Source organism: Chroicocephalus ridibundus, chromosome 1 (assembly GCF_963924245.1).
Source record: "Chroicocephalus ridibundus chromosome 1, bChrRid1.1, whole genome shotgun sequence".
In the NCBI taxonomy this organism is placed as follows: Eukaryota; Metazoa; Chordata; class Aves; order Charadriiformes; family Laridae; genus Chroicocephalus; species Chroicocephalus ridibundus.
This window is the reverse complement of record NC_086284.1, coordinates 135936808-136225165: the sequence shown is the minus strand read 5'-3', so window position 1 is coordinate 136225165 and position 288358 is coordinate 135936808. Positions and strand designations below refer to the sequence as shown.

The 288358-nt window shown below is 41.8% G+C and overlaps 1 protein-coding gene across 5 annotated transcripts; it reads left to right on the top strand.

The window, feature by feature from the left end:
* Positions 1-102909: 102909 nt before the first annotated feature.
* PHF21B (PHD finger protein 21B) lies at positions 102910-278491 on the top strand. Of its 5 annotated transcripts, XM_063354941.1 has the most exons (15): positions 102910-103097; positions 103738-103770; positions 104055-104120; positions 211671-211988; positions 236466-236558; positions 250743-251093; positions 252873-252995; positions 258209-258260; positions 264095-264171; positions 266994-267048; positions 270620-270642; positions 272030-272188; positions 273220-273295; positions 273667-273770; positions 276211-278491. In XM_063354941.1, exons 1-15 carry the CDS (start codon positions 103044-103046, stop codon positions 276433-276435), a joined length of 1809 nt encoding a protein of 602 aa, XP_063211011.1. In that variant the 5' UTR covers positions 102910-103043; the 3' UTR covers positions 276436-278491. The 5 variants fall into 5 exon arrangements, with proteins under 5 accessions (XP_063211011.1, XP_063211021.1, XP_063211034.1 ...); XM_063354951.1 differs by lacking the exon at positions 104055-104120; XM_063354964.1 differs by lacking the exon at positions 211671-211988.
* The last annotated feature ends 9867 nt before the right edge of the window (positions 278492-288358 follow it).

Below are 288358 nucleotides of genomic sequence, written 5' to 3'. Positions count from 1 at the left end.
ATCACTTTGCTCCCAGATTGGCAAAACCAGCTGTCTTAACGTTGCTCATAGTCTCTCACAGGCTGGAGATTATTAACTATATTACTCCACTGTCGGGGCTCGATCTTATTTCAGTAGTTAGTACTTTCTCCCTAGGAATTCTTTTCAGCTAGATCTTTCTGCAGACTGGTCCTGGAGTGCAGTCTCAAAACCACAGAAGTGGCAATAGCTTCTAAAACTGATTAAGACAATGTTGGGAGGAATAAACGAGTTAGAACAGGAGTGAATACTAATCTCTTAGTCATCAGACCTACGATTTCCAGAAAAGAATTTAGTATTTAGTCATCTCTTGAAAGCAGCATCTTCTAACGTAAGCACAAAGCTTTTTCAATGATCCTCCACTCTGTTTAGCGGAAGGTTGCTTATTTGAAGACAATGAATAGTTTAAGTCAGCGTTCTCACCAGTCTGTCATTAATTAAATGAACATACAAATATGTTAAACATTGTGATTGCCGTATATAATACTGTATCAGAATAACCGATACTTAAAAAATAACTTTATGTCCTTTGCAGCCTATGCAAACTTCAAGGTTATTGACTAATCTGGTTCTTACTCTGCTACGTGTTAGTTGAGTGCCAGTGAGAAAGGACTACTCAGAGGGTCCATTATGTTTTGATAAACACCTTTCTCAAGGCAAGGTGTTTCTTCCAGAACGCTATTTATGACATTTTTCCCCTTAAGGAAATATCCCGTAATAAACTGCTGCAGAATGTTACATTTTTGCAGCAAATGTGAAATTTTCAAAGTCATTGGCAGTGTGCCTCATCGGTCCACAAGCAAGTTTGAAAGCCACAGGGGGTTTTGTGAAGGGAATATGTTTCCTACCAATGCAAATCACTAGTCCAAATACAAGAAAAATTTCCATAGTTGCTGGTTTCTTTACGTGTTGTGCTGTGCCACCGCTGAGCTGCATGACTGGAAGGCAAAAAAAAGGTTTGTTTGGTTGTGTTTTTTTTCTTGTGGAGTAACAGATCTAGTGTATTAAGGAAAATAGACCCAGGACTTGGATCTGAAGTTGAGAACAAACAACATAATCATAACTTTTCAGTCAACATCTTAGAGGCCAAAACTGTAAGTGGACAGGCTAGAGCTTGTGTCTTCGTCAGTTGCTAACTAAGTTGTGGCTAGTCCTGCTAGCTTTTGACTGTCTTTAAGGATGATGTACACAATGTATTATTTGGGATCCTGGCCATTTCATCATCTGAAATTGTGGTGGCCATTTTTCTACTTGGAAATATGTAATCAGGTGGCCACCTGTGTACCTATACAGAGATTAAGCAATAATATAATCGTGACATGAAATGTATTAAATGCTGCTTTCTTTCTATTTGTCTTGTCCTGGAAGGTTTAAAGACAAGATTTTCAATGTACGATTGACAATTTTCTGGGTATTCCTTTGATAGAAAGTATCCGCAGCCCAGCTTGCAGCTGAATCCTTTGCCTGTATAGTAAAGTGTGTAGATTTATGGATTGCATTATCTTGTCTCTTAACAGACTAAAGTTATTTTCCCCCATCTGAAAAACAAGCACATTTCTTTTAGAAAGCCCAGAGCCTCTCACTTCATATCCTCAGTATAACCATGCTGTAACTGCCCTTATGAAATAGAATCTTCCCTCAAACACGACAGGAATTTCCCAAGTAAACTTTTAATTTTGTTAATTAATCAACAAAAGCAAATCCACTGGTCGAAGAACAACAGCTGTTTTCTGCAGCTTTTCCCACAGCTGCTCTGGGAGCAGATGTAAAGAATGATTTAAGTATCCCATTACTATAATTCAATTTTTTCTATTACTCATCACTTTTCTGTAGTACTGCGTACTGATAATCATGTTAACTTCATTAAAGAAAGTTTCAACTTACTTCTTTCAGGGAGTTGGTAAGATATTTAGAGCAAATAAATTTTGTGCCGTTAGCACTTGGGTGGAAGGATTCGCTATAATGAGTACCTCCCATGGCAACTCCTGCACCATAGCATAAAGTTGGCGGGCTAATCTCTAAAATACTAACACTTCCTTCATGAAGCCACACAGCAATGCATGAAGGAGGCCCTTCCACCATCCCTGCAGTAGGATGGTGGAAAGGAATGTTACAAGCTCAGGATGAAATTATGATTGTAACAACATCAAGGTTTTCCTGGCTCCCAGCAGATACTTCACTTACTGAAGGCTCGTGTGACACAGCAAAGTGGGTGCTACGTGGGGTATTTTTAGGGCAGATCGTCAGGGGTGCTTTGCACATGGTGGCTATGGCATATCAGCCTTTCACACTGGAGAGACTTCTTCCAAACTTTTGCCTTCTAGGAGGTAAAAACTGTGTCATAATTTTTACTTCTGTCCCTGCCAGAGGGCCAGGTGACAATCTGCAGGCATACATGAGTGTGCTACAAGAGTAGCGGTAGAATTTGACCCTCTTTTTTCCTCTGCAGGGATGACGGGCATGGAGTGAGATGGTGCCTTTCCCCATATTACAGCCACATCTTTTATACGAGCCCTATTTTACTGCATTTTCAAAGAGAATGTCGGAGGGATTACATAACAAGAGGACAGATGGTAAAACTTCCAGGAATAGAGCGGCAACGCATGTAATTAGGTGTTTCTGGATTTAGGGTGAACCGTCCACATGGAAATTGAAAATTGGAAGTAAGTGCAAATGGCAGCAAGAACTTGACCGGATCCTAGTGCAGGCAGGCGGGCTTCGATGTCCTAATGGCAGTGGGTGTTACTGAGAGGAGCTTCTGCCCACAGTATTTAAAATGTAATTAATTTGTTTTATAATGGAATTTATAATGGAATTTAGGAGGGGGCTCTGTAAGAGGGAAGAGACAGGGGGCGTCCATGTTATTAATACCCTAAAACTGAAAAAGCATTTAAATTGCCTTGTTTCTTTTACCATTCACTGTTCCAGAATAAGGGGAACCACCAAGAGATGATTGCTTGCCGGAGTCTGTCGGACAGCCTGAATCCTCAGCCGCGAGGTGCCTTTCAGAGGCTGTCCTAGTTCTTCCATTCAGCCAGAAATTCCCATATGGCCCATAAAATTTATACAGTCTCTCAACCTGTGCACTGGTGGCACATTACATTTTCATGAGACTAGAACTGCGAACAGCCACCGTTAGTTGCAATATTAAAGCTCTAAATTCTGTGAAATCTTAGGTACATTTCTGACCATACCGAGTACAAGCTTACAAACCCTATTCAAAATGTATTTGCGATGCTGTGAGACCTACAGGCTCCGTAGGCGTAGCCAGAAGAGACGTGTATGTAGATAGTTGCCAAATAACTAGTGTTTGGCTGCATACTGAAAAACTGGAAGTGGTCTTCTGCCAAAGATGATTTGGAAGCCAACCGATCAATAAATGGTGCTCAGGTAAACACTTGTACCTAGTCATTTGTTCCCTTCAAACGGTGACAATAAGGAACGTTCTAATAATTACTCAATGTCATAGCCTCCAGGAAAGAGAACAATGGGCTGAGTTCATCCCTGGTGTAACCGCAGTTAAATTTGCCTTTTGCAGTTATTTAAAATGTCTTTTAGGGAACAGCAAATTGGGTCTGGCATTGCATTTGTTCAAAGACTATGTGTGAGTAAGCCTTTATTTCTATCTGTCCTCTAAAGCCTCCTGAAAAATTGGCATGCAGTATCAGGGGTGTTAAATCATTAAATGTATTTCTAAACACATTACATCTATTTCTATAAACTTTCCCCAATTCCTGTTTGTTTGTTTTTAATTTGAGTCCAAATGGAGATCCAAAATTTAATTTCTGGGTCTCTGTTTCTTTCAGCAAATAATGATACTGAACTGATGCTGGGAAACAAGTTGCAGTTTTATCAAAGCAATTTTGCCTGCATCTAAACCCATGTTAACTAGAGCTTTGAAAAACACTTCTGGCAGGTCATTTACCTGTAGTCTGTGAGAATTTTGTTCAAAAATATGTTGCGGTTGGTTCCCTTGTTTGTTAGCCAAAATTGTTTGACTTGTTTTTTCAAATTCATGACAAATCAAGGGTCACTTGAAAGTCACTTGTTTCAATGGCATCTTTGATTGCTTTCTGTGATGTGTATTAAGAAGCCCAGGTCAGTGTTGCATTATTTTTGCTCTCTTAGCGGACTACTGAAACTTTTATTGTAAAGTGGAAGAAAATGAGATTTCAAGGAAACAAAATGAATCCTGATTTCAACATGTGTTCCTAAAGTACTTCTGATATTTTTCACAACTTGCTGGAAATAAACACCACTGGTACAATCAGTCCTGGAGTATGAGAGAAAGAAAAGGAAATTCAAAGTCTTCATCCAAACTTGTATAAATATAAATTCAATCCGATGTCACTTAGTGCTTGATAATCCTTGTCCAGGGTAAGATAAGACCAGTGGGCCTTCAGTCTTTCGATTTTATTAACATACCGTATTCAAGACCTATTTCTTGCCTTTAATCACCTGAAAGTATTATGAAGACTATGTTATAACACCTTGTTACCTGCTTTTGCAGGTACTGAAAAAAAAATAAAAGGAATATGAAGCTGGACAAATATATTTATTCTAAAAATCAGGATTTTTACATGGCCAATCCACCTAGGGAAGGATGAACTTTTAAATACGCAACAGAGAGCAATTCGTTTGCAGATGAATACAATACCCAGCGATGACAGTGGTAGTCTTTGCATTGATTTCAATATTCAGTGAGTTCAGTCCTCTGAGAAACACTTTTTTAACTCATAAAGGTGTCCTCCTGACACGTCTTCCCTGGACAGATATAGCTATCCAAACTTGGGATGGTATTGAAATTCTGCTGATGGTTTTGGGGATTTTGCGTTTTTGTTTTTGTTTCATCCTTGACGCACTTCTGGGTGTTATTTTATCCCTCATTGATAAACTCATTTACTTAAAAAAAAATTAACCTTTTTTTTGAGACTCTAGCTTTTAGATTATTATCATATGCATAAAGACAAGAGTTGGTCTGACAAGAGAGTCCAGTATATCACTGAAGATATGCTGGAAAAGGATTTAAAGACAATAAAGTACTGAGCTCAGTGAGGCCATAAATAACTACATCTTGAGTTTACTGAAAAGGGAGATGTTTTCTGTAATCACAGATAGAGAGAACGATTTGGTCACATTCACTTTTTTTGTTAACAAGCTCTCTACAGAATGGAAATGAAAATTGACATCAGTAGGAAAAAAACATTTTTCTAGAAAGCTTTTCTAAAACATTTTTCTAGAAAGCTCGAACATTTCTGATGTTCAAATGCAGTGTCAAATGTTGATTTCCATTGCATACTTTATAAAACATTTTAAATAAGTATTACAATCTGACAAAGCCACCTCTTTAAATCAAGCAAGACATTTTCTGCTACTAGGATAATGTCTTTTAAGCGCCCTGTTAGAAATCTTAGGATGTTGTTTAATAGTCTTTAAAGGAGCAAGCCTTCAGTACTGACCCTCCATGACTCCGATCAACACCCTTATGCCTTCTCCCTTGGTGCACCAAAAACGACCCACGTATCCATCAGTTTGGTCATTCTGTTGTACCAGACCGAAACCTGTGAGAAGTAGATTTTTATGTATCTCTGTATTAACAGTTTCTGCCATGGCGTAGTTAAATATCCTGGCCGGCTATGGGCAAAGATACTCAACTTGTGATTTTGTGAGAACAGAAGTCAGGCTTCTGTCATTTTTTGGTGCTCCAACATTCTCTGCAAAGCCCAAAGAGGGACAGGAGTGAGCCATGTGGGAGACCTCGCACCTACACCTCCACCTGTTCATGCTGAATTGGATCAGGATGAGAAAAGTACTTGCTTCTCTTTGGACAAAAAAAAAAGCTGAAGGCCAGTCTATTTCTCTCCTTCACATGCTGGTGCCATAGGGTAGATGAGAACACTGAGCACTTCTCACGGGGGAAATCAAGAAGGACCATGTGTGTGCACGCTGCGGGCTGGGGAGTGTGCCGGGAGCAAGGAGACATGAAAGCACATGGACAGCCTGAACTTCCTCTAATGGGCAAAAGAAACCTGCGCACTTAGAGTATCTCCACACAGAAGTTGTTTTGGTTTTGATGTATTGATTTATTTAATATTTATTTATATTTAAATAGTTTCCGACTCCTCAAACAAGGCTTATTCCTTAGGGTATGACAGTAGTAACTGCCAGAAGACATGGTGGTGACGGTGTAACTGTATCTGTAGTAGGGACAGTAGCCTGGTAATTACATTGGTGGAAGCACTCTTCCGATTGAAATACTTAAGCCAGTACAAAATTGGTGTGTGTTGGTACAACTTAGTTGGTTCCGTTTTAACAGCTGGATAAGGGAAAGCCAGGGGCAAAGCTTCACTCTAACTGCTCCTCAGGCTGCAATGGTTGTCACATCCCCCAGCAGCTGTAGCACGCAGCAAGGGCAGCAGCGGAGGGACGGGGTGCTGGGGATCGGGTATGCCCAGCAGAGGGAAAAGTGGTTCCACACGGGGCTGACAGAGCTTTCTCCATCTGAGTAGCATCACCTTCCTGGGAAGAAGAACTCAAAACTAAGAGGCAGAAGGCATCAAGATGCCAACTGCTGTTCCTCTCATGAAGTTTCAGTAGATGGAACTGAGCAATGATTTGACAGGATTCCAATCAAGAATTGTGGACAGAAAAAGAATCTCACCCTTTTATCCAGTCCCCGTAATAGAATCAAATAGCCATATGAGGGTACATATATATATATATATATATATATACACACACACACACATACACACGTATGCCTATATCTTTATGTATGTGTGTGTTTACCAGTATAATTTTTCAATTGCTTATGGTTTACCAGACATGCTGTAATGCTTCACAAGTTACTGTTATGGTGTACCTCATAAAAAAAAGTGTAGCCAATTTTTAAAGTGTGTTATTACCCTATATATTATAGGGGCTTCTGTGGAGCAACGACCCTCTATTGCATACATATGTGTTCCAGTAACTTAAGAAACTGGATTACTTACCGAATGGAATATATCTACATAAATGTGTAAGATTTTTGCTACTAGTCTTTCTGCATGTTGGATGAATTGCCAAAACATAAAATGTAAAAGACAAGGTGGAATAAAACGGAAGTCTGCATGTACACTCCGCTTTTAAATGTATAGTATATGCTAAAATAAATACTATGAAATATAGTATAGGCTAAAATACTATGAAATCTCTTTGAAGTCTGTAATTATTGTGCAACCATTAGTTTCAAATACCGATCCTTTTGATAGGATAGGATTGACTAACTCTTGATGGCGTCACTGACGCTTGAGGTATCTCTGTATACTTTCTCCGCTTGAAAGCACTATATACCTGCGTCCCATTCTGTGGCACCGTGGCGGGCTCCTCCTAAGAAGAAAATGGGTGTCTCTTAAAAGAAGAAGTCACTGTTGTGGAACAACTACAAAATCAATTTCTGAGAATTAAGAAGCATATCAAAAACCACGTAGCCCTTGGCTTAAATTGTTCAGCGCAGTCTTACATTCTTCCGAGCAGTTCAGAAGGGAGCCATTTCCTCCGTGTTTTCTAAGTCGGAGCCCCTAAAGATTGGGTAATGGATGAGAATAAAAACATTTTGATGATAAGAGGTTTACAATGGTATCATTGTCGGATCTGTACCTCGAGGGCTCTACTGGGGGCCATTGTCATGCCTGTTTCCTTTCTGCTAACTGTGGGTCCTGGTTCTCACTGAGATATAGCGAGAGATCAGCGTAGCTACCCAAGAGCTAGCAGTGGCTCATCTTTCTTGTCAGCCTCCCTGTACTCACTGTGACAAAGTGAAAGGCTTTGGAAAAACCAGACTCATTCAGTGTAATTGAACTAAATGGATAATAGGACACTTATTAGAGCATTAAACAGAAGAATACTCTTTGCCGGCTGTTGCAAAGACTACAGCTCTTTGTCATTTTATAATAGACATTCACTTAGGAGTCTATTCTTTTTTGTGTGCATTGGGATTTTTAAGATATCCAACTCCCATCAATATTAATGGGAGTTGTGCAAGTAAACCCTGGGAATTCAGAAAAATAAGAAATGAGACCTTTGTGTTTCTAGGAAAAATGTGACCAAAAGCCTAGAATAACTCAGAGTCTGTAATTGTTTGTTTCTATTACAGGACTATCTTGGAGGCAAAAAAGAGCTCAAATAATAAATAAAAGCCAACCACGTACGTACAAATTCTACGGCCCTAACTTAGCCTAGGTGGTAACTTGCCCTTCAGACAATGTAAGCCTGTCCAGTTATCTCAGCTTTTCATGGAGTAAGAGGGAACTCAGAATAAAGCAGTCTAGCTCAGTACGAAGTCTGAAGCCTTCATATACATTTCTTATCCTCTTGCTCGACTGACATCAGTCAGAAAGATACTTTCCAACGTGAGGAATCAGGTGTGAGTTTTTATCCAATGTTACGATTCGAAAATACTGGCCATGCTGGTAATTTCGCCTTTACAGTTCAGCTCTGCATAGATCCAATAATACTCAATTTACAGGTTACTGGTGTCTTTTATCCTCAAAACACTTTGCAAATGTTTAACCAGATTCTCTTGCCATTTAATCAATGCATCGGCATAACCCAGAGCTAGGTGTGAAACCATTAGAGTTCACAGCACTTGTACATTAGGTAAAAGCAGAAAGAGATGATTACTCATTAGTATTTATCTTACAGAGAAAGTATTTCAGCTGGACACTGCTGTTAATGTAGAAACTTACATAAGACCCACCTCGCAGTAAAAGAATCCCAGCTTCTAGTGTTTTTTTCATCCTGCTGTTTCTCTTGTTTTACAGTTGGAGAAACTGAGGGAGGAATATAGCTGTAAATGAGAATCACAGAATGGTTCGGGTTGGAAGGGACCTTAAAGATCATCTTGTTCCAACCCCCCTGCCACGGGCAGGGACACCCTCCACTAGACCAGGCTGCTCAAAGCCCCATCCAGCCTGGCCTTGAACACCTCCTGGACTTGCTGTAGTCCAGAAGACGAGTGGAAGTCAGGAGCAGAATTAACCTTGGGTTACCACTGCTGCCCTTCACTAAAGCATCTCTCAGAGTAACTTGTTTCTTGTGAACCCAGCTGGCAATTAAAATGAAAGTATTGGAGTGAAAAAGGAACTGGAGAAAAAAGACAGGTAATGCAGTTCTACATTCCTTTTTTATTAATACATGGAAAACCAGAGAGATTTGCCTGGTATAGAGTGCAGCCTGACTCTGTTTTATCTCCTCACTTAGTTGCCGCAGTAGCTGAAGAAATGTCCTATTTGTCCCTCGTGGTTCCCTTATTAAGTTGATGTAGTGCTTTGTGCATTCGCTTCACACTTACAAAAGAGTAAGAACTTTTCCCCCAAGGTATTTTACGGAACGGAGGAGTACACACCCACTCACAGCTGCAGTGAAACTTCAGTCCTTTGGGGGTCACCTGTGGCTGTGATGATGGTAAGAACAAAACCAGGTTTCTTTAAGCAGTGAGTTAGTTTTTCTATTAGTTGTTTACACCTGTCTCAAATAAGCAAGCCCTGCTTTTGGAAAAATAGATTGCTTGGGGAACCAGCTAAATATGTACTTAATAGGCCCAATTCCCATCTCATTTACCTTTATGGAATCAGAAACAAACTCATCTAATGCAGAACAGAATTACACCAAAGTAGAACCAACCTGATAGGAGAAATCAGCACATTACTTTTGGGGATCCTCTATTATGTTTCCTTAAAGATAGGAGGTTGCCTAATAAAACTGCTACTATGTAACTGAAAATTGTGCTTTAGGAAGACTTCCAGCGAGGCGGCTGTTCCTTTTGATTTACCGGGAATTTGTACCGAGGTCTTTCAAATGCCTGAAATAACCCTCTCTCTTTATTTTTTTCCTAATTGGGAACATTTCGGTTGCCTTCCACTAGATGGCTACACGGAAAGCAGTTTTGCAGGGAGCAGAGGCAGGCAGCCCTCAACGTCTGCGGGAAACTTACTTGGTTTTCTTTTTTCTTTTTCTTTTTCAGACTCTGACTATGTGATGCGGCTGAGCTTCCCAAGCCAAAACAGTCCTGTTCCCTGGGGGCTGGAGAAAGGCTCCACTGCCTTGGAGGAGCCTGCAAGCAAATCAAACAAGATGGTCCGTTTGACCCTGGTGTCATTCAGTGCTGCTCCGCGTGTCAAGGCCACACTCAAACTGTACGTCCCCACCAGCAGATTGAAGGAATATCCAGAGCATTGGGCACAGCAGAGCTTAACGCTGGCCCCTGTTATGTGGCAGATACAAAACCAGGTGTAGCCTTGCACAGGTTATGCTATGCGGGGAATTTGGCCATGGCGCTACAGCAATTCATCCTGTGCCCAACTTTATCACCTGCAGTGCCACTGTGGTCCAGAGCAGGTGTGGGCACACAGTCTTCGTTTTCCCCAAATTAGCCAGAGCACCTTATTCCAGCTTTCCACCAGCTGTGGGAAGACAGAGAGTACCTGCTCGAGTATAAAAACCTGCTAGGACCACCCTCTCTTGTTATTACTCTCTGAACTTATTTAAGTCGGGAGAGTGAACTCATATTAGGTCACTGATTTGAGTTATGTGGCACTTGTGTTTTGGATTTTAGGGTAGAAGAACAAAGCTATTGCCTTGATGGATTTTTCTAGAGCCAACTTATCTCTAAGGGCATGAGTATTAGATGGTTTTAACTGCAACCAGTGAGATACAGCAGGTAAGATTTCTTTTAGCCAACAGCGGTGCATGGGAAACTTCTAACTGTAACAACTCGTTGGGTTTTTTTTTACTGAGCCTTTCCTAACTGGTCTGCAGCTCATGGAGGAAGTATCATTATTTGCACTTTATAAATTGGGAAATAGAAGCATTCCCTAGTGAGGTGACTTCCTCAAAGCCTTTCAGCCTGTCTGTGGCAGATATGGGAATAACGGGTCAAAATACTATGAATCTCAAAAGAGTTGGGGAAGTGGGGAGACCAAGCTGCAATGTCCTGGGGGTTTTGGTTTGGGAGTTGGCTGGAAGTAACGTAGCTAATGTTACTGGAAAAGCCCCTCCTGACTTCTTTACTGGCTTTACTTGTGCAGCTGAGGATGCAAACATCCTAGAAAAAGATTTTTTTTTTTTTTTCTTTTAAAGCCCTATTTGTACCTAAGCATCATGTTGAATCTGGAATTTACTCTCCAAGTAGCTAAAGATGCAAATAGTAACCCAAAAAGAAATTAATCTAGAGCAATCAATGCTGTATTGTAAGCAAAAAACACTGTGAAAGAATGGAAAAATCCTGCTTCATCTTTATGACCCACTCTTTCTACGTTTCATGTAATACTTTAAATCTAGATAATCAGATGTAAGTCCATAAATGAAAGTTATACTCACATATCAGTCTTAATTATGACTTATGTTAACCAAGGTTTGGCCATATCACAGGGCATGACTCTTCTTTGCTTATTGCCCTTTCTAGCTGCAACAACACAGCTGAAATACTCCTCACAACCCCACTTTTTGGTGGGTTTTGTGAATTTATTCCTCCCCCCAATGTATCTTTCTACTCTGCGCTTTCTGCATCTCTGAATATTACTATTTCTATTGTGTTTTAAGGTATAAGTCTCAGTCAGGATATAATCCTCTGTGTTCTTTTACTGTAAATTAGTACAGTATTTTGTGTGGGAACATATGTAGGTGGAGAGATAGAAATAGTCATCTTTAAAGTTCACAAAACGAGTGTAAGTCAGACTTTTCTGCAGTTTAATTTTAAAATATTTATGAAGGACAACCTGCCGTTTTTCTTGCAGCCTCAATTATGCTGTGTGGGAATATAGACCTACTGTGCCAGTGGTTTCTGATATATCCATTGCTTTAATGAAACTCTATTCTGTAGCTTACATACAGCTAGGGAATAAGGGTGAGAACAGAGACCTGCCTCCTGCATCATCCAATTCTGTGCACTGTATGAAATTCTGTACATGGGAAACTTGTGTTCACAGTTAAGGTAGTTCTTGCACAAATTCTAATTCATGATTATATTTTGCCAGTGGCTGTGATCTGGCGCAGCCAGCGTGTATCTTGGGGTAGAGAATGGCGGTGCTGTGGTAGGAGGGGGACAAATCTGGATTGGTGCAGGCACAAGTGACAGAGAGCACCCACACTTCAGCAGCTGTATTTCTCCCCCAGTTTACCAGGACGTCTGAGACTTGCTGCTGCTCTTGCTGTCCTTTCACCTGACACACTCTTCTGGCCCACCAGTACAATGTCAGTATCTCAACTGACCACGTTTACCCTGGTTTATCTTCTTGGACTTGTCAACAACCAAAGACTCTGTATGGTCAACCTCTGTGTTACTTCATACCACCTGCCATTTAAAAATATCTTTCATGTAATTCCTAGGGCAGCCTTCTCCCCACCGCAAGGATACTTTTTCTTAGAATATGAGTTGGCATCTATCTTTAGGAACCAAGTGTGGAAAACAAGAGACAAGTTGTACTTCACGTGAGTTAAACATTATTCCTTGAAATATTGACTTTATGGATGGAATATCAGTTTTTACACAGAAGAATTGGATATTAGAATCAACACGTTAACTGTGGCATCTCTAGCATTTGTAAGTGTTAGCCCTAGGGACCTCAGTCATAGTTGTGAGGTGCCACATAAACGCACAGGATTAACTCAGTCCCTCTCCTCAAGCCTTTGCCCATCTCACAAAGTTCAACTCCCTTCAACAGCTGTGGGTTCTCCAGTTCTTGCATTTAGAAGAGAGTTGAGGTTGGAGAAATAAGGCACTAAACAGGAGATGAAAATGAAGGGGCCATAAAGTGAGGGGGTGTCACTGGAGGATAGAGGGTTATAGATCAGGAGACTTGTTTTTCATTCCTAGCTTTCTCAGTGCATCTGTTGCACTGAGAAGTCACTGCAGCTTCTGCAGCTGAGAAGTGCAACTTTGGAAGTCACTGCACCTCACTTTGCCTCAGCTGCTCCATCTATGTGCCCCCAACTCTTAAGCCACTGCAGAACTGGGTAATGAGTTGTTAATGCTGAACACAGACAGTGATGCTGCTAAACTCTAAAATAATTTCTTTCATCTTCCCAGTTCGTCTCGGAATTACTGGCATGGTAAATCTGTTTATCCCATGACTAACTTGCAATAACTGGAACCGAAACATGTATAAATCGTTACTTTTTCAGCTCCGGCTCCCAAAGATGCTAAATACATAATGGCTATACCTACATTTCAGATCAATACTGATGAGCAACGACAAGGAGCTAAAGTGCTCATCTGTTATGCAGAGACGGTAACTAGAATGAAACCTCAGCTTTAAATAAACCAACACCCAGAGAAAAAAATCTCACTTTCTGTGAGTAAGTCTCAATTGTGTTGCGCAGAGGAGCCGAGCAGTGCTGTGCCTCCCTGCCAGAGGAGTCTTCCCGGGTTGGTGTGGAGGGCGAGGAGCTCCGAGCTGCACTGCTGATTCCCATGGACAGGAGCCAAGAGAAGCACCTGCACTAATTCATGTTAATTGCCTCCTAGCAGGCACCAGCTCCACGCGGGCTGCTCAGGAAGAACCAGCTTCAAAAGTCAGCTCCACTGGAGGGCAGAGAGGGGGAGGAATATATATAAATATATATTAAAAAAAAAAAAAATTAGCAGCAATTAGGAGATGGTCAGCCAGACATGAAATTTGTATTTACTCACAAACAGTAGTCACAGTTAGATTCCCCACAACCTCTCTTCGCTTCACATACATTCACAGGCAATAGAGAGGCGTGTCAAAGCTTGTTGCTCTGACAGTGATTTTTCTACTGCCTGTATGTTTTCCTCGTTGCACACAGGGGGCTGCTGTGGGAGAAACGCGAGCGCAATCAGTAGCTGCACCAAGTATATTGGGAAATACTGCCAGGGCAGCCAGTTTTCCCTTCACTTGTTGCAGCTCTGTGAGCAGAATTGTAATCTGCGTGTGCACGTGGGAAAAAAAAAAAAAAAACAACAACAAAAAAACCCCAAAAAACCCCCAACACCCCAACAAGACCTATAGTGATAAAATAATGGAGCTCACAAAAGCCAGAAAATTCAGAGCTAACGCTGGCAATCCTGCACTCCCCATGCAGCTTGGAGTGCCAAACTACCTCGGGTAATGCAAAGGGATTTCAGTGATGCTAAGAAGTTCAAATATTCTTTCAACAGATACTTGCTGTTTAGAGAACCTCCACCCAAATGCTTGCCTACTGATTAGTTAAATTTGACAAGCAGCTTTCGCTCCTATTTCGGTATTGCTTTTCATCAGCTTAGTGTATATCCCTCATGTTACTTCACTGTTGTGTTTTGATAACTTCATTTCTTTTAGCCTGCCTAGTCCCCTTGTTCTGCTTCCAAGTGCTTGGTTTCCCAAATTCCTTTTCAATCCATCTTGCGGCGCTAGAGAAATGCTCTCGTTTCCGTAGGACTCTGCTGGTCTGTGTTCAATGATTTTTGTACGCGCTAAAGAAGCCTCTGAACAGATTCTCTGTTGTATCAGTTGCTGAAGCTTAGAATGCTTATTCTGCACCCAAGAGAGGGGAAAACAAAAATGGGTGGAATTTTTCAAGTCTTCTGAAAAAGCTTAGTTTGAATATCACACTTACGCAATTTTGACCTGATTTATCGGAGACTGCAAGTCCCGCTTTGGCTCATTTCTGATGTTACTTACTAATTCTCAACACAGGCTGCAATAAGGCTGATGGTGTACAGTTTGACTAGAAACCAGAATTCTCTATGATAAAATCTGTAGCTTCTCATATTCAGAGGTATGAAGGTAAATTGTAAAGTTTAAAGACTTGATTCATGTTTAAGTCTGGTTGTTTGAGTTGGAACCTCTCTGCTGTTGTATGCAGGCATCTGGATAGGCTTTGTCTGTCCACGTTTAGACAACTACTTTTTCTACAGTTCGGATGTATGATTGGGATTCCCCATCTAGTCAACAGCAAGAGAGCAGTGTTACTGAAGTACAATGACTTGTGTAAGGTGGATGTCTAAAACAAATTTTGCTCTGTGAGTGTCTGTTTCTCTCCACTGCCCTTGAAGGATCCACCAGATCAGGCAAAGACAATTCATATTAAACACCTACAGCCTGGGGAGAAGAGCTCTGCTTTTGGTGCCTACAAAGCACAAGCTGCACCATTTTTCTGGTATATGTTCCTTAATGCATGTTTCCTTGACAGCTTTTTTTTTTTTCTCCTGTGTGCCTCATAACCTGTTTGGTTTGGTCCTGTTGGGGGACTGCCTTTTTCATTAGGAAGCGTAGGATTTACTTACCTTTTTTCTAACTTCATGGTGAAATAAAGCTATGGTAAAAGACCATAAAACAAATAAAGATAACTCAATGTTTAATATACTTGATCCTACTGGATGAAAGTTATTCACAAGATGCCATCCTCTCTGGGGTGGAACAGGGCAACTCTTTTTACTATGGTGCAATAATATGTAATGATGGAAAAGACTTTCCCATCCAAATGAATTTGAAACTTAGCAAGAAAATAATTATTCCAGCTGCCACGTACCCAGCAGTGTGCGTTTCTGTGATTTGATCCAAGATCAAGTTCCTGGAATAGATGAACAATTGTGGATTAACACACAGACATGCAGATACACACACATGCTACAAAGGCTAGAGCACTGCAAATGACTTTTTTCCTTCTCAAAGTGCCAACAAACTATGAAAAAGAATAGTTTGGAGTAAAAAAATCAAAGCAACATTAATGCCAAGATGATATTAATTGTCTTCCAGGTTAAGAGGAAATATTTTAGTCAAAAATATGTAAAACATTTGCAAGTCATTTTATGTTTTCATGACTAAATTTACTTGCAACAAAACAGTACAACAGGTCTGAACTGATTAAAAGAAGTTCTGTTAGGAATTTGTTCTGACTTAAGCAACTTAATTGTAATTAGAACTTCAGTCACTGTGAACTTTTGTTTCTTAAATAAAAGAATTAGTAAAAAATAAACTACTCTGTTCATGTTGCAATCAAATTGCAAAACACAACTTGGAGAGATCTAAACACAGAGAAGGAAACCCAAATAGCAACCAGAGGCAAAGGAGGGCAAGGAAAACTTCTGAGTTTGATTATACCCAAGGAAAGATTAAAAAGCCATGTAGTAAATGTGCTCATTTCTCTACTTTCACCTTGGCACATCTTACTATTGCCCTCTGATTACTGCAGCACGTGAGCAAGCACAGTGTGTACAAGGTAGGGATTGGGCTGTGTTTACATCAAACAGTAGCCTGGGATATTAATTAGTCTGAGGATCCCCGAGCATCAGCTGAGGAGCATACAAGCCTCCTTTGCTGGAGTAAAGCACTTGCTGGGGGAGATGACCTCCCGTGGCCCGTTTCCCACAGTGGGCCGGAAAGCTTCTCTGAAAAATGCTCTATGCTTCCCTCATTCCTGCCCTCGCACACAGGTTTCCTTTCTCCCCGAAAAGGTGTTGGTTATGGAAATTGGCCAAAGCTATCGCTGACTCACTGGAGAAGGGTTTCTGTCCTGTAAGATTGCTGCGAGGAGGCGTGTAGGCTCACGGCGAACAAGCCACGTCATTCGGCATGCCCTCAAATCACAGCTGTCATTACTCTGGCTTTAATTGCGTATGCGGGTTGATCTGCTCGAGATTGATGAGGCGCTTACTCCTAACAAAGAAACAGTTCAGGGGATGTGCTTTCCACCAATGTGTATGATAGATAAATTAATTAATGCCTTTCACACCCCTCTTCCTGTGGGGAGGATGCTTAGAGGAAGGTCAGAGGAAGAAGAAAAATGAGAAGAGAGATGCTGTGAGAAAGTTCTGAGGTTACTTTTTCCTGATCACTATTAGAAGCGGTTAATCCTTTGAAAGAGCAGAGCTGCTATGTGATCAAATAAAAATAATATAATAGGCAGCAACGTAAGTGCATGTATCGTTACTCTAAATTGATTTAAACTGGCAGAAGGAAGTAACAAATGCTTGGTTCCCTTGAAAAATAGGTTCTATGTATTTTCTTCATGAGAAGAAAATGATATCTTTTAAGTTTTAAAGTTGTTTCGTTTTGCAGAGTTTAAAATGTGTCCTTATATTTGGTGGATGGAGAAATAGAGAGGTTTCTTTTCATGTCTCTATGAAAATAGTCATTGAACAACAACCAGAAGAGTAGAATTTAATGCAGAGTTTTGAGGAAATGAAAGGACTGACGATAACCTCAAAATTGTCCATAAACTCTTTGTAAGATGTTATGATTGATAATCTGTGCTTAATCGATATAATCAATTAATAACGACAAAATAGTTGTTAATTTACAGATGGTTTTGGGAGGAAAAAAAAAAGCAAATACCTTTAGGTAAAAAGTATTCAGAACAAAATTCAAATTTTCCTTTTTGATAAAGTTGCAATTTCAGGGGAGTGGAGTTACATTCCACAAATAAAACTGAAAACTAATTTATTGTGAAAACTAGCTTCAGTTATTTTTTTTTAATAGTTCCTAGCTGTTCTGGTAGAAATAGCTGTATTCAAAATATGTGAGACATTAAAAAAACAAAAAAATTTGACAATGTGAAAAATATTGAAAGATGTTGATTTACAGAGACTATATAAAATCCTCTTCCTTTGAAAAATTATGGCCAGCTGTATTTAGTACCCTTTAATTATGTATTTGATCTGGTATGTCATTTATTCATCCCGCTTTCCCCAGCTGATTTCTGACTGAGCAGCTCTAAAGCACACAGTGGTAACTGGGTCAGCTATATTTTTGGTGTGACTTGAAAGAGAGAATAAGTTTTCCTCCCTAAGGAAAATTTGGAATGTATTTGGTTTTGGCCGTGAGAAGAAGTCCGAAGTGAAGGAATCAAGCATGAAAACATACAAAATTTATGTTTTGTGGAAGAGTTTATATAGGACAAGATAAAATGATGTTTGCATCACCACAGCTACTAGTTATTCCCCGTGTCAACACCCTTTGCTTTGGGTGAGGAAGTGTCCTGCTGTTGGTGATTCTCAGGATCTGTTCTAATACGTAGGCAGCATTCGAAGAAAATTCAATCCCAAGAAAAATGATGTGACACAGTCCTGTTTACTGCCTTGAGAAATTCAGCCTCCCGTGCCCAAGATCAGTAAACTTTCACACCAAAGCTTTGTCTCGATCAGTGACGAGGAAGATCCTTCTCGGAAACAGCATTATTTCTTCTCACAGCTGGCAAGAAGATAAAAAGACAAAACGATGGAGCCAACCAGGGCACCAGCAAGACGAACGGAGAAAAGCAAAACTCAAGGAGGTCTTATCCTACAGTGGTTTTTTTTGATGGGCCATTGATCTATTCTTGTATTTTAAACCTTGCACCTTGACTGTTTGGGAATCAAATACATTTAAAATTGGGAAACAGGTATCGATGCCTTGAAGAAATTACATTATGAAAAGATTTCCTCTTTCTCCTCTTCACAAATTGTTTTCGCTGAAGTGTGTGCCTGAGGCCTGCCAAGTGGCAGTGCCCCAGGCATTATTCTGGGGAATGTTTTTGTCGGAAGCATGAAGTTTTATAACTTGAACTTTGAACTCAAGTAAACTCTTGTTCGTGCAGGGGCGGGCTGTGAGCTAATTGGGTGCAGACAACCAGATTGTGAGCTGGTTGAATACAACCTGTTTTAAGGTACATCTGAGCAGCTTGTAACTATCCAGAGCTGCAAGACTCACCCCCAGCCCATGGGATGCTCCAGGGAGAGGCTTCCCTCCCGCTGTCTTCAGCTGGATGCTGGTTCTGTGGTGATCCCACCCAGGCTCATCTCGCCATGGGAGCAGAGCCTCTCTCTTTTGAGATTAACTTTATCTTCATCAGTTCAGGCTTATTAAGTTTATTCTGGCTTGTGAGTGTTCATTAAGGCTTAGCTGGCTGCTTTGAGAGGTAAAATGATTTTTCTTTCTCACGCGGGAAGGGCCGCTTAATTGTGAGGAGAAGCTATCTGCTTCTATCTGCCCCTACTGGTGCCTTGGTATTTCACAGATGGTCACTTCAGCCCCTTCAAAACAGGGACTTGGGAATAGCACTGTAAAAAACTTCACAAATCTTTTTGCAGTTCAGCCAAATTAAACCCGAAAATGTAGCAAAACCCAAATCCGTATAAACCGTGAAGGGAGGGGGGAACTGTCCAAGTAATGTTGGCCCCAAAGCGCCTTTGTTTGGAAATTTCTGATGCTGACATTTCTGCCCGCTTACATAAACTAGATGACAGTGCTGCAGAACAGATGAAGCATCTGTCTTGGATATTTATAAAAATGCCACTTTTGGAAAAGTGTGATTAGTTATTTATTTCTTTTCAATAAGTGGAAAGGCTGGATGTGAATCACTGGCTGGGCTGTCCCAAGCCTGCAGGTGTTCTGGAATGGACGCAGGACATTTTCGGTCTCTGCTGCTGAGCGTGGTGTCGTTGAGGGATGGCTTTGCTGCAGGAGGCTCTGAAACCCCTGCCTCATGGGAAGGCTTCGCTCGAGGGCCTTGCCTCGACAGCAGGACTGTACTTGTCATCCTAATGCCTCTCATGGCAGCACGGATGGGATGCCAACAGCTCAGGCACTTCCCTGCTTCTCTCTCCAGGCGTTGCTCCCAATATTGAGCAGAAGATGTACTATTGCTCGTTAAGAACAGGCTAGGGTTGGGCAGAACCAGGTAAAGCACAGACAGCTTTTGAACTGGGCAATAAAAACCAGTCTCCGTTAAGTTCAACTTCTCCCTGACACCTTCTTAGCGGGGCAGCACAGCATCTCAGCTGGGTCTGCAGCTCCTTCTCTGACATCCCTACTCGTTTCGCACGCCCGTCCTCTGCACAGCCATGGAGCTGCCTGGTATAAGCTGGTACAACCCAGGAATAGACGCTGCTGCTGGTGGCCTGGAGTTTGATGGCAGAGACTGCAACCATTACCTCTGAAAACAGCAAACGATGCTTTTACCACACTGCATTCATTACCACCCCAGTGCCTTCTGCAGGGAATTAGCAACTTGGATTTCTTCCAAAGCCTGAAGGGTGAGTGCCTCTTACAGCAACCCTGGAATGATGGACATGCCTTTGCAAAGAGTGCGCTAATACTGATGGGGGCCAGAAAATTGTACTTGTTGAATGCAAGTTTCCCAATGGGTCAAATTACTCTCTTGGCTCTCATTAAAAAAGTCTGTAAAGTGAGGAGACCACAGCTGCCGTCACTAAAGAGGAAACAGCACCAGTTCAATGTGATGCTCAAAGGTGCCAGGAAAAGCAGGCCTTTATTTTCTGTCCCAACACAGCCTCTAGAAGTGGCTTGTTTGACTTTATCTGTCCTGACAGATACTTTTGCTCATAGCGAGTGCATCACTCTCCTCTTCTACAACAATTCTGTGGGTTTTGTTTTGCTGTAGAAGCTGAGCTATTGCTTGGTAAGTCTAAATCAGTGAGTTTTCCACATTTTCCAATTGCGGTCCCCTGAATATTTTCCAGTGGTGGTGCAGCCTGTTATCTAGTGGATTTAAGTGTATTGGCAGCAGGCTCGCTTCCCTGCGTGACCTGTCACGGACCCCTTAGGAGCTGTTCTTACTCTGTGGGGATATTTCCACCGTAGGTAGAAAAATTGCAGGTCTGGATCATTAATATCCTCCTAGCTAAGTCTGTAGCGCTCCGCAGCGGCATACGTGGGCTAGATGGCAGTGCAGCCCGCCGATGCCGTGTTACCTTGCTGCTGTGGGGCAGCCCCCCCTCCCCCGCTGCACGCAGAGGATAAAGGCATCCTCCAAGCATCCTTTTCCTCCAGGCTTTGCAGCAGCTGTGCTGGGACGAGATGTGTGGCTCGCTTCTTCCGCAAAATCCAACTGGAGGAGAAGGGGGACACGAGCGTACGCGTGTGCCTTCTCCATTGTCCGCCGGGCACAGAGCCAGTCCTCCACCAAAATCCATCCAGTGGTGGTGGATTTGGGACAGGTGCCTATGGAATCCAGGGATGCCAAGTGAGCTCCAGGGGCTCCAGGGAAGAGGGTGGACACAGAGGACTCAGCAGGTAACCCCACTGCAGCCGCTGCTGGAGGCACAGGTCAGCTCTGAGGCCGGTGGCGGACCTACCTACAGGCACAATGCTCATGACGGACCTACCTACAGGCACTGGTAGGGCAATGCTCATAGTCCCTCACCCTACATGTTCTTGCGGCTGCCCTGTCTTTTCTACAACGCCCTTTCTTTTTCATCTCACATAGCAGGGCATTTTCTGGTGTGAACAGGACAGCAGTGCTTTCGTTGCTGCTCTTCCTCCAGGGGCATCAGTAGAAGATTTTGTAGCTTACAAATTTTTATCAAGGTAAGGAAGTAGGTAGCACCTATTCCTCCAAATACTGTACCCATATGTACGGTGTACCATACTTCTAGGAACTGGACTTACATCCCATTGACTTCAGAATGACAGATACACATATTTCAACTAAGCTCATGTTTACAATCACCCTAAATGGCAACTTTCCAAAACTAGTAACGTCAACGATCACCTACAGCTGTGCACTGCCTTCAGCTGGAGCCATCATTTGTTAGCTCCCCTGAAAATAAAACCTGTCAAGATCACACCGGTAAACTTATTCCTAACTTTCAAGAGAAAAATGGGGAGCGCTGCACTCTTGGTGAAGAGATGAAAGCTTCAGCAAGAATGTGAAAGACCCAAAGGAAAAAAGCCTCTGAGTAAGTTTTGATTTACAGCATGGCCCTTTTCCCCTGTACAGCCTGCTCAGTGGCTATTCAGTGGCTTTCTGATATTCTCTATGCAAAATCCACATTGGTAAAAAAAAATACCACTTGACTGGGTAAAACAGTTACTGATGACCTGATCCAAAGCTAACTGAAATGAATCCTAGTGAAGGGGCTACAGAACAACGCTTTCACAAAGTCTTAATTGGATTTTGGATGAAGCTCTAAAGGGGCCAGTTGTGTGGGAGATGTTTTACCCGCTGTGCTTTCTTTTTTTTTTTTGTCTCCGACCTGACGGATCCCAGTGGTGGAATTTCAGGCACAGTCTGTTGCCATCTCCGCTGGCAGGCAGAGGACATTTCTGAGTCCACCCACGTAAAATCTGCACTGGCGAATATCTCTGGATGTTTGCTTGCACACACACAAACAAATACACAGGCTGCGTTAAAAAGCATCACTGGCGTTATAAAGTCAAATAAAGACATAATAAAAGGCAAAATGAAGGCGGTGTAATTCTGTGTCACTGTTGTATACTCAAGGGCATTTTTCTGGCTTCTTAATGGTAGATTTTTCAACCTTAATAATGTCCTTTTAATACATTTATGAAATCGCCGGAGGTTTTTTAGTAGCAAATTAAAACAAAACAAAAGCCCCATTGCTTAGCATTATGTTGACACTCAGTTTGATCATAAACAGGGATGAAACTTCCAGATTCACTTTTCCCCAATGGTTTTCAAGGGTGTGAGCTTTCTTTAGTCCCATCCCATCCTAGAAGACAGCGTCATGCACTTGTTCCTTTCCTGTTCCTGGCTCTGGGTCACCGGTCATTGTCTCTTAGCCATCTCCACCTAGTTTTCATTTCACAGCCTGTATTATTCATTTTTTGCATGCCTCCATCCAGTCACAGCTGCCTTCTGAGCTCCAGCTGCCATCTTCTGGTTTCTCAGCCACTGTCCTCTCCCAGCTAGGATTCCAGTCACGCTGAAGAAATGTGCTCCAGGCTGCTGTTTTCAAACACCTTTCCTGAGATCTTTGCTCAAACTTAGAGTTTCAGGGAACGCCCTGCTTCATCTCCCCTGCATCAAGCTCGGTGAGGATGCAATAGTTAAAGAAATAGGCTGTGGAGCCTAAGAACAGTCTTCTGTCCACGTACAAACTGAATTTTTAATGGTCTTGCAACTTGGACAAATATAGGCAAAATTTCATGTTCTCCACAGAAGGCCTTTCCCTGCATCAAGCAAGCTGTCTCCCATGAATTTTAGGATACAAATCACAAGGAAGGACGCATTTCTCAAGAAAAGGAGCACTAAGTTTGTGTGTTTATTTTACCAGGGTAAGACTGCATCTTTTCCCATCATTTTGTTTATAGGAAGAGTGGATTCACTTGGACTGAGGTGAAATTAAACAAATGCAAACATCCTTCAGCCTGTCTCAGCCTGATAACTGGAATGGTAGAATTCACCCGAAACGCTTCAAGTTTGGCAAAGTTATAAGCAGAGAAAACAGGCCTTGCAACATCAAGTATCAACTGACATAAAATTAGGCAGTGCTATCAGCTCCACCTATAAAGTTACCATATCATGGAGTCAGCGGAGGGTGAAAGGAGACACCCAAACCAAAACCCAGTACAAAAGGAAGAAGCTTCAATGGCTTAGAGATATAACAACAGGGTCTCTACTTGGTCAGTTTTGGCGTCTGAGGAGATAATATGCTGGGTTCTTTCTTTTGCCGGCTGTATAACAGAGCTGAGAGAGAAAATTGATTTTTCATGCAAAATATTGAGTTGCAGTTCGCTTGTAATTTAATTTATTATTTTTATACTTTGCACATAATTTGTTAGGGCTCTCTCCTATCTCTATAACATTGTTGGAAAAGGTAATATCGAACAGTTTGCAAGCAATCTTAATTTGCTGTATTATAGGCATTTCTCTTATAATCATTACTATTGTTTCCAGGCCGTAAAATGTAACTGGTGTGTGAGCATGCAAGTATTTGCAGGCTGGGAAAGCATCGCGGACTGCTAGGATACATCGGTCACGCAGGTAGGTGGTATACCCACAACATCTCCAGGCTAAGGATTGTGTCACAGCTTGTGTGGAAAACTGGGTTTGGGGCCTTTATTTTTTTAAGTTGCTCATCTGTTTCAATTTCCCTTTTTCCCCTGGTTCTTAATGCTTCACTCCTTCCCCCCTCCTCATTTTTTTGCCCTTTATTTATTCTAGAAACTCAGGAATGCAGGGTTGCAAGAACCCAAAATTTGCAAGGTTTGTGTCTGTTTGATATGGGCTTTTAGAGGAGTTAAATATTTAAAAAAAAAAACAACAGATACCCCCCCCAACCTCTAAAGCTGAGCACCCCCCTCTTGAATTGCCAAGTGGTTTGCAATGCATGGATGAAAAAGATGGTACAGGTGATGCAGAGCAGCCTTCAGCCACCTTCACTCCAGGAGAGATCTCTAGGTGGAGCCCCTGAAGTGGTGTTGTGTCACAGAATCACAGAATGACAGGGGTTGGAAGGGACCTCTGGAGATCATCTAGTCCAACCCCCCTGCCAGAGCACAGTCACCCAGAGCAGGCTGCACAGGAATGCGTCCAGGCGGGTTTTGAATGTCTCCAGAGACAGAGACTCCACCACCTCCATGGGCAGCCTGTTCCAGTGCTCTGCCACCCTCAAAGTAAAGAAGTTCCTCCTCATGTTTAGGTGGAACTTCCTATGTTCAAGTTTGTGCCCATTACCTCTTGTCCTGTCCCCGAGCACCACTGAAAAGATCCTGTCCCCATCCTCCTGACACCCACCCTTTAAGTATTTATAAACGTTGATAAGGTCCCGTCTCGGTCTTCTTTTTTTCAGACTGAAAAGACCCAAATCCCTCAGCCTTTCTTCGTAAGAGAGTGTCTTCTTAGTGCAAATGAGCCAGAGGAGCCAGGGAAGATTTGTGTCCCAAGGAGGTAGCTGAGCTCTGGTGTTGACTGCCTGCTCTCTAGTGGAAGGGGGGATCAAGGACTGATCCAGTGTAGCTGGTGTTTCCATGAGCCCGACTTGGTTGCCTGATGTGGACCGAAGTGCTGAACTGAGAGGATTCCTGGGGAAACCCTAGGGACAGTCTGTCTCTGTTTTTGGATTTTTTTATAGGTGTCGTGAAGCTTAAGCTCTACCTCTGTTCAGGGGGAGGGAAGGTCTGCTGCTCCCCCAGCTCCCCGGGGGGCTCCCTGAGCAGTAAAATATGAGCTGCATGGGGCAGGCTGATCTGGACACCGTGTCACGATGGTGCCTCAGTGGGGCAGTAGGGCTGGTGTTTGCGAATTCCTTTTCAGCTGGATTCAACAGCTCCATCTTCCAAACCAGGCATGCCTTTGCGTCCTCCAGGTCTCAGGGCACAGAGGGCTGCCCAGTTGTCATCTGAGGTAGAAACTAAGATTAAGTTTCACTGGATAAAAAGAAAAGCGGGGGGAGGGGGGAAAGATTCCAACCACAACTTCACCTTGTAGGATAACTTCATCTCTTCTCCTCTCAATCTGATATATTATTATTTTCTGTTTATATTTTTTCAAAAAATACCAAGCCAAATTGAACCTAGCTACGAGCTGAGTTTTGCTGAGGTTAAATTTGCTGTAATTAGACTTTTCTCAACTTCTTCCTCCTTTACTCAGTTTAATTATTAAGTGGTTCAAAGACACCCCCTCGCCGCAGAATTTTCTGCTTACGAGTAAAGCTAGGTAGCCCACCAACTGGCAGCTATTGTCAAATGCCCATAGGTAGAAATGAGTAGCACTTATTTCAGTAGCCAGGCATCTCTAATCAACAGTTTTATTCTCAGTCACCACATATGTCCAAAAACCCCTTTGCCAGTGAACCTCTGCTACCTAGCAGACCTCAGGCAGGAAGAAACGACGTGTCTCTTTCTTTTATAAAGGCTTTTTCTTTTTTTTTTTTTTTTTTTCCTACAGCCTGGGAATGCTGGAGAGCAGCCAGTTGTGTTGGAGTCACTCTATTAACTGCTACGGTTACACTTTGAGAAAAGCTGCAAGCGCGTAGAGAAAAGTACAACCAACAATTTAGTACAAAATGCCATTCCTTAGTCAAACGGAACAAAACCCGGATTGCACAGACAGGGCTTTTCTTTTATTTGTCCAAAATGAATTTATACGCATCTATTCAGAAGGTGTAATTCCTGTAATAAACCCAGAGGAATATCTGCAAGTGACTTGCAGCGTGGGGCTGGACCTGAGGAGGCGACTCAGTACGCAGGGGGACAGGGAACACCGTTTCCTTTCTTCAGAGAAATGATTGAATTCAGTGTAATTAGGACAGATGGGGGCAGAAGTTCTCCTGGTACACGTCTCTTATTTGAAACAGCACCCGTGGCCTCACTCTTCGCTAGGGATTGATTGCAGTCTTCTTGGCAGGGAGGGGCCTTGGCGCCAGATTGTTTGATGGAGCTCGTCAGGGAAACTCTTCTCACGCAGCCCTTGTTATGCACCCCTGCATCGGGGTACAAGCCACCTCCAAAGCTCAGCAGCGGCGTTTGTGCCATGATGTGGCTCCAGGTGGGTACCATCGCTCTGCCCGAGGCTATGGGGCATACCCCAACCCTGGCAAATTAAGAGTATGTCTGTGTGTCTGCTCCTACCCTGCCGTTGGTAACAGCATCTCAACCTCCCGGCAAAGTACCGCAGGGCAAGAGTGGGTGCCAGTGGGAGGTGATCGTGGGCACCTCCTTCCCTGCCTTCCCTGTGGTGCCTGGCTGGTGTCCTCAGCTTGCCTCCAGCTCTCCACATGTCCCCTGGACGTGCCACCCAGACAGGTTCACACCTTGGGAGAGAGGCGAGAGCTGCAAGACATCTGGGTTCACTGGTTTGGCACTAATCGCGGGAATCCTAAAAAGCTCTGTTTACCACTCGTCTGTCATTGTCAGTTCCTAGAAACAGTAATTCTAGGAAAGAAAACAGGTGTTTCTAAGCTAAGAGGGTACGTCTCATGTCAAGTAAGATATTTGCTATTTTTCATTACATTATAAACAACTGTATTTGAAACAATGACATGAAGGTTACAAAGCAAAGCATAAAAAAGTTGTGAAATGTTGGTATTAAGGTTGCCCTTCCTATGTCTACTGTACGACATAAACTTTAATAATAATTTTGGATATTATGTTTTTCCATTGGGCCCTTTCAACAGTTGGTGTTAGCAGTGGCATACTCAGGGGTTTATAATGCAGAAAGCTATTTTTTATAGGACCTCCATCTCATTTCCTATTGAAATAGCAAGTTGTTGTTATTTGGGTAGGAGATTTAGGAAGGGAAATAAAGTTTTTATGGACTGGAGGAGCTGACTGCTGCCACGAGGAACTAGATTCCCCATCTGTTCTTTAGGAATAAGCTAAAGCAAAGCACAATGCCAGACCGTGCACACCCAAGTGAGATTAAAATGAGCTTGTGCAGATGCCAGAGGTTATAGAGGGGTACTAGTGTAGGTCTTAACCAAGTCCTTCCAACTAGTGGACAGGTTTTTGCAGAGCTGCCCCAGGCATCTTCGTAGCCCTGAATTATGCTGCATAGACAAGTTGCAAACGCGTGGACATCTGTGGCTGATGTTAGAGCACGTCTACATGGCTTTTGCAAGCAGATGCTAAGGAGCTTTGCCTGTGTCGAAGCTGGCTGAGCGCATCTGGGCTGGTGTCATGTAGCCAAGCAGATTTACCCTGAGCCCACTGGTGTCAGCAGTATCCTGCAGGTATCCACATGCGGCATGTCCCATTCTCCTGTATACCCCATCTGCCTCTGGTTAACATCTCATGCTCCGTCATCCCGTAGTTGGGACCCTGTGGGACTGCACCTGCAGCACCTGAGCTGCAGAAGGTGGGAGGGTTTTAGCAGGGATTCACTTCTTCCTACCTCAGCTGCTATTTGCAAGTAGCCTGTTAGCAGCTTCAGTAGATCTGAGTTTCTCCAGGTCAGTGTTTGAGGCCCAGGAGCAGGGAAGCCTCTGGAAGTGGGTCTCCCTGCTGACAGTTGTACAAGGCCAATTTTTTCCAGGCAGGCATCTCCAGCTAGGGCAGCCCTTCATCTGCAGAAAATCCACACCGTGTGTTTTCAAAGGGGAACCCCTTGTCTGCCTGTGCGCTGTTTCACTCTTCTCTTTGGAAGTCAGCACTTCAGTGTGTCATAACAACGTTTCCATCATGAGAAAGGTGATCATAATTAGCATACTCAAATTTCTCTGGAGACTAAAATCAAGATCTATTGACTGAGATAAAGAGGAGGTCAATGCCTTTGACACCAGCAAGAAAAAAAAATCCGATATATTCATGACCATTATTAAGCAGTTTTAGGTGTTGTAGCTTCTCTGAGATTCAACGTGGGGAGAAGGGGGAGGAAAAATCAGAAAAGTACCACGCTTAACTAGCCGCTGAATAATTGCAGCGACCTTACTTCTCATGCACCAGGCCAAGGAGGCTCACAGCCTGCTCAACCAAAACTACATATCAAATTGATTGGAGGAGGAGGGGGCAAAGTGATTCTTCAATGTACATATCAAAGGAGAATCCCAGTAATGAATCCCTAATGACAAATATCTACTGATGATCTATTGGAGCAGGCCTTTGGTTGGGGTGGAGGTGAAATAACTCCATGCGGTGGGGGGAGAAGCTGGAAGCTCAGTTCTCCTTGATGCAATGAATTGCTCAGTCCGACGTACATGAGGACAGAGTCCTCCTGTTTGGACCTCACATCACTTCAGGTTGACTCTGGCCAGGGAGTGAAAGAAGAACAGAAGGATTCAAAATTTCTTTTGAGACATTTAGTGCTGTAGCTTGAAAAATACAGAGGCCCTCACTCGTGAAGGCACAGGCAAGTTGAAGCATTCAAGCGCAGCCTTTGCTGCTCGGGAGGTCCTGCCGGTGCCTCAGCTTATGTGTGCACGCACCGAGCCTTCTGGTGGGGTTGTGAAAACCTCTGGCAACTTTCCCTGGGTTTTCAAACACTCACTGGTGATCAGCAATCAGAAGGAATACGAACACTCTGCTGCCGCTTTCCCTTTTTTTGCTCAGGATACTGGTGGGTGCGAAATTCACCAGCCAGGTTCACAATTTGCCCCAAGATCTGTCAGGGAAATAATTTGCCATGGTTTCTGCATCCCCTTTTTTTTTGTTGTAGGTAAAGCCTACGAGCTCACAGGGTAAATCAGCACTGCCAGGGGCTAAAAGGAGAGCCTGCTTTCAAACTCGGAAAGCCATCGCTTCCATTAATCTGAAATCCCTTTCCTCCTTAAATAATAGCATTATCTTTTAAAAACTGTAGCTATCAATCTGGAGGGATAAGTGAGGACAGTGAAGCAAAGTGGGAATGCAGTTCACAACACCTCCATGAGGCAAGGAAATATCATTTCTATTTGACAAACGGGAAACTTGAAGGAAAGCGCTGAAGTGACTGCCTGAAAGCTGGAGAGGAATTTTATATTAGTGTTTTGTTAAGAGATTAGCGTCCCTGGTCTAGTGTTCATGCTATTAGATCACATCTTTCCCTCTTTCATACAAACAACTAATTAAAACAATTTCTTACATAATAGCTGTCATTAAGCCCATGGATGCCAGAACGTACTCGAGTGGATGCTGAAGGGTAAACGATGCCAGCCAGAGACCCACAGCAGCGCATGCCTGGTAGGAGAGGCAGGTGAGGAATGTCTGCATGGAACGCTCAACAAATACCTTTTTGGGCTTTTATCACAGAAAGCTAATTAAACAGAAAGCGTAAAATCAGACAGGACAAGACAGCATCATGAAGGGAAGGATTGGACAAATTGCCTTTGACAAATTATAATGTTGAGTGAATGTTACAGGGGTGAGCTCCCTCTGTCTTTTTGGGAATTATATTCAGGGAAAAATAATTTCACATGCTCCGTGTAATTTGCGATGCTTCGAATACTTCTTTGTGCTGTTACTTGACCAACCCTAACACAAACCTTCAGTTTATTTTGTACATAACCTCTTCTGGTCAGGTTGTTTGAGAGAGCAGCTATTCTGAATGCATTTAGCTAGAATTTTGTCCACAAGCCATTATGGTGATTATTACATTTTTATTTTTAATATTCAAGAGAAAATGAATGAAACCTTCATCACCCTCCATATGATCTGTCTGGCTCCTCTGTTTTGGGGATTAACCTTCTCTTCCCCGGGTTCAACATAATGGAGTGCTTCTGCACAGAGTACGGTGGTCCTCAGGTGGAACCTGTGCTTTTTTTCTCCCTTTTATTGTCTGTTTGTATTGGCTTAAAACTCCTCTTCCATGCAAGCTCATTCTCAGGACTATGAAAATGAAAGATCGCATGCAGCAGTTCACACGCTGATTAGTCATGGTCAGAGGGAATTTCATTTTTGACTGTTCAGAGAAAAAGTTGTCATTAGATGCTGGAGAATAACAATGTTTGCTATTGAAGTATTTGAATAATGAGTCCAGAATTGAGCTTGAAGTAAATTTTAGTCATCATAGACAGCGCCTTGCAGGCGCGGCTGATGGGAGATGGGCTATTCATACATCCTGCGTGAACAGGTGATGGCATGGGTCTAAGATGGACAAATGTAACCATATGAAATTTAACAAGAACAAATGCTGGGTTCTGCACCCAGGATGGTGTAATCCTGGACATATGTATAGACTGGGGGACAAGAGGCGGGTGCGCAGCCCTGAAGAAATGGATCTGGAGGTTTTGGTTAGTGGTAAGCTCAATATGAGTCCACAATGTGCTCTGGTGGCCAAGAGGTCCAAGCATCTCCTGGGGTGCATTAAGCACAGTATAGCTAACTGGTCGAAAGAATTGATTATCCCAGCACTGGTGAGGCCTTACCTTGAGTACTGCGTGCCATTTGGTGCTCCACAATATAGGAAGAATATGAAAATATTAGAATGTGTCCAAAGGAAGGCAAAAAAGATAGTGAAAGGACCAGAGGGCATGACTTTTGAGGAGTGGCTGAAGGTAGTAGGTTTGTTCAACTTAGAGGAGACTGAGAGGTGACCCCACTGCTGTCTACAAGTTCCTCATGAGGGGGAAAGGAGAGGGAGGTGCTAATCTTTTCTCTCTGGTGTCCTGCGATAGGAGGCAAGGGACTGGTTTAAGGCTGCATTGGAGAAAATTCAGATTGGATATTAGGAAAAAGTTCTTCACTGAGAGGGTGGTCAAGCACTGGAACAAGCTCCCAGGGAAGTGGTCACGGTTCCAAGCCTGTCAGTGTCCAAGAAGCTTTTGGACAACACTCTTAGATATATGATTTAACTTTTAGATTGCCCTGTGTGGAGTCAGGAGCTGGCCTCGATGATCCTCATGGGTCCCTTCCAACTCAGGATATTCTGGTTCTGTGAAACATCTACTGCGTGCATAATTTGCAATACAGCTCCACACCGGAGCTGATCCCTTCTGCCTCTGCCTCAGTACCCCATACCCTATACCTTACCTCGCTTTTCCCATTCAAAGACGTCTGTGCCTTCCCCTGCATGGGTGCACCTAACAGCTTGAACAATTTCTGCTCAGTTAAGCACACCTCAGGTTGTCTTTTATTTTGTTGGACAAGGATGCTTCCTTCTTCCATGCGCTGGTTCATTGTATGGGAGGTGCTCGGTATTTATTTGCTGTCCATACAAATCGTCCATCTTATTCTTTATTCTGATCTAGTTAAAGATGTCCCTGCTTACTGCAGGGGTTTCGGACTAGATGACCTTTAAAGGTCCCTTCCAACCCAACACATTCTATGATTCTATGATTCTTTACCCATTAAGAGTTTTCATCCCACGAGGTTAAATGGTGATTTCCCGAGTTCCTACCGTCTCCTCCTTGCTATTTTTTGCCCTCTCTCCAGCAAGCTTGTTCTCCTGTTGCTCTGTGCAATAAAGCTGCTCGGTGATGTGGTGCTCGATACATGACGTTAGCGTAGCGGCTGCAGTTTGCCAGCCAGCAGGTCATGTTTCTTGTGGAGCTGTAGGAGCAGCCGTGCTTCTGAGGAGTAAGAGGTGAGGGGAGAGCTGCTGTCATAGAATCATTGAATCATAGGGTTGGAAGGGACCTCTGGAGATCATCTAGTCCAACCCCCCTGCCAGAGCAGGGTCACCTAGGGCAGGTTGCACAGGAACGCGTCCAGGCGGGTTTTGAATGTCTCCAGAGACGGAGACTCCACCACCTCTCTGGGCAGCCTGTTCCAGTGCTCTGCCACCCTCAGGGTAAAGAAGTTCCTCCTCATGTTTAGGTGGAACTTCCTATGTTCAAGTTTGTGCACATTACCTCTTGTCCTGTCCCCGGGCACCACAGAAAAGAGCCTGGCCCCTGTCCTCGCCACCTTTATAGCTTTAGGGGCTGCAGGACATGTAGGGAGGATGGGTGTGAGCTTCCTGCCAATTAAATTGTGCAAAAATGGGGTGTGAACAAGAAGTACATCCAAAAACCCACCACTTCTGAGACTGTTTCTGTACCCATCCTGCTTTTTGCATGGTGTCCACGAGACCCAATGATTTCAAAAGCACTTATTAAAATGTCCTCCTTATCTGAGGACAGAAGAGTTAGAAAAAAGTAGCTTTCTTACTATCTCCACTAGGAGCTCCTTTTTGGGCTTCTGGAACTTTGAAGCAACCAGAGGGACAGTTTCTACAAGCCAGGAAAACCTCAGTGTTGAATAAAGCAGTCAGCGGGCACGCATAAGTCCAGAAGCTTATGCCAGCCATACCGAACACCCAAAGGAAAAAACACTAGCGCCGAAAACCACACCAACTACTTGAGGGTTTGATGCAAAAAATAGTTTCTGTGGTGCTAAAGATACTTAGCTTCCCTTCATCAATTCACCTGTGCTGGTCATCAGTGGATGATCTCCCTCCAGTCCTGCTGGTTTTTGGCTATGTTTTCTGGTGCCAGTGTTTGGTGGGGACAGTTGCTGTGTGGCAGACAACGGCTGTAAAATGTCTCGGTAGATCTCAACAATAAAAATCTAATTGTGTTATTCAATTATGCAATAACTTGCTTTCATCTGTACAAATAATGCAGCACAAATGACTAAATTCATAACTCAGAGGAAGCATTTCATGATTGTGCTGAACTTTTTTGAAGAGAACAACTAACTGTTAATTTTCTCCTTACTGTATTTCTGCTATTTTTTAATGATATCACTTACATCTGAATGCTTCGGTGCCCATGTAATTTCCCTACTTGTATTTTTGAAAGAAGAATGACTAATATTTTCCAAATTATATACCGTGGCAATTAAAGGGAAAAGGGACCTATATGTGATTTGGCTGAAGAGAAACAAATCTTTTTTTAGATTATCCCCCCCCAGCCCCGCCCTTTTAAACTAAAATCGCATTTCTTCAAGCTCATACCTATTCATTGACACCTCAAGCTATAAATTACCCGCCTAACACAACCCCATTAATTTCCTACGTTAGGACACGTACATCAGGGCACAGCTCTACCCAGAAAGCGGAGTGCAGCCCTACCCACACGCTCGCCGTACAGCAGCAATAATCTGCAGGCACGCACAGTAACAGCCGCTGAAGAGAAGCGAACTGTTACTCTTTGTCACTATTAATACCAAGTTCAGTGCTCACCCAGAACAGTCACCTTCACAGAACATACAGAGGCAAACGTATACGCAGGTTCTCCTGGCTGCCACCTCCTGCTGCTTAGCTGGGACTCTTCAAGTTGCTCCTGAAGCCGCAGCTCTTGGAAGAAGGTGATTACTGAGAATTTCAGCTGGGGTCAGCTGGCTGGTCGTGTCCCTTCTCTTTTTTTTTACTTTTTTTCCTTTTTATGTGGTGGAAAATAGCTTGAAAATACAACCCTCCCCCCAGACATCTAGAGCACAAAACCAAACAGTGAAACTCCAGCTTTTTTTCTTTCTTTTTTTTTTTAATTTCACTACATAGAAGGTTGAGAACAGGTCTTAGGAACCACTAAGTTACTGTAGGTAGTGCACACAAGAGCTGGTGCTCACTTTAACCTTTATGGCTCAAATGGTAACGTTATTTAGTTAAGACTTATGTCACCGGGTTCTCGTAGTCTGCTCCTTTTTCTCACTGAATTTGAGTAAAAATATTGGCAGAGAGATTTAAATCCTGATTGTGTTTCATCCATGTTTTAACATCGGAGCATCGGCTGAAATCCCAATTTCATCTACTTTAATTGCTTATGTGCTCTGTGAAGAGAGGTGCTTTCCTGAAGCCTATCAGGGTCTTAATGTTAGTTAAAGTGGTCTTAAGTTGTGCACGAAGGCTTGCAGAAGCACGAGCAGAGTGGGGTTCATCTTTTCCAATGGCTAATTTTAATCATAGCATCAGAGAGAATATTTCCCTCTTGTACATTTCTTAGTGCTTTGCATTGCCTTGTTTTCATTATCCCTCACGTTTCTTCGCTCTCTTCCCAGGAAGCTGCGTGCAAGGCTGATTTCTTTTTTTTTGTCCTTTTGCCTTCCCTCTAGGAATGCCACTTCTCAGGTATCGGCATCTCTTGCAGCCACCACAACAAACAAACAGCAGCTCTTTGAAGCAGAAGCTGAGCAGAGAGTGCCTTGCGTCAATTTAGAAATCCGGTGGGCTTGGCTGGCTTTGCGACTTTAGGCAACTGTGTGGAAGCGACTGCTCCATCTCCAAAGGGTGATCCAGGTCTTTTAGACATCTCCTCCCCCCTGCAGCCCCTTCTTTTTTTTTTTTTTCTTTTTTTTTTTTTTCCGATCAAACAAGCAGCAGTTTTTCATTTAAATGATCTCGATCATGATGTGAGTAGGAAGGCGCCTTCCATAGTTAGCATTGTGAGGGAGAAACCTGATAATTCATTTATTCCATGATAATAGCAGGGGTAGCTTTAAGGTTTTTACCATCTGTGCTCCTATGGGAGGGAGGAGCAAAGCCAATACAAATTTAACCTTCAGATTTATGCTTCTGTGCTTCTCCATTGTGCCTCTAAAGTTCTTCAGAAAAAATCATTAACCATTTCACTACTGCACGAGAAGAAAAACTATAGCTTCCAGACTACACTTTAATTCTATATCTTCAGGATGTATTTTAATTTTAGACTTTAATAACTATTCAAGGCAAGATATATATTTAGTGAGTGTTGTTTGATCACATCTGTCTGTTTGTGTGACCAAAATATCCAAATCTAATGTTAAATGCTGAATCTATCTTCAAGACTTTATCTCCTAGCAAGTAATCTCACAGTATACACAAATATTTGTGTGTTCTCACCGAATACACAAATAGAAAAATGCAAGTTGTCTACTTATGCCTACTGCTTTTACAAGGACAAAACTCTTGTTGAAGTAGGAATGGGGACCTGAGATAAAGGGAAGTTGTTAGCACTGTTACATGCCAAAATTTAGGATACAAATGTGTATTGATTTGTAGGTTCATCTGGATTTTATGGACAGATGACCTAGGAGAAACCAGGGATTTCTGAAAGTGTGCAGATGACCTATGAGCCAAGAGTCAGTTTATTAGGCAAAGATCAAAATGTAACTGCATCCAAAAAGGGTCAGTGAGTGTTACTCTTCCAACCTTCAACTAGAAAGGGCTGAATTTCCTTAGTAAGTTGTAAAATGATTAAAGGTTCGAGGTTAAAATTAAAAAAAAGTCTGCAAAGTTGGGGGCAGGCTCTAGAGAACAGAACTGGTTATTGTTGTCAGAGCCAGGGATGGAGTTGTATGAAAATCTATGCGTTTCTTTGATTCCCTTTTATCTAGATCCCTATCAGACCATGGAAATGCTTCACGTGTATTTTACTACATCTGAGTACTTGCTAAGTACACTGCAAATGTTTAATCATTGCTACTTTCTTGTGAGCTTGCTCCAGAAAGTGGGGTCTTCAGGGGCAAAATATTCTTACTCTGGATTGGCTAAAAAATTAAAACTAAACCCACTGTCCACTAATTTTCTGCAGGAGACTGAGTTTAGAGTTCAGCTTAGCGCTATACAATGTACTTTGTATACAAGCTTTACAGGGGGGAAAAAGAGGTGTTTTTTCTGCCTGACCTACTTACTGATGGGTGCCATGGGATTCTCTGGCCATGTTGCATGGTGGGGTGTAGAGTCTGTCCCACAGAGAAAACCAGCAATATGGGAACACCTGAACTATACTTCCCATGATGCTCCTTTGCAGCCTTTCCGAAATTCAGATGAGTCCTGCTGTAAATAATCAAAAGATGGCTATATTTGGATTAACTGTACCTTGAGAACAAAGGCACTTAAACTAGGTCGGCGTGAGGCATCTTGGCTCTGCAAGTGTTATGGTTGCATCTGAGTGCCTCTGTGTTGCACGGGCTCAGCTGCTTGCTTTGGTCCTGACCGAGGAAATTTCAGGCATTGCAGCAATGGGATATCCAACCTCTCTTTTGCCCTTAAGTGCTGCTGCTGTATGGTTTAATTCACTGTGGGTAGTGTTTCGACTTTATGCAGGTTATTCACTCCTTCATCACAGTAGACAGTGGAGATCTGATTGTAGATGCCTCTGTTTTTTTCAAATGAGAGCCTTCAGGCTTTGGCCTGTGAAAAGTTGAAATTTTCTATGGAAAAAGTTGAGGATGCGCTTGTTTTCATTCTCACCAACCTTTGCTGTGAGGAAAAACCCTGTTGTTTCTGACTGTCCGTGGTCCTTCATCAACAGCTACCTGTTTTGGGATGAGAGGGACTGGGACAGGGCTGCTGCCCCTCTGCGTGCTGTGCACAGCCCATCTGAGGAACGAAAGGGGTGACCATAGTCCTGGGTCCTGGGCATCAGGAAGGCACCTGGTTGTTTGCCAAGATCTGTTTCAGAGCACCTTCTCCATAAACCATGGTAAAATATAGAAGAAACTGTTTTGTCTGAGTAGGCTGCTGCTAGGGCAGTACATCTCCATAAACACTTTTGCTAAGAGGCATCTCAAGGAAGTTACTCACTTAGGAGTTGTGGTACCCATGCCTTTCCATATCAATCTCGACAGGAAAGTCTCTAGTGAGAAGGACATCTCAAAAAAATGGTACCTTGCAATGTTTTTGATAAAAAACCTGTTTTGGATAAAAATGTTAAATTCATGTTTTGCGAGTTGCCTATCTAGGCAAATAACTGGGACCACTTTTCATGAAATCCATGAACTGAAGCTTCATTATCTTCCACTGGTAAAAGACAAGTCAAGCTTAGCATTGAAATGGGTGGAAAATTGGAGAGATTGCAAGCCTAGTTCCACTGTGATTTTTTTGTAAGTTGGCTAATTATTGTTCTTGAATTAAGAACTCATAATCAGCTTCGTGCCTGATATCTTTGGCTTTGTTGTGTGGTCCATAGGGTTTTGCAGAAAAAAAACCTAAAACAAGCAGTAATGCACTTAGACAATTGTACAATGTTATGTGTGGGAAAAAGAATTGTCTGCCTAATCTCTATCTGGATGTTGTGGAGGAAAAGATTTTATTAGTTTATTTTGCCGTCTAAAAAAAAGGAACTCAGTAGTTTTTTCTATGTGTAGGTATGATCATAAATATGCCCTTGAGTCTTCCTGTTTCAAGGTTAAATAAAAGCAGTTGTGCAGGTTTCTGTCGTATAAATAACTTGATAGAAATAGGAGAACAACCAAAAAAAAAGCACAAATATTGCAAGCTCACAGCAAGGTTTCGTTAGCTTGTAAGCTACAGTATAAGCATTTTGATAAGGAAGAGTTAAGACTGCATCAGAAATTTTGAGCTTTATGAGCATTCACGTACTCGTAATGCTCATGCTTAAAAGATAGGACACCAGGAAATGATCACTGAAGTACTCCTTTTCACAAAAACCCACCTGGTACCTAACAGTCCTCAGAAATGAATGTCTGGGGTACAAGAGGAAAACCAGCCACTAACTTATAAAATATTCAGTCAAGGCATAGGAATAAAACTCTTCGCTGCAGAGCCAACACAGGATGACTTCACCACTCTTCTTTTGCCAGGCTGTAGCCTGTGCTCTACGTGTGACACTCCCCTTCTTCTGCCCTGGAAGGGACTCGGAGCAAAAATGATTGAAAGGAGAAATATAATCCAGGTCCCCTGGGAATTGGCAACACACATTTAAAAAGCTCACTGCTCTCCACTTTGTAGACTCAAGAAGTATCAACAAGCTCTGAAAAATCAGAGAAACAGAAAGAAAGAATACCAAGGAAAAAAATTGATTTTACTTGATTTGAACTTATTTCAGGGCTGACATGATTGTCATCTGATGCATAACACCAACTGAAATTTGCTGAGGCTGAATTACTCTACACTCGACAAGCAGTTATATACATATATATATCCAAGACGTGCTGTTAAGTCCATCTAGCAGGTTGGGAGTACCTCTGTCTGCATCATTCTTAAAACCAACCTAAGTCTTCGGTGCGTGGAAAGCTGCCTCTGCTGCTCTTTCTAACCCTTTGTAAAACAGAAAGACGAGCCATGAGGAGGTCAATCCTTCATAAATCTACGAAAGACAAAGAGTTCATCCTTCAGTCATGCAAACTCCTACACACGTGAGTAACTTAAAGGACAACAGCAGCCCCCTTCATGTATGTAAGCGTTCGCTGGATCAGGCGTTAGGCTGCATAGCAAACCATAAGGTGCTATTAAATTCACCAGCCCAACCCATACTGGATAGGTAGGTAGCAAGTTTATCGCCTTAACTTGAGGTACCCATTACCTGGGACCAGACTTCCAGGACCATTAACACCTGTGAGCTCAGAGATCAGCTCACTACTGATATTTTGTCAGGAGCAGGCAGGGCAAGTGATCCCGTTTCTGTTGAATCAACAAAAATGCACAATTTGAAGTTTTTGCAGGCCTTTTCCTTTTCTGCTGGGTTTGGGTGAGTTACAAAGATACCCAGTCCTTCCTGGACCCTGCTGAAATGTTAACCCCAAAACATGGTGAAGCAGAGGGATGAGCTGATAAGAGATGAGCACCGCTGCGTCACGCAGCCAGGGCAGGTTTGATTACTGTTAGAGGACCAAAAGCCAGATTCACAGTAAATTATTGAACCGGGGCCCGGTGCCCGCTGACTGTCACGCTAGCGATAGGACTGTGGCATAAATCTTGGGATCAAATGGTTTATGTGTTGCAGTCATGTCTCTCCCTGGGAGAGCTGTGGAAAGAAACACAAAGGAAAGCAGCAAACTTCAAACTTTGAGTAGGCAATAGCCTCCTTGGTAATATTTTGGCACGGGTGCATTTTGTCGTCTTCTTGCCTGTTTGATGATCATCCAGAAGTCACGTTTTTACATGGGGGTGAGAAGGTTTTTAACATCTCTCAGCCAATTATACCCCAAATTACATGTCCTTACTAACACACTTTTTCATTAAAGAAACAAAGAACATTTTTTTCCCAAATACACGCTTCCTGATGTTGCCTAGATACAAATTTCTGTTCCTGCTCCCTAACCCTCCATCATCTGCTGCAAGGTGCTGGATTTTGCTGGGCTAAAGTCCTCTGGCTGAGAAAAGCCACTCGGTTCGTAATCAGGCATGTTAGCGGCTCACTTCTCCATTGTTATCCACAAGGTTAGCCACAGATTTGGTTTGACAAGCCATAGCTAATTTATTTGAGCTAAATTATATGAAAGCAGTTATCATATTAACTGTGCTCACAGCTCCACCTCTCATAATGTGTTTTTTGTTTCTGGTCTCCAGTTATTATACGTATTTTTTTAGATTTTTGTTTTATCCAGATGCTAAGGATTAAATCATGGCTTTTTGGTTTCTAGTGTAATTGAATTTTATACTGTCTGGGCAGCCTTCATTTAAGAATTGCAAAGTGCTTTAAAAATGTTCCTTAATGAAGCTTCACAAAACTTGATTGAGGGAGGTAAATATTGTTATTAGCATGGTTTTATAGGTGGGTGAGCAGAGGGAGCTGTAGGGTATTGCAAATGCTCTCCAGGAAATCATTGGTACAGAATTCAAGAGCAGACTTGATCAAAAAAAGGACTTAATTTTGCATGTAAAACAGCTACTAGCAATTTTTGACAAAAAAATCTAAAGCTGACAATTGCTACAATAACCGTTCTTTTCAGTTGTCAGTCAAAACTTTAATTTTCTGACAAACGGAAATAAATATTAGAGAAGAGCAAAGATATTTGACCGCATACACTGAGGACAAGCAGAACAATGCACACATATATAAATTAAACTTTCTTCAAAGAACTCCAGTCATCCAGGTTCAGATGTCCAGCTACCCTGACACATCTCTCTTTTACTGGCTTTTTTTTTTCAGATTAATAGGAGTTTATCACCCATTTTAGCCAAGTAACTAATCATTTTTAGGATATGTGACTCACATCCTTTGGAGATTCAGTAGATCTCATTCGTGTAGCTTGCTTAGCAGTTCTGAAAATCTCCGTGTGAATGTTGGAAGCTGAATTGCTTCATTTTTTATTCAGGTCAGGCTTAGTGTCATCTGTGTCCTGGTTCCACTCCAATCCGGTGTCAAGAAGAAGTTCAAACTAATGGTTCAGTTTTAGTTTGAGATTAAAAAAATGGTCTGAGCCAGTCTTCATTCTGTCTGTGTTTGATTTGATGCCCTGGTTTTAACTCTGTTTTCAATTTGTTTACATTCTCATTTTTTTCCTCTTTTTTTTTTCTTTTTTTTTTTTTTTTAATACAAGGAAAGTGTTAGGAAAGGCTCAATGTAGGAAAAGTTACTTTAACTGTTTAAAAATTATATTTCTTTCGTATCTTTCCTGTTTTCCACACGGCATCTGCTTCATGGGCCACCCGGTGTGGGCTTACGGGCCACCTGGTGCTCCAGCAGATGCTGAGCACTCAAGGAGCGAACCATCGCTGTACCACCAGCAACATTTGCAAACACATTTAGCACAGCGGCCTCTTCTGGGTTTGGACTTTACCCAGGATGATGAGCACGCGGGAGGTTTCCAGTCTGCAAACTTGCACCTGACCTGCACTCCACTGCCAGCCAAACGCTGGGATGTGGGGCAGTGGAAGTCGAGGGTCTGTACGAGGCAAGAAAAAGCTGCAACCCTTTTGGCTGATGTTAGTGGCACAGGCTCACACAAGCCCCTTTTTCCTCAAGTCAGGTAGATCAACTTACCTGTGCACCAGATTTATAGTCTGATGGTCCCCAGCCAAGGGTTCATTTCGATGCTCTTCATCAGCTACACTGCAAGCTGTGGAAGTGGAGATTAACCTGAGCAGCTGGCCTCTTCCCATCCTCTGAGAGAAACTTGTTCTAAAGCATGAAACTATGCCTGCTGTGGTCTGGGAAGAAGCAGGGCTTTATTAATTACACTTTAAGAGCATGAAAAATTAATAATTGCACTGCTAACACTGTTAATATATGTACCGTTACAGAGTCTGGTTTGTAAAACAGTGATAAAATATTTACTTGGTGCTGTGGTGACCACTGAAAATGGAAGCATTATTGCTGTCTTGCAGCTCTGCTTAAAAAATAAGAAATGATTTATCATACTCCACTGGAGCCAAAATTCGACGAGGATATATGCACTCCAGGCTTCAGGTGCTTATGGCCTTTATGCGTTCAATTAAATCGTTGGAGATTAGATCATCTATTAATCCTCAAGGTTTAGGGTGATTAGCTGATAATCTCTATTTACCCCTCGAAGGCTAAGAGCCACCCCAGGAGGCTACTTTTCCCTGCAGCGCGCATAAATGTCTCAAGGGAGGGGTGGCACGGGGGCTCTGCTCTGCCCCCAGATGAGGAGCAAGAACATACCACCCTCCCTCTGCATGGGATCCACTTCCCAGCTGCCTGGCAGCCAGAGCCCTATGGCTCTTCCTCCATGTGGATGTCTTGTCTTTTCGTGGAGCTAAATTCCTTCCTGCCAAGGCAAGCTGGATTTTCTAATTGTCGTTTATTTTTGTGCGTATGAACTTAGTGATCATGAAAAGAGCTGTGCTGGCGGGCCTGGAGGGGGAAGGTCTCTGGTTTAACTAGAGAGCTGGAGCAGCGTGGGTGGAGATGATTGTGTCCCTTACATGGTGCCCGACCAATGGGACCCTCTGACTTGAGTGACTGCATCCGAAGGAATAAAGGGGAAAAAGCAGGAGTGGCCCAGGCATTGTGGTGTCTTGTTAATGCTTCCTCACCGGACTGTGGTGGGGCAGTTGGGAAATGGGGATGTCCTGGTGAAAAATACCTTGGATTTTGGAAAGCGGCTGCTCGCTGAAGAGAAAATTAAATAATGGGAGCCAACCTTAGCAGAGCACAGGTCACCAGGAAAATGTCTTTGATGTTCAGAAGAAAGTGTATTTGAAAGAGGGCACAGGGAGATGCAGAGCTTAATCTTGGTCCAGCAAAACTCTGGGATGAGGATATCCCAGTGAGCAATCCCCAGGTTTCAACTCTTCCTGCTGTCAGGAAAAAAAAGGCTAGCACCCCTTGTCTCAAGTGCTCTTCATGGTTCCCCTAAATGGGCCTCATTTGCATGTTTTTTCCTTTAATTTACTCACTTCTGAAAGCCCTAATGATTTCTACTCATAAGGCCCTTTTTGCTTGTTAGGTTTCCTTAACTTCATTTCCTCTGCGAGCATCTCCTCTGAGGGACCTCCTCTGAGGGACATCGTCTGGCCTCTAAAGAAGATAGTACATCACCTACACTCCCAAAAGTCAAGAGAGACTCTTGATACAGGTGTGAATGAATGGAGAAGGCAGCAATAAAAACAAAGTTCATGTTTAACAGGAGTTAAGCATTTCAAAAGTCTGATGCAGAACAGCAGGGACGAATCAGAGCTGACACAAAACCCAGTTGTTCTTTTTACAAACAAGCTAGTACTTGAAACACTTCATCTGGTACTACTGAAGTCAACAATAACTTTGCCATTAATTTCCACAGTGGGAAGAGTTGGCTGTCTCTGTGAGGAAAAGCCTGTGGTTACAAGTGATTTGAAAAGAGTAATTGAAGTTACAGTAAAAATGTCAGTACTTTGAAGAAAGAAAACGGAAAACCGAGGAGCTGGAAAAAACAGTTGCGGGGTTCAGTTCAGAATGCTCAATAAAAAATAGTGCCAAATTTTAGAAAACTTTTTGTATGTGAGGAACCTGGTACAAGTGAGTATTTCCAAACTAGTCCCTACAAGTGAGTAGTTCACAATATAATGAGCTGTGGCTACAAATAAGCTCTGTTATGATATCTGAGTCCTGCTTCCCAGTCCAATGAAACACACAGAGCTTCTGCCACTGGGTTGATCATGGAACCAAGACTGGGGAAGGGGCCAAATTGTGACACCATTGCTCCTCCTGAATAACGCTATATATCACGATGACGCTATGTACCATGAATATACCCTTTGGGCTCAGTGGGAATTACTCTTGACAGAGGATGCTATTCTGCGTGAGTGAGACAATTGCAATCGGGACTGCAGAAAATGGCATCTGAGCCTCTAATGTGCCTTGGAGCTGGCAAGGAGTGGCAGAGCGATGGGCTTCTCAGGGAGTTTTATTGGAATTTTGGGGATGTTTTGGGTAAGAAGCTGCTGGAAGTTTATAACAGTGCCCAGTGGAAAAGTGAGCTGACAGGATCGATGAGCCAAAAAGAGCTAATCATGTTGATTTACAAGAGAGGAGGGAAAGAAGACGCATCAGACTGGAGACCAGTCTCTTTACTGAATACTGCAAATACGCTATTGGCAAAAGTACGGCAATGACATTAAGAACAGCTATCGAGGAAATTAGACTCAAAAGTGTGGAGTGCCTGAAAGATCATTTGATTTTAAAAAGTCGTATAATTTTTTATGGGAGAGGAGGAAATATCTTTCCCACTCTCAATCTGCAGCCATCTCGTGTCTTGATCAAGTAAGAAAATGATTTGGCAGAGTCAGATGGAGATTTCATTGGATAGGTTTATTGAGAAGGAAATGGAGATCCATAGTTTAGCTCTTTCATTCTGATTTTATAGATTTTTGTGTTGTTTTCTATGTTCGGGGTCATATGTTCTTATCAACTTTTTTTCTAATGAATACAAAGCCCAGTGGCACTTTGGATGTGCAGCTTGTCATGGTAAAGACGTCTCATCTGGAAAAGGAAAAACATATTGCTAGAGAATGTACCTAGAAAGAAGTTTAAGGCATGACATAAGTACACAATAAAGTAATCACCACGAGTGAAAGGAAAAACATAAAACACCTGTGTTGGCAGGAAGTGGATTTGACAGCACAAGAGACAGAAATCCTCTATTTATCTCGGAACAAATTCAATGCTAAACTGAAAAGAGGACATCTTACACACGCAAAAGTATTAATAGCTATTTAGTTAGTATGAAAACAAGTTTCACACACGCACTGAAATCCCAAGGTAACATTCATTGTGTTTGTGTAATAGGCATTTATAACCCTTGTATGGACAGGTCAACCAGAGGCTGTTAGCTATCAGAAGGGCAATCCTCCTACACAGCCAGGCAAGCGGCTTTTGCAGGAGACCATGTGAAACTACTGAGAATAGTTCGCATGCCTCTGGGGAGGAAAAAAACACTTCTACAGAAGACTTGCTTTGTGCTCCTCACACTTTCATTCTGGATCATATTTGGGATGACTTGAAAAATTTGGCTTGCATCAGACGGTGCAGTATAATTGAGATATGGATGCCATGTCTACAGATGATGTCAGTGCCAGAATATGATGGATAGTGATGGATAAGATCATCAGCTGTTGTTGCTCTGGGCAGCAGCATAGGTTATCTTGAGCCAATAGTGTAAGACGTATTTTATTTTGGCAATTGGTGAGGACAAATATGCTGCTCTCAAGTTCAAAAGCAGCTGCTAATGCTGTAGAAAGGTAACTACTTGGGGAAGCCCAGTCCTGGAATGAGAGGGGAAGTCCTATGTAGTGAAAAAAATCCTTTGCATTCAGGTCTTCCATTCAATGCTTAAATTTTGCCCTTAGACCAGGAACACAAGTAGCTCTGCACCACCTGGCCCTGATGGCACCCTACTGCCATTCGTGCAACACCAATAGTGTGACACTGTCCAGTTCTTTGACAGCCACTAAAAAGACACCTCTTGCCATCATTGCCCAGGTAGATACTCTTGTTAAAGGGGCTTTGATCCCAAATCTGAGCTCTTCTTGTATTTCCAGTGAGGTCTTCAAAGACACGAGCGACTTACTGCAGCACAGTAAGTAACTGCATGTCAGCTGAGTCACAGTCACTGACTGTGTGCACATGCTTAGCCCACTGCTCACGTATTTCAGCTTAATTTAACCCTCTGTCCTTGTGGTGAAAGTGGACGGAGCAGCTGATCGCTTACCTTTGGAAGGCATTTAGAAACCTGGCTGTGGAAATCAGGATTCAGATTTGTATGCCAGTAATGCATATGACATGTAATAAGCGCAAGGTTCTCTGTCATATGGCTTTTATCTCACTTTATAGCATATATTAATTACTAGCATGACTGTATTTTTAAAACCTGCTTAAGCAATAGTAGGCTGTATTTGCATGCCAACAAATATAATTAGATTGCTTTCACTTGGCACAGATTTGACTGTGCTATCTACAAACAGGCAACGATCACCTTCTGCTGAAGAAAAGGAGGGCAGAGAAGCAGAAGAGAAACTGGATGTGAAGCGTTAGTTGATGGTATAACGTGTTCCAGTCACTCCTATTTTTCTGCTTTCCCATTGTCGGTAGTTCTCTAACAAGCTTGGGTTTGGCCTGAAACACGACTCTCTTCAGACAGATATATCATGTAAACCAGAGCAAACCCATTCTCATTTAAACTAGATAAGGTACAGGACATTACTTTATTCTCTTTGCTGCTAGGAGTTGCATACAAAACACTGAAATCTGCATAAATGCTATACTTCTTGAATAAGTGAATTCAGTAAGCCAGCTCTATTTTTGTGCCTACATGTGAATTGGGTCTTAACATGTGAATTTGTTTGCCAGTTACGTAACCAACTTGAACTGTGATAATCTACATGAAAGAAAATGTGAGTTTCCTGTGAAGGGAGCAAAGATTTTTATCCTAAATCTTTTCTGCAGGCGACAAAGTTGCCGTCTAGATACACTACATTCACTTTATTGTCCCTTTAGTCTCTTGGCTGGAGTGCTGTGTTACTGCTCCTTTGCATTTTTTCTAGATACCAGATGAAAATGCTCTTCCAGTCTGGACACTGGTTTGGAACAGTCCAGTTCCAGTGAGAGAACTGGGAGCTAAGCCTAGAGCTCCTGCACCCCAGTTCGGTGTCTTCATCAGAAACCTGTCGCCCCTCTTCAGCCAAACCTTGGCTGAAAGTTACCTGCAGAGAATATTCCAAAGCAATGTCAAAGGCCCCTCTTGGCTTGCCAGTGGTGAGGAAATCCTGCATTAGAGCTGCTCCGTTGCTTTCAGCTTACTCCCCCACGCTGGAGCAGACGCTGTGTAAGCACAAGGCTTCGGCAGAAAGGGATGAGAGGGCGTCTCAGTGGGAACTCTTCTTCCTTTACTTGCTGCAAGTCACAGCTTTAATGCGCCTGTAATTTTTTTTCAATTTTGTTAATGGCAGGTCAGCTGCTTCTGAACTGTACTTTGCACTTTGCTCCCACTCACTTTATTTCCTTTCTCCACTGTGGTGATTTGAGAAAGAGGGGGGGAGGGAAGGAAGAAACGAAAACTTTGTGGCACATCAATATTTGTCTCAATTCATTGTCTTGCATGATGACTCACCGTCAAAATAGTGCTGCGGTAACATTTGACATGCCACACTGGAACAGCTTCTGAACTGCTACAGTGTTCTATTTCCATCCCTAAGATTATGGGGGAATTAAAAAAGCAGATCTTTTGACACAATTCAGCATAGCAACTTCAGTGTATTGTGCTACTTTATACCACGGAGTCGGTACTAAATGGGCTGTTTGACGTGATGCATTATAAAGGATTTAGAGGTGTCATGTATAAGTACTTTATAGTCTTTGTGATGCAAATGAAAAAGGATGTATCCTGGAAAAATATTAGGAGTATTGCAGACACCATTAGTCCAAAGGTGTTTCTCTGCACAGCCGTGTCATGTAGCCCGGGTCAAGTTTTGGTCCTTGCTAATAACTGTAATTAGGGCCAAGCAATGGCATCGTAACAGCTAAAAGACCCTTTATTCCAGCAACATTAAAACAACAGGTGCTGCATGCCAAACAGCTGTTAGGAAGCAATATGTAATTAAGAGCAAATAATGACACTGAGCATTTAGATCGCGCATTTCTCCCACATCTTTCAAAGTTCTCGTGCTATCTGGCTACCACGCAGGGCAATTTGCATAACTACGTATTTCCAGTTCACATAAAGATAGCTGGAACTGCTCCACACTCGCTGGCACTGCAGTCACAGGTGAAGGGAGACAGGGAACGGTGGCATCGGGTAATTATAGACCTTCAGCACTGGTGGCAAAACAAGTGAAAAGGAGTTTTCAATAAGTAATGAACACAGAGTTGCACTGTGTGGGCAATTTTAAGAATGTGACTGCCAGCTGCGAAGGGTGAAGGAAACCTCTCTTTGTCCTGTGGATGTGTGACCCTACACCTCACAGGGAAGCCCCCATTTTCAAGCCACAGAGCCCCGTAAGTGCTCTCAGCACCAAGGTGCTCCCTGCCTGGCTTTCAGTTTACTTAGAGCTTATTCAGAGCTGAGAAACTGTTTTCATCTTTCACCGCCATTGCACGGCACTCCCATCACCTTGATGAACTTGCTTTGCAGGGATCTCATCTGGGTTTTGCAGGATACCTCCCCGGCATGGGCGCAGCTCTCTTCTGTGCCTTTATATTGGAGAGGGAGAAGCTGCTTTGGCCCCAAGGTGCATGTCTTGAAGGTATCTCTCACAGGTCGTAAATCCTTCCTTCTGGGCTAGGAGTTACTGTACTCTGGCTCCTCTGTCTCCTTCCAACCTCCTTCTCCGGGACTGCACTCTGGGGTGGTGGGACAGACAGCAAAAGGGATGGAGAGGTCTCACTTGTGACTGCTAAGGCTTTTGGAGTTCTCTAGTCTTCGTCGACTGAACTTGCTGTCCTCCGATGGGTGCGGATGCTCTCAGGAGCATGTTCCTGACAATGTGTCCTGCCTCGCCTGGGGACAGCATAAATATATTCTCTGTGAAATTGAGGTCAATTCTCCTCCTCACCACTCATTCCTTTTTCTCCCTTGGAGACTTGACATTTTTTGTGTTAGTTATTTGTCTTGGTTTTAATTTTCTGAGGCAAAGGAACGAAGCCATTCAGCCTCATGCTAAATAGCATGTTGTCCTCACCCCGACCTTCAGTGGTCAGAGGACAGGGCACCATTCTTTGAGCTTACCAGCCAGGTCTGCCAGCTTAGGGGGAAAGGGGGACCCACTTGTTAGGCTGTTTGCCCAGCCCTTGTGGCCTCTGGCATTCCTTTTCTATTTGATTGCTTTTTCTGATCTCTGAGTTACAGCACCTGACTTGTAGGCAGCAGGTTTGCAGAGTCATGTCCTTGTACGAAGTTAGACACGCTAGCTACATGTGTGGGTATAGATATGTACAGGCAGGCATGTATGTGTATGTATATACATTCTTTTGTACGTATGTGTAAGTGGTGGTGTTTTTCATGGGGTCCGTGTAAGAGATGGGGACTAGGATCAGCTCACATGCTACCACTCAAGGCAAGGAAGATGACATACTGAGATCAGGGTTGATTTTGAAATCCCACGCTTTCTACCAAAACTTCTCTGTCTTAAACCAGTGGCATTAACCCTTTTCACTGTAAATGGGGGTTTATACCCACCCACCTCCACAGGGGTCCTTAAGTTAAAGATTTGCCTGAGGCAGGAGTGGAGGTTTTTTTTCTGCAACCTTTGCATTTTATCTGGAATAGAAAAGTGGGGAATGAGAGAAATGTAACACTGATGGGACTCTTGTAGAAGATTGGAAATGTTGCTTCTAGTTCAGAATAGGAACCGAAACCTGGGTTTTTCACACCTGGTGTGGTACTCCATTGGCACTTCCAAATACCGAGTAGTTGTAATTAGAAAAGGAGGGTGATAGTGCTGCTCAGCCTTTACATTGTGGCCATGCTTTTGAGTAACAGCTACAGCTGTCACTCTGTTTTCTGTGGAGCCTGTGTGGGTGAGAGAAGGTCAAGCCAATACCATGATAGCAGGGGCTGTGTCAGCATCACAGCCAGGCAAGGGCAGCGGGAGCTTAGAGGCTATCCAAAGCCACTGGAGCCCATATGAGTTTGGAAAATACCATCACAGGTCTCTTTGCATCTTTCTCAGCAGAGATTCATAAACATTTAAATGCTTGACAGACTTCAAAATCAGATGCACAATTAAATTAAAACAACCAGGATGACAGTTTCTAACAGAAGAACATAAATACAATGACCGCAACACAAACAATACAGCAAAACAGCCAAAAAGTTAACAAACATTTATGCAGCAATACATTGTAGACTGTCACTTCAATGGTTTTGACTTCAGTCAAAGCTTGGGTAATAAAGAGGATCTCAGTGCATTCAATGGTACGGGCAGGAAGAAAGGCTGTGTGAGATTTGCATTGGCCCAGTGTGGAGGATGGTAAGTGGAAGATCTCTTGTAATTTAATGCCTTGCCTTCAGAAGCTTCTTAGGACTTCTTGGTTATGAGATTATAAACCACTGACAGAAATTATCTCTGTCAAATTTCCTTTAGGATTTAAGTACACCAACAAGAATGTACTTTCTGTCACCAAGATAAAGGTTTCTTTTGACATTTTTTTTCTGAAACAAGCCATTCAGATGACAGAGAAATAGCACTTCGGTGGTTTTTTTTCAAAGATTCACTCCACCATTAGTAACTTTTAGACAGAAGGCAAAGGTGCTGGATGCAGTGATCCTGTGCATAGCATGGCTGGTTTTGTCAAAGGGCTGACATGCGTAGAACGACTTTTGCAGCACTCAATTCATGAGAAGCTCTCCGTGGCCACGAGGCAAGATCGCTGCCACTCTCTATGGCCTAGGTAATGTACTGAGGCATCAGCCAATGTGCCTTTGGTAGGATCCCCGTCAGATGAGGACAGCCACCTTGATTGCATTCAGCTGTCCCTAATGCTTCAGGCAAAATCAGGCTGATAATTCAGACCAGGTTAAGCTGCTTTGGGTGATCCAGGTTTGCCTGAAGCAAATTAGGAAGCACTTATAAAGCTTACTCTGTTAGCAAGTGAGGGAGTGTACTAATTTCTGTCTGAGGTTATGGTGTGTGGGGTCTACTGTGTTAGCTGCACCCAGGGGAAAACCTCTGTCCCTAGCCTTCAAGCAACTCAACAGCAAGGTAATTCCTATCACAAAGTTGCCTGCAGACTTTGTGTTGTTGATATAGGTGTGCTACTGTGAGTCTTCCTTATAACTATTGGTTATCCTCATACAGGAAAGAAAAAGAATAACAAGTGTGTTTTTGGAAATTGCCTTAGTGCTGTTCTAACTGTATTTGTCCTAAATAGCGAGTATGCCAATGTGACAATGCCTTTTGAAAAGAATTTTACCTTTGTGTAGATATCCATACACAAAACCTGCATGTTGAACTGCTCTGAGTGGTTTAGGAGTGTGTGATGGCTCTTACTCCTTACTATGTTGCATCAGTATGATACTGTTGAGCCAGAGTAGGGAATTGGCTTTCAATGCAGAGAGTTCATCAAATCTGATTGTAAACTCTCTCTATTCCTTTGTATGTGTTTGAATCTTCTTTCTTACTTGTGCCAAAGACCATTGCTTCTTTATCCATTGAGGTACCTGGAGAATGAAGGTGCTGACCAGAATAAGCATTAGCCCTCAATTGCTGTTGCCTATAAACAGTGGTGTTGACAACCTGGAAAGACTGCCAGGATAATGTCCCAGATTCTCTAACATAGGATTCCTCTTAATATTATATTAGCTGTTTTTTAAAGGATTAATAGATGAAAAGCAGATGCTGTAAGCACACAGTTGACTTGATACACCTATCTTAAAATGGTAACCATAAAGCTGTGCAATCCATTTACCTACTGTATGCTGACAAACTGACCATATCCACAAAACAATTAGTAGCTCCCTGTAAATGCAAATGTGAAGTGTTTCTGTTTTTGTTTGACTTTTAATTGCGTGTGTGAAACTGTCAGGATTAATAGACACCCAAAAACCTTGATGGTTCTGCTAGCTGCCTGCATGTTTACAGCCTACAAGCTGCTCTAGAGGTCTGAGAATATCATCCTTTGTACCTTTAGTTTCAGTTAGGGCACAATAATTCTGTTCCCATTTCTTTTCCTGGCTCTGCGTAGAATTAGGACATGCAAAGTAGCAGAGCACGAAACTCATGTACAAAAATTACCTTAAACTTGTTTGGTGTTAAACACCACCACCAAAACTTCTGCTGGGTTTGAGTGGTGCTGTCTGTTGAGGTGGGAATTCTATTTTCAATAGAGCTCACCCAGACAGAGACATGCTGTTTTGTCAACCTTTGCTAGTTTGGATTCAGCCAGCCTTGCCTGAATTAGATTTCAGTCTACCCTGCAGAGGTGGACGTGAAGGGCTTGATGCTGTTTTTGCATCACCTCCCTCCCTAGTGTTTGGAACTGCTACAGGCCACAGGAATCCCTGAAATGAGTCAGAATGAGCTCAAATAAAAAATATTTGGTCTGTGCAGCAGTGAACTGAACCTCACGAGAAGCTCCTCCACCAGGTGCGATCATCAGGTTGGGTTTGCAAAGGGGTGCCCTTTATGCAGCCTTATTTGCTCACCTGGGCTCTTGCCACACTCCCTGTGTCTTCCAACATCCAGGGTAACAACTGACTAGGAAAAGTAATGTCTCATTCATTCAGCTGAACCTCTTAGCCCTGGCAACACCAAACAGGATCTTGCCTTTGTGTCTCAGTTCCCTGTTTGTAAAACTGGGATAATAACATTGTCTCACATCACTGACGTGTGCAGTGGATGAACATGGTAAAATTGCGGTACCCTCAGTTGATACAGCAATGAGAACTCTACAGCCATCTGAGAGAGACAAATGAGTATTTTTTTTTTTTTTCCCCAAAGGTGACACTTAACCTGTAGCTGCAGGTGTACTTTTAATTATGATATAAAATGAACGTGATTCCTGCACACCACTAGCTTAGCTTTGCTTTAAAATTTAACATGTCGTGGCTGAGTCATTCAAAATAAGAAAATGTCCTTTTTCCACTCTTCTGTTTCTCACTTATTCTTTCTTTGACTGAAAATTTGTAGAAAACAATAATTCTTTATGCTAACAACTTTCTTAGCCTTGCCAGTTTAACCAAATCCCCTTGGCTGCTAATGGTGATGTGATTATCACACAAGCACACATGTTACTGACTGCATTGGCTTTTTTTAAAGGCTGCTTGAAACCTCCATTTTTCAATGCTTTACAAATATTTGTGATAAAGATGTTTCTCAGAGTGAAGGATTTGAGTGCTTTGGAAAAAATGCACTGTCTGGTACGCTGTCGGTTCCCTACATACTAAGGTGCAGCAGTACACGTATTTCTTTCACTGAAACAGCTTCTTGTGGCTGTAAGGTGGCAGTGGCCTGGAAAGGGGCGGGGGGCAGGAGGGAGTTGGGGGCGGGGGGGGGTTAAATTAAAAAAAAAAATATAAAAATATCTCTGGGACATTAAATCATAATAGAGCCAGGGCAGGAACTGCAGGCAGCAGTCAGCTCTTTCTGATTCATTCCATCAGAAACTTCTCTCTCTCTCTCTATATATATATATCTATCTGTAACGTTGTACGTTTTTTGCTTTGTCTCTTTTCATGAGCTCATCAAAGCCAATTACACAGCCCTGCTGTAAGTGAAAGCTGTGAAGCTGAGCTGAGCAAATCAGGCCATCCCTGTGGATGTATAAATGAGTCAAATGACCTCCAAAAGCATGAATCTTAAAATACGGCTGTATAAACTAACAGATCTCAATGGTGATTAGTCCAAGCAATGCTTGGAACATCAGAAAGGGAAGGGGGGTGGAGGGGAAGCAGCAGCAACCTCTTTAATTCAAGTTTTGTTTTGCTCTTCCAAAACACAGCACTGACACATACAAGGGCAAATGTGCACAGCATTGAAATGGGGGGGAGGCATGTTAGCAGCTACTGCTGAGGTACTACAGCTGGCAGTAAAAGTCATTTCTACTGGCAAATCAAATGGTTTGTTGAAGTCAAAGCTAGAAGGTGAAGTCCTCTTCCTAACGGAGCAAATGGGAGCCCTGTCCTTGATGTTAAAGGCTTAAATGCTGTGTTTGACCTGTGAAGTAGGGTAGCAATTACTTAATGAAAACCAGGAGTAGGGAAGATTACCAGAATATGTGTTAACTTCCATTTCCTTGTTGAATCGTGGCCGGGCACAGGGAGCTGCTCAAGCACACTGCAGGGTGAGGAAAATGTGATCTGTTAGCCTATATGGGCCTGGGATAGCAGGAGATGGTCTACGGCTGGTGGGGGGCACCATGGTTTGCAATAACCAATAGCTGTTACAGTGTGATATGTTCCTGTGACAAATGAAACTAGCAATTTCGGTCCAGTTTAGGGCAAGGAATATTGCGACAAGAATGGTGCAAATGATGACAATTAGGACTCAGTCATCTGAAATTGGGGCCTGCTAAGAAGATCATAGTGTTGAAGAGTTTACTTTTCAACTATCAAAGTAGAACAGGTGGCTTAAACAAATGTTGGCTGAAGCGGGGGAAAAAGGTTTTCTAGTGCATGGAAAGTCACAACTGACACAATGTAGGTGAGGAGGGGTCCCCACTTTAGCCTTGCCTAGAGTGCCTAGCCTGCCACCTCTGCTGGACTCTTCTGGATGCCATCAGCCAGTCCCACTTCTCACCCTGGGGCGGGATCCCCAAGCAGTCCCGCTCCCAGAGTGGCAAATAGCTGATGGACTAAAACTTGGGTGATCTTTTTCTGTGCGTGGAGAGGTGGCCCTTCTAGCTGTTGTATGAGAGAGGTATTGGCTGAATTGGCACATGTTGTGATTGTGTATGTATTTCTGTATCTGCAGCTCCAGCTGCCAAGGCCAATTGTTTTTTAGATTAGATTGAATGATAGGGAATCTCCTTCTAGAACTGAAGAAGGACCTACTAGTGCAAGAAAAACGCAATGTTCCCATTGCATATTTCTCTCTTCATTATACTTTGAATTTTCCCAAGCTTCCTGATACAGATTTGAAGTAACAGTAAATAGATGCAAATTCAACTGTTTTGTCACTGATTATTTTTTTTTTTTTTATTTTGCATAGCACAAGTTTGAAGGCTCAGGATGGGGTGGTTTTCTGGTGGCCTGGAAAGCGCAGGGGAAGGAGGGTAGGACAATTTTTTTATTTTTTTTGCTAAATTTAATCACTAAATTTTGCAAAGCTTACTAGGAAAATGCAAAACAATATTGATTGGAAAGTCTCATGAGTCAAGTGACAAGAATGAGCTCCCAAATGGAGAAGTGTCCCAATATATGAATGTTGCTCTGACTGTCTCTCTCAATGCTATTTGAGAAGCTTTTCAGACTCTCCCAGACTCTTCTTTTCAGGCCCCTTCCAACTCTTGCTTGGTCCCTGTGAGCTGGTAGCAGGACTATTCTAACATCTAATTCCAAATTTCCCTTTTTACATTTGTATGCTGTATGTTTGCTTTTCTGACAAAAAAAAAATTCCTCTAAACCAGGCTGAAAATTTCTGGATGCTGAGATGTGGAAGCAATTTTTTGTTAGCTTTTATTAGTTTAATAAAAACACTTTTTCCCCAGGAAAATAAAGTATTTTTTTATGAAGGCTGCTAAAAAATTAGAACACCTTTCCTCAGTTCTTATGAGACCCTGCTTTCTGAGTAAGTACTGCGAGGAGAACTATCACTTCTCATTAACACCAGAGCATAAGCACTTTCCATTTCCTGTGTTCCCTGATTTCACTGTACATCCTTACTTGAATTCAGCCTTGTGAAACAGAAGAGGTCAGGTAGGGTTTGAGACCAGGAAGGAGTTCAAGATGTTTACCTGCCTGCTGAAAAAGTGGCAGAAGGGAAACACCTAAATATTTAGGGCAGAAATCTTTTCATGAAGCCTGGGAATAATGAAGTTGAAGACTTGAGTGGCAAGAATGTTCTTCGTAGCTGTTTGTACACCTGTACAAAGGGTTGGGCAGTTTAGTTTGCATGACTGCTGTAATAGATATATTTTCAAGGACGTGCTAGAAACGTGGCCAGTTAGCAAAGTAAAATCAACTTTAATTATTTTAACCCTGGTCATGGTGAAGATGCCTTCCTTCTCACTACTATTAAGTGTGTAAGTCTTATAGACAGGGACTAACCTGCGCTCACCAGATGTCACAAGAAAGGTGCTCTGCATGTAGCTGTTTTGTGGTGCTATTTTCTACTGAGTTAAATACGTGCAGCTCTCCTCTCTTAAAAATCACACCCTCGTTATACTGGGTACCTTAGCAGCAATGAGATCTATCAGGAACTGTAGCCATGTACCTTGCCGGACTGCTGCATTGTTCTTCTTGGGAGTGGGCTGCTGGAGCCCCCTCGTGAGCCACAGGTGTGGCCTTCCTGGGTTATTAGATGAGGAACCTGCTAATAGCCTATATCGGGTGAAATTTGGGGGTGGCTTGTGAGCTATTTGCAGTTGAGCCTATGGCAATGTGAGAACTTGTTCTTTAAGTTCCAGTTTTCTCTTTGAATGCTGGGATCCGGAAAGTTGAATGATAACCATGGTTACTACTCTTAGCTCATGCACTTGTGCATCAGCAACTGTTGCCAGCTCTTGTAACAATGTTAGATTGTATCATTAATTTTTTTTAAAAAAAAAAAGACAAATATGAATGTAAAGTCAGAGTCCAATCTTGATCCTGGGTGACCCTGCATCTGAATGATTGTGGAGCTCTTCTTTGCGCTAGCAAAATAGCTTCTGTGTAGTAAGGACTCAGCAAGCATCTACCTCTTGCTTTGTTCCCACTCTTGGTATAAATTAGATGACTCCGCTCTGATTGCTCATCCAGGTGATTGGATCAGAGGTGGTAGTTGATAAACTGTGAGACATCAGTGGAATTAAGTTAAACTGCCGGAGACAAAGGAGCTCTGAACCCCCTCCCTGGCTGGCAGATCAGAGAAGGATTTAACAGCTTGAGCAGAAATCGCTCCATTGAAAGAGAGGCAGTGCAGTTACATTGATGCTCAAAGTAGAAAGCTAAAGGTGTCTCTTCTTAAACATCCAGTGGGCCTTAATGACTCCCCTTTTCACACCCTGGAGCATTCCATTTGCCAGAGGAAAAAAAGCCAGTTAGATAAAGCGTTTTTGTATGTGAATCCTCCTCCTATAACACTCCTGTCATTTCAGGATGTTATTCAAAACAGGCTGATTATGATTGCTTCTCAGAGCCCACGGAGGTGACTTATTAAGCCATCTCTACTTGCTTCTTGCTACTGGCATGCAAGACACCTGGGCTGCATTCATGAGCTATTTCTGTATTTCTCTTGGAGCTCCCTTTAGTGAGTCAAGATAGTCACGCTCTTAATCCACAGAGTTGTGCTATGTGTTGCCGTTACATGAGTTGGAGGTGACTGCTGAGAAACTCTGGAGCTAAATCTGCTACATGATATTCTTAAAATATTACTTTTTGGCAGTTCTTATAATTTAAAGGGATCAGAGTAGAGCTATGCAGAGGTCAAAGGGGCAGCAATACTATGGGTAGCCATGCATATGCTAGCTTTAAACCAGCTGGCTCAGTTGTCAGAAGTGATAAAGAATGCAGGAACGGTCCTCAGAAGAGGATGTAAAAGCCCAATTGGACCTTAAGTACATGGTCATGCTGTCAGCTTGTGTTGGAGATCATGACTGTGTCCTGAGTGACCACGCAGTAAAGTTAGCCAAGCACCCTGATAGCTGTTTAAGCACCTTAAAATACGCCATGCATATGTGCTTAGGAAACAACTCTCACAGTGGCTCTATTTAAATAGTATGATTATACTACAAACTCTTAGATCGAGGCCTCTGGGATGATGCCTTCTTACCATGTCAAATGTATGAAAATCTCAGCTCAAGCTCCTTTGCACCCATAGGTTCGGGCAGGGTGGCAGGAGATAGCAGGCTGGTTTTTTTGCCAACATCCCAGTCACAACATATGTAGGAGTCTTAACATTAAAAATATTACTTTGAATTTTATTTGGAAGTAAACTTGTAGCCTGAACTATTGGTAGATATGGGACTTCTAACCTTCATTCCCAAACCCCTTTGACAAGGGGTATGTTGTTCATGTCTGTTAGTTGTGGGGCATTAAAATGAGAATAACTTGCCTTTACAGTGGTTGTAAGCTCTCTTTCAATTGAGTAGTGTAACGGCACCCTTAGAAAAAATGAGAGTTGCCCTATGAGAATGGAAATGAGAAGAGCTGCTACAGCCCCAATTATCTCAAAATTCTAGATAAGCAGCAAATAATTATTTTTGCTGTACGCAGCTCGAACTGAGATAAAGTGGGAATCCTGCTTATTTTTGTTCACAAACTTGTATATTACAACACAACAACAAACAAAATCTTAAAAATACTTGAAGTGAAATTATTAGTTTAGATTGTGTGCTTTTTTAAAAAAAAAGCCTTTTTATTTGTCTCACAAGTTTTAAGCTTTTGGAGCTTATGTTTCCAAGCTTACCAATAACAATGGTACAGGAAGATGTGAATTTAAGCCAGGAAATGGAAGTTGTGAATCTTTCATAATAGCATGATTCCAGCAGCTGGGGTCCACCAAAGTGCTCAGGTTGTCTCCCAAATAAAACTTTGTACTGCAGTAAACTTTTATGGGTGATGAAAGCCACAGCATGCTTTGCCTTTAAGGCCGCACTTTTAGGACATGTTTGAAAATGTGATTCACCGTGGGAATAAAATTCTAAGGCCAACTTTCTTCAACCAAGAAGCCACGTTTTGCCCTCCAAGCCTGTCACGGCAATTTAGTGCATTAGTGGCCATGGCCTTGGATGTGGCACCCCATTAACAAACGTCTCTCTGGCTGGGAGGGGCTCAGGGATACTGGTGACTGATCCAGCTTCGGTCCCACATTGCAGGGAGGTAAGTGAGGAAATACCGTGGTAGAGAAGGTGTAAGCACAAATTGAGTGAACTGAGGAGCCCTCCTGGAGCTGCTCGGGAGGAAACTGAGTGGGATTTTGAGTTTAATTTGTTATCTTGTTGTTAATTTATCTGTTAATAACATGAAATCCTGGGAAAGAAGGTGAGTTTATAGACTCTAACCAGTGCACTGATTATCTGAGAAAGCATTGGAAAAGATAGCAGCTGACAAACCATGTTGTAGCATTGATTTTTTTTTTTAAGTTCTCAATTGATTTCTAGTTTAAAATCAATGCCGTGATATGACCTAAAGACAGGAAAGAGGCTGGTCATCTAAGAACATATTTCTCCAAGTACCTTTGAAAGATCAGATTCATCATGTTCCACAGCAATGTCAAAATCACTTAAATAAAGCAACAGTACAAAGCTCTCTTTTTAAAGCTTTCTTTTAAAAGGAAAGGTTTTGTTCACGTTGCCATCTTCATTATAAATACAGACTTACCCAAAATAACAAGTTCAGTTGGGAGAAATGAAAACAGCTTTGTTCCCAAAATAAGATACAAAGCGTTTGCACTTAATCACAGTTACAAAATATTCTCGTTGCTTTTAATAGTAATTCAGCAACTGGAGGAGCCTCTGCCCCAGTCAGCAGCTCTGGTTCCAGCCTGATCGTGACCAGTAACTGCCCCCCCACCGCCACCACTTCTTCCACTTACTGGACTGTTCGGTAAGTGATCACACACCAGACCTCACGTTTTCATCAGTAAACTTAAAACATCAACCTCGTGCCCAGCAGCTCCACCACTTCTGCTCTGTCAGGATGGTTATTTATATTTTTACTGTATTTGCTACACTTCAATTATACAGTAATATTCTTGTAGGTACCACTGTCTAGGACTTGAGGGTGCTTTCCTCTTTGCTGACATGCTCCGCTGACAGCCAGCAGAGCTGCTGTCTCAGCACTTCCTCTTGGTGGTTGTTCCGTTTTTTGTTGTACACTAACATCGCTTTATAAATCAATAATGATCGTTCCCTTAATTGAAGTTCTGTGACTGGAGGTTTTGCGTTTACTGGCGTAGCATTCAAACCTTACAGTATGGCTTTGCACTGGTGTTATTTAACACCTGGATGTGAGATACTAGATACACTTAAGCACATGTTTTCCTTCTGTTAATTTGAAATTTGGTGCATTAGTATATTTTTTTTTCCTGGCTACAATTATGGTAATGGAGGATTTCATAAACCCTTACAATAATTTTTTCACTATGAACAAGAATGGTGCATGTTCAATCAGAAAAAACTTGCTAATTCTTGTGTTCAGTGTGTGTATGCATATGTCTATATGTACATATATTATTTAGTATTACAAAAATTAACCCCATACCGCTTTCACTGGTATGTGCTATGGTCAGTGGCAGTGAGAAACCCCGGGAACAAGCAGGCCTGGAGCTATGTGCCAGTTCCTAAGTCCACCTGAAGTGAACATAAAGGGTCTTTCTATCAACCTCAGTGATTTTAAGAGTCTCTATGTGGTTTCAGGTATAGGAGATGATGTTGACTTTTCTGCTGGGGTAAGGAGCACTGCCATAAACAGGTGGGAAGTAAAACTGCACCAGCAGTTCCCACACTGTTATTCTGTTCTGAGGGAAATATAAATTCCAGTGGAAATACCTTTCGCCTGGGATTTCTGAAGGAACATCTCAGCTGATGAGTTTTCAATACATCTTGAGCCCCAGAGAAGCTCCAGGACAGTGAAAAAGTAAGCACAGTGTGCTAATAAAAAAAGAGGGAGGGAAAAAAAGTGAGGTGTGGCAGGCTGGCTCTGGCCAACAACCAAAATCCCACCCACTCGCTTCCTCCACCCTGCTAAAGCAGCAGAGGAGCAAGAAAATAGGAAGAAAAAGAACAAGAAAGCTTGTGGGTTGAGGTAAAGAACAGGGATATTGCTTCCCAGTTACCACTGCAGGTAAACAAGACTCTAACTTAATTTATTGCCAAATAATATATATTTAATTACCGATTTGGGTATCGGGGAACAAAAACTAAAGCAAAACACCACAGCAAACACTAAAATTCTTGGTGAAAACACCTGTCCTCCCCCTTTCCCAGACTCAGTTTCACTTGAGACTGTTCTCTGCCCTTGTTATCACTGTAGGTCACATTCAGCCCCTTTGGTGAGGAGAGGAGTAGCACAAGGGATATGGAAGGGTTTGCATGAGTACACAGTGGTTTCTCTGATGTTCCTTCCTCTTCATGCTTTTCCTCTGCTTCATGTGGGTTCTCTGTAGTCTACAGTCCCTTTGGGAATACCTGCTTGGACACAGAGCATCTCCTCCTCTGACCTCCACGTTCCCTCTGTTTCTCGCTTCTTATTTTTTCCTCCTCTTTCCCTGTTGTGTTTTCTGCCCTTTCTTACGTATGTTTTCCCAGAGGTGCCACCAGCTTGGCTGGTAGTCTCAGCTGCTGCTCCTGCAGCCCCACCACTATCAACAATTTGACACCTACACCCGCTGCGTAAGATTATAGGCTGGTTAAAATAAGGCGAATTCCAGGAAAAAATCATTGAAATTGGACTTTCAGCTTATGCAGAATACAGTTCTGTGGATACAAATATAGTCATTACTAGTAAACCAAGCTTTTTGCCAAACCCAGCTCATCAAACAAATCTCATGCAGTCCTTGATTTGACTACAAATTTGGGTAGTAGAAGTAACCTGATATAATATGATTTGTTTTGTACAGTCAGTCCAATGTCACTGCTCCTTTTCACTAATGACCAGAAGGAAGTGTAAAATCCCTCCTGGCAAAACTTGCATGTAGCAAAAAAGACTGGGCAGTTGGGTTCCTCTGGGAAGCAAGGGCTTACTTTAATGACCTGTGTCTTTATCCAAGGGCGAATGCTAGGTTGAATGTATAAGACCAAGGGATGGGAATAACCCCTGTTCCACCATGGGACAAACTCTGCAAAGGCTTGATAGGAGATATGGAAAAGTATGAACTCCAGCATCCAGTGTGATGTTGTAGAGAGGGAAAACAGATGAGAGCAGTGAGTAGGAGCAGGATGGTGATACTAACTCTCCATGCTGTGGAGCAGTATTTGAATTCTGCATCTAGCTTTGGCTTCCACATCTTGGAAGTAGGGTAGAACAGTGGAGAAGATAGACTTGTGAATGCTATTTTGCGGGCAAAACCACATGGTGTTTTGTTTTTTTTTTTCCTTGAGGGATTGTAGGCATGTCTGTAGTGAGCAAACTACAGTAGTACAGAGAGTCCTTAGTTGGTGGCAGACAAGTGAGTTTGCATCTTAAAAAGCACTTGGTAGCTTCAGCACAGTGCTGCTGTGTTAGGGGTTGTTCTGCTCCTTGTGGTGCTCTTGGTAGAGCTAATCCCCCTGGGGGCAGGACTGTATGAAAAAGCTTCTCTGCTCTTGGGACCTGTGCTAGTGTTTCCGCCCCCTACATGTGCGTTCTGAAGTCCCTGGGAGAAGAGCTGGTCATCTCTGCTGTTCCCTGAAGGAGTTCATCTTCATGGGTCCATCAGGGTTCTGTGGGGATGCAGTGCACAAGTACACTTGCTAAAAGAAAACACTGGTTAGCCAGCCTGGAGACCCTTGAGCTCTTAGCACCTCCGGGCCTCCATTTCCTTCTCTGTAAAACCTCAAAATCAAGGGAGAAAAGCTGGTTGTGTGTGGGTTTTGTTCCCCACCCCCAGTCTGGAAAACATCATGAAATGGGCTTGCCTGGCACTGTTCATCTCTGATTAAAGAACACTTTGTTTGGATGGGCATATCTAACAGAATAATGTCTTTGGCTTGCTTTTTTAAATGTTTGTTTTCTGTTGTTATTACAGTATATAATGGAGCTTTTATGCTTAAGCTTTCCATCTGAGACATGAAAGGAAGTTAACCTAAGATTGTTGACATTTATATAAATCCAGAGAGATGAATAAACATCCCTGTGCTTCCTGTTAACTACTGGGCAATCAAATAGTGGCTGATAATTTACTTAACTCGATGACCTCTCTTTTTTTGCTGCAGTTTGAAACATTTGGAGAGTCGGGTACCTGGCCTGTTATTATCCCTATAGTATCTACTGGTGCGTTCAGCAGAAAATCTTGCACTATGTACAAATCTTCCATTCTCCATGTTCATAAATGCCTGGCTAATTGCTTATTATCATATTGAAAAAGCTGCATATTACAGAGCAGATGCCAGCAATTCGAACGGCTGGATGAAGCTTGGGTACCTACTTCAGTCTGCTCAGTGTGGCGGCTGCGAGAACAAGAGGCACTGAGGAACACTGGGAAGTACAAGCCAGAGACAGCCTTCTTAAGAATCGGGATAGTCAGCAGTCAATGTTAAATATGCTGTTAGAGACCAAAGATTTCCCTGCTTTAATCCTTTGGCAGTAAAGGAATACATTGTATGAAATAGAGATGATAACTGGTTTTCCACAGAGGAAGCATGCTGATCATCTCCTAGCAAATGCTGGGATAACCTTTTTAGTCTTGTTTGTTTGCTGTGTATCTTTTTATTATTTCTGTCATTCAAATCCTGTTGTGTCTTTACCTACAGACAGTGAATGTGCATCTGATAAATGCTCTTTTGAGCAGCTTTGAAAAAGCTGTTTGTAAGATCCTAGTCTCTTTTCTACCCCATGTCTCTCTCACCAATTAACACACTTGCTCAAAGAAATCTCAAGAGCACTTTACCAAACACTGCCTTCCCCCTGCATACGAGCTGCTTCTCTCTGCCCATACATTCTGCTTCAGTTTTGCCAGCAAAAAGAGTCTGTGTTGCAAAGCACCCTGGATCAGGGAACTGATCCAAGTTGAAAATAATCTGCCAAAAACCTGAGTCCTTCTTTAGTAGGAGTGGCTCCTTGGTTGGTTTCAGAGCGTGGATGTATCTACCCCCACCTCTCAAGAAAAGGCACAAGGGCAGAAACAAGTACTGGGGCAACTTAAACCAGTGTCACTGGCAGAAAAGTATACGGAGCCACAGTCTTACTAAGATACGTTTGTCTGTTCTTATTCATTATTTTGTCTCTTCCGCATAATACTTCCCATTGTGCCTCTGCAGTGACTTATCATAGCTTCATAAGAGGGCCTATAAAGTATTCCACCCCAACACATGAGTTCAGCCAATATCTCATGGGATGTGCTTACAAGGTTAAGGCTTGAGAGGCTCTGATATCTGCTGGTGCCTTCGGATAATCTGGTTTTTAGTGCACTGAGAATGCTTGGATGAATGCTGTCTGGTGGGGGAGATTTATTGCCTGGAAGTTACCCAAGTTGTTATCGCTCATTTATTTTATACCAGCACAGCGTCATCCTCCACACTTACTCTGTCTCCTTGGGCAATAATCTTACTGGGCCAAATCTTAGCAGGCAGAAACTGGCATATCTCTGCTGAAACAGCTGAAATTAGGTGAGAGGGTGGAGCATCAGGTTATGGAACACAGGAGTAGGAGCAGCAGGAACCAGCCTTGTAAAACCTCATCATCCCTTGGGATAAGACCGATGCAAACAAACAGAGTGTATGCAGTTTTCTTATTTTCTGTCATGTCCATCTCCAATTTGGGTCACTTGCCTGCTATTACAGTATATATTTTAATAGCCCATATGTGTAGCTAAAGGTGTCTGCCTATAGACAGCAGAGATCACACAGGTCCCCTGGCTGTGCCTGAGTTCAGGAGGAAGTTTGGCTTGGCTGAGTTACCTGGATCACCGCAATCAGTCGCTTCAGCTGATGTAAAGTATTAAATAAACTCTGTGGAATTTAGAAGCTTGCACTAAAATGTTACACAAAGAAAAGTACTTCAGATTCCAGAATTTTGGGTTTTTTCCTGCCTACTTGCAAAAATAAATTGTTCCTTTTAGTCTTTAAAAACTACAATATGAGGCTTTAAGGACAAGAAAGATCAAATAAATACCATGTAGAGTAGGCATGGTATTAACAATAGTGCAATCCTTTCCCTTTTCTCTCCAAAGTAATCTGTTTGCAGCATTGTCCTATCACAGTAATTTTTCTTAAATTGTATATTATTTATCTATTTTTGAATATATCTATATATCATTGCCAACACTAACACCAGTGAGATGCTGGTACAGAGGACACATTTGTTTTTTCTTCCCTTTTTCTCATGGACCTGAGAGGATCGTAACTCTGACAACTGCAGTTTGGCTGAGCCAAAAGCAAATCAGAACAGACATCAGAGTAAATGAAACGGTATTAATCAAGGCAAAAGGTGATCATGACAGAGGCAAACGTTTTGATTGCTGGGAAGGGCAGCGAGGCAGCAGCAGAGCCAGCTGCAGTAGGAAGTGTGGTTGCCACCTCTTGAGAATAGAGTGACAGATAAAGCTGCTCTGGGAAGACCAGATTGTTGTCTTTGCCGTTCCCACAGTGTTTTTCACAACACAGTTACCTGATTCTTTTTTTTTTTTTTTTTTAATGGACTAAAATCCTTCTTATTCTTTCACGAAGGTCTGGTAATAATAATCACATGTCTGCAATTTGTCTAGTCTAATTTTACAGGCTGATCATGTGAAGGGGAGGTAGAGCTGGGTGAGTTATTTAGGAGCTCTATATTTATTCAGGGGTTATTTATTGAATGCCGATGCAATATGCCCCTTCTTAACATCCAGGTTGTCACTATATCAGCTGTCAGGAGAGTGTAAAAATGTTTCTGGGCTGACTGGAAGATTTTCTGAAGAAAACACCTGGGAAGCATTCCCATTCCACTTGCATGCAGATCCCTGAAGGAAGACAGCAAAGAAGCGTGGTCTGAAACTTCAGGGTGGTGTTTTCTTAGAGTGGTTAAACCCATTTTTCTGCTTTTCCATGTTAAGATGGAAACAATAAGGCGGAAAAAAGTCATCCTACGGTAGAAGGCTACCTTTGCCAGAGAAAGCCATCTAGTGGTCACTGTGTACTCTTCTATACCTCTCCCTCCACAGCCTTGCAGGTGTCTTTGCCCAAACGTTGGGGTCTTTAGCCGTCAAGGAAGTTTTGTATGCGCTGCAGATTACATGCTGACAGGGCTGTAGCTGTACCTCGAGAGCAGCGATGGAGGATGGAGAGGGCTGGTCTCTACTGAATAGGACAAGTGAAGTGAGATGACCCACCTGAGCAGAAAAGAGTCAGGTCGCTAGTGACAGATTTGGTGAACAGCAGAGGACACCAAAGGTTGTGGCTGGTCTGGAAAAACACTGCCAGAAATGAAGTGCCTGAAGTGTAGAAGCCTGTGCCGAGCATCAAGAGTGCAGTGACCCCAGCTGTGGCCAGGACGTACACATGACAGCAGAGTACCAGCCCCTGCTGGCCCATTGCACGTGTTAGGAGATGTAAACACTGTTCCACCAAAATGCTCTGTGGATTAGTGCTGAATTTATTAAATTGCTTCATCCTCAAAAAAAAAAAATCTCATTTTTAAAAACCCAAATGTTTTTGTTTTGACGTATTCTAAATGTTTTGACATTTACATACAATTTTTAAAGTTGAAAACCATGGAGTCTGGGCAGCAGCTTTCACTTAATCACCATATGCAGTTTTTCCACTTCCCCTGGAAAAAACAATCAATCAACCAAAAGTATTTCATATTAACCTAATTCTCTAGTTCAGTCAATGAACAAAAATCATGAGTATTTGCATTGTGAGGCCTTAGTTTAATGCCCGCTTTAATGTTTAAGACGATACTTTTGAGACCTTGTCATCTGCTGCTATCAGAGCTGGCACTATGAACTTTTCAAAAAGTATTACAGAATCCCTGCAGGAGGTATATATTTATTAGGAAAACAACCATCTGGGCAAAATGGTGTAACAGAAATGCAAGGTTTCAGAAAAATGCGATGTAAGTGCACCCAACGCAGGCCGTGTGTACTCCTTTTATATTTGCACAGTAGTTTTCCCGCCCTGCAGAGAGTAACTAAAATATTCCCGGCATTGTTCTGCCTCCACCTATTCAAGTGACACACTGAAGTCCTGTGCAACTGCACGTGTTCCTCTGAGCAAAGTGCTCCTATCTTTAACTTCCAAACCTACATCCATCCTGCTGATATATGTGTGTTACGAGGCCCCCTCTGCAATCAATCTGTCAGAGATTTAAATTCGTGCAGAGGCTGGAAATCTGTGGCAAGCTCTGGGGACCCCCTGACCAACCCCTAGAGCATTGATCGAGATGGGGACTGTCACGCAGCCTCGGTACGTTTTTGATCTCCGTGGCTGTTACAGAATTAATCAGGCCTAATTTTTCTCAGAGAACTGGTGAATAAGCATCAGTTTTGTAGTCCGTGCGCAGGCAAAGCATCAGGGGAGTACGACGGTTGTTGTGGTTTTGTAGGACCGAGCACCCGGTTTTGTTTCTCTTCTGCCCTGCCCCAGCCCAACGTGTGCACATGGCCACTTCTGCGTGATCCTGGTCAGACAATCATAATTATAGGAAGGTTATATTGCAGGGTAGCACGAAGATCATCAAGAGGGTTGGTGAAGTGAATGTGTGTGGTGAATATTTTAAGGTGGGTAGAGGCAAACAGTCAATATCAGCGGGGGAAATGCAGCAAAGTAGACAAACCCAGCAGAATTTTTTTTCCACTGTGTACCCTTCCAGGGGCGAAGACAAAATTTTAAACAATTCATTACTTCAGTGGCTGAGACTAATTGCACAGCTTCTAAAATGTCTTCATAGTGCATGTATTATGGATTAAGCCACAAGTACAATCCTGTTATTAAAATCCCGTTCCAATGTACGTGGGAGTTATGAGGCTCCATTTCTCAACTTTTCCAAAACTTTTGGGGGGGGGGGGGGGAATTCACAAGTGCCCTTAGGAGCCTAATTCTAATTTTCAAAAAGTTCCAAGTGAGCCCTGAGCTAATCAAAAGCTGGTGGGATTTTTTGGCTCCTAAATCTGTCCCTTGCCAATATCAAAACTGTAGCACATGAAAAGAGAGCCCAAACTCTCAGTAACGGCAAAGTTAAGAAAAAAACACGCGCATTTGATATTGCTTTTTCTCGCTCCCTTTCTTTTTTCCCATCCCTGGTAAACCATTTCCAGCTAGTCTGGGCATCCAGCTAATGAATCTTTGTGCACTTGGCGTTTGCAGTGTTGCACCGTGAACGACTGCGGAGCAAGCTGACTTCTTCAGGTGCAAAGCTACAGGGAGGAAGGGCGAGTGGGGTGTGTGCCTCAGGAGCAAGCAGTTGGACTCCTCTTCTTCTAAGAAAAGAAAAGACTGGGCAGTTTCTTCCGGTTTCCTTCATGGTTTTTTTTTTTTTTTTTGGTTGGTTGGTTTTTTGCTTGTTTCTTTTGAAGAGCAGAAGTACAAGAGAGGATATTGGGTCAGAAAGGATCATTTTCCCTGTCGCATGGAATAGAAAAGGCTCTAACTGGATGATCTGTCCTTCTCGTCGCCAACACCACGTAAAACAAATCGTGCTAACAGAGTCAGCAGGCTGCGTTTCCTCCTGTTTTCAGCGTAACTGTTCATTTTAAGTTGTTGCTTTAATAAGCGGAAGGATTTTTCGTAATGCTTAAAAGGAGTTAAAGCATGAAGACACTTAAAGAAATGAGATGTCAAGTCTTTAACTAATGGGATTATATAGTAGAGACCCTTTAAAGATGGCTTGGCCTAAGTGATACAGCAGCCATAAAGACCTTATTATAGGTCAACAATTTATTTTGTGGACAATAGTCCCATTTGAAGAACTCGTGCAATCAGAATTTAGATTTGTGCAAAGTGCTTAATGTTATTGAAGTGTCTTAATATAAATGCATGAGCTTTCCCGAGCCAGCTGTGTAGGCTTCTCTCTGCATTTCCTTTCTAAAATGCCGGCTCTTTCGCATATTTTAATTAATAAATGAAAAAATCTGTAAATTTCCTTCTTTCAAAACAGCATTTTTATCTCCTTGGGATGGGAATGCCATCCTTTCTGGACTATATTTTTCCTGGAGCAAGGCAGGGAGGAAAAGTCACTACAAATTTTTTAAAAAGGAAAAAAAACCACCAATTCATGCTTTAGTATTTAACAATGCTGTGATGTTTCTTTAAAAACAACAGAAAACTCAGCTGTGCATTAAGGCCTGTGCCTGTAAAGTTTGACTGTAAAAGGTGGGGTTTTTTGTAAAGATTTGAGCATTTGAAAACACAAGGTTTTATAGAACCACACTGTGTCTTTATTGCCTTCACTGCTGGTGAAAGTCAGGATGCCTTACGGGAAACATAAGGAGTATCTGAAGAGATGTGAATATCCTAAATATTCTGAGGTCAAATCTCACCTATGGATTCTCCACTTGCTCTATAAGAATCTTTCTCTGTGGTGTCTAGGGCTTGATCCAAATAAACTGGAGTTCTTGTATGGACTTCCAAAGCCTTTAAATCATGTCCTAAGTGCCTTACTGACTAAACATGCCTTATTTTGATAGATTTTCTCCTGAAATCAATGGGGACTTTCCCAAGTTAAGGAGGGCTTTCCGTTGTTACCTCCAAAGAGTGCTGTAGATAACTTTGGGAGATCTGTTTTGGTTGTTGGTGCTTTTGAATTGAGCCACACCTGGTGGCACAGTGCCATTGTTATTTGCCGCTTGTTTCAGTTCACAATGATTTGGGGTTCTGTGCCTCAGGTGCAGAAGTGGGACTAGTGCAGGCCTGGCACCCATCCCGTGGCTCTCGAGCTCCTGAGCAACTCACATATGGATTCCATACTGTGCCTATGTCATATCACTGACACACGAGGGCTGGAGGCTGCTGTGAATTCCTCACTTTTGGAGGACACAAGACATTAGAGACTCTGATGCTGGTGCATTGCCATGCAAGCAACGGGCACACTCATCATTGCTAGGGCCCACAGGGATGCTTTGGGACTTTTGCAGAGAACCATTGTCATCTCTGCCTTCTGAGCTATTTCTGGAATTTGCCCTTTTTTCAGCATTTTTGTAGAGGTTGGTTATACCGCTTATGAGGTCAGGAAAAATGGCAACTCTTGGTCTAGGAGTAGATCCTGTTGGTAGAGTTTTCTTGATGTTAAGCCAGGATATCATCCTGGTGCATCCAAGGGAAGGAAACCCACCTCCCTGAGGGTTTCTGGGCTGCCCAGGGGAGACAGGGTTGTCTGGTACCTACAGCTGCAACTTTACTGCTGTGACTATACCACCTCTAAGTGACATGTGAGGGGGGTGGTCTGTCTCTAATATGCCACCAAAAAGGACTTGAGGGGTAGGAGAATGAAACTCTGTGATGACTGGAGCGCTTAATTAATGCTAGTCTTGAGTTCACATTTCACAGATTTTACATGCAGTTACAGATTTTAAAGAACAAGGAAAATGTATAAGCACAAGACATTTTTACCTGTTCCTTATATGTATGCATGTGCACAGCCTTTCTGAAGTGCCTGGGCAAAGGAATAACTCTAACATTCCTATAGATACACTGATCCCAACTAGGGACTGTGATGTGCTATTTGACTACTCATTTCTGCTCCAAACCTGCCTCTGGTCTATGCCTGTTGCAGTCATTCGTGGTTTTAAGGTGTCTCGTTTCCCCAAAAGGAAAAGTAACACCACTCTTGCTTTGCTGCAAGACGCCCAAGGTATATCTGCGTCGGAGCACGTAGAGAGACCCGGGCTTGCTCTGGCTCTGCTGTGGGGAAAATGGGCAACCAGCTCCAGGGCTGAACTGTGGTGAGAGCTGGGTGGGAATGAAAGGGGCCATGGCAGCCCAACGCTGACGCTGGTACATCCCTGCCCTCTGTTAGCTCCAGGCGCTGCTTAATGGCGCTCTATGTTGCAGTGTGAGCATTCCCCAAGTGTCTTCTCCGAGGTCCACAAAAGGAACTGACCCCAGGTTAGCAGAGTCCCTGGCTGAGCCCCCATCTCAGGGGCGATATGTTTTGCTAGAAAGGCAGCTCTGTTGCAGGCAGGGAGAGGGGCCTGATCCAAACCCGACTGAAATCTTCAGTAGGATTTAGATTAAGCCCGCAAATCCTGATTCTGCAAAGATTTAAGCTTGTGCATAACTTTACATACGTGAATAGTCTCATTGAGGTCAAACGAATTAAAATAATGCATGAATAACGAATTAAAATAATGCACCTGCTTAAGCCTTGGCAGTATTGGGGCCATAATGAACTCAAAAAAAAACAGAAAAGGAAAAAAGCTGACTTTTTCAGAGCTATTAAGGTGTTATTTCAGAAACCTAGCCAGTGACAATTGTATTTACATGTACCACGCAAAGACTAAATGAATGGGAGTGTTTGTTCACCCGTGTCATGTATTTGGGTCAATAAGGGATCCCATATGGCTTCAAAGGTTTGGCTTGTCTATTCTACTCAGAAAAGCACCTGCAAGTGTTAGTTTTGCAGCCTGATCCTGGATGGATCAGTCGGTGTTTTTACTGTACAGAGACTGCAGGATTGGGATTGAGGCCTTATTAAAAATGGGCCCATATTGAAGGAAAAAAACGGTGTGACAGGATGAGTGAAAGGTCTGCGCTACTGCACGGGCTTCCTTGCAGTGTGAGAAGGCGATTTCCCTCCAAAATAAGGGTAGGAGAACTTAAATTTAAGTTCTTACAGGGGCAAAATGAGCCCTATGCTAAATCAAGGTTTGAGCTGAGGCGTGAGGGTGATAGGTGCTGGTGCCTACAATGACTTTGCTGGTCACTTGTTCTGTCTTCTCCCTCCCCTCTGCCTTCAGTCCCAGGTTTCAGTCCCTGGGCACCTCTCAGCTGCTGCTGGAAACCAGTGCCTGCCTGTTTTTCTCCCTCCCAGGCAGCAAAACTAGTGAAAGCAGCACCCTTGGTTAGCATGCCTTTCGCCCCGTCTTTCCTCTGCGTTCAAGGGGCAGCAGCTTCCCTCTGAACACATGGCGTTTCTGGGGAAGGCACCTGTCTGCTTGCACCCCCTTCAATTTGCCCTTCTGCTTTTTGCCTGGGTCTGACTCCGTGCATTCGGGTTTTCAGAGCGACAGGTCATCACCGCACGGGTAAAGACACTCAGTGCAGAGAGGGCAATTGCCCCCATGCCAACAGCTGGCAGAGCTTGTGTGCCAGTGGAGCCCTCAAAATGGGGGCTAAGTGAGAGAGGAATTGTGCGTGGGCGCTGGAGCAGCTCTGTATACAGGGCAGACTTTATCCATAATGTGTGATCATCGTCCTTGCACTTAAAAAGCCCTCTGTGTTTCATCAAGCGCTACCAAAGCGTGCTTACTTAAGAAAGGCAGTACTATGGCAGACACAGCATACGTACGGACTCACTGATGGCAATTTCTTATCATGAGCCGGCCTCGACCGTTCTCCCAGTGCAAGCACTGCTCAGGGTCCTATTGAAGACAGAAATGTATTTCAAAGATGGTGAGCTCTTCTATAGTTCCCAGCCCCAGAGGAGCAGGGGGACAAAGCTGACCGTGAACTGCTGCCCCAGCCTCGCCAGCTGGGCTTGAGGATGCTCCACTTGGTCTCAGCAGCGTCAGGGCTTGAGGGAGCTCACCAAGCAAAAGGGGACATTCTTGTAGTGTGCATTTGCTGGAAACAGGAGCCCCATGAAGGTATAATCAGTCTGGTCCAAGATCTACGTTTGGGAAGCCAGAGACTACATTGCTGTATGAACCTAGTTTAGGGGGAGAAACAGCTCCTGCTTTTGGACTGGGCTCCTGGAGAAGATACCGTGCAGTTCCTGTCCCAGGAGCACCCCATGCTATTTAAGAAACCTGAACCAGAATTAAAAGGGATAAAGACAAGATGCTTTTGGTGTCCATACCAGCCATCAGTAGTGTCAAGAAGCAACATCTGGGGAAACCAAAGCCAAAGAAAATCCGTCGCCTAGGCTGAAGGGTCCCAGGGAGCCCCGTGGACAAATTGCCTTGTCCGCTGGAGCACAGTGGTTACATGAACCATGATGGGGGAAGAAATTGTAATTCAGATGGCAAGATCTGATCACCACACCATAGGAGACTAGAGGCTTCTGCTATTGTCTTTGTGGGAAAAGATTGGGTCGGTTGGGAGTTTCTGCTTATAGTAGCATCGTATAATCATTATTGGGGGGCTGGAAGTCTGGGGAGCGGGGAAGATTTATTGGGATATCCAAATCTAATGGTAATTAAAAGAATACTCATCTTCTCCATGACATTCCTCATCAGTAGATCACGTAAGGGAACACGTCATTCATATCAAATGTAGGGAAATAAAGTGAAATGGCTTTCTCCAAATCACCCAGCCAGCCAGAGCAGAGCCCTCTCTGCACTGGGCTGTCCCTGCCCAGTGGCCTGTCCTCTAAACCAGACCAAAGAGATCTGGGGAAGAATACCTTCTCCATTCAACACCCAGTGACAGGATTTTTAATGACAACTTGGAAAATACTTTTTCAATGAATTTTTTTTGGAAGAGGAGACAATGTCACTGTGGGAAAGTTCCGCTCTACCCCATTTATTTGTGTATATTTGCAGGCACAGAAATACATACTTAATAACTGTGGCTTATTAGTGGCTTCAGAGCCACAGAATCAGTCCCGTAAAATATCTCCTTTATGAACAAAAATAATAGTTACAAAAATATGAAAAATTATTTTTTTCCATATGTGCATTTCCTCTTCATTTGCTGTAGGAAGACGGTTTGAAACTACTAAATGCTATTGGATTTTTTAGACGAAAAAAAAACCCTGCCAAGTATACTTATTTATTGTAACTAGAAATTATTTGGAAGGACCAGAAGTATGAGCAGCTGGTAAACTTCTCTTGATTATTTTCCCCTACATTTCTAATAATGAACTTAAATGATTTTAGCACCTTAAAAATACTCTGCTTAAACAGACTATGCGTAGGCAAATTTAGAACTGTACAGAAGTCCTGGAACACAGAAGTAACAATGGGGGAAAAAAAGCCAAAGAGAAATGAGAGGTAAAGAGAAATAATAATGGAGACAATAAAAAGCCATTTAAGGGAGACACATAAAAGGTTAACAAAGAGAAGTCCACACAGTAAAGGGTTTTGCAGCCTTATAGGGATGTACTAAGAGCAAGTGGTTTGTAATAATGCCAATAATTTTTGGGGTCTCTGAGCTGTGAACTGAAGGAGAGCTGAGGATGAGAAGATGACAAGATGGGAGGGAAGGGGCTGGGGCAGCAGCGCTTCAGGAGAGCAAGAGGAGCGGGTACCTCTCCCTACCCTCCCTGACAGACAAACATGGTGTCAGCCTTTCAGGAGTAGATCCTGTTGTCCCTCCACTTGAGTCACAGTGTCAGAGGGGGAAAGGATGGAAAAAGAGCCCTTCTCGTGCACAGCAACACCTCCTGGGACCCCACTGTGCCACTCTAGGAGCCCAACCAAACCATCTCAGCCTACCCCTGGGATTTGCTGTGCCATAATCTCAATGCCAAACTTTGCCATCACTGTGAGAAAAAAATGAGCGTCTTTGTAATGACCGGGTTAGCTAGGTAAGCAACGTTGAATTTGCCGAGGTGGCTCTGAGGGGGAGTTTAGAACGATGATTACCAGCTATGTAACTCCCATGCCTCCCTAGGAGGCTGGTGCAAGCATGAGTCCAACAGAGGGGCAGGAAAGCACGTTCTGCAGAGCAGGGCAGGGATGGGTGGTATTTTCAAGGTTTTGCAGGAAGAAAGCAGCAGTGGCAGCCCTGTGTGTGGTCTGACCTGTACAAATAGGTGGACAATATTGCCGGTTGGGAAGCAAGTATGGGGTTTGTGGCCCCAGCTGTCTTCAGTTAGAATGTCTGTAGATTGTTTCAGAGGCCACATCCTTCCAAAAATCTCCCATTCAAAGGGCACTCTCTAACTGGGGAGTATATGACTCCCAGTTTAAACTCACTGGAGCTTTCTTAAGGGACAACTGATTTCATGGTGTGTTTGAACAATACCTGGCATACGTACGTTCTTTTGGATTACTTTAGGTACTTCTTGGAGTAGGAGGGCTGTCAGATGTTCACTCCAGCTAAGTACAGTTTCCCACACAAAATAAAAAGGGAGGATGGGGAGGCAAGAACAACTGGGATTGCACCAAAGCAGAATTGCCGTGGGTCTTCCAGGGACCATGATGCTGCCAAAGGCATTGAGGTTGGTCATTTTTTCTTGGAGGTAGCTCTGTATTTAATTTGCGTAGTTCCCCGTGAGAGCCTGGTGCTTCAGTACAAGTAATCTTTTGGATTACTTCAGTACAAGTAACTAATGATACATGTCCTGAAGAGCTGTACAGAAGAAAAAGACCACTGTAAACAAAACTGAAGATGTACTTTAGGATCCTGTTTTTAAGAGACCTTGACTGTGTTCTACACTTTAATAGTGTACTTCAAGACTCATGTTTTGTTCCCCCATCAGTCAGATTGTGCAAATAAGTTTATACACTCAAAGTACCATTACATAATTTTGTAACCCTATCTAATTTTCCTTAAGTACACAGGAACAATAGGATGTTATGAGCAACCCACACCCTTGGTCCTCTCTTAGCCAGCTCTGTCTCTACAAGATTTTGCCCCCACCCCCCCATTTACTCCCAGGTTTTGTTGTTTTGGGTTGGCTGGGTTTTTTTCCTTGGAGTCTTTGGGTTTTCTGGTCTTGGCTATTGTTTCTTACTTTAACGGTGTCCAAGCTTTCAGTGTGCCTGAGGAAAAACTCCTGTCTCCTCACAGCTGAGGGGATTTGGAAGCAGGAGGGGAGAGCAAAGGCAAGGGGGCTAAATGATGCTTCCCTGCAATATGTCACTAGCTGGAGCCATCCCTGGAAAGACAGAGGCTGGAGCTCAGTATGGTTCTGCTCCTCCTTCTCTCATGAGGTGTCTGCCAGGCTGTTGACTTCGCCAGGATCTCCTTGTAGAGTTGAGAAGTCTTTCCTTTCATGGCAACTTGCATGTTGCTGTGAAAAGTTTTGATTTTATGACCCAAAGTTGTCTTGAGGATTCTCATGCAACAGCAAAACCACATGTTTTGCAGCAGCACAGGGAGGTGAAGAAGTTGTTCTGTATTTGTAAAATCAAGGAATAGGTTATTTGCCAGTTGCCTGTAATTGAAGTGGACAACAGCAGCGTGAGGGCCAGCTGTAAAGGCAGAGCACCTCAGATGATGCGTCGTTTCTCAGCTTTGTAGGGAGATTGAAAAGTGGCAACTTTGCCACTTCTGTGTAAACTTCTTGGAGTAGGAGGGCTGTCAGATGTGTGCTCCAGCTGAGTACAGTTTCCCACACAAAATAAAAAGGGAGGATGGAGAGGCAAGAACAACTGGAATTGCACCGAAGTGGAATTGCTGTGGGTCTTCCAGGGACCATGACGCTACCAAAGGCATTGAGGTTGGTCATTTTTTCTTGGAGGTAGCTCTGTATTTAATTTGTGTAGTTCCCCGTGAGAGCCTGGTGCTCTGGCACCTTTAATAGACAGACAGAGCGCAGGGATTTGCTGTTTCTTTAATGAGATGGAAAATATGTGAATCCCTCTCATTTGACTGGTTGTTGTAACCCCTCTGCTCTGATTGGCTCCTGCCCTGCAATATTTTAAACTGTTTTGCAAGCAAGAAAAAAAATGCAACCTCAGCTTTTCATATCATTCAGCTGAAGTAGGAAAAACTCCAAAAATTACATGAAAGAGAAGATGGGAAAAAACCCCACCCCAAAAGGCAAAGCAAATGGGCTGTGAAACTGCTGATAGGGAAAATGTTTTCATGAAGCTGAGAGTTCTCTGAGTCACTTTTCTCCTTTGAGTCCAGCGTTGCTCCTGTTGGCATCCACGGGAGTTTTGGCAGCTGAGTGCGTGGGGGCTGGATCAGGCCCTTCCCTTCCCTCCCGTTGATGCTGTCTGAACTCTATTCTTTCTCTCTGGTGGTTTTGTTGTATTTATGATACTCTCGAACCTTCTTGTTCAGTTTTGTGAGGAGTCCCCAGGCGTGGTGCGTGACCCCCTGAGATGGTGGAAGACCTGAGTGAGCTCTCAAGGCAAGGGAAGGGCAGCCAAGGGATCAGGGCCATCCAGCATGGGTTTAGGAAAGGGAGGTCCTGCCTGACCAACTTGATCTCTTTCTATGACCATGTGACCCGCTTTCTCGATGAGGGGAAGGCTGTGAATGTTGTCTACCTGGACTTTGGTAAGGCCTTTGACACCGTCCCCCACGGCATTCTCCTGGAGAAACTGGAGAATCATGGCATAGACAAGTATACCCTCCGCTGGATAAAAAACTGGCTGGATGGCCGTGCCCAGCAAGTTGTGATTAATGGAGCAAAATCTGGTTGGCGGCCAGTCATCAGTGGTGTCCCTCACGGCTCAGTTTTGGGGCCAGTCTTGTTCTGGACAAGGGGATCTAGACAAGAGGATTGAATGCACCCTCAGTAAGTTTGCAGATGACACCAAAGTAGGTGGGAGTGTTGATCTGCTTGAGGGTCATAAGGCTTTACAGAGGGATCTAGACAGGTTGGATCAATGGGCCAAGGCCAATGGGATGAGGTTTAATAAGGCCAAGTGCTGGGTCCTGCATTGCGGTCACAACAACCCCGGGCAACGCTACAGGCTTGGGGCTGAGTGGCTGGAAAGCTGCCCAGCAGAAAAGGACCTGGGAGTGTTAGTGGACAGCCGGCTTAACATGAGCCAGCAGTGTGCCCAGGTGGCCAAGAAGGCCAATAGCATCCTGGTTTGTATCAGGAATAGCGTGGCCAGCAGGAGTAGGGAAGTCATCGTGCCTCTGTACTCGGCACTGGTGAGGCCTCACCTCGAGTACTGTGTTCAGTTTTGGGCCCCTCACTACAGGAAAGACATTGAAGTGCTGGAGCGTGTCCAGAGGAGAGACACCAAGCTGGTGAGGGGTCTGGAGACCAAGCCATATGAGGAGAGGCTGAGGGAGCTGGGCATGTTTAGTTTGGAGAAGAGGAGGCTGAGGGGAGACCTCATTGCCCTCTACAACTACCTGAAAGGAAACTGTAGAGAGGCAGGGGTTGGCCTCTTCTCCGAAGGGAATAACGACAGGACCAGAGGAAATGGTATGAAGCTGCAGCAAGGGAGATTTAGGTTAGATATTAGGAAGAATTACTTTACTGAAAGAGTGGTCAGGCACTGGAACAACCTGCCCAGGGAGGTGGTGGAGTCACCATCCCTGGAGGTATTTAAGAAACATGTAGACATGGCTCTTCAGGGCATGCTCTAGTGCCCAAGATTATTGGTTTGTGGTGGGGTGTTGTGTTGTGTGGGGTTGTGGGTGTGGAGTTTAGTTGGTGGGTGCTTTTTTTTTTTGTGGGTTTTTTTTTTTTTTTTTTTTTTTTTTTTGTGGTTGGACTCGATGATCTCAGAGGTCCTTTCCAACCACTAAGATTCTGTGATTCTGTGAAGACCATTCCCTATTTTTCCCATGGAGGCTGTCGCCTGGGGGCTTGGAGACTGCTGCTCCCAACACGTGCTTTAGGAATCCCCTGTTCCAGACCCATGGACACCTAGAAAGGGAATTGTCATCTTCAGGCTGTGGGAAATGTTCTTCGCTCCACGCTGCTCATAACTGTGGTCTGCTTATTCCTGGGTTTACCACAGCACTGGGGGAAGAGACATATATATATATATATATATATGTGTGTATAAAAAAACCACATATAGGCTAGATAATGGGTCTTTGCAACTTTACTAACCTCCCTGTCAACCCCTCCTTCTTTCCACCACTTCCCCATGCTCTGACTGGAAACCATCCCAGCAGAAAAACAGGTATGGGGGTTACGGAGCAAGTCAAGTTTGTATACACTAAGGAGGGAGGCTATGTAAATCTGTTTAGGCAATTTTCATGTTGACAGTTGGCATTTAGCACTTAAATGACTGTGCAAGCAATTTAGAAATAATGACCAGTGTGCTCAGCATCAGTGTTTTTAAATCTTCCTTAGCTTTTCTCTGCTGAAAGCTCTACAAAAATACTGTTGAGAAAGTAGACAAGCAAATAGTAAAAATTGTTGGAGGGCCTTATAATTTCTGTTTAGTTACAGATATAGAAACCAAGATTATTCTACTTGAAACAAAGCATTTCTATTAAATGCATCTGAGAGAATGTATATCCCAAAATCAATCCTAAAAGTACCCATTCTTAAGGCAAAGTCATGCTTCAAGGCCTTTGTTACCAGAATGACAAAATCTTTCCATGTGGTCTCTCTAATACTACCACAAATGGCCCTTTTAAGTTTGACTGACAGCTCAGGCCAGTATTCCTTTGATTATAAATGAGGTAAAGTGTTTGCATAGAAAAATGGTATTTTATAGAAGATCTCTCAGTGGTAGAACTAGTAAAATTTTCAAACATGGAGTTTATGCATTGAGAAGTGGGGTTTTGGCTGAAAAAGTAGGAAAATCTGGATCTTCTTAAATACCAAAGTGACTATCTTGTGTTTAGAAATAATGCTTCATTTTAAAAATGCTGTTAAGCACGTTTTTAAAAGATGAATAGGTCAGGAAAACAAAATATTTCAGGTTGAGCTAAATATTTAGTTTGGTACCCAAAATATGGTTTTTTGTTCTGGGCAGTTTTTCTTTCTGGAGACACAGTTTGATGAATAAATAGTGTTCATTTGAGGGAACACAAGGCAAGTTTTTGCCTGATTTTTCTTTTTACCTACCATGCTAAAAAAAATAGAATTAGTTTTTTGTGGTCAGATGGTCCTCAGAGCATCACAGAGATGTGATAATTGACCACGTGTATCTTCCTGTTTCAAAAGCAAAATAAAATGAGCTTATCCTGTTTACTGTTCTGGTAACATCTTAAAATATTTTCACTTAGGTTTTTGTGATAATATTTCCATAATTTGTTTTTTAAATTAAAGTGATTGAACTTCCATTTTTAGGTAAGCTATAAGTCTGATGTGTTGATTCCCACTAGTGACATAACTTCTGTACTTAGAAAAAGAGGCTCACAGGCAAAATTTAATTTAAGGAAAAAGAATATATCTTTTCTGCTAGCATATATTAACATTTAAGGTATGCCCAATAACAAGTCAAAGCTGGTCCCCTGTTAAATTTCGCAGTTCCAGGCTATGTCAAAGAAAACAGATGAAGTCTTTGAAATAAAGCTGAGTCAAGTATGTAGGGAAGGGTTTCTTGTTCTGGCATTCCTGCAACTGAGCCAAGGCTCAGGTATGATGTATTAGAATACAAGGAAAACTGTTGAGGTTATAAGACTATACAGAAGTAGTGAAAATACTTTATGTCTGAATGAAAATAGTAACTTCATATCAGTGCTGGAAAATAAGTTTAAATGATGGAGTCATTAGTGAAAACAATTTTGGGCAATTTCTTCAGCGGAGGGACTGTTTTACTGGCTAGTAACTTAATAAAAAAAATTAATTATAAAGAATAAGCAGTACAAATGTCAACACTGTCTGTAGCTTGTTAGGTTATCTGATACAATGGGACAGATTCTGCTTGAATTCCTGTTGGATGTAAACCTAAAATAACTTCCATGACGCCATCACACTTTTTTTTCTACTCCTCTGGGGAACAAGCAGCAGGCAGAAGGTCCTTTTTCTTCCTTTTTCAAAACTACCAGGGGAATTGCGCATCACTGATGCAACCCTTTTGGTTACCCCATGAAGCCAATGTGATTATTTCTATGAAAAAGACAAGGGAATAGACTGTCCATAGAGATACCTGGGTGGGTGGGTGTTGCTCTCGGGCACGTTTTCTTGGTCCACTAAAAGGAAGCCAGGGCAGGCACCATCTCAGAGCTGTGCACCCGTCTTCCTGGGCACTGCGGATACACAAGTCTCTTGTAAGGAGGAATTACAGCTTCATCTCCATCATTTTGTTGCTACTCTTACCCATGGTGTCTTGAATCAGTGTCCATGGCTCTGATCACAGAGGTACAGGGGATACAGGGCTGCCCATACCGTCCTCTCTTCCACTCCTCTTGCCAAGTCTGATTTGGAATCCTTCACTTTAGAAAATTCTGCCAGACTCGTGCCCCTTTGAGGTTGATATATTTGAATGAAATATAAGGCAGTGCAAAATTTGCCTCCCTACAGGAAAGCAATGTGTTTCTTTCTAAAACTGACCTGCAGATAGGATGTTTTTTACAGAGGGTATTTGCTTCAGGGCAGTATTTCCTCACAGCAAAAAAATAAAAATCAAGATGATCAATAGCAGGCTTTTACTATTTGCCTTAGTATCTATTTTACTTACTGTCTGTAGTAAGAGACCTTGTTTTTTGGGAATTCACGTTAAAAGGTATACAGATTAAATATCACTGGTATAGTCTATCATATTACATCAGCCTTAGGGTCACTTTTTTTAGTATTTAACTGACAGCTTATTTACCACTAGACTCACTTTTAATTTAAGTAAATGTGCTGCAATGTATCTTGGAGATAATAGCGGTGAAAATGGAAACTTTCTATCCCTACTTTCACTTCTGCCCTAATGCTAGGGTGCGTGATCTCCTCTGGCCCTGTTCTATTTGGACCGTGCTGTCGTGCCACAGGAGCAAGACAGCTCCTCTTTTAAGTGGCACTAGCTGTCAGCTTGTCCACGTGAATGCCAGGTGGACAGAGTTGCACGCGATCCTGTTCTCCTTTTACTTGAGGAGCAAAAAGACTTTTAAGATTAAGATGACACGATCAAAGTCATCACTCCACTCTACTCTTCAGATGTGCGTTCTCCATGCCATTCAACCACTGTTGCTGATTTTTAGCAACTTTTGTAAGGGGATTTAACTTTGCATGTGATTAAATGGGTAGGATCTTGGAGTCTCCCTCTTCCTCTGATCATTTATTTCTTCTTTGCAAGTCACAGGGAGAGTAGAGTTTAAATAGCAAATTGGCATCTGCCATACAGTCACATGGAGCCCATCTATATTTAGATTGATGTCTATAGCAGCTACACTCATCAGGATCATCCTCAGTCAGAAAGACTGTAATTACGGCATTCAAACAAACCCGAGTCTTGCATTCCTGCTCGATTGAATCTGGAGTCGCATCACAGAATTTGCCTGGCGTAACAAAAAGTAGTATCTCCTTCCTGCTGCTCAGACAAGGCTTCGAGTAGAGTTTAAGCCAGGTTGAAACCATGTCAGTTTTTAACGTATAGCCACAAATAGTTACCTGGTTTGTGAACATGGAGAAGATGGGTTCTGTCCATGTTATAGCTACGGCATTGTCGCATAGTGGGGGTACATACACTTGATACTTAATCTTTGTTCAGAATAACTGGTATAATTGAAAAAAAATGGGGGGGGGGGATGGGGAGTCTGCACATGAGCATTTCCCCAATTCTTGAAAAATTTTCTGGCTAAGAAATTGCTGAGTTTAAGTGTGGAAGACATTAAACCTTTTAAAGTCTTTTCTTGCTGCAGTTACATTTTAACATAGTTGCTTGCTTAGAGCTTAGTGAAAAAAGCCAAACTTGAATAAAAACATCTGGAGGTGTGCCCCAAACCGAGACACTTGTAGCAGCGAAGTTCTTCATGTTCAACAAGCCCATAGGTTGAGATGGCTAGTAAGAGCTCATGGCAGCTGCAACTGAAACCCTAGAATGGTTTAAACATGACAACTTTGGGTTCTGAAGGCATCACCTGGAAGTTTTTCAGTTTGCTAAGTGAATATGAATTTATTCACGTTTACATTACACTGCTTGGCGTGATGGGGGAATGCTGACACCACAATCCTGACAAAACTATTGGTGCAGTTGCAGCTACTCTTTCTCTTGGCAGGATGCTGCATCTGCTCGAGGGAGCACAAGCAATATGATTACGCTGGCAGAGCAGTACGAAAAAATGCTCTGTGGTGTGGATAAGGCTTTCAGGCACTGCTCTGATCTAAACTTCTGGAAGTTAACAGTTGTATTGAGTGCAGTCTCTTTTGGACCAGAGCCTGACATGCCCTTCATACGTTCCTCGAAGGGACTCTTCCTCTCGTAGGAAGGGGAAGATGTTTTTTCAGCAATGGTGCAGCTGCCTTTCTGGGACACCTGGAAAATGTGGAGTGAAAATGGCAGGTATATAAAATTAATGTGATTTGAAAAGGCTGGTGCTTGCGCTTGGTTGTATTGTGCTGCTCCTGGAGCCAGTCTCGGACCACGCTGCGTGGAGTGGTATCCAAACACAGAGGAAGCGTACACCTTCTGCCCCTGCGAGTCTAACCACAAGGGACGGTGTTGCCTGAAACCTAGACACAGTGAAGCTTTTGTAATTTTCCTGTCTATTCCAGTGATGCAGAAAGCAAAGTAAAATGTCCTTGGTAGGATATTACAACACTTCTAGGAGAGGATTTGAATTTTTCTCACTTATCAGTGGTCAGTGACGCAGCATCCTCTAAGGAGTCATCAACTGACAGGAAATGCGTACACTTACTCATTTCTGCAGAGAAGCCGAATAGGAGAAAAGGTTTGTGTATTCCCGGTTTGGGTTGGGTTTTTTCTTTTTTTTTTTTTTTTCTTCTTTTAATGAGATGCCCTGTGCCAGAGAAAACAAACTAAACTCTTTTCTTCTTCACTCCTAATCTCTCAATGTGATATAAATACCATCCCACAATTTAGCGTTGTTAATTAATATGTACTTTCCATTACCTTCCTTTTGGAGAGTTCATTATCTTGAGGAATGTAAGTCTTCATTCAAACATTTCATTTTGTAGCAGGAGAAAGAGACGGAGGCGCAGAAGAACTACTTTAACTGGATTGTGTAACAATGGCTGTAATAATAATTGTCTGGGAGAATTATATGGAGGTAACAAAAGGCCTCACAAAATGAGTACATTACAAAGACTCTTTTATGACTGAAAAATACTGATGTCCTTAAAAGAGAGAGAGAAGTAGGAGTTGGGTGATATTGTAGGAAAATGCAAAGATTACACTGAAGTTTGTCTTGGCACAGGGAAGACATTTCCTTAGGATTGCCAGAGGAAACCTTACACTTTCCTCTTTTGTTTCTCCACCCCTATTTCCACAGCGCCCCTATTTCCTATGTCCCTTCTCTTGCTCTAACACCAGTGGGAAGCTAGGTTGGTCAGCCTGACCTGGTCGCTGCCAATTTTGCATCCACTGAGCATTCATCAAGTGGAGCAGCTCTGTGACTTTCTTCGGCGACTGTGCCAGTGTGATTTATCTCTGTACAGGGAACCTGTGCCCAATTTATTTTGGTAGTCGAGGCTCGCCGCCAGTACCTCACCCTTTAAGATCCAGTTGTGCAAACAGGGCCACATGAGGTAGCCCTGGGTCTCTACTGAGTTCAATGGGGAGACTTTGGGCGGACATATAGGCTAAATAAGTGGGAGATCGAGAGGAAAGGAGAAAGAGGCAGAGGGGGTTTACTAGTTATTCTGGGCACCCATCACCATGACAGCTACCTATTATTAGATCTATCTTATACACACTTACTTCCACAGCATGCAGAGGGCTGGTCTACTAGTTGAAAGATGGTTTTCTGCCCCTTTTAAAAATGTCAGAGACGCTTTATTGGACCCATTTGACAAGTGGATACAAGCTTGTTAGTTTTTTTCTTAACTCTAAGTTATAATCACAAGAAGTCTGTTTTTCTTATCATTTATTTCTGCTGAAAGGTTGCACTTGCTGTCACCATTTGGAACGCTGTAGCCGTGTGTACTGAACACTGTGTTCAGAAATTCTTATTTTTGTCACCAAAGTACAGCTGTATCTTAAGGGCGGTACAGAATTAGAATAAGGTATAATGAAGTACTGTGGGTTGCTAATACACGTTACACTTAGCAGCACCTTGGTATGTGGAAAAGTGTTACTTTACACATCTGGATAAAAGGAACAAACAGGGAAGAGACTGAAATTGCTTTAACGCTAGCAAGGGAACTGTCGCCTTCAATGTAACTGGTAATTTCTTCCTGTAGTTGGTGACTCCCCAGATGACCACCTTTCCATGGCTAGTGTTAATGTTAGGCACTTCAAAGGGATGAGAAGGGAGGGGGCGGGCAGGCAATAAATCTGCTTTGAAAAGCCATTTATTTTGCTGAGAGGGTGCTGGTTGGCTGGATCAGCTCTCTGAACAGGCTAACCACATAACCGTAAGTGTTGCTGCTGCAGAGAAGGTGGTGGTGGGGAACAGGAGCATGGAATGGAAGCAGGCCATGGCACTCCCAGCTAAGGTGCTTGTGCGGTGCATCACCCAACTCTGGCGGAGGTGGCCCTCTGACATGAAGTGCTACCATACCTCAGTTCTATGCACCCAGCTACAGAGTGGAACTTGCAGCCTTTTAGATGCAATACGAGGTTACAAATGCAACGTGGACTGGAAGGGCTAGGGAGCGTTTGAATAAAATCCACCAAAGTCAGCAAGCAGAGCAGAATCTGCTTAAGGTTAACAAGAAGCTCTGAGGAGAAAGACGCTTCTTAAATCCCATCCCGGTCTGAGTCCAGGATGTCTTAGGCAGCATTAAGGACCCTTTGGACTTCAATTTGTAAGTGTCCCCTTGAGGCAGACATCCAAAGTCTCTCTTTCAGCAAACTGTGGATGGTAGAAATACTGAAGTCCATTTCCCTATGGATTTATGACCCACCCTCTCTCACAGTCCCACTGCAAATGACCCTCCATTCCTGCTCTGTTCCCCTGCTGCAATATGGCTTTTGCCCCATAAGGAGATGATTTCCCAGTTGCGTGTTCAATACTTCTCCTGGCCAAAATCCGTGGTTTGGAGCAGCATGGTGACTGCCATATCTCTGTACTCTATGGACAGGCCAGGCTTGCATCTCTAAGCGACCCTGAGTGACTGAAGCTGGCTGGGAAAGAGAAGAGAGACTAGGGATACTAGATTCTGGTTAACAACAGAAAAATTATCTAAATATACATTAAAAATGGCATCAGTGGTTTTCAGAGAATGGGAGGGGAGGGGGCGCAAACCGAGTAATCCTAATCTTAATCTCATTTTTGACTACAGGGTCTGTAGTTCATGTAAAAATTGGGGCAGTCCTGAAATGAGAACGGGAGGCGATACCCTCACACCCACCCTGCCTGCTGGGTGCTCTCAGGAGCTCTGAGCAAGGCAGGGCTTGGTCTGATGGGCAAAGTTGGTGGGAGTCCGCATGGTTTCCTTTGAGCTGGAGATCCAGGACCTCTGTGGTGGGATGCGCTCCTGGTTCCCCACAAGCAGTGACTGGGATGCAGAGCTGCTTCGGGCATGCTTGTGCAGCCCCTGTTCAGGGAGCACAGGGCAGAGTCGCTTTTCCAGGGCTGCCTGCTCATCTCAGCACATGCTCCTTCCTTAACCCTTCCCCTCTCTCCCTTCCCCCCAAACAGACCCTTTCCCCAGTCAAAGCCTGTTTTCCCCAGCCAGTCACTAAATCAGTCGGATGTGTCTCCCTTCCCCCACCTGACACGGTGACGATGAGTGCCTGCTGATCGTTCCTTTCATGTAGTCTCTGCCGGTTGCTGCGTCGGTTATTAGAAGACCAAATAAAAAAAATAAAATAAAAAAAAGAAACAAACCAACAAAAAGACGACAACCAAACCCAAGCAACCCCCCTGCTGCAGCTCCCACCTTTATGGCTGGAGCGGTACCCTCAGACATAGGATAGCAGAGGTCTGGCAGCAATGTAATGTTTACCCGACCTACCCACACCCCTCTGGCTGAGAGCGACGGATGATGCAGGGGGGGGGTGTGTGTGTGTGTGCTGGTGTAAAATTATTCCTGTGGACCTGGAGGAGGTGGAGCTTTCTTTTCTCTGCTTTCTTTGAGTTGCAGCAGTCCTGAGCAAGGCTGCGGTGTCGGTGTGTAAGAGGAAGCGTTGAACTTGGTTGCACTTTGGGTTTAGAACAAAGCCCCCGTACTGGCCAGCCGCGGCCATGCGTCTCCTCCTCTCCCACAGCATGGCAAGAAGGAGAGGCCGGAGCATCCTTCCTCTTCCCCAGGCCGCTTTCCCTGCTGGCTGGCCGATCTGGCATCCCCGGATGGCTGGGCACGCCAGCTGTCCTTCCTCCTCCTCCTCCTCCTCCTCCGCCCCACACCCCGCTAAAACACACGCACCCAGCGGCTTTAATGTGATAAAAGACGAGACCTTGAGAAAAGTCAAAAGCATCTGGGGAAGAAAACAGGTTGGACATGTAAAGAGAAAAAGAGTTCAAGAGTTTCACCAGTGAGCCATGAAATGAAAAGTAACAGCTGATGTACTGGAGGGAAGAAGCAGAGAGTCATCAGCAGAAACTATGGATCCAAGGTTAACGGGGGCGGGAGGAAGGGGATGGGGAGATGAAACTTAAAGTAATTACCAAGGCAAAAGAGATAGCGAGAGAAAAAGAAATCTGGGCTATTGCCTTGCATGTGCTGCAATCGCTGGGAAAGAATTGCTAGGAAAACTCTTGGCTACACATTAGCAAAAGCCTTTGCACTATTGAGAGCCAATGCCCCTCTCCTTTAAAAGCACGAGGCTGAGCACCTGATCCTGATTGCCTTTAAAAAGAGAAAAGAAATCCCAGAGGGCTTCCAAGAATTTGCATTTTCTACCCCCACAGTTGCTTGCCCGGGAGGCTGAAAGCAAGAAATTACTTTTTTTTTTTTTTTTTCCTCACTAGAAAATAAATACAGAAATAAAGACATGATGAGCAGTAGTAGTGGTGTAGGGGGTAATCATGCAGCTGGGTGTAGGTTTAAAAATACCAACAATAATGGTGAAAGAACACCCCCCCAATTTTTCATTTAGAAATATTTAAATGAATGTGCTAAAACCTGAGAAGAATATTGTGTTGTTCTGGCAAGATGCTAAATTGAAGGCATAAAAATGAAATCAAATCCCATGGATATTTTTTCCTGCTCCCTTTTAAATTAAATACCTCTTACATACAAACAAAAAGCAGGGTGAAAAGTTTTCCCTCTTGGCAGCCCTAGGGCTAGGAGCAGCAATTCCCGTTCCTCGAGCCCCAGCACACCGACCGGGGTAGCATGTCACATCCTTGTCCCAGTTCGAGCATCCCACAGCAGTTCGCGTGTGTGGACCAGGCTTTCCCCCGAAGTTGGGCAAACCCCAAGAACAATGAAGCCAAGGTGCTTTTGAGGGAGTGAGCTCTCTCGCGGCCTCCTCTCTTCCTTGCCCAGTCGTCCCCCCTTTGCCACGATGCCCTCGGAAAGTTGCCCGGCACAGGGACCCTGCGGGGGGGGCTGCGAGAAACGCAGCAGCGAGACCCTCCCCACAGCAGCCCCTGCTCTCTTTTGTTCCGCGACAGCTGCAGCTGGACTACATTTCCCAGCAGGCTTTACCGGGGGGGGCGGCGGGGAAGAAAGGCTTTTCCACCCTTCTTTCTCCCCCATCACATTCCTCCTCAGTGAGGGGAAAAAAAAAAAAATAACCAACCATGCTCACTTTGCTGACACATCATGTGCATTGAGCGTGCAAGAGGGGCAGGGCTGCAAAAGGCAGCTCATGGAAAATAAGGGGGAACTTGCTGCCTCTAAAATCAAACTCCAGAGACACATTTAAAAAAAAACCCAACCAAACAAAAAAACCCCAAACGCACAAAAAAAAAACCCAACCCCACAACAACAACAAAAAAACAGGGGGGAAAAAAGGGGAAAAAGAAGCCAAAGCAGTAAAATCCTAAAGTAAGGAAGGACGTAGCCCTGAGCTTTGAAATTTTAATAAACACATAGAGGAGAGATGATAACTTTGTTCGTTTGTGTGCAGGGATGAACAAGATCGTTGCCAATCTTTACAGATACACAACTTAGGCAACTATTTCTCCATCACAAACTAAAGCACATGCATGTCTCGGGTAATGTTGTTTGCCACCACACAAATGTTTCTTTTCTGGCCCCTGTAGAGCCTACAGATTGCTTTACTGATCTTCTGCATCAGATGGCTTTATCCTTCTGGTACTGCATATATTCAGATCTGAGGTCTTGTAAATATATGTAAACAAAATGCATATTTTGTAACAGGTTTATTTTTAGTCCCTGTGTTTTTACGCTAGGGAAAAAGAAGTTTGTTTAATTAATATTGAACCTGTTGGGGTAAGAGTGGTGAGTGCTAACAGAGATCTGCTGAAAGCCGAAACCTTATAGAGGCTTTTAAAAAAAACACACACACATTAAAAATTGCTGGGTTTGAGTGGTCTTCCTATAAACACTGCCCTCTTAGTTATACCTTTGACTTCAGCAAAGTGATGCCAGTTTAAATGAAGAGACGTTGGCCTCAGGTTTCTAAAGAATCCTGGTGATAGAGTTTCTCTCTAACAAGAGATTGGAAGCGGTGATTATAATGAACTAAGGAAGCTGCTCGCCAAAGCCTCTGCTCCTTGGGGAGCTGATTCAACTCACACAGTTGTGTGCTACGGTGTGTGCGTGTGTTTCGAAGCCAGATTGGAATGACTAAAGCAAAACTTAGTACTAGACCTACATTTAAGCGTGTGGGTGTGTGCATAAATGTATGAGTGTGTGTGTGTACACAGGTATTCATGTATGCGTGTGCGTAGACATCTATAGAAATATAAATACCATGTATCCACTGTGTATCAATTGTCTGAGTGATAAGAGATAAATATAACGTCAATATACGCAATTGTCTGTGTGATAAAAGACAAATATAATGTCAATATACATGAGGCTGAATTTTATTTTAAATGGTAAATTAGATTATCTTCTCTGACTGGTTTGGCAGAGCAAATTATTCTTGTTCAGCTCTAGATTTCATCACAGTATTTTGTCCTTGGTGTCCTAGGATACCTTGTCATGGTTATTTCATTTTAAAGACCTTTACGTGTACATATTAAAAAAATAGTTGCCTGTGCTGCTGATAGTACATAACCATTCTGGAGGGAATAATTCTAAATCTGTACTTTTGACATTAGTGCTTTCTGTTCGGTTTTGAATTGTAACAAAGGTAAGAGTCTGAGCTGTTTCACTCTATTATACCTTCACTTTTGTCTCTGAAGTTTGGGCTTCAACCTTACTGAGGATTTCTAAAATATATTAATCACCAGCATTGTTTTCAGTGAAATTAAAATCGATATCAAGGTGGTATTTTTATATCAACCGAGTAGGGCTTAGATGGTTGTTATATTTTTATTACACATAGTATAACAGAGTTTTGAGCCAGATTTGTGACTTCAAGTCGCATCCATGAGAAGGAGGTGGTAAGGCAGCAGCGAGTCTCAGATTGGCCCGTTGGGGACATATTTTCTTCCCAAATCCCCTTTGCTCCTAAGAAAAACTACCAGTTTCCCCCAATAGCACGTTGCTACCTCCTTCCTTTTCCAAACACCTCCTGGTCCCATCCACTGAGAGGTGGAGGGATGATGGCTCTCTATTCCCCCATCCTCACCTTTCCACCTATTCCAGTGGAGAAATATCTGAGCTTCCTATTTTCTATTTGAATTCCAAGCTCTGCCGTGTTTTGTGTGCATGTGTGGTGGTAATGGTGGGTTTGCTCAGATTCCTGTGGCTGAGCTATAGTATGAGTCACAGTCTAGTCATCTAGTAGTGACAAAGCTCTGCTAGGATGTTTGCTTGCATGGTGAACCTTTATACTGCATTTTTTAGTCCATCTTGAGGCTAACATTAGATATACCTTCTCTGTAGGCCAAGCTCGACAGCTTCTTCAGCTCTGGTATAGGAACTATGGATTAGAGCTAGATGAAGAACACAGACAAAAAACACATGTGTTTTTCCACATTTGCTAGAAGATGTTGAAGATGTCCCCGATCATTGCAGGAAGGCTGGACTAGATGACCTTTAAAGGTCCCCTCCAACCCAAACTATTCTGTGAATCCTATGTTCAGATATTCAGGTGCCTTCAGATGATCTATAAGGTAAAAAGGAAGGAGGATCCATCTGCTAAACCATTTGTTGATTAGAGTGGATTCATTTCTATAACTCTTTGATTTCTCAAAACTGAGTGCAGAATTGAGCAGAAGTAGAGCTGCTCCACTGCAACCTTCTATATTGCAAGAGTTAGGTGAGCTTGGTTTAAAGTTTCTTTTGTGGCCTCCTTTGCCACACATATTTTTTTCTGCAGCTCTTCATCTTATGTGGCTGAATGTTGTCAAGGCATCCATCCCATATTTGTGCTCACTGAATTCCTCCTCAGCTCAGTGAGAATATGGTGTTTCTAAGATGTTCAAGACTGGGTCCAAATATAAATTTTTCCCTTTCAACATGTGGCTAATTAAAACATGGCTCTTCTTACCCTGTTCCCGCTGAATTTCTCTCTTGTTCCACTATCATTTTATTAATAATTCTTGTCATTATATAGCTAAAAAGCTAGCTTTACTACCTTGTTGGTGTACTGAGCCCAGATCTGGCTTTGATGAAATTAAAGATCTGCTAGATTTAAGAAGGATCAGGACTACCGGTTGCATGAAAGGCAAGCTATAAGCCCAGTCTTGCAGTTCGCACTCAAACAAGCCGGACCACTGGAACAAACCCTGCATGTCCTTAGGCAAGCTTCATTGAAGTCAATGCGCGTTAAGGCTGAATAAAGGAATTCATTGATTTTGGTGGTTCTAATCTCATGTGTCAAGATTTATTCATGTGAGCTGCAGAATCGTGTTTCAAAACTGATGGTATTTCATACTGTAAAACAGATACGCAGACCTGTAGCTAGATCTCTGGTTGCTATTCTGCTTATGATTACTGCTGGATTCCTGTTGATATTTTATGTATAACATTTGAACCAATAACTGAGGATGTTTTACATCAGGTAGATACAAAAATGTCGTTAGTGGCAAACACATTCTTATTTTCCTATCGCGTCAGAGCAGATGAGTGTGGAAAGCATTCGGCAAGGTAAGTCATGTGTTTCAGAGCCTAACATAAAGATAATTAAGAAAAAAAGATTAACACTAAGTATTGTATCACTGACATTGTAACAAATCAACACAAGTTGAGAAATGGAAGGGAAGAGTAGAGACAAATGGGCTCACTTCTAGTCCTGTAGAATCAAGTGACAAAAAACTTGGATCCCAGCAAAACTCGTTTGCTTGTTTAATTTTGTTGCTGCAAAGTAGTCCTAAAGGGGTTCATCACCGAGGGAAACTGAGGACAGAAATTTGCTGGGCCAGGCCTTTTAGTAAGATCACATTTATTTTTATTATGCCTTTTTACAGCCTAGATTTACAAATGGGAATTTGAAGGGAAACCTTTAGGAGCAGAAGCCAGCCAGTACAGGAAAGACCTCTCCAAGTCGTGTTCTTTAGATCCAAATTATTTCTCCCTACTCAGCGTTAGCTTTTATAATCACTTATTTCCCCAGCAATGCAAATCAGCTAGGGTGATGAAGGAGCACAGGGACCAGAGAAGGCACACAGACGTTCTGACAGCAAAAAACAGTATTGCTGATCCAGGGCACTCAAACGTCATGAGTCAGCTAATCATGAGACTGAATAAAAAAATCATGAGATGTTCTCAAATTAAATTTGGGTTTCCTTTTGCTCACTTTCTGATTCTGATTTTGTCATATGCCTGGGATATATTTGCAAGCTTTTCCCAACAAAACAAAAAAAAAGGACTAGAAGGGGATTTAAGTCCGGAGCAAAGGGCATTTAAAAAAGCAAGTCACATGCTATTCTTGCAAGAATGGGCAAAATTGAAGAAAAAAGGGTTTTGCAGAGACATAAAGAGAGTAAAACAGGCATTACAGAACGTAGTAGTATGAATTACTTGGCATCCTTATACAACTCACCTAGTATTTAACTGGGACAAGGACAGGAAGGCTGACATTTAGCCCAGAAAAAGACAGGAAAAGTATATAGACTGGGAATTTAGCGTGGAAAATACATAGGAAGTATCAGGACATCGGTGTCCTTTTTTGCTCAACTTGGATGAATTGCAGCTCAAACATTTGCATCAGCTTTCCGTCTGTGTTTAATTCAATCTGTTCGTATCTATGTAGTGTGGCCATGGCTGGGGGACAATATCTTCCCATGGGAGACACCATTATACTTGAGACCTCCAGAGGCACTTAAAGTCTTTCTGTGTTCAACTGGGAAAGGAGAATGAGCAAAGTGTATATACCTAGTGTATATATACCCTCTCCTTTATTTTGACATCCCTGGTGACTGTTAGAAAGGACTCAAAAGCCTCTGTTTTACTAGCTGTTGGAGGAGAGCTTATGAGTGAGGTGGAAGCATTTTAATACCCTACCAGAACATTCGTGGTCAGGAGAGAAAGACTCATTCACTCAGGGGTTTAATCTATTTTTTTCTGGTGCTCTGTTGTGTTTTGCAGCCTTTGCACATCTTTTGTTGCACTTATGCTTAGTGCAGAGAGGACTATTTAAAGAACATCAGTATGTTTATTTAAAGAAGAGGAAAAAAAAAAACCTGAGTGCAGAATGTGTATTTTAATATTCTTTGGAGCTTTTCCCCATGATTATGTGTTAAGTAAAATGCAACAACTAATAATTGCATTGAACACAGGAACTTTCTGTCATAAACATTTTTATTTTTTTTTTAACATCAGCATATACAGCTCCTAGCACATTTGTCGTACTGGGAAGCCTACGTGTGTGCTGCTGCAATACTAGGAGATAATCAGTGTCTCCTGCTCCGGAGAATGAGTGCATGGACTGCATGTGCAATATCCTGTTCCTCAACACTCCCTATTTGGCTTTCTCAGACCCCCTATTTTGAAGATGATATTCCCATAGCCTTGCTGTGGTGCTCTGCAGTGTTACTTTCAAGTGATATTAACAGGGATGATATTGATCTGAATATATTCCCAGAGTGATCCTTGGAGCAAAATTTGTTGAACGAGTGTTATTTACAAATTCACCCCAATGTACAAAAGAAATTCAATTCTTTTTTCACAGCAGAGTGATAAAAGGATTCTGGTGACTGGATCAGCCTTGCAAAACAGAGTGAGGCTGGAAGTGCAGGACAACAGCAGCAACAACAAAATTGAAAAAGGGGGTGGGGAGGCAGAGAAAAAAAAGGAATACAATATCTAGGAGGTTTCTGTAATTAAAACCAGATTAAATATTTGTGCTTTGCAAATGATACAAATTGATATAGTTTTAAAAAGCCATTACTGGTACTCCACTATGGGAGTTCAATATATTTTCTGCCCTAGGGCTCTGTTCAGCAGAAATGTTAAGCAGGGCTTCTGCGTGCAGAAGCCTGCTGAATACAGTGAAATGGGCTTCTTCATCTTTTCATCCTATTCAGCAGAAATTTGACTGTCCCATGAAAATGTTTCGCAGTACTGCTGTGGACTTTTGCACAGAGCCAAAGAGAGGTGAAGGTTTCATTGTAATACTCCTCTTTTTCCCTGCTGGGTCACTGTCTGTTCATTGCACTACAAAGCCCTGTTGCATTCTGCCACAGAAATTAATTTAATATTTTCATTTGAAGTAAAAGTGGCATTGGGCTAAATCACTGCCTGTGCACAGGGGAACAAAACCTTGGGAATACGTTTGCAGGCACTTTGTGTGAGAGCAAAATGCGGCATCAGGCAGCTAAGTCAATTGGGATGGAGCCAAGGTGACAGGTGCCAGGGCTTTTTCTACACTTACTGTGAGAAGATGAGAGAGAATAGAAAGTTTGTGGCCTCTGCTGCATCCAGGCCTGGTTTCTAGGGTATCAGGACAAACACAAAATTTCCCCCATGACAGAGATGACTTGTTTGGTAGAGTGAAGGCATTAGTGGCACACGTACCTCTTCCATAACAGCATAGCTGAAGCGTGAATCGGATAGTTGGTTATTCTCTCCTATCTTTCCCTACTAGAAAGCTTAACTAAAGGATTTTCCAAACTACCCAAGAGGTTTAAATTCATAACACTTGTTGGAAAGAGGCTGCTAAGTCTCCTTTGCAGCCTGGGAAACCTCAGAATTAGTGTGCGATGTTTTTTGCATGACTCTGATTTTCAGCCAGGTGTAGGTATCAAGCTGCCCAAGCTTTCCCATGTGCTACTGGGAGATGAACCTGTTCAGAAAGCATTTTTGTAGAAACAGTTGGCTCATTACCTCCTGCCTGAAAAGGAGGTCAAGGCACACTCTGGAGAGTGATGCTGGAAGGTATGGACTTATCTTTCCTGAAGAAGGAGACAGATCGACTAAAAGTGAGGAGAGAACTTTTGATGGACTTCAGTATCTTGTTGAATTCTTCATTAATGTGAAGCGTCTGGGAGTAGGTGATATTCAGCAGAGATAGGATTCTTTTCTCAAAGGAGATTAGAAGCCCAATCTCAATGACTCAATGGGACTCAAGTGTGAATGCACATATCCTAAAAGGGATGGAGCATCGTACATCCAAGTGAATAAGTCACTTGGAGGTGGTAAGTTTCTTTTCTAAACCTTTGACACGGTGTTAAGCTTTACTAGCTATCTGTCCCAGTTCTTACCTATTTTTATTTTTTTTTTAAAGGTAATGAATTTGGCTACCCTTTGTTTTCAGGTGTGTAACTTGATATCAACTCAAAGCAACTTGATTCTTTGGAAAAAAAAAAGATAGTACCTTTTCCAACAAGAGAAGAGAAACACCCAGAGTTTGCTGATCAAATTTTAAAGTATTCCTTGAGCCTCAAGGTCATGGGAGGGATTTTCAGAAGTGCTCAGCATTATTATGCCTCATTTGAATTTTACCCTTCACTTCAAAGTTCGTGATGTTAGCCCAGTATGAGAGCTTTTAAAAATCACACTGCATTGATTTAAATCTCACAGGCAGTGATTATACTTTGCACTGACACCACAGGTGTAAATCAGAGGTGTGTTACACTCTCAGGACTTGCTTCAGCAGTTCAGCCCAAGCACAACTCCTCTGAGTAAGACACTTGATGTTCTTTCTCCACTGGTTGCACTGTACAATTTCTTGACATTCCTTGCCTTTTCCAGAAAGAACATTTTCTTGACCAGCTTTTCCCAAGTGTCCAGGACTATGTGGAGCTTAGCTACCTTTCCACACAGGCTACTCTACAATATGGGGAGAGTACTAGGACCTGGGTTTTCACAGTATTACACTTGGTATGGTCATTTGCATGAAGTAAAAGTCTATTTAGAGAGATTCAAAATGTTGTTCTTTCAAAACAAAGAGGCAAACAAAAAAATCAACTGAGAAGAGAGCTATTTGTTTTAATTCTTCCCAGGGAAAATGAATACAAAAATCCCCTATAGGGAATCATGCTTCCAAAAAGCAACTCATTTACTTTAGAGTATGTGATATGTGAGAGGCAGCATACAAAAACTAAGTCTGGTATTTAGAATAAAAACAAATTGTGTAGAGAATGGAGGGTGTGCGTGCCTAGCTTGTGATTTTGGGGGAATGAGTAACAGAACTTAAGTCAATTCTTCATGATCATTCCTGACAAGAGAGAGAAACGTATTGTTTACCCCTTTTACCTGAAGTTCTATGTTACACTTACTGATGCATCTGTTTTTCATAAAACCAGCATGGGGGCAGTGCTGCTGAGACTTGCAAATGCACCAAAAGTTTTGATTTTAATAGACTTTTTTTTCCTTGCATTGGAATATCTGCATTTTTCAGAAGTCCTTTTACCTGTGGGTATGACAGCACAGGGAGGGACTTTCCAAGGACTGAAATGAAAGCAAAAGCCCAGTCGAGTCGATGATTTACACTGTCATGTAACCCACTGGTAGTTTGTCAAATGCATAAAAATACTGGTAGCATTTTGCATTTAAAGGGCCAAATCTTTTTTGTGGATGTAATCAGTCATTTTCCATTGAAGTCAGTAAGAGTTGTCTGCACATAGAATAGAATTTCACCCTATGTTGAGATTTGTGGCTGGCTTGGTAGTTCTGATCCTGTGATCCAGATAGAAGGCTAAAATGAGATAGCTGGGAAACATCAGGGGAAATATAAGAAAGAGATGGAAGGACAGGATGAAAGGCAGAACAGGAAAGCGCTTCTAACACAATGGGAGAACCAGGGATAGTGTTATAGCTAGAGAAATGCTTAGAGCTGATAATGGAAAAGAAACCATTTAATTGCAAACAATGGACTTGAGACTACAAGATGAAGAGCTCCTGCCTCAAGAGAAAAGTCAGATTTTAAAGGTATATGGGCACCTAACACCTTCTGAAATAAAATAAATTTGTGCTTTGTAGGACAAGTCAGACTTCTAAAGCTGCTTGGGATCCAAGTCAGAGGTGTAAATACCTTTACAAATCTGGTCTTCTGGGCCCTCAAACCTTCTGTGTTGAGGAAATCTATGTTCCAGAACTGGGATGCTGATATGAATGAATGTAGCATGACAGAAAAATCCCACAAGCCAAATCCTGAATGCCTCGCTGGAGCAAGGAGAAGGAAATTTGCCCTAATAATGATAGGATAAAGACTGCAGAAAAGCCTCAAGGTGTTCCATTGTGGATGCTGGTTTTGTAGAAGTAACTTTTAGAGACAGGCCAAAGTGAGTATTGTTATCTTTTGCTTGCACTCTAAAATTACTGCTTATCTGCTTTTAGATTATGACTATATCCTAGAACTGCATCCTGTCTTCTGTTGTATTGATAGCGTAGCTTCTAAAGTTTTTGATGTGATCCTTCTTTTGCTAAAAAAGCTAGGAAAGAGTGTTTATATCTACTAATCTCTAGAGTCTTCAAGTTAGGAAGGATCTTGTACTTGTCCTGACTGATATTAAAGAGTATTTCTGAGAAGTCAGTATGTGTAAATCTTTTCTGTGGATGTGGAAAAAGTAAAGCAAGAAGGTAAACACATTCAGAAAACATCTTGATACTTCTTTAAAGACTAGAAGTATTTTAGACTTCTTTCAAGTTGTTTTTTACCTTTGGAATTATTACAAAGAAAATGTGTCTGCTCTCTTTTTTTTACCCTCCCTAGATGAAGGTGAATTAGAATTCTAAAAATACTGTTAACTGGAATATGGTCATAGGAAATCACTTTTTTCTCCTTTTACTATTCAAGCAACCACCAGGAACTTTGGGTTTATGATGCTTAAACAACAGAAGCAATAGGCTGCAAGGTGTAAAGTAATATCTATTGTAATCAAGTAACTGAGAATAAAAATTGTATGTGGCCACTTAGAAAGTGAAATATAAGACAGGACACCTGAGTATCAACAGGACTAACCCTGTAAGGAAGAAGGAGAGATGGTAGTGGATGCAATTTAGGGTATTCTAATATGATCTATTAGGATGTGTATCAGCTGTATTATCAGAGGGATAATAGTATACTGGTCCAGAAAAGGTCTTAAGAAGTCATCTTGCCTCTCCCATTCCTCCAAATGTATCAAACAATAATCCTATCCTTTCTGAAGGTTGGTTGTTTAATCTTTTGTTAGAGGTCCCCAATACCAGTGATTCCAGCATCTCCAAAGGGAATGTGTACCAGTATTACCTACTTTTGCCTTTAGATAAGTTTTTGGTAATGTCTAGTCTGACTGTCCCTCACTGCAATGTAAATCTAACCCTTCCTGTTCTCTTGGCCAATAAAGCCAAAGAAGTTATTCCCTTCCTCTTTTTATATGTCCAAAGACTATTAATAATGTCACTCCTCAGTCCTCCTGCTAACCTAAGTAACTCCAAGCATTTTACTAACACTTCCCTTGTAGATCAAACATTCTCCAAATTTCTGATTGCTCTTCTTAGTGTCCTCTGCTTTCTCATCAATTCAGCCACACATTTCTTGAGTGTGGTACTCAAAATTGGACATAGTTGTCCACCTGAGGCTTTGCCAGTGCTGAGTAGAGCAGAAGCATCATTTCATATCTTTTTTCATATAATTTCATATCTTAATAATTTCACTCCCATTTCTGCGTCTCTTTTTGCAAAAACCTGACATTTTTGACTCTCGTTCAGCTTGAATTAATGTTGCGGCCTCCTGCATATCTTAGACTTTGACATTTCACTTTTCGCCATACCCTTTCCTTCTGATAATCATAGGGAATTGGTTAATTTCCTGATTCAGTTTGCCTCTCTTGAAGTTTTTTCCATGAAAGACAAGAGCTGTCAACATCTCTCAATCTCACCAAGATAGCCATTGTCTCTAGCCCCCAGTTAAGTTGACTTTGGGAAGAGGAAAAAGTTACTTCCATAAAATAATTACAGTTCTGTAAAGCATCTTCTCAGTTAAGCTGGAGAGATGATTTTAAAAGGGGAAGGAACATATTGCAGGACGGAGGTATCCAGAAAATACACAACAAACTACACGTCTTGAATAATTGATCAGCTAACCTTAAACTTATCAATGTGGCTTCAAGCTCTACTCTTTTTCATACTTGGCTGCTTCTTAAGTTTTATTATCACTGTCTATTCCCATGTGCAGAAAGAGCCCTTGCTCTTGCAGGAAAGTTGGTCCTGGCTTGTACAAAGATGACCCTGCATGGTATGTTGCCATTCACTTCAAGTACTTTCCCAGGGCAGGCTGTGTTAGCAGCTACTCCCTTCTTGTTCAGCTGCCCACGATCTTATTATCTTCGGACACTTTTCTTTGACAGTTTGGGAAGAGGAATTAGGAGTGCATGGAATTTGCAATAAGGCCATTGATTGTCTTTACAAATCACTGTCCAGTGCTTTATTCTTCCAAATCTTTTTAGGACTCTTTGTAGGAAACAGAGGGAGTATATTACACAAGGGTATATGGGGACGTGGATTTTCCAAGTTAATTCTAATAAAAATATGGCATTACCAAAAGCAATTAAGTGCCTTGTTCTCCTCTGTAGCTTTGCAGGTCTTCTCCTGAATCAGTAATAGTATCTGATAAGGGAGGAACATCATCCCTTCTTGTGGGGATTTAAAGTGTGGGATTGGACTCCCAGGTGTTGGATTCCTGTAATTAGATGCATTAGAAGCAAGAACTTTTGGGTGTCTTGTGTTCTTGATACAATGATTGGTCCTGTGCCTCTGTACGCAGGAAATATTGTTACAAAAAATGTCATTTATTGGTCTTCTATTGATACTGTACTGTGCATTTTTAGGTAATCCTGTAAGGTAGGTCATTCTGTCAAATAGATTTCTGCAATAACTTTTTGCAGAAAAAGGATCTGATTTAGAAACGCTTGTGCACATAAGTGACTCTGTTACCAAGGACTATTAAATTGATTCACATGCATAAAGCTTTTCATGAATGGAACTGTTTGCAAAATTGGAGTTTTGGTCCTTATTCATCCAAACAGTGTCACGCAGAAACCAACAAAACTTTTGGCAACAGGAAGGTTGCATTTATATTTCATTGTAGAACACACACCTTTACTCTAGGACCGCAGAATGTTTTTGTATGTAAAAGTCCTCATCCAGGCTCTGAACATGATCTCTACCACAAGGAGAAAGGAGGAGTACAGTTTCTTCTGGAGGAATTCTGAAGTTCCATAACTTCTATGAGCAATAATAATCTTTCCAGGGGTCAACGAAAAATGTGTTTAATCATGTAACATACAACATGATATTTTTTCATTAGCACCCACCGTAAATTTCCATGCTTAAGCAGACCTCTCTGCAAGGCTGCCAGCTGCTCTACTTGGTCTCCCGTTCCCTTCGCAGTTTTCAGCTAAACTATAAGTGTCCCTTATGCAGGGGCATGGGTGGAAGGGAAGCTCACTGAGCTCTCATGTCCCTCCAACAAGCCGGATGACTTTTGCCATCATAATCTCCAAGTAAATTGCATAAAGCTGTTAACAATTTTATAGGTGACTGCATAATGTTATTGCATAAATGTATTTGACAGATTAATGATTATTTTACACAACTTCCCCAGAAAACAATATAAGCAGTATCAATAAATGAAAAGCAATGTACTTCATTATGTTTTATAATTTATAATTTGTATTTGTATTAAAATCTGTGACCCATCATAGCATTGTAGATGTATAAACCAATTTTTGAGCAGTGGGCAGGTTGAAACAAATTTCTAAACTTTTCCTGTTGGCTTCTCACTGATGTGGGAAGGACAACACAAGAACCTCACCCCTTGCAGGTAATGTCATAAAATTGTACACTTCCTGAAACTGCACACTTCTGTGCAAGAAGTTAGGCTAACAGTAATTGCTATTCTTATTCTGATGAACAAGTGACTATTTTATAATGCTGAGAAAAAGTGTCTTTGCTCTACCAATGAAATATGCAGTTAAACAAATCAATCAGCATAATGTCAATGAATTAACAACTAATACGTAAAGAAATCATACTTGACTAGTTTAGTCAGTTTTAGTTGATGGCCTGATTCTGAACTCATAGAAGTTTTTCACTGATATAACCAGAGGTTACAAAGGTAACATTCCCAATTTACAAAATCCTTTAGGCTTCCCTTTTTTAAAAGCTCATTCAAATGCTTTGTTAGCTTGTTTAGAGCCACTTTAAACCTCTGAATAACTGCTTGGAAGCCTAGCCTACTCACACACCTTACTTCAGATGTCAGTTCTTATCAGGTATTTACTTACCTTGAAAAGCCCTGCTTTTGTTGGGTCTAGCACTACAAAATGCCTTTGTACAGAATGTGTGAGAAGTTCCACTGATTTTACATTGAAACAGTTTCATATTCATCAGTATCTACAGGATTGACCTATTGGTCCTTACAAATGTGAGTGGAGTTTAGATTTTGAAAATCCTCCCTACAGCTAAGCCATTTTATTGATTGGGAATTATATACCCCCTCTGATATTTTCAGTCCAGAGACCAAATACACTGACTATGGAAAACAAACTGACTTAGACATTATCTTTAGAAAGAGTGAAACTAGCTTCTTGATTTTAGCTGTTTGAGCCATGTGCAGACACTAACAAAATGCTGTAAATGTAGTCCATTACTATAACAAATATCAGTAACTTGAATAAGGCTCTTTGAAAATAATTTGTTTAATCGTAAGGTTAATAGAAATTTTCAGTTGTCTTTATTCCTAATTTTGGCAGACTGAGAATATTTCACCATGAATCTTTGTATGATTTTAATGTAAGAAGTTATGTTTGGACAGAATATATTTGAGAAGTTTATTGAAAATTGGGTACATCGTTTTGGACTCCTAGCATGTTACATCTCACAACAGCTTTAATTACAGTACAGTTGATGTAAGTTGGTTTTGGTGTATATTGGTGCTTTTAATTAGCTTTAAGATGAATTTAGTTAGTTATTAAAATTGGCATCCAAGCACATCTGGAGCACAGTGGTGTTTTAAATACTGACTAATCATTTAGTGTAAGTTTCAACTTAATGTTTTAGTGCAGTTTAAATAAAATATCAACGTGCAATCATTGCAGGAATGGGAGTATGTATGCACTAAGGGTTTTGTCCCTAGCACTCTGTCATTTAACTGCTTGTTAAAATGTGCCCTAAATTTTGACCATCATCAATAAAATTGTTCTGAACCTTATTTTTGGCTTCTTACCCCACTCTGGCCATGTGTCAAGATGACAGTAAATCTAACTGCACGGTTTCTATTACTGCATTGAAAGTACTGCAGCTACATAGCAAAACACTTCCTATAAATTTGTGCTGCTGGTTTAACAGTATTTAAAAAAAATTCACAGCAGGCTCAAGGTTGGATCAGGTAGTGTCTGTTCGTATGACCTGAAGCTGGGTCGCATGTTGGTGGACCAAGTGACATAAAGGCGACATGTTTTTGTCCGCACATGATCTAGACTATCTCTGTGGTGCAGGGTGACCCAGTGGCACACGTATCTGTTACTGACAGCCAAGGAACTGGGGCTTGACTGGGTTGAACTGGAGTATTTACTTAAGCCAACCCTTCTGTGCTGGTTTAAAGTCTTGCTACTGATAAGTAGTAGCTAAACTGAGGCCGTGGGTCTGTGTTGCTAATCCCTTGGCACTGTGCTCACTTGCCTGAGTGTCCCAGAGCTCCCGTCCCTTTCTCTGTTGGCTGCTGCAAGTCGCTGTTTGGGGGCTTGTGCTCTCGGTTAGTCGCAGACCCAAAACCAACTCATCCACCAGAAAACTCCCCTAAAAATACTTTGACTGCTTTCTAACGTGTCTCGGGTTCGACATCCCGTTTCGAGGGGCCAGCCCCCCCAGCAGTGGGCTCGGCACAACCCAGGGGTACGGCGGCTTCTTCTGGTGAGGAGCGGGCGGCCGAGGACGGGGTGAGCGGGGAACAATTTAAACTCCATGCGCTGCCAGGGGGAGAGGTAACCCTCCCTGACGCCAGCCTGCCCGCTGCCTCGAATTCCGTGCTGAAGCGGGCGAAACTCCCACCCGCCGCCGGAGCCAGCACCAGCCGTAGCTGCCGCTTCTTGTCCCTCACAGCCCCCGCTAACGGCTCGCCGCGCGCCGCCGGGCGGCTGCCCCTCACAGACCCCGTTAACGGCTCGCCGCCGGGCAGACCTGGTGCCGGCGGCGGGAGGCGCCACCGGCCTGTGACGGGACGGGGTGAGGAACGGCTTCCCCGGCTGGCAGCTAATGCCACGCCGGCAGGGGCCGGGAAGATCCAGTGACGGGAGAAGGGGAGCGGGGAGAATCAGTATAGAAGATGGCGGGGGGAGGGGGGACACGACAACTGGAAGAAACTTCCCCTTCCTCAGCCGCTGGGACCGGTCTCCCGCCAAGCTGGGGAGGGCGGGGGTCCCTTCCCCCGCCCCAAGGCAGCCCCCAGCGGACACCCACAGGGGCGGAAAGGGAAGGCCGTGCTGCCCCGCCACGGAGAAGCCCCTTTCCCGGCGGCGGCGCTGAGGCGCTGGGAGGTGGACGGGGCACAGGGGTGGGGGAAGAGACTCGGCCCCTCCTCCGCCCCGCCCCGCGCCTTCGCCCCGCCCCTCTCCTCGCGGGCCCTCGCGCCGGGGAGCGGGCGAGCGGGCGCGCGCGCAAGCGGGCGGGAGCGCGCCGGCACTTTGTTGTTCTCTCGCCTACCGCGGCGGCGGCGGCGGGGGTAAGGCGCATGCGCGGGCCGCGAGCCTTCACTCCCCCCCCTCCCCCCCGCTCCATCCGGGCACCGCCGAATTAGCATTGACGGCCGAGGCACAACTTTTTCCCCAGGCAAAGTGAAATCAAGGCGCGCACTCCGAGGAAATATAGTCCCTCCCGTTTTCAGCCCTTTGCCGTCCCCATTGGCGGGGGCGGCGGGGCGGCGGGAGGCGGCGGAACGGCTGCGGGGCGGAGCGGGGGCGGTGTGGGGGGGGGGCCGCGGGGGGCGTGCGGGCGGGGGCGCGGGGGGAGGGGCCCCCCCTACTTTGGCGGAAAGTGAGTGATGAGTCTGTGTCCCCAGCAAAGAGGCAAAGAACTTGCTTTGCAGACTGAGTAGTTGTTTCTTTCGATTGTTGTTGTCGCTTTTTTTTTAATATTATTATTGTTGTTACTGCCATTCCTTTTTCCTTTTTTTTTTTTTAATTTTTCCTGGTCTTTCTTTCCTCCTTTTTTTTTTTAATTTTTTTTAATTTTTTTTTTTTTTTTTTTGCCGTGGAGGGAGGGTTGGCTGCCTGGCTGGCTGGCGGGTCGGTTGCAAAAAGCAAGAAAGAAAAAAAAAAAAAGGCCAAAAAAAAAAAAGAGAGAAAGGAAAGGGAGCAAAAAAAAAAAAAAAGCAAGCCAAACAAAACCAAACCAAAAAACCAAACCAAACAAACAAACAAAAAAAACTTCATTCGGATCTGAAAGTGGCAGGAAAGTGCCTGGCAAGTTGCAGGGATGGAGCTACACAGCTTGCAAGAGGCGTTAAAAGTGGAAATCCAATGTCATCAGGTAAAAAAAAAAATAAAATAATAAGCAAATAAAAAATGCTCTTCTATCCCCGGTGCTTTTTAGAGGGAGAGGAGGATCGGAAGGGAGCCAGTGTTGCATGCTTACCAAGTAGCCTTTGCTTCTTGTCGCAGGGTCTATCGATCAGGGGCGGGGAGGGGGGGGGGGAGGCAGAGCGGGGCCGGGGCCGCGGCCGGGGCCGGGGTGACGCGGGGGGGTGGGGGGGGGAGCGGGGCCGCGGCGGGGGCCCCCCCCGGGCCCCCCGCGGCAATGGTGAGCACTTCGCCAAAGTAGTTTTGCGGCTTGTTTGGCTGAGTTTTTTTTTTTGTGTGTGTGTGTGTGTGTGTGGGTTGTGGAGATGCAGAGTTAACGTTGCGGTCGGTGCTCGTGTGAGTGTGTGTGCGTGAGTGTGAGTGCGTGTGCGTGTGTGCGCGAGTGTGTGTGTGTGTGTTGGAGAGATTAGGACGAGACTTGAATATTTATGAGCTTTGCTTGAAACTGACTCGCAGTGTTTACTTGCCTCTTTGTTCCTTACCCCCCTCCCTCCCCCGTCCACACACATACATACATTTAAAAAAATCCATTAAACTTGAAACAGTTTCTAATTCCTCCTTTTTTGGGGGTGATTTTTTTTTTTTTATAGAAACTAGTTGCACAGATGAAGCAAGATCCACAGGTAAATGCAGATCCTTTTTTTTCTCTTCTTCAGTATTTTATCCCTGCTGTAATAAGCGCAGTTGTGCTGGGACAGCAGGATGAGAAACTTTATCAGTAAGAGATCTCATTTTGTAGTCTGCACTGAGCTTTCTTACTAAGGAGGGTGTTTTGTGTGTGCATGCTTTCGTTCGGCTTTGGTGGAACGGTTTTGCCTTTGAACAATTTCTAGATCGCAAGTTTTATTCATTACAGGGGTTAGTTTACACTTTGCCTTTAATATGCATCTTATTGCCGTTTTTGCAGAACGGGGATCTTAAGAAACAAATCCATGAAAGGCAATCAAGAATAGCAGCTCTTAATGAGAAACAAGTAAGGAACAGATCGATTCAGTTGTGTTTGGTTTTTCTTCTTGTTTTTACAATGCACTTTCTAAACATCCGAAAAGTGTCTGCGTTAGCTGAAAAATACCGACAGCAGAGAATATAACATCCATTTTCCTAAGCGTAAAGTAAGAAAATGCATGTTTTCAAAATGAGGTCGGATTCTCGGATGTCTTGCTGGGGGAAAGAATGATTTTAGTACTAGTAGTAAAAAGATAAGCAGTAGTTAAAACGTAAAAAAAAAATGAGGCGTCCATTTTGAGTTGGTCGACATGTTTTAGGAATATGGAAAATTCTCCGGTCTTGGGCTACTTTGTGCACTTCCGTGTAATGTGCAGAGCAAGAGTTGGGAGGGAGGAGGCTGGAGCCCAGTTCGGAGCCATTTCTGGGCTTTGATTACAAAACTGATTTTTATTGATCACTTTATTTTATTTCTTTTCTTCTTCTTTTTTTTTTTTTTTTCCCTCCCCACTTGCCTTTCTCTTCCCTTGGTCTGATCTGACGTGTTAGCTTTTGATTCGAGTTCTCTTAGGCACTTTCACTTTTTCTCCCCTTCCAAAAATATGAATAAAAACAGATTAACCTGTTTCAGCTGCCGGAGGAAAAAAGAGAAAAAAAACCCCAAACCCCAAACCGGAGGAGGGGAACAAAACAAACCAGAAACCTTCCTCCCTCCCTCCCTCCCCCCCTCCCCCCCCCTCCTTCCCCCTGCCCTCCCCAAACTTTCTCATCTCTCTTTTTGTGCCGAGTGACCCCCGGTCCCGCTGCTCCGCCCGCGACCCGCTCCCCCCACCCCAACCCCGCCCGGGAGGAAAGTTGCCGGGCGCGGAGGGGGGCGGCGGGCTTTCAGCACCGCGGACAGCGGCCGCCGAGTGCACACTCACTCCCGCACACTCGCATTCACACTCACCCAACTATCCGCACCCCACCTCTTTCCCCCCGGGCCCCTGTCCCCACTTTCAGGACTTCCAGCGCAGGAAGGGCAGTTGACAAAGCCACCCTCCCCGGGGGTGAACTTTCCCTCTCACCCCCCACCACCATCGCCACCTCCCCGGGGGGCCGGCGCGGCGGTGCTGAGCTCCCCTCCCCGTCCCTCGGTTGCCGGCCCCGCCGCCGGCGGGAGCGAGCGCGGTTCCTCCGGAATGCAGCAGCCCTTTCAGCACCATAGCCGGGGACAGCGCCCGCGGGGCGCCGGGCGGCCAGCCCCACTGCCGCCCCCTCCCTCCCTCCCTCCCTGCCGGCGAGGGACCTCCGGGGGAGAGGGGGCACGTGTGCGATTCCACCCCTTTTTTTCCCTTTTTTTTTTTTTTTTTTGTTTTGTTTTCCTGGAGTTGCGGTTAAAGTTGAAGAGTGATCCGTGCATATATAATCTGTGCCCATAAGGTGATGGTGATTATCTGCTACCCTTTTCCTCCCAGTTTATTGTAATCAGAATTTGTCAGCACTCTCAATTTGGTAGTGGAAGCTTCCATTTTGTGAGGAAGGGGTGTTGGTTTCTTCTAACATGGAGAAAAGTCTGCAGAGTTTGAAGGTGGGGGATGGGGCCCCATTCATGCTGAACATTACCATTTTGATTGCTTTGATGCCATTTTTGGAGGGGGGAGGGGATAGAATACCCTACTCAGCAGAGCACAAAGATGTTTAATCACTGTATAGAATCAAATCAGATACTTTCTTTTTTAAAGCAAATCTGACGCTACATGATAGCTAAGGGCTGTTAGTCCTTTTTTGCAGTGTAAAACAGCAAGTTGTTGACTCTAATACTACTATACTGAGTAGAAGATTTTTTTAAAACAAGGTAACAGCCTTTACTGCAACAATGCATCTTTATGTGTTCTTTCTTCAATATGGAAATAGTTTTACTGTTCTAAGTGGGTATTTAGAACACACATTTGATCATTTTCCCCTGTATTGTAGCAACTATTTCAAGGCTGTTTAAATTTTTATGATGATAGTAAATGAGAAGCTATTTATTATGTGTCATGTTGGAATTTAGATAAGGCAGAGAGACACATTTGAAAATACAGTTTGAATGTTCCGATTCAGCTCTGTGAAAAAGGTTTTTGCTAGTCTTGTGCAACATATTTACGTATAATCCAAACTAACTAGTAAGCAGTCGTATATTTATGACTTGCCCTTCTAATAATCTTATAAATAAATCTATAAAGTATGAAGTAATTAAACTTAAAATGCTAAAATTCTGTAAACAGCAAATTTGGCCTAGCAGGAAACCTACCATTTCTAGGCAAGCCCCTAGATTTAGATTTATTTTACTGATTTCAACATCCTGTGCAACAAGAGCTTATAAATAAGAGACTAGCTGGTGATGTGGTGTCCTCTTGCTCCAGACTGCCACCTCTGGAGCTCTAAACTTAAATCTTTCTTGGGTCATAAGTGAAATGAGTTTGGAGTTCTTAGCCTTTGACCAAGTCACAAAACCATTGTGTAACTTTGCAGACTTGCTATAATTAGTAGTTGCTCTTTAGGTAATGGCTTATAAATGAACTATCAGTCCTTGAGGGCATGAAGAAGATGCACTGAAGGCTACTGAGACAATAGATAGGCTAATGTTGGAGCTATTTAGTGGTTTCAAGCTCTCACTTTTGTGGCTATTCCAAAACAGTGATGTAAACTTAAGTAGGCAGTGTAAGTAGGGAGGTTATTTTTACATATGTATTTACATTCCTTCCCTCCTCCTTCCCCCCCCTCCCCCCCGAAGATTTGTTTAGGCACAACTAATTCATAATTCAATAATGTATACCTTTGATTGTGCATGCACTGAATACAAAAGATGCTAAAATTGCATTTCAATTAACTGCACATGTGGATGATGAAACAGATAGTAAAATGAATGGATGATCACATCATCCACATCTGTTAGAAATATAGCACGAGTGAGTGTTATTTTTCAGTACCCCTATTCATCAGTTTTCCCTTGTAGCCATTGGCATTTGTGGCAGTATTTCCTTTTCTTGAAAGTTACAAATAAAGGCAGAAAGAACCGAATGACAAACTCAACTTTTGGTGGATGAGGTAAATGTATAAGGTAGACTTCTATGCACAGTTGGATTTTAAGTTGCAACCTAACTAAAGATCCCTGGCCAGTCAGTGATGTTTCTGTTATGTTGGTGGTTTAGAGAAATATGGAATTAAATGTAGTTTTAACATTTTCCTACTGTTTTCAAATAAGTGCTGTGGAGCCGTCGTTTTCATTATTGAAAGGATGCAGCTTCAATCAATACTTAATTTGGCATGCTACTCAGAAAGACAAAAGTTGTACTTTTGTTAGGAGTGTATCTTTCATATACTATAGTTTTGATGAATTGTAATAGCGTTTGAGAGTGGGTTACCTCTTCTTTAACAAGATATGATGTGTGAAGACTCCATTAGTTGGTCCAGTGGTTTTACACCTTCAATCTACAGCACATGCAGAGCAGTGGTAACATTTTTATCTAAATTGTCAAGCAACAAGCATTTATATGTAAATAAAAGAGCTATCATAAGAGCCAGCATTGGCCTTAAAAGCACACCAGAGGTGCTCTGCTGCATGTGCTTCTTGCTTTCTTTATGTCCTTAAAAGAGTCATTAAAGGTCTTTTAATTTTAGAAAGTTGTCTCCTATTAATTAATAGATCAGGATAAATAAATAAACAAACCTTTAACCTCCAGTCAGAAGTTACTTGTTACTGACATAAGTATTAGGTGGTAAGCGAGGTCTTAAAAATTAACAGTGAAACAATGAACATGTGTGGGCTACTATATTTTCAACTGCAATGAACTCTGAATTCAGACAGCCTGTCCTGGAGCACAGTAATAAAAATATGTCTTCCTGAAAGACATTATGTATATGCCATTCACTTGTGCACTGCCTCATTTCTTTACCATAATTTACTATCTATGCAGAAAATCAACATTAGTTTCAGGCGACTCTCCCAGCGTGTGTTATTGCTGGTTTGTATTTTTGGGTAGTATATCTGAAATTAAATCGCTGACTGTATTTTGCCTGTGGTGATCACTAGCAAAGCCTGTTTGTGGAAAGTGTTAGACTTCTTAAAATTTAAGTACAGTTCTTATGCAAGTTGTTGGAAATGATTTAGCTCAAGATGTCTGGTTTTACTGATGTTGTATCTTTGTTTTGGGGAAAAGAAGGAAGTGGTTTTTTGGTTTGTTGAAATTCATGCTGCGCTGTGCCTGGAAATGGCAGCATTGTTTACACATGTTAAAGGGGAAATTATTGACATTTGCCAAAGCTCAGTATTTCATATGGTTGGGTACTTTCAAAATTGTTGAAGTAAAATAAGGGTTATAAGCATCAGTAAAAACTGAGGTAAAACCTGAAAGGAACCTGAAAAGCATTTCCAAATCACGTTGAACCTAATGTCAAACTCTGTCCCAAGGTACACACAGCACTCCTGTTTCTTGCAGCAAGAATTGTGTCTATGTATGTTCATCCCAGCAGAATTTGGTTTGAAGGACCTTACTGAGTACTAGCTGAAGTCGAGGGAGACAGGGTGATGAGCTCCCAGTTGAAGTATTACACTTTTCAATCACTGCATTAAGTCTTTAAACACAAAGACAACAGGTACTAAATATGAGCTTGACTTTGAAGCTCTTCTGCACATTGAGGTCTCGCTGACTTTGCTGGGAAACCCGAACAACTGCAGAATCAAATGAACTTACTGGATCAAAGTAAAGATTAGTTCTGGATTGTAATTCAGAAAGCTTCAGTTCCTCTTTCCCCCCCCCCCCCCCCCCCCTTTTTTCCCTAGAATCAGCTAGTAATTTATTGGTTGCTTTGCCATCTGTAGAAAAAGTGACACAACTAGGGAAGAGTTTACCGTGAACTCCTTGGAGGAGAAACTTGGGAATATAGTTTGCATAATGGCAGTCCTAGCATTCTGTTTGTGCTTTCAGTAATACCATATTGAGATTCCCTGCTCATATTGGTGGAAAAGGATAATAAAGTACATTTTCATAGAGGTGAAACACAATGGAAATATGTATACTTGTGGCTTTCTACCTTCCATTGGGTTGCTCTTATAAGATTCATGGAAATTGCACATCTGTAATGAAAATGTGTACTGGAGGGGGTTAGAACCACCTTTTGTTTGGTAGCTGCTTGACTGGCATGTGAAATGCTATTTCTTTCCAGTATTTTTCTTTGACCGTACACTTTTCTGTTCAGTGTATCACTTGGCAGGGCTAAGAGTTGAAAAGTGAACGTTACATTCATTCTAACCATTTTAAAGAGTTCACTTTGATATTTTAGCCACTTAAAACACCTGCTGTCAGAACAGTACAATTGATTTCAATTAACTTTGAATTTCTTCAATAAGATGACTCTTATAATAACTCCAGTAATCCCATGATGCCTCATTAGAAGAGCTGGCTATGATGATTATCCCTGTGATTTAGCAATTTTTTCCTTACAATGCCTTTGTCTATTCAGAAAAAGGAATTATGCCAACAATACCTTTTTATTTCAGTTCTGGTTTTACACTAACAGCACTTGCTACCTGTTACACATTGTAAAATATCTAATTTATATTTGCAGCAAACAGGTATTTTTTCAGATGTACACGTTACTTTGGTAAGGAGACCCTTTCAAAGAAACTTTAGTTCTATATAGGAACTCTACCTCTTGGAGTTAGAATTTGTTTTAATTTTTAAGAGACACTTGGACAGTTAAAAGTGGTGCTTCTGCAGGAGTCTTTGTCTAGAGCTCTGGTTTAATGGAACAAATTCTCCACTGGTTCATGTCATGTGTGCAGCTCATCCAGAACAGTGTATCATGTCAGATATTTATACTAGTTCATCTTGTTTCAGGATCTGGTCCATGGACTCATTTTGCTTGTGGAAGAAAAGGGGAATATGGCTCCAAATGTCTCCTTTCCGGAGAAGGGGTTCTGAATGGTGATTTTAAATCATATTTCCAATGGGATACTGCATCACTCTAAACATTTCTGGTGTGTTAAAGTGGAGAAAATCCCTTTTCATCTCATTCCAGATTTGATTTTCAAGTTGAAAGCGTGAAGGCGTATAAAGGCACGTTAATACAGAGTTACTTTTAACTTTTCCCTCTATGCCTTTCTCTTTGTGATCAAAGATAAAATATGCAGTATTTTTGTACTTGATTATAAAATTATACTTCCCTCTCCCCTCCACCCCCCAAAACAAAATCTGAAGCATCAACACAATTTCTAATCAATAGAGTTAAAGGGTAGAAGTTTGCAAATCAATAAGACAAGGCCATGGTAAGTAGTGTATATGTGGCCATGATGTCAAAGAGGGCAATTTGTACATGCAGAGTAGTTGGAGGTAAGGGAAGTATAAAAGTGGGCTGCAAGTTTAAGATAAGAACAAAGAAGAACAAAAAAAGAATTGGACTAATTGAAATGCAAATTTGTCTTTCTGCCATTAAAGTAGACAGTTATTTCAACCTAACACTCATATTTGGTCTATCCATTCCTTGGTGTTGAATCACCTTAAACACAGTTCCCTTATATGCAAGTATATAAATGTATGTATATCCTTTTTTTTTAAACTTAAGGTGGTACTACTCTTTTCTTTGGAAATGTTCTTCTTGAGCCAAAATGTACTTCCTTAAACATGCTTTCTCTCCCCTCCCCCCCCCCCTTTTTTTTTGAATCAGCTACTTATTGTTATGTAGTAGCAATTTCCAGAGTGTCATATGAAATTGCTGATGCGGCTTAGTTCTAGCTACAACCTGCAACTGCCAATAGTAAGCATCTATTGGAATCTAATATGTACCACAGGGTATTTTTGCACATGTACAGGCAGACCCTTCTGGTTAATATACAGAGACAGTGGAAAAATAGGACGACGTATTTTCTTTTTTTTAACCCATGGAGGAGTTAAATATATATGCCTGAGTTTAAACTACAAAATGACCCTTGTGACTGAATGAAAGTAAACCAGAGAACTGGCCCTAAATGAGGCTGCAGTAAAATCAAAACAGCAAGTATCTGGGAACTTTGTAGGTGTGATGGGTGAAGTTAATTTGAGATTTTGAGAGGCAATCTTATTTTCAGAGTTGGAATTTAGTCCTAAGAGCCTGGGTGTTGAGGCTGTGGCAAGAACAGTGTGTTCACCTGAGTTTGATTGCTTGCGTTTAATCGAGAGAAGCATACAATTGGTTTTGAAATAGAAGTTTAATCTATATAGTGTATAGGTCGTTTTCCTTTCCACATTGATTTAACTTGATCATGTTGGTACTTTGTGATGTAGCTTACCTCTTATCCAGGGAGAAGGAACGGAACAGCCTTTCTGTGCAAACTCAGCTATTGACGACAAATCTTACAAGGTTACAGAAAGCGAAAATGTATATTACATTTTGATTAACAAGAGTCAAGTGAGAATCATTGATACTTTTGACATGCAGCAGAGATTAACCTGCATTTTCTGTAATTTTCCATTTTTGTAAAGCACTTTGAATCAGCTAGGATTGCCTAAAGATTTATTGGTTAACTGAAGCTTTGCTAAAAATGAGAAAGATGAGAGAAGCTTCCATTCTCAGAAATGTACAGACTCGAGTGTCTCTGTGTATAAATGTGCTTGTGTATGTGTGTGTGCGTGTGCTTGGGCGTGAGCATAAGGTCTTTCTCTTTGATATCATTCAGGCAGAAAGCCAATATGCGCATGTAAATGAGCCTGAAAATGTAATTAAAAATATATACATGCTGGGGACTGTGATACAGAATTTAATATGAGATGCAGGTTACAAAGTGACAAGTAACATTTCCTATACAATCACTGATACTAACTCTCATCTGTGATTTATGCATCTTATGTGTTATTAAGTGCCAAACAGATAAATGCTGGAATTATTTCCTTAGATATAATTTCACCACAATGAGTGAATGTAAAGTACGTCTTGCTCATTCTTTTCCCCTCAACCAAAACAGAAGTCAAAATACACCTACCATGAAAATGTTACTACGGAGACTAAAAGTATTTTATATAGGGTCAGATAAAGACCTCTTTGATAACATATCTTTCCTGGCAATAAAATGTGATAAAATAAACTTATTTGTGTTGTTAATATATTAAGATCAAGGAAATTCTGCAAATCATTAACACACATCTAGGGACTCATATACAGATAGAAGAAGATAAAGATTGCCAGGTAAAAGACATAAATAATTTTAGCCTTTATTTCAGTGTAGATAACAAAGGCTCACACCTAAAAGCTTACATGGGAGGCATCTCAGAACCTCCAAACTTTAGGCAAGAAACCAGTTTTCTTAGCCTGAAAGTATTTTCTAAAAGTTACGTTAGAGTGCTGGGTGCAGAACCTGACATTTCTGCTCTCCAGCTTGGGGAGAAGCTACTTGGAAAAGCTTTATTTTGCATTTAAAAATACAAGTGGAATCCAGATGTATTTATATCAACAGCTCCATAGCCCATAAATGTATACAACCTAAGCCAGTGCCTTATTTACGTTATTTTATTAACATTCTTTGCTGAGTGGGCTTGAATGGAGCACAATCTCTCATATAGAGGATCTAATTATAAACACAAGGGACAGAACCAAATAAGCAGTCTTTAAAGGGAAAAGAGTCTGGCAGCTTTGTTTAAAGTGTCCTTTAATGAACTTCTTTAGCAGCTTGTATCTTAGCAACACATTTTATTACATACCAGTGCGGGAGAAGCAGTTTGCAGATGGAGTTGCACACAGTAATTTATTTCCCCCCTTTTTTTTTTTCCATTTTTTTTCCCCCTACTTCTCTGTGGTGACTCAACTGGAATGTGCAGAGTAGCTTTTCTAACACTGATAGCTCACTCGAAATCCCTGATTGGTTCATTTGTATCTGTTCTGTTTTGTTAGTTGATGAAAAAGGCATTTAGTATGGTAAATGCATAGTGATTTTGCTTGCTCTTAGAAATTCAGATATGACTGTTTTGAATAGGCATGGATTTAAATTAAAAACAACCCAAGCTTCTTTCAGTGCACTTTTTTCCTTGTATGTGTTCCACTCAACGCTAGTCCTTGTTGCACACACAGATGAGTTTACAGATTTGCAGATTATTTACTTTCCACTGTTACATGGGATTGTTTTAATCTATCATCTTTTGCTTCTCTAAAACTAATTGGAATATAGCAGTGACAGGAACATTTCCAATCCTTTTTCTTTCTTCTTAGACAAAACCTGGCACTTAAGCTGCAAATATATAAAAAAATAACTGTTGTTTTAAAAGCAATTGAAATACCGCAGTACTGTCACTTCTGGTTATAGTGTTTATCTTTGTTGAAAGAAATACTTTTTTGTTCTCTCCATTACTAATTGCAGACCAAGTTCTGCTTCTATGTTTATAGTGAAAAAGTCCGTGAGTAGCTTTTTTCAGTAGGGTCTGTTGAGGAATGCAATACTAGTGAAGATGTGTCTGAGCAATAGAATCTAGACTTCATTATTTTTTTCTCATAAATTAAAGGGAAAAAATGCCTTTTATGAGCAAACTAAATACCATTCATCTCAATTTACATTTTCTGCTGGCTAGGCAGGTGTAAATGCAGAAATATATTTCCCTAGAGTTCACTGGAGTTACCCAGAGTTTGCACTGGTGTGATAAAAATCAGAATCTGGCCAGAGGGAGAAAAGCAGGTGAGAAGAGGAGAGGGTGGATGAAGGCAGTCCAGAGTGTTAGGAGAACCCACAGAAGATGGAGATTGTTGGCTTAAAGATACTGCTCTTGGGGAAGGTTTCATTAAACTTCCATTAACAGCTAATATGTTAAGAGTTGATATTAAAAAGACAAAAAACATCTGTTTCATAAAGTCCATTGATACTTGCAAGTAGACAGGAGATGGTTTTTGAAAGAGATGTAATTGTTTATTTGCTTAACATCAGTTAAATGTAAATGTAGTTTCACTAACTGACAAACTGTTACATTCCTTGCGTCCTTAATTCAAAAACAAGTTTCTTTTCACTCCAAAATATGTATTTGACTCCAGTTTTTTATTTTCAGTATCTCAGTTGAGAGTCTGCCTGTTGTCCCCTTTGGATCTGCAGTATCTCAGCCTTATGAGGAGCATAAAAGAAGTCCTTTGAACTTTAAATACAGAAAGTGCACTACAAACAGAGGAGAAAGAGACACAGTCCCATCTACCTTTAAAACACTGTGATATTAGACCCAAAGCAGAAGCATGTCCTCTGAAGCCAAAAGCGATTAAGTTGCCATGTGATTAACTTATTTTTTTCTTTTGCAATTCAGTTCACTGTTTATTAACTTAAATTGGATTGAAAAAACTCTAAGCTGGGGGAATGCATCAGAATCTTGCACGATCACCAGGATTAATGATGACAGCCTGAACTGTCGAACAAGCTAAATCATGAAATTCGCAATATTGCTAGACAAAGGGGTTATGTGTTTTTCTGCAGCTGTATTGGCCATAACAGAAGGGACCAGCAGTTTCTGGTACAATTCATGTCCTGTCATGAGAAATAGTATTTACACTATGCACAACATTTGAAGACCATGTCTCAGGGTTAGTTCTTTAATGTGGTAGCGCATGCAGTATTTAAGTGCGGTGTAAAAGCAAGAGTCTTAACATACTTAGAAATTTCCTCTGCAAATGTTGCGGTAACAAAGAACAAAATGAAGAACTTAATTATTTTCCAAAACATTTAGGAAGCAGTTAGGAACCTGTGTATCAGATTGACCAAAAGAAATCAACCAGCTAGAGTTGTTAATTTTTGCTTCAATAAAAAAAGAAAATACTGTTTTTTTCCAGAAGCATAAACGTTTCCAGAAACTTCTTTAACCCTCTGAGCACTAGCACTGCACGTCATTACAGAAGTACTTTTACTAAGGGAAACTTAAAGGAACTTCCATCCCCAGATGAAGCAAAGACTCATTTATAAACAATGAGAGCAGGAACAATAGAAAGCTGAGTGCATTCTGCATGAATAATATAACTGAGGGTTGTGAAAAGCCCATGATTTTCGTATACCAAACTCAGTGTGGGAGTGCAGTATTCAGCTGATTTTTTCGACATTGGAGATTCGTCCCTTCTCCCCTCTACGTGTATGTGCAAACATACACATACAGAGGACTAGCACTGACGATTAAAGAGGGAAGTCATCAGCAGCTGCTGTGCAGTGATGTTGAGACTCGACTGTAAATTCATAAAACTCATGGAACTCAGGTTGAAATCTAGGCCAACACTTAGCTTTAATATATGCCTTAGGTAGGTGGAGGAACGGCCGAAGATTTGTTTTAAGAACAGAGTTTGAGTGTCAGTCTGTGTTCTTGGCTGTGAGTCTGATTTTGTTTGCATTCATGACTTTTTAAGTCAGAGAGCTTGTGAGGCCTTCAGTATGAACTCATGTTTATGGCACCTTTAGATATATCATTTTTATTTATGAGACTAAATCTGGATTTAAGCTCTGTATTTCAGGCCTCCTGGTTGAAAAATATAGTTGATTATTTTCTCTCTTTTTTTTTTTTCCTGTTTTCTTAATTAGAGTAATTCTCCTAAAGGTGCTGAACTGTAAACTCTTTGCATCTGGGTCTGTCTTTGTCCTGTGTGCATTCAGTGTTTGGCTTAATGAGATTCTCTTTCAGGACTCCCAGACCATAAGGTAATGCAAACAGTGAGTAATAAATTGAAGGCAATAGTAGATGAAGTTTAGCCATACACAGTAGCAGAATAAGCTTTCCCCAAAACTCATCTTCGAGTGTCTTTGCCAAATACGTTACAAATCTAGAGCAAGAAAGCTGGAATTTTCCTGGCTAAGGCTGTCTGAGGTGGTCCATTCCATCCACTATTATGGATTTGCTATCCTATAAAGATGTTCATAGTTTTATAGAAAATAATATATATAGTTATTTTCTTAAAGTTGAGTTGTTGTTGTTTTTTGCAGTTCAGTCCCTGGTTGCTCTTTGAAATTGCCACCTATTAAACCGAATGCTGTCAAATGGTAATGATGGATTTTGTTACATGATCCAATGTCCTGAAAGCTGGAATCCACTAATGTTTTTCCTGAAGATCTTTCTACTGTGTGACACCTTTTTATTCTACTGGTGTTAGATGGACACAGTGGTGAGCAAAAGCTTTGTCCCTAATTACAATTTCTGATAGTCTTCCATTTTTCTTCACCATTTGAAAAAAAAAATAAAAGAAGGAAAAGGTATGACATCAGTCAGATTAAGATTTTGTGGTTTTGTTGTGTTCAGTTAAGCTGTGACTGTCAATACTTCCTGAGCGTCTGGGCCAGGTGGACATAACTTCCCCCACCATTCCCAAACTACCCTTTATTAAAAAAATGTCCTAAATTGGCCAACCACTGATAAAATGTTTGACTTGATCCCTAAAATTTTTGCTCTTTCTTTAAGCTAGTTTCAACTGAAGCCACTGTTAATTTGCTGATGATCTTTCTCTAAAGACTGTGGCTAAACCTTCAGATTTTGGTGTGACTTGCAGTTATTTCTTTAAAAAAAAAGCTTTAAAAATACTCTTCCAGAACAAAGTCCAAACAATAACAAGCTGAAAATCACTACACATTTATTTAACAATTCGCTATTGCTTGAAAAAGATCTTTTGATCATCAGATACTTATGTATTTATCAGCTGGGCTGTTGCAACCTATCATATAAATACATAAATTTTTTAAAATGCATAGTTCTCACCAGACTGGACACATACATGACCTGAGGTTTATTAAAATGCAGACTCTTGACATAACTGAGCTCAGAGCTCTTATAGTCTGTTGGGTTATGATCTGCTGAAGGAATTTTACCTTCCCAGCTTAAGGATCCATGAGGTAGGAACAATTCCTCCAAAGTTCTTGCACTATTTTCAACTTAGAAGGGCTTCAAATTAGCATTAATGGAATACTGGACTTTGATGGGAATTTGGTTTGATATGCTGAATGCGCAATTAATCAGTCTTAAACAAAAATTATTTGATTGCTTTACAGACCTATCCAGTGTTACTCTGGGAGAACTGTCTGCTGTCTAGACTAAAAGCGTCCAAAAATTTTTGTCGTGGAAATGGCTTAGAAGGAGAAATAGACACAGAGATTTATGTTTCAAGGGACAGATTCTGCCAAACTCAAGGATTGGGCATAAGCACCTTTCATATTTTAAGGATAAAAAAATCCCCTCCACCTGTCAGAAGAAGTTTCCAGACTGTACGGACATCAAAACACCCAAAGAGCATGAGAAACAGGAGTAAGAGATGATATCTAGAACAAAGGGAGTAAAGTTTAAGTTTATGGGTTCTTTGTGAACACAAGAGGGAGGCCCCAGTATTGGGATGGGAACTCAAGAAGGATAGGTAAAAGTCTGACATGGGAAGATGATTGTCTTTCCCAGTTCTCCGCAAAGAAGAAGCTGAGGAGCTTCTGTGGAGCAACTGCTAGCAGGCAGGTTGTGACTGTATGCATACCTGTAGCTGGCATAGGTCTGAGCAGTTTCCTCTTCCTACATTTCCTCCTTTCCTGGCAGAAACAGGAGCTAACATTTTAAGACTAATTAGCTAATGATGATAAGCAGAAATTCTGTTCTGCAAGTTTGATGCTAGATGAGGAGTTAAGATGAGGATTGATACTCCTATGCACACTTTTCAACTTTTCAGTCTTAACTCTGTTTATTTGCATGAAGTTGATGCATTCTTGCATGGAACAAGCTTTTGCTGAATGTATACCCAGGAAATGTAGGGGAGATGAGTTTGAATGTGACTAAACCCATTAGTGGTTGTAATTGTCAAAATGCTGTGCATTTTTATTTAACACTGAAATACTCCATCTTTTTTTTTTAATTACCAGCTATAACTGGAGCTCTGATTGATATTCTCTACCGGAGTATCATTACTAGCCTTTCTATATTCAGATGTCCACGTCAAAATATTTCATTAACCCCCTAGTTAGAGTTACGATGTCTCTGCTCAATATGGTAATTTAAAGCTAAATCATTGCATTTGAACTTATTCTTAACTCCCAGAATGGTTGAGTCGGTTTTCTTACCTTACCTGTGTACCAAGATGATCTAGCAAAATGCATGAGGGACCCCCTCTTTCTTTTTGTTTATGTAGGTAAATCTACCTCAGCTTTCATTAAACAAGTATGAAAATACATCAGCGTTGTCTGAGAGATGTTAACATCTGATGCTATCATTTGCCATGACGAAGATGATCTGTTTCTAATGTGGGTATTGATATTGCACTCTTGAGTAGTGGAAGTAATTGCACAGTGAAAACTGAACTTCTGCTAGTCACTGGTAGTCGGACTGGCTCCCAGCTGGCTTCCTATCTTTACTACATGGCCTTGGCTCCTTCACCCTGAAGGATTTTTAGCTTGAAACATAACAACATACCTTCTTGCAGTAAGATCCTATTTTCTTTAGTCTCTTGGGTTTTGTAGGAAGATGGTTGCTATGCCCATGTCAGCGAGTAGTGCAGTGCAATGGAAAGAGATCTGGAGTGCATAACAGTTGGTACTGAGGACTTGTTGGTGCTGAGAACACTGTACACATCCTGACAGTTCAGGCTAGCCCTAGTCTGGTCCTGGGGACTGAGTGTCTGTTACTGCATGGAACAAATTAAGTGTGCTCCAGAAGTGTACTCTTCTATTGAGTTTAATCCAAAAGGAATCCACTTGGTCTACTCCAAGATGACTTTGTAATGCAAACCAAAGTAAAAGATCTTCTTTGAGCAGATCACTGGGTCATCTGCTTCGGAAGTGAACTCTTGATTTGGAAGTGGTAATTAACACAGCACCACTACAGCCCTTCTGTTCTCATAATGATGTCATAGGCCATGAACAGAGAGGAGGGACAAAGACAGTTGACCTCCATGTGAACATGGGTGTATCAGCTGTATTCCTCTGTATTCTGCATGCTGGAGGGAAAGGGAATGAAGAACCAACTCCTGTTATCTTTTCCCACAATATTTTGAGGGCTAGACATGTTTTACATCCCTGAGCTCTCGGACATTTCGGGTCTGATGGAATTCTGGAATCCTACTTAAAGCTTTCATTTTTTTATTTCAGATGTAGTGCTGAGGGACATGGTTTAGTGGCGGACTTGTCAGTGCTAGGTTAACAGTTGGACTTGATGATCTTAAAGGTCTCTTGCAACCAAAATGATTCTATGATTCTAGGTAAGACCTATACCTCACTATGGCTGGGAACCGAGTCCCTCAAGGAGAAAGTCTCTTCCATGGCATAGCAGTATTTTGGGTTGCAGTCTGCAATCAAATTTTCTATGTTAACAGAAGTTAGTGACTGTCAATTTCGTTACCTTGCTTGGATATAACATTAGAGGGACACTTTGGAACTCCTTACATTTCTTCAAGAAAATGTCACAAATTCACTTTTTCAGTAGGAAATATTCCCTTTCTTTTCAGATTCCTAATGTTTGTAGCATTATCTAGTACATGACACCCAGGAAAATCAATGTGATTCATAAACATATTTGGCTTAGTTTGCTCTTAACATTTTGCTCACTATAGAAAAGCATGCAAACACAATTGGAAGAAAGCATACTAGTGCCATTCTTTAATGTTAAATAATATTGGATGTTATAGAACAAGGGAAGAAATGAGTAGTCTTCCAATATTCCTTTTTTTTAAAAAAAAGTAGCATTCTTTTACACAAAACTTTACCACTACAGACCTTCAGTGCTACTAGGAGCTGTGTAAGCAGCCTAGTAGGGGATCAAAATGCCAATGGTGCTTCCTCTTACCAGACTGGGGACTGCATAGGTTGGGTTAGTTCTCACACTGACCTAATAGTATGAGAGTTGGGCCATAATGCAACTGACCACTCTTTTTCCCATCAGGTCCTCAGATACCACAGGTATAGTTGAGCTTATACAATTCTTGCCTGACACACAGTCGTGATTTCATGCTGTCAGGATGTTTTTCAATGGCGTGACACTCCTCCTCCACAGTAATGAGTCTGCATAGAAACATCTGACTACATCACACAATTAAATGGAGAACTGTGTATGCTAAGGAATTAGTGTACAGTGGTGTGCTTGGTGTGTAACAAACATTTCTTTAAAACTTTGCGAGATATGTGGTGTGTAAAGGTAAGTTATACAGTGGTCCTCTAACTGCAGCTACAATAGAAGTGAAGGTTGGGTTTTGCATTAGCCTCAAAGAAGTGACAAGAAGAATGATGTTCTGGAACAACTTTCCAACAGAGAAAGTGGAAGCAAACAACCAGTCTCTTAATATCAAGGGGAATTTGTGACATGCAAATGTGTTGAGGAGCCTTGGCTGGCAGCTGGGGAAGAAAACACATAGCAGCCACTTGTTTGTGAGCTATAACATTTGAAACTATTTCTGCAGGATACAGGAAAAAATGTTAAGGGATGAAAGGGTAACTCAACATGTTAGCCAGTCTTTATTTACCGCATATGGGGAGTCAGTTTCAGCTGTCATAAATTTCCTGATGCACAGATCCTTTTGTCGTATTAAGAAACCAATTTCAAAATTATTTTCTGTTCTGGGACTTACACCATCAGTCATAGGAGTGTCTTTTATAATAACTTGAATACAGAGTTTTTTCTAAAACAGAGGTTGCTGACTTAGTTTGTAGGACAGAGTTGGTATTCTCACAGTAAGTCAGAATTTTTCTGGTGCTTCATTTTTTCTTTGTGATTTTGGTATCTGGAAGAGCTGTGAAACATTTTTCTGGAGTGCAATGTTGCAGTCTGACACAGGATGGTAAAGCGAGGAGTCCCTACACAGTCAGTGATGGGGGTGACAGTTTAAGTTCTGACACTGGTATTTCTTTTTTGCTGCCAGGAAGCACCAGAAGATGGCATGGTTTGTACAGATGCATGCTTGAAAGTGAATGAGTGAGCTTGTGAAACTGCTATTAATAATCTTGGATAGGGTGTTAAACACCGTCATGGAGAAAAACAGCAACATGCAGTATTTTAATCCTTATTTCTTCTTTCTGCCAGTGAGGAACACCAGCGAAGTCCATCCTATCCACCTATCTTTTTCTGAGTTTGGATGGCCCAGAAAAGGGGAGGGAGAAGTGAAAAGAAAGCAAGTGTGATGTAATCTTGGTGCAACATGCACAGAAAGGTCAGCCTGACAAAAAAAGGTATTGATGGTAACTGGACAAGATGGCACCTTCGCTCAAGAATTTTGACATAAAACTTTTTGTATCTCTTTTGTATCTGTCAGTTCAACCCTGAAAGGCATAGACTTATCCCTCTTGCTTTCCCTTTGTCTCTCCTCAGTTCCCAGAAAAAATGCTGTAAGGAGCACAGGGTATTAAGATACTATTTTACCATCTTAACTGAAGTGCCAGAGTCTGATAGCTTTGGAGATTCAGGGTGTAAAAGTATTTGTTTCAGCTTAACAATCCTAATGTTAGAAAAAGTGGGAATGTATTTTAAAAAGCTGTGTTTGTGGGATTCTGCAGTATTAGGAGGCTCTGCATGGCCTCCCGAGATTTTCGCTGGAGGAGACGAGGAGGCTTCCACACCTCACGCTGCTCCTTTCCAGGTGCAGGGGTGCCGGCTGCCATCCAGGGGCAGGAGAGTTGGTGGAGCTTTGGCTCTTTGAGTCACCATAGCCTGACTGATGCACATTATCATCTGCTTTTTACAAATAGAGACAGAAGTGTATTTGTTTTCTCCCATGGGAGAAAGAGGAGAACAGGAGAGGAACTGTGTATGATGTGAAGGGACAAGAAGCTGTTAATTTCACTTTAATGAACTGAGCCAGCAGATAAACACGTTTTTTTGGTGTTTGAAAAGCTCAAACTGTGAGGCTACTAAAAGGCAACAATGCATGTGGGCACATTTGGAAGGAAATTTTTCTTTTACTCTGATATAGGAAAAAAAGGATTGCCTGTACTTTACTGCTGGACCCAAAGTTTGCTTTCACACAGCTGAAACTACACGTTACATAGGTTTTTACCAGTACTACTGAAAATGCATTTCAGTGCAGCTGTTTGAGATTGTGGACTAATTGGTTAATATTTCTCTAGCCTTCTGAAAGAACTACAAAAATGTAAAAAATTGTACAAATTCTTAGTTAAAAATTCATTAGTATGGATATGAATTTAGACAGGAGAAGAACCAGTTAAAACTACCTCCCCTACCATAACTGTTTCAGCATGTGACATGCTGTGGCTGATAACCACTGCATTCTAAAATTCATAGAACTGTGTGGTTACAGTTCATAGTACATAGCTGCTTTGATTTTTATTTTTTTATCATTGGCTATCCAGAGGCTGGTACTTCCTTTTTAAGGGCAGGTTGAGTTTAACTCTGTGACTTGGTCTTCTCTGAATTTTTGAGGCAGAGAGCTTGATACAGGGTCTGATTCTGATCTATGCCAGGAGTAACTCTACAGAAGTTGGTGGAGTGCTGTAATGTTGCAACTGCTTTTAGACTGACCACAATACTTACAGGGGTACTTGGAATTTGCTCTTTGCCATCCTGTAGGCAGATGGGACATTTGAAACATACAGGGACATCTGGGGGATGAGTCATATTTTCTGCTGGTGTAAAATTTTCTGAAATCAGTACATTTACTCTAGTGGATTACTTGGCTCAGTATGAATAAAGGTGGGATTTTAACAGAACTATCAGATAAGTGCACTCAGTTCACTTCTTTTCATGTCTTCTGAGGTGCTGTCTTTCATTTTCTGGGGTAACTACTGTATTCTGATGCAGAGATACACAGAAGCACATTCTGCAAAGGCGTATAGTTTGGATTTTCATGCTAAAGCCGGGTGTGTGTTTATTTTGCAAAGAATCTGTGTATATGTAGAAGTATAAAGAGGCGGTGATTGCTTTACATTGTTGACCACAGCATTTAGGCATTGGATAATTATTTCAAACTTCTTTGGAGTAACTCATCTTAACCGGGATCTCAGACTATCTGTCAAGGATGCTGGAACTGCCTGGTGGCTGGCATGTTAGAAAAGCTGCCTGTGTATTTTTACAGGCTGAAAGAGCTGAAGAAAGGTTTGCATCAGGCTCTTTTTTTTTCTTTTTTTTTTCCTGGCTTTATTGGTCTAGTTAGTAGTTAGAAGTAAACATTGTGTTGGATTGTTCTGGAATTTTATGTCTCTGCAGTATCATGTGAATCACTTTGCAGGTGGGATGCTTCCAAGTATAAAGAGTCTATAGATAATGTAACAAAATGTAATTTTCAAACTGAAACTACGCGAACCACAGTGGGGAGAGGAAATGCTGCGCATGTATAAAGCTAACATTACAGGATTGCAGTCAGAAGTTTGTAAGGAATACAGGGAAACAGGGTTTTAAATGCAGTTCTGTATCTGTAGTTGCATTGCCTCTCCCGTATGCTCTTTGGTGTATTCCTTACGGCACAAGGAGTAGTACAGTTAAGTGCAGCTCTGCTCTGAGAAGTGTCAGTGTGTACAGCTAGACTTTTCTTGCTCAACAGATCTGCTTTTTGCTGTGTAGCTTAATGATGCAGCATTGGATTTTCAAAAGCTCTCAACAATGGCTTATACTATCTCTTGCTAAAGTCAATAGGAGTTTTAGTATTGACTTCAGCTGAAGCAGACTAAGTGCTTCTACAGTGAGAGCTTTTGTTGAAACTTAACTGTAATCCCGTGTGTACGTTGTCCCAGAAGGGACTGATCACAGCAGCACCTCTGGTCCCTGTCCTCAAGCCTTTGATCAGCGAAGTTCCTGTCTCCAGTGTCTGCCTTAGTCCAGCATCTCCTGGGGTTTTCTGACTGGGAAGGGACAATAGACAGTAGGACTGATGCTCATTAAACTTCGCTAAATTTGTAGGAACTGCTAAAGGAACGTGTTCACAAGTTACTTTTTTCCCAATTACCTTTAACATGTTCTTCTTTCCTCTCCAGACTTAGTCGGTGTTGCTGTCACCAGTAGAGACTCGGCCAGATCCAGAGCCATTTCAAAGTCAACGGAAAGGTCCCTGGCATACAGCATGAATTCAGTTCCACTTCTTTACCTGTTAGACTGGTTCTCACTGCCTTCAGTGGGCTATAGATCAGTCTTGCTGTCCTTGACAGCTGAGACAATATGGGTTTAAAATGGGGGAAATGTATTTACATTCACTCTTGGGAATCCCCAAACATCTGAAAGGGTTTGGTTCAGATTAAGAAAACCCCCAATGCTCAAGCCAGAGGTTAAGCAGTGACCTGGAAAATTTCAAATAAAGGTGAAACACTGGTGCTGCAAAGCAAAGAGATTTCATCCGATTGGGAACCTGGAGTCAGAATTAATTCTGCAAACATGTTTCTAAGGCCAAGTTATGTATGTGTGGAAATGGAATTATAATAGGTGTTGTTTTGCTTCTTTAACAGACACTGTAGGAAGCTTTCTGTAATACCGTTGACCTTCAAAACACCTTAGAAACATGGCTTAGTTAAGTCAGGCTACCAAAATGCTGTGGGTCTCAACTTGGTGTGAATGCATAGCTGTGGTTATTTAGGCCTAGTGGTCCTATGGCATTTTTGCTCTCTCAGGTATATTGTTCTGTTAGCATAAATGCTTCGGAAACTAGGTTTTTGATGGTTTTGTGCCTTATCTTCGTGTTTAAGGAAGAGGCAAACTCTGATTCAAGGTTTTGCAGTGACAGGGGCATACGGAGGTGTTCGCAAATATTAATTCTCTGGCGCCTGTTGAGAGATGGTCTATGGTGCCTGAACTTCAGTTAGGCCAAATACTGAACCTCGTATTTTTGTGAAGCTTGTTGGCAGCCTAATATCTTCAGGTTGTCTACCCTTCTGTCCAGTTTTGTTGAAATTGCACAATAGGTTCAAATTAACACAGAGAGGGATTGTAATTTTTTGTGTATCACTTCCTTAGGAAATGAGCTTTAAAATAGCTTTATTAAATATTTTTGATACAAATTCTTTTTTCTTTTTTAAAAAAAGCTTAATCTTATCTAAGAATTTCATCTGCCATATGATGGGAATGGTGGACTTTTCAAGCTGAAAAGATGCCCTTGCTATAATTATCGCAGTGTTCTTTTCTACTTAGCAAGTCATAAGAACAATCTTTGCACCCTTTTCAGCGCTAGTGAACAACATTTCTGCTTTTCTGTTTATTTCAGTAGGCATCAGTGGCATTTAACCATCCCCAGGAAGGGCTGAGAATCTTGTAGGTCGAGGCCTCAGCCAGGACATCTGCTCCAGGAGATGCTGACTGTGTTCTTGCGTTCCTCTAATGAAAGTACAGCTTGGCTTTTGTTCTGTCTATGCTGTTGCCACCAGATTGTGCAGCTAAAACTGTATTTTGCATTTTGAATTGGAATTTGCACAGGGCAGTAAAATCTTAAAGTGGAACAACTTTTTAACTTCCCGTCTGGGGTCTAAGTAAGAGCTATTGGGGTAAGAGTGGCTGTAGGAAACCCCTCAGATTGACTGGGCTGAGCACACTGCATTACTACCCTGCAGAGCTGCAAGCTGGCTTTGCTTCTTGGAGGAGGCCACTCTAAGAACCTCATGAATGAAGCAAAAGTTTTCTAGAACCTGTAGGACTTTGGTTTGGTATTATATTTAGGTGCAGCGTGATATGCTAGCCAAAGTTAAGGCACAGTTGTAATGTGCTGCAGATACTGGTCTAAAAGACTGGTCTTTAGAGAGTTTACTATCTTTGTCCTCTATCTAGCAACTAACTCTGAGTAAGGGCAGCAGAGCAGTTGACTACTGGGTGGCTAGGTAAAAGCTTAATTTAATTGTGACAGTGACAAAGAAAGGGAGGAACAAGAAGGTGCAGAAGGGCCCCAGATTTGACGTGACTTGGAAAGAATATTCTAGTAGCTGGCTCGTTGGCTCGGGTCTTTGGAGACATAAGATCCATTCCATGTTTTGGTGGTTTCTTCCTGTGTGTAATTTAGCCAGCCCCTTAAGGCACCTGAGCCTCCCTTCCCATTTTTAAAATGGAAGCAGCAGATAGCTCTTGTTTCAAATAATCACCATAGTATACTTTAAGAATAAATACCTTCAAGATTGCTGAGTATCAGAATGTTGAGTAGTCCAATTGCAGTGTATATCTATTTATACATATAAATGATATAACTGTAATTTTGCCATGGTCATATAAATATCAGAGATATCTAAATATCTAAACTCAAAGATGCACAACACAGAAATCCCAGAGAAACTGAGAACGTTCTCTTTTTAAAATACAAAACAAAGCTCCTCGTCCCTTCAGCAGGTACAGCCACACTGCTGTTCACTGGTTTGTTTCTGTCAACAGTCTTGAAATAAGATTTGAGGAGAGGTCTGAAAACCTGGTGGACTAATTCAGGCCAATATGTTGTCAGGCGCTCTTTGTACACTCATGCATAGACCAAGGGTCAGATGAAGCTAGGAGAAAAGTTTTCATCGTATCGCAAACTCATTTGCTCTAGAAGCCCAAAAAGGAACCCTGTTCATGTAAATTACAGCTCTTGCTATCACTGACATTAGTGGCAAGACTTCATTTTTCTTCAGCAACTGCACAGTTATCAGAAGTGTTCACATTTTTGGGTGCTATTTTAAGTGAGAATGTGGCCACCTTTTACCTTGCCCTGGAATGAATCTCCTGCTGTGATGTGATGAGCTAGTTTAGGGAGCTGATTCAGCCAAAGCTAACCTTACTAAAAAATAAAGTTATTTGTTTCCCCTGGGCTATGGATTGGCTAGTAAGACCCCTGTGCAGGATTATGGCTGCCATTTGGCCCAAACTATTTCTTTACGAAAGCAGAACTGGGCTGTATTGTTTTGTCGCAGGTGGCACCCAGACCAACAACGCCACATGTAATGTGATGGCAGCTTTGTTACAACCAGAAAACACGTGGCACGCGTGATATTTTACTGATAGGTTTGCAGTGTGCCGGAGAGTGGATTAATCTCATGGACCTGTTGTATAAAATTTTTCCATTTGGTTGCTTTCTTTCACACAATGTTCTGTAGCAGTTAACTAAAGACTATTTATAACTGTGTTAGTAACTAATATTAAATTATGCTTCAATTTTTACATGAATAATCACAAAAAAAATCAAATGAGGCATATTATCCATATTCTGTCTTCTAGAAATAGCGATTTTCATGTATACGTTGGTGCAATCGGTGTGGTATTTTACAGTTGCATGGACTTTCAACAAGTCATGCAAAACCTATGGGGTGTCTATTGATGCTAGAGTTTTAGCTGGAAATCTGATAGAGCTGACAGATGTGTACTGTGCAAGCTCTTGTTCCTTCCCACACAGTTTCTTTGTACTCAGTCATCTGTGAATTCTCAGGCACAGCATTGGTTCCTTCTCAAAGCCAGAATGGCTCCAGTTCCTAAACACACCTTAGGTTAAATTCATTTCTGATGTAGTGTATGATCCTCTATCAGAGAAAGTTTGATTATTTTTTTTTTCTGATTTACATTGTTGAAAGGGTTCCCTACTAAATTTCTTGAATCTTTATATAGTTAGGTGCTGTTAAGACACAGAGCCTTTGTAAAAAGCATGTATTGTCTGGAAGTTATGTGATTTGCTGAAGTGTAATATTCGTCTCATAGCTTGTTTCATAGAATTTATTTGATTTTGATGGGCTAGAGGCAAGGACTTCATGGCCAAACAGAGGTGAAGTTTTGTCTTTGCTTCTGTAGTTCTGGGATGAAGCTTTCCAGTAGGCACTGACCACACTTCCTAGTACCTCTCTCAGCTTCAGTTTCTTTCCAAGAATATTGTGCTGGTGGTAGCACAAGAAATTGATTTTTCTGCTTCCTAGCTGGAACTAGCAGGTAAGTACAGATGGTAGGTTGAGCTGTACACTCAAACTAACACTAACTTTGCTATTTAGAAAGCCTTTTAGATACACCTGGCATCTCTTCAAATGGATACTTAGACTGCGTGTTGGAATTTAGGCACTCCAAAGTGCAGGATAGCCATAGTCACATATGTCCACTGGCCCCAGGTTTTTTCTCATTCATGTCAAACATCGGGAAGAGGACATGTGTCTCACACTCCTGTTGAACTGCAGGGAGGTGAGGACGTGTATTACCTCTTAGGAAACGCTGTGGAGAACTGGTCTACAGCTTTCCAGGCAATTTCTGCTCTGTGGTGTGCACGACTCTTGTGTTTAGTGGACTGCTGGTGCCTCTTGCAGCACAGAGTCAGGCTTCCTCAGAGATTTCACATTCCAGAACAATTATTTTAAATGAATGTAGGGGAGAAAAGGGAGAATAGATACAGGCTGTGATTTTTTGCAATACTAAAGTCTTAAGCAGGTCAGATTTTTTTCTATCTCTATTCAGTTAATTTTGATCATCTTGTCACAATTTTAAATCCCCTGATTACTGTTCGCTCCAGTAGCCTCCAGGTGCTTCTTCTTGTATGTGGAAAACTTGGCAGTTATGAATGTTTACTCCTAATGAGTTGCCTTTTGTGAAAGCACATTGATTTCTAGATCAACATCACAATTTTAAATGGCCTTTGTAAACTCTGTTACAAGTAGCTGTTTGCAAAGTTCAAAGACTAAAAATTAATTAAAATCTGAGGCACTCTACAGTATAAAATATTTAGTTGTTTTCTTTCTTCTTTGTTAGGAATGTCAAACGTTTGTGCTAAATTGGCAACTAATGGTAGCTGCGAGTTAAATTGGTTATTGCTTTTTAAGGTGCTGCTAAATATTCAGATACAATTCCACTGTTACAGTAGCTATGGTCTTTGCATTTGTAAAAATAGTGTCTAACATTTTGGAGCAGGAGCTAAGTGACTGCACATTTACTGATGACAGCATTTTGAGGACATGTGTTTCTCTTGTGACATAATACAAAAAGTTGGCTGTTGGCTTTCCCTCAGAAAGCTGTTGGCTACAGACATGGAATTGGTTGGATTTAGATTGGGAGAAAGTCCTCAAAAAAACGGAAGCGTTTGAGAGTCTGATCTTTCAGGAACCTTAAAGATTTCCAAGGGTTGTTTTGGTACATTGGGGAATAAGTTCCAACCTTACTTCAGCATTAAGTGTGTCTGTGGCAATTTGTGCTATATGTTCTGTAGGACTGTGGGTGGAATAGTAACATTCACTTCAGTTCAACAGCATCAGTACTCTGGAACTGCCTTCTTGCCAGCCTGAAACTCCTTTCCAGAATGTGCAGATCTCTGGTACACATTAAAGTCCCCAGTTGGATGGTCACCTATTAAAAATGTATAGAACGGTGCAATTTTTAAAGGAAGAAGTTCCATTAATTTTTTTCAGGGTGAATGAAAATCATATATTTGCAAACATAATTTAATTTCTGAAAACGACATTTTAATTATTTTTATTAAAAGAGCTTCCAGAAGCCTGTTAAGGGTCTCTTTGTGTTAACCCAGGCAGAGAGATGCAGTAGAGAACATTTTCTGTCTGAAGAGCTTTCAGTTTAGACAAAGACGTGTTACAATCCCACTTCCACAGACAGGCAACTGAGGCATAGAGGTATTTAGCAAGGCAGCCAAGGTTACCCTGGAAAGTTTGCAGCAGAGGTGGAAACTGAATCCAGGGTTTCTGTGTCTGTTTTGTCAGTTTACCCACAACACTGCCCTGTCTTTCAGTTAGCGCCTTCTACTGCTGAAATCAGAAGTTTCTTAATAGCTCCGTAGCAGAGTGGACGCATGGATATCCTCTAAAGGTGCTGCTCACCTGCACTTCTGCTGGGAGTGAACCGAGCCGTTCCCCTTCTTTGTGGGCAACAGCAGCAGTGGCTGGGTCAGATTGAGAGGCAGTGCAGTACTGTGCATGCGTCTGCTCACCTCCTCTGACTCTTAAACAAAACCATTCAGAGTGCCAAATAGTCTTCCTGATGGCATTTTCTACTACTTTTGTCGCAGTGTGAAATAAATGAAAAAAGCCACTGGCCTCTCCAGACAGAACAAAGCTTCATTTTTTATCCTTGCTGAAATGTTTATTTGAAAGCAGCACGGCAAGGTGGAATAGTTTGATTTGATTAGCAAGTCTAAATGTATTAGCAGCAAGACAGAAACTATATTACAATTAGTGATAATTAGTTGCACTGATTACTTCAGACTGCAATACTGTTTGACAGATGTTTTTCTGTGGTACGGTATTGAAATAGGAGGGTGCTTTACCCTTGTGGTGGTTCTTAGCTTTCCTTCTGGTGGTATCTTTGTCTTGTCATTGTTTCCTAATGAAGTCTCCACTGTGGCTATTGTAATTTGTGGCTTTGCAAATACAAATACTCCTTTTATAAAAAAGTAAAGTTTAAACTGGGAAAATAGATCTTAGTGGTGTGTCTTCTCATATTGATACTTGACAGCCCTAGAGAAGGCCTCTCATTCTCCATGGAAGCAGTTACAGCCCAGCCCATCATCCGTGCTACTGCCAGTCAGCCCTGTCCTTAAAGTCTGATCCAAACCCCATTAAATATCACAAGAGTCTCTCCTTTGACTGCAGAAGACTTTGGATCAGATGCCTGCAGTCAGAGAGGAATCCAGCTTCAGTGTCCGTTCAGCCCTTGGTCTCTGTAAAACACAGTAGGGTTGGCTGGTGTTGTCAGGATTAGTAGCAAAAAGATACTTCTTGGGGATGGATTAACTAGAGTAAAACCCTTCCTACCCACAGGTAGGAAATGACCTCTTCAGCTGGCTCACTCAGACCCGTCTGTGCAGACAAACATGGAAACCAGATTGCCATTTTCAGACTGAGTAGCAAGCAGGGAGGAGAATGCGCATTCAGGAGCTCAATTTATAGTTCATGTGTCTATAAACCACTTCATATTCATTGCTTTGTTGGTTACAAGGTCCGGAAACATTCCTGTGAATTACAGGTACCACTCCAAAGAGAATCACTTTTCAGATCAGGTGTCCTTTCTTGTAGACAGTTGCTCTATCAAACGCTGACTGTGAATCCTGTGACACAATCGTATTCTCTAATTTCCAGGAACTACATAGAGCTAACCCCGCTGGCTCAGCCTCATGATGATAAACATATTAGGCTCTGACAATCATTCTGTTCCTTAGGAATAAACTGATAGAATTTTGGCTGTCTTGCTTTTGGTATATGAGCAATAATCCCATTATCAGTCATCCAGAATAAAGTGCATTTTGGTATGTATTAATATAGACCCATGCACTGTCTGTGAGCTGTTTGGGGACAGATAAGCTAGAAATATGGATTTGTACAAGCCAAATGTTTCTGAGTTTCTCCTAAACATACATCTTGTGTTATTGTACATGTGTTTTGCTTGTTTCAAAACAGGCGTTTACAGACTCTACAAACTACTTCTATCAGTTGGAAGACATGATAGGTCACAGCAAAAGGGATCATTTAAATGTGTAACACAGTTACTTACTTATTAGTATAGTAGCGAAAGCCAGAGGTTGGGAATTGCCTATGAAAAACACTTGAAGATTTCTGGACGGCTAGCTCTGTAAGAAAGGTCTTGGTTGCTAATACTGCATGACCAGTCATTTCATACCTCTCAATTCTTTTAGAAATATGTGCGTGTTTCCAGCCGGGTGAAGCTATGAGTCAAATTTTAATTAGAAAAAATAAAATTTAGACTCTGTCTTATCATTCTAGAGATTAGATGTTTACATCCTCTACCAGCTAGGCTGTATTTCTGGATGTTTCATTTGGCAGATCACCTGTCCCTTGTTACTCCTCTGATAACATTGAGTATTGAAGGATTTTCCTGTATTGTGGTGTACTGGGGATTGTTCTGGGTGACTTGTACAGTTCTCCAGGTCTGTTGTTAGTTTGTGGTGTAGAATCAGGGTAACTGTACAGCAAGTAAGGCTGTACCCACATTGCTAACCTATGTTGTCAAGAAATGTTAGGAGAGATTTGTTTGCTGATTTTTTTTCTCCGATGCTAGGATCCTGCTGTTCTGCAAAGCTCTGAGCACCCTCAGTCAGAGCTTGCTGAATTCTCTGGCTGTGGAGCATTCCACAGGGGAGCTCAGCACCCGGCAGGACTGAGCCCAGAGCTTGCAGTGAGCTGCAACAGGAGCAAAGTGCCAGTTCTCATCTTGTTTGAGGAGAAAATAATCACAGGTTGGAAGAAATACACAAAATGTGAAATGAAATAAATTTGAGGAGTACATAAGAAACAGTGAGTGGGGGAGTGTACAGAAGGCAGGAACGTAGGAAGAAGGCTGACTAGTGGCAAGTCTGATGGCGATTCTGCCATAATGCGCCTTCCTGCAATCAGTGTCTCCCTCTGTGCACCCTTCCCCAGTTGGGAGCCTTCCTTCAGGATTACAGAAGTTGTCCCACTTTTTGTCTTCCAACTTCCTTTAATAAAAAGACTTTGCTTTTACATTTCCCTTTCTTCCTCAGCTCTCCAAGCAATTAATAAGCACAAATTAATACCAAACTCCCCGAGCCCTTGTTGTAGATGATACTTGTCCCCCTTTCCTCGTTTCACAGGTAGGTGAGATAAAGGATGAGGCTAAAGTGTTGTGACGAAGGTCACGCTAAGAGTTTGTGGCAGAGGTGGGAAGAGATCTCCTGACTTGTATGCAGATCCATAGAAGCTTTTTGCAGCTTTTAGCCCCTTGAAGCTTATAGATATGTTTATGGATCTGGACCTTATTTCTAACAGCTGCACTGTCTTTGTGTATCTACCTAGTCAGCAGAAGAGACTTCACCGAAATAATTATGCTCATGTGGCTTTGCAGCTGTAGCAAACAGGAACTGCGCAGTATCTCTTTAAATTGTGTATGAGCTTTCCTGCATGTTCCCAGTGCAAACAGAATACTTTTCTCCAGCTTGAGTCTTTACGTGCTGTCGTGGTTTAGCCTCAGATGGCAACAAAGAACCACGTGCCGCTCGCACGTGCCTTCCTAATAGAGGAAGGATCGTAAGAAAAGGCAAGACTCTTGGGTTGGGACAAAGGCAGTTTAACAGAACAGCAAAGGGAACAGGCAAACAACAACAACAACACCACGGGTAGGGGAATATACAAACGCGATTACGGAACCGCCGCTCCCCGCCGCTCCGCTCGCCGACCGGCCGGCCCCGGGACGCCCCAGCCCGCTTTTAAGCAGCAACTTCCTGTCCCCTCCCCCGGCAGCTCAGGGTGGGCGTGGCTCACATGGCATGGAATACCAGGGAAAATTAACCCTATCCCCACCGGAACCAGGACATTATCCACCCCTTATTCCATACCATCTATGCCACGCCCAGCAGGTTCCAATGAATTGCCACCACTTTCCCCTGTTATATATATATATATATACACACACATATAATGCCCTTAGTTTATGGGTCATCCCTCCAAAGTGTCCGTTGAGTTCTTTTAATCCACGGCTTTGGGCTCCATCTGTTAGAACAGTCTCTCAGGGCAGGTGAGACGCTGGGTGGTGCTGGTCTGTTGCATGCTGTATTTTTCGGAGCTTGTGACTGGTGCACCTGGTGTGGCTCATGCACGCGGTCCGTGGGCTGAAGATGTAGATCTTGAGGAAACTGCTGGGCGCCAGCTGCTGAGATCAGTTCTTATCCCATCATCCCTGTGCCTTACTTGTAGTACAACTGATAGTAATTATAGCAATGAGGACATACAGTGACAGTGTTACTTAGCAATTAACAGCACACAATCTGATTCATTGGCTATTCTCGCCCAAAATCAGATCCCCATAAGGTACACATCGGACTTCCCCATCCTGCCGCATCACCCACCAAGTGCACCCAGGTCCTTGGGCAAAAGCAATCCCACGGATGGGTTTGCCTTTGCCTGAGGCAGGACTAACCCAGACTGTCTTCCCTAGCATATTCTTCATGTGCACTACGGGGACTTTATCCCCTTCTACGGTACGTGGAAGTTTTGATTGGGCAGGGCCAGCCCGATTGGTAGATCCCCTGGTGTTAACTAGCCAGGTAGCTTTTGCTAAATGTGTATCCCAGTGTTTGAAAGTCCCACCACCCATTGCTCTCAGTGTAGTTTTTAACAGTCCATTGTATCGTTCTGTCTTCCCAGAGGCTGGTGCGTGATAGGGGATGTGATACACCCACTCGATACCATGCTCTTTGGCCCAGGTGTCTATGAGGCTATTTCGGAAATGAGTCCCGTTGTCCGACTCAATTCTCTCTGGGGTACCATGTCGCCACAGGACTTGCTTTTCAAGGCCCAGGATAGTGTTCCGGGCAGTGGCATGGGGCACAGGGTATGTTTCCAGCCATCCAGTGGTTGCTTCCACCATTGTGAGCACATAGCGCTTGCCTTGACGGGTTTGTGGCAGTGTGATATAATCAATCTGCCAGGCCTCCCCATATTTGTATTTCAGCCATCGCCCTCCATACCAAAGAGGCTTCAAACGCTTGGCTTGTTTGATCGCAGCGCATGTCTCACATTCATGGATGACCTGTGCAATAGCGTCCATGGTCAAGTCCACCCCTCGGTCACGAGCCCATCTATATGTCGCATCTCTCCCTTGATGGCCTGAGGAGTCATGGGCCCACCGAGCTATGAATAGTTCACCCTTACGTTGCCAGTCCAGATCCACCTGAGCTACTTCAATCCTGGCGGCCCGATCCACCTGCTGGTTGTTCTGATGTTCCTCCGTGGCCCGATTCTTCGGTACGTGGGCATCTACATGGCGTACTTTCACAACCAGATTCTCTATCCGGGCAGCAATATCTTGCCATAGGTCAGCAGCCCAGATGGGTTTGCCTCTGCGCTGCCAGTTGCCCAGCTTCCACTGCTGTAACCACCCCCATAGAGCATTTGCCACCATCCATGAGTCAGTATAGAGATAAAGTACTGGCCATTTTTCTCGCTCAGCAATGTCCAAAGCCAGCTGAATAGCCTTCACCTCTGCAAACTGGCTCGATTCACCCTGTCCCTCACTGGCTTCTGCAACCCGTCGTGTAGGACTCCACACAGCAGCCTTCCACTTTCGATGCTTTCCCACAATACGGCAGGACCCATCAGTGAACAGGGCATATTTCTTCTCATTTTCTGGCAGTTTATTATATGGTGGGGCCTCTTCTGCACGCGTCACCTCCTCCTCTGGTGACATTCCGAAATCCTTGCCTTCTGGCCAGTCCATGATCACTTCCAGAATTCCTGGGCGACTGGGGTTTCCCATTCGAGTTCGCTGCGTGATCAGTGCAATCCACTTACTCCATGTAGCATCGGTTGCATGATGTGTGGTGGGGACCCTTTCTTTGAACATCCAACCCAGCACCGGCAGTCGAGGTGCTAAGAGGAGCTGTGCTTCTGTACCAACTACTTCCGAAGCAGCTCGAACCCCTTCATATGCTGCCAATATCTCTTTTTCTGTTGGAGTGTAGCGGGCTTCAGATCCTCTGTATCCACGACTCCAAAACCCTAGGGGTCGACCTCGAGTCTCCCCTGGTGCTTTCTGCCAGAGGCTCCAGGTAGGGCCGTTCTCCCCGGCTGCGGTATAGAGCACATTTTTAACATCTTGTCCTGCCCGGACTGGCCCCAGGGCCACTGCATGGACTATTTCCTGTTTGATTTGTTCAAAAGCTTGTCGTTGCTCAGGACCCCATTTAAAATCATTCTTCTTCCGGGTTACTTGATACAGAGGGCTTACAATTTGACTGTAATCTGGGATATGCATTCTCCAAAAACCCACAATACCTAAGAAAGCCTGTGTTTCCTTTTTACTAGTTGGTGGAGACATAGCTGCTATTTTGTTGATCACATCCATTGGAATCTGACGGCGTCCATCTTGCCATTTTATTCCTAAAAACTGGATCTCCTGCGCAGGTCCCTTGACCTTACTTCGCTTTATAGCAAAACCAGCGTTTAGAAGGATTTGGACTATTTTACTCCCTTTCTCAAAAACTTCTTCTGCTGTGTTTCCCCATACAATGATGTCATCAATGTACTGCAGATGTTCTGGAGCTTCACCCTGTTCCAGTGCAGTCTGGATCAGTCCATGGCAAATGGTGGGACTGTGTTTCCACCCCTGGGGCAGTCGATTCCAGGTGTATTGGACGCCCCTCCAAGTGAAAGCAAACTGTGGCCTGCACTCTGCTGCCAAAGGGATTGAAAAGAATGCATTCGCTATATCAATCGTGGCATACCATTTGGCTGCCTTGGACTCCAGTTCGTACTGCAGTTCTAGCATGTCCGGCACGGCAGCACTCAGCGGTGGCGTGACTTCATTCAGACCACGATAGTCTACAGTTAGCCTCCACTCTCCATTAGATTTTCGCACCGGCCATATGGGACTGTTAAAGGGGGAGCGAGTCTTGCTGATCACTCCTTGAACCTCTAGTTGACGAATCAGCTCATGGATGGGAATCAGAGAGTCTCGGTTAGTGCGATACTGTCGCCGATGCACCGTTGTGGTAGCAATCGGCACCTGTTGTTCTTTGACCCTCAATAACCCCACAACAGAAGAATCCTCCGAGAGACCAGGCAAGGCAGACAACTGTTTAACTTCCTCTGTCTCCAAAGCAGCTATGCCAAAGGCCCAGCGGTACCCTTTTGGGTCCTTAAAATACCCTCTCCTGAGGTAATCTATACCAAGGATGCATGGAGCCTCTGGGCCAGTCACAATGGGATGCTTTTGCCACTCATTCCCAGTTAGGCTCACTTCTGCCTCCAGTACAGTCAACTCTTGGGATCCCCCTGTCACCCCAGAAATACAAATGGGTTCTGCCCCTCTATAGCTTGATGGTATTAAAGTACACTGCGCACCCGTGTCCACTAGAGCCTTATACTCCTGTGGGTCTGATGTGCCAGGCCATCGAATCCACACCGTCCAATAAACCCGGTTGTCCCTTTCCTCCACCTGGCCGGAGGCAGGGCTCCCCTAATACTCGTCATAGTATCCATTACTCACTTCTTGCATAAATGACTTGGAAGTTCCTTCAAGAGGATCAGAAGCAAGATCAGGCCTTCTGCTTTGTCTGGGGAACGGCCCACTGGAAACTGGGGCGGCACTTTTCCTGGAGGGATCCCCTTTTGTGGTTGTCCTTCCTTGCAACTCCTGTACCCGTGTCCGCAGGATCGAAGTAGGTCGTCCATCCCACTTCCTCATGTCCTCTCCGTGGTCCTGCAGGTAGAACCACAGGGTGCCTCGTGGTGTGTACCCTCTGTACTCTCTCTCTTGAGTGGGGAAATGCCTGCTTCTAATAGCTGAGATGCTGGCCCGTGCAGGTGGGGAGTAGAACATATTCTCTTCAAGTTGCTGGACCTTCCGCGACAATTTCTCCACAGCTGAGACAAGGGGGGAAGATAGACTTTCTTCATATCGCCGGAGCCGGCCAGCTACCTCATCCACCGTTGGTCCCTCTTCACCTTTCCATTCCATTACTGCCAGGGAGTTGGCATATGACGATGGTGCGCTCCGTACAAACTTCCGCCACATGGGCCTTGTGCATCGCACCTCATCAGGGTCTGTGGGTAAGTCGGCATTGTCCAAGTCATAATAAATCATCTCCCGCACGGCTAATTCTCTCAGGTACTGGATACCTCTTTCCATGGTAGTCCACTTGCTTGGCTGACATACAACATCCTCACTGAAGGGGTACCTCTCCCTCACGCCTGACAGGAGTCGTTTCCAGAGGCTGAGGGCTTGGGTCTTTTTCCCAATCGCCTTGTCAATGCCGCCTTCCCTAGACAGGGATCCCAGCTGCCTGGCCTCCCTACCCTCTAATTCCAGGCTACTGGCCCCATTATCCCAGCACCGGAGCAGCCAGGTGACAATGTGCTCGCCTGAAAGTCGGCTGAAATCTTTTCGCATATCCCGCAGCTCACTCAAGGATAGGGATCGAGTAATTATCTCTGGTTCTGCCTCTTCCTCCTGCTCTCGTGATGGCCCTGGTTCATCATCATCTCTTACTAAGCGAACTGATTTCTTTGTGTACTTCTTCTTCTGTATGGGGGCAACTGATACCGGCACGGGTTGGTTTCCTGGTTCAGTGGCAGTGGCTACCACGGGGGTTGCAGTAGCCGCAGTGTCTGCCGCAGGGGTTGCAGTAGCCGCAGTGTCCGCCGCAGGGGCCGCAGTAGCCGCAGTGTCCGCCGCAGGGGCCGCAGTAGCCGCAGTGTCCGCCGCAGGGGCCGCAGTAGCCGCAGGGGCTGCCGCAGGGGCCGCTGCAGCAGCCGCAGGGGCCGCCAGTCTGGTTTCCATCTCTTCCCCTTGAGGGTGCTGCATAATTCTGAGCAGTGCCTGGTAGATACTGGCCAGGGCCCAGCACAGCGCGGTGAGTTGTGCCTCTCTAGAATAGCCACAGCATTTTCCCTTCAAATATTCTACCACTTTATCAGGGTCCTGTAATTGTTCAGGGGTGAAGTCCCAGACCATTGGAGGTGAGTAGTTCTCTAGGTACCTGCCCATGCTCTCCCACATGCCATGCCACCCCTGACTATCCAGCCTCGGAGCAGATCTCCGGGTGGTAGTCTTAAATAGTTGCTTAACCCTAAACAAGACCTGGAACGTATTCAGGAGACATAGCACTAGGAACACACTAGTTTGAGTATCCCAAGGATATTCAAGATTCTCAAAAGCTGTCATACCTGACCCGAAGGAGAAAAGGGAGGCAAAAGGGCTGGGGAAACTATTAACAAATTCTGAGAGACAGTGTCCAATGTACGGACAGGACAACAAAACCACATAAACACCCCAAAATAGCCGTCTGAACAGTGATGTTATCATATCATAAACAGATATCGCACAGGACAGCAGAATGATAATCCTCATCCCTCTTCCAGACATGGTAAACAGCATCGCAGGGAGTACATAAGCCATATAGGAATTTATGTAACACAGCCATGAGAACAAACCAAGCAACATGATGACCAGTGACTATTTACCTAATAAAATGAATGCATACAAGAAAAAAAAACCAAAACCGTTTTTTCCACGTTCTAGTTGGATTCTGTCGTTATCTCAACCCTTCGTGCCCCACGTTGGGCGCCAAAAAGGACTGTCGTGGTTTAGCCTCAGATGGCAACAAAGAACCACGTGCCGCTCGCACGTGCCTTCCTAATAGAGGAAGGATCGTAAGAAAAGGCAAGACTCTTGGGTTGGGACAAAGGCAGTTTAACAGAACAGCAAAGGGAACAGGCAAACAACAACAACAACACCACGGGTAGGGGAATATACAAACGCGATTACGGAACCGCCGCTCCCCGCCGCTCCGCTCGCCGACCGGCCGGCCCCGGGACGCCCCAGCCCGCTTTTAAGCAGCAACTTCCTGTCCCCTCCCCCGGCAGCTCAGGGTGGGCGTGGCTCACATGGCATGGAATACCAGGGAAAATTAACCCTATCCCCACCGGAACCAGGACACGTGCTTACAGTTATCTGGTCGACATAACGAGTTGAAAGCCATCTGTGAATGCATGGTTTCCTTGGAGCATTTGTATGTAAACTACAACGTCATGACAGCAGCCCATAGAAAACTTCCTTTACTGGAATTGTAGAAGGTGGCATATTTATTGGTCATCTGAAGCAGGGAGCTTAAATGAAGGAGAAAAAGGGTTGGTGATATAAATCTTGTTATGAGGAGCTTCAAACGTGAAAAAATTGGATTTTCAGAATTAAAGGTAACTTAAAATAAGGCATTAGAAAAGACATAAGGTAACCTTCTGGCTGTCTTGCTCTGTCTGTCTTGATTTTGGCAGTGCACCTGCATAGACCATTAAACTGATTGTCTCAGGATATATGCTTGAGATGGAGTAAACTACCTGATATTAATTTAATAAGAGGTGACAATGGTATCATGCTGACAGTGTATCAACCCTGGCAACTGTTTCTTTGAAAGCTCTGAAACATAAGAGCACGAATTTTCATTAATGAAAAAATATATTATTAGAGACATGCCTAAAAATGAAATTAGAGACAGCTGTATACCAAGGTATTAAAAACTGTGTTTTTAAAAACATTACTTGGATTCTTGCACTGATCAGAACGTTGCATTAAGGGACTGTAATGGGCCTACTGTACTCATTTCAGAAAGTGGTTAGAAAGCCCGGAGAAACCAAATCATCTCAGAGCCCAACTTCACAACTACACCTTTTCTTAGGTACTTGGCCAAATGACAGTCCCTCAGCCACTCAGGACAGTATCTTAAAAATCCAAGTCTGAAGTTGAATTTGAATTTCATAGCTTGCGTATGTGTATTAATTTTTGTGTATATATATACATACACCTTTTTTACATATATATGTATGTAGTCTCAGCGTGAGCAGAGTTTAGCATCACTGCCAATTTTTAAGTCTTTGAAACTGACTAACAGAATGTCCTTAAAAATAGAGGCCCCAACTGAGTTATTTTAAAATATGTAATTTTAAAATATAAAAGCTTTATTCTGCGTCCCCAGTGATGTTTCTCAGAGTCCTTTGCCAAGAGGAAGTAAACGGATATGAGCATAGCAACCCCAGATACCTGCTGCCTGAGACAACTAATCAAAAGCAAAACTCTGAACCCATCTAGACACAAACTGCTGTGGAATGTACAATGAAGCTTACTTAAAAAATACAGGGAGTGGTTTTCCCTTTGCTAGTGTAGTTCAGTTGTAACAGAGTTAGTTGCCGTTTGTAACCATAATAGATAAAGTAATTTCACTGTTTTTTGAAGCTGGTAATGTTTCTTTAACTACAGTGTTACAGGTCATACAGACTTTTATACAGCTGGTCACCCTCAATAAATCTGTTTTTAAAAATCATTTGGCAGTTGTGGAATATATGACAAGTGTCTTATTAGATCTAATCTTTATATAAAACATACTTAGCGGTGTTCACTATATAATACTTGCCCTGTTAAATTTCAATTACTATCCTAGTTTGGAAATACTGATTTAAAGTGCCCTTCTAGATGGAATGGAACGGTGCCTAGTATTTAAAAGAGACATTTTTCTTTCTATTCTACTTTCTGGTGTTTGATACCCAGTATCCTATGCTAGGTCACATGGGGGGATATCAGGGACCAAATGAACACAGACGTAAGCTGCTTCAGCCAAGTGCATTATGATGTCTGTGTGCAGCTGTATTAGAAAACTGAATGAGGCCTCTATTCAATGTAGGTTTGTCTATCTGCAAAAGAATAAAAACCTAGAAGTGTCTGAAGCTACCTCTTGGAGCAGGCATTTGCTGCTGTTCATGGATAGGGAATATTACACTGGTGATTATGTTCTAGAGCTAGTTACTGCTATGCTCAGGATTATGAAGCCAAAATCATGAGAAATGACACAGTTGTGTTTTAGCACTGCAAAATTCCAAGTATATGTCCAAAAGATTTGACTCTCTTAAACCACTTGCAAAATATAGCTGTGTTCTTATATATTGCACCTGAGCAGTTGCTTTCTGGAAGTTGTGCACTGGAAACTTGCAAATTCCGTCTCCTTTTCCAGGACAGCAAATCTGCTGGCTTGCTTTCCTAGCACAGTGTAGCAACATAAAGCATCACTGGCTTCACTATCCTCCTGAAGCTCTTTAAGTTTAATCTTGCAGCCTCCTGCCCTCTCTCGCACTGTTTCCCAGTTATCAAGCAGGAGCAGGGGGTCACTTGGCTTTTCAGAATTTGATTAGTGCCATTGTTATGAATCATTCAGTTTGTTTGGTACCAGCAAAAGTGATCCAAGTAGCAATTTGCAAAATCTCATTTAGGATTTAACATCACTTTAAAAAAATTAATTAGTGCCACTGTTGAGGGCTCTCAACTTTGTACATTCATATTGATGAATTTAGTGCCAGTGAAAAGCAAGACAGAAACAATCCAGCCAAAACAAGTCTATGTTTCTGTGACACAGAGTCCATATTCTATTATAGACACCCAGTGCCGCAGTGCATATACTCCTTCCTCCTCTGTTTCAATCTGACTGCCTTACTGTGTGCAGTTTTCTTTCTGGAGAGTGAGTTCCTAAAAATGGAAGCTGTAGTAACATGCTGCTGTCAGTAATGGTAGGTGTTGCATGGGTGATCATGTGTCCATGATTTCTTTGTGGATATAGTTTTATGTGATCCTACAATACATTAATTCACAGAACATTCCACTTCCTTTGTTCTGTACAAAACCGAAGCTGCAAACATCAACCTCATTTGTGACCAGAGTTTAGTTAATGCCAGTGGACAAGTTTGCCTCTGATGTAAGTTGGTGAATTTAACTTGGACATAAATTTGACACAAGTCATTCCAGTACTTTTAAGATTTGAACAATGGTACGGGACCTTTGCATGTTTAGGGCAGTTTTGCACTGCTTTCATTAAAGAAGTAGTTGTGAGAATGTGGCAGATAGAGTGACACACTTCACTTGTAGAGAGAAGCAGTGATACATTTATTGATATAAAACAGGGATTTAACAAAGTTTGATAGTAAAAGCAACTGTTTTAATAAGGTTCGATGGCAAGGCACACTTGGTTATTTACTGCGTAGATGACAGGATCAGACAGAACTGTCAGGGAGACCGTCCCATTGAGTTGATGTTCAGAAAGGACCCCCTTGGTTTTTAACTCCTTCTCAGAGAGGAGTCTAGGTGCGGCTGGATCCAGTCCTAGTCCCAGACTTGGTCAGTGGTTTATGTCTGAAGGATTATATATGCAAAATCAATCCTTTATATCATTTAGCTAAGATTTCGAAGTTTAACATGCTGTAAAAAACCCACTTTGCAGTCTCCCAGGCAGTAAGATGTTGCTGTTTTACACATTGAGAGATCAATGGAGAGATTTTCAGGAATGCCCAATACTTTCTCCAGCTCTTGTCAGTGGGAAGCCCTGGCCATTCTGGAAGATGAAGCCTTGTGGCAGAGGTGACCACAGCACCCCTTGTCTTGAGTCCCTGGCTAATGTCACAAAGGGTTAACCAATGTCACTGGGCCATTGCTAAGGCACAGCTTGGAAGCTTTCATGCTCTGAAAATCTGCCAAAGTCCAATTGCTAGATCTTTTTGTAAAATAAGAACCTACACTTCATCTTTGAGCATCTGGCTGGTGACTGTGTGTAGTATCTCATATTCTCCCTGGCAGCTTTAGTTGACGTGTTCTGGTAGCGGCCCATCCTCGAAGGGTCCTTCCACTAGCCTGCCTCCCTCCTGAAAGAGGCCCATGAGAAGGCCCCTGTTTGGCAGACATGTTGGAGTTTCAACGCGGACTCTGCTTAATCATTGTTGAGTTAAGCAGCCACAAGATCAATTTTTAGCTTTGTGGGTGGGGCTCCCTCTGTTTTGAATGGTGCTTGTTTGCTATGCCCCTTTTTATTCACTCGGCTGTCGAGTTGGCATCTGCTGAGAAACCCTGTAATCTTGGCCAGTGTTGGTCAGCCATTTGCTCCGCGCTGCAATGCGAAGCTGCCTGCATAGTGCACATCAAGCAATGTGCCAGTCTTTATCCTTGTCAGCGTTATGCAAATCCTCAGCACTGATGTTAATGCCAGTTTGGTTTTTATAGCCTGGTGACAGCAACAGCCCTCAATATTAAATACAAATATACGTACACAGTTACAGCAATGATTACTCTAGATGTTCAGCTAGTCATAATATTTGCACTTGGTGTGATAAGGAGCTTTGAATGATAATAGCACTATAGTAGAAGCTTGTTAAAGTGACAGTAACCCTGGTGTCATTATTGAGTGGTGCACTCGCACTTGTTTTCCTACAGCTTTCTGTCCCTCTCCATTTGCCTGTGTGTAATGTGTAGAAAGTGCTCTAGCTCAGCTTGAGGATGCTATGTGAAGTCCTCTAAACTTTCAGAGTTTCATCTGCTCTAAGACAGCACTAAGACTTCAGAGTGATTGTAGTCGTTAGGAATCTTTTTCTACGTAAGTCTTGTTTCATTAAAATAATCCAGTCCTGATGCAGGATAATCAAGCCCCAATAGATGCTGCTTTTATTTACTAACAGAAAAAAGGCTCACAGCCTCCATCCAGCTTCTTTAAATGGTACCACCAGCTGCACAGGTGAGCAAGTAAGACCTATGCTGTCATATCATGACTGCGTTTCGTGTTTTGTGTTTCTGTTTTAGCTAAAGTGATAACATATTAGAAGAATAACAGCAACCATCTCAAACCCTGTGTCTTTTTCAAAATGCAACCATGTAGACTGGCTTCTATTTTGGGAATTCCTGGGATCCCACACCACAGTTGGGTCGGTAAGGCCCAGGACATTTCCTCTGCTGTCAAATGAATAGAAGCAAGCTGCCAGAATTTGCTGGCAGGGTTAGTGCTTGGGTGCTATTGCAGCCATGGATGTTATTCAGTAAACCTGAGCCAACAATCCTCCTCTTCCCAAATCCCATTCCCCCTAGGCATGGTCTGGTCAGAGTTCTCCTTGTGCTTTGGGATCTTTGTTGGCTTCCAGAATTCTTAATGTCTTGTTAATGCAGGGTTGTCTTCATGTGGTCACTGTTACTGCCAAGTGGGTCAGCACATCAATGCCCCTCTTTTAAGGGCTTTTTTGTGTACGTTGCTGTAAAAACTTGGTCCATGCTTTATTTGGGGAACATTTGGCATATAATAGTATCTACTGGCCCTTGGAATTTTGGAAAGGGATGAAAAGAAATATGTTTCAGTGGCTGAAATGTTTTAATGGCTATGCTATTGCATTCAGCTTCCAGCAGCAGCATGGTGTGAGGATGATGTGCATGATCTACAGAAGCAGTGAGTTTTAGGACACTCAGCTTTTCCAGTTGTGCAGCACTCTTGTGTGCTGGTCATAGGGCTGACTGACTGCAGTGCTGGGTAAGAGAGGGAGGGGTGCATGTAGTGTAGGGGGGAGACAGGCTGGAGGGGGCTGGGGGCCACACATTGACTGGATAGTAGGCCTTCTTCACTGCAGCCCAAGCCAGATTTCATAAACCTGCTTGTGTGCCTCATCTTGAAAGGGTAGATACTTGATGGTTTATAAAACTCAGTCCCTTTAATCTGTGTCAATTTTACATCCAAAAGAAAGACTCAGCAGGTAAACCTCTATTGTTGTGTCTAGATTTTGCCTTATCTAGCTCCTTGCTTGGCAGCCCATACAAGACTTGCAGCTTTCGTGTATTTATCGCATGTAACAAATGCTCATAAAAAGAGCCAAGTGAGGTCTAACTAGAGATCTGTCTTGCCAAAGCTTCAGCTTCCAGTCCTGACCAGTAATGATTTTGTAGAGAGAGCTCCTTGGTAAATGAATTTAGATACATGCCTGGAAACAGGAACACAACAAAAACAATACTAAAATTATGTTTTTATGTAAGTATATGAAAGACTGATAACGGAATAGTTGAGTTATTTAGAAAAAAAAAAAGAAAAGTGCCTTTTTATCTCATATCCAAGAGACCTCTCTGGTAAATAACTGGCACTTTTGAATTAGTCTTTAATTTGACCCATCTTCAGGAAAGCTCTCTGGCCACGAGCAGGAAAGCTCTGCCCATGCATTACTAGAGTCCCGTGGAGCACCCAGGCTATTTGCCAGGTATTGTACCACCCATGTCCCCTCAGCGACAGCGGCCTCTCTGATGCTATTAAGAAAAAGAGGGATGCAGGAATTACAAATAACTGACTTATGGCAGAACAAACACTACTGAAAAAAATCTAGTGATTTCAAATGGGTTTCTTGTTAAAGCTGGTGTTCTACAAGTAATAATCACATTTGGAGTAGGCTGTATTGGCAGATAATGTGCCTTTAATGCTATTTTATGACTTCACCTTCTTTTCATTGTGAATAACTGAGATTAGAGCCCATTATTTGCCCAGGAAGCCCACAGAAATCCCTAACTAAATGTAGTTACCTGAGTGTCCTCATCCAGGAGACAGGAGTCACTTCTTTGAAGCCATTTTGTTGAATATTTAGTGTGTATTTTAATTCCAGTTCTTATCTGTTTAATATGCAGTACTGCAGTTTCCATATATATTTAAGGTATGCTTCTTCTAAAAGATGGGAATAGCTCTTTTTTTAGTTGAGTTTCAATTTGGCTTTACTTTGGCAAAATTAATGGGCACTAGACAATTCATTTATGTCAAAAAAGAACATGTGAGGGTTTTGGACAATTTTTCAAAAGACAGAATATTCTGGTTTGAGACTATCATTTGCATAGTTTGTTGTGAAATTTGAAAAACATGGAACAGTTGAACTCTGAACCAGCAGATATGCCTTTTTCTAGGGTAAATTGAAATGAAACACTGACAAGATACATGTTTTATAGTCCTTTACCATCTTGAGTTTATGTGTACAGCTACTTTAATGCTAAAGGTTGTGGATGTCTCTTAAATGTTAAGAAGTTCAGTGTGTTCATGCAGATTAATTACGTTAGTATATGCTGTAAATGAATATATGCTGTAATCTTGTGCATATTTCAAAATCAATAAAACATTGCAGGGTTGTTGTAATTATCCCAGAAATAGCTATTATGCACACACAGAAACAGAGTTAAAAGATTAAAGTTTGGAAGTGTATAAGCATGTTTTAATATGGAATTGCAACATTTAGCCACATGAATGTTCGTAACTCTGCATTCAAGTAGTGTCTGGCCTTAACCATACAATTGTGGTTACTACAATTTACTGTTTGTAGCACTAGTTTTGATTCATCTGTTTTGTTTCAAAACACGGGAGGGCTTTTGTCCTTTGCTTGTTTTTATATTTGTGTGGTGCTATCACTTCAGGACAGAGTAAGGGTGACTTGATTTTCTATCATATAACATGCTAAAATGTACGAGGGAGATGCTATAGTGTAGGCTGTGCCATTTTAACAGAAATAATGGGAGCACAGAAATGGTACTTTCTTGTTGTTACTTTGTAAGTGTTGTGGCAGTTCCTGTGAATGTAAGTCACAACTCAAGATCCTTTCTCCTGCTCTTTACAGAAATGCAGAACAAAAAGGATAGATCCAGCCCCAAGATCTTACAGCCTAAGTTTCCTTAATTTATAATAAAAATTAGCGCACAGTGTTATTATGATCTGAAATAATGCAATGAGGTACTTCTATAATGAACTGACTTCTAGACAAGTGTGATAATGTATTTTTGCATGAATAATAAAATGAATTTTAAATTAAGAAAAATGAACCATGTTCTTTGCGGTTGTGAAAATGCCAATTCTGAAACTCCAGTAAAGTCTTAGGTATTCTGGAGTCTTTTGTCAAGGAGTAGTAGCTTGTCATGAAAACGCTGACTGGTAATTGTGCTGTGTGACATTTTATCATGCTGTCTCTCCACTGGGGAGTTTGTAGTCAGTGTGTACTACAGCAAGCTCTGGCTAGGTAAGCTTAGTTGAAATAGCGTGTTTTAAGCAAACTGAGCTTAACATCAGGAACTTGTCCTGAGCACAATGTTCATTAATACCTTTCTTGAATAGATTAGTAGTGGTTTAAAAGAGGTACTGCACTGGATGGGTGAGATTCAAAGCTTGGGGAAGCCAATCGTATTGATTCCAGAGGTTTGCAGCTCACATCTTATGTTCAGACCTGTCATGTCTCTTGCTTAGAGAAGGGTCTCAACAGAATTTGCCTCTCATTTCCCTTTCCCGTGCAGGCAGACTGTACACCTCACTCAAGTGCTCACTTGAGCACTTGACTGTACACCTCACACAGCAGTGTCCTGCTCCAGGATCATCTGCACCAGATGCAGCATGTTAGATTCATGCTTTGCTGGCTGGGGCAGAGGGTTGCAGAGCTGGGGAGAGCTTGAGACAGGAGTGCTGCTAGAAAATACACTGCCTGACAGATGTGCTTCTCTTAAGTGCTTGCTTCTGGCATGTGATTCAAGATTGTGCTGAAATCCAAGGGGTGATGTTCAACTAGTTTTTGAAAGTATTTCTTGGCATTGCTCTGCTTCCGTTGTGATCAGAGCTGTAGGAACTGAAATGGATGCCAGAATGCCGAGCTGAAGCGGAGAGTGGTGGTATCACCAGAGATACCAAGACCTGTAGCTTCTCTTGGGAGGTCAAAAAAATTGGGATCAGCTAGGAAACTAGAAGCATCACTGTTTCTCAGAGACCACAGCTCTTCAACATCCCTTGAAGATCTGTTTCTCTGTTTACTGCTGCCTTTTTATCAGGCTTTTGGTTATTTCTGACATCTGTACATGTTCAGCCCAGTGATAACAGTCTATAGCTTTAATTATTACAGCATCTTTGTCAGTATGCAATATCCACAGTAGGTTTTCAATGGCATATTATTGTGTAAGTGCAAAAGGAACTACATCTTATTTTTGAAGTTGTTTCTTCTTTCCAGCAAGGAGAGAGATGTGTAAATTGTACCAGCAAGTTAGGCTTAATGAACCGTTTGATGGGGAATGCTTTAACTTTAGGTGAGCCCTGAAGTGGTCAGGCAGTTGGACTAGATGATCATTGTAGGTCCCTTCCAACAGAAAAGATCCCATCCCATCCCATCCCATCCCATCCCATCCCATCCCATCCCATCCCATCCTATCCTATCCTGTAGGTGTTGTTGAATAACCCCTTATTCTGTGAGGAGCCAGAATAATAGAAGATGCTGATTTTCTTACACCTTTACCAGAGGGGCCATGCTCAAATTTTGTGAGCAAAGCTCATGCTTATCTTTGGCTTAAGATCTAGAAAATGTGAAGTTAAGTGTGTATTGTATGTATATAAAAGGCAGGGCTCTCAAGTGGCTCTTGAGGTTGAAAGAATACCACAAGCAAAAAACTGTGCATTCCAACACTGTGTCCAACTTCCAGTTTCTCATCTCCAGCTGTGGGCAGATCATTACATGTCTGTGGCCTTAGTGTCTGCATCTGTTGTTGAGGATAGACAAACTCTGCTTTAATGTGATAGTTAATGTCCAAATGCTTTGATATGCGTGCGTAGAAAAGTCTGCCACGTCACTTCCACCCAAGTTATTGCACATGCTGTTTTCTCTTTAAATGGGAGAATCTCCCCTCTTAAAGTGGGAGATGCCTAGTATATCACAATTTTTTGTTGCCAGACCTTTCCTGTAGGTAGCAGAAGCAAGGCAACGAATGCCATCTTTTATACAAAAGAAGTGGAATAAAGGATGAAGAACAACATGTTGTGACCGGGAACTCTAACTGCACCCATTGAAATCTATTGATTGAAAGGGGAGCAAGATCATAGCACTTATGCTTTTATTAATGATACTGCCAGTTTAGTATGAGTGGAGAATGGCTTGTAATTGGGTTTGGAACCATTATTGATTATTGTCATTTTCAGTATTGATTATCTTACTACTTGAAAAAAAAATAATACTGAGACTCCTCAGCGATGCAGAGCAGGGCCTCTTTGGCCTGCCTTTCTGCTGTTGCAGTAAAGATTAAGCTGCTGCTCATGATCAAATGAAGTCCTGTCAGCCGTGTGGGTTGGGCTTTTAGTTTGATAATGCTGGCTGCATTCTCCTCCTCCCGTGTGGGATCTTAGTGCATTGGCTGCCATTCAAGGAAGGATACACCCGTTCCTTTTCTGAACTCGTTTCCTATATAAATTTCTGAAGGAGATGGGGGCTAAATCTTTACGTCTTAGATGGAGAGCCAAGATTAATGGTAGTTATTTGTCAGCTGATAACCTCTGAAAAGTAAACATATTTGTCACCCACCCCTACAATCAATGTTGTATAAAGCCATGCATATAATGACTTGGAACAAATGAGAATATCCATGATATAAGCTAACAGAACCTGAGGTGCAAAATACACAGAACTCCTTTGAAAAGTCTCTGTGATCCATCTGATGCCTCAAATAATTACCATCAGTCTGTAAGAACAGACACTACACTAACATTAAACAGCTCCAAAGCTGCTAGATTTCAAAGGCCAGCAGTGCTGACCACTCAACATATCTGTAAGATCGAGGTTATATAAAAATAGAGTCTGCAGCAAAGGAAAGGTGCGCTTTAAAAATAGCAGAAATGCCTGAGTCGCTCTTCAGTTGTGGTGACATGGCTCGTAAAGGAATTTTGTGGATGGCTGTTCCAGAGGAGAAAAAAAGTGGTGTGTTTCAGGTCTGCTGAGGTCACTGCACCTCTATCAGCACCCTGGGAGAGCAAAGCTGCCTGTAGCAGAGGCTTTGGATTGTGGCGAGGGTTAGAGGGCATTCCAGTGACTGGGCAGTATCGTTCATTTGTCTCCTGCATTCAAAACAAAACAATAAGATTTCTGGGGAAGAAAAAAATTCCTCAAATGTCTGGGATTTTTTCCGAGCCTTTTGCAGCAAGGGCATTTTGCTGAAGTAGTGCAGAGTATTGAATTTTTGCCTAATGGAAGTTTCTTTGAACCCAAGAAAATAAAGTGTTTCCAGTGAATAACAAGAGAGACAAAAGTATGCTATTTTTTCCCCTTGGTCAGCTTCTGCTAGATCTTAAGGTTTTGTTTTTTCCACCATTTCTATTTTCATTAGTATGGAACATCTCATTCCACAGTGGATTTTTTTTTTTTTTTTTTTTTGAGGAACAAAGACCCCCTTTGACCTGGATTTGGATGCATCTGTGACAGCCTACTTCACTGGCTGCCAGCTGAGCATAGTGCATTTAATTGATGAAATAATAATGATGAACCGTGCCTGAACTTGCTTTGACGACCACTTGAAGCAGAAGCCGTAGTAAATCAGGCCAGTGCAGCAGCACCCCAGTGGTCACAGTCCATCCTCAGGCTTGGTGCATGGAAGACATCATCTAAGTGCTGAGCTCTGTGTCCCGAGCGTGTCCCCACAGGCTTGCTTCATTCCCATCTAAGAACTTACCTCTCCTTCCTTTAATTAAAAGCTAAGTGAAAAGAATCTGTAACTCTTTTTTTTTTTTTTTTTTTTAAAGAGCAACATTTTTGTGCACCCTCTTAACTGCCCACTGCATTAAGCTGATTAAAACAGAAAGCTTTCCCTTTCTAAACTGTCTTAATGTAGAGACAGACTAGGGTAGAACTGCTAAATAGTTACAATGGCAAGGCAATATATCTGCCTTAGTAACAGTTCTTTAGTTAACGTGCAGCCCAAGCCTGCATATCATTAGCTTCCATACTGGGATTTTCACTGATAACTGTGGCTCCAGCCCTGCAATTTTTACATGGGGAAGATGTAAAAGTCTCAGAAAACTTTGTATCAAGACTCAGCCTTTTTGTGTACATTCTTAAATATCAGCAGAACATACCAGTGGTTTGTTGTTGTAGTGCTTTAATGAGGGGAATAGATTTGGAGGGGGTTTTGTACAGCTTAATTAACATTACCCTTTGGTTTAATGTTGTGAAAGAGGACTTTAAGAAGATAAATACTTTGCCTATAAAGTCCCCCTAGGTGTCCTTTGCCTTGAAAATTGGGCTTTTGTTTTCAGGACCAGTGTGGAAAGAATAAGTACAGGATGTAGAAGGAGAAAAGGTTTTCTTAGACCTTCATTAGAATTTCAGCTGTTTGTCTTTTTTTTTTTTTTTGTTCTGCTGGTGTTCTGACATGCCAAAATGTATCAATTAACTGCAGCAAAGAGATCAAAGCAGTTCTTGCTTTGCAAAAAAGGAATATTTATGCTGAAATATTGTCCTTTAGTGCATGGGATACTGAAAGTTTATTTTTTAAAGTACTACAATATCTTTTTTTTCCTTTTGAGAGAGATGCTTGATCCCATATACTGATGTATATTAAATGAGCAAATTAAGTTCAAGAAAGAAAATTAATTTTTCTTTCAAAATGAACCACTTGATAAAGGAATTGTGCGGAGTAAGAGGACTGTGTACATATATCACTAATAATTGTCACTGTTAGGTGTGCAGTTTATTCCAAACATACTGATAATGGAATAACTTGAGCAGATATAGTGAAGTCCTTGATACTTCATGGTGGTCAACTGCTGCAGAATTTTTTGTACAATGTAAGGAATTTGGCAAGCAATGTGGTATCCCAGGAGATGAGGATTGCTTAGAAGCCCATTTGACTAGCTTAAGACTGTATTGGGCTAGATAACCTAGATTGACTTTACAAATTCTATTCCACAGAACATTATCATAGAATAGAATCATAGAATTGTTGAGGTTGGAAGGGACCTTTAAGATCATCGAGTCCAACCTTTAGCCTACCCTGACAAGAGCCACTTCTAAACCATGTCCCTAAGTGACCCATCTACCCTTTCTACCCTTTTTTTAAACACCTGCAGGGATGGTGAATCCACCACCTCGCTGGGCAGCCTATTCCAATGTTTAATAACCCTTTCAGTGAAAAAATGTTTCCTAATATCTAATCTAAACCTCCCCTGACGTAACTTGAACCCGTTTCCCCTCGTCCTATCACTTGTCACCAGGGAGAAGAGGTCAGCCCCCATCTCTCTACAACCTCCTTTCAGGTAGTTGTAGAGGGTGATAAGGTCTCCCCTCAGCCTCCTCTTCTCCAGGCTAAACAACCCCAGCTCCCTCAGTCGTTCTTCGTAAGGTTTGTCCTCCAGACCCCTCACCAGCTTTGTAGCCCTTGTGTTCCCTTATGTTCCCTTAGTTGTCCCATATAAAAGTTATCTGTTAATGTCAAGGAAATACTACGACCAGGTTGAAAACTACCTTGCTGTGAGTTTCAGACTTGTAATGTTTTACTGTTAACTGATGTTACCTTCCATAGGGTATATGCCTATTGACCTGCAGCCTGGGTGCTTTAAGTCCTTTGTTCACAAATGCTTATGGAAAATGCTGTCTAATGAGTAGAGTACAGGGGTGGTAGCCAGGACTCTTGGGTTCTTCCTTACAGCCTTGTGGCTTTATCACTGTGGGCATTATCCAATTCCTAATGAAGGCATTTCCATTGTCTTCAGCAAGAAGTCATATATAGCCTTGGCTGCATCATTCAGTTTATTGGTATTTTTAAAAGAGGGATCCCAAGTGTTGAAAGCACTAATCTATAGTTGTAAGAGATCAAGGATATGAAAAACAAGGTGTTCCCTAGAACAGCGTATCATAGTTATTAGTGCTTTTCTGCATTTTTTTCATCTCTCCAAACTTAGATGCATTGCTCCACCCATTAGGTGTTTTGGTTAAGGCACACAAGTAGTCACATTGGCAACTTTAAAGTTGTTGACTTGGTTGTGTTACGAATATGGTCAAGCTGTTAGTGTGCTGGCTGTGGTGCTGTGGCAAATAAAAATCCAGCTCCATTCTTGTGAATAATTTTGTAACTTTTGGACTTTCAAGATCTCAAAGTCGTTTGTCAAAACGCAATGCAGATCCTTCAGGAGATCTTCAGTAGCATCAGCAATCAGATATACATACTAGCGTGATTTCATAAATGTTAACAATTAGGAATTGGCTTTCTCTTCTTTGTGGTTGGTCATACATGTGACCTCTTCACTACTTAATCACAGTGTTTTGGGATCATAACATAAGGCATGATTCTGGTTTAAGTTTTATTTAAATTAGGAATGGCCCTGTTGACAACAGTAATTTTACCCATGCAAACCAAGTGCTAGGGGAGAGAAGTCGGGTCAGCAATCTTAGACTTCCTTCTTGAGCTGTATAAATCATCAAAAATGGGCATGACTGATACATTTTGGGTAGATATTACACAAGTTCTTTCAAAGTAAACAAGCATCGAAAGTCAAGGCTTTGTTTGCCCTTTTTCTTATATCTCAGTTTTACTAATCTGGAACTGAAATGTCACTAACTGCCAGGATTGACATTTCTTCACATGGCTTTAGTGGCATGTTCCAGTATCCAACAACATTATGACAACCTGTCTATAACTGGAAACTGATCTGTCAGTGCTTCAGCTGGGCAAAATAGAAGCAAACAATAGGAAGAGTGAATATTATTGACTTAAAATTGACTTTTTATTGGCCTTGTTATCCTAGACAGTGTATTAGGATGAATGAGGCATTCCCCATGCCCACACAGCTTTCAGCTAATGGCATTTGTTTTGAAAAATGTAATCATATAATAAAAATAAACACTTGTGTTACTCCATTATTTTTAGTTTGCTACAGATCCTGTAAAAATGCCGACAACATCCTGTTAGGGGCTAAGTCCCATTTGGCACTAAGTCTTGCCCTTCACACAAACCCTCCAGCCTGTGCAACCTGCCTGCCAGGACACCCCTTATCAGAGCACCTTGCTTATTTATTATTCCCCACTCAGCACTGTGGTTCTCAGAGAACACGGAGTGAAGCCAAGGGATTTTGAGATCCTGCCTCAAGTCTGGCTGATTTTCTGTCAAGCTAAGGAATTGTGAGGAGAAATGTAGGTCACTTTGGCACTCTGCTTCTCCCTGGCTTTCAGACTGTGGTGCAAGTTGAAGCAGCCTTCAGGCCACTGTCCCAGCTGGAAATTGAAAAGGGCACAGTGTAAAGACTATAAAAATGGCCAGATTCTGCCTTGCTGAGTGTATGTTTGAGCTGAAACTGGGTTGAAGTGCGTTTTTCAAAGCACAAAATAAGTTAATATTTGGTGGATGAAAATATTACAGGATTGATAATGCTTCCCATGTTTTCAGCTCAGAGCAGTCTGTTTTTAAATCAGCTGAAAGCGAAGTTCCAGATTAAAAAAGAGAAAAAAGAGAAAGAGTTTGGAAGGGAAGAGCTGGCAGCGCTTTGACAATGGAGTTAGCATGGAGTTGAGCTTTAGCTCCTACAAAAAAAGACTGGATAGATGAGGAGATAGAGGAGCAGAGGTAACAGGATCACGTGGTGATGAGCAAAGTATAAACACCTGGCTCACTGGAGAAACTCCCTGCTGCTAAAGGAGGTTCACGTCTCACGTTCTGACGGTATGAAATTATCTGTCTGGAACTGAAAACCTTAAAATGACAGTTTTTGAGGTTTCTGTTTAGCATTCATGCTATATTGTTGAGTAATGGAGAATCTTGACGAGCAACAACGTGTCTTTAAGCCCCTTCCACGGTACCTGAAAGGATTCCTCTCCTCTTCCTTTCATATTAAGCAAGGATGTGCCTCTCCAGTGAACGAACATTCTAAAAATGTACCTTCTGTCTTAAAATGCCAGAGGGATGGCAAAAGTACAGCAAAGCAGACAGAAAAAGTTTAGTCAGATTGAGATAACACAGGAGAGAGAACAGAGAAAAAAGAAAAAAAGAAAAGAGAAGCTCCTACTAAAATTGTACCTTAAATGTGAAGAAATGGTGCTTATATGAAGTGACAAGGAGCTAGTTAATGGGATCCATATCCACAAGTTACAATAATGCAGTTTTTAAATTGAGTTTTTGTGGCAGACCAGCTGAATAAAATTGCTAAGCTGTGCTTCGGTTGTGTAGTAAGTGGTGCATGTGGTGTGAAAGACAAGCTGCAGCGTGATAACGGACTATCTCTTCCATGCACAAAGAGTTCTGTATTCTGATCAACTCAACAGCATGCGCTGGTAAATATTGGTCCAAGCTACTTGGTCATTAGAATTTATTGTGTTCATTAATCTCACTGAGTTTAGTCACTCTTTCTGTCTGAATTTAGTGGTTTACTTTTGGAGACATTCCTGTGCAATTATTATGCTGTGTCCTGTTGGCATGAGGTGCAGGATTACCAAGGAGCACAACAAGATATAATAGCATGTGCAAGAGATTGGGGTGTGTGACAGTGGAATCAGCTTTTGCTTCTGTCTGGGTTTTCAGGGTTAGTTCCAGAAGTGAGCATCTCTAATCTGAGTTTTTGGCAGGACTAGAAATAGAACAAATTCCACCATGGTTCATTGATCACCTAACATTCATTTGGAGAAGTTTTGGCTCGTGTTTTTCAGCAGTGGGGTAGCTCCCCTGTGTCTCCCACCACCACCTCATTCTGTGGCAGAGTTGCTCTGCTATAAAGAGGGACAGCATAACCTCAAAATCGGCTGCTTTAGTGACTTGGCAGTGATGCTGCTGGGATTCTTGCAGTGCACACTCAAAGCATTGGCATCATTTTCAGACATTTCCCCCATGATTTTTCCTCCTATAGTTTACAGATGTCAACAAGACCTTCTCGATTTTTTACTTGGCTTTGTATTTTTGTTCTAATGTAAGGTCTGTTGGTTGATGAAGTGAAACCGTGGAAAACTCACATTTACTTTGGACCGTGGCTACGTGCCTAGAGTATCCTTCCTGGTTACTCTAGATACTGGATACTCCTGGATACTCCTAGAGTATCCTGGGCTGATGTGAGCGCAGAGACGCTGTTATTGCAATTCCAGGAGTCTTTGGGAGAGATAATCCTAGTTGCCCCACTATGTTTTGTGATTTTGGGATGTTGACAGATGGGGATTAGGAGGAGATGAAACACGTAATTTACGGCTTGTGATTTAACCCAGGCTTCAAACCAACACCAATGCCCTAACTTAAAATGCTGGCACTCTTTGAGGCTTATGTTGCTTGCAGCCCTTATGGTTTTATCACAGATCTCACAGTGGTGAATACTTTTCGGATTAAGGCTCTGCTTTTCTCAGCAAATGTTAAACTTTCAGTCTAAAAAAAGAAAAGTTTTTAGTTCACCTGGTGGTGGACAGAAGCTCAAAAACTCAGTTCATTTGCAAGAGCCCACCTGAATTATTTTACTCGCATTTTTCAGTTTTCAAGCGCATTTCTGTTCTTGTATGTGTGGGAAGGGGCCTAGGTCTTGAGTTTTTGAATGTTCGGAGCTGCCAGTGTTGCTTTTTATATACCACTGCAAGATTGTAATTCCAGGTTTTTAGGCATATGATAGCTTTTAACTCTCATTGAAATCAAAGACAGCACAAGCACCTAAATACCTTCTAAAGTCTGATCTTCAGCTTCATACTAGCTTATACCTTCACAGCCCAGGTTATTATTTCTTTGAAAGCAGTGTAGGGGTTAGACTCTTTTGGAGGGAAGAAAAGTTTCTAAAATTCCTGAAAGAACTTAGAATTATCTATGTTGTCTATTTAGCAGGCTTCTCTGAAGTGGAAGTAAGTTAGTGAGAAGACATAAACTGAAGCTTTTTATTTTTGAATTGCATTCACAGCCACAGCAATTTACTGGAATCGGATTGCTATTTTTGCCTGTGATGTTTGGAGAAATAAACTCCTTTTAAGATGTAATTTCCAGCATACTCTTTGTAGTATCTGCAATCATTTTGGCTCTGGAAATGCTAGGAAATACTGTAAAGTCAAGGTTAGGCATTCTTCCTGGTGCCAGTCAAGTAGGAACCTTTGAGTTCGTCAGAGTTCATCATGTGCCTGCCAGGTTGGTATTTTTTTTCTGGTGATGGTAACTTGAAACAGTTAGTATTGGGCTTGAAATTTTTCAGTCCTCACTTCTTACTGATGCTGGCTTCTTAAAAACAAAAAATATCTCTAAGAACTCAAGAACAAGGTCAAATCAAAGGTGCCCTTAGCCCACTATCCCATCTCTGATAGTGGAGTGGCCCATAGCAGGTACAAGGGAAGGGTATTAGAGCAGGGCAGGCAAACAGTGATACTTCACTCAACCTCCCACAATTTGTGGCTCAGGGACTTCCTGAGCCAGAGGTGGTCTTTTTCTAACATCTCTGTAATGGTCCTTAGCAGTGTCTTTATTTAAAATTCAAGTAATAATTTGCCTACTTGGACTTGAAATAATTTTGGAGGCATATTTATATTGAAGGCCAGGGGCCCATTGGATAGCCCAGAATATATTTCTTAAGTGTGAATCACCACAGGCAGCATATCTAGCTGTGCTCAGAAACATGAACCCATATCAGCTGCATTCATTATAGCATTACACTTGAGGGGAGAAAGTGAGATGGAGAAATTAAACCCCACAGCCAATTAATGAAACAAAAGGAGTGGACTGTAAATTTACTGCCAGATTTTCCAAAGCGCTCAATACCCGAAGCTTTCACTGGAAGGTGATAGTTGGATTTTCTAAGCAGCTCAGTGCCCAGTATGTGAAGCCCTTTTGAAAAATTTGCCTTAGAACCTTAGTGAGGAGTTTCTGAATGGTTGGTCTTTATGTTTGCAGCCTAAGGAGCCCTGGCAGACGTTCATGAGTCATTTCTAGTGCTCTTGGGCTCTCCAAATGAGCCCCAAGCTGTTGTGGTGATGCAGGTGGAGTGGTGGCTGGCGGAATGGGAGTAAAGCAAGTTGACAGGGTTGAGGGCAGACGAAGTATCCAAAGAAGGCAAACAAAGCTGGTGAAGGGTCTACACCACAAGTCTTATGAGAGGCGGCTGAAGCAACTGGGGTTGTTTAGTGTGGAGAAAGGGAGGGTCAGGGGAGATCTTATTGCTCTCTACAACTACCTGAAAGGAGCTTGTGGCGAGGTGGGTGACAGTCTTTTCTCCCAAGTAACAAGTGATAGGGCAAGAGGAAATGGCCTTAAGTGGCACCAAAGGAGGTTTAGATTGGATATTAGGAAAAATTTCTTCACTGAAAGGGTTGTCAAACATTAGAACAGGCTGCCAAGGCAAGTCATTGAGTCGCCATCCCCGGAGGTATTTAAAAGACATGTAGATGTGTCAGGGACATGGTTTAGTGGTGGACTTGGCAGTGCTAGCTTAACGGTTGGAGTCGATGATCTTAAAGGTCTTTTCCAACCAAAATTATTCTATGATTCTATGAAATAAGCCTCTGCGTGATTGACCCATGCAAGACACAAAGCTGCTCACTGGGTGAACAGGTTATTGCTGCTTCTTTGCCAGCCTTCATGCTTTTCCCAACTATAAAGGCACACCATTTCTGCCTGGAGACCTGTGCTTTTCCTCACAGTGGGGCTTTCCTTCTTATTTGTGGCTAGAAGCTTGGAGGAGGTGGCTGATAAATTATAGCACACTATCCTTAAAGCATTCTCTTGCCCAACTATTTTTCTGCCTCCTACACTTCTGTGCACCATTCATGGACTTGCTGAGGCATTTGTGTGCCAGCAGGACTATTTGGAAAGCATGGGGGCATCTTGGATCAGTTTGAGGTGACAGAACTGGGCCTGAGATACAGTGAGCGTAAACACTCAGACAACGCGTAGGCCAGCACAAGGTCAGACTGCAAATGCATGCGTAGTAAATGTAGAGGAAACACTTGCTAAATCAGCACTTGACCTACAAATCCCTGGAGCAGTGCTTCTAACCAGCCACGCAGGTGTGGTGCACCTCCTCCTGCCTCTTCCCATGGACATGATCAGATGGATGGAAGAGTGGAAGAGGGTTTTGCTCGGTCACCCGGGGGTATCGGTGAGTGCTGCTGAGTGGGGTTGGTGCATTGTAATTTACTGCTGCCGTAGATCAGCAGAAAATTACTATCCCTTGGAGCAAAGAGGAGGCAGAGATTTGATTCTCTTCCGATGCTGAGGAGGCAGAGTTATCCGTGGTGCTTGGGGCAAAGATACAATCTGGCTCTCCATTGTTAGCACTGTAGTTTTCGCATGGGATCATTAACACACACAGAAATGTAAACAATGTGCCCAAAATTTGTAGGGACTTACATTCAAAGTTCAGGTAAATAAAAATTGATCTCTAAGTGGAAAGAAGGCTCTTTGGCTATGGGCACAATTTTATTTTCAAATATGTACAAATATGAAATTATTCAACTCATTAATTGACTGTGCAGCTTTATGAGAATGAGCATATGGCTACAAAAATCTTTTTCTCCCTTCTTCTGCTGCACCGCCCCCCCCCCCAGTGATAATCAGTCTGTGTTTAGACCTGGAAATTCAATGCACCATAAAAACTATTAGAATTTCCTGGCGTTGTGGAGCATAAAAATCTTTGTAGTATCAAGCTCATTATTCCGTTACGTCAGTTTAATAAAGATTCGAAATACTTTTGGTCTGGTTCAAAAATTTAAACCGAGAAATTTCTAAATGAAAACCAGAGAAGTTTTTTGTTGGGTACAAATGCTTACGACAGGACCAACTGATTGAAGTGTTTGTGATGGAAAATAGGGACAAAATTTTCTGGTTTTTAACCAGATCCTTGCACATTAACAGAAAGCAAAGTATGATAACTGTGCACTCAGTAATGACATACACAGCACATGGAATTGCAAACAAGTATATGCAAACACATGATTAGCAAAGCAGATTGTTACCCAAATTAATCCCAAAGCAGATTTTTAACTAAATCACTTACAGGAAACAAAAGCACATTTCCTGAAACTTTCTTTATCAGCTGTGTAATTGCACACGTTGTAATGTCGTCTTAGGGCTGAGCTATTTCTTGCTTCGCAGGCAGATAGAGCAGGCACCTTTTTATGCACTAGCATCTTGGTTTGCCTGTGAGTGGCTGCTGTGAGTGCAGGATTTCTCACTTCAAGCCAGTGGGGAGCAAGGAGCGAGGGACGTGCAGAGCCCCCTCGTGTGTGAGATCCTGCAGCTGAGCCTGTGTGCGGGGAGAAATAATGTGCTGTCAGTATTCATAGTGCAGAAGGGACCCTGTTCAAGCCAACATTGGAAAAACTCAGCTGCATTTTTCTGCCAGCAGAAATTCGCAGGGGACTAGGGGGTGGTAGAGGCCAACCTCAGGCATCTCCCTACAAAGCTGCCTTGGTCCCAAAGCACAGATGAGCTTCTGTTGCTTTTCAAGGGGAGAGGAGAGCTGAAGTCTTTGTGCTTGTCTGCTGATGCTCTGTACCAGCTTTCAGCTGGTGCTTGCTAGCCTCCATCTCTCCTGCAAATACCTCCTCAACTCACCCTCCGGTGGTCACCTGAATATGGGTCTTTATACAAGCAAATACTCCTTTGAGGTGTGTGGGGATTAAAGCAAACTTGGCCCTCAGTCCCCTCTCAGCAAGAGACTGGATGAGAGAAAGCTGAATGTGCAGTTGTGCTTTTACTGTCTAATTTCTTACCTTTAAGCAAGAACTAAACTGTTCATGGCAGATACGATGAGGTTTCCTACACTGCAGTAACTGGTGATACGCAGAGAAGCCCCATTTTTCAGGGGGAAGGGGCTTCAACATAAAGTCTCTCTCATCAGGGAGCTGAAGTGCATATTTTGGTTCACCCAAAGTAGTGCTAAGAAAAAGCAAAAAATTGTAGCATGTTCATTAAACAGGAGAAATAACATTGCCACTTGTTTTTTCCTCTGGAAACAGGGCGAAAATGATCTGTCTTCAGTTGATGAACTCTTAAGTGGTCAAAAGGTCAGTAATGAATGTCACGAAAAATGTTTCTCTTTGGACTCCCCCTACTTGTGTAATGGCTTTTATGTAAGTAAGCCAGCGAGGTCATAAGAGTAGGAATTAACCCTGATTGCCCTGGACTGTCATTGGTATATCAGGTTCTTCTAAATCCAAATGTTCTGCGCCACTAGCTAGTCAGTGGGTGCTCTTGGAAGAATAGAAGCGTAGGTGCTGTCACGATTAGCTTACTAGGTCTCTGGAGACTTGCACAGCACCATTATGCCTCTTCACTGATAGTGAGCACCCAGAAAAGCAGGGAAAAGGAACACACCCTTAGTGTTCAAAACCTGCACTCTCTAAGGGTGACATATGACTTAAAGCTGCATGGACATTTTGCCTAATGAAGGAACCCCGTATCTTCTGAAGACTCATAAAAAGTGATAAATACCAATATTTCTGTCATTAAATGATATCGTAACAGGAGCTAAATCGCCACCTGCAATGAGTAAATTAAATATTGACTATTTCATTGACTGTTAGATTTAATTTGAAGCAATCATGCAGGAGCTATAATGGCGCAGAAGATGAGTGACTATTTAATCTTGGCTGTCATCCCCGTTAAGTGTTGAATAATGAGAAAAATATGCACTTGACAGAGTAAGGGAGTTGACTTCATCTTGGGTTTCTGTGTCAGGACTTCCACTTCATAAATTTGTAACAAAGCTGTTAGGAACAGCTGTTGTTGCGGTACTTGTCTTCCATTTAACATGGCAGGATTTGGTAACCTCAGTACTCTGTCTACAGCAGATCCAATTTGACTCTGTTTCCAGCAGAATTGTTTGTATGAGCTAGCAGGGGGAATCGGTGCTTTTTCGAGAGCCTGTGCTCTGCCATAGAGGACAGCTGTGCCCAGGGGCCAGATACTGCTCTCATTAACCATGTTGCCTTCTGCAAGCTTATCTTAGAAAGTAATATGGCCTGCTGTGTTTTGCCTGGGATAGTGTTATGCAACTCAGACACACATATAGCGTCTTCTCCTCTTTTTCCTTTTCACTTACTACTTTGCCAACTCTATTAAAATCCACACCTCCTTAGCAGAAAGCTTTGGCTTCTCTTGGGAACTGGGCTCTCTTTTAAAAAGAAAAAAACCTGGTTCCCATGGAGTGCTGAGCACTCTCATCTCTCATTGAAATCAGTGGCATTTCAGGCGCTCAGCACTATTTAGCATCCAAAAAAGTCACGTTACAGCACCACTGCTAGTGGCATTTTCCAGTTTTTGCTCTCCCAGAATTGTTGAGTTTCTAAGGGACAGCAAAAGGTGTTCTTTACGAAGAGTGGGAAGTTGATCTTATCCCATGCTTAAAGCCCAGAGATCAGACAGAATTTAAGTCTGTCTTTTCAGTTGAACTAACTTACTTTTAAAAATCTTCTCACCTTTCTCATTTGCGTGGATATTTTTTAAGTGTGGAACGGACAAAGGTTCTTGTTTGCACAATGCTGACATTTTTCTCCCTTGCATTCACTTTTCTTCATGAAATAGAGGGTCTCTCAGCAGTGCGTTCAGACTAGTAGCTCTCTGCAGGTGAATGCCACCATTACTATGTATGATGAAGTCTGCTGTTAGATGATTAAATTTAAAAAGCAGCTGTCATGTACAGGCAAGCATAGAAAAAACTATTAAAATGGTTCTGTTTGCCTTTAATGCCTTCTGGGTTTTCAACTTTGCTATGTTATTGCTTATTTAATTGTTTTCTCCTGCAAGTAAGGTCTTCAGCTCTTAGTGGTCAACTACTGACCTCTCTTTCCATGCATCTGTAGCATCCCAGTCTTCAGCTCCACAGAAAAGATTGGGATGAATTTAATACAGTAAATGAGGTCCCTTTGCCAAACAACCTATGATCTGACTTTGAATATAATTACAGGCAGTCTGTGTTGCTATATACCATCTAGAGGCTTGTAAGGGTAAGCCGTTAGGTCTGTAGTTTTTTTGCAACGTGCTCATAATCTATGAGAAATGACAGTAAAAATAAAGGGCAGCTGGCTCCTGAGAAGACAGTGACACTGATATTCCTTGGAATCAGCATTGCATTAAATTTGGCAGCTGCTGCTAGACCTAGTTCCTAGATTTAATTCTGGTTTGCTATTTGAAGAGGAATAGCAGCAGGCCCAGACCTTCCATCTCCTATTCCTAGATGCAGAAAAGTGAGCTGATGTGAAAAGTTCTCTGCTTTGCTGTTTTGCGGGGAGGATCAGTTGCGGGATGAGAGAGGTGGAGCAAATCCTGTGTCAGGACCTTGTGCTTGACCTTGTGCTGGAGTGGTTTCCTGCGCATGATATGTCCCACGTAGGGAGTCCTGCTTTGCAGTTGATCTGAAGCTGTTTCACACAAGGCCCCATCCAGGTGGGTCTGGTAGCATGCAGGCACATTGGTCCAGAGGCTATGTCTGGGCCTGAGCTTCCAAGTTTGCTGTCCCTAGCAGCAGTGAGTCTGGTCTTCAGGGTGGCTTTGTGAAGCTCTTCGTAAGGCTGTGCTTCACTGCTCTAGGGACAGTCTTTCATGTAACCACCCATCCTGGGCAATGACTTCAGCAGAATTGCGCCTGGTTTAGACAATGTTAAGGAACTCAAATTCAGGCCCAGTGTCTTCTGGGACAGCTTCTGCATCCACTTCAGATTGGAATTTGTGCTGTCGGTGGTGGAGGATTTAAATGCATGCTGTTAGTTAAAACGGTGAACTACTTAACATTATCTCCTTGTGTCAAACTAATACGTTCACTGTGGAGGTACCATGCTGTAAAGTTTTGCATGTTCCATTGAGCGCACAGAAGAGTCTATGAAGTGTGTGAATTTCATCTTAGTCTGTTGGCAAAGGTCCTAAATGAAGTTTGCACTGCTGCGAGATACTTGCTTTGCCTGGCTTCGCTTGCCCAGGTGGGTTATGAAATAAGGAATGTAGATCTGAGATCTTCAAATAACTGTCATCCATGTGGTGTGTTGTCTGTGAAGATGCTCCTGGCAAATGTTTAATAAGCCTTGAGGGGAAAAAAGGTAAAAAAGCTACTAGATAATTTGCTAATTAAATGAATTATGTTTGCAAAGGTAGGTATTAGAGATGACAGCTAAAATTTAAATGGAACGTAGTGATGACTGCAGGAATAAAACAGAAAGACAGAAAGCTTGCAAGTGTAACAGATAAGTAATTACGTCATGTGTCCAGGGCAAGATAGATCAGATTTTTTCTTTTTTCCCTCCCCAGTATTCAGCAGTTCTAAATGAATTTTCCGCATGTTGGACATTTTTTGTTTGACCACAATGGCACAGTTTAGATTTCTTTTTAAGACGATAATCAAGGTAATACAGAAAAAAATAGTAACTTGAATACAGAGTGGCTGCAGAATTAATATACTAACCATACCTGTGATAATCTAGAACGCTTCCTTTCCTAGAGCTGGTAATATCTATTAAACATTTTAATGCAATTTGAAAGCAGCCATTCTGTGACTTGATGATGCCTGGGAATTAAAAGATCTACCATTTCAGTAATGCAGCTACTGGCGAAAAAAAAGTGTGACCCTGTCAACTATTTGTTTTCAGTGTAAGTAAACACACTGCAGGCCTTGATTTGGACCAGCAAGTTGAACAGCTGCAGATTTCTGCAAGTTGGTACTAGAGGTTTATTTTTATTGGTCCATTCTTGATCTTGGATAAAAAATTCCCCCATTTTAGTAAAAGCAAGGTTTGGCCTTCTGCTTGCTGCAGTTTATGTGTATGCTGGTGGCTGCAGGTTACTTTGGAGACAATTTCATCTGAAGTGCATTTACTACCTAGTGACTCATGACAGGCAAGTAACAGAGAGAACAAGCGTACATAGTACATGACTAGTGTATCTTTTCCTTTTCTCTTTCCCTTTTCTCTTTCCCTTATGTACTTCATAGTTTAATCCCGATGTTTATTATAATACAACCGAGGCCCTAACCCTCTGTTTGTGACATAATATCAGCATTGTAAGTAACTGTGATATCACAACGTTCTGCTGTACTGGTGAGTCTCTCAACAGTCAGTGGGTTTGTTTGAATAAACATACATAATTTTTTTAAAGTTTCATTTGATCATGGTCCCTCAGTTAAGGCAACTTAACGGTATTTGTTGCATGACTTTAATACAGGACTCAAAGCCAACACTCAGTTCCAATTTAAGATACAATTTGAGGGCCGAAACTAGACTGACATAGTAGATTGGATTGGGTGCTGGTCTCCTGCATTGGGTGAATTTCACTGTTTCCTTACCTAGCTGAAATCCATTTGAACTCCTTGAGAATTTATTTGAGTGTAAATTGAGAAGGAAACAGTACCGAGAACTGTGGGAAACGAGATCAGTGAAAGATTTACTCAATAACAGAGTAAAGATTTCAGAATTTTGTCCTTTGTCTTGCCCAGAAAAGGGCTTCTGTATGGGAAAAGTATCGACAAACCAAATTACTCATCAGTGAGAACAGTCTTCTCTGGATTACATTGCTCTAAATTGTTCAGCAATTCCCAGAGGGAAGACCTACTCCATTTGAGAAACATTCCCTCCAGAAAACATTCAGGGTTTTTAATTGCATTAAATGAAATACACTGTGGCTGGATTATATTTCAAGACAGCTGATTAATTAATAAATTAGATCGGCTAAAAGGAAATGAAAGTGAATATGAAAAAAAAGCATTAAAAATGTGAACTTATCATACAATTAGAACACAATGAAATACATTTACTGTCTTAATTTGCATAGAGTGGGAATGGTGAATTTTGTCATTAGACTGGAACGTATGGATTGCTGAAAATGATAACAAATGGTTCGATATTTGAGTGCAGCTAATTTTAAATGACCACAGCTGAGAAACAGGAGAATGTCTGGCAGTATGTGAGAACCTCTATACAGAATGCACCAATAGCCAGCTCCGGCAAAACTCCAGATCCTGCTCTTCAGTGAGCAAAGACTTCAGCTATGATTGCAGGATAAGGCATTTGCATCTCTGAACATTGTCTTTGAGACTGAATATCTTTCTAAAAATCATGCTGCTTCTCAGTGTTTCCCATACCTAATTGAACCATCTACCACGATGAGCACTGTACATTTTGGGGTGTTAGCAGATACTGCTGTTTCCAGACTTGTAGTTGTTTTCAGGCTGAAAACACATTTCAGGAGTATGGTTTCCAGAGCAGCTGTGGATTGCTGGTACAACCAGTGGACCATAAATTTGCGCCAATTGTTTGGGAATTAGAGCTAGAACCCAATCAGAAATTATTCAGCAGATACAGGAATTCCTGAGTGGGACTTGATGCCTGCTCAGAAGGTAGACGATAAGACTAAACAAACCTTGCTGACCTTGAAATCTTTGAACCGCAGACCCTTTCTGTCTAGTGAGTTCTTAGAACTGTGACTTTGCAGGAAAGAAGAGAGTTTATGTTTCCAGCAGTAGGATGGACAACTGCATGTTTGAGCAGAGCTCTGGTATAGTACAAATGGCAACCAAGAAGAGACAGCATAGGACTAAATACACAAAACAATCTGTGAGAAGAGAAGCTAGAAACTATAGCTGTTTGTTTGAAAAAACTGAGTACATACAGCTAACAAACAGAAGACTCCATATTAGTAGCTTTCCTTTAAACAGCTTTTTTACTGCTGTTGGAGAATGAAGAAAAAACAATTTGTCTTCAAGGTAAAGGTAGAACCGGCTCTCAGTCCTTTCCAAACATTTTAAAGCTAGTGTATAATAAGATGCTCCTTAAGAATGATGCTTTGTGTGAAATGCTGAAAATACCAGGGATTATCAAACTCCACAGAAAGCATCCTATCGAGGAAAAACACTGATATATTCCCAGGAGACCTATTTAAAGAGATTAATATTCCAACTCCTTTCAGACATTCCCGGCAGGAAGTAATAACTTTAGACCTAAGCAGGTTTTAAGATTTTAACTGTGGCAGTTGAAGCTGTTTTAAGGAAACGTGCTTATCTGTAAATAGATAAAAGTAAGTACAGTGTGGCTTTGGAGTCTCAGAGCTCTGCAATAAGACATTAAATAAACCAAGATCCTAATTTAAAATGGTGAACCACATCCTGAGCTGGCGTAAATATGTAATTCCTTTTGAGCAAGTGGAATTATGCTGATTAACATCATCTGAAGACTTGTCTTCCTGTTTCTCAGACTGAATAGATTTTTTTAAAGTCTGTAACAATTCTTTGCATTTTGATAATTGGCCAGATATGAATTTCAGACAACAAATGTGTGTAAAGCTACCACTGTCAAGAAAGAAAACATAAAACAGGTTCACCAGAGAAAGGAAACACAGATAATATTTGATTGCTGTTGCTGTTGTCAGTCTTCTTTTCTTGATAGTAGATGGAATCAGAGACTCTGAAACTGTTACTTTAGATTAATCTTAGTTTTAATATCCTCACACAGTGTATTTTGTTCAATGTGGTTGAACGTTGCAAACCTTTTTTGTGTGTTGGGTTTTGTTGTTTTCTTAAATAATTTCTGCACATTAAATTTTTTACTGAAATGTTTTAATTTTATAAGCTAGTCCAAAACCAGAAAATCTTAATTGGTAATAGAAATGTTGAAAACTTTTTGAACAGTTTCCAGGATAGAAAGAACACTTGTTGTGTTGGATGCCTGAGTTTGAAATAATATCAGTTTTGCCAGAGTAGCCTCTAAAGATGTCCCACATGAGATCTCAATTCCACGAATTATAAAAAAGGAGTTGGTAGCAGTACGGGTTGCAGTGATATTACTGATTTGGAGCGGTCTCTCTCCGAGCCAGAGATGGAGGTAGTGCCCTCTATGAAACGGTTAGGATTGTGTGGACTCACCTCAGCCTCCTGGATATAACATCCAAAGGTTTTGCTTCAAATAATGATGAAAATTGGGTTCAATCTAAGCCTGGACTTTGCAATGAAACAATCAGGGGGAACACCTGTGTACCTTGTATTCAAAAATTCTGCTGAGGGAATGGTAGTCCTGGGTGAGGACAGATGAGGGCAATAAAGTGTTTGACTGCTAAAGCTGGAGTTTCTAGACCGTGACAGGCTGAAATAATTCCTGACCTCAAGATTTAGATGAAGCCAACAAAAGGTGAGGGAAAGAGGGTTGCATCATCTTTCTACATGTGGGAAAGTGAAGCAGAGAGGGGTGTACCTTAGGCTTCAAAAAAGTGGTAGCATTTAATCCAGATTTCCAGTTAGAGCTCTGCCCGCCAGCCCTTTAATTGAGCTAGAGTTTTGGCCTAAATCTGAATCATTATGCTCTGATTGCATGAGCTAGGCAGCCATAAAGTTGCTATTCTATCTGTGTAGTAGTGAGAATGAAATGGCGGTCGGAGATCTCTAAACCGATGATTTTTGAAGCATAGAAGGTGTTTCCATATCTGTGAGCTAGGAGTGAACAGACCACACAACTGAATCTTGAGTCTCAGATCAAAATCTCAAACACAGTTGCTATCATGAAATGCTGTTTTTCTCTGTTTTGGGAGAGGTAGTTACTGGAATAGTGAAATGTCACGAACATAAAACTCTAAAATCCTGTGTACCAAATAGTTCTCAGGATAAATGATGCCTCATGATAGAAATGCAAATACAATGCAAGAGATACTTGAAGTACAGTTGCTTGTGGATTAGATATCAGGACCTGCTTCTCAGCTGTGTTACGTTGGGGTGAGCTGATATGACACACAATTAAAATAAATAGAATTGCGCAGGCATAGAACTGTGGTGTATGGGGCTGGGGAATCAGTGCCTTGCATTCTTAGGAGGGCTGCCAGTTGCTAAGGGAAGTCCATGAGCCATAAAACGCTGATGATTTTAAATCAGGTACCCACTGAAGTGTCCATACAGCCTCTTTCGTTCCCATTGACTTTAATGGGGAATAAGAGTGCTCAGGATACTATAGCAGGAGGCCTGATCTGTGCCTATCTGCAGGCCTTACTCATGCTTAGTTTATGCCTAAGGGCCTGATGCTGCTGTCCCTGTGTGCATTCCCGGAGGCATCAGTGCAACAACTACCATGTAAAAGGGCTACAGGATCAGCCCCTGTCTCCTTCATTCTCCGATTGCTAATTTTTAAAATATGCTGGAGGAAAAATAATGTGACTAATTAATTATGCTTTTTCATTGTAGCTCTTTAAATGTAAGGTCAGATTTCTAATGATGAGAATTTCCATTGAGAATTACTTATGAAAAACCGAACCAAACATTTTTTCCTTCACTACAAGAAATTCCTCTTAGAAGAAACATTAGAAACAATTAAAACATTTTAGAAGTTAATAAAGAGGACTCTGAAGTGGGAAAAGGAAAGCCATGCTCATCTGTTGAAGTGTTCAGAAAGAATTGTTCTTATAGTATCTTCCAGGGAGTCTTTTAATATTAATGTAATTAAGAGCACCAGTTCATTCTGGGAAGGTTGTTCACTGAGATCTGTGTCTTTTACTTGCCTTCACGCATTTTATCCTCATTCCACCCAGCGGATGGATTTTCAAGCTGGGTAGCTCTAGAAGGAATGAAGGAAAGAGGAAGGGGAGGTGTAAGATGTAAGCCAGACCGCAGGTTGCATTGTTGCTGCAGCGGACCTCCCAGTGGCAGGTGTGATTTGCCTGGCCATTTCTTTACCAGAACGATGCCAGTCTGCATTGCCAAAGGAATGCTTCCTTGTCCCCCTCATCTTCCTCAAGGCTGTGCATGCATATGTGTATGTGTAAGTGCGTACGGGGTTTTCTCCCCCTTCTCGCTCTCTCCTAAAGCACAATTGGAGGAAAAGTCAGAGAAAGGAACAGCTGGCAGGTTATACAAATTGTTTTAGGGAGGGGTCACCCAGGGGAATGTATACATCCTTGCTCACAAAATGGCAGCCTGCAAAGAGATTTACCAAACACATTCTGGCAGATGGACTTCTGCTCCCAATTACCAAAGACAGATGCAACTCTAAACAACAAATCCACAAGCGCTTGTCATTGAGGAACTGCACTTCAGTCATAATCAAACAAAAAGTCCTTTAAATGCTTGCATCCTCCTTGCCCTCATACAGATGGAGCTCTGAATTTCATGTATGTTGTATGGAACTACTTAAAAGACAATTGCATTTAATGGTGCAAAATGTTACCCCTCCTCCAGCAGGGAGTTTTAACTGGTTTCTTTAAAAATTCATTTGGAACATGGCTTTCCATCTGATTCTGAAGAGGTTATTCTGGAGTACTACAGACTTGTTCTTGCTGAACTTTAATTGTGAAACACCTTAGAAGCAGTCAAGGACTGTCTGTAGTATGTTTCCACACCCTTGGGTCTAAGAGTGGTGTCAGGGGAGTGATTTGTGGCTCAAATCAGTAAGGCTTTTGGCTCTAGGCAAGTTGAATGTGCATTGCATGTGCAGTCATACCAAACTTCTTTGTGTATCCATCAGCTCTTTCTTATAATTGAACTCAGCAAGAGCAGTCCTACCTGTTTGCAGCTAATCACATCTTACACTTACAGTTAAGCTGTGTAGCAGTCAGCACCTTATAATATGAAAACAGTATTTCTTTCACTTATTGCTAATGCTGGCACCTGTGTTTTAATCTGCTGTGTAGTTAGGATCCGTTTGTTACTGTTTTCTTTTTTTTTAATCAAAGTTAACATTTTTCCGCTCATTCAGTAGCTATCAGGAGCTTTGCAATCGCAGCCAAGAGAGCCAGTGGCTGTGTGACAGACTACCTGGGAAGCTCAAAGCTGAATTGTTTTAAGGAAGTTCTCATTTATTGCCTCAAGGAAAGTGTTAATTTTGCAAGGGACAATATATCTCTTTAATCCTATGTTTGGAAAGCCTTGGATTAAGGCTGAAATTTGGAGAAGGGATATTTTTGATTTGAAGCAAATTGCATATTCCGTGTACTAAACGCTGTGAAAAGAAATGGAAACTTAGTGTGATTCCCAAATATATTAAAGTCATCATGGCAAACATCTAGAAGTTTCTGTGAATTTAAGTGTGGATTGCAGGCTCATCTGCTAGGGAACAAAAATGAAGCAGCATAAACCAACTACGGTATCTTTTTCTGATGAGAACACCGAGTTTTTGGGTAGGAGTCTTTTGAATATCTTCAGTTACCCATCCTGGGACAAAGTGTTCACACAGAAGTGAAAGTTCCTCTGAGCTTCATTTAGAAGTTCTTTGTCTTTCATATCATTTTGCTTCTTCATTGTTCTTGTCATACCCTATCTGCGTTGCATCTCCCTAACTCATCCCCAGGTTTTTCCAATTGCTCCAGTTGCTTTGAAGGCTGCTTGGACCAAGGTTCATTTTTGTGTGCTGGTAGGGACCCTATGTATCCTCCTTGACTAGCCTCTCAAGAGCCGTGAATTAATTCTTGTCCTCAGTTAAGTGAGAAAACAACAATTGTAAAAATAGCAGTGATATTTAATTGTTGAGTATATGTCACTGAAATATTCTGCCTGTCTGCTAACAGTCTTGGCCACCACATGAGAATGCGATGACAGAAATTAAATGTGAGCCTCCTTGGTTTGACAACACACAGAGTGTGTGTGTTGCATTCCACTAAATTCCACAGGCCAAATGCAATTTTCTGTTCATAGATCAAAATCTAGGTGGTCACCAATTTTTATCTACTAGGACAAAGAGAAGGAAGCCAGAAGAGTAAATAATTATGGTACTTACCATTGATATTGCAGTTCCTTTCATCTTCAAAGTGCTTTGTAAACATTAAGTAATTAATCAGATTCTGAACAGATCCTTGAAAGGCAGTGAGACAGCCAAGTACGGTAAGCATTTGAGACACATGGCAACAACAAAGTCTGTAGCTACTAGGATTAGTGCTGGGAAGTGTGCAGGATGGAGGGGAACAGCCCTGGGACCTGTCTTGCACTGGAAGGAATCTTGTGAAAGATACAGTGTGCGTGAGGGGGCTGGGGAGAGACTGGTGAAAAGGAGAGGGGGAATGTCATAACTGATGTGAACAGCTATTAATTTCTAAGACCCTCCTAGAGCTTGTCAAGAAATCCTTGCATTTTCTAAATGCAGTGATCAAAAATAGTACCTGCAAGAGATGCAAGCATCCCGAGCAGGGAAAAGACCTGCTTATATCTATGAACCTAAAAGGCGTAAGATATTGCATGTGCTACCACACATGCACAGAAGTCTTGTCTCCCTCTCTCCCCAGGACATATAGCCATAGTCTAATCTCTCCATGAAAAGACCCATCTGTCCAGGCTATTCAAGTGACATTTACACTTCAATGGCCTGTGATCATCACTGTTCAGTGGCTTCCTGTATATTATGGAGAAAGAGGTACAAAATTAGTTTTTCTGCACTCACTTCCAGTTGCCTAGTATGAAATGATTTTAAGGCCTGTGGAACATGAGGCAGCATTTCGCAGAAATGTCTTCTTTCTCTTAGATGGCATCATGATTACATCCCTGCTACCAAAAGAGAATAGAAAGGATTTCTAATCTGTCTGTGTTTTGATATCCTCCAGATCAAAAGGCGTTTGACCTCTCTTCAAACTCAGGTCACTGTTACTAAGGGGACTGGCTTTATGTTGGGAAACTTAAGTTCTGTCTTTTGCCTTGGAATTAGCACTGGAAGCATTTGAATATTCTTCAGTTTATGTACCTCTCTAACTAATACTCAGATGCCTTGAGCTGGTTGTAGACAATTAGGATGGAAGAGGAATCATCTCAATCTTTTATCACCACAGCATCAACTAATATGTAGGTTTTATAATTAAAACAAAGGTCTAATTTCTCAGCACATCTGTTGAAATAAATAAGCATTAAATTCTTCAGGCATTAGTTTATCCAAAACCTAAAATTAAGGAAAAAAATTAAGCTTGCAATTGGAAAGTGAAGGGTTTTTTTTCATCTGTGTGGCAATACAAGTAAAAATCAGCAATTATCACAATAGCCCCAAGATGTTTAAAAATATCTACATTTTAACCTTTTCACACTATGGCTGTAATGTAACAACATATGATTTCTAATTACTCATGGCATATAAGGTGCCTTGAGGAAAAGTATTATATAAACAAAACATTGTTTGTTAGCTTTATTCTGGCACGTGTGTTGTTCATTAACAAATTAAGTTAAAACTTTATTCTAACTAATTCCTTCATTAGTTCCTGGGATCAGTAATACCGACAATTAATGTTACATTTTGCAGTTTGCGCTTGTGTCTGTAGCCTGGCCTACACACAAATAGTACCAGTTGAAATAAATTGGTTTCTAAATCAATTTAATAAAATCATTGCAAACCCCTTGTGCGGACATTCTTAAAACTGAATTAAGCTAACATGATATTAGCCATTCTTAAACCAATTTATGTGTCCTCGCTTGGGAGCTGCTCCAATTTAACTAAATTGATTTAGAAACCGATTTAGTTAAATCGGTGTAATTTCTCTGTGTGTAGACCAGACCTTAGATTCATCGTAAATTACTCAAAGTATCAGTTTATCTAATCGGAATGCATTATAAAATGTTCATGGTTGTAAGAATAAACCAGAATCACAGGCAAGAACTATAGGTGAGAAGTTTCTATGAGATGCTTGGTCAAAAGACAGTAAATGGGGCACTGGCAGGTATAAACTGGTGCACTGATTTATTCAAGTTGGGGACCTAGAAAGGTGCCTTGGAAAGCACCAAGATCCTTAAATGGTGATAATGTGATTCTGTTGCCTGATAGTACGTCTGACTGTATGTGAATCAGATCTCGTACCCTTAGTTTGTCATGGCTGCAGATGTGTCTGTCCTGTCTGAGGATACAAAGAACAAGTACAGATGTGCGTTTCTTGTGCTTGATTTTTGAGGTGCTTATGCCAAAATATCCTGAAGGGGAAGTGAGTCCTTAGATCTTCAGAAATCCAGCATTCAAATAAAATCTCATTATACAAGCAGTCTGGCAGCAATGTTTTACATCAGCAACCAAGGAAGAGCAGGGTCAGACATCTATTGTTGTGTAGCCATCACTTAAAAGTAGAAATTATACAACAGACTATGAAAGCCTCGTTTCCAAACCTTAATATGATAGGAAGATGAATACCTTGCCAGACGCACATGGCATTCTCTCTGTTGTTTCTAGATTAAGAGAGGTATCGATCCATCTTCTCTTTGGTAAGGAAAACCGTGAATCTACATGCCAGTAGTCTGAAACGGAAGCCGGTAATAGTTTCCTCATGACAATGATATAATTAGTGCAACAGAAGTAGTCACTTATTTCTGTCACTTAGGAAAACAATTTACAAATAACTGTGATTTTTACTGGTTGCATCAGGGAGCACGTATTTAGTTTTATCACAAATGGACCTGACTGCAATAGGATGATCAACGTTTATGAGTACAGTCATTCAGAATAGGGGAAATTCTCAATGGCAGTTAGGAATTTTCATTTAAAAAAGAGCAGAGTGATCTGAAATAGTGGTTTTTTTAGATCCATATTTGCTAAAGCCCTTGTCCTTTGAGAATGCGTACAAAATACTACCTGTCATTGATACTGTAGCTGAGCTCTACCCCACTCTCAGTTATGTTAGGTCCTTGGTTTGTTGTGATAGCTGAACAGAGCTTACTATGGACAAAACCCCACAGTTTTTGCAGCACAGCCTTGTGGCTGGTGCAACATGGCCCTGATGGGCTTGCCTAGAGGTAAGAATCTTTACTAATCGAGCTATGACTTGCTCTCTTATTGACCCTCATTGGAGACCACAAGAGTCTTCTCATTTCCTATGGCCTTCCTGACAACAAAACTAACAGTTAAGTCCAGCTCCTTTTTACATTAGAAACAAAAAACAAAAGAGGTACCAAGACTTCCCTGCAACATTATGCTCTTTGGCAGGAGAACTTACAAATACATAGATCCTGTTATGAGTTTGTCCTCAAAAGCAGCTTGTAATCACAGGGTTTTTTTCCATGAAGGTGAAGTATTTCTTTCATGAAAATGGTGGACAATTAATAAGTTTATTATCTTTCAGATCTTGCAGAGGTTTGCTTTTGTCTCTTAATTGGAGCAGGGTTCTTTTTTCTTTTTTCTCTAGCAGGAAGAAAGTCTTTTTAAGAAAGAACTAATTTAGCATAAAATGCATTTAGTGTCATAGCTTAATAGAATGAGTAAATCATCATCTAATACAATAATATCTTAGGCTAGTTAGAAAAATTGTCAGAACATGAAGTAAGCATTGGTATAGTGAAATCCCAGAAGAGCACATCTAACATGAAAAGCTGACTAATAAAATTTCTAGTTTGGCTAATAATTTTTTCAGAGCATTAATACTGCAGCTAGTGTGTGGAGTCTTCCACCTTTAGCCCCATGAATTATTTGAACTCTGAAAACACATTGTAAATAAGTTATAAATGTGAGTGTGTTCACAAGGATCTTTATGTTTCCTTTCATTACAATGAAAAATTTCACATAATTAAGAACCTGACTTCTACTGCCAAGGAGGAATAATGGTTAAAGGTGGATATGAAAAATGATGCTGAGTGTGTAAACATGGAAACATACTTTGAGATAAATCTTACTTCCAAATCTATCCCTGTCAGCTACCATCTGAATTCATATTGCACAGAGAGCATATATAGAATGCTGCATCCGTCTCCTGGAATAGAATGTACAAGCAAACCCAAACCTCATTAGCTATTATAATTTCTTCTGAAGGTATGTAGTTCGCAGTGTCTTAGTAAAGTGCATTAGCTGTCATGCTTTTTAAATGCCTCATAATAAAAGTGCCAGCTGCCGACAAGCTAGCCTTCTCTCCTCCCCCTCCCACTGCACGCTGGTTTTATGGTTGCTAACGCAGTTTGTATTAGATATTCTGATTTAACTAGCAGAAATGAAAGTGTGTGTAAGTTTTGAAAATCTGACGATAAGAGACAAAGACGTGTGTTCTGCTATATCTTTCATTACGGACGTGAAGTAGTGAAGTGAGTGTAGCCATGGAGGCTCTCGAAGGCATTCAGGGCAATGTAGCTACACTTTTTAGGCAACAAGGAGAAAGTAGGAAAAATATCTTGATGTTTTACTTTTTAAAAATGGCTGCACGAGTATTATTCCAGCTGTAATTTTGAACATCTGAAATAAAAGATCCTCCACTGGTGTTGCTTTGCTTATAGCTATTAAAGACAATAGATTTACATGACCTTACATTGGCTGACGAAAACACTCCTTTTCCAAGCTCATTTGTGTTTCCAGTGATGTTAATAGGAGCTGTGTTGTTATGCATATGAATGAGAATGGGACTGTTGTAATTCACACACTTGTATCTCCAACTAGAGTCCAAAGTCAGCTCTGATTTGACATAACAGTAGGAAAATCAGCTTTCATTCATTAGTTTTCACATTTTAAGGCAGGGAAAGCGCAGATGCTTAAAGATTCTTCCTGGATAATGTGTAAATAACTGTAAAATGGCTAGAAAAGAGGCTGGAGTGAATTTAAGTTAATTTCTTCTGATCCTTTGCTTTAGTTAAGATGCATTAGCAGAATTTACCCCACCTGAGATTTAAAGGGTTTTGTAATTTTCAAATCAGAGTGGATGAGTGAAACAGTCTTGTGACGTATCCTGAGTTCAGTAATGTTTTTCACTGGATATGGGTTTTCCAGTTCCATTTCCTATAGTGTATTTCTTATAAATTAACTTCTCAGCGGAGTCTTGGCTCAGTTCGTGCCCCTGTCACCAGCTCTTTCTACTAGGTTGGAAAAGACACGTATGGCTACACAGTGCTAAGTGTCCTTAGTTCTGCTTGATCTCGGTAGCTATTCAGGACATATTTAGGAGTGTCTAGGAAATACACATCACCCTATAAATTGTCTCTGTTGATAATCTTAAACCTAGTTCTCTGTCTCCTCTACAGAAGTAATAATAACAGTAACGTCTGGCTATTTTGTAAAGGATGAGGTGTGATGCAGTTCATCAGTGTTTGAGAAATTCTTTGGGATCCCAGGCAGAAATTGGCTTCGTTAGGACTCAGTTTATTACTGGCGCTTTATTGTGACCGGTGCTTCCGCTTCCCCGTGGAAAAGGTTATAACTAGATCAATGGTTTTCAGCATGACCTGAGGGGTCTGCGAGAGGTAACAAAAGGCTCAGAAGGTCTGAGGAAGCCAATCATATTATTGCTATGCTTAAATTTATTGTCCTGATATTAACACACACACACAAGATTTTAAGAGTGCACAAATGGGAAAAGCTCTGTTGCTTTGCATTAAGGTTTTAAGACCTCGTAGTCGTATTACAAGCATTGTTAGTTAAACTGGGCATTTAGAAAATATGTCTTTTATACAGGGGGCTCCTTTGCTTCCCTCTGTCTATGCTCAGAGAGGTCTTAAACCCTTTAAAAGGAGTGTTACATTGCACTTCGAGCCTCTTTTCTTTAACAGAGCAAAGTCTGTGAGAATTCAGTCCAAAGTGGCCACGTGTGAGTTCCGGGAGCTGCCTGTGAGCCAGGTGGCTCAGTCTTCAGGGAGATTTCTTTAGGATGAGAGAGAGGAATTCTGCGAGCCATTCTAAGTGGCACCTGGGTAAGCAATAGACTTTGCAACAGACTTTACTACACAGAGCCCTGCTGCTTTACTGCCATCCTTATTGCCTCCAGTCATGTCCCACTGGGTTTCTGTGTGCCTGGGCCCTCAGCACAGGCAGAACAAAGAGTGATATGAAGTCGGAAAGGAAAGGAGGAAGACGAATATATCAGGGGAAGACAATGCAGTGTAAATGTTGAACAGTGGCATCCATGTGACTCCGAAATAACAATTGGTGGGCAACAAACAAAAATCCACCTAGCATAATAGGCAATCAAAGTGCCGGTGAAAATCAAGCTCATTTGGAAGATGATTTGCTAGTGTTATTTGTGAAGAATGATTCGAAACTGCTGGGTACTTTTTTCTTTGTTTTCTTTGTGCTGCTTTTGTTTGCATGAGCTGGAATATGTTATATTATACATCTGTGATAATGTTAGACCTCACAGGCAGAGGAAAGAAATGAGATATGGGACAGGAGGGACACCAGTAGATTTTATTATTATTATTGGTTAGAAAATAAGAACGATGGAATTTGAACATATTCACTATTTTTTATCAAGATTTTTGAAGTGTAAATTTTCTCCCTCTGTTACTCCTTTACAGATGGGAATAGTAAAGTGGTTTAAACCTTGAAAGCATGTGTAAGTAATCTTAAAGTAAAAATCACTTCAGGATGTTGCTCTCAGAAAACAAAACCAGGATGTCCAAGGTCAACTCAAAGAATACCTGAAGCTTTATTTAGTTATTGAGATGCGCAATTAAAGAAAGCCAAACCAACCTTACCTTATCCCTCCCATGGTATCATTCAGTTATATATTACAGGATGTGTAAGAACAAATGAAATTACACAGACTGACATTTTCCCCAGTTTTTTCTCCTCCTCTGATATCACCAGAGATCAGTTTTATAGTCATCTGGACTGAGCTTCCTATCTTGGATTGTCGATTACAAGATGCGTGGTTTGTAAAACCAGCCACTCACTATAATCCATGGTTAGTCTAAGGATGAGGCCCCAGGCCTGATGTATATAAAGCTGCTTCAGTGACTGAATGTGCAGTTCCAGTATTAGCAATAGTTTAAGCGGGGACTGAGGCGGGGTCAGGAAAATAGAATAGATATGTTTTGATCCAGTGTTTCCTGTCCCCAGAGGTGACTGGTTCACCTTGAGTGCTACAGGTGGAAGGTAGAAGTGGCAGCATTGTTCCTGCCTGCAATGTTCCTGACTGCAGTCCAGTCACTACATGATCTGATAGTTCCCTCCCTGTTAAAGTAGGACTGTTATCAAAGGGATCAGGCATTTCTCACTTGTTGATGGTAGAGGATTTGGCCAGTTCCTTTCCACAAAATCTCTTCTTTTCCTCTTTGAAGGACGATCTCATTGTAACATGTCCTCTCAAAGTTGACTTTGATCAGTGCTGTGTACAGTCAGGTTCATGGATGTACGCTGAGAAGCTGCTATGCCTGCCACTCAGTGCAGCTTTCTGACATTAATAATTTTGGCACTCCAAATCCCTAACCCAGCATTGACAAATTAAACTTTTTTTCTCTTGGCAGGCTGTACTTTGCTTATGTGAACTATAATTTCCTGCTGCTCCTTTTCCCCATTGTAGAGGTTTTTAGCTTTATAGATTTAAAAAATAGTCATTGTGTGGCTTATTTTGAAGGGATGTTGAGATGTAATGAAAGGAGCTTGCCAAGGTAAAAAGGAGCAAAATGGCTTGGCCTGTTTGTTTTAGGAAGAACATTAACAATTCACTAAGATAAATTCAGCCATGGATTAACTGTATAATAACATTAATATTCCCCCTGCAGTTATACTCTATTGATTTGTACCGGAATTATGTTGCCTTTCCCTTACTGCATTTTCATAGTTGGATTGATACTATAAGGCTTTATTGTCACAAATTCCAAAATTACTTTATGCTTTCTGTTCCGCATCACTTCATTATCTGTTGGTTTGGGAGTACCTAAAAGATGGTATATGTGTCTTCTGGGGGGCATGCAGACCACTTCAAAACTTCAAAGTCTGTCAAAGAGCAGGGAGCTCATGGACAGGGAGTTTGAAGCCTGGATTCAATGGCCGTAGCTGTCCCTACTGCTGCCTGTCTGAGGCCCTCTGGGCCTGGCCTGTGTGATACCACTTCTGCCACAGATGTTATTTACTGCAGGAGGATCTGGCTGGTTATGCCTGGGTCAGTTATCTTTGCTCCTTGACTTCTTTCTTCCTGGCATATGTTGTATTTTTTTGTGTGGCACTCTAGTGCCTATGTTTAATCCAAATTTGTCAGTGATCTCCACCTGTATTTCCTCCTCTTCTTGCTTCAGCTCAGGTTCTTTGTGGTGTGATCAGGAAATCTCAGTATTTTCTGATGTCTGCCTATGTTAAGCCCACATTAGCTTTCAGTTGTCCCCCATTACTAGAAAGCCCCAAATTTAAATTTAAAATGTACTATTATCCTAGTCAGACCTACTGTTATCCTCCTGTTTCATTATTCTAGTTTATTAACATTTGAAGGCCTGAGAAGAATGCAGCAAGACAATAGAGGACCTTGTAATGTGATGACTCGGATGCAGACACAGCAGGCAGAGCTTCAGAAGATTAGAAATGGTAATACTTGTAATTAGAAATTCTGCAGTCAAGTAATGTTAGTTAGGAACTCGCAAGCAGAATTTAAGTACTCAGATTAATCTATATGGTGTGAAAATAATTATGTCAAGCCAAGTGTTTCACCATCAGGCTATCTCTGGGATCAGTCCCTTGGATCGATCTTCATTTTGAATTCTTGCGATGCGGACACAGAGTGCAAGGCATTAGTGAGTAGGGTGTAGGGTGTGCCACTAAATACAGCGAGTAACTGCTGTCTTCCACAACTGTAGGGGAAATGGAACACCCCAATTCTCGGTTTATGGAGATGCATTTACGTACTCAGCCCATCCCTGTAAACTGTGCTCAAAATGCTGCTGCATTGAAGAGCGCTGGGCTGGGCAGAGGAAAGTTTTCTGTAGGCACAGATGAATACTCATTTTTTTTCCAGCTGATTGGTAAATGCCATTACCATTAGACAAGTATGTCTTAATTTTCTGCAGTGCTGAGTGCATATATTTCCCATCCATGTCTCCAGGAGAGTTGTGGGCATTGAACACCTTGTTTACGATTTTCCTCTTAGGGAATTTGTCATTGTATAAAGCAGTAAACATTGATTTTGTAAGGATCACAAAAGCATTCACCTTTTAACTAGCACTAGAAATATACAGGTTTATGCAAAATAATTAATAATTACAATTCTTTCCCCCGGTTCAGTTCTCTCTCTGCTCTTGAATGTTACTAAGTTGGGGATCCCCATCCCTGCATATGGCTTGTTCTCTGAGGGTTTTTTTTTATTTCACCTGTACCTGCGGTTTCTCTGGTATTGGCAGCATGACTTTGCTCCTCAATATGCTCGTGCTACGTGTGTTTCTGAGGCTAGTTTTCCAAGCTCCAGCTTTTACACTGGTTTTCTTTTTTTTTTCTGGGAAGACTATAGACAACCCCTGAACCAACCCCTTCAGTCAATCCCCTGCAGCTACTGTACGGCCAAGCTGATTTTCTCAGTCCTTGGATACTCCATCATCTTAAGTGAAACGACTTGAGGTGGAGCCATCAAGATGTATCAGCCATTTCTTGTTTGCAGGCTGAAAGATGCGTGAAAAGGTGCTGTCAGCACTGAGGCACTCCATGACACAGCAGTCTCATGGCATACACCGGAGCTCTACATAGGCAGTCTCCTGCATTGTCATGCACAGCAAATGCTTCTGTGTATTTTAACATTTAGAAATCAAGTTCTTCTTAAGTTACAGCAATTAAAAAAGGCTGCTGCACAAGATCACTTCAAAAAACTGTCTTTTCTAGAATACAGGAAACTAGGAATATCAGTTCAGAAGCTGAGGTGAAAAAGGTGGCGGATTTATTTTAATGAGCATTAAAAAGTGTCAGTCATTTAAATGCGACTGTGTAATCAAACTTTCAGTGGCTAGGTTAAACAAACATTTGTGGGGGAATGTCTAGATATACTTTAGTGCATTTGAGCCTGCCTCAGAGCAGGAATACAGAGATGACTGCCTAAGGTTCTGGGGACTCAACATTTTCTGTATTTCTGTTTCTTTTTTGCATAAAGAATGTATCTTGATCTGAAAACTGTACTGGAATATATCCAGAATTCTTTATCAGATTATATCCTTGTTTCACTTCCACTGTAGATCATTATATTTTTAATACCATAATTGATATAATTAGAAACATTGATTCTATTTCAAATGAAGCAATTTAACTGTAAACGTGCCAAGAGGCCAAAAAATAATCCATCTACTGTTGCTTTCCTTGTATGAATGAATCTTGATCCAGAGTCAGCAGGGTTTTTTTTTTTGTCATTCTTTGGTTTGGATAAGTTGCCACTGATTTAGTATTGTCCTCAACTCATGTATTTTTTGGATTGCTGGGTGTCAAAAGAGATGCTAAAAGGTATAAAATTAGTGTGTTAAAATAATCTCTGATAGTATCATTAGAGGGACACAGCACACTTAAAATGTGAAACAATTTTCAGTTTTAGTGCGTGCTTCTCCAGTGGGAGATCATATGGTAAAATTTAAAATAGTGTGAATATAATCTGGGTCCTGGAGTGTGGAGCAGAATGACATTCTGCATGAGAAGAGAAAATTAGAAGTTACATTGCTTTTTGTCTAAATAAGTCAGAAAAGTGAAGTATTTATATTGCATCATTTACAAAAAACACTGTTTGACTAGATACACGTTTCTGAAACAAGGACTTTGAATAACTGTGAATAATGTGCTGTCGTGGTTTAACCCTAGCCAGCAACTTTGTCCACACAGCCGCTCGCTCACTTCCCCTCCCGTCTGCCCCCAGTAGGGCAGGGAGAAGAGGGAGAAAAGGAGAGGGGAAAAAAAGACTCGTGGGTTGAGATAAAGACAGTTAAATAGCACAGTAATGGAAGAGGGGGGGGGGGAAAAATTAATAATAATAATAATTTTATATGGTAAATATATCTTAAATGGTAAAAGAATATACAAAATAAAGTGATACAACACAAGTTGCATTCACCACCCGATGATGGGTTGCTCAGCCTGTCCCAAGCAGAGATCGCGGGTTTCTGCCCCCTGGCCTACCTCCATTTGTACACTGAGCATGACATCTATGGTATGGAATATTCCCTTGGCCAGCTTGTCTTTTCTAGTCTCCCTCTCAGCTTCTATGGGAAGTCCTTGACTAATATAAACATTACTTAGCAACAACTAAAACAATATGTGTTATCAACATTATTCTCATAATAAATCCAAAACACAGCAGCTACTAGAAAGAAAATTAACTCTATCCCAGCCAAAACCAGGGCACGTGCAAAGAAAATCTTGTTGGTGTCCAGAATGGAAGGAACAGATTTGAGTCTACAGTTTAAAAAAAAAACAACAAACCACAAGAAACCTTTTAATCAACATATCGATTACCGAATTCTCTTTTTGTACCTCTAGCACAGCAGTGTGATTTTTTTTCTCATAAACCTTTAGGAATGTTCCTGGATGCCATTTCTATGTAGTACTTTAAAAGAATGTAAGAAACAGCCAGTGCTACTCTAGGTCTCCCTGGAGAAAATGCCCAATCAATTCATTCTGGCAGAGGAAAAACAGCGGTGGTTCTTTCAGTAAAACCAAAACTGTAGAAGTAATCTTTAACTATATTTAGCATGGTAAGATTTTTTTTTTTTCTTGGTACATTTTAACTTAAAGTCTGAAGCTGATTTTCAACATACTACACATTTCCAGTAAAATGTGGTGTTCTTTCTAAAAATACAGACTTGGAGGAGAACAGAATGTTTAGTACCACTTAGCCAGGAGTTGGCTGTATGCATAACTCCTGCTACAAATGTCTTCCTGTGAATGCTTTTTGAAGCTGGTTGTATAGTTGGATTCATGACTTGAGAAAGGTTCAGTGTAGGCTATTAAACAAGCTTGTGCTTTTTCATGGGATTAGGTTTAAGATAATAGATGAACACTGAAGGAGAAAGGCAAAGAGTGGAGGAGCACTAGAAGGTTTGTGTCGCTGCCATTGAGGCACTGTGTCGTCTTTTGTAATGGTGTCATATATGAGCTTGGCATTTTTCTTGGCATGACATTTGAAGGCTGCTTTCCCCCCTTTCCCTCTCTCGCTAATTTTATATGGATATATGGCCAAGGAGAGATTTAAAAGGCCAGAGGCAGACGCTGTCATTCTTTAAAATCAATTACTTTTGTTACGTTACACTGACAACAGTATCCAAAGGAAGACTGAGAAGTATAATGACATATTGCATTGCCTATTTTTATGCCTGTTGTTTTCCTGGATTGGAATGTTCTTAAAATAGAAACACGCGGTCCATTTTCAAAACACTGTATAAAATCTGAGTCAGAAATAACACCTTTAGATAAGTGGTAGTTTGACAAAGAGAAAAGTCATTTATCCATCCTGTATGTTTTTTTGTGATCCTCTGGAGGAAAGATGCTGTAGAAATATGAAACGTTTCTTTCATGAGTCTCACTGGTTTACTCCACAGATCCAAACTTTTTACTTCTAGAAGATTGAACTAGGAAAAAAAAATCTTTGTGTTTGAAGACCAATTTTTTAGTTCCTTTCATTATCCCTTCATATGAATAATGTTCAAGATGCTTGAGTAAGAAATTGATATCAGAAAATTAGCCAAAGACAAAGTAGGGAGACATTTATTGAGGAGCTGGTGTTGTTATTACCTAATTACTGAAATGATACTTAACATGTCAGGCTCCATTGTACAGTTTGCTTGTAAGCAAAAAGAATAAAAAGTCCTCAAAAGAATAAAAAAGCAATCCCGATCCTAGTACACATCAGTTAAGTTGTTTATTTTAGCATATACATGCATATATATACATACATACACAGAAATAAATATATACACCTACATATATATGTTCACATATATCTGTGTGTGTGTATTTATCTCCTTGATCTCATTATCTGATGTCTGTTAGAGTATTTCAGCTTGTTTACACTTGTTTTAGTTAGGATGTAAATTTAAATTGCCACAGCTAACTGGAATAGATGCATGTGTAGACAAGTCTTTTGTTTCCAGTAGAGATGTTATGAGAAATGTAGTGCAGACTTTTTCATACTTTTCCTTGAATTTCTATTCCTTTGCTTTTTGAAAGTCATTTTACCTCACAGGTATGTACAGATGTTTCTTTTAGAAATGCGTTAAGAGAAAATCAATGCGTTGCGTGTGGCTATGTAAGATGAGCACAGCAGATGCTGCTAACTTGTCACTTCTTAACGTGCCTGTTAATAATTACATTTTCCAAAAACATAGGACGTTAAGAGTAACTACTAGCCAACAGCGTACCCATTTGCTGCTTTATGTGTAACTGCCTGTACAGTTTAGTAGTCGTCCAAATTTAATACAAACATATGTATTAACTTTTTAATGGAGTAAAGACTGACCCTGAAGTGTTATAATTTTAACCACCCTGGTGCAGACTAGCGGAGCCCTGTCTAATGGCCTTTGAACCATCACGTATATCACTCTATGGGAGAAAAAAGGCAGATGTAGCTGGTGAAGGTTCCCATCTGATTGCAGTTATTGATGAAATTCTGACTTCAGCAGAAGCAGAGCAGGGTCCTATAGCAGGATATAAGACATAGCCAGCGCTTTAATTGATTGCGACCTCCCAATTCAGCACAAGTCAAACATTTCAGTCTTCCCTGAGCTTGATTTAATTTGTTTAAATGTCGTGTGCAGAAGTGGTGGGGGCTGTTGGCTTCTTGACAATCTGGTTGGCATTTGATCAAAGTCAAATGTTGCTTGCACTCACCAGGAAAAAAAATGAGGAAAAAATGGAGTATTCAAAGGTAGAACTCGTGCAGGAAATGTTACCATTTACTGTGTAGTTACAAAAGTCTCCCCCAACCTTCACTATGTCACTTAACCCCAATTTAGATGAGGAAGAGATTTGACACCTGCCAGCTGTATAGTATTGAAAGGACATTCAGTTTATTTCTGCTCAAAGACCATGTGGACAGCCCACTATGTTTTTGACTTGAGTTTCTATCAGAAAAAGAAGAAATGCTAATCTAGTAGGAGAGAAAAGAGTGACCCTAGTCAACCCGCAGAAGATGCGGGAATGGCTTCAAAACTCTTGCCAGCTTGTGGTTACTTTCACTCTCTCAATTCAGATAGCACATGCTTGGAGAATGGTTCACTCTCCTGCCAGACTCTTTTGCTTTTTTTTGTTTTTCAGTTATGCTCACTGAGCTTAAGCTGAAAGCAGTACAGTAACCAATGAGATAACTCATCGTTTGAGTGAAAGGGAAAGATTTTTCAAAAGGAATTAAATGAACTAGAAAACAAAGGTCTTCCTTAAAACAAAATGATTTATTGATTTTTTTTCTGATTGACTGTAATCAAAAATAAGCCTTTCTGAAAATTGCATATGTTGTTCCATTGACTCCTAAAATATTTTTGATTTTTCTTTTTCATCATCAGTAAGGACTGAACTCTTTCTCCTCCTCATATATCTTTTAAGTACCCACATTTTAATCCTTAGAAAATGATTCAGAGTAATTGGCACCATGAAGTCCCATAGTTATTAGCTCTCACTGATTCAAAATCAGGTTTGCATTTGAAAAAAATGGTGTTCTTAAACATTATAACTTCAAAACTATCCTGCTTTCTGCAAATCAAGTTGAGTTCTCAATTACATATCATCCACAAAATCAAGTTAAACCCCGAAGGCCTGATTACTATTATAAGAACATAATAATGGTTGCACTGAGTCAGACTGGATGTCCATCCAGGTCGGCATCCTGTCTGCATTAGCAGCCAGAAGTGAATGTGTAGGGACAAATAGAAGAGCAAGACAAGTATATGGGATGCTTTGTCAAAAAATCCCCAGCCACCAACCTCGCCTCAGGTTTCCTGAGCCAAACATAGTCTCTATGTATTTGGACACCCTCAGTGGCGTTCTTTACCATGAACGTGTCTAGTTTTCCTCTGACCCCATGTAAGCTCTCAGCACCCACAGTGTCCTTTCAGAACGTTTTTCCATTTTGAACCTGGCTTCCATGAGTTTCATTTCATAGCCCGTTGTTCTTACTGGATGAGACATAAACAATGAATCTCCATCTACTTTCTGTAAACCCCTCAAGATTTAGCAAACCTCTATCATATTCTCCTATGTCAGCTCCGTGCGAAACTGAAGTATCATATTTCTAGTCATTCCTTGTATAAAAGGTATTCTTTACCTTTGATCTTTCAGTACCTTATTGACCTCTGAAGCTTTTCCGGTTCTAACAGTAACCTTTTGCAATGGTAGGATGAGAACAGTACTCAGGATACAGAATGTCAGGACTTGCTTCTCTAATCTATAATCTCCTTAATTTGTGTTTGGCTGTCATACAGAGAATGAAATTGATTACAGCAGAGCTTTCCCTTTAATTCTTTTTCTAATTCAGAAAGCGAAACCCCACCAGTTAGGAAGTATGGAGAACTTTAGAATTAAAATTGCAGGACTTTGGGGAAGGGAGGGGGATTCAGGGTTCCTGGGAAGAAGAGGGAGGAGAAAGGCATGGTAGAAGAGTTGAAAAAGTGAAAAGCAGAAACTGTAGATGGCTTACTGTTGCATACTATAAATACATTTTTCTCTTTTCTTTCCTCCTTGCAAAACTTACGTTCGGAATAGAAATGGTCTGCAAGTTGGGTTTTTTTTGAGCAGCTTCTTTCAAATTTGTCTCTCACCTTAACCTTTTTTTAACATGGAGGAACCTTTTTTATCTATATATTCACAAACTGGGATCTGTAGTTTTCCTCTTAGTACTCAACTTTAAGAACAAGATAAAGTGCCCATTAGGCAATACAAAATTTAGAAAGGTAGAATATGCATGGTTTATTAAAAGAAGAAAAAAGCTGAAAAAAACCTCATTATGCCCAACTTGTTAATACATGCCAAGATGGCCTCAGTGAAAGGAGGAGGCAATCAAATTTAAAAATCACTTCAGATGTGCACAGGCATGAAACATGGGCATATCAGGATTCCCCAAAATATCTGTTAAAACATAGCTCCCTCAAGCAAAGCCATGGCTCTGTGCTCTGAAAGATAACCATATAGCCAAGCCTCCTATTAAATGGATAAGCCCTCAAAGATAAAGACACACCTCTAGGTCGGTCTCGCCACGCTTATTATTTTCCAATTCCACCCTATGCCCTCATTTGACATATTTAGTCATGTGAGATGCTTCTCCTGATGTCTGGCCTTCCCTGCCAAGTTTTCAGAATTAGGACCACAGTTGGAAGCAATATGAATAATCTCATTTTATGAGCAGCAGATCCACAGATCCAATCCACAGCAGAGAGTGGACTATCTAAAATATCCAGTCTGCTTAAATTTATTTTACATATACTTACCTGGCTTTTTCTAAAAAGTGCTGAGAACCTGTCAACCAAACCAAAAGCACCGTGTGCCATTTATTAACTGATTCAGCATTTCTGATAAAGCCTGGATCTTACACACTGAGACTGACTATTCAGCGTTGAAGCTGTTCCCTTTAGAAAGTCCTTGGAGGGTTCCCAGCAGAAGTAGTGCAGGCACTTTCCCTGATTTTATAGTTTATGAGGTGATATTATTTTTGATGCATACAAAGAAGAGAGGGAAAGCATAGAACCCAAAGTATTAATAAACCAGATATACTAAGGCATTCACTCGTCCACCCTGATTCCAGCATCCAGATACCTTTTCAAATGTGATATTTTGAGAGGTGTAATCTGATTCACTGTATTACAGATCCCCAAATTTTATTTGATGCTCAGCCATGGGAGCACTTCAGTCCCAGCAGTTGTCCCCGGTGGTTGAAAGTAAAGACACCCAGAAAAAGACTCCTGCACGTCTAGTCCTCTGAAAGGACAACACTGAGTGCTAAAAGTCACCAGTATTCTCACATAATTTAAACATATTGATGAAATTAGTCTAGAGCCTTTGAAATGGATATAGTGAGGAGAAAAGGGAGAGCTTAAAGATCATTGCAAGTGTACTGTCAGCAGTCATAATTAACTACTCTTGTAAAAAAAACAACACCAAAACCCAGGAGACTGTACAGTGACTTGCAGCTCTCTGAAAGATAGTGCTTGTATTTCTTACATGATTTGCATTTACGTGCAAAGAATATTGTGAGACAGCCCACTGACTTAAAATATTTCATTAGAGACCAATCACTAATACAGAAAGACCTACAGTCAACGGCACTTATTAAATGTGCTTGTGCTAGCAAAGGGCTGTACGAGTTAGTTCTTCTGATAGTTGAAAGATAAAAGAACAGTAACAAACCCAGTACTTTTTACCTGGTGGTTCCAAGTTCCCTGTTGTGGAGGTTAGCTAAGGGGTTTTTAGGTTTTTTTTATAGAGAGGGGTTTTTAAAACTGTTCTGTATTCTTTGTGAGCTTTGCTGCAGTTAGCAAAACCCTGTAAAGCATAAAATCTGGCGATTTTATATCTCTGTAAATAAAAGGTCATTACTGTCCATACTTTCATTAATTGTTGCAGTTTTTGTTCAAACAAACAAACAAACAAAAACCCCACAAGTAAACATACCTCTATGTTACTCTGAGTTGCTGTTAAGACAAACATTGCAATGCTGTGTGGGTGTCTTATAGCAAAGAAGTGATTCGAACTGAGGGGTTTTTCTTATCACATAATATTACTATTTCATAATAGCACTAACAGGTAATTCTGTGTATTAAGCACTATGAGAAAACTTGGGCCCAGAGTCACAAAAACACTTAGGACTTTGGAATTCAAGATCCTCTCTGTGAATCCAGGACACAGTGTTCTTGCTGAGATGTCATAAGCTGACAAATATTGCCAGGCATAGCCTCTAAAACCGTGAGTAGTGTATGAGTATTGATCCTTAGAGGGTGCAAAATTGGCTTCAGTTTACTGAATTCACCTGAATATTCACATTTATAAACCATACCTAGTCCGTAGCCCTCATGTGTAATCCTTCAAATGCGCATGTGGTTACTGATGATTCAGAGAAACATTTGTGCCCTGACACTGCTTACAGTAATTGAAGTCCTGGCCTGTTTTGATACGCAAATGTTAGAAGGGTGAAATCTGAAAGCTTGAAAAGCTTGTGACTCACCAAGAATGAGTAAGGACTGAAATACAAGTTTTGAACAGCAGCATAAGGTAAAACACTGCAGGAAAACTGATTTTCATTGTGCAGTTTGAGCATACAGCATATAAATGAAGCACTGCCAGCTGTAGCAGGGATATTGTGTGTCACACAATACTTGACTTTATTTTTAAAGCCCTAGCTGTTGGAATCATGTGATTGCATAAATTCTCTACTTTAATTTGTATAAATAATTGCATTTCTGATACTTATTCCTGAAAGTTTGACAACACCACTTCTATAGAATGAATTATTAGAGGGGAAAGAAAGACTTTATAATTTATTGCTTTTTAAAAGAGTCAGATTGTTTCTGTGATTAGTTGGAGTTACAATATTTGAACACGTGAGTTTTGTCAATATTCAGAATTTAAATGAAGTGATATAAAGTTTTTTGGTTTTATTTGTTTTTTACTTTTGTTCATTTACATTCACTACTAGTGACCTGGTTCAGAAATATTTGAACAGTGATGTTATTGGTGGAGTCCTCTTAAAAATCATGTGTAGTCTTTGCACTGCAGTGTGTCAAGGTATTTTAAGATTAGGGAAATGGCCAACATAAACGAATCTTAAGATCAGAGACGTGGTATCTGGTAAACTGGAAGGAAGGTTGTCTTTCGCATCTCTTTCTGGTGTCTACAATGCAGCTGTAGACGCTGCACTCCAGTTTCCACTACGGTTCCAGAGTTACAGTAGCACAGCAGTCGGAAGGCATGTCATAACAACAGCTGATCTTCCAACTGTTCCAGGAATAACTGAAATAACTCCATTTAATCACTGAAATATTCTCATCAGATAATCTAATTGTGGAACTTAATCTCCTCTGCCTTTAGGGTCTCAAAAGCAGTCCTCTGTTTGTCAAGGTTAGTGTGGGATTTTGACTATTTGTTGATTACCTTCCCTGGCTCATATCTACACACATGCAAAACGTGGAGGGGAGGAGTGTGCAGTATGTCTCATCTTATTCACAGAGGACAAGCTTGGCAATAATCCAGGATGCTGGTCTCTCAGATCGAAAAAAATGCTGGTTCAGAGTGAAAGCTGGATGCTAGGTATGTTTGTTGAATCTTTTTATTTTTGAAAAGGAATTTGATTGGGGCAGCTCATCATAATCGACATGAGAACTGATTTAAACCTGTAAAATGAGGGAGAGAGAGAAAGAGGGTGGGGGGTGAGAAAGAGATTCTCTGGACCTTGAAAGGACAAATAAGTTTTTGGTTCCCATTTCTCTGGAGACCCCCAGCTTATTTAAAGGCTGAAGAGAGCTGTGGGACTGCTTAGCTTGGTTTTGACTTCACAGAGCTGGAAGAAGCATTGAAAGAGTAGGTTTCTCTGTGTAGCGATAAGCCATATGGGAAGTTTGTGTAATATCTCCTTGTGGGGAAAGGAATGAAACAAGATCGTGATTCTCTGTTCCTTCTTTAGAAAGTCCCTCATTATAAGACTTCTGCTCCTGGAAAAGGCTCCACCCTCTGACATGCAGAACCAACCACCTTCTTTGTACCAGATACTCTGTTATAACACACACACACACAATGTTTGGCTCCATGCCAGGCTGTAATTTGTTTTTGACATCTATCTACTGACTAATGTGACAACCCACACAAGTATTTATTTCCAGAAGGAGGAATGCATAATGAGAGCAGTAGCTCTCCCAAGTTCTGAAGAGCCGTTTAATGAAAAGGAGGGGGAAAGAGCAGCCTCCCACCCTTCCTCCCAAATGACAGGTTTTTCAAAGCCCAAGCACCAAATTCAACAACTTTGAAGTTGGCCTTTTACGTTTTTTTAGCTACCATTTTCTCTCTGCTGAAGCTTCACAGAAGCTGGTATTTGTTCTTTGTTGGGCCGAGGGTATTTGGGGACTTGAAGGAGCAATGTTGCCAGAATGCGAATGGCTGAGAGCTAGGCGAAAGGCTGGATTGCATGCTGCATTGCACATGAATACCACATGCTCCTGCACACTCAGCCTGCTTTGGCTCCCTAAGTCTGATTAAAATACAGAAATCCTAGAGCAACAAGGGAACTGTTGGAAATTCTGGCCATACTAGAGGCCCAGTAGCCCTAGCAAACCTAGCAAACACTGCAGGTAAAACTCCTGAGTAATTCAAGTCAGAAACCAGGCTGAAGGCTTTAAGGGGGAGGGGGGGGAGATTTAACTGTTTGAAGGGATGACCAAAGGAAATAGAAGATTTGCTGTTTCATGAAAGCCTCATATCAAGGCAGGATGCCTTCTCTGGAAGGTCAAGCTTTACGCGAAAATAAGTTATTAGTCCCTAATTGGTTGAATGCTATGGTGGTGTTATATGAGATGCCAGACTAGGTGAACTGGATCATCCTTTGTAGCCTGAGAATCCATGAATGGGAATGTGTTGTATTTTGTTCCCTTCAGATGTGTACTACTACTGCTGGGTCTTTACTTGGATGGGAATTCATTTAGTTTCAGCTTAGGTCTGTAAGTGTGCTGCTAAGTCTTCAAAGTCTACAGATTGTGCACGTTACAGGTACCTGGTTAATGTGCTTATATTCTTTTAATTTGCTCCTAGTAATTACTATCACATTGGTAGGTTTAAAAGCAAAACCAGTGATAAAAGAGTTTGCAAAGCTATTTTACGAAAGAGCAGTGCATCTTACTGAAAGTTTAACACAGTGCCACAGGCAAGCCTCCCTCTGACTCAGCTCTTTAGTATGGATTGAATATAGTTCATTGAATATAGAATTAGTGTAACTGAAATGGGTTTTATTTACACACCATTAGTTAATATAATGAGTTAATTTTATGTGAGGCAGCTGTCTTCTGGAAGAATCTCCTGACCTGAATCAAGAAGGCCAATGGTATGAGGTTCAAGAAAGCCAAGTGCTGGGTCCTGCACTTGGGTCACAGCAACCCCATGCAGCGCTACAGTCTTGAGGAAGAGTGGCTGGAGAGCTGCCTGGTGGAAAAGGACTTGGGAGTGTTGGTCGACTGCCAGCTGAATGTGAGCTAGCAGTGTGCCCAGGTGGCCAAGAAGGCCAAAAGCATCCTGGCCTGTATCAGGAACAGTGTGGTGAGTAGGACTAAGGAAGCAATCGTCCCCCTGTACTCGGTACTGGTGAGGCCCTACCTCGAGTACTGCGTCCAGTTTTGGGCCTCTCACCACAAAAAGGACATTGAGTTGTTGGAGTGTGTCCAGAGAAGGGCAATGAAGCCGGTTGTGGGGTCTGGAGAATAAGTCTTATGAGGAGCAACTGAGGGAGCTGAGATTGTTTAGCCTGGAGAAAAGGAGGCTGAGGGGAGACCTTATCGCTCTCTACAACTACCTGAAAGGAGGTGGTAGAGAGATGGGGGTCGGTCTCTTCTCTGACAGGCAGTAACAGTAACAGGCAATAAGACAAGAGGAAATGGCCTCAGGTTGTGCCAGGGGAGGTTTAGACTGGATATTAGGAAAAAATTTACACTGAAAGAGTTATTAAGCCTTGGAACAGGCTGCCCAGGCAAGTGGTTGAGGCACCTGGAGGTATTTAAGAGATAGGTAGACATCATGTTTAGAGATGTGGTTTAGTGATGGTTTTTGTCAGAGTTAGGTTCATGGTTGGACTACATAATCTTAAGGGTCCCTTCCAACCTAGGCAGTTCTATGATTCTATGATTCTAAGAGAATTTGGCTTCAGTGCACAAAATTCTGAAGGTAAAATATAGATTGCTGGTGGGTCCTCTGGCTCTCTTCATTTTTGTCCTGGTATTGAGCTGGGTTCAGGGATTGGTAGAGCAAACACTGCATCTCCCAGCAATACAACAAGCTGATTTGGCCCCATACCTAAGTTGAAACAGTAAAAAGTGCTCCCTTATCTTCTATTGCAAGTGCAGTGCCATCTGTGCATATAGGTGTCCTCACGGAGAAAAACAGAATCATCATCCTGTCTTCCAGGAAAGGAACATCTGGGTTAACAGGCAGCTATTCTCTGTAGCTAGGAAGAAGGCGTAAGTGGCTAGAAGCTAAAGCTGGAAATAAGATGGCGATTTTTAAGAGTGAAAGTCATTAACCTAGGAAAGCAGTAGATGCTATTACTTGAAATCCTTAAATTGAGGTTTAAGTTTGGTTGCAGAATGGCTTCTGGGAAGAAATTTTAAGCTTCATGCAAGAATTCTTGAGTTAGGTTTTCTAGTTGGTGCTATGTGATCAGTTAGTTAAATAATCCTAAAGTTGCCTTAAAGCATTTAGCTGTGCGTATAGTCATGTCCAGACCACTCTGTGATAACCAGCAGGATGTGATAGCCTGTGAGATTGAAATGAATGGTGGTCCAAAGGAGTTTTGGTGTGTACCTGCACCAGCGACTTTTGTCCCTTCAAAAGATTTTCTGGTAGACATGCATTATGGTGCATGCCTACTTAAGCAGTTTTGGGCTGGAACCTGACTCACACCCTGTGGCTTGAGGCACGGATGGACAATTAGCAAATAAGAAGTGCCCTACAGATCTGACAGGCTTTCTCTAGCAGTCATTGCAAATGCTCTTTCATTGGAGCTTGTCCCAAGAAAAATGGAACAGTTTTGGAGTGCTTGGGCCAGTCTCCAAGGTAAATGTGACTGCTTTTCAGGGACACCAGTTCCTCAAGGTGCTAATGAAGGTGTGCAGCCCTCATTCATTCTTGCCCGTGTGCTAGGAAACATAGCAAGAGGCCAAGGAAAATAAAAACACTTTTGTAGCTTCCTGTTGTCTGCTGTGTTGGAAGTCAGGCATGGTGGCAGGCAATGGTTTAAATGCATTCCCATTCCTGCAGATGGCTGTGCAAATTTTGTAATTGCCCTTGAAGGGCTTGTCTTTTTCATAAACAATGTATTTTCCACTGTTGCTTGTGGCCCAGCAGACACATGCCTCTTGATATTTTAATATAACGCAATGCAGAGTAATTGTCCTAAAACTCACTTACCTTTTCTTACTGTACCAGGCCCAAAGCCTACAGCACCTGTCCTATTTGGTATCCGTCAGTTGAAAGAAACTAGGCATTGTGAGGAATTTTTTTTTACTTCAGCATGAAAAGGCTTTAAAAGTCACTTTAACAATATTTCTATGTAAAATTGTAAGAAATTAGTCTCATATTGCCAGCCCTTATAAAGAATCATGAGTGATTAAAAAAATGGAGGTATCTAATTATAGTTTAGTCATGATGATGCAAGGGTGGATTTTTGTTGCCATGAGCCAGCTTTTGCCTGTTCTTGTGCTCTTTGCCAGGGCACTGAGTTTGTCCAGATCATTTTGCTCTGTCTCCTGCATAGTTTTAAAAATCCTTGCTGATAAGGTCACACCAAAGCTTCATTGCTCAGCATGAGCAACCTTAACAGTATCAGCGTGCCTCCTAACCAAAATCATTCTCATATTACATTGCAGCCTCTCAAGGAAAGCCAAAACTTTCTAAGGTAGGAGGACTTCTTCATAAGGCTGTGCCAAAAAGACTCATGCATGTTGCCTGTGTACCAAGGGGAGCACGTCTTAGGAGCTGTTTTTCATTTTGCCTTTAATTTAAAAGCCGGAACAACTAACTGTCACTCACAGATAGAGGGAAGGTGGGGCTACCAACCTTCATAGGCAATGTTGTCCCCCACTTGGGGAATGCTGGCTGGTCAGCAGCCCATCCATGTGTGTGGGAGATTATTGCTGCAGATGCATGGTGACAGCAGATCCAGTTCAGGGATGGCAGGATATTTTGTCAGATGACAAGTTATGCACCCTCATGACTGCATCATTCTGGCACCTGAACACCTGGATGGGAGATGTCTCACCTAAATTGCCTGTCCCTGAGATCAATATACAAATTCTTCTGCTTTTGTCATTTAGACTTATTCTTAACATGTTTGAAGCCAAAGTAAATGCTAACATCAGCTGTTCAGGAGTTTTCTGTGAACATCAGGAGATGTTCAAGGTCTAAGGTGCAAAGGCCTGGACTAAGGCAAGGTGACCCTGATTCATGGTTTGGGAACAGAATTCCTGCAGTTCACTCCCCACTGAGATATTCCAATTTTATACAAACACATCTCCCAAGATAAAGAACAGTGTATTTGAGTGACCAAACATTGCACTCTTAGTATTCTGGTCTTCAATTCTCCAACCTTCATCACCTAATAGGCATGATTAAATTAGAAGCCCACATGCCCAACGTCACTGGAGAGAGAAAGCCCCCCTCAGAGGAGAGTTCACCTATCAGGTGGGGTGATTTTCCCTCTGAGGTGCTTGTTTCTTTACATGAAAAGGCACTGGTAAGATGTTCCCAGAGGGGCTGTGGGTCTATCAAGTGGGGTCTGTAGGGTCCCCACAGGCTGACTGAGGAGTGTCATGCTTTTCTCCATGTTTGAGCTAGTTCTCACAATTGACAGTGGAGAGAGCCTCACTGAGCTAGTCTGCCTTGCTTGTAATTACCCTTCATGAAAATAGCGACCAGAGAGAAAGTAGCAGAATCATTTAAATACATTCAGTGGTGTTTGTTTCTGCTCTTAACACCAGTTTGAGTAAGCCTAATTCTGATGAAGTTGATAGGTGTTAGTCTGCTGTAGGAGAAAGGAGTAAAGCTCAGTAAGCACGTAAACTGAAGTACAAATTTCTTCTGAGTCTGTGGTCCAGCAGCGCTCTGAGCTGAAGGTGTGCTGGTTTTAAATCTGCAGTTACTAAGTTCAGTGAGGAGAGTACCTCTTGGAAGATGAGTAAGTATCAACAAAATCTGAGGCCCTGTTTTTGTCTCCTGGGCCCAAAGCTGTCTTGCTGTGAGGGTGGGCACGTCATCTCCCCTTTACGCCAGCAAAGAGGCTAGTTTGGACATATTCACGTGCCAGTCCAAAAGAGTTGGGTTGTTTTTTGTTTTCCTCAGACCTAGAGTTGCCCTTGGAACAGCATGAAGAGTGCACTGGCTGCTGTGAAGCCGTGTTTGTCAGGATGAAAAACTTAGTTTTATTTCCCCCTGCACTCCAGTCATTCTGGACTGGACTTTCCTTGTTTTTCTGCAGCTTACGCGTGGGTAGCACTGCAAGTCCTATTATACTCATAGACTGTACGTTATCTGGCAAACTCTCCTAGGAAATTGCTCATGTGTCCTAGAGAACGTTAAAAAAACCCAACCAAAACGACACAGATCTCTCAGCTGAGAACATATGTGCCCTGTTTCAACATATGTGCCATATTTTGTTGATCCACACCCTGCCCAGATAAGCAATCAACTAATAAACTTGTATCGTGTTGAGTTTTAGAATGGAAATGCTGGTAAGCCCTTAAGTGCAGTGATGTTAGTGGATGATACTGATATAATAAATAGCAGGAGATTCACTCATGCTCACTGCTAAAATACCTAGGAGCTTCACTTTCTTTCCAGCTTGGAAAAGTTTCCATTTACAGGTTGCTTTTCCCATTTATAGATTTATCTACTGCTGAATTCAGCAGTCTTTGTCTCTTGCCACTTTGTCCACCTTCACATTAAGAAAACATCTCTGATGCTGTACTTAATTCTTTTTGAAACTTTTAGTTAAAAAATCGAATGTATTTGCCTTTAGCCTATTCCAGCACTGGATTCCAGCATATCTTGCTTTTGGTTCCTGGAAAGAATGCTGTCAAAAACTCTTAAGTTTTGAACGCCTTTCCATTAATGTCCTGTTTCTTGTCTGCTCTCTCCCTTTGCATTTGACTGTTTTTTAAAAATAATTTTTTGTTGAGTTGTATTCTTGACAGCTCCCATTCTTGTGGTTAATTTCTTATTTTATATGTCAGCATAAGACTCAGGGTAGTGCCTTGTAGGTGGATGTGTCTACGTGGGGATGTTCATGTATATTAAGCAGAGGTGTGAATTGCAGGGCATGAGCTTTTTTGGTAAAGGTGTTTGTAGATAGAAAATGTTATTAGAATTATTAAATATAAAAATATAATAATTTTTATAATCAAAAGACTTATTTTCTTGAAATGGCTGTTGAGAATAAAGAATGTATTCCCTGTCAAGCTACAAATGCTTTAAGACAGGTCAAATTTTAGATCTGAATGACCTGACAGAGACCTATAATCCTCTGAGGGTTGAGAGGGTAATTTACTCACTGTGTCCATGCAGTTTTTAGCCTCTGTGCTGAGTCTGCATATTGGTTATGTTGTAGGCAGCAGTCTGCTGTAAATGGGACTGTTTCCTCATAGGCTGCTGAACACCCAAGTAACGAAAGTGAGTGTTGATTACTACTGGAAGTAGTATTACTACAACTTGTTGGCCTAGCAGTGAAAGGCATGGTGGCTTTTTACTTAGTTCCTTTTCTTTGTCCTGACGGGCTCTTGCGTGTGTTCTGTTGCTTTCTTTTATTCTTTAATCCCTTCTTTTATATTTCCCAGTTTCCTCACAATTCATTGTGAAGTTGCCAGGCTTGCGCCCATAGCTGCCCAAACCCCACAGCAGCACCCTTCTGGAAGGGTGCTTTTCCTTCCTGGTTCGCTCTTCCTCCCCTCTTTCTCCTCCTGATGCGTTGTCCCAGTTGTTTCTGCAGCTATGGTGTGAACTGAGGTGGGAGACCAATCTGCATTAAAACCTAGATTTTTTTCTTTGCCAGCTTAGCTTTAATTAGTAGAGCTCCTGGTTTATTGCACAGCTAGCTATCTGGATGCTGGAGCAGCCACATAGCTCGGGACGGCACAGAAGGTTCAAGACACCAGGAGACAGCTTGCTTTGGAAGCACTGCTGATGTATATCAGCGTACAATGTTTGGTAAAATGTGGCCTGTTCCCCTTACCTCCTGGAGGAAGCCATAATTATTAGGCTTTATTTTATTTTTCCACAGTTTCTTCTAAAGGCTGTAGTTCTTCAGAAAAAAAATAAATATTATAAAATCAGGGGCAAAAGCAGAAATAAAATGATACAGGACTGGATGCAGTCACAGTATTGATAGAGAAGCTGTGCAGAGAGCTACTTCTTCCAGATTGAGTACTGTTAACATCCTCACCTCCTGCTCAGCTGGAATCCACTGGAATGAGCAAAGCATGATTTTTTGCCCCATTCTTTTTCTACATCATGCTTTTTCAATTCACACAACTGCAGCCCAGTCTTATCCTGGGGGGAGTGGGATGGGGTTTACACCCCAGATGATTTTGAAGCATGAGAACTAGAACAAGGCCTTCGTTTTTCTTTCCCACTTATGGCTTGACCTGTATTTGAACTCGGATCTCTAGGGGCTGCTGCACAAACCTGCCACAGAGCTCCATGGTCGTGTCCTAATCCTTGTCTTCTGTTCTGAAGGTGTTCCACTCTTGCAGAAGAAAAGGCTAGCCCAAATGGAAATGTAAAAAAAAATAATAAATGGGTGCACTGCAGAACTGGAGAGCCAGAGCACCAGTTTTTTTACTGACCATCCTGTCATTTTTTGTGTTCAGCTTCTTTGCAAAATGGCTTTTATCAGAAGAAAAGCTATTGGCTGCGATAAATGTTCCAGGCACAGGATCTGAGTGAGTGACTGAGGCAGAGTTTGTATTGAGTGGCTATGATGTTTTGCACTCCGTAGCACACAATGGGAAATAAGGCCAAGAGGATGTTGTTTATTCTGATCCTTAAATGTAACAAAGTTGTGAAACAGTTTGCTAAAGCTTCTCTCATTCTCTTCTCACCTTTCTTTTGTGCCCTTGAATCCTTTCTAAGTATACACACAGATCTGTGTCACTCTGTGCAGCTCCCTATATAGCTCACATGGCTGAAAGATGTATCTAAGTGCTTTCTACTACCATAGCAAGAAAATCAATATACCAAATGTCTGTCTTTCTCCTGCCGCTGTTCATGGGAGTAGTTTAGAAACTAGTTCAGACACTCATAACTGCAGACTAGCGTCTAAATTTTGCAGATAATTTCCATTTTATCTGTGCATTGTATAATCATCTCCATCTTTATGTGTGAAGGCAACGGCAGAGTTACTGTGTAGTGCGTCCTTGCTTTCTCCTTAGCTATTGTGTTCCTCTCCTATTGTTGTTTTGAAGTGGGCCCAGTCTGTTCTTTCTCATTCTCTCTTCTACGTTCCATTTTATTTACTGCCATTGGCATGATCTGCATTATTTATTGCTCGTTACTCTCTCTTTGGCCTCTGGAATAATGGTTGTGTAGTGTCTTGGTTTCACCCTAGGATCTACACAGTCCTTCATTAGCAGCTTCTTTGTCTCTTTTTAATGTTATTTCCCAACACTGCTGCTGTATACCTTTCTTTCCCTTTAAGCATTATCTTAGCATTTGCATTTCCATTAAGTTAGAGTGAAAGCATATCATTCCCTTGTTTCTTAAATTTACCCAATATTTTCAACATCTGCTAATATATTTGTACAGTTCAGTCATTCTAAATAGTTTTTTCATGCATTCTCTGAAGTCTCATTAAAAGGAAAATATTACATGCTGCATCCCCCTCTTATGACTGATCAATTATCTGTATCTAGTCAAGTGGTATTACTTGTGATTCTCAGGCTGTAAAAGTTTGCTTTTGATTTTTCACATGTTATGTACTTGCACAGCATTCTTTGTCAGACTGGGGGGGATTAGGGAGGGGAGGTTAATTTTTTTTTTATCTGTCTAAACCACCCATGTCCCTAGAGTAACCGGGCCATTACGTGTTCCCCATAAAAAAAGTAGAGCCTTGCACAGTGGTCTGAGCACATGACAGAGGGCTTGGAGTTACTAATTTCCTGTATCCCCTACTTTTGTAAGGGGTGATATTTGATCAGGTGGTGTTAATTCAGCCAGGTTTCGAAAATTGCCATGTGTTTTTGATAACCCATTGTTTGATAATCTGCCTTTTTGAACATCTTGAAAAACAGAACAAAAAACTCACTGCTGTGGCTGCCTCAAGTGCTGCGACAGCCACCCTGTCTGCACATTCAACCATAAGGTTGGATAAACAGGGCAGTTTACTATTCAAATTTATGTTTTGGATAGCCCTAAATAGGCCACATAACAAACGAAGTGGTGCAACTAAAGCAAAGAAGAAGGATGGAGTGAGAGTGCTCTCCCGACAACTAAAGTTTCAGGTTTTTAACGTCAAGGTTCAGTTTCCAGCTTTGACTTGATATATCACGTGAGCATGTCTCTGGCCTCACTTTTAGCTCCTGCAGCTTCTCTCCACAGGTGTACTGTTAGTTGCTACCTCGCAGGGATTTCTGTGACTGATGCAGGGATGCTCCGAGATCCTGGGAAGGGACAGAGAAAGGCATTGAGACGCATTGAGACTGTCATTTTACTGTATATTAAGGTGTATTAGAAAGCAGGAAGTCTTGAGATGGAAGTCCATTGTCAACTCATCCTTCTAATTTACACCTGCAAAGCACTTGCACAATTGTTCATCATTCTTATTCCATAATTTATAATAAATTGTTTTACCTTACGAGGCAGGAGGATAATCTTTCAGAGGCTTGCCACTTCAACCCTTTTCTGTCCATTGATGAGCAGAGCTCCAAAAGCGCTACTGGGAGAAATTTGGCCCCCTGTGTGTCTCCTCTCCCATTCCTTCCAGCTTCCTTGAACACCTTTCTTCTTCAGACTTGTAGCAGCTCTTTTTAGAAGTGTAGTTATCAGTTGTGTGTTTGTCATCTCTGGCTCTGGGCTTTGCTACGTTTCTGGATCCATAGATTGTTTTTTATGCAACTCGTGGAAAGGAAAAGACATATAATGAACTTTGTGCCCTCCACTTAGTTCAATATGTGGCCAGGCCTGCACACACAGACCCAGAAAAATACTTGGAGCTGTGAAGCCTCATCTTCATCTCCACAAGGGTTCCTCTGGAGGACATTAGAAAATATCAGTAGGCAAGCTTAGATAAACAGTACGATTAGATAAACAGTAGCAGTGCACTACCTTTGATTTGGCAGCCATAATCCAGTTGGATTAAGATGAGATCATATGATTTAGCTTGCCTTTAATAACAAAGAAACAGCATTTAATAGCTGCTAGCCAGTTAATTTCCACAATACCTTTGCGAGGAAGGCATGTTATCAAGTTGGGAAACTGAGGCAAAGGGATTTATCTAAATCTTAGAAAACACCTCCGATTACTTTTCAGTTCTGATGTGCTTAACCAGAAGTAGACACAGGTCCAGCCAGAGGCTGGGGTGGAAGGACACTACTCACTGTGCTGCCAAACCATATGGGGTTTTCGTTAGTAAGGTGTGCTAATAACTGATGGGTTTTGCAAAAAACCTGTTCATACTGTTGCCTTCCCCTTCTGTCCTCTGAACTAAGCACACTCTTCAGGTTTTGCGACAAAATCTAGAGCTCCGTTTCTTTCATGTACCAACATTCACTTGCAAAAATGAGCAGGGTCACCTGAGTTCAGGGTGCATGAGCAGAAGGTGGCTTTGTCTCTGGTCGCTGCTGCCCTGTGCCAGTTGGCGGTTGCCTGTGTGGACACAAGAGCCTGGATTTGGACTGAGGTGCCTAGATGTAGGCACTGAATTTGGGCCCTTTTTTTACCCCCTCTGCTTTGTTTGCTTTCACCAAAGCTCCACTTTGGAGTGTTGGAAAATTAAAAGGTTGCTCAGAGCAGTTTCATGACTACCATGCAAATATACCTGCCGTTGGAAAATAGTAATCACTCTGGAGTAACACAGTAATAGTAAAAGCTCGTGCTGTCGGGATGAAATGTGCATATATAGAGTTGCTGGGGAAATGTCTATACAAGGTCTGCAGAGGAGGCTGGGATTATTTTTTTTTCTTTGCAACTTATACAGAATTTCTGATGGGAATACTTCACAACTGAAGCTCTGCCTTCCCTTGGGGGAAATGCAACCATTTAACTTCTTTCTTCTTTATATGTATACTGAGGAACTGATGGTTTGATCCCATGGGAAGTCTGTATCTGTTCACAGTTACATTTGTTCATTTCAGGAGGATTCTGTGTTATCTGGGAAAAAGAGAAAAAAAAAAAAAGGATTTGGCTTAGTTTATTGTATTGCCAGTTCTTTCTGCCACACCAAGGAAGATGTGCATTTACAAATTTGATTTTAAACTGGGGTGAAGGAGGTAGAAATCAAAGAAATTATTATCAGGTCGGGGGTGGGAGCTGGTGGGAAGAATATGGGGGGAGGCAGTGTGAATCAGGAGGCAGTAGCTTTGAAACTGGATACAATAAATTACTCTAATTTATTGTTTATATTTGTGATTGCATGCAGTTGCATCTCTTTTTGCTTTGCTTGATCATAGGAAACAGCACATTTTTAAGCAAAAAAGAGAAGCCTCTGAGTTCCCATCTTGGTCTGGAGACGTACTACGATGCAAACTTTAATGACATTTGTGCAGAGGAAAGGAAAATAGTGAGACAGAGTACTGAAACAAAGGGAGGCAGGATATCGAGAAATGTGAGCTTTGATGCCATTTAGAAAGGGTCTGGATCCCATGATTTATCTAAAAATGACAAGATGCCCCTCTAAAAATGCAAATGTTGGCACTGCATCTTGTGGCTATAATGAATGAGTCTTTCAGACAATGGAAACATTCAACTTGTTCTAGGGCACTTACTGTGGCTCCATATGCTGAGCTGCATGCTCCTGGCCTTTAATCACTCTGCCTTTGTTTTTTTCAAAACTTAAATTAGAAGCACATTAGTGTTTATATGGTGTACACTCGGGATTTGGGGTTTTTTTGTGTGTTTGTTCGTGGAGAGTTGGTTTTGGTTTTTAACACTAAATAAGGCCGATGAATGCAGTCATCTTGAATGTACGGGACAGGACATGGCAAATCATTGGAAACTTAAGTTGGCAACAGCAAAACGATGTAAATTTTGAGCTGCTAATGGCAAGTAGGACTCCAGCTTTGGGGCGAGGGGAGAAACTATGTTACACAGTGGGGAGCCATTTAAACCCTCCTCTGACCCGCCAAGAGGACGCCTCTATGCTTTCTGGTTTATTCGAAGGGAGATAAAGCCAAAGTTTTCCTTTGTTGTAAGTTTGGGTTTAAAAGAATCATTTCATAGACGTGCAGACTGAGCTGCAGTCTTGCCCCTATGAACCTGACCCGGAGCACAATGCACCCCATCTTATGGCTGTCGTTAACAGGGGCTTTAGTGTTGGCTGCATTTTACTATTAGCAGTTTACTATGCAGATTTTTTTGGGATTAAGGAAAAGAATAGAGAGCCATCCATCAAATAAAATAGGAAACCGACCACTCTTTCCTTGAAGATTTTTTTGGGAGGGGTTTATCCCACATGCATAATATTTAATTTTCTGGATGCATATATGCAGCGTATATGCGAGTGGGCACATGTATAACTCCATTACAAGTTTTAAAAGCTCTGTTTCTGACAGAAAAGCGGGCTAATTAATAGGAGTAGGAGACAAAATGCCAGCTTGTAGATTTGTTTCCCCTGCAGAAATCAGCCCCCCTGTTAGACTGCTCCTTCTTGATCTGATGTAACAAGAAGAGAGAGTCAGCTGTGAATCAAGCGCCCTGTTCTCATTTCCTTGATCATTGACATGGTTTGAGAGAGAGAAAGGAGGAGGGATTATTTGTGAGGTTATTAAAAAAAAAAAAAAAAAAATCCTCGCTCCCCCTCCTCCTCTCCTTCAAGATGCACAGGCACTTCCAGAATGTTCCATAATGTGAATCTGACTTTTCTCATTAAACATCGTCCTCTTTCCCCCCTACTCCTTGTTAGTTAAAAAGCGCTGTTTACAAGTCACTAAGCAGATAATTCTGAGCTTTGACGAGCGGATTGCCAGTTTGCAATACAGTTGAAAACGCGTTGTTTTTTTCAGTCGGCAAGCTGTTTAATGGTTTCAGAAATTAAAGGCTAATTGCACTTGAGTGAATATGTGCTTTTCTAAGCCCACTGTTACCATTATTAGGGTGTTTACCAGTTCGGAAAATTCTCTTTTTACATAAATCTGCTAATTCTTCATTGCTGCCCTGTCCTGGAAAGCAGCCACGCTGAGAGTTTTGGCCACATCAGACTGACAAGCTGGGGTGGGTTTTTTTGGTGCAACTTTAATCGTTGCGTGTCATCGGATTTCTGTGCAATGGTTTCGCTTGCAGGATTGTGCAAGTTTGTTCACATAACGTTCATGTTGTAAATGATCCCTTGTGAAAGAAAACTGCATGTCGATATTCTCATTCTCTAATCAAGGAGATTAGGAAGTTGATTGCCTTCAGAGAATAAGCAAGAAATACAAGGGTAGATTTGGTAGCAGAAAAAGTTTGGCTGTTGTATGCTGCAGTATGCTTCTGCAATATATAAAATTGCTGGTGAGTAGAAGAGCTTGGGAATGCTTCTAAAACAGATTTTCAATACCAATAATATTAATGGAAGCCTTTCCTGGAGAACGTGGCTGGTCAGAAAATCCAAAGCCATTGCACCTTAATAGAAAGACTGTTTCATTATTTCCTGGCATTTGCTTTCTTTCTAATTAATGTCATACACAGAAGGGGTAATCATTCAGCCATCTTTCTAGCTTAAAAAGAGTCAAAGATTAAAAAACAAACAATTACCCAATGTAATTAATTTGAGAGGGGATTTTGGGGGGTATGTTTAGAGGGAGGGGTTGTTCCCCTCTTCTGTTGCAGGCAGCGTTTGTCATTCTTTGGCAGGAATGACTAATTTATTGTCTGACTCTCCAATCTGGATGCATACGGGGTGGCTTTCATTCCCTCCCCCGCCGCCAAAACTCTTCTGATGTGCTGTGTATTTGTTTGGGAGGGGAAAGAGGAGGGGGGGAAGGGAGAAGGTTATATGTTTCTGACCTGCTTTACTGCTTTTCAACTGAAAGTAAATTAATGCACACGCTAGATTCCCCTCTGCTGTGCTGATTGGATCCTTGTGCCGATTAAATATTTCACACTGATAGAGGGATGCTGAAAGCACTCAGCTGGTAATGTGGTATGTACATCAGTGGTACAATAACTGACTTCCAGGTTAAAGTCAAACAAAACCCCCAGTTTGCTGCAGTTTTGATTAGAATGAGTTTCACTTTGAATTTAAATCCTTGAGCCTGCTGCAGCGATGGCTAATTAACTGAGATCTGATAGAAAGGAATACATTCTTACTTCTAATGACAGGCAGGCAGGAAGTTGTCAAAAAAAAGAAAGAAAGAAAGAAAGAAAGAAAGAAAGAAAGAAAGAAAGAAAGAAAGAAAGAAAGAGAAAGAAAAAGAAGAAGCCAGCAGACAAAAGAAGCCTTTAAAAAAATAAGAATGCTGAGATTGTACTTCTGCACATGTAAACCTCCCTGCCCGTGTTTCACACTCAGCCTCCTTCGGCTGAAAGTCCGCCCATAGAAAGCCCGTTTCGATCGAGTTTCCAGATTTTCTTCAGCTATTATCTTAATACTCCTGACTAAAATTAACACCCGAGTTCCACCTAGTCGGGCAGTCCCTGCCTCCTCGTTTATTAAGCGCGCTTTTGGGGGCTTCCTTGAGGAGAGGGCAAGGGACACACACAGGGGTTTGCTGCGCGGAGCAGCCGAGGGAGTGTCCGCTCCGCTCCGCTCCGCGCAGCGCCGGCCTGGAGGAGGAGGAGGGAGGAAGGCTTCCTGCCCCCGGGTACCGCACATCATCCCGCACAGCAGTGACCCCTCCCTGGGGGTCATTAAATACTTCTGTCGAGCGATTTCTCCTCCCTCCCCTCCTTTCTCCCCATCCCTTCCCCCCGCCCCAGCTTCGGCGTCGCAGGGAGAGCGCTTGCATCAAACTGACAGGTCATTTACCGAGAGACTGGCAGGAGGAACTACCCCAGCCTTCCTTAAAAACGCTCCTCCTCCTCGGTTTCACATCTTGAACACCATTACATCGAAATACTGTGTTTCAGAAACAGTGCATAAAACTTTTGCATGCCAAGTGTCTTCATCCTTGGTTGTATGAAAACATGTTTTACTGTCTTCTCTTCGGGCACAGGCAACCTGGTGCCCAAGGGTTGTATGCAAAGGGAAGCATTTTTTATGGGAGTCCAGGGATAAAATATAGACTACAGAGCCTTTCGCCTCCATAAGCATCCACCAAACTGCCGTGGGTGCCCATGTATGCGTACATATATATGCTCAGCCAAAGCCCTGCTCATTCCTTTCTCAGTGTGTAAAGATATGCAGGTGGTTGGTTCATCACTAAAAGCACAGATTAGGCAGGATCAGCTGTGTATGTAAGTAGCAACATGGAAATTCACGGAGAAATACGTGGAAATTCATAGGATTGTACAAAAATCCTAAGAGACTATACTAAAGTGCTATAGCTGGTGGCCCGTCCGCAATGCATTTGTGTGTTGTCGCTCTTTGCATATTAAATATTCCGTTGTTCAAGAGAATTTTATTGTGACAATTGAGTAAATGAACAGAGGTCACGGCTCTCATTGCAGGAGAAGTCTGTTCAGCTGTTTTGCATGCAGGGCCTTAGATTAGTGCCGAATGCTAAATTATTAATTGACGAGCCATCATTTTGGTTTGAAAGTGGATTGCCAGTCTTCTGCAAGCTAAATAAACTCTCAGGGTTATGCCAAATGTTTTCTCTTAGCCAGGGGGCCACTAAGGTAAAGAACTGATATTGCTCTGAAAACAATTGCAGTTTTTCACAGTGAAACTGCTTTGTCAGGAGAGCATCATTCTAGAAAGATTAATGGACTGAAGTCTCTATCTACAGCATGTAGGTCTTAAAATATAAATGTGATGGACAGTGAATTTTAGGTCCTTTTTAAACAGGTCTCGTATTTTACTATGAAAACGTGAAGGTTTGTTGAGAGGCATGCGTTTGTTTTAAATCACTGCTGTGGCAAAGAGCAGCCAGTAGCAGAGTATTCCTCCATTGTAGAATACGACCGTATTCTTGTTTGAGACGTATGTGCGCAGTAAAGTTGACATCAACTCTGTAAGGATTTGAAGAAGTGATGTAAGCTGCAGCAGAGAAAAAATGAAGGAACGGAAACATTGCGCTGAAAGTGACACTGTCCGTGCAGAGCCTGCTGGAGCCTGCGCGCACGTGTATGTGCATACATGTACTGTGTGGCTCAGCGTGTGTATCACAACAGCACAGCCGCCTTCAAATCCTTTCTCCCTTTGCTCTTTCCCATTATTCACTAAACAGAATGATTTGTGGTACGTGATGGAGAAGTAGCATTTGAGTAGCCGCTAGTAGGGACACTAAGCCTGTTGCCCGGTTGCCGTGTCATCTGCAAATCTTCACAGCACAGACCTCGTCAGGAAGGAGAGGGCGGGCAGAGGGCTTACATGTACAAATAAATAGAAAGGCCAGAGTTATTTTGATATATATGGAAAAAATATTAGCTCTGCTTTGAATAGTTGAGACTGTGCCACATACAAGATGGGAAATCATAAACAAGCGGCAGCTTTCCAGCACATTGTAGTGTGTTTGCATGTGACTGGCATACATATTTCAAACTCCGGTTTGCCTGTGGCATCCTGCAGTGAAAATGAAAGTTGTGTTGCTATTGAAAAGGAACTGCTTCAAAATTGGTGTATTGTGAGGACTGTTACGCTGTGGATGAGAAGCAGCGACCTGCTTTCCAGCATTTAAAGCCAATTTTTTTTCTTTTTTCTTTTTTTTTTTTTCTCTTTTGGCTCTTCCATTATATCAGCACATGTTTTCAGCTGCAGTGTCCAAAGCTTGCTTAGTTTCTTATTATTCATCATTCCAAAAGTGTCAGAGAATATGTTATGCTGACTGATTCTCAAAATGCAGATTTTCTCTCTCTTTAAAAACCAAGACTATTCTTTTAATTAATCTGGCAGAAATAGAATACAGCAGATGTAGGTTTTGTTGAGGATTTTTTTAATCTCTCATATCATAATCTTTGTTTCTGCCAACACTCCTTTATCAATGTCTTCTTGGGGGTATAAAATAAAAATGGTCATTACAAAGAAAAACAGCATAATAGCTCGTCTCCTACTAATGTAATCTGATTAAGGAGGGTATTTCTGAAGTTTTGCTAGGTACATTTTCAGAAAATTAATAAATGAGACACAGAAGAGATACTGTAGCTTCTTTTCCCCAGACAGACAATTTTTCTGTAACTCTCTTTTGGAAGCTAATCTTGAGCACCTGATCCTTTGTATATGCTTCCATATTTAGTTTCTAAAATTTGCAGTTATTTAAATAAATTTAGCATAGCATTGCTCTGTGGGGAGGTCACTGGCATGGGCCAGTTGGTCCTTGCAAGCCTATCACAGGGACACATTTTTCCCCCCCTGTATTTACTTAGAAAAGCCGCAAAACCTAAATGAAAATGAAGGTTTTCCATTAGATGAATGTTTGATTTTAATATTTATCTGAAATTAGACTGAAACAAGCAGTAACCCTTACCTCCTTAGCTTTTTTTGTCGCATACATCTGAATAGACAGCTTTGTCAGTTTATTAGGAAAATACTCATCACATACAAAGACATACAAAACTGACTGTTAATGCATATAGAAGAACAGTGGAAACAGGCTGGATAGTAGTTTGAGTCATGAAGTTTTTTGTTTGTTTGTTTGCATCATTTGCTGCTTTTGTACTTCTTGGTACGATTTCCTCCTTTGGAACAAGACAAGAAACAATTACATGCTATTGAATTGTGTCAGGAGAGTCATAATCTACTTCTGCTTATATACTTGACTTTTCCACCCAGCTACTAAGTATTGTATGGGATCATGGAGTTTTATTTGCTTGGATGTTTTTTGTTGCTGAACTCCCTGAGAGAAAAGTAAAGCTGTACTAATACGGTTAGAATACTACATATTAGAAATCGTATTTAAGTGAAAATCTTGAAATCAGTACAGTAACAGTATTTCTGTAAGAAGTTTTTCATCCCGTAATCAAAATACATTTCTGAGGACAGACATTAAAATATATTTCAATACAATGACCTATCAGGGATCATGAATGCTCTTAGTTCCACAAAAAAAGAAACCCTGGTGCTGACGTCAGCAGCAAACCTCTGGTTGTCTGTAGCAGAGCTAGGATATCACTCCTGGACTAACTCCAGTTCGGTAATGGATTTACAGCACTGAAACCAAGTCCAGCATTTTCTGACAGTCTGTGAGCTTTGGAAGTCTTTCACGTGACAGAAATCAAAACAAAAATACAGTCACAAGCTGAACTCTTAATCCGAAAGCTTTGTATTATTGTACAGGTTAATAAGGCGCTGCACAAGGAGGTTTTCAGTAGAGTTGGGAAGAGGTAGTGTTCAGCTCTCCTACATGCAGTCGTTTTGCATCTGTAGCAACATAACAGTACAAGGAACACCAGTGGAAAACTGCACAACAACCAAACAGAAAAATAGCAGTTCTATAGAATTTTGTCATAAGCAACTTCTCCTACCTACATAAAACACACCTGAGCTTCTTGGCTTTCACTTGAGTACTTTTAAACTAACAGACAGGTGTATTTCTGTACTGAAAGAAAAGTTATTTCCTCTTCAAAACATCTATGACGTGCAACAGTATAGTTTAAGGAAAATAACGCCTATGCTTCCTTGGGATGGTAGGATAATGAAGAATGAAAGGTAAAGGCACAAGTAAACAAACTTAAAACAATTTATATGAAGTCATGATTACTAGAATAATGCTGACATTAAAAGAGTAATTTCTTTACATTAAAATATGCAGCAGCTATCTCTGATAAAGTGCATGCTTGCTATTTCACATAAACACAAGAACTACAGTTCCTAGAGCAAACATATTTGACAAGTAAGGCTTTACAGCCTTAAAGTATATAATGGATTTAAAGGTAAGAAGGAAGTTACCTTCTTAAAAGTCAGTTAGTTTTGTACTACAAGGCTTCTACTTTATGCCCAGAAGTAAGATTTTCAGCCTTGATTCTAGAAAGAACTAAGCACGGCTGTGACTTTATACACACACGCGCGTATGTTTAAAATACAGTGTGTGTGTGTATATATATATACACACACACACCCCCCAAGGAGGTTTTCATACCTCCTTTCATATATATATATACACACACACACACTGTATTTTAAACAGGCAAAGTTGACAACAAAATTCTTAATGACTTTTTTTAATAGTACAGCAGCAGACCTAGACAGGCGGTGAAATTTCCTGAAAGGGTTCGCATCAGAGGCAATTGCACGGAAGCCATAGGACCAGTCAGCGAATAAAGTTAAACATGGGCAGAAGTCTTTGCAGGATTAAGTACCTTTGATGTCAACTCTTGTAAAAATGAGATGTTTAATGCTTCGAAGTATCAAAAGAGGCTCGAACCAGGACATTTTTTCCCCATATAAGAACAGCTTCTGAGATAATTTGAAGTGCAACAACTTTATAAAAGTTTTTTTCTTTTCAAAAGCGAGCATTTTATGCAGACACTGGCATTCACCATATGGCAATTTCAGAGTGCCTATAGAAATCTCAAGTCTTGTAAGAGATACTGCAAATAGGTCATAATCAATGTGTTCCTATTACAGAGGACAGAACAGCCACTCTGTAGCAATTTAAAAGTACAACTGTTAAGAAAAACAGAGAACTGCGAGTTAAAATGGGTGCCGTGGAGAAAACTTCGCTTGAAACAAAAAAAAAAAAAATCCCACCCCAAAACCAAAACACTGGAAAAACAGTGAAAGTTTGTGAGGGGAAAAAAAAAAAAGAAAAGAAGTTGTTAAAGAAGAAACAACAACAAAAAAAAAAAGAGTCCGAAGTAAGTCAGGGTGAAAGAACAGACGTAAGGAAGCGCTGGGGTGAGGCGAGCAGGTGTAGATTTTCGGACTGATGGAAGAGAAAGTTGAAAAGAACGTTCTTTACGTCTAAAGGCCTTTTATTATTAGTTAGAGCTGAGTATTATCTAGACCTATACCAAGATCATTAGTTACGGGCATAAACAGATACCAAAGGAAAAAACCAACCCGAGTGAAACCGCGAGTCCCCGAGGGAGCGGGGGAAGCCCAGCCTTTCCCCTTCCCTTCCCGCCTGTCCCTTCCAAGGAGAAAACCGTAAAAGGAAGTAAACCCAAATCCGTGTCGGCGGGGCCGAGCCCGGCAGGGCAGCTCCAGCCGGGCCGGGGTGCCGAGCGGCGGCGGCGGGGGCCGGGGGGCCGGGGTCCGGCTGCAGCCCGGCGGCTGACGGTGCCGCTTCTCTCTCCCCTTCTCTCCCCCGGCAGAAGCTGGCGGTGCGGAGCTGCCCCGCGGCCCTGCTGGTGGGCAGCGGCGCCAGCGGCAGCGCTAAGCCCGGCGGCGTCCCGGCGCTCCTCAAGGCACCCGGCGGCGGCGGGAGCCCCAGCGGCAGCCCCGGGCAGAGCCTGTCCATCTCCGTCCTGCCGGCCAAGGCTCCCATCGCGATGGTGACGGCGCACCTCAACGGCGGGCTGGGCTGCAGCGCCGCGGGCGTGGAGCCCCCGCAGAGCGCCCCCATCAACCTGCAGACCACGGCCAAGCCGCTCGGCGCCCGCCGGCCGACCGACATCGGCTCCAACGCCCAGGTAACGGCGGGAGGCAGGGAAGGAGGGAGGGAGGGAGAGAGAGCGGGGGGCGGCGCGCTGCGGGCTCCGCAGCCGCAGCAGCCGCCGCCGAGGGGGGCGGGCGGGGCGGGGCCGGCGCCCCGACGGGGCGGGGAGGGGCGGCTGCTGGTGGCTGGCGGGGGGGGCGGCGTGGTGTCGGGGCGAGGGGAGACCTGCTGCTTCGTCCAAGTGCGCTCGGGGTACGGAAGCTCGCCCGGCTGCCCTGAAAGGGGAAGGGCTTCTCCCTCTGGTGCTGCAGGGACCCTCCGCCCCACCGCGAGTGAGGGGGTACGGGGACTCCCTAGCCGTGCCTGGGGCAGAGGAGGCGGAGAGCAGGCAGGGGAGCGGGGCTGAAGGGCGGGACTGCGGGTGTCCGGTGGGTTTGGGGGACAGGCAGGTCCCCTCTCCCCTGACGGCGTGGGCGGGACGTGGGCCCTGATCGAGGAAAGGTGCGGTGAGTGGAGGGGGAGTTGGCTGCTTCTCGTTGCTTGCCCTCAGTTGCCCACCTTTTGTGATTAGGAATAACTTAATCACCTTTTGTGATTAAGGTAACTTTTTTGATTAAGAAACATTTCTTAAAACCAACAAGGTATCTGTAAAGAAATGTTGGTTGCCACGTTGTGAGCTTGGATACTACTCGTGGGGACGGAGGGTGTCCTGGCTGTGCCGTCCTTTCAAGCACCCGTGGTGTGGTGCCGGTACCTTCTCTCGCTTAGGCAGAGGGAGCAAAAGCACAAACTCTATGGGAGCAGGCAGGGTGGCAGGCTGTTGCTTCCAGGTCCAGGTGTTTATGTATGTGTATGTTTAATGCTTATGTTCACAGTAGTCTAAATATGAAATAAATTTATTGAATTAGAGAAAGGAGGGCAAAAGAGGAGGGGGTGCTGTTTGCCAGACACATCGTTTCATGTAGTCCGTTAACAGCCACAAAAGAAGTTTTTACTCCAGGAATGGTGTGTGTCAGGAGAGGGAAATTATGCTAATGAAGTTAAAACGTGTAGAAAGTGTCAAAGCCTTCCCTTCGGAAAAGGGAGTGTAAACTATTATTGCTAACATTGGAGATGTGGATTTCTTTTCTGCTTTCTGCACATAGAAGCTCTGGCAGTCTGTTTTTTGTACCTTAATTCCCCTTCACAAGCTCAGGATGTGAATCTCTAAAAATCAGCAAAGAAGAACTGTACCTGAAGACGTTTGTAAATCAGGCTTATGTTGGAATCTGTGAGGCTTTTTAATACCCAAGAAGTTCCTTCTTAAACACCGGAGAGGGAATGACCATCACCTACTGCGTCTGCTAACAAATGGGAAAGCACATCCAACCACTTGAGGAGCCAAATTGTCCTGTCACTTTTTCTGGGGAAATGGCATTGTCTTTAGCTGTTGCACTAAAGCAGCTGTGTGTGGAATTTGGTTTTGAATCTCTTTTCTGTATTCATGCTGGGTAATTTCCTTTATTGAAGGTGTTGTTTATGCTTTATTGAAAAAGATACTTGAAGCTATTTCAGTAGATATTTCTTGGAATCCTGGAACATAACTATATGAATGATAAAGTTTCAATATTTCAATGGTCTATCATTTTGTGAAGGACTATCTTTTACTGTCACTGTCAGGAGGCATAGGAAGAAAAGAATCAAAACAGTGAAGGAAGAAGCTTGAAGTAACATTTGATGTATTTAGCCTGAATAGTGAAATAACAGTCCCAGGGACTGGAGAACAGTGCAGGTTACAACAGTTAGCTGCAAACTTGTAACTTGTGCAAGTGTTGTTAGAGGAAAAGACTTTCTAATCTGGTAAACTGGTGTGCTGTTGAATTATCCATAGTGCTTCCCATGTACCTTTCCAAAAAGGGCAAACTGGTCCCACTTCCACCTTGCACGTCCTCAGATGTGCTGCCGTCAGCGGTGTATTGCAACCTGCTGGAGCTTGTGCACGTGTTTCTGTTCTGTGTTCTCTCAAACCTGAAACCGTATTTGCCCTGGCATCACAACTTTTCTTGCAAAGAACAGCCTCGTTTTGAGCAGAAGCTTGCTATTATTGGAATGGCATGGGAATATTGTTCAGCATTTGGGGTTTGCCTTGGTTTTGATAGACGAAGAGGTCCAGAGTTTCTCTTTAGAAATGTCTGCACGTTGCAAATTTTCAACAGCTGTAGTTTTGTGATTTAGTATCTCTGATTATGTTAGTAATTTATGGAAGAAGAAGCTGAGCAATGGCAAGTTTCTGAAGCAGAGGGCTATAGTGGTTTCATCTTTTGAGAATAGTCAGCAGGCATAGATAAAAACAATTAGAAATACTGAATTGTAAATGTAAAAAAAATGCAAGCTGACCTTTGGTCCTAAGCTGTCAAGAAGTTTAGTGCTGGATTGCATGTTAATTATCACTTCTCTACCCAAATGAAATTTGGTTTGCAAGGTTTCTTTTTCTGGTCCAATGTAAAAAAAATCTATTCTTGCTTCACGGTCAGTATTCTTGATTGTTCCCGGAGTGGTGGTTGCAAATCAATAGCAGTAACACCTTAGTTACTAGGATTGTAGTGTCGGAGGAAAATTTCATTGTTGACATCTATTAATAAGCATTTATTTTATCTTCTTTTTTTGTGTGGCATTGTTATAGCTCAGAGAAGTATTTTTTTCTGTTGAAACATATGAAGTTTGTGAGATGGAGGATAATGACAGCCTTCTGCAAACTGGGTTAAGGTGGCAAGCTGATAGTAGTAAATGAGATTACTGGTGTAGTGTAGCCTATTCCTCTGCATCTGCAAAGTGAGGGAAAGGGCAAGGGCATGAAATGTAATGTTATGAGTTTCTGAACAGTGGTTTCTGCTCGAAAGCATTTAAGGGGATCAGGATGTGTATGCGGTCATCTCAAGTGGTATCTAGCAGGAAGAATGAAATGCTAAATGAAACTCAGCAGAAAAAATAGGGCATCAAACACTATAAATACAGAACTTTCAAATATAGATAGGATTAAATGTAAGTTGTTACACAATTTTCATTTGGGCAGCTGCATGTCAGCACTTTCATTTTAGGCTGTTGTTTACCTAGCAGATTTTTAAAGTGATTTTGAAACGTTGTTGACTGTAATGGAAGCCATATCTGCATTGAAAAAAGTATCTAAGTAATTACATGCATAACATTCTAGAGGATTGTTTAGATATTTATCATATGTTTTATTAGAAGCAGGAAGCATTGCGATAGTAATAAAGATTGAAGTCTGTAAGCATTGGAAATCATGAGCTTCAGAAACTAGCACTACGTCTACAGTATCCCTTGGCAGCCTTTCAGTGTCAATCCAGTGTATGAAGACATGACTGATGGAGTTACATTGACGAAAGTGTACGTGCATGAGTGTAGCTCTTTCTCCTGCTTAGAAAAATGAAGCTTAGAGCTTCATTTGGATGATCTGGAGCAAGTTACATTGGCAAAAGCAGAATTTTGCTGTCATAAGCTGAATTTTGCTGGCATATGCTGTATACATGCTAGGAGTGCTCTGCCTTCAGAGAATAGCTATTGCTGTTCTGTGTAGAGAATGCCCTAGAGCTACTGGATAGTTGTAGGATATCAGCACGTCTGTACCTACAAAGTACTCTCAGTATAAAGAGATTTTAATATAAGCCTCTCAAATTATATTTTTATTGTAATTGTATTTATGTGGTATTTGCTGTTTCCTATCCTAGCCACCATTTCCTGACTGAAAGCAGGATCTGATGTTGCTTTGCTGAAGGACAAAGTCCCATCTGCTGTGCTGGAACAATGTACTGGGTAAAGAAAATGCCCCTCTGCTACCTCCTCATTCTCTTCTAAATAGCAAAGCTGAGGGCCAGCAGGCATCCCAGAACCTAGTTTGAGGAAAGCAGAAAGCCTTTTGGCTGTTTGAAAGACAGTTGGATCAGCCAACTATTGGGAGAACAGGCAAAGAGAGGGGGAATACAGCTGTCAGACCACTCGGCTGCTTTTCAGGAGCTGCAGTGAGAGGAAAAAAGCACTGGAAGGGCCTATCTGCACCGGGCCATGAAGCACCATGATACAGACACACAAAGCTGCTCCACAGAAACGTGGCACAGAGTGGCTCTGCAGAGGTAGTCAGTGTCCTGGAAGCAGTACACGGGTACTGCTCAAGGTAATATTTGCCTCTCAGGCAGCTCCAACTTCTCCAGTTCCAGAGAGATGTTGTTTGCAGCGAGCTTAGCTATTTCCGCGCAGCCCAGTGTTGCTGGCTTTAAACTTACCAATGACCCTGGAGTGAGAGTGCTGCCAGAACTGGCTCTCACATTGTCCACATAAACAGTATTCTCTGCGTGTACCTGTCATGTGCTGTATGTGCACTGGTCACCTATCGTAAGTCCGAGAGGCTTCTGAAGTACGAAGTAGATATTAGGTGCAGGAACATTTGGATACTGCTGTAATAAAAGAGCTGTGTCTTATCTGTGATCCTGGTGTGATGCTCTGTCCCCTATTCCTCTATGCGTCTCTTAGAAAACATCTTAGCAAGGCACTGATTCCCCGTCCGTCAGGACTCGACAAGCAACGGCATAAAATCTGCCTCCTGCTCTTCTCTGTGCTTTCCTTCCCACACGTGTGTTCCCTGGGTCAGCTGGAGAAAAATTTGGCAAGCTTCCCCACGCACATGTGCTGTTGCGTCCTGGGGCTTGTCTATTCAGGGAGGTTATTTCAAAGTAAAACACAGTATGAGGATTTATAGTGCTATAAATTCTTGGCAAGATAGTAAACTGTTCTCCGCAAATGCTTCATTAACTCCACAGCTCAAAGAACTACTTGTATCTGTGTTTAGATTGAGCAGGCTATATGGGTATCCATTTTTTTTTTTCAGGAAAAAGTGGCTTTTATACCTGTAGGAGGATGCTCATATATACTTCTTAGCTATCTGTATATTCAATTTACTCAAAAAAACCTGCATTCCAGAAGTTTAAGAACATACCTCTGCTTGTGATGGCCATTCTTCAGAATAATTTATTTGTAGAATGATTTATTGCCTTTCTCTTCACCATCCCACCTAATGTGCTCCACTCTGCTCTCTGTAAAAGTGCTTCCTCCATAATTGGAAATCCGCCTGCATGTATGACTAAGTCTTTTTGGCTTTTATTTATTATTTGTATTCCAGTAGTACTTAGAGGTTTTATTTATAGATGTATTTATCTATGGCTATATATAGCTTTTTTCTATGATCTGTGTTACCACAGAATCTAAGAACACCGCAATAGTTAATTTATCCTCACAATATGGAGTTATTATGACTAAGGTGCTATTATTCCACATGTTGCTGTTGGAAAATTGAGAAATAAAGGATCCATTTATGCTTCTTCACAGGAAGCTCCCAAGGGTTGCCTTAGGCAGGATCCCTGTATTGGCCTTTTCGGTCATTTTGAGAATGCCTCAGACATGTCCATGCTGCACACATCATCCTTGGGAACAAGAACTGTCCCACAAGTCCTTGGAGCTTGCTACAGCCCCTTTTAGCTCTTGCCATAGCTCTTTACCCATCTGCCTGATACTTCTTGATCTGCTGCTCAGTCTTCAGCATCCACATTGATCTCGGTGTGCCAAGACGCAGGCAGAAATTACAACTAGTGAGCACAGGGAAGGATGCAAAATAAAGATCCAGAGGCTCCATACAGGCCTAGGAAAAGGGAAAAACGAAGATGTTACATTATGGATTGTGACTACCATGGTCATTTTAGCAATCTACAGGAGCATCGGCAGTCTTGTTGGCATCAGAAATGTACCAAAAAAATTGTTGCGTTTCTGGAGTCCATGGCTTCTGGTCTTACCGTCACACCAGTCATATCTTTCTCCAGGTATGGGTTCATCAGTAATGACTTGTGAATTTCAAGATACTGAAGAGTTTTGTTGAGGGCTTACTTGAGCCTCATTTTATCTGGCACTGTGCTGGTTTCTGGATGTCTCTCCTGGAGGAACAGAGCAATGATTGCTCTGTGTGGGTGACAGTTCCTACCGACTTTCCCAAAATTGTGCAGTTTTTTATAATCTCCTCAAATGTGGAACAGGGGCTGGGTCTCCTGCTGGGGCCAGATTAGCACTCAGAGCTGTCTGCCTCCGCCAGTTTGTGAGGGAAACTTGGTGTGGTAACAGTGTTCTATTACAAATAACAATGCAGGAGAGAACTACGCAGAAAGCCTGTGGCAGGAAGATTTTGAACAGGAAGGCCCAAGGATGAGATAGTTGTGGTACTGCCCTTGCTGTCACGCCTGTGGGTTCATAAACCAGAGCTACTGTAGACAGAGGAATTCTGAAGTATGGTTCTACTAGACAGTGTTAGAGGAACCTGTGGAGAGCTCCTAAGAACCAAAATCCTTCTCCTAGGATCGCACTTGAGCTGCTGTGAAGAACAGTAGCATAGATAGGAAATTTTGCGTCAAAAACTTTGCAGAGATTATGACAGGCAGAGTTAGAGACTGGGATACTCTGAAGTATTCCCTGTCGTACATCCCATTGGAAATTCTGCTTGTGGTACCTGGACCCAAGTGTCTTGCCTGCGGACTCACAGATGCCCTTATAGAGCAGAGAGTTGAAGCAGAGTCTTATTAGCATATTAACTACTTGATTAGCCATCTTGTTTGGTCTCCGTGGCAGGCACTGAAGGCATACCTGTTGGAGATCATATAATGCAAGCAGGCAAGACAAAATTTGGGGGGGAATCAGAGTGCAGAGAGATCAAGTGACTTCTGGGGCCACACAGCAAGAGAGAGCCCAGATTCATCCATCACAGCCCTACATTTCGTCCAGTGGACCACACCTCTCAGGCTTTCAGAAGCCACACTGTGAGAATGAGTAGGACAAAGACATTGGATTATTTTAGCTGTGGACCTCAAAGGATTCAGTATCACATATTCAGTCTCCTGGATCATCCTTTGATAGCTTTAAGGCAAGTTATGAGTAGGACAAAGACATTGGATTATTTTAGTTTTGGACCTCAAAGGATTGAGGGGACTGAATATCCCATATTCAGTCTCACGGATCATCCTTTGCTATCTCTAAGGCAAGTTATCTTCAGGAGATATTTTGTAGATATAGAAGAGGAGAGGTGGCTCATCCAAGTTAAATTAAAAAGAATAATAAAGAAAAAGACAAGGAGAGGGGGAACCCCAAGGATTCACAGCCCCCCACACCATCCAGTGATCTGTCATTGAGGCTTTACTAACTTTTAACTCTACCATTAGAATGTTGTAAAAAGCATGGTAATTTTAGGAAATGGATTACAGAGTATGCATGTCAGATTCTGCTTATATTTACACCATCTTAGTTGCAGATTTATTAAGGGAGGCACATGAATTTACTCCATATTTAAATATGGGTAGCTAAGAGCAGGATTTGGCCTTCCTACTCTGATATATACCGCATAAAAGCACTTTAAAATTTGTATTTCTTGCTAAATAGCATAAAATTACATCCTTTCAGGTTAATTAAACCGTTTTGCAATGCTGGTTGCTGTTGATGGGATATTTAAATGTCAGATTCAGAATAAGCACTTATGCTTCCTGATTATAAATGGCTTCCTTTTAAATATCCCAGACATACGTATATGGTCAATACATCTAAAGTGCGTGGATTTCTGCTTTTCTCAGTCTGCATTTTCATTTGGTCTACAATAGGGTCAAACACTCACTGGTATCAAAGACTAAATAAAGACTCTCAGTGAATGAATAAAACCTGATTAGTCCCAACATGGTATTCCTTACCTAGCCAAAAATTTCCAGTGAAGGCAGTGGAGTATTCAGCAGGAAAGGATAAGCAGAAGTGGACTCACACCGACTGTCGGACGCTTTGTTGTAAGAATGTAGGAGCAACCTCTCCAAATTTGCTTCTGTGAGGACTGGCAAACAAACAGCACGCTGAAAGAACTTAAATGACTAGGAAACAACAGCAAGTCCCAGTTTTGGAGACTGTAATATGGTCAGTCCTCTGCAACCTTTGTGTCACTAAAGTCGTCTCTGCAGATTGATGCGAAGTGGGATGTAGGAATGGGTGTGCTACTTCAGTATTTATGGAATGGGTTTTCCTCCTGCAAGTTTCTGCGAAGAGTCTCTACAGAGGAACAGGAGTGGAAGGAAATTTACTAAAACAGCTTTTGTTTTGGCAATGATTCCTGATACTGCAGAAAAATGACAGGGCTCTCAGCCTGTTTGTATATCTAGGTCCTTATAGCCAGAAGTAATTAATTAGCCTGTATATAGAAAACCAAACAAGAGAGACCAGGTTAAAGGAGGGAAAATATTTGCCTGAATTTGATGCCTTTTCCTGGGAGCTGCTTTAAGTTCCTAATAAGGATAGTCCTAAATATAGGCGTATATAGGCAGTCCCCCTATGGAAGTTTCTGTGGTATTTTTATACATATATTTTTACATCATCTGTGTAAACAAAGTTCCGAGTCCCTTGTTCTAATGGTGAGAGTTTATAGCACATTATTGTTTTGACACTAATCAGAGTAGCTCCCCTGGAGAGCTTTGATTCACTTCAGAAAACCAAAGAATGCTCTAAAAATGGTAATACACTGTAGCTATTTCATTGTAATTGGAGGCTGTCTGTGTCTCACAGAAATTACCAGGCAAGCATTCTTGAAAACGTCAGAATTTTCACGTTACTTCTATTTAAAATGGGGGAGCAAGAATGCGAGGGGATGGATAGAAAATTTGAGGGCTGTGTGATTCAAACTTGAAATGCAGTTTGTAATAATTCAAGATGATCAACTTTGGGGGTGGGGAAATCATCTCTTAGGTTTTCTAAATTACAGGATGCATAAAACCATCCACTTACTCTACATGTACTGTTACTTTAATAAAAGGCACCACTTTAGGAAATGAAAGGCTCTGGAATATCGCCAAATGTCTTAGTTCTGTTTATCGTCAAAAGGTGGGGTTTTTTCATTATCCACAGAGTTTGTGGGGTAGTTGAATAATTTGCAGGAATTTGAGTGTTTGATACCAGACTGCAAACTCTGTATTTATCTTCTTTCAATATTCATATTGCAAATACAAGCATGATAAGATTTCCTGTTGGTGTTCTAACTGTATCAGGATTCGGCAATTGGTCTGCTACTAATCTCATAATGTGCATTTGTGCCTTTGTTTAAATTAATTGGAAAACTGTACCAGAAAATACTGCTCTTAAATTATTTTATGTATAAATGGGGAGGGAAGAGGGAGGAAGAGAGAGAGACTAGAAGCTGTAAATACAGTGTGCTGATGAATACTCAAGTAGTAAATAGAAATATCTTAGAAGTCATTCCTGACAGTAATAAAGGCAGCAATTTGATTTCATCTGTGGATAATAAACTGGTTTCACATTGCAATAAAAGTGGTGCTTATGTTATATTAATATTTATTAGCACTTATTGATGTTAGGGTTTAGTTGTTATCTTTTCTTCACATCACAGCCATTTTATAAAAATTCAAGTTAAATTGCTACACAATAAGCAATTAAAAGTGTTTGTGTATGTGACAGAGAGAGAAAAAAAAAATCTGTCTGTGGAGATATTGCTATACGGAAGGGCAGACCCTCACTGCCTAGGAATCTGGAGAGTTGTGCTCAAAATGATGGAGTTATGTGAGTTTCCACTGCTTAAAGATTTGGCTCTCTGAATGCATATTTCAACACATAAGCACTGTTCTGCTGCTTATGTCAGAATTGTTTGTATGGTTTCCTGTTGTTTAATGATGTATTTTTGTGTTCCTTGCTTTGACTATGTGCAGTGCCTCAAAAAGGTAAGAGATTGTGTATTACATTCAGCGGCCTTTTTTGTGTGACGTGTGAAGGATTGCTAACTTGTAGGATAATGTGAGTCAGAAAGTGATCTGATCCAAATTTAACCAAATTTGTTCATCTCTAAATTTAGAGAATAGCTGAATGGCAAGACAGATATATTTCAATTTCCATCAGTGACAAGGACAGAGTGTTGGCGGATTCCTGTTAACAGCTATATCGTGTGTTTTTGATACTCATATATGTGTGTATGGGTGGGAAAAGACTAGTTACTAACTTTTATTTATCATGAGCCTGTTTCTTCTTTGACTGCTTTTAAATCACACTTGGGCTTGATGTTCCTTCAGTGCAGATAATTCTTGTGCAGACGGTGCGCTGTAGTCTTGAGTCACGTTTTTGCCCTCTGAGTAGAAAGACTTGCATTGGACTTGGATTTTTATCATTATGAAAACTGAAACATAGACCCTTTTAAAATAAGACAGGTACCAGGCAAGGTAAGACAAACCAAAATTCTTTTTGTTAATCTTACAATCCGGTTTCAATATCAATAATTTCAGAAAACAGGTTCAAGTTTATCCTTCACTTGAGCATAACCCTGAGTTTAACGTGTATGTAATTCACATGTCTTCAGTAGGATTAATCATGTGCTTGTAACTGGGTTTGTATTTACCTGCTTTTCTGTGCTGGGGTCTTAATCTTTTTGATTATTCTAATTCTTTGGCCAAATATTGTCCTTGGAGATTTGACCAGTGAAAGCAAGAACATGTCCCTACTGCTTTTATACAAGACATTTAATTAATGGGTACAACTATGGTTGGTTTTTGTTTTTTTCCTCAGTGAGATCCTTATAATAGACCTCTGTTTAGCCTATTTCTCATGTTTGATTTTATTAAGACCCCAGTTCAGTGACTGTGTCATCAAATTTGCACGTGTGGTGATGGATTGTGATATTACAAACAATTTGATTGTTGCATCCCTCACTGAATCAAACAATGAGGCTGGCTGTATTGGAGATAAGTTCATTTTTACATACAAGATCACTGAACTAGCAGTGACTGAATAGGTAATACCAGAAACTACATAACAGCTTTGTTAAGATTTAAGTAACGTTGTGTTTCCTGTAGTTTGCTGAAGTGGTAGTGATGATTTGAGGATCTTACTTTAAATCTTTACTGTCCTTACGGGTGTAAAATAAAAACACAAGTCAGCCTTGTTTAGTTTAATATGTTAATTTCTCTTTAAAGGATCAGTACACTAAAATATTTTTAAAAGGACAGCTATCTTAGCATAACAGTAATGAGAATATTGTAGAAATTTGCAGGGATACTATGGGGTATGATTTTAGAAGACTGTATGTGGTAATTAATTAGCACTTGCTCTAATAAAATCACATCACTCTATTCGCTGATTTCACAATGTTTTCTTCACAGTGAAACATTACTATATTAATTTTCCCTTGCACTTGTCTTCTTAAAATATAAGCCAATAATCTATATTCTGTCGACTTGTTTTACTTTTTAACGTTTCTTGTTATATGGAAAATAAGACACTGCATTTGTTAGTGTTGCTGGAAAAGCCCAACCTCTCTAATAAGTGTGAGAAGATAAAAAGCTTCAGGTTTCTGCTATATCCGTGTTCTTAATGTGGGCTTTAAAGCCAGAGTAAGTGGCTTTGAACCACCACTGTTATGGCTCAAAGTGTTTACACTTTTTTTTCAAGTCTTGCGGAGTATGAGTACAAACTCTGTTTCCTCTAGCCTGAGTCCAGAAGTTGTTTCTGAATTTATAAGTTATTACATAGCACCAGAATTAACCTATGTCTTGATATACATGATGTCCTCAATTAATTTAAATGCGTAAGTCTTGTTAATAACAAAGTATTACTCAACAAATTTTATGAGCATTTTCAAATGTGTCAATTTGGAATATCTCCACAGAAGTCAAGTACTGTGAAGCTAGATTCATACCAGCAGAGTTAATCTACAAGATTACATCACCAGCATGTATCTAACCATTTTCCTAATAAAATACTATAAATAAGCTTAGTATGGTATTATTTTATTACATTTTCTTTGAAAAGGAACTTTTAATTTTTAAAAAACCCATCTTTGTGACCTGTTCATCCTAATTTTTATGATTTTTCAGTTTACAGTGTCAGGGTGTAGATTATACAGAACTTTCATGTCTGCAATTAGAAGATTAACTGAAAATCTGAGCAGCATCCCTTACCAATGTTTTACTTTTTGAGCTGATGGCATGATATAAATAACCCAGTTTGAGTAAAAGCCAGTCAGTCTAAAAAATTAATAGACATCTCAGGTAGTAATTTTCTCTTTGTATCCCTCTGGCAATTATTTTGGATTTAAGATACAATTTTTCCCCTTTTAGCTCTGGGAATGACTGGGTTGAAGTCCTGATCTTTGCAGTTATCTCCATATGGATACATGCACAGACCTTCATTGAACTGAGCTAAGACTCATAAAGGTTCATGGTTCTGCCTTCATGAAGACGTTATCATTGTGCTGTCTAATTTGCAAAGTATGCAGACTGAAAACATGGGACATATTTTCTCCTTATGTCTTTAATTTCTAGCAAAAGAGATTTAGACTAGATCTTTGGAATTACTTCAGTGTTGAAGTGCACCTAGCTGTCCGGAGTTCAAAACTTAGATCCTCAAACTCTGCTCAGTAGCTTTCAAGTTTGGACCCAGGTGAAATCCATAAATGCCTCTATTTCTACTTCACATATTCCCTACGCACCAAAATGTTTGGACTGGGGCATTGTAAGAACTGCTGTCATGTTAACAGGGTTGAATAACAAGGTGGCACAGGTTTCTGGGAGTGTGTTTTGAATGAAAGTGGTTGAACACAGATTAGTCTTCAGGAGGGAGCTCAGGGAGGTGAATCCCAATGGGAATGAAGCAGGTCTTCTCTTTCAGAGCAAAGTACCAAGGCCTGGGGTCAGTAATGCAGTAAAACATTCCCATGGAGAACATCTATCTAGTCATCTATCTTCTGCCCTAGAGTGCTGGTTTGCAAATTTCTTCCCAAGGAACCTCGTCATACTCTTTGGATACTCTACACAGGGAAACGTGGATGCCTAATGAAGAACTGCAGTAAGACGCATAAGAGCTGGACATTGTACCATGCAATACCTTCATGCATTTGTGGATTCAGTTCTAGGCAGTGAGTTGTTGACACCTCAAAGGTGATGTTTCTGGGCTTGCCGAGAAGCAAACCTTCAGGTGTCCAAAAATATTAATGTTAAATCTGAAGCACATGAGGATTTTACTGTCTTTAATGCTTGACAGCAGCTGGGTGGAGGGGGTGGTGAAAAGATGATTTTGAATTCTTTAGCTGAAGTCAGACACGGGCACGTTGGGGCTTTTTCTGAAACTCAGCCTACTAGGACCTTGGAAGATGTCCCAGTATCCAGGTTTATCTGGGACATCCTAAGTAGGAGACAGAGATAGTCACACGGGCTAGATAGTAGACCAGAGTTGTGGTTTGATTTTATTCCGATTTTCTTCTTATAATTTCTGCACTCCAGAAACAGATAAAATTTCTAGGCTTGGAAACAAAGGAACCTTTGCTGACTTTAGTGTTTACAAGGCTGGTTCTGTGAGCACTAATATTAACGTAGCATCTCAGGAAGAAGAGGAGATTTTCTACTTACTAACTCTAAAATTTCCTGGATCTGTCATTGTAAGGAAACACTAGTGCTCACTTTGATATATTTACAACTCTGGAAAAATATTATGTGTAATATATTGTTATAGGTTCTGAAGTGTATGTTCATGTATTCACATACATGTAGTGTATATATATGTATCTTACATATATATTTATGAATTTATTTATATGAGCATAAATTTGCCAAATCCTGTTACTGTCTGAACAAGTCAACATAAAAGAACAGCCTTTTTATTTGGCTCATCAAAGAATCAATTACATTTGTAAGTGAATACTGTAGAGTTTATTACCATCCAAAACTAAATAAGGTGCTGCTGTATTTTGGTATTTTCTTTTAATTAGAAGGTGGCACCCACATAGCAATATCTGCAATAATTTTTCACAGCTGCAATACTACAACTGCAGAATACCAAAGCTAAGAATTCAATAGCAACGGTAATTCAGCCATACTGTACTAAAGCAGTATTTTCCACTGGGTTTTGTTGATGGGTAAGTGGCTCAATATTGCTGAGTAGTCTGCCTAAAAAAAAAATAAAGCAAGCTTATGGGATGTTCTGCACATTCGAATTAACATTTCCTGGGAAAGTTATTGCTTCCTTTTTTCTAACATTATATTAACAGTGGAATTTTAGAATCAGTCATATTTATACACGCTTTATATAGAATTCAGGCAAAGCCTTCATGTTCCTTCCCCAAGTTCTACGCTCAGGGAAGTTGCTTTTGGTAACAACATCCAGTTATTATGGCTGAACTGATTTAATAGCTTCCTTTCTCCAAAAATGTTGGAACCATCATTCCATTTTTCTGTTCCCCTGCCTTTGTGGTCTTTGTCTTCCCCTCCCTCCCCCGCCAGCTAAGAAACGTGGCTTTTTCCCTAGCCTTTATTCTGTTGCCTGTTGGATACTTTCCTAAGCTAATTCAGCTAGCAGAAAACTTTCTTTATCCTGGTTAGCAAGCTGAATTAGCTCAGCTCAGGTCCTGACAAAAGGGACTGTGTGGCAGCGAGCAATTAGATCATCTCAGGCTGTCACTTCCCTCATGTTTTCCAGTTCTTCAGAGCGACTAAAGAATGCATAATAAAAACTCAGAGCAAGAACTGCAAAAGTAGCTCTGAGCCCTCTAAGTGCTAAGGTGGAATGATTTGGAAGATGATCTTAATTTTTCAGTAGCTGCTAATAAACTGCATGGGCCATTCTCATAGGTGAGGATTCCTAAATCACTAAGGAATGATGGTCATTTCCTCCTTTGTTTTTCCTCCCCCTGCCTTGTCTTCCCATACCCTAATCCTCATGTCCTGCAACTGGGGTAGAGCAGTAGTACTTTAGCAGCTGCTGAGCCTCTGGTGAAGATTTTCACTCATGCTTGAACTCTCTTGAGGGTGAGGCTAGAAACTGCTTTGTGCGACACGCTGTGCATGCATTTTTCCCTTTACTCGGAAATATTTCTGCAGACTGTGATCAGAGAATAAGTAATTTGAAGACATTAGTCATTAAAAATAACATCAACCAGGAACAGTTTAGTAGTTAAACAGCAAATCTTTTATGAATCAGCTGAGCTGATTCAAAAGTGACTATAGGTGTGATCACAGCTGCTGAGTGGTGGTGTTGCAACTCGGTGAGACTATACTCATTTGTGCAGGAGGTGGAGACTTAATTGAATACGATTTCTGAATAAAACTTCAAATCACAGAACAGATATGTGCATGCTAATGCAGTTCACGTAGCCAAACTTTCTACCCCCCTCCCCCCCCCCCGCCCTAAATTTAGAATGTGGTCTAATGACTGTGGAAAAATCACGACTATTTCCTTTGATAAACATAAGGGTGCCTTAAAAAATACTAACCAGTAAATAAAATAATGTGTAAATAAAATAAGCTGTGTTTAAGAACAGGTATTCAGCACAGCTGTCTATCCTCTCGCATAAGTAACCAGTGGGATTTCTAAACCAGGAAAACTCATGAACTTTATTCATCATGTTTTTCCTTTGCCTGAATACATACCTGCAGTGTGTTCAAACAGAATTTGTATTTTTGAGTTTACCCAGATGGGAATGTGCAAGTGGTAAGAAGTAGAGATAGTGGTCTGAAAAGTCAGAGAGCTCTGGTAAAAGCAGAGATAAATGAGATGGTGCTCTGAAAAGCTTAAGAGACGTGGTAAAAGCAGAAAACTGTTTGCTTTATCTCTGCATACGCTCCTCTGATACCCTCATGAGCTTTGATACCACTGTGGGTTTCCTTGCAGATGAGTGGTGGTGAAAGGGTTGCGTAGGAATACCTCAGCAGCAATTAAGAATTTGGTCACACTGTGGTTTTCAAAGCAAATTTGGAATTTAAGGTGGCACCTTGCATCCTGCTGCTTGTTGCTATCTGGGTACTGGGCCTTGTAATGGGCAGTGACAGCAATTGTAGGCTGTTTCAGTGCAAAGGCATCTGGCATAGTTTGAGACATCGTTAATTGGCTATAATGAGGGTTGGTTTAAATGGTATTTTTAGTGCCCATAGAAAGGATGGTTTCAAAAATACCGATATTTTAAAAAAGCAACAGGACTTGTTTTGTTTCTGATTGTCTACTTCATAACAATAATAAACGTGCACACAAGAGCGTGATTGATGAACTCTGAGTAGAGAGAAAGGAATTGGGGAAAACAAACACTTTTAAAAGCTGGGAGAGAAATCTTTACCTTTCTGTGAGATTCTAATTAAATTACTGGTTACACAAAATATGTGTCTGAAATACAGTCTCTGTGGGATACAATCTGAGTGTGAAACTGAAATACGCCATTATTCCACCAGATTACTAGACATACTATGCACGGTGATTTCACCGTACTTTGAAAATGAAGAATGTTTTCCGTGGATCTTTGTAGAAGTTAAGTCTAGAAGGCAAGAAAAAAATATGTATGCATACACGTCTTGCAGGAGCCTCAAAGTTATTTCCAAACGTGCAGTTCCCTTACTAGTGGAGTATGTGGAAAAAGAATAGCATTCGGGTGTTTAGGTTAGCTAGAGGACAGCAGCTATCCTGGATTATTGAGGTAAGGTGCCGCAAGTTTTGTCAGATGAACTTGGAGGTTGCATATAGCGCTTGGCATTTATATAAAGCAAGCTCAAGGTTGAATGCAGCATTCAAGTTGTAAAATGGATGTAGAATGGGTAAAAAAACCCTGCAATTACTTCAGTGACGATCCATTCAGGTTAAGAATTTTCATCTTTGCTGTTGCCATAGCAATCTGTTCCCCTGTCACTACCACATTAAAAATCCATTCTGTAAAACTGTTGTTGCCAATATTGAACACATAACAGACAAAAACATTTTTTTAATAGCTTAGGTGTCTGATTTGCAACATGAAGAAGACCTAGATCTTAGAGAGATGCATATGTACGTTAAAAAGAAAAAGATTAGTGTTTCTATAATACGTTGTAGGAACACAATATTTGTGCTGCAGTATTGATGTCAGTATAAAATAGTTTGCAAATAATACAGCAATGCGGTGTCAGTTGAACTCAAATAATTGAACCGTTCTGCTAAGATATAACAAACCCATATGTTCCAGAGTTTACTATTTTGGTAACATGCTGTAGTGAAAGGCTTTTGAAACTATGTGGCTATTTAACCTTCTGCTACTCATTGAGTCTGATTCTCTTCAGTGATTGACTTCAGTGATTTTATCTGTACTGGTGTAATTCTGGAATGGGAGGAGAGTTGTGTCCCCTAACAATTTTATGTCTGTGATCTAATCCTAAACTGCTCACGTACCCAAGCTCCACAATGGGTTTGTGTGGATAATGAATTGTACGAACAGGTCCTTAAGTGTTTGTTAGTACATCCAAATGAGGGGGGAAAGGAATTTGTAATTCAAAACAAACGTAGCAATGGTCTGACAAATATATTTACCCAAACAGAGTAAAATGTAAGTATCTTTTAATAAAGCAGAGATACATATCTGTAGAGATATATATAGATATGTATTCATTCAGGGCTGAAATGCAGAAGTTTACTAAAATCACAAATGCGCGTAGGTCATGGATTTAAAAACTCGGGCATCGACTAAAGAAGGCATAACATAATCGACAGTAGGCCCTTAGTCTGATCATTGGCAATGTAAATCTCATCCTTGTTTCTGCTTCAGCATCCTCTTATCTTCGAACCATCTCTAGCCTTCAGCCTTTGAATTCTTATTCTCTATCTGTACCATACTTCTTTGTTTCACTTTTTATGTCTCCTACTTGCCACTGTCCCCATGCTTCTACCCTCAGTTCTCTTTTAGAGCCTTGATCTAGGGATGGTGTTGATTTAATGCAGGAGAAGCATAGGAAAAACTGTAGCAAATAATTACAGTGCTATTGGGTATTAATAGAAGAATTGAGGGTGAGAAATTATTTTCTTTTTTAACTGCACTTGGCAATATCTTCTAAATTTTTCATTTTATTTTCGCTACATGGGAGGAACTGCTTTTTTTGGTCTTCTAATGCAACTGTGTCCTCCTGTTCTGGGGCTTTTGGGTTGGTTTTCTTTTTTTTTCAAATTCTTATCATTGTTATTTTCTTAGTGAGTACACTGGCCACCGAAAAAGATTATTTCATTTGCATCTCTTCACCTGTTTTTGCAATTTGAAATGTGACCCTTTGGAGCGTGCTACTGGATGACATTTACCCAACAACTGAGATTGCAGGTCACTGACACAGTGGGCCTGCTGAAGTTCCTGTCTGAGGGCATTGCTCAAGCAAAAGAGGTGTCCCTGACATGCCAGATACCTGTCTGCTCTGTATAGGTCACTGAAGACAGGGGTTTGTGTTGCAGCCATATGCGTTCATTAGCCATTAACTCCTACAGTGGGTGATGCAGTGGCTGAGGTTCCTGTTCCAATCCACCGCTGGGCCTGGTATGTGAGGTGGGAGTTAGCAAGGAGTCATGAGCTCTCAGATGTTTGCCTGGGATAAGAAGTGCTGCTGGATGTGAAGTTTAGTGAGTTAGACAGCAGGAAATACACCTGATGCATTTGGTTTTTTCGGAAAAAAAAAAATAAAAATTCTCATATAAAGATAGTAAATCTGGCTTAAATGCATGCAATCAAATCAAAACAATTCTGAGGCTAACTGAAACTTGGCTCTTCACTTTCCCCCATCGCTGCACATTTCAGTGCTCCCTCCACATTGTAGGTGTTTCAGGGGGTCACCAGAAAAGCCGAAGTAGACTTGGATAGAGGAGAGATTTGGAGTAATCTTTGACTTTCATGGACCTTTTTTATTAAAATGCTTAGAGCTGTAAATGTAGAAATAAGAAACTCATTTATCTTGACAAAAGTGCTGCCATAAACTATTCAGTGCTCATAAAATAACCTTTTAAATTATTGTTTCTGCTGGTATCGATAAATTCATACAAAGTGCTTAAAGGTCAGGCATTGCCAGAAAAATGTCTTTTCAGCTTGTTAATTAAAGGTGAATAAGAATGTGCACCAGCTTGCTCTTTGGACAAATTGGAAAAAAGGAAGGAGACAAAAAAAAGCCCCACATGGAGTAAAACGATAGTGTGGAATTAGTGAGTGACGGGTCTTTGGTCCACCTGGCTCACCACGGCAAGCTTGGGCAGTTTGTGAGTGAAAATAGGTAGCACTGTTAAGCGGAGGAAAAAAAGTTAATTTCCCTTTCTGGGAGGAAGTTATCTTGATTACTCAGCTCTTGCAGCTCATGGGCTTGAGCTGAGGACCCACCTAGAACTGAAGTATTAAGGTGAGTGTGAGCAGTATTCGTCCTGTTATAGCTTGAGCCATGGGGAGTTTGTCCAGTTCTCATTGCCTGACCAAGAACATCAGATAAGGACGTTTACATTTTTCCAGGCAAGTGGTTTTATCTGCTCGTTTATTTACCACTTAAACTGGAAGAAAGCAGTGCTCTGAAGTGCACTGGAAAATGTACCCAGAGCCAAACTGCCCGACCATCCATTCTAGCACCTGCACCACCTTCATTGCAGAGACCGCAGCTGCGATTCCCTCTGTTTTACACTTCACCTCTTTCGCCCCTCGTCATGGAGGCGTCCTGGTCTGATCATTAAAATCTAACCTAAAAATTAGGCAACTCAGAGATGTGACTCTGCGTCAACAGATGAGATGAGGTCAGTCAGTCACATGAAGGAGACGCTGGAAGTAAGAAATCTGGCTTGCGTTTCCACCTGCACAACAGTCTAGCCCTGACAACATTATTTTACCTCTAAATCTCGATTTTTTTTTCATCACTAAAACGGAGACAATAATACTGACCTAGGTGAAGTACCCTGAGATAACAGATGAAATGTGTTACAGGAAAAGTACAGAGGTTTCTGTCATTGAATTCTGCTGATACAACAGCCTGAACTATTTATTGCCCAAGCTGGGAAACAGTAACAAAACAATGTAAATAGTGAAAAGTAAGATAGATTCTTAGATATTTTTCTGTCTGAACATACTATAGTGCTATTATTAATGTGAGATTAAAGTTTTGAATTTTCCCTTGGCCATATGATTTTTATACTGAGATTGTTTCCTCGAATATTAAATAACAGATCCTTACTATAAAAACATTTGTAAACAGGAGGCTGCATCTTTGTCACTGAAAATTTCATAACCCGAGAATGCCATAATTTGTTTTTGTTCTCTCAAGATTGCTGCAGAACTCCTAGTTCAGGAAAATAAATCTGACGAATTTTTTGAGAGTGCAGGTGACAGAACTAATGATAGTTCATTTCTCCGATACCCACAGACAATACATCCTGGCTTTGTCTTCGAGTGAAGCTAAGAGAACAGTGCAGGGTAGTTTCATGGCGTTTCTTGTTTCTTCTCTCCCTCCCATTCCTTTTGTCTCAATGGTTCAGTGTTTTAAAACATAAAAGGGAATTGGCTGAATGATGCTGAGATGAGCTTCTTCCTCGCAAGACAAAGGCATTCTGCTCTAGACAGGGTTGGTTTGTTGTTTTTTTCCCTTGTGATTGGTATTTGAAGTAGTACAAGAAAATAGATTTGTTACTTAGATGTGGAGGTTTTGTGCATCAATTGATAACTGTATCTTATCTAAGTTCTGAGTAATTTGATTCTTATCTATATAGTCAATTCACAGTTTCACTCTGTGTCAGCACTTCGGATTTTAATACATGGTATTCTGTTGGCCAGTTTTAAAATCTTTGCAAATCTATACGTATCTGTAGGAACAGGAATATCAGAATGTGTCAAGGTCAGAGGTAGCATATATAAAAATGATGAGAGATGCAGCCACACTTTTAGCACAACCTTCTAGAAGGAAGGACTTCTTGTTTTAACTTTCTGTAGAGGGTATATGTGCAGCCCAGGAGAAGTTGTGGTGCTCCTAGTGTTTTCAGGGAAAACTCAGGCTTCACTGCATTGTGAATGAAATCCCAGTGTTGGGATGGAGGGAAAATGTAGATCATACCTGTGATAAACTCCCAGTTCCTCTAGCGTGGGTTGGGAAGTTCACTTTGTTACTCACCTTAAAAAGCAAATAACTGGGCTGAAGTAATTTTGGTTCATGCTAATATAAAGCAGGAAGTTGTGATATGTATAATAAGTAGCAATAGCAGCAGGTGGCAGCTCAAGTTCTTCTGTCCAGACTGCAGGAATTCCTCATGTCCTTCCCAATGTGTGAAGCTGTGATATGGTAGACAGGGCAAAGTAGTAATTAATTCAGGTAGTTTATAGTACCCTTCCTATTGTTTTTATTACATATGTTGCCCTGTAAGGATAATGGTGGTGGAAATAGCCCCTTCTGTTCCTCGCTCCTGCTGCCAATACCTTTACTTCTGCAGGAAGGTGTAACTTACTTGTTCTGGCCTCCATGGGTGGAAATGCTGCTTTCTCTGACACACAGCTACCCACCCCATCCCCTGCCGTTGGCTCAAGACAGGATTTTAATGGAGTATATTTTTCCACGGATAATCCAGGGTACTGATAATCCACGAGTACTCAGGAAAAATTGTCTTGCGTGTTTATCACTGGACAGCTCTCCTTGTTTAACTCAGGCAAATCTTATGCAAATTTAAATCTTTGCTGAATATATAACATCACACCCCCAAATGTCTCCAAGAGGAGTAGCAGCGTTAAAAATATAAACTCTGTAGGACAAGTTTATTAAAAATATTCTGCATGAAAATGCATGGTATTCTTATAAAACACTGTAGTTAGAATGAAAGAGACTGTTTACCACTGTTATTTGGGTCTGAGGAGAACATATCAGCATGGACCTGACACAGTTCTGTTTTCCTTGAGCTGATTACATTATAGTTTCCTTTCTTTTGACAAATTTCATTACCAGATTGGAGTAATATTAGCATACTTTATCTTACTGACTGTGATCCGATACTTTTGTTTTGAGGGGAGTTAAATTTAGAGAAATTCAGTTGAATCTATTTTTCTTTCCTTATTAGCTATTTCTAACAGCCTGGTAAGTTGTCACGATCAGTGACTAAGTGTCTCTTGCTGTTATAATGCCAATTGTCTGCTTGCTTATGTTGCCATGTCGTCCCAACAGCAATTAAAAAACGTTAGATAGAAGTTATAAAATCTTGCCTTAAGAATATTGGCCAGTTAACCAAAATATGAACTGTAATCAAGGGTGAAGGAATGAAAGAGGTTGAAGGGGAAAAGTTAGCTATGTTCTTTAGACCTATGGTCCAATCTTAAATTTATAAGCTATCTGTCCTTTTTAATGGAGAAAATAAAGTACAAGTTATTTACAGCATCTCAGATCCACTATTTTAGGAGCCTCTGTGGGTGAGGCTTGAAAAAGAGGTGCCATTCAGACCGTCTATAGCAGAATGCATAAATGTACATCTATAGAGATCTGCATCACTACAGATAGATGAAAAGTCAGCAACGGATTGGAGCTAAACAGAGATTTTTAGGTGAGGGGAAAACTTGTGTGTACTCGACTATGTATTACAGAAAGATAACTTGCTTACTCTTGCTATCCAACTGTATTCATAAGGGTTAAAGATAATACTGGGCTAAAAAATACCACTTCTCCATCTACAAAGTAAATTTTATGTAGAATGCAGCAATATATTTGCTCATAGAGGGAGCTGCCTCAAATGTCTTACACTGGGAACTATTGAAAGGCATTTAAAGAATAATGCAATCATCGGGCACAGTCAACATGGGTTCACAAAAGGAGAGTCCTGTTTAACTAATTTGATATCCTTCTATGATAAGGTCACCTGTCTAGTGGATGAAGGGAAGGCAGTAGATGTATTTTCTCTGGATTTTAGTAGGCTTTTGATACTGTCCCTCAAAGCATCCTTCTGGACAAGCTGTCCAGCTGTGGGATGCGTGGGTTCACCGTGTGCTGGGTGAAGAACTGGCTGAAGCTCAAAGGGTTGTAGTGAATGGGGCTACATCTGATTGGCAACTGGTCACCAGTGGTGTTCCTCAGCATTCAATTCTAGGGACAGTTCTGTTCCGTATTTTATTCAACAATCTGGATGCAGGAGTTGAATGCACCATTAGCAAGTTTGCTGATGATGCCAAACTGGGAGGTGCTGTTGACTCTCTTGAGGCAAAGGAGAGGCCTTGCAGGGGGATCTGGGTAGATTGGAGTATTGGGCAATGATTAATTGGATGAAATTTAACAACAGAAATTAACAGATTTTGCACCTAGGGCGGAGTAATGCAGGGCACAAGTATAAATTGGGAGAGGAGTGGCTGCAGAGCAGCCCTGAAGAAAGGGATCTGGGGGTGCTGGCCAACAGCAGGCTCAATATGAGCCAGCAGTGTGCCCTGTCAGCCAAGAGGGCAGACTACATCCTGGGGTGCATCAAATACAGCATAATCAGCTCCTCAAAAGAGGTGATTATCCCGCTGTTTTCAGCATTGATGTGAACTCACCTGGAGTACTGTGTGCAGTTCTGGGCCCCACAATTTAAGAAGGACGTTAAGATACTTAAAGACTGGAAGGAATGTCCTATGAGGAGTGGCTGAGGACTTTGAGCTTGTCTAGTTTGGAGAAAAGGAGCTTGAGGGGTGATGTCATTGCTCTCTACAGCTTCCTGAGGAGGGGAAGTGGAGAGGGAGGTGCTGATCTCTTCTATCTGGTATCCAATGATAGGACACGTGGGAATGGTTCAAAGCTGTGCCAGGGGAGGTTTAGACTGGACATTAGGATGCATTTCTTTACCAAGAGAGTGGTCAAATACTGCAACAGGCTTCCTAGAGAGGTAGTCAATGCTCCAGGCCTGCCAGTGTTTAAGAGGCATATGGACAATGCCCTTAAAACATGCCTTAACTTTTGGACAGCCCTGTAGTGGTCAGGCAGTTGGACTAGGTGATCATTGTAGGTCCCTTCCAATTGAAATAGTGCATTCTATTCTGTCTTAAATAAACTTTGAATAAATTAGTTATGCAACTAATAGAAGGGTGAGTAGAGAAAATAAATGTGGATAGTAATAGCTGCTGTGTTGGCCCAAATGGATGCCGTCTTGGCTGAACGTTATGTTACAGTGTGCTGTAGTAGATTTATAGGTAGCTTTCAGTTTTAATAATTTAGTATTTACTATTTACTAAGATACAGTGAACTTCTCTTGTGACCCTGGCTACCATGAAATGCATCATCTTACGAATGCACATTTTGAAGTTTCACTGTGGCGTGTTTCATCTTTCTTTGGTTCTCTCTTGAAAACAAGCTAGTGCCTAGACAGCCTTCAGCCATGGCAGCACACTTGTATTTTCTTTGTGTACCAAAAAAATCTCACAACAATGAGATGTACCCTTTGCGCTCAGAATTACCAAATACTCTAAGGAGATAACAGGCTTTAGTTAATGCTTCGTAGAGAACGTTAAAGAGAAGGAAGAGTCTCTGACTCTTTAGGCAGAAGAGAGAGAGCTTCAAATGAAATGATATATTTGAAATATCATGGAAGGAAATGGAAGGAAATATCCTTCCATTATAAGTTGGGAAGAGACAAAGAGCTGGAAGGGGAACTGCTGGGTTGGGCAGATTCTATTTGGGGAAGCTGTGCAAGTGTTTTAAGCTGTGTTCAACTGTTTTTCTTCCAACAGACTTTGGGAACTATCACTGCAGTGCCCATTAAGGTTCCTCAGGTCAGCTCCTTGCAGAGGTTGGCAGGACAAGGACCAGCAGTGCTACCTCAGGTACAAAATACAGTTCCAATGGGGGGTTTGTGTCATTTTGTATGTATTCTACTCTGTTGCTGCCTGGTGCCCAGGCCCGAGTAGGTCAGCACACTTATTTTGCTGAATAAAGACTCACCTTCAGTGAGTTGAACAGTGGAGTTGTGATTTTGTCCAATTTGTGGGAAAAAAAAAAAAGAGAAATCATTTTTTTCTGGGAGCATACTGTTACCACAATGAAAAGCTATAAAAAATCTTGTAGATTCATTGTGGAAGAACAAAGTACAAACAGTGAAATGTGAATTTGTGCTTTATAAGATGAATCACAAATTACAGAAATGAAAATCTGCAATTCTGTGATTAAAAAAAGTGGTGGAAGTATTAACCTTTCTGTCCAAGATTTAACCTCACACATTCTTTTACTAACTTATTTGCCTTATCCCTGTCTATCGCCGTATAAAGTTTTGGCCCAACTAACCCAGGTGCCAGACTGAGGCAAGATTGGCTGGGTAGGAGTGATAGGAGAGTTACACTCACAGATTTTTAAAATCCTTTCAAACTATGTCTTCTTTTCTCAATATTCATCACTGTTTCCCTAACCATACTCTTTATTCCCCATTTCAACACTCTTGCTCAAAATTTTTAGATGTAATTTTCAACAAGTGTTTTGCTGCAGTTCTGTGGTTTGCTTTTCGGATTCATGATTGTTAAGTAAAATATGTTTGTCCCTTTGTGGCCCTTAGAGGTCTATTTCTCAGATGTGAATGCCTTCCTAGCATTAAAGTCAATGTTGTGTCTTCCTATTGTTCCTTTATTTTTTTCCTAATATTTTCTTTGTGGCAGAATCTAGTAGAAGATCTGTGAGCTAAATCTGCCTGGGGGAAGGAGTATTTTCAAGATAAAGTTCTTAAATTCTCTCTTTAAATTACATTTTGTGGAAGGCAAAGTTGTGAACATAAAGGAAGGTTATAGTTTTCTTATCAAGTTCAAGACTTTGCTTTTCAGTTGTTCTTACAGCATAATAACACATTGATTTCTGCCATTTTGAGGTGTCAAAGATGAACAGATTGCTCCTGAAAATAGATGAGGTTCAAGAGCAGCTCAAAGACCTGTAACAGGGGCTTAAATTATCATTAAGGTTATGTTTCAGCAATGATGATGGCATTGCAAATGCTGCACTTAGAGGAGCATCAATGTTCTATACTTTTGTTAAGTAGAAAAATTTTCATTCAATTTTGAAGAATTGGAAAAAGCAGAGGAAGCTGATTTCCTCAACTTTTTGAAAAGAGCATATATCCTTTCTGTCTTGCTGTTTAGCTCGTGGCAATATTTGTGTTTGTATTTCACTTTGTTTCACTCTTTTTCCTAGCGCAGCCTTCAATTTCAGACCTGTTTATGCAATCATACTTACTATTAATGAAACACCAACTTTTCCTCAGCAGCCCCGAGCCATAGTTCACTAAATTTTCTATTTCGTATAGATAGCATGGGAAATAGCCACATAGCAATCTCATTTCAGTCTAAACTGAAAACAAAGTAGGCAGCTGTATGTAAGACCGCATTATCAGAGGTACACCTTCAGTTCTGAGTCTTTTTTGACTTTTTGCAGGCCAATACTTCTTCGACAACAGCTTGCTGCTTTTACAGGCTGTGTCCTCCTTTGCAGTTCATCATGGTCTATCTGTTCCTCTCTCACACAAAGCTTACAGAGAAGTTTAGAATTTCCATATTGTTTCCTAATGGGGAACTCCCTCCACCCATCAAAGCTTTCTGCTGGATGTCTTTAGAGAGATCAAGTTATCGTCTACAAGTGGAAAGTTTAGCTTCTAACTAAGCAGTCAACTACCTTCATTTAATGTAGCCATGAATCAGAGTCATGTAAAGCTGTCATTTCCTAGATACAGCCGGATACAGGTCATCTGGGAGGCCACTGTAAGTGAGCTGCAGTACCATATCACTGTGAAAGCTCTCCTTTGTAATAACTGCAGGTGAGTGCATAGTCATCTCCGGCAAATTTTGAGGGTCAATAGGAATCTGTGGTCCAGGAGAACTGGAAACTTCAGATGGAAATATAAAAATGCCGGGAAGCAAGGCCATTTAATACCACGAAGGCATTATGGTAAAAAATATCCCTTCCCTCTTCTCCCTCATAGCTCTGAGAAAACAAGCACCAAATTAAAAATTATTTTGGAAATGAAGGGGCATATAATGTCTTCCAGTAGGAGCTGAAAAATGCAGAATTAAATCCTATCACAGTCCGTGTCCTCTCAGCTATTATGCATCAGACTTGGTTGCAGAGAAGGCTGGCTGCTAACCCTCTTTTGCCTCCTGGGTGACAGGCATGGCTCCTGAACCTTGCTCTGAGTTAGTGGCAAAATCCTACCATTCCAGGACTGACTTTCTGAGAGACAGCTTTGCCACTGTCTCCCAAGCATACTAGCATGCAGGGCCCAACTGAGTTTGGCATCTGCTAAAACGTTTACTCTGGATGCCCACGTAGCAGCAAATTAAAGGGACAGCGTTTTCAAAACAAAACCATACGCATCACTCCTTTACCAAGAAGTCTGTAGTATTTTGCTCAAAGAATTAAAGCAGTACAGTGTCCGTACTCATGCACGTTAGCTATGGCTGAATCTTGTTCTGCCAGGTATTGCACCCTCCTCAACGTGCATCTCTGCAAAGTCCAGCTTTAACAGTGAATTGTGTAGAGCCCTAATAGCAACGAAACAGTAGCAGCAAAGGCTTCAATAAGCCCACCTGCATGCCTGCCTATTCACTCAAGCAGCTAAATCTAGGTGTAGTTTGTTCAAGTGCAGTGGCAGGCACAGTGGCAGTCACCTAAACTGCCTTAATCTTGTCTGTATGTGCTGCTGGCTCTCTTCTTGTCTGTGGAGGGTCGGAAAGGCTAGATGGATCCCTTTTGGGATCCCTGCCATGTTAGGAGCCTACTTGTCTCTGAATCGCCCTCTGGAAGTGGCTTCACTCTTAGCCAGACAGACTGCACTTCTGTTTCAGGTGCGTGTAGATAAGTGGGATTAATCCAGGCCAGTGTCTGCATTCTTGACAGCACACTGATTCCTACCTGACGTTTCTCCTTTTGGCCAGTCGCATCACTTCTTTGGGATTTCAGACTCCCTTTAGATTTAGATGTGGTCATGACAGACATAAACATTGCCAGGCTGGCTGGAAAGAAACAGAGGACTCCTCCATTTAACGGCCCCTCATCACATCTAAAGGAGTTTTATATTTTCAATGCTCTCATTCTCATCTAGACAGCCTTTTTTGATTTACCTCTATGCAGTCAAGCAGGAGAATAGCACACAAGTAAACTGAGGCACTTAACAATACTTATGTAAAATAATACATACAGCTTTCTCATTTTCCACATTTGTACAGATACTTGTCATTTGTTTTGTTCATTTGAATGGGTTTATGATATGACCCCCTGGGAGCTCTTCCATATGGGGAATGAAGTTTCAAAATCTGCACATTCACAAATGGCAGCAAAATCCCATCACTTAGTGCAGAACTGCTATTAAATGGTGAGCAAACAAACATTAATTACAAGTTCATTGCACAATACAAACAATATTTCTTTAGGCATTCATTATTTGCCAAAACAAGCCTCTTTGGCAGATCTTTTTTCTTTTCTTTTTTAATTTTTTTTTTTTTTTTTACAGAATATGAAGTTATTTTTGCTTTCATCAAATAAATAAAATTTCTGCTATGAGCTGTGATGTTTGGGAAGTTAATTCCAGATAGTCTTTCTCTTCTTACTTTGGCCTTTGAGGTTTCCAGATGGCTGAGATGTTTTGAAGCTGCAGACCCTCCACTGTACTCTGAGAAGCAAATCCTGAAGGTCTTCTACCCAAACACAAGGGTGATGCACTCTCTTACTCTTGAGCTCTTCCTCTGCTTTATAGCACCCATCAACTGTAAGGAGGAGGTGGCCTTATGTCAGGTTGGGGCTCCAGTTTCCAACCGCAGTGCCGACAGTCTGTCTGTTTTCAGTGTTTTACATAAAAATTTAAGTCACACTGTAGCCACCTGAAGGCACGTGGCAAATCTTATTTTCTGTTCTTCAATGCAAGATTTTAAATGAAATGGTGAAGATATTAAAATAAACCTCCCATTTTGTTGTCAGTAATTTGGGCCCAATCCAATTCTCACTGAAATTAATGGCGAGACTGTGGTGATTTGCATAGCACTTAAATCAGATTATAATGCTATTTCCCTGACCTATTTTCCAGTCCTGGTTGAAGGCAGGGCTTGGGATGGCTTTGCTCATGACATTGCTGATTAGAGCAGAGCAGAAAGTCGCGTAGCAGAAGCCTGCGGTGGAGCTATCACGCAGGTTAGTGGTGGAAAGAAACAGGTATGCACAACCACTTTGGATGAAACATGCGTGTTTTTCAATCGACTCTAGCCAGTTCTGCTGTCAAGCGCTGCTTGCTTTTTATATTCTGTAGTGATTTTAATATGCATAATTCAGTAGGGTCTGAATTTGGCCACTGGACTGCACGCTGCTTTGGGACAGGGGCTGTTTCGTTACTGTGTGTTTGTCCATCAGTGGGTCGCGTGTGAGCCCAGCCAGACACTGTGGTCTCTAGGTGTTCCCAAAACTTAAAGGCACATTCTCATTTTTAAGATTTCTTGTCATAGTTCTCACGAGTGCAGTTCCACTGATAGCTGCTGCTTCTCTTCGTGTGTGTACCAAACGCAACCACTGCTCCTTCCCCGGTGGTAGGGCTTCTGGAAGATTTCTTGAAAGGAAAATGACTCCTAGAGACAGAACTCAAATTGTGTGATGCCACTGTGTGCTGTAGAAGAAATGTGTTAATAGATTGGTCAGTGGCAAAGTGTTTCTCTGTTTGCATCATAAGTCTAAAAAAAAAAATAATCATTATTTTTAAGTGTAATGTGTTAAGACTGCGCATAGCCATTAGAAAGTGGAAAAATACTACTAAATGCAAGTCAGCCTTTTGTGAAGCTAGAAGAGAAGCTAGCAGATATACATGTTTGTATAAAAAGTCACACAGAATTGTGCAGTGGAGAGACAAGAGCACTTTATTGTTTGTTTGAGTAAGGAATAATTGAATTGGGTAAAGTCATTATTACAATATCAGAGGAGAAAAGGACTATAATCCCCTAAGGGATGTCATGCACCTTTCTGGTATATAACCCTCAGAGCTTCCAGGAGGATGTGTTGGAATGCTAGTGGAGGAGAAGAGAGATAATCTAATTCAAGGTAACTTAATCAGCGTGGTATATAACCAAGCTAAGGGGTTTGCAACAGTATTTAATATTCATTGACTGTATGCGTGCAGAAAACAGAAACAAAATTGCTTTTTCAAAAGAAAGGTTTGCAGAGGCCTGGCTGAAAATGTAGCCCTTAATAAATATAGTTGTTAATCTGTTTTATTCTATATAAGCTTTTATACTGTGCTTGTCACTGTATTTGAAGCACCTTCCGGTAATGTGTTAAGCACACAGATTAACATCTGTTGTAAGCGATTTCTTCTCTCATCCTTTCCCTTTGGGAAGAAGTGCGTGCAGCTGAGAGTTCTAGTTAGGGTTCCTTTTTATCAGTTGGCTTATTTTTAATAGGCATGCGACTATTAATTGCATGCCACTATATATTTCTGTCAGAGGAGTATAACATAGAAAATGTTTATTGTAGAAAGTGATGGGGCTTATGCCTCATAAAGTGATGTTGCTTATGTTTTGGGCACAAACTGGAACATAGGAAGTTCCACCTAAACATGAGGAGGAACTTCTTTACCCTGAGGGTGGCAGAGCACTGGAACAGGCTGCCCAGAGAGGTGGTGGAGTCTCCATCTCTGGAGACATTCAAAACCCACCTGGACGTGTTCCTGTGTAACCTGCCCTAGGTGACCCTGCTCTGGCAGGGGGGTTGGACTAGATGATCTCCAGAGGTCCCTTCCAACCCTATGATTCTATGACTCTATGACTCTATGACTCTATGTAGAGGAAAAAGGTTGAGATGCCTGCCTATATGAGCATCAGCCTTGCTGTAGAGACTACCTGCACCAGAGACACGTGGCCACCTTGGCCTTTCTTGGGAGAGCTTTGAAGATCGGGATGAAAACACGGTACTTTATTGAAAAGTCTGGGGGAATAGCAGTTATGCACTAGTGGATAGGTTTCAGAGGTAGCCTGTGTTGCTGAGAGGCATGGGCTTGTTGGAGCATCTGGAGTGCTCCATGGTACGTATTTAAAAATGCTGTAGCGCAGCCAAGACAGATGAAGGTATGAATAAGGTGGCATGATAAGAACTGTTCCTTGTGGATGGTGGTGTGCCAGAGGTTGGCAGTGATGAGAAATCCAGTCTTCTGCAGTATGGACAACGATGAGTGCGTATGGTATATCAAGGGGGACTACACCCTGATGCAAATTTTCCAAAGTGCCTAGCTCTGTTACCTCTGCCTTTCTGAGTTTCAGTTTCAGTTGTGCTGGGGAAGGAGAAGTGGAACTGGCTGTTACTGATGCTTAAGATCTTCAGATCCAATCAGTGTCATGAACGTTTTGGAAAGGACCTCCATGGAAGTCAGATCTCCATGATAGTTCGCACGTAGGAGCCTAAAGTATGCATACAACTCCCATGAAAGACTCAAGCCATTTTAATACCTGACATGGTATCTTTTTCCCAGTGAAAACTCTCATGTTTCTCCACATCAAATGCTGATCTGCGGAGTATCAGGAAGATGAGAAGAAATGTCCCCTCTCTCCACTGAAGCCATTTGTATCCATGCGAATGATGTGGCTTCAGATCCATGTCTGGCTTGGAGCCGGACTGTGCTGTGTCTCTGAGCCTCCATGCCAGCAGCAGAAGCTTGCAGTAGGCCTCTGCCCAAATGACAGGCGGATAGGAAAGTTTTCTCTGTCTGCAGTACCTCAGCAGAGGCTTGGAGGAATTCACATCACTGATTCCTGTCCCTAAAACCTTCATTTTCATCTCCTGATGTCTGAGCTTTTTGTGTGCTTCTATCTTGCTCAGGCTGTCAGCAGACAGAAATGATTTTTGTCATTATTTTTATTATTATTTTGTCTTTCAGCTTTTTTTGATTTTGGCTAGTAAATGAGTTGAGGCTGGTCAAATCATTATAATATGCTGTCATTACGATGAGGGGTGATGGTTTTAAACTGAAAGAGGGTAGAGATTTAGGTTAAGTATTAGGAAGAAATTCTTTACTGTGAGGGTGGTGAGGCACTGGGACAGGTTGCCCAGAGAAGCTGTGGATGCCCCATCCCTGGAAGTGTTCAAGGCCAGGCTGGATGGGGCTTTGAGCAGCCTGGTCTAGTGGGAGGTGTCCCTGCCCATGGCAGGGGATTGGACTAGATGATCTTCAAGGTCCCTTCCAACTCTAACCATTCTAGGATTCTAGGATTGTTGCCTAAAAGCAGGAAAAGCTCTCAAAATGATGGACAGTACAAAGCAGTGACATCCATGGTCTTTAAAGTGACACCAGAGTTTGAGTCCAGTGAAAGCCCAACTGTGTGGATTAGTCCAGAGCTCGCCTGTGAAAGTGTACGGATAGGAGAAAGGCAGACAGATGTTGACTCGTTTGTGCCTAAAGGCTTCATGGACACTTTATATTTAAATTGAAGTAAGTTAATCATAGATGAGTATCTATGAGAGAAGCAAGCTGACTTTGTAATGCTGAAAAGAGTAGAAATGGAAGTAAATTATTGACTGGTGTGTATAATCACAGTCTAGCTTTTATATTTCTATTGTAATCCTAAACAATAAAGATTAAATTCTTTCCTCAGAGGCACATAGATAACTGCATATTCAAGGACAGAATCATTGTGCAGAAGGAAAAAAAAAGCAGAAATCCTTGTCAACTTCAACCCCTACTTCTTATTTTTTTGGAATAATATTGATTTTAATTTGCTGGTTTAATGGTAGTTTTCCCCTTTGCAGATGGAAAAGAGACACTTAATGAATCATCAACTCAATAGCAGCAATGCCAAACCAGAAAATACAGGCAGTATAGCTGAGGAGAAAATATACATTTCATTAGCAAAAGTCAGTCAAGTTCCTGTGAAAATACAGTTTTGTGTTCAAAACACTGATAACATTTTTAATAAAGAACTCCCACCTGACTGCCTTATGCCAACATCCACAAAAAGCAGAGCTGGCGGATTCCCACACAAACATCCCTCTCAGCAAAAGTTCCATTTCTGTAGTATCAAGCAAAGCTGAAGGAAAAGAAAAACTAAATGAAATAGCTTTGTCTTCTTAAAAATTGCGCAGGGGTTATATTATCTGTGTGTCACCTTTACACTAAAGTTGGCTATCCATGACTAACAAATTGAAATACCGAAGCACAATAGGTATACAGTCCAGTGGAAAATGTCTGATACAGTGCACATAATTAGAATATGTGTGAAAATACCCCAGGGGGATTCTTGGGTTGTGTGGCATATAAAATGAGAGACTAGGGATTGTTTTGAGGTGCTACTTGCAGTTCTGGACTTACTGAAATCTATTCAAATTTGCTGTTGGTTTCAGTCAAATTAAGATTTCTTCCCTGGTCCTCACTGTCCAGAGCAGCAGGATTGGAAACGTGGGCTGGAGAAGTTGCCAGGGTTTTGCCCTGCATTTCATACCTTTTTCTGCGGCTTACCGGGCTAATATTTCAGGTAGATGCTAAGGAGAGGCTTACGTTGTGTGTGAGCACAAGATTCACTGAACTGGGTCATCTTGCCTGGGGTTTGCTCATGACACACACTGAAAAGTAACTTCTTTTTTGTGTAGGGGGAGGAAGAAAAGGGTGCGTGGATCCATAGTCACGTGTGGTTTTAAATCTTCCCCCTGGGGCAAGAAATCTGTGTTTATTTTGACTGTGGTCTCAGACCAGGCTGAAGATAATAGGAGCTTATCGGGAAAGGAACCAAAAATCAACCAAGCTGGAAACACTTGTATTCTGGTCAGTTGGGCAGCCTGGGTTTTAGGGTGTGTCATTGCTGTAAAGTTACACAGAAACCTTTTCTTTGACATAATTTTTATTGATTAAGAAAAGAAGAGGGAGAGAATCGGTCCTCAGCTGGCATAAATAGACACAGCTTTACTGAAGTCAGCGTGCATCTGTTCATTATGGTGAAGGATATAATTACCCCATATTGCACTCATTTTATCAGCCATTGCTAATGTTTTCTGTGTGATCCTCTAAAGCTTTTCAAGAATGAAAGCTCTGTCTGCTGCTCCCAGCACTTTGCCTCTGTGACATATGAATTGTGCCAAATCCATTTTGAGTTTTTGTTTTTAAGCTCTGAGTACAAGGGTGAAGTGAAAATAAAGTGTGAATAATGGTCTTTCTCTCAAAGGCAATGTGATATTGCGTTGAGCTGAAAAATTTACTCTCATACAGATCGGCCCTGCCAGTATGAAGGGCTGATTGATGCTGAGCACGATCCAGCTGATATCTGATATTGGGGAGGGGGAGGGCTTTTCAGTGCTGCTGACAAAGCTATAACAAGATCCAGGGGCTGGAAGCTGAAGTTAGGCAAATTCAACCTCGCAATAAAACGCCAGTCATGAGCATAATAAAATATTATAACAGTTTATTGGGACTCGTGATGAATTCATCCTTAAAAAGCCGTTAGTATTTTCTTTTAAAATCAGTCTTCAGTTTCTGGGAGAAATTCTATGGCCAGTCTGTGAGCTGGAGGATCGTGGTGATCCCTTTTGGTTTTGTAATTGAAGAGCATTTGTTAACTTCCCTTCTTGAGCAAGGAGAACGCATTTACCAGAATTGCCCTTAACAATGCTCATAGCACCTGCAGATTGGCACAGAGATAACTGTTCTAATTAAATCCTGTCCTTTAGGACTACATGGGATTGCCCACAGAGATGGGAGGGATTGTGTGCTTGCCTTCCCTTCTCCTCCTTTTCCCCCATACTTGTTTGGGTTGGATCTTGAAGGCTTATTTTCTAAGAGTTTCTCTTTTTTACATTCTTTTTCTTTACTGCAGCGTGGGAGCGGTTCACCTGATGGGATGTAGCTCGGGCAATAGATTGCCCAGGATCACAGTAGCCTTTGTCAATAGTGACACGCATCAGGCTCTCCCACCTCCACCACTCAGCAGTTCGTTCACCTCTGTGGTATTCAACCATTTGTACTCTTGAGAGCTGGAATGACGTTTCAGTCTAATGGAAGCCTTTGGGCTTCACGTAGGGACATCTGGATGGAGCTTAATGATATGGGATATACAAGACGTCATATTAGTCACAGGAGCCCATTCCCTCCTGATACGAAACTCTTTAAAATATATGAAATTAGAGGTTGCTGAACAAAAAAGCGCTCTGCACATCTCACAGGATTGGGCTCCCTGTTATTTCCCTGTCTGAAAAGCAGACAGCCCCCACCTAGTGAATTCTCAGGCCTGGGAATATCTTCTTGAACAGTGTGCTCACCTGCAGGCTATTTGAGAAGTACTAGAGGTGTCTGAATGTTGCCGCCTAAAATCAAATGTTTCTGTTATTGTGGGCGTTGAGGAAACTCAAGAAAAACACGGGCTTGTGAAATCATTATATTCAAGAAGCAGCTCTCTCTTCTCCTGCATTTAGAGCCCTGGTAGTATCACATTCTGTTTTGACAGCTGTCAGAAGTTAAATGAAAGATATTTGGGGAGAGGAGGGTTGAGCTACAGGAGAATTGTTATTTGCAGCGCTCGCCAACAGTTGCAGTTTTCATTTGGTAACATACATGCTGTCTGTTACTCTTGTCTTTTTTCTTCTCCTTTGCTGAACTTCTGCGCCTTTTATTTCTGTGGCTCTTGTCACGGGGACCGGTGCCATCCAACCTGTGCTACTTTCAGTAGAAAACGTCTTTTTGATACCTTGCATGTGAAATGCAGTCCCTGCCCTGCCCTAGTTTTTCTCCGGTTCTTCTTCAGTGACTGTCAACTTCCAAACTTCTGTTAGTACCACTGTCCTCCTTTCATCTCCCAAATTTAAGCTACGGTTTTGCCACGAGGAAAAGGAATTTATGCTCTTTCCTTCATATTTTTTTCTTGCCAGCTGACACCATTTATTCTCACAGATTACTGGAGCAGTTCGGTTTTTAACATGAAACTCTGCTAAAGGCCTTTCACTTAGCTGTTTATTAAGTGCTTACGCTTAGTGTTTATATTCAAGGGGGGAAGGTTCATAGGTGTCAGAGCTCAAGGGGCTTCTATGCTTGCTTTCTGTTTTGGATTCACGCCTGCAGGCTGCAGAAATAAACATTATTTTAACTTCAACTTATTTTAGCTTTAACTCAGGAGCACCTGAGACTTTTTCTGTAGCCAACCCTTTTTATTATTCTATAATTGCAAATAAGTATGCTCTCACAACGTTAGCTGAATTTGCCAGGGAATTAGCAGAGGCTTAGACTATGAAGAACGCTATACCTCCTTTGTATCACACGGTGGCAGAAAACGCCCAGCGTATGTTCTTGGGCTGTACCAGTTTGGTAAGTCCTGTCAGCTATTTCAGCATGCAGCACTTTATACGGAATTTGTTATTTTGGAAAATTAAGCCTGTTTAATTGTCTCTGCAGGAAGAGCTTATTTCATAGCAAAATAATATGCATTCATCCACGACTTGCAGAATGTGTATTAAGGATGTGTATAGGATTCATTGAGGTATTACATCTGACAGTCAAAATATATATGCAATAGTATAGAAAAGATAATTATATATCCGGAATATATATAGGCATTTAGTTTTAATTAGGCTTTTGATTAAATATAACAGTGCAATTAAGAGTGACAGATACAGTAGATCCTGGTAGACTACATGACGGTTTTTGGCTAGAAAAACTCTTAAGCTGATTTTTTGTCAGACTTGATTTTTTTCTAAAGATCTCAGTGACTGTTCTATTGAATCTTTGATGTGAAGTACTCCTTATTCTCTCTCTCTCTCTTGCTTTCCCTGTATATACGTGCTTATCTGTATGTTTACAGTATTTCTGTTGGTAAAAGATATTCTATTAATTTACAAGAAAATTGTTTTGTTTTAAGGAGACGTGGTAAAATCTAGATCTTAGCCAAACAGCTAAGAATTAAATTTGGATTTTTTAGCCATGCTAGTACATTTTAACTGCATTTTGCCAAGCTTCTTGTACTTTCTTTTCTGAATAACGATATTATTTGTGTGAATGTGTCTCTGAGCACATGAGCAACTTGTTAAAGGCTTACATATGAGAGACTTATATAAGATATAACATAGGAGGGAAAGATTATTATGAAAATATAAAGGTAGATATTACGAGATCGGCTTGTATAACTGACTCCGATAGAGACACGAACAACCTGCTTTAAGTATCACGTCTCTTATTGCATTGAGCTGCTGTTTATGTTAGAAGCCTTAATTTTGTAGAATGCCTGGGCCAAGATGGGTTTAAAGCAATCCTCTGTGCACTACTTTTGAAAATAAGACCATGAACTAATTATGGATAGGAAGCTACTCATAGACTCCTCTCTTAAACAACTTCGCCAGGGTATTTGTCTTGTATCTTAACTAAATAAATCAAATAATCATTACATAAAGTGATTGGATAGCAGAAAAAGAGCAAACCCCCCTTCAGTTACTATCAGTGTATCTTGAATACGGTTAGCCATAGTTGAGCATAGTTTTGTGTCACGTCACGGTGGGTCTGTGGGGCCTTCCGGTGTTACCCCGCAGTTGTGAGCCAAACACAGCGACTTCCTGGCTTTGTCACCAATCTGCTGCAGGACCTGGGGCAAACCCTCCTCTCTGCTCTTCTTTGGCTCTGTTTCCTCTTTCGCTTTCCACCTATCTCGGTTACTGACCATTTAGACACTCCCGAGCAGGACTGTGCCTCTGATACACGTTTGCACTGCTCGTAGGTGTTAGGATCCTATCGGAAATTGAGAGCCAAGTTATCAAAACATGAAGAGCTCGCAGTACGTGTGTCACTGCACTTAATATTGGCTGTGGGGACAAACAGGTATGGCTCCTCCTTGACGCGATAGAGGATGATGGCCAGCCTTGAGAGCTGATTTTCTGCACATCAGTAAATCCCCACGTTTTCATTAAATTGCTTACTTAGGCTCAAGATTGAAGTCGGCAGCATTGGAAGGGCTCCTGTAGACTACAGTGCAGTGACACTGGCAGCTGTTTCCCGTGTCTGTCTGTTACAACTTGTCATTTTGCTTCACAGTATGGAAGGTGCGAGAAGTGACAGGACTAAATAAGCACAGAGGGAACTGACTGTTTCATCTGGCCATGTTAACGAATAAGCTGGGAGTGAAGTTAACTTCATGTGAAGCAGTTTAAATTATTTATTTTCAATCCTGGAACTGTACTTAACTTGTTGTTAAGGCAGAACCATGTTGACAGGGTGACGTTAATTACCCCACTGGAAACACATCACATTAGCTGAAAACAATTGTTCACAGCTATCATTCATGGCTCTGGGTAAAGCCACAGCCTTCGCAAATCTTGGCACACAGTTTCCCCCTCCATGCATAGAAGTTCCTTCTGCATCCACCCACAGCTGCAAACTAGCTCTTTACTTACAGCAACAAAACACAAAGTTAGGGGGTTGTGATGAGTTTCCTTTTTTCCCCCCTCTTTTTTTTCTTTTTTTTTTTTTTCTTTGTAAGCTGAGTGATTGCATGATTGATCTCCTCTCCATTAGACATGGTACATCTTAAAAATTTGAGTATCTTCATTCACTGATCCACCAGCATAAATGCATACGCTTACTGTTCCTGTAAATGCTTTCCCACAACTCCCTTAATGATTTAGTTCCTATTCCTTAATTCATAGTAAGAGTGTTGTGTCCTTCAGAACAGGAAATTATTGTGTCTGGGGTTTACATTCTTTGCAAAGGCTTTGGCTTAAACATCCCTACTGAGAACTGTATGTGACTTGAGTAGCATTTGTATGGATGTGTGCTAATAAAAGTGAGGTGTTGGCTTTTTCTTCCATTCCTGTTCAGCATTGCAGTGAGTTAAGGACTCTAAAATGACTCAACTGGGGAGTGCTGGGAATATATCTACAAGTAAATGAATGCCTGGCTACTTCGAGTTGCTGCACTATTTTTTTTTTCCTAGATGCTCCTGTTCCATGGGTAATATTAGAGATTCTACTGGGAGAAAGCATGTATGCGGTATTTGTTCGTTACAATGGGAGGTTGTGCCTAATAACGTCTAACTCTCTGTTTGTAGGTTAGGCCAAAGACCCTGATTCCAGACAGCCTCCCTATCTCCCCGTGCAGAGACCAACCTTCCAAACAGCCTCCCACCTTCCAGAAGGCAACCGTAGTCAGCATCAAAAACCCCAGCCCTGCCCTCCCAACTGCCAATAACACCGTCAGCCATGTACAGACGCCTAACAGCCAGTCACAAAGTGTCACCGAGTCCACAGCTATTTCATCACCTCTGAGCAGTGCAGGTGTGGCGTACGCCATCATTTCCACCTCCCCCAACAATGCAACTCCTATCAGCACCAGCGCAACTGTCTCTGTGGTCAACGATAGCATTAAAGTGCAACCACTCCTCATTAGTGCCGATAGCAAGGTAGGTTCTTCTTTTCCTGACATGTGTTTTTTTTTTTTGTTATCAAACACAGGAATTACATTGTAGATGTAAGCAGAATATTCCCCCGTGAGTGCACAGCCCTGTGCAGAGTGATGTCAGTGGTTCCTTTTGAAGAAAATAATCAGAAAGCAATGGGAAAATTCTTAAGGGGACACATAGACATTTGTCTGTGTACATGCATATGTTTTAGCGGCAACAAATTGTATCATGATGTAGCCTGACATTAATGGGACCGTATGATCTTCCATTTCCTTAAACCATTCCTCACTAATAATATCCCTGGATTCTGTGCAGGCTCAAATTTCCTGTGGACTCCCTCTTCAATTATACAGTGATACTAGTTATATTGACTGACCCCGAGGGACTATATCAAATAATCAGACATTCCCTTCTACACTTTCAGGGGAAGACCAAATGAAATGAGAGCTCAGGGTTTCAAAACTGATCAGCAGATGAATCAATGGGGAAAAAAAACAAGTTATAAATTACTTGTTTCCTCTTTGTACTGCTTCTCAGCTTTGAAATACAAAAACTTCACCACTCTCCTACCAGTAACAGATTCAATAAAAGCTGCCAATGTACCCAGCAGACATTCATTGTAATTTGCTACTGGGATCCTGCTACTTTTTGTTTTGTTGGCAGCACAGGTTCTCATGCAGTGCTAAAAAAGAATACAGCATGTAGGATGGCTTTTGAGGTAAATAAAAGCAGGCATCTCTTCCCCACTTCTCTAGCATAATTTATTTTTCTCTTACTTAAATTGGCTGCTGGTTTAAAAAAAACCATCCCTTTTTATTCTTTTGAATCTTCTATAGTGACTGAGTTGAGTTAAAGTATCTAACAATTAAATAACATTGATTGAAAGTTAGCAATGAAATAGATGGAAAAGGCCAAGCATTCAAATCCAATAACGTACATCTAGAAGGTGATCTTGGGAAGGTCTTCTGTAGTCCTTCATGAAGCTTTGATTATGGGTATAAAGTCACATGTGCAGTTCTGTGGTCAGAATCGTCCTTCATTCCTTTTAAAGTAATAGCTTCTGAGATAATGTTCTCTGCACTCTAAATCTTCACGTGGTAATTCAAATACGAGCAGATGGATATATTAACATACATGCACACATGAGAGATCTGTGTTGTAATGCCTATAGGTTCTAAACCAGAATTAATTTTAGTTTAAAACACATGTAGTTTATTTTGTTTATGCAAAACTGGACATCCACTGTTCATAACACATAAATGCTGAGAACTGAACTCTGATCTCAGTTACGTGAGTAGTTCTGAGGAGCATTTTCCTTCCCATCCACTTGTACTTACTCTGAAATAACACTGGTGTGACTGAAGTCAGACCGCGTGTCGTGGTTTAGGTTTTGAATGTGTAGTAATTCCATATCTTCTACCTGTACGCAAAATAAAATCAGGACCTTAAAATCACTGACAGCACGAGTGCTAAAGCTAGGCTGCTGAGTCAGCTTCAGAAGTCCTCTAAATAGAAAGTGTCCTAATTTTCAGAGGCACTGAAGTGGCTCCCTTAGGCTGCAGTAGGTTTACAATGCACCTATAAAAATTATTTTTTAGAAACTTAAGTGTGGATTTAGAAGCTTAACCTAGGTATCCATTTTTTAATATTTTTGCCTTGTGGCTTGCATCTGGTGTCTGTAGAGGTATAAAGTAACCATTCAAAGAAGAATCAAAGGTTTCAGGTAGAAAAATCCCTTTTCATATAGTGAATTTCTTTTATTTGTACATTGTCTTTTAGGTTATCATTATTCAGCCTCAAGTCCAAACCCACACAGAAAGTAAAGTGGAGACAAAGAAACCTCCTGAAGAGTCAGCTCAGGGACCCTCTGCTACCAAAAAGAAAAAGGAGGAAAATCCAGAGGTGATTTTTTTTTTTTAATAAATGAGCTACAGTATGCTTAAGTTACAGGGGCCATTCCTAAACATTTTTCTCTGCGTATATGTAGTTACTGTGTTTGTGCTCATGGTTCTGTCAGTTGTTCATCCCGGTACTCAGTCACTGCAATTGGGTTGATTTCTCTGCCAGTGAGGTGCCCTGACAAATTTGGTTGGTGTCATTCAAACCTTCCAGTGTCACAAAATATAAGAACTGTAGGTCTCATCATAATCTAAGCACCTTGTGTGGGTATAGTGGCATTTCTTGTGAAAGATGTATGCAAGCCTAAGATACTTTCTTTTATGTTATCAAATATATAACATCAGGCTTACAGGCTGCGTTATGAAGTTGAATTAACATTTTCTTTGTAAGCTGAGCCTTTACATCTTCTTTGTAATGAACCTTGCAATTTTTAGATTGTATGTAACAATACAGTTTCTTGCATTTGCTGTGTACATGTCTTCCCACATGTACACAGATTCTTTCTATTCTGAAATACATTAAAATCCTGTAAATTGAGTAAGAGATTAGAAAGCAGGTTATAAGATTTAATCTCTTTCATGAACTATATTTGCTGTGCAAATAAAAAATATAAATCAGAAGTCCTTGTAGAAATAGAGTCTCTCTTTAACAGGCATTTTGGTTTTTGACTAGCATACTCAACATTAAATTGTGCGTACTTTTGAGGCAATTTGAGAAGTTATACAAACTGAATCTACTTCTATTGTGGAAATGTTCAGCTCATGTGAAATCTTAACCTTACTAGTCTAATAAATGTGTAGCAAGAAAACATCCTTGGAGCTGTAGGTTTAAGAGGATTATTACAATATAAATGTATAATGTCACTTGGGGCATGTGGGTGGTCATTCATTTTACCATTTTAAGAGGTTCGTATAGTTAAAACGGTGTTAAGGATAAATAGTGGCTCTTAGCCTAGAATATCACAGCCTTATGCAGAAGCGCTGCAGAACTGCGGTTATGAAATCTCCCAAGTTTAAAATCTGACCCTCATATGAATCTTCATTGCAACTGAATGGCGGGACTATAGGGTCCTGTTTTGCTTGGAGAGGTGTTTTCAAAAGATTGTTTGTTGCGTAGCACCTTGTGGGCAGAAAGGCTAGGAGACCCTGCTTAGAAACAGAATGTTAGAGAAACCATCTGTTCTCCTTGCCTGTAACTTATCCTTCCAGAAAGACTATTGAGCAAAAATCTTCTTGAGAGATGCAGGAAGAGACCATGGGACTGGGGACACTTTTTGGTATAGCATTCATCAATTTAATAAGCTTTTCATTAAATTGCTGACTAGAATATCCTGACTACCTTTTTTTGTAACCGAGAACGTTGTTCCTACCGTGTATGCTGGTGTATGCTGAGGTCTCGGCAAGCACAATTTTCTGTGTAGGATGCTGAAGCTATGCCCTTAAGTATGACGATTCTTTGATTCTTTTCATAGATTTGTTTCACGGCCGTAAATATGTAAGTCTAGAGTTAATTTCTTTTGTTCTTTGAAAGTAAACTTTAGTTGATTATCATGTATTTATGCAATTAGTGTAATTAGAACTAACAGCATAATTAGTGTAAATACATGTAATGACATAAATAGAACATGTAATTACAAAATGAAATGGTTTTGTAAAAATCTTTGTTTTGCTTCATGAAAAGACATACTGCGCATTTCTAAAAGCACTCATGGCTTTTAAACAGATGATTAAATTTAAGGCAAAGAGTCACAAAGATACCATCACATTTTTTAAAAGAAAATAAGCACTCTAGGCACTTCTCTCCACACCTTTATTTGTCTTCAAAGTACAAAACCGAGGCAGGAACTCCAATATGGCTCTACGTAAGTGTTAGTCGTGACAGACTGGGATTTAACAAATTAAATTGAAAATTTAAACAAAATTAAACCGGAAATAACCAGACTTACTAGAAGCCAGGAATCCCATATGCAGTTACTGAGCGTACAGAAAAGGCTGAGGATAATTACTGTCTTTAGTTCCTGGCTTGCTCATTCTGCTGGAAAGCCGTGAAGCTGATCCTGGACATGGCCACCTGCAATACCTATGCATGTTGCATAAACTGAAGATTTCCCCTTTCCCAAGAACATCATCATTAGACTAAAGGAAACTTCCTCGCGTCCGCTATGTTGCGGCCAGGATGCCTGGATGCCTGGCTGTGGGGTGACTTTCCCAGAAGCAGGATGGATGGTCACGGCCACCCAGGGTGTCCCAGGTCCAGTGGTCAGAGCCCTCTCCTGGGATATGAGCTGTGAGGGTTCAGTCCCCCTGGGGCGGAAGAGGGTCTGGAAGAGTGGGCCACCCGCTCCCTGCCATCGGCGCAGCTCTGCTGGGGTTGGAGGCCAGTAACTGGCTGTCTAGCCATGGGCCTTCTCCCACCAGAATGACTTCTGCAAAGAAATTAAGGAATTATGCAAGGGAGCTCTTCCTCTTGGGAGCAAGTACCTGAGGGTTTCGGGTTTGTTTTGTTTTGTTTTTTTCTTAAAAGGACCTGAGTTCAGCATAGAAAGAAACAGAATTCTGCCCAAAAGTTTTTGCTTTTTAAAAAATTTATATTAGTTAATTTTTAAGTTTCTGGCAACATTTTCCAGGACATTCTAGCAGTTTTTTATTTATAAGAAAAATTACTGCTGTAAATGCTGGTTATTTAGCTAACAGTGTTTTTAATCCCACGTAAGAAGGACAAGAGAGACACATTGCAATTGTGAACTAAATGCTAGCGTTAGGCCTGGGTTGAAAATCTGGAGAAACTGAAGCCTCCATTTTGTGGATTCCTGCACAGAGGAGAAACAATAGACTCTGTGATATTTGAAAGAAAAGCATTTCGGCGGAAGTAGTATTTTGAGTTGAATCCAACAATCTGCATGAATGTGAAATGGCAAAACTCATAAAAAAATATGCTGTTAATATAATATGCTTATTAAAAAGAATACAACTTCTACTGTTGTTTTTTTAAAAGGAACTATCTTTCAAATATCTATAAAAGCTAACCCTTCCTGTCTTTACTAGTGAGATAATTATCGAGTCCATTTATGAAGGTTCTTCATATGTTAAGGAAGTATGCTGTCATTACATTTAATTGGATATATATTGAAATAATTTTAGTATGAAGAGAGGAAATTGTTTAGCGGGCATTCCAGTAGTCAAATAATTTTAGTTTAGATGTCAGAAAATGTATGCTCCCCCTGCAGTTTAGTCTTTGGGTAATATAGTCATTCTGTGCTCCACTGGGAAAATATAATTGCACATTAACCGTTCCAGCTTTCTGATTCTATACCTAAATGTTGTTATTACTTCTGCTCAGAGTGCTGAGACATATCCTACCACAAAGTTACTTTTTGGTGGGGGTGAGGTGAAGCTTGTAATTCTGCTCAATTGACTAATTTTCTTCTCAGATCTGCACAGTGGATCGCAGATCAAATATTCATCTTTGCCTTCAGGTGTAGAGCCCCCACTGTGTCTAGCTGGTGTTTTAGACATGTAAGGAGTGAATGTTACTGAAATCAAGGTCTGACATGCAAATGAACACATGCGCTTGCCATTACCACAGTTATAGAAGGCAGAAATATAGCATGAATATATCTAAATTGACAGTGATGATATCTGACGTCACCATTTTTTAATGTACAGGGAGAGTTCCATACTAGGAGATCATGTAAAGAAAATATTCCTGTCCTATGAGGTTGTTAGTTCACCTGTTCGACAGAGATATTTTCACATATGTTAGAGGCATATAGGTGTCCATCCTGACCCTTAGGTTTTGAAGAACCCACACCATAGCTAGATCTTTTTATCTACAAAATGAGGATGTGCTGGCTTTCACAATTTCACTATGTGAAAGTCAGAATTGCAAAGGAAATGGTAGTTCCAGTGACTTACTAGTTCATTTTTTCCTGAACTGAAATGAAAAGTTGAATCATCAGGCTTTTCATAATACAAGAAGGTCAAACTAATTTTGACTTGTAAGTGTTGAAATGTGTGCTCCTGACACTTCTCTGATTGAAACAGAATGTTTTGACCTTCTGCCACTTAAACACTGTATTTTAGTTTGACCTAAATCTACACATTTTATTTTGGGTGAGTATGATAATTGCATCGTCCTGTGGTCTTTGAATGCTTTATCAGAGTTGGATTGTAGGCTTTGCTTGGTTAGATTTCCTAATAGCTCAGGTTTTGTAGTCAGTTTGTCTCTCCTGCGGAATAGCACCTCATGAAAATGCCACTTGGATAACGTGATCCATCAAGATTGTTCATCATGGCAGAAAGAGGAAGAGATCCCTGAGGTCCTGGATGTGTGGCTTCAAACCAAGGAGTTCCATTCAGTTTGGATTTGGAACAACACTGTCAGTTTTTGATCAGAAAGATGGATTAAAAGCTTCAGCAAAATTTCTTCTGCAAGGAAAAATTTCCCAATAAAAATCACTGACAGAAAATTTAGAGTCTGCTACAGTACTTGCCTTATCAGAAAATTTGTTAGTATGCAGATGTTTTTTGTGCATATACAGTGTAAAATAATTCTGAATAATATTTTAGATCAGATTCCTCACTGCAAAATGAGTTCACCAGTGTCAGTGGAAGATGTTTTTTCACTCACCATTTAAAGGGAAAATATTGGATCAGTGTACCTCTTCATAATTCATGCATAATTCATTCTCTTTGTAACTCGGGAAGAGAAGTTTCCGGAAGCTTTTTTTGGGTGAGAGGGCTTTCAATATGCTTCAGATGTCTTGTTTAGTGTTGTAAAGTTTAGTGAAAGTGTATCATGTCTTGTTTTGCATCATACAGCTTGGTCATATCCAATAAAAGCAGTGCCGTGTCCAGATCGTAATAATAATAGATAATTACTTCTCTAAAGAGTGGAGTAACAAAGCAGCTAGAAATGTGAAATCGAATTGACTGAATTTTGATCATGTGCTGTATAAAATCGGTAGTCATACAGCATTGGCTTCATAAGTCTCTGAACTGCTAAAGTTCATATAGTCATACAAGTAGGATGTGACTGACTAGGCGTATCTGAAACAAATCTTCAGTTAAAGTTTGCCATATTACTATGCACTCCAATAAGATACATTTCTAAAAGACCTTTACTGGGTTTATTCTGTCAATTCTAGGTGTATTTATTTACTTAATTCTACCATTGTTGTAGTAGAAAATCTAACCCCTGTTTTATTTTTTCCTTAGAAAATTGCCTTCATGGTAGCATTAGGACTGGTTACAACAGAACATTTGGAAGGTAAGATGGCATATGTTGTTTTACAGTTCAGTTTTTGAGTGAAATCTTTTCTCTTGGCTGCAGAGCAGCCAAGAGGAATTGGTGATTCTCTCCTCTGAAGGGCAATAAAAAATCAGGTGCGAAGTTTTCTATGCACAATTGTGCTTTTCAGCCTCAAAATAATGGGTGACCTTACTTTGCTTTGCCTCCCATCCCATTGCACAGCTCAAGGTGCGTGAGAACTGGCTCTGCAGCCAGCACTAGCAGGCTTGGCATAAACCAGCGTTTGGGCTTACTCAGTCATCATGGTCCTTTAACGGATATTAACAACTGGAAGACAATAGTGAGGCAAAAAGCCTGCAAAGACTCTCACCGGCACTGATCTGGTTGAAGAATTAGTGAGGTTCAAAGATGTTTACCCAGATCTTCTGTAGTAAGCATGCCCCCTCCTCTTTTCCCGTATGAGATGGACTTTAACTTTTTGAGTTAATCATCCATCGTCTCTAGAGTTCCACAGAACATGTAAAAATAGTGGTGAAAATCTGGCATTTGTTTTATAAGAGTTTAAGCAAATTAGAAAACTACCTCTCACAAAACTTGCTTCCCTCCGTTTCTCCCCATTTAGACAAAAAAGTAAACAAACTTCCAATCTGATCCTGCTTTCGTGTGAGAGCTGCTAGCATGCTTCCTAGGCTTCTGAATATGAATTCAAACAAATATTGCGCATAAACTAAATGCAGTATCGCATAGTGTTCAGTTTAATTTTCCAACCTTCCAAAAATACCTTGCAAAAGGTGGCAGATTTGTACCTTTCTTTGCCTCAGCTTTGTCTTTCTGAAAACACAAATAAGAGGGGGAAAAAAAGAGTTTGTTTGGCAAATTTGCCAGTGGCGTGAGATGAATTGGAGTTTCTTGGCAGAATGGGTTAGTTTTCACGGGCAGAGAAGATACAGCTATTTTTAAGAAAACGTCTACAGCTTGATGTGTTTTACTTAACGTGCTCAGCTAATACAAGTTGGTGTGGTTCCACCAGTATAAGGAGAAAAATCTGGTATCCGTGTCAGCTGACAATGATTCTTGATCACAAAAAATGTTAGTGATAATGGACATTTACCACCCATCCCATGGACCATCGTCAGCAAAATACTTAGGAATTTCCAGTGCACTGAGTTTAAGTTTTATGTGCTGTAAAGTTAGGCACGTGGTTAGATACCTTGCTGACTCAAGTGGTATCTACTGTTTTACAGCTTGATTTCTTTTTAGTAAAACTCTCTTGTTTTTTTTTTCCTTAAAAGGTTGTGAATTAGGGAGAAAATAGCATCCTAATTGTAAGGTCTCCTCAATATATGCAGCAGGTTTTCTGTGGGTCTTGTTGTCTTTTTTCAGTGTCTTTCCTCTTTAAATCTGCATTTTAGAAAATCGTTTAATGTCCCAGTGACTGAGAATTTGAAAGCAGTTTAAAGAAACTTTAAGCCATCAGCCTTTGTAATCCTTTAATGGTAATGGATTGAAATGGAAATTAAAAAGCTACAGCAATTTTGGGAGAAGATTTATAATCCAAAAAGTGCAAATGATGACTGGTTCTTGTTTTCTTTGTCTAAGGAAAATAGGACAACATTTGAAATTATGCTGAAGTGCAAATTATGCTTACAACAGAGAGAACTCCATTTTGAATAATTCTTTACCCTTTGATTTTATTGGAACTAATAAATTGTTTGTGTGGATTTAATGCTTATGTTCAAAACACCAAATACCACTCTGCTCTGTTTGTTCTACAGTAGGTGTGGAGACGCACATTTTGAACCTAACTGCGACAATACTAATCCTGCAGAATCAATTCCTTCAGACAAATTCACTTTTAATATTCAACTAAATGGCTCCCACCAAGAGCTATTTACTATGGAAGGGTATTTCTTCATGAGTATTGGTGATTACAACTGTCAAAAATACCCTTAGAGCTTTCACAAGCTAAAGGTTATTATTTTAGTGCTATGTCATCTTTATGGTTATCAGCCATTGCTATGTATCAGGAAGCTATGGTCATTACACAGTTCAGTTTATTTGAGTACTTCTAATGTATTTCTCAGTTTCACATTTTTGGAATTAAACTGTATCAAGATTGGGTCATTAAAAGCTTATTCACTCAGTATCATTAATTCACAGTGTTACTGCTTTTCTTCATTTTATTCATTAATTTTGTGGTGAAGGGCTATGATCCACTTCTATATGGATTCCTTTATCAGCCTAGCAGCCTTTCCTCCTAACTTCCAGAGGAACACCTTTCCCCTCACTGGGAAAAGAGCTCTGTTCTGCAGAGCCCAAGTGCGAGGCATCTTTTGAGGCCTTTACCAGTGAGTGAACACAGGCACCTCCACTGACTGACATTCTGCAAGGTACGGCTTGCACTGAAGATAAATTGTCATTACGGGCCTCACAGAATAACCATCCAGAGTGTTTATTGATGAAGGCAGCAGCTCATTGAAGCTTTGCCTCCACCATAAAGCTATCTTCAAATTTATTCATCTCTGTCAAATGTATTACAGTTTAGAGGTTTCTTTTTCTCTTTGGGTTATATTTTTTAAATTAGTAAACTAAGGAATAAGATAGCCCAATTCTGTGATGCAGTGCATGGTTGTAACATAATAAATCTCTTTCTCTGGGCTATTAGAACACCTTTTAGCATTACCATTGTGTAAAAAAAAAAAAAAAAAAAATAGAAAACTAGAAAACTTTAAAAGAATTCTTCAGTTCAGGTCATTCTAAAAATGCACATCTTGTTTTACCGTAGCAAATTAAAACCCCTGAAATATTTCCATCTAGGTTACTGGAATGTTTTAATCATCTGAAACAAGTTATTTATTTCTAATTTATTAAGCTCTGTTTTGAAATATACACAATACATTTTAGCAGAAGTAACAAGTAACAAAAGACAGTATACCAGCATATGCTTCTGTTCTATCTTGGTGTGATTATTTACAGATACACTCTTAGATGTACATACTCTTTATATCAAAAGCACAGATATTTTTTGTTCAGTTTCCATAAATAAAGTGCTGAAATTGTGCTCTCCCTCCCTGATGGCTGCATAGGGTAGAGTACACCTAGAGCTGTTTCAGTTCATTACTCTCTCTCTCCGTCTTTATTTCCATCTATTCCCACTGCTATTACTTTTTCCCCCAGCCAGCTTTTATCTCTGTACCATAGCGATGCCTCTTCCAAAGCTGCATTCCAGGTAGCTACCACATGTGTGATTCAGACTCCATCAAATATTTCTGTTGCCTTGGTGAGAGCATGTACTGAAGAAATTCTCTCTTAAACCTGGGACCCAAAAGGGCAGAGAGCTACAGATCCATCACAGTCCTCTTGTGAAGACACTCGGCCCAGTCATGGACACAGAAATTCTCAAATTCTTTGTTTCTTTTTCTGGGGCAGTGAAAAGTCATGGTCTGTGATCGCTTCGGAAAGACTAAGCCTGGGCTGCCTTAACTCCAGCTTTTTCCCTGCAGTGCCACAAGGGTGCTGAGGTGCTGCAAGCCCTGGATTTACTAACCACGTAGGGTGGGTTACTGAGCCTGGCTGCGGGCACCACGGCTCCAGCTCACGCTGTTGAAATCAAAGTAGAGAGTTAGTGGAGGTCCACTTCCTCCATTTCTTGGCCAGCATCAAGGGAAGCAGTTCCTCAGTTGTGTCATTTCTTGCACATTTTGGCTCTGAGAGCATTCCGCTTACAAGAACCGACTCTGACATCAAGAACAACCATCGCTCCTCCGGTGGTTCTGTGGCAGGCTATGGGATCCATGTCTAGGATTTACTCTGCTGCTGAGGCCAGATTCCCTTCAGAGAATGCCAAAGGGTTTGGAAGCTTCGGTATGGTGGTTTCAGCATAGCCAGACAAGCATTTCGTAGGAAATACTTTCACAATGGGACAGAACTGTTACCCATACAAGATCCTCTGGTTTGAAGTCTGCGTAGCACTGAGGATGTTAACAAGACGCTGGCATTGGTTGCAGCCATGGTGTTTATCGCACGTCTCGGTGCAGGCTCGGATCACACGTTTCTTGGTAGTGAGATTCTGCATAGCTCCCTGAGTCACATGGCGGCATATGTCTAGCTCATGTCAGATGTGAACACAGAGCTGTCTGTACTCTTTGAATTGCCCTGGGAGAAGACACCTTCTGAGCATGAGAGGTGACATGTTCCTGTGCCAGTGGGAAAACCCAGCCAGAATATGCAAGTAGTCGCTCTTCTGTTTCTCTTGTCTATCCAGTTGCCTTCTGATACATATATCACTCCAAGAGTGGCGGCTTAGCCAATAGTCCTTCATGAATGAAAAGTTTCAAATCAATAGCTTGGAACTGAGGGCAGTACAAAATCCCTGCAGAGTGCTGTCCTCGTCTCTAGGGACGTCGTGTCTAAGACATGGCCAGCAATACTAATACCATTTACTTTAGCAACACTTAAAGTGGTATGTGGCCCCTTTTACTCTGTGGAGAAGCGATCAACATTTGGAATGGGTGCCTGGAACCCAGAACTATATGTTGGAAATCCTATTCCCATGTATCATAAACATCCTGAAGGCTGGACTGTATCTTACTGTTGGATCGCAAATGGGAGATAGTACTCAATACCCTGAAGGCCATTTTCTGGCACTGAGGATGTTCTGAGATAGATCTCTTTAGCTTAGACATTGATGAAAGATGCCAGACCTTCTGTAGAACCAGATGGTGTCCTGAGTTTCTGTTGGGTGTACTCCTGGTCCTCTGGGCTGAAGCTCCGGCCAGTTCAGAGTCCAAACTTTGCCTTACAATATGCACATAGGAAACATTTTACAATAGAGCACCAGCCCAGCTGCGCGCACTTCAGGTCATGGGATGCATACTGGGTGGCTCTCCTTGCTAAATTAGGTCTGCCCTTACTTCATTATCGAAATAAAAAGTAGGTTCTAAAATACATGGTGATAATAATCTCACCATTCTGAACTTACGTCAAGAGCTGGAAAAAGAAGTCCCATATGACAGAAATGAAATCCTAGCTCAGATGAAAGTAGCATTAAATCTGCAGGTTTCAGCGAGCCGGGAATCCGCACACTCTTTCTGTGTGTGTTTACAGAAGTATGCACGTGACTAATTGTTGCTAAATGCAGTCCTCGGCAAGTACCGTTTTGAATAGGTGGTACCACTTAGCGGAAGGGAGTTCTCTAGCGTTTCACCCTTTTCCAAACAGGACTGCAATTCAGTGAGCCTGTCTTTGCACTGTTCTTTCCAGTGACACAAATACATGTACGGCTCGTAACAACATTTTGCATGCTCAGGATCGTGAAGTTGTGTATTTTTGGATGGATAAATCATCACGCCCTAGTTAGAACTGAATCTAGCCATGCCATTCTGACCGTGCTTTTTCTAACCTCTGCAGAGGAAAAGTAATGTAAATTACATTTAAAAGGATCTCCATGCTTTCATCTGATACGAATTACAAGGCTTAACTGCTTTAAATGCTTCATGTTTGTTAATAGCAGACGTTGATAGTATTTTGAAAGCTCTCTGTTGATGCTTGCTGAATATGTGTCTGAAGGGATCATAATAAAAATCTTGTAGGGCAGCAGAAGTCTACCTTGGAGGAGGGGAAAAAATAAAAAATGCGTGTGTTCTGAATCTTGCAAGGAAGAGCTGATTAATGTCAAACCTTGAACTGCAGCAAATATCAATGCTGATGCAACCCAATTACACTTTAGAAACTGAAACTGAACACAAAGCCCAAGGGGTTGAGGGTAAGAGCATCTTGCTTAACAAGTTAGATCTACATTTTTCCCTGATGAATGAGAAACGCACAATTCATGTTTCTTTCCATGGTTACAGAAATCCAGAGCAAGCGTCAGGAAAGAAAGAGAAGAAGCACAGCAAATCCAGCCTACAGTGGACTCTTGGAAACAGAGGTACTTTATCATTCACTTTTTTTACCACGGTTCTATTCCACGTCAATAAAAGGTTTAAGTGCTTCTTATTACAAAAGTATATATGAATGCAGAAACACACATTTAGTTGTAAAGAGATATCGATGTGGAAAAGAAAGAAAAGATCTCATCTCAGTAGCTAAGCAACAGGTTTTCACCCCACAACATCACTTGCTTCAAACTAGAATTCATCTTAGTTTTAATAAAGGCCAAAAGGACTAAATTAATGTGGGGCCTAATTACTCTTTCACCCACGCAGATGGTCCCTTTAGGTCAGAACTGAAGAACCGAAGTGGTGCATTATGTTCAAACTTGCATTGCTATTTCTCTTTTCTGATGTGCCAAATAATAAATGGAGAAATTTGCTTTTTTCATTAGTGACATTCATAAAAGGGATGTGTTGGTTTAAGAATCAGTGCACCCTGCAGGGGGTATGGAAGCCTGCATAATAAATATAATAATGCATAATTAAAAATAAAATGCGCTGGATAATCTCTGTTGTCTGTTACACTTATGCTGTTACATTTATGGAAGTAGCAAAATTTCGTCCTACATAGTATTGGATTGCAAACCTGGTCAGCATATAAATAGACTTAACTTCTTCTGAAATTGTTTGTTTCTTTGTTTCTGAACTGACATATAGGTGTTTATTCAGCATGTTAAAATTCCACCTTTAAAATTTCACCATAGTTTGGGGTTACTATTTCAACTTCCTACAGGAATGAAACTGATTTGCAGCCAGCTCTCCATTTAAGCAAGATTCCTCTGTGTTCTGAGTTCTTTAAGCCTTAAGAAAGTGACTTTTCTTTATTTAGGTGGCAGCTATGCAGAATTTTTGGTATGCCAGCATTTCAGATTCCTACGTTTGTTGCCAGACAGCAGACAGATAAGGCTAAGAAGAAACCCACCACTGTAGTCAAGCTGCTTCTTGACTGTCCTTTTTTCAAAGTATTGGGGATTTTTATACTCCAGAGCAGCTCAGGGCACTTGAATTCTTCAGAACTCCTCAACGTTTCTTTAGCGACCTCTTCAGAGCAAGTATTGATGTCTGTACATCCAGTATTTAACGCAGTAAGAACCTTAGCCTTGCTAGCATTAATAGTCTCTCCTCTTAGACCTTTTTGTCCTGATAAGTTTATTTAAATACTTGCAGCAGAGTTTTGTGGCATAGTCTGATCAGCATCTGTGAGAAACTCAGTTATCTTGGAGCAGGGATGGAGGAGGCGATTGAGGAGGTCTGCTGCACCCCTAGTTCATACATCTCATTATATCTATTCTCAAAAGCATATCCTGAAGTGAAAGATGGCGTGGAGGAAGAAATATCTGTGAGAGAGTCCTGTGGCTGATCAGCTGTGTCCTCATTAGGAGTTGTCATTAAGAACTGACCATGGGGAATGCTGTTCAAGTAAAATGGAGGCAGATGGTTTTTCTCTGATCAATTAGCTGCTCAGATTGATTTGCTAATCAGTGAGTTGAGGTATTTTGTGGCATTTCAGGCATTTTGGTGCAGTTTAATTTACGGTTAGTCTGCCGAATGATCTTTAATTCATGATTGTTTAAATTGAAATTGCATATAAATTAGACTTTTTATTTGCCAACGCCCCTCGAAACGGCAGGAGCTCAGCATCTGTAGTGGTGATGCTAACTTCCTTGATTACACAAATGTGATCACGGTCTTATGTCTTCACTTGAATGTTGTGCTTTTTCTTTTCAAAGCTTTTTTCTTAAAAAAAAAAAAGAGGATACCATTCTATTCTCCCATTCTCCATAGCGTTTTGTGGTTTTGTTTTGGTTTGGTTTGGTTTTTTTTTTACATAGGAAAGGGTCAAGTTTCAGGCTGGGCATTTTTTGAAGGAAGAAACATCAATTCAAAATTCATTAACAGATTGGCAGGCACCTGTGTATAAGAGAACAGTTTACTCGCCACAGAGTAAATCATTTATTAGCAAAAACCCTCTAATTTTCCTCCAAGAAGAGTCTGACAATATCTAATGGAGGAAAATGGTACTGTTTCCAGTCCTGCTGTACAGGTATTGGATGGGTCAGAGAAACAATTAGGGGTTACACAGACTGTTAATGAAGCCTGGCTTGCTATTGACCAACGGCTTTTACCATCTGACAAGTTGGCGATGGGTTGCATTGAATTAAACATCTCAGTTAGGTTTCCAGTGGTCTGTGTTTGCAAGTTTGAAAGTCTTTGGTGACCTGTGACCTCAGCAGATTGAAATCACTGCCAGCTTCTAGAGGTCTACACATTAACTTCTGAAAGAGAAATATTTTGCTTAGGCCCACATACACTGCTTGCAAACAAAACATGTTCCTAGGAACTGTAGGCAAGTGTCACAGAAGGTAGTGATGCTTTTCTGCAGGTGGGAAGTTCAGCACCATTTCTATATACGCAAATAAAGATGTAATCTCACAGCAACAGTTTATTACACAGGGTTTTTTTTGGACATTGTTTATCTGCTAGGTTTGGAGTTACTGTTGCTGTTGCCTTGCTCTTACTGACCTTTACAACGTATCCTGGAACGCAATCAATACAATTTGCAATTTCCATTTCTCTCTCGTTAGTAAAATCGAGTGCGCATCAAAGTGTTCTAATGAAAGATTGTTAGAAAGGTAAATAATACATCTGTTTGTGTGACTGTCTCGGGGGTTAGCAACAAATATTCTGAGTCACAGAACTGGCTTCTGGATAGCTAGTTCTGTATGAGGGAAGCTCATGGAGATTGTTAATATGAAATGGTAGGAGACAACCAGAGCACTTTTCAGTGACACTGTGGTTGGTTTCTTTTCCCTTGTAGCGGAAACGTCTTGCATCAAATTATTTGAATAACCCCTTGTTCCTTTCAACAAGAGGTAAGCATGTTTTAAAATGAATATACTACTATTCTAATGACATGTTAAATATTTATTAGTAGGATTTCATATGAATTACTGCGGGGGTACCATAGGGCATTACTTCGTGTAAGGTCCCTGCACTTTTTAGCGTGCAGTGAAAATAGACGGTTTTGCTGCAAAAACAATTGAAGGATAAGGCTAAAGTTCAAAACTGTGCAGAAACGGATCCAAAGTCTCTGCAATCAGTGGAAAATCTGATCTCTGGTATTGCAAGCACCATGCAGTGAAAGGCCTGATTGAAGAAGGCAGTGTTGCCAACCCCAAATGCATAAAAATATATATTGAAAAATTGGGATTTAAAAAATAATTACTGTTCCGGGCTTTTCATTTGCTGCTTCTCATCAGCTTGAAGAAACCGCTGTACATCCTGAAGGGCTAGAAATTTACCATACCTTTTGCTTTAAAAACAATAGTTGAAAACCCACACAATTTTTCTGACTCCAAGAGCTGGAGCCATAAATCTAGATTTGACGTCTTTGAAGATGCCTTCCAATCTTGTATTTATAAGAACTTCAGATGCTGAAAATTTCATGGTAAAAGCCTTGAGAATGGACAACTCAGAGGAGCCATTTGGGGATGATGATGATTAGCTCGTGTGAAGAAGCTCATTCCAGGAAAAACGTGCAACCTACAGAAAAGACAAAGAGTTGGGAGGTGGGATATGAAAGAAGGAGAACACTGAGTACAGTTTAATTCTTCAGACAAGGCCCATGCAGGATTTTAAGAAGGAAAGTCAGAAGTTTGAGTTCCATTTCAGAAGAGGAGAGAAAGCCGATAAAGAAATGTGATTAAATCCTTACTCTCATGTTGCCTTTATCACTTAGGCTCCACTGTGGTGCCTTAGAGGTACGGGAAGACAGGCATTTTTCTAAGCCAAATATTATTTCAGTGTTAGGAGCGTTTACAGGGATAATTCCAATTAAGACATGAAGTTTTGACAGTTTTTCAGTGTTTGCTTGATATCCCTGTCAAGTGTCATGTTTAGTGCTTGAGATTCACCTTTCTGGCCCTGCCTTGAATTCCTGTGCCACAGGATCAGCAAATGAAATGCAGTGGTGCATCTCTCTACCTTCCAAACTTCCGTGTGCTAGGTGCAAACAATTGGCCTACTTACCATGTGCCTCTAATGCATAGGGTCTCAGAGGACAAGAGGGGTTATTACACAGTAAACGGCTATGATGACATGCCTCTTAGCAGGAGCCCATGCTCGTGTGAGCCCCAGTGGAAAAAAACATTATTCCTGCCTTATTTTTATCTTCAAAATTAAAATGATAATTTATTATTTGTCTTATCATAGCCCTTGTTTTTCCCATGTAAACACATGGGAAAACCAGGAGAGAATGGCAATGTTAGCAAGCCGTGATGTTAGCCCCTCAGGGGATTTCGTTTAAGTTGGGGTTTGATATCTCTGGCCTTCTTTCTGCCATGGGTTTGCCATTTTATTTGCAAGGAAGTAGGCAGGTGACAAGAGCTCCAGTGGCGCGTCTGTCTCAGAGCCGCTTGGAAATCAGCACTCTTCTTAATTGTTAATTCCTCTTCAAGTCCTTCATCCTTGCTTTTTCCAGCATCCAGAATGGGCACTAGGATTCTGCATATTCTGGCAGTTTTAAGATGGACTTCTTTATAGCAGAACTCGCTGCCTCTGTAGGGGTTTATTAGCCATGTGCATGGGGCACTGTTGTGCTCGATGCTCTGTAAGCTCTGAACCGAAGGCAGCTGCTGTCGCAGACAGCTTGGGGCTGCAGTGGTGTACTTGTCGGCCCTCACTGCGGAGATGACTTCCCCTTCTCTTATAAAATGCTCGTTTAAAAAAAATGTCTTCAGTTTAATTTTTCAGCAACTGGAAGGCAGAAGTGGACATATTTTAAAATGCTTAAAACTTGTTAGTAAAAGTGAGCTGAAAAGAGAAATAAACAAACTAAAACAACCCCTATGAAGTACCAGAAACAACTGTCATTTCCAGAAATGCAGAAGAAAACAATTCTTGTAAATTTTCAGCAAAATGTCAATTAATCAGGATTCATTTATCTGAAAATGTCTTACCTGAAATGAGGTCACATCACCTGACATGTATCATTTGTAGAAAAGACTCTTCAATTATCAAGCCCCTGTTTATCTGAATAACATTTATATCCCTTGAGTAATCGCGGTGTCGTATCACAGTGGATATCTGTGTGTGTATTTGTGTATATAAAGTGACATCTACAGATTTTATAAGTCTGCAATTAATTATGGAACTCATTGCCAAAGGACACTACAATTGTTGGAAAAAGTAGACAAATTTATGGAAGAAAAGAAATCTATGTACGGCTGTTAAATATAAAAATGAAGATGCAAACTCCTGGTTAGGGAGGTCCATAAACTGCTAGCATCTGGGAGGATACTTCTGGAGCAGAAAAATTTACTCTGTGCTTGCCCTGTTGTTGCACTCTGTGCAGGAGTGGCAGCACTGGATGCTGTTAGCAAAGGACCCCGGGCTTTGAAACCTTTGGTCTAATTGAGGTGAAGCTGTTCTTTCATTCTGATGTTCCTCTTCCTACATGTGTGAGAGATGTGAATGTGTCTGCATCTTCATGTGTGTAAAACGAAAGTGTAACAGCAGGTTGATCTGTATATAAGAGATCACCTTGTGGCAGCTGTACTCCAATTTGTGATCAGAGAGGGAGCTGAAGAAGGATTTGTCGACGGACAGAAATATCAGTTTGGTCGTCTCCACTTTTATTTCAAACAAAGGCTTCTCCATCAGCTGTTTGTCAGTGGGACAGCGTGCACCAGCCCCTTACAAATCAGCAGCAAAAATTACAACCCACTGTGCGGTTTCCATAAAGCTGTTAAAATGTTCTCGCTTTATATTTTTGGACCAAAGTGTGATGAATTTCACAAATATTTTTATGAAAGGCTTGGTATGCTTTCCAGCGAGCTCTGGTGGTTCTTGTTCTTATCAGGCTGTGAATGCAATCACTAGAGACTCGTTTCATCAGAAGGTCAGAAAATCTTGGCAGTTTGGGTGGCAGTAGTTTGATGATAAAGAGTTGATGATAACATAAAGCTCAGTCGCACAAGTAGCTGGCCATTTTGGCCATGAATCAGCTGAACATTTAAACATGTGTTTAACGGTAAGTCAGTGGCACCGTTTTCATACTCCCAAGTTAAGCGCCTGCTTAAGTGCCTTGCTGGTTCAAGGCCAGACTGTTCATCACCCATCAGGCTGAAGTCCTTAAGAAAGACTTTTGGACTAGTGACATGCAGAGAGGAGGTCTGCATGAAAATCTTTGAAAATTTGAAACTGAGTCTGTGCTTCTCATACAAGTACTTTTTAACATCAGGTCTTCAGACACAGGATGCCTGCAATGTAAATTTTTAAATCTCAAATGCTAATTCCACTGCTCGCTGTTGTATTCTTTCCTGCCCACATTAATTTTGGCAATGTCACAACTTGACCAAAATTACTCCCATAGCTGAGAACTAGCATTCACCGCAGTGATGTATTTCCCACTAATCTGTTCTCTGCCCTTCTTTCATATGCTAGCAAATGAGGATCCATTCTGGAAGGTATGTGTAGCAAAATTTGTGTATTATCAGTGTCCTTCTCATCCCCATGTAATTCAGTGCTTGCTTCTGGTTACTGTAGTCTATTGTGGTACAAAACTGGAGTATTCTCTTTGCCTTTCATACTTCTTGTATAAAACATTTCCCAGTTAAATAAATCTTTCAGCCTCTAAGTTAGAATTTCAAACAGATGAACTCTTGGGCTTTCCTATGCAAGGCTTGAGTTTAATCCCTTTGTAGAATCCACTGATTGAGAAATTGGTAGTCCAGATTTGTCTTTTTAATGAAAATTTTAAGAAAAATGAGTAACCATTCTAGTTTGTATAGATTAAATCTCTTTACATTGAGGCTAAAATCAAAACTTTTTGAGCAGGTAATTCCTAAAGAGTAATATTTTGGTGAGCAATTTTTTGACAGGACTGAGTTAGAATTCAGGATATAAGCCTGACTAAAACTACCATGAAAGATTATAATTAATATCCCTAAAAATGAAAATATGCTTTTGGAATTAACAAAGGTACAAAATTATTATTCTCCTTCCTGGAAAAGCACTACGAGAATTCAGGGTTTTTTTATAACGATTCACAAGCCATGAGAGCTTCAAAATCAGTATCTCCTTTATTAAAATGCACTTAATTATACAAAGAGTAATTAACGTTGCCACCAGATTAGCATAGCAATTTACTACATGACATTGTAACTTTGTTGATGAGTCTTAGTTCATTTTATATATTGCTTCAGACAAAGTACTAATCAGTCTTGTTGGAGAAAGGTTGTCAGAGAGATCTGAACAGAGAACAATTAGTGCCAGGGAGAACAGAGGGACAGAGGAGCCCTCTAGAGGAGTTGACGAAGAGGGTACATAGCAAAAGGTTGTACTCGAGCACCCAGTTTTCCTAGCTGCTCTTTGAGGCAACGGGCATAAAACATGGAACTGTGCTTTTTCCCCAGAAACTTTTCCTTGCTTGCTTCCTTCTGCTTTGGACTTGAAGGACAAGCGATCCACATACTGACTTTGATCCATGCTTCAAAATAGAGCTGCACATGGTGATGCATGTGTCGGAGTGACACTTTATCAAGAACAAGTGAAACAATTTCTACATTGCAAGCTGCCTATATTCGTCGACTCCCTCTGTGTTTGATTAGTTGGTTTTTATTTACTTTTCTAGCTGTTTCAATTTACGGAACTTGCTTCTGGCTCTTCATTTGGTTTTATTTGTTGCTATCATACACCATTATTTCTGTCGTCTTCTACAGTGGCCAGGGTGCTTCTGACAATTAGATTTGGTGTTTGAGTGGGCCTGTCTGCTGCAATAGTGGCTGTGAATGCTGTCCAGAGAGAAGTTCTCAATGGCTTGACTTGACCCAAGCCATCCTTCTTCTCTTGCAGAATGAGATCCACCACGATGAACACTGCACTGCTTGCAAGCGTGGCGTTAACTTGCAGCCCTGTGGCACATGTCCCAGAGCATATCACCTCAACTGCTTGGACCCACCCCTCAAAACTGCCCCCAAGGGGGTTTGGGTCTGTCCAAAGTGCCAACAGAAGGTAAGCTTCATGGAGCGTAGCACGCCAAGAAAAAAAATCTCAAATTTGTGTACCACTAAACTAATCTAACCTACGGTCACAGCTTAGGGGACCGTATTAGCTAAGTAATGCCGAGAAGTTTTTAGTACAGGTTGCGGCATTTGTTTCTGGTATTTTCATCATGTTGGAGCTAGAACATGCACCAAGTGCCTTAGCTTCCCTGTAATCGCATCTGCTAGGTTTGTCCTTTTAAAATGTCTCTTCATTTCCTTTGTTTCCCTTTTTTACAATAAAGCCACCATCACGTGGGGTTGCCAGACAAGTAATGTAAATCTTACAGATGAGGGAGACAGTGTCAGAAGCAAACACTGTTCACCAGTGGATCTGAAAGCTGTGAAGAGAACACTTCCTTTTCTTTAAATCATTTATTACACGTAGCTATTGATCATAGCCGTGTCAGAAATGCGAATTTGTCTAGTTGCTGTGAATAATGCTGATTGCATGAACAGGAAAACAATGACTAAAACAGTACAGTGTCACTGAATTGTAGAGTGACAATTGTAGAGGAGGCTTAGATTTTGTGCCTTAGAGTTCTTTGTATTTAGAATTGAGATCACTGTTATGTTCCCTTGAATATGTCAAGGGGAAATTCTAGCACGCAGTTGCAGAGAGCAGAGCAGCCCATGGTTAGATATGCGCAGTCATGTTTTCATATGGACCAACAACCTTTCGCATGTTCAGTAGACAAACGTTCCTGACTGTGGAGATCTTCTTGTCAGGGGCTGAAGAATGTCTTCTGGACATGGCAACAAGAAACAGAGGATTTGTAACCTTTTTTAGCACTCTTTGGTAGTAGAGTTTATAGTGACGTGTAAAGGAGTAAGCCCTAATGGAGACTGCTGCTCAAATTATTCTCTCGTTACTTTTCAGCATGCGAATTCTGAGACAAGGACCCTAGATCTGGTCCTGCAGAGCTGTGAGGCTGGAGGAAGAAAAACATTAATGTGTGCCTTTGTGGAGTTCTAACTTTTTATTGTTTCCTGGGCTTATAGGTGTTAAAGAAAGATGACAATGTGCCGTGGACTGGAACTTTGGCTATTGTTCACTCCTATGTTACTCATAAAACAGGTAGGGCTTAACGTAGCTATTGACAAGGAGTTCCCTGCTTGTGACAGGCAATGCCATTTGAGTCCTTCATGGCACTAATATTAAAGACGTGTTGTAATGCTACCAGATATCATGGCATTATTAAGAAAAGGGCCATAAGGGGCTGTACCTGGGAAAAGCAGGTTACTTTCACCTCTTTCTTGGAGGCTTCCAGGACCACACGTGGTCCAAGGATTAATTCTAATTCATCTCAAAGGTGCAGTGTAACTTTAGGTTTGTCCTGTGTGCTAGCCGTTGACATAGACACATGCATGTAAGCAGAAACTCAAGCCCACAGTTTTACCATATGTCCTTTTCTTAACTTCTGCATCCTTAATCTTATTGTTCCACAGTCAAAGAAGAAGAGAAGCGAAAGTTATTAAAGAGAAGCAGCGAGCTGAAGAGTGAGCATAGACAGTTAGAAGAAAAAGATCGACTTCTCAACAATGCAGTGAAGGTAGGACACCTGAGTGGGGACACAGAGTCTCCTGCAGAGATGTTTATAAAGAAATTATGCCTGAAAAACTCATATTTTGTGGCTAGAAAATGATTTATGCTCCCAAGCTACAGATGTTCAAGTGTGAATGTTTCTCTCTCTGAGGGAAAACATGGATTTCCTTTATGGACAAAAGCAAGCTGCTCTGGCAGGCGAGGAGGAAAAATCACCTGAATTCCTGTTACGCACAAAACCCAACCAAAATAGCTATGGCTGCCTTCCTTCTAGTGCCATGCACAGCTCTGATCTGCCCAGTGACTTTAAGGCAATTCCATTCTCCAGGTGAAAAGTTTAGTCACAAGCATGTCTTCCAGTGGTAGCTCAGAACTCTTGAGATTAGGTAGAAATAACCATCTTTATTTGTCTCAGGGGCTGAGTGTTGTAACAATCTCTTAATGACTGGGGATGGGTTGGCAATCATTTCTCTTGTTTCAAAGCTAAATGTTGACTGGAGATGTCTCCCGCGCATACCGTGCTATGAAGACAAGTCTTCGGCAGCAATGAATGGGCAGAGTTCAACACCATAATTCCTATTCTCTATGGGTGAAAGAACTTATTTGGGGCTACCTCACCTCCAACCCACTCATAAAGGGTAGCTGTTAGCTTGCACGGCAGTCTCAATAAATATTTGAAACTTCCTTACCCTGGAAAAATCAAAGTGGCAGCTGCAGGAGTGACTGGTCGCTACTTGTTTTACCATTGCAGTTATCCAGAGGAGGCATGTTAAAATATTTATCACATTTAAAATAGAGTGGAAGGAAAAGCAATAACTCATTAAAAGACATCACAGTGGGGAATATTCCCTGTAAGTGTGTATAGCCACCATCAGCACGAATGGAAACACACATATGTATGAAGAATGACTCTGGGGTACAGAATATCTTTAGTAGGTAGGAAGGTGCAGTGGGATGAGGTGTTCAGATAAAGAAGAGCATTTGGGGATGCAGTCAGCTACCAGGTATATGTCAGGGCTTCCAAAATCAGTAACATTTCTACCTAAGCAGAATCAGGTTCTTTCAGTGGGCAACACTGTCTTATTTAAATGGTAATATCAGCTGATGATTATATTTATTGGAGATACATCCACTTGAAAGAAGAAAAGCAATTAAAGGTGTTCCAGCACAGAGCATTTAATTTCTGACATTTGCCTGAACAGAGATTTACACTTTTATAGATGCCACAGGTGGAATGGAATTATTTGGTAAAAACAGAACATGATTTATCCTTCACCTGAGATTTCACCTATCTAAACCAATCTCTGAGCAGCTCCATGTGGTTACTTTTCAAACAACTTGACTTTCAAGAGAGCATTTCCCCCGTCCCCAGGACTGGAGATTCACTCCAACCCTGGACAGTCTGGACCGTAGCCAAGGAGGACCAACCTGCAGACAAATAACCAATTTTGCCAGGCCCAGGTGGTTTCACATATTAGAGAGGCCACCGTCCCTTTCTGTCTAGCAGACAGGCTCAGGTTTTTGATCTGTCACATAGTCCCTCGCAGGCCGGTTGATAGTGTAAAGGATGGGATGTTAGCTGCAGCAGCATAGAGTTGGGGAGAGAAAGGAGAATTACTGACTCTTCCTTCTCTCTTCTTGGAGAAAAGGAGGTATTTAAAAGACACGTAGATGTGGTGCTTAGGGATATGGCTGAGTGGTGGACTTGGCAGTGTTAGGTTGATGGTTGGACTTGATCTTAAAGGTCTTTTCCAACCTAAATGATTCTATAACGCTATGAGAGAGAGATTTGAGATGCCTTCATTTGGCTCCTTCTGTCACCCTTATTTTCATGTTGGTTTGTATGAAATGTTTCAAGTGATTGTGGGGTGCAGTTTGGCCACCCCGTAGGAAAAAGACTTTCTTGTGACTGCAGTGGTATAACAGTATTGTCTGAGATCGAGTTTTCTGCCAGAAAGATATTGACATCATGTTTAGAGAGATCAACTTGTCTTCAGAGTACTGACTCCCTGAAATGTGTGTCACATACAAAATGCGTCGTGATGAGGTTTATCCCTCCAATGTTTATTGATGCCTTTTGGTAAGATTTAGAGACCTCACTGGTGACTTCGGTACTTTCCAATAATACAGCTATTACAATCCTGTGCCAGTAATCTCTTTGGAGAAGGCATTTCTGCCAGGCTGTCTACAGGATGAGGTCGGAAACGTCCTCTGAATGCATTTGGACTGGGATGAATATTGTTACCTTAGACAGCTGCTGCAGTGTATGCAGCACTGATGATTACTCCATTCGTTAAGCTGTGGTTTTGCTATCCCCAAAGGAGAGTATACTTCCTTTGAGCAGGACGTGCACTCAAGACACAAAAGGATGTTTGGAGAGATGTTTGACACCAATTTGAATGTATTCTCAGTCTTCCCTTCTCTCTCCTCTTCTCTTTATTTGACAGAAATGCTTAGAGCTAAAAACCAGCCTGTTGGCCCAGCAGAAAGGGACTCAGTCATCACTGGAACGTCTCAAAACCCTCATTAGACTGATACAAAACGAGCAGATGATTCAGGTTACCATGACGACCACCACCACCTCCTCCCTGCTAACTGTCCCCTGGATCAAACCCTCCTCTGCCTCCGCTGCCATGCACAAAGCCTTGCAGCAATCACAGGGTAACAACTGACAGAGCCGGCTGTGAGAGAGCAAAAGAAGGGGGGAAAAGAACTTTATACACATGCGCAGATGAGAGATTAAACAGAAACAAAGGAGAGAAGGAACAATCTCAGTTTTGATACGCGTAGAAACTTGCAAACCAATCAGTCCAGTTTGTAGGTCACTGTGGCAGCAGGTTCCCACAGCGCGGGTTATGCTGCAGTTTTGTATTTGCCGAGACCTTCAGTGCTTATGAGATTTTTTTTGTTATGTTGGCCTTAATGTATTTATGACTAAGGATGAAGAGGAAAAGTATGGCCGATAGGAAGCGGGATATCCTTTTGTGGGGGGCAGACGGGTTTCCAGTTCTGCTTTAAGGGGAAAATTTTCAATGCAAAGAGTTAGTGAGCTAGTAGAGAAGTAGTTGGGCTGAAAGCTATGTGTGGGAGGGAAATCGGTGAGATAACCAGAAACTGAACTACTTAGGACTCGACATGGATTCTTATCAGAGGAACAAAGTTGGCCCCGTTGATTCAGGTGACCTGGAGAGGGGGCCGTTTTTGACCAGAACGGCGTCACGGACACTCACAGAGCCTTCGAAACAAAAGATCGTTTTTTTTCAGTATTATTAGAGTTGAGAATTGCAGATATTTAAATAAAGAAACTGTATGAAGTTAGCGTTTCTAGTAAAATATTGAAGTATTTTCATGCTGATGCTTCTGTATATGCGTTCCGAAGTATTTAAAAAAGTATGACTGTAAAACTCCTTACTTTTTTGCAGGTCCTTTTTACTTATTTTGCTATCAGTGTATTTTTCTCATGGAGTTTTTGTGCAAGATTTAGCATAAACCATAATAGTTGGATATCTTTGGCAGGTTGGGGTTTGTTTTTTAAAAAGATTATTTTGGGGGTTTTCTTTTTAGTTAATTTTCGATTTTTTTTAAAGATAAAAAGCAAATAAATATTCTGTTTTTTGTTTCTTGCCAGTACAGATAATATGCCAAAAAGATAACTTTACATTTTTGTACTGCATTTTTATTGTTAAAAATATATAACGTGATTTATTTTTTTTTCTTTTTGCTTGCAGAAATATCTGCTGAAATGGTACAGGAAAAAAAACAAACAACCCTGCCTTAAGGGGTTGTTTTTCCTACTGGATATTATCAAGAGTTCTGGGGGAGGGACAGGCCGTGGAAAACTTAAAGGGTTTGTTGGGGTTTTTTTGGAAACTTGATTCCTTTTTAATATTTTGTTGGATTTTAGCACATTTGGGGAGCGTTTAGCGTTAGCCTGAGAAAATCCCAGTGCGCCTGCTTGTTTCACTAGCTAGTCTTCCTGATACTGCAAGGGTCCGCCTGGCCGCCCCGTAGGCCACAGGCCCCCCCGTCACCCTGCGGCCTGCCCGGGAAGGTAGTGATGGGCACCCCGGTTTTTCTCAACGTCACACACACACCCACCCCAGATGCCATCGTCTCTGTTGTTTATGAGTTCTCCGTCAATTAGCACAACAGGTACTTAAGGAAAGCAAGAAGCCACCAGAGCACGACACAAGGCTAGTCTCTCACATCAGCATATCACATGGTGCCGAATATCTTTTTTTTTTTTTTTAATAAAAAAAAAAAACATGAGGGACTGGCTTTTTCCGTCGCCCATCACTAGGCAGCACATGGTCCCTTCAACCATTTTCACAACTCCGGGAGAAACTGTGCAGTACTATACAAATCTATTTTAATACACAACACTCGGTTGAACAAGATTTTTATATTCTTTTATTGATGAACAAAGTGAACTAAGTAAAACACAATTGTTATACATTGGTTATTGTATGCCAATTATGCATTCTAACGTGGCTTGCAATGTAAATGTTTTCAGGTTTAATGATTTTTTTTCCTTCTCAGACAAATAAAAAAAAAAGGAAAAGCGTGGAAGGTTTAATATGTGAAGAATTTCTGAAGAAGTGTCTTGGACTGTTAAAAGTAGTTATTTTGAAAAGGGGACTGTCCAGTGGATAGTGTGCATAGAAAAAAACAAGTGTTTGTCTTAAATATGCCAATGTAGTTTTACTTCTTTATGATGCATTAAACTTGATTGACAATTTAATGGCGTTGTCGTGGTGATATCCACTGCTGATGGGACTCAGCGTGGCGTGCTGTTGTCACCTCTTCCCCGGCCAGACTCTGGCCGAGGGGGTGAAGTGACCGGTGCCAATTTCTCCACCGCTGTCTTCAATTTTCAGATTTAAACAACTCTAGAATAACTACAGTACTTTCCACTTCTTTCCTTCTCCCAGGCAGAGGCACCTTGTTGACTCCCTTTCTTTTGACTTCCCCCTTCGTAGAGTAACTTCCCATCCCGCTTTTCCCGGGATCTGTAGGCAGAGTTGTTGGCGCAGATCTCTCCCTTTTCCTCTTACGTCTCTTGTGGATTGCGTTTTTGAAGTTTTCACCAGGATTTAAACGCTGCAGTGGCCTTGCCCCAAATTAAGGTGAGCCGAGTCAGCTTGGGAGCAAGCCTAGGGCTCCAAGACAGAAAAAGGTTACCACAGGGTAACGCGTTGCCGTACATCAGCCAGGCTGGCCACGTGTGCTCCTTACATCCCGTGTGCAGGTTGCGGGCAGCGTGGTCTTTGCCTACAGCGGGGTGCTGGAGAGGGACTTGCTGCAGACGGACACGCAGTTGGCTGCAGCAGATCTGCTGGCAGCCCCATGGGCTTTGGTTTCAGACCTGCACTTTCGGGTGCTCTTCAAATGTGTGGTGGGCCCATTTTGTAAAGTTGTTTACAAATCACTTTGTAAACATCGTAAAGCATGAGAGCTAGGTCCCTCGCAGGAGCTGTCTGATTTCTGCCTGGTGGAATTTCACAATAAAACAAACCAAATGAAAGCAAGACAACGTTACAGCTGCATAAAACCTACCACAGTGGCTAATGCTTATGCAGAGCAAACACAGTTTGTGGGGTTTTTTTGCCAGGTGTAGGGGGAAAAGCTGTTTTTTGTTTGGCCGGGTGTGTGTGTGTGTGTATGGTGCCTTGTCTTCACTTCCCGGCAGTGTAACCACTTATTTTCGGGCTGCAGTTCTCAGGGGGAGCTCAGCACTCCGTCCTTGCTTCCCCTGCTGCTTGGCTGCCCCCTCCTCCCTCCTGGCCTCTGCTACAGGAAAGGCACCCTGATTTTTCCTAACATTGCTTCCAATTTTAGAATTGTAAACCAATTCCCTCAAACCAGCAAACCCAGAAATCCTATGTAATCATCATCATCCTCCTCCTTCTGCCACCACGGTAACCTATAAACTCAGCGCTGTGCTAACAGACAGGAGCCAATTACAGAGCTCTGCGTGTTGCCTTAATAATTAATGCGGTTGCAAGGGAGCGTAAGCTTGCACTAGCCTTTAATCTTCAATAGTAATTTAAATTAAGGTTTTGGTGGAGATTTGTAGGAGCTACGGTAGCCTCCGTGTTCCTTGCTGCGGCACCAGGCATTGTCTTTGAAAAGAATCGGGAGCCGCAGGGTTCCCAGCCTCCCCTCCCGAGCAAAAGTTATTTTTACAGCTATGCCAGACTTCACAGCTTCAGAGCTCTTTATTTTAACATGACAGACTGTTTTCTGTGCATAGGACCTTTTCACATGCCATTAGTTATCTTGCAGAGGAGCTGCTCTGCAAATAGCCATTCGAATGAAATGTGTTGTCTCCAAGCCTGTCAGTTTTATATTTGCACCTCTTCAAATGTAATTTCGCCTGCTCTTCCCTCTCTCACTGTCTCCCCTTCCTCAGAAATGAAAGGAAAAGGAACTCTTCTGTCTGTTGGGAAGTTACACGGCGTGATGCCAGCCCTTCCCAGTGAGCAGAATAGGGAACGCTGGCATGGCTTAGTTATGGCAGGGTCTCAGGTGTTTTCAGGCTTCATACTCTTAGAGGGAGAAGCCACAATGGATCTACTATGGGCTAAAGGCTCCGAAATCAGGAAGCAAAGTCAAGAATCCTCACTTCTTAAAAAAAATATTTAGTTCATGATCACTGACAGCATTTTTTGGGCGGTGGATTTAGCGGTAGCATCAGCCCAGCTAGTGGCTTCTCCTGTGGTAGACCTCTGGCTAAGGATGATGGCACAAATCCTACAACAGCAATATTAGGATTTTATTTTACATGCCGACGTACCTATGGCATGCTGGTTTCCTGGCGGTTTGATGGCCTATTAGGAACACTTAAACTTCTAGAGGAGTGCATTATAAACTGATGCATACTTTTTGTTCTGTGTTCTGCAGGTTCTCTGTAGTTGAAAAGAGAGACATTACGCTGAAATGAGTGGCAACAGCCACATCAGATAAAAATCCACTCACTTTAATCAGGTTTTGCCAACTGCAGCTTATTTTGCTTAGAAAATGAAGCCTGGCTTCTGAGATCAATCACTAGCGACTGACTGGTGCAAACAGAAAATGCCAGAATCTGCTTCTGTAAGCCACTTTTAAGTTCACCATGGTGAATATCATTAAAGCAAAAGGTTTTTTTCCCTCCCTTAAAAAAGCAAACAAAAAATTAAATTGTCGTGATAGAAAAAATACTACAAAGCGTACACAGGCATACAGAGATTTTATCCAGGGAGAACGAGAAAAAAAAAAAAAGATGCCATTGCTCTTTGAAGTTGTTGTTTGCGTTTGTACTGGCGGATTGCAGATGACTTCTGTGCTGTGTAAATGCCGCAGAAATGCTACAGCCCAACCTTTGATTATCAGCCTCGCTCATTAAGCAGTTACCACAGAAATTTTAATTCACTTCTGCATTTCATCTGTGGGCTTGAGGTGCAGCAATAAACTGCCTTTCCCCTCAGCGTTCATGCTGGAAACACGGCTGGCTGGTTGCTGTTGACAAAGCAATCTTCCAGTTGCTGAGATGTAAACTTCGCCGTGACCGTCTCATTGCTGGCGCTTTGTCCCTTCCGCGTGGCAAGGGCACGATTTCGTTGATGATGTGCACTCCTGCCCCCCGCGAGGGTTGTGGCTAGCCTGCGGAGCAGAAGTGCTCCCGTGATTGCGGCTCTCCATCGCCTGCCGGCGAGGTGGGCCGGGCTGGTGAGTGGGGGGTCTGGCTCACTCATTGCACTCCTGAACTGCCGCCCGCTTGCCTCCCTCGCAGGGAGCCGGAGGGAAATGTAAGGAGAGCCCAGGGTGCCGGGCAAGAATCGTGGCTGAGGCGGTGCCTTGAAAATCAGAGTGATGCTAGCTTCGTTATTTTCCATTTGAGGAGGCTTGAAACAATAATTTCATAAGTGAGACCAATATGTCTTTAAAAATTACATCTTACCCCCCACTCCGCCATACACACTCCTCATTTTCTGAAGCGGGGAGGTTTCCTTCAGCAGCACAAGGGAGACCGAGGGATGCGTGCAGCCCCTGGAAGCAACTTTGTGTCCTGGCACATCAGTGAGCCAAGCCCCAAGACTGGGAGCCCTCCTCCCTTGGTAGCTACACACGGGCAACTTAGAGGTAGCAGAGGAGTTAAGAGGTCTTTAAAAACCCCCAAACTCCTCTCTCCCCATTATCCAGGGCATCTCTTTGTCCCCCTGGCCATGTGCTCTGTGTTATTGAAGCCCAGGGTTGTGATTTAAGCTGTACCTGCTGAAAAAGAAAGGGTTGTGCTGCTGTTGGATGCGGACATGAGCATCCTTCACCCTGATAGGCTTTAGTGTCCCTTCACAGAAGCACTTCCCACTGGTCTTCATCTGCTTCTTGTGGACACTTCTGCTTTGTTTCGCCATGGAAATATTATTGCTTTGTCTTAGTTAAAAACCCAAGGAAAATTAAGGGTGGCATGAGAAATAAGTGCACAAAGCAGCAAACTGAGAAAAATGAAATTCTAACGTGAATGTTATGTTATTGTTTAAAGTGCACTTGCGTATCTCAGAACTTTTCTAATGGTATGAAATTGCATCATAAAAAAAATATGCGATGAGCCACTGACTATATGTTACAATCTCAGCTTCCTCAATTACTTCACAACTGCAAAAAATAAACCAAGTCCCACCCACATAATTCACTTTATCTGGGGGCATCACCTGGATCATCACAGTGCCATTCCTGGGTCCCAGTCTTAGAGCGTGGAGGAGGTTGATGGTGCATCATTTCCAGCTGCAAACTTGCCGGGGGAAACTAAATACTTGGCTTCACTGTGGCTTGAGAGGTTCCTCGTCATGGGACTGAACACCCGATGGGCGACACCCACTGCAGCATGTCCCTGTTGCCAGCCGAAGGCTGGACTCCATGTCTGTGCTGGGCAGTAGCCACCAAAGGGAGAGCTGCATTAGGGAACGTCAGCACAAGTCTTACCAGCTCAGGAGCTAATCCCCGTGCCCTGCCACGTGATGCCGCTAAGCACTTTTAAGCCATCCCATGAGAGCTTTTGCTTACATAGGTATGTTTCTGCTTTACATATGATGGCTCCTCTGTTTCATCCAGCTTCTCTTAAGCTCATGTCTAGACAAGGAACCATTTAGTGGCTTCCCAGATGATACTTTGAATACACTTTGGAAGAGCTCCCAACAAGTTTATGTCTCCACTTGCTTTTTTTTTGTTTCTAAAGCCCTACCTCACTCATGGCTTTGAATGCTACCCAGGACCTGGTTCCCTGGTTTACTTTCACAGCCCGTCCTCTTCCTATGAACTGACACCCCTATCGTGCTTTGAAAGAATAAAATTTGTATGTCATAAAAGCAGAAGTGTCAAGCTGGGAAGGGAAAGGGGAGACTGACATGTCCCTTCTTCCTCATGGAAATTCACGTAAGTGTCAGTAGCTCCATCGCCATCACCTGTGGGAACAGTTTGCCTAGATATGGGTGTTACCAAGTGCCAATGAGTCGTACCCAGTGGCAAGGCTCATTCGTTGAACGCTGCTTGGCTCTAGGAGGCTCTAGCCTGATGGAAATGGCTGATTCCAAGGACTTTTAATGTATTACTACATGGGGTTTTTGTCCCCCCAGTGAAATTTGTCTCAGGGTCTGCAAGCGGCTGGGGAAGCGCTGAGACTGTGCTGGGTGCCACTGCCCCAGCTGCCCTTCCCCTCTCCCTCTGCTGAAGGGCTCCAGGGGCCTCATCCAGCCGGCATCGGGGGCAGGAGAGACACAACCAGCCAAGAGCAGGTTGTGGAAATTCCCCTGGCTTGGCGTTTGACTTGAGATCAGCCGTCCGGCGGCTTCGTGCTGAGCAGTGTGGAAATGGGCCTAGAAAGGGCTGGGGTGGCAACACTGAGTCAATGTGATTTTTCCAAAGCAAAAGCAGGCACTGTCATTGTCAAATCTAACACATTTAAAGGAAAGGGGATGCCACTTTGCTGGTGCGCAGCTTCTCCCCGCTGCTACTCCAGTTGTTTGGGTTGGACAAGGGTGAGCGAGAGCAGGATTTGGCCCTCAGGCCAAAAGAAATAGGCTTTCTCAATCCCTCACATGTATCTAACATAAACCTCCCCTGACGCAACTTCAGACCATTTCCTCTGTTCCCTTCATTCTTCACCTGGGAGAAGAGGCCAACCCCCACCTCTCTACAGCCTCCTTTCAGGTAGCTGTAGAGGGCAATGAGGTCTCCCCTCAGCCTCCTCTTCTCCAAACTAAACATGCCCAGCTCCCTCAGCCTCTCCTCATATGGCTTGGTCTCCAGACCCCTCACCAGCCTGGTAGCTCTCCTCTGGACCCGCTCCAGCACTTCAATGTCCCTCTTGTACAGAGGGACCCAGAACTGAACACAGCACTCGAGGTGAGGCCTCACCAGTGCCGAGTACAGAGGCACGATCGCTTCCCTACTCCTGCTGGCCATGCTATTCCTGATACAAGCCAGAATGCTGCTGGCCGCCTTGGCCACCTGGGCACACTGCTGGCTCACGTTAAGGTGGCCGTCCACCTGCACCCCCAGGTCCTTTTCTGCTGGGCAGCTTTCCGGCCTCTCTTCCCGAAGCCTGTAGCGTTGCTTGGGGTTGTTGTGACCGCAATGCAGGACCCAGCACTTGGCCATATTAATTGGCCTCATACAATTGGTCTTGGCCCATGGATCCAGCCTGTGCAGGTCCCTCTCTAGAGCCTTCCTACCCTCAAGCAGATCAACACTCCCACCTACTTTGGTGTCATCTGCAAACATACTGAGGGTGCACTCAATCCCCTCATCCAGATCAAGATATTAAACAAAAGTGGCCCCAGAACTGAGCCCTGAGGGACACCACTGGTGACCGGCCGCCAAGAGGATTTCACCCCATTAATCACAACTCTCTGGGCACGGCCATCCAGCCAGGTTTTTACCCAGCGAAGAGTACACCTGTCTATGCCATGATTCGCCAGCTTCTCCAGGAGAATGCTGTGGGGGACGGTGTCAAAGGCCTTACCGAAGTCCAGACAGACAACGTCCGCAGCCTTCCCCGCATCATCTACAAGGCCAGAGCACGAAGGCCTCTTTGAAGGCCATCAGCATTCAGAGTGGAGTGGTGGTGAGTAGGTGTACGAGCAGCGATGCATCAACCCCATCTCTCCGCAAAGCTGGCTGTCCCCAGCCAGGCTGGGCAGCGTCCAGTGCCTCAAGGTGACGCCTGTTTTGTGTCTCTTTTGGAGAGAGACATCTGCTGTCATCTGCTTTTGGACAGATGAAAGGGCAGAGAGAGACACACGGAGCAGCCCAGGACGCTCACCTGCGCCTTTGAGCTCTTGCCCGGGATGGGCTTAACACCTCATGGAAAGGGGGAAAAGTGTTTCAGTCTCTGAGCTCTCTCTTCCTCCCTGGCTCGTGTTCCCAAAGCAGCTTTTCTGCACGAGCAGCTCAAAGGCAGTGGGATTCCCACTGACTTGTCCTGGGTGAGGAATGAAAGGTCCCAGTAGAGACACTTGCAAAGGGATGTGAACAACCCTTGTCAAATGCTCTGGGGGAGTATGACGGCTGCCGGCAACTCTGCGAGCTGCTCCTGCAGCTTCACTAATGCAAGCTGTGCTTTCCTATTTTTGACCCTGGCCGAGACGCATGGCAGTGCCCCCCATCTGCCTAAGCGAAGGCAAAAGGGTCCCAGTTGGGAACCATGTCCCCGCCTGTCCAGCGTGGGTTGGGGTGTCAAAACAAAGCGAGAATTAACAAGCCGGGCAAATGGCGTTTCCTTCAATGGGAGATCTGCCTTCACCAGGGGATCTATGTGCCCCGGGGGATCTGCCTTTGCTCTACAGGGCTCGTCCCGTCCATGTAGGCGAGTGAGAGCCTCCTCCTCCTCTTGCATCTCTGCCTGAGCGGTGGCCAGCCATCCTTGACAATCTGCCCATGTGTCTCCAAGGCACACGGGGAACTGGGAACCACTGGCTGCAGCCTCTCTCCTCTCCCGCTCGTGCACCTCCCGCCAGTTGCGAGGAGGGACCAAAACTCTGGAAAAGTCCTCTCTGATCCAGCTCTGAACTCGGAGGCTTTCACACCACAAAGCCAGCAGAGAACACCACCACTGGGTCTTCTCTCGATGCCTGTCACCTCAGTCATGCAGATTCATTTCCCACCTTCCCCTGCCTCATGCGGGTTTCAAAGAATCATGGAATGTTTTGGGTTGGAAGGCACCTTAAAGATCACCGAGTTCTAAACCGCCTGCCATGGGCAGGGACACCTCCCACTAGAGCAGGCTTCTCAAAGCCTCATCCAACCTGGCCTTGAACACTTCCAGGGATGGGGCATCCACAACTTCCCTGGGCAACCTGTCCCAGTGTCTCATCACACTCTTATTGAAGAATTTCTTCCTAATATCTGATCTAAGTCTCCCCCTTTTCAGTTTAGAATTGTTACCCCTCATCCTATCGCTCCACCCCCTGATAAAGAGTCCCTCCCCATCTTTCCCGTAGGCCCCCTTCAGGTACCGGAAGGCCGCTATAAGGTCTCCCCGGAGCCTTCCCTTCTCCAGGCTGAACAACCCCAGCTCTCTCAACCTGTCTTCCTAGGGGAGGTACTCCAGCCCTCTGATCACCTTCATGGCCCTCTTCTGGACCCGCTCCAACAACTCCGCATCCTTCTTATGCTGGGGACTCCAGAGCTGGATGCAATACTCCAGGTAGGAACTCATGAGAGCAGAGTAGAGGGGGAGAATCACCTCCCTTGACCTGCTGGCCATGCTTCTTTTGATGCAGCCCAGGATACAGCTGGCTTTCTGGGCTGCAAGCGCACATTGATGGCTCACATTGAGCTTCTCACCAGCCAACACCCCCAGGTCCTCCTCAGGGCTGCTCTCAATCCACTCTCCACCCAGCCTGTATCTGTGCTTGGGCTTGAACTTCAACTCCTTGCTGACCACGTCTTGGCCAAGTGCAAGGTCCCGCATGTGTGTCAGGGCAATCCCAAGTCACACTCAAGCTCAGCTTTCTGTAGGGAAGCAAAAGCCATGTTAAGAAAACCAAGTCCAGTCCCTGGGCATGTGCTATCAGCCATGCACAAGTTCATTGCCCTTCAGAGCTCCTTACAAAATGACTCCATCGGCACTGGAACTGCAGACAGAGTTCTCCTTCCCCACACTAGCTAATCCTTGTCTCTCAAAGTCACCTCTTTTCTTTAATTTTCCTTGCAGGTGCCAGAAAAATGTCCTTAGTGAAACTCCACCAACTCCAAACACAAGCCACACTCCACGGAAGGTTCAAAGGAAGTCCTTCTCTGTCCTCGGGCAACACACAAAACCCTGCTACTGCTCTGGCAAGCAGAAGCAGTGGAAAAGGAGAGCAGAGGAAGATGCTCTTGAAAGCTCAACCTCTGGGCACAGGGAGAAAGGGCAGCGTCACATCCTACCAGATAACATGAGAAATGGAACCTACCGGACTCTCCTTGTTTCTAAGCCAGCTTAAAAACATCTCTGAGCTTTTTCCTTTGGATACCCTGGTTTCTTTCCAATTCAACACCAAGCAGCTACAGACTTGGAGGACTAATCTATTGGAAAGCGCATTGTCTCCTTCCAACTTCCAACACTGGAAAGCATGGGCTGCTTTCCTCAACGCAGAAGCAGTGTGGACAAACGGGCATTCTCTGAAGGTTGCCCTTCTACCCCCCCTTCTACCCACCCATTACCAACCAAAACTGAGTAAGACTGGCAAGCATCTGGTTTCATCACCAAAACACAAAGCAATAGCCAAGTGGTAGGTAGACTTGCCATTTACTTTCAAAAACACGACAGAGAGGACTTGCAAAATTCTTGTGTGGAAGACGACAGCAAGAGAACTAACAGGTTTTTTTAAAAGGGAAATTACAAACATGAGAGAACTAGGCAAACACAGGTCAAGATGAAGTTAGCATTAACAGGCGGCACAAAAGGCGTTTCCTTCGACGGGAGATCTGCCTGTGCCGTCGGATCCCTCTCTCCCAGGGATTCTGCGTGCGCCAGGGCATCCATCTGTGCCGGGGCATCTGTCTGTGCAGGGGCATCTGCCTTTGCTCTCCAGGGCTTGTCCCGTACGCAGAGACGAGCAGGAGGCCTCCTTCTCTTCCGTCTCCACCGGAGGGGTGGCTGGCCATCCCTGCCGGCCTTCTGCTCACGCTCCCCCAAGGCACACGGAGAACCAGTTGATGGACCCTCTGGGGCTGAGAGCTCAGCGGCTGCAGCCTCTCTCCTCTGCCACTTGCCAGTCCCTGGTGGGGAGCCGGACTCAAACTTGCTTGGGGCAGCTGTTCTTCCCCTTCCCCAGCTGTTCTTCTCTGCCCTTCCCTATGCAGCAAGGCTACCAAGGCCACGTGGAGATGCCGACGCCGCACTGGTGGTGCCCCAGGACACGCGGAAGGTGTGGAAGTGCAGCTGCAGCTCCTGGGTTGGGCAACTGGAGAGCCACCTCTCTCGCCTCCTCCCACCTCCGCGGTCGCTCCAGGAGCGCGGGCAACTGCCAGCCCAAGCCCACTGTGATGCACCAGGGAGCAGAGGCTGCTGGGCAACGCCACAGACAATGGGCTTCCACATGCTCATGAGCACGGTGACATGGGACAACGTCT

Excerpts from the sequence above, each read along its gene's own strand:
- PHF21B (XM_063354941.1), top strand. The coding sequence starts at position 103,044 with ATGGAGCTACACAGCTTGCAAGAGGCGTTAAAAGTGGAAATCCAATGT. Across the intron at positions 270,643-272,029 it reads ATGAGGATCCATTCTGGAAG|AATGAGATCCACCACGATGA; the intron begins GTATGTGTAGCA and ends CTTCTCTTGCAG. Across the intron at positions 272,189-273,219 it reads GTCCAAAGTGCCAACAGAAG|GTGTTAAAGAAAGATGACAA; the intron begins GTAAGCTTCATG and ends CTGGGCTTATAG.